The following is a 210,745-nucleotide window of genomic DNA, read 5'->3' on the forward strand; positions in this document are numbered from 1 at the left end:
CGCACTGAGCCAGGTTTCTGATTTTCAACATCTGTTGAATGCACAGCCTTCTCTGGTCTCTTATGTGATAGTTCGGGGACTGATTGGAAAGAGTTGGAATCAGGGGATGGAGAATGGGGACAGATGGGACTAAGGACTCAGTGCACAAAGCTCCCCTTATCACAGAAAGCAGCCCTTTCTCTCCGTGTGAGGAGGCTGTTCCTGCCTTGCTGGAAGAACTATGGTTCTTGCCTGAGGAAGTCAAGTTGCCTTGTGTCTCCCACTTCTCATTTTCTTCAAAGACAGAACTAGATACCAACATATCCCTCATTTTATAAAGCCAACCCTGGATGGAGAATTACACACCAAAATAACTACAAGACTTTGCTCTTTATTCTGGAAAAAAAGTCTTCAGAATACATGTGGGAATGGATTTTAAGGGTGCTAAACCAGAGTAGGAGGCAAAGAACATTTGTTTACCAAGAGATTCTAGTTCAATATGCTTCCTGGAGCAGAGGGAGGGGTCTGTTTGTCTGGTTCATTGGTTGAATGAAACCTGGAATTGATGGCAGCCCACATCATTCAAGAGAAGCTGAGAGGTCTGAAATTATCAAGCATAATGTAGAAGCAGGAATCCCAGGAAATAGGAATGTTGCTGTGGATTTATTGTGCAAATCCCACTCACCAATCCCCTAACTGGTCCTGGAGAGGGACCAGAAGACACTCCCTTTGTCAAGGCACCGAGAGAGACACTGGTGAGAGAAGTATATCTCAAAAGTACTGTCGTAGCTATACTCTGTACATCAGGGATGCTATTGAGAGCGGCTGGAGATGAATGGACTCCCTCATGTTTGCCAGGATCCTGGGTGCCAGAGTTCAATGGCAGCACAACCACCAGTAAGGGAGAGGTTATCCCAATAGAAGGCAAGATGATCATGACCAGTCTGAGAATGGCCAGTCTGACAATCAGAATTGCCTGCACATCAAAGATCTTTGGCAGAAACTAATTGAATATGAGCTCTTAGGACAAATGAGATGGGCGGTCCTCTGTGGACCTGCTTAATATAGTTGACAAAAGCAAAATAAAAACTCCCTAGATCTGAATTAAACCATCCCATCAGAGAATGTTGTACCCGCATCCAACTCTCAGACCTGAACTTGGATGCCAAAGAAGTGGTAAATTCCTAATCCCAGCTACTCGGGAGGCTGAGGCAGAAGAATCGCTTGAACCCAGGAGGCGGAAGTTGCAGTGAGCCAAGATTACGCCACTGCACTCCAGCCTGGGCAACAGAGCGAGACTTCATCTAAAAAAAAAAAAAAAAAAAAAGGCTGGGCACGGTGGCTCACGCCTGTAATCCCAGCACTTTGGGAGGCCAAGGCGGGCAGATCACGAAGTCAGGAGATTGAGACCATCCTGGCCAACACCATGAAACCCCGTCTCTACTAAAAAAAAAATACAAAAAAATTAGCTCGGCATGGTGGCGGGCGCCTGTAGTTCCAGCTACTCAGGAAGCTGAGGCAGGAGAATGGCGTGAACCCAGAAGGCGGAGCTTGCAGTGAGCCGAGATCACGCCACTGCACTCCAGCCTGGGCGACAGAGCAAGACTCTGCCTCAAAAAAAAAAAAAAAAAAAAAAAAGGCCGGACGGAGGGGCTCACGCCTGTAGTCCCAGCACTTTGGGAGGCCGAGGCAGGCAGACCAGCTGAGGTCAGGAGTTCAAGACCAGCCTGGCCAACATGGTGAAACCCCGTCTCTACTAAAAATACAAAAAAATTAGCCAGGCGTGGTGGTGGGCGCCTGTAATCCCAGCTACTCGGGAGGCTGAGGTAAGAGAATTGCTTGAACCCGGGAGGCAGAGGTTGCAGTGAGCCGAGATCGCGCCATTGCATGCCAGCCTGGGCAACAGAGCGAGACTCCATCTCAAAAAAAAAAAAAAAAGAAGTGGTAAACTCCCATCACTTTTTCATCTAACTGTTCAGTTGGTACACAGATGGAGGGGTCTTGGAAAATAAAACAGGTAATCATAAGCTTCATATGGTGGTGACTTCAATACAGCAAGCCCACACAGCCTCTGGAGGAAAATGGTTTTTTTCTCATTCCCAATAAGTGAAGAACTCCAAAAGCCACTTTGTCTCATCTAGTAAGGATACTTTCCTATCTCCTTCAGGGTTAGGTCAACTCTGGCTTCATGCCACAATTTGGTCTTCAGAACTCTTAATCATTTTAATGTTTTTTGGACATCACAGTGATACTATATTAATGACATCATGCTATGAGGACCCACAAGGCAGAGATGGCAGTTATTCTAGGCATGTAAGAAACATGTAAATCTCATGAGTCTACAGGGGCCTGTGACCTCACGGAAGCATTTCAGGGAGTCTAGGTTGAGATAGCTCCTCCAAAATGAAGGATGAGATATTACAGCTGACACCGCCTCCTACAGGAAGCAGAAGCGTAATGCTTTGAGGTCCTATTTATGGAAGCAATATTTGTCACATTAGTGGGCTTCTCTGACCCACTTATGGGGTGTCTCAAAAGGGAGCTAATTTTGAGAAGGGGCTCAAGGCAGAGGAGATGCTCCATTTGGTTCAGGCTGCAATGCCATCTGTTTTGTCATCCATGACTCCGTGGATCTAACGGTGCTCAAAGTGTCAATGGCAGATTGGAGAGGTGTACATTACCTGTGACAAGCCCTGTTAGGAGAATCACAGTGTCAGTTATAAGGGTTTGGGAACACATACATGCCTTATTTGTCAAATAACTATTTTTCTTTTGAGAGAAAGAGATGGCTTGCTCCTGGGCTGTGGAAGAGACTGAATGTCTCATCAAGAAGGCAGATTACCATGGAGTCTGAGCTGCCCGTCTTGAGCTGCATGTTATTTTGATCCATCAAGCCACCAAGTCAGGTTCCCCAAAACACCCAGCTCTACTGGAGGCTCTCAGCATTCAGGTGGACATGTCTACCTGCCCTGGGTATGGAAGACATCTTCTGTCCCCAGTTAGCCCACTGCTTATTCAATGGGCTCATGGACACAGTGACCATGCAGGCAGGGACTGACTGATCCATTTTGTAACAATCTGGACTTCCCCACCAAGGCTGACCTGGCTTTTCATGAGTATCGCCAGCCAACTCTGAGCCTTTCAAGAGGTTTCAAACTCAGGGGAAGTCCTAGACAGCCACCTGAAAGCAGATTATATAGACCTCTTTAATCACGTAGGATATCAGCAATTTGTCCTTGCTGTAATAGACAATGTTTCTGAACTTGGACTGACTTTCTTTGCCTCCTGTGCCTGCGTTATTGTCCCGGGACTTTCTGAATGCATTGCTCATCATCATGGTATCCTATACAATATTGCTCTGACCAAGGACCTCACTTTATACTAAAAGAAGAAACGTGGTAGGCTAATTTCTGTCCCTCAAGTAGCAGCTGGCCTTATCCAGTGGTGGAATGACCAATTGTAGGCTTAGTTATTGTGCCTGCAGGACAACAATGCACAGAAAGGTAGCATTGGTGTCCTATAATATATAGAATTTCTTCTGAACCCAAAGCTGACATATCGTGCTATTTGTCCTGCAGTCAGGATACATGGCTACAGGAACCAAGAGAATGGCACCTTTCACTAACACTCAGTGACTTACTTGCAAATTTTTTTGTTTCCCGTTCCTTCGCCTCTAGGCTTGGCTAGTTTGAAGGTCTTAGTAACCAAGGAGGAACTCTTCTACCCCAGGAGATTCAAGTGTGGTTTAAGTGAAATAAAAGTTGAGACCCTGGCTATTTCAGACTCCTCATGCCAGTGGGTGAATTGTAAAAAATAGTATGATGGTGTTGGCTGTGATGACAGTAACTATTAAGAGGAAGTAGAGTTGCTGTTATATGATGAGCAATAAAAGGTGAATAGACAGAATTCAATCATGGTAGTGCCTCTTGCTGCTGGCATGTCCAGTGGCAAACATTAACAAGCTTAGATTCCTCAGAAATCAGGGCTACCCCTGACTAGCTGAGATCCCTGATGAAGGGAAAGGGAAATTTTGTAACGTCCATTAAGGAGAGCAATTACAGCTTTATGACCAGTCAGAAAAACAACAACTCTAACTTATATTTTTTTCTTGCTGTGTCATATGTATGTATTTTATAAATTGATGCAAAAGTAATTGTGGTTTTTGTCATTACTTTTAATTGCAAAAAGCCACAATTACTTTGGCGCCAACCTAATAATGAATTCTCCTTTCCTTTACATTTTTTTCTTCTACTATTTTATACAGGACAAACTAGTGATGGATAACTTAATAATTTAGTCCGTAAGATACAGAATGTTGAGATGAGATGGTGACAGAATTGGAGGAATGGCTATCACCCAGAGCTCCTGGGCTTGGAGCTGGACACAGAAAATGATGATCCTTTTGGGGGAAAGAGGGAATGTGTTTTTCTGTTTTCTTCCTTCCTTCCTTCCTTCCTTCCTTCCTTCCTTCCTTCCTTCCTTCCTTTCTCCTTCCTTCCTTTTTTCCCCTCCCTCCCTCCTTCCTTCCCTTCCTTCCCTTTCTTCCCTTCCTTCCTTCCTGATGGAGTCTCACTCTGTGGCCCAGGCTGGAGCTCAGTGGCGTAATCTCAGCTCACTGCAACCTCCGCCTCCTGGGTTCCAGCGATTCTTGTGCCTCAGCCTCCCTAGTAGCTGGGATTACAGGCATGTGCCACCACACCCGGCTAATTTTTGTATTTTTAGTAGAAACAGGGTTTCACTTGGTTGGCCAGGCTGGTCTCGAACTCCTGACTTCAGTTGATCCACCTGCCTTGGCCTCCCAAAGTGCTGGGATTACAGGTGTGAGCACCTGGCTTGGAATGCTTTTCAATTGTACAAGGGTTATTAAGTGGGAGCATCTTTATTGTATTTTCAGAATTGTAAAGATGATAAGAAACATTTGACACTAGGTAGTCAAAGAGGTGAACTGTTGTAGCCATCTGGCATTCTTTTTGTCTGCTTTGAAGTCATGATAAAGATGCTAGTTTTTCCTAAATCCATTCGCCCCTTCATCCATAATTACAGAACCATGGCTTTCAGCTGTGTACAATGCCACGTGGACTAAAACTACGTTTCCCAATCTCTTGTAGCCAGCTTGCTAGGGTAATTAAGTCCTAGCAATGAGCTAAAAGTGGATGCATTATGTGGTCTTTCTGGGAAGGCTCCAGAAACAGGAGAAAACAAGTGCTCTTTAGTCTTCCCCTGTTCCTCCTAACGCTGGCCTGGGATGTGGACTCAATGTCTGGAGAGCCAGTAGCCCTCCTGGATCATGAGGTAGAATCCATGCACACTGGAGGGAGAAATATCAGAGTCTGGACCTCTGTTGACAAACAATATTCCTTCAGTGTAATAAAATGTATACGGATGCTTTTCCAATGTGCCAGGGGAGAGACTGGTAAACAAGCCTAGTTTCTATCATAAGGACACATAAATAAGTGTGTTGCGGGGGAAACTAACAATCAGGCAAGGATATTAGGGAAGCACACAGGTGAAACACCTAGCCTAATCCTGAGAGTTTGGTGGGTGGAGAGTTCTGGAGAGGCTCTCTGCAGGAAGTTACACCCTCATGGATAGCTAGGAAGGACCAGCTGTTGGAGGAAAGGGCAGAATTTTCTTAGTCTAGGGGAGTCAGGAGGTGTTAACACTGCTTAACACCTTGGAAGAGATAAGGCAGGGAGGTAAGCTAGGGTAGGAGTTTAGACTCTAACCCCAGAACTATGAGGAGCAAGGGAAGGGCATTTAAGCACGGGAGTAAAGTGGCCAGGTGTTCTTTAGAGCGATCATTCCATCATTCCACTTGCGCTGTTCAGAACGGGGATTGAGGGGAACGAGATCAGAGGCGTGGAGCCCAATTCCGTATTTCCTCTTGAAATAGCGATAGGGAGAGAGGGAAAGGATAGAAAAACTGGAAAAGGAGCTCCACGCCAAAGGCACACTTGGCCCCAGTGAACCACCTGGAATACGCTGGGAGCGCTGTAACCACTAAGTAATTCTGAGCAAAAGCTAGGGTGGATTCTGGATATGCCAGGCCGTCTTTTGGAAAAAGAACACACAATTAGGCACGAAGTGGAGTAAGAAAAGAAATCACAATTACTGGAGCCTCGGAAATCCGAGTTTCTTCTGTTTACCAGAACCGCTTGCCCAGCAATGTTTCCAGAGGGCGCCCGGCTTTCCCTCTTTTCCCAGAGCACTCCCCAGCTCTCCCAAGACAAGGGTGGCGTGGTGCCCCGGGGCAAAGACTAAGTCGCTGTACAGCCTCGAGGAGCGAGCTGCTCAGCAAAAGCAAAAGAGAAGGGCTCTCGGGTGGCGGGGACAGACCCTCCTTCGGCATGGGTTGGATCGGACAAGGGGGGCCGTGTGCCGTCAGCTGCCCCACTTCTCTCTGAAGCCCAGTGGGCTCCATCCACTGACCCGCGGCCCGCGCGCCTCCCGGCACCGGCTACATCGCTGGGAGGTGAGGCGCTGGGAGCGCGTGAGGCTCTCCGGGAGAAAACAGCCCAGCTTGCATCCCAGAGGAGGCAGCAGCCGCAGGCACCGTCTATTTCCTCACTCAGTATACAAATTTGACCTCAAAAATACGAACCCTGTCTTTGGCATGTCTGCATTTAGAAATAAACATCATTCCAGACGCCGGCCAGTTCATAGCCACAGAGTCGTAAAGTTTTATTTTTAAAGGGGGGGACGGAAAGGACTTGTAAAGTTTTTTTTTTAAATTTGTTTTTAAATAAAGGAATTAACTTCTGCAAAACAAGCAATCAGCAGCAGAATGCGCGAGGCCACGAGTGCGATCCCCCGAGGCGCGGGGCGCGGCTGGGAAGTTTTGGGGGCGCGCGGCGCGGTGCCGGGACCGGGGAGGAGGCGCGCGGTTCTGGGGGCGCGCAGTGCGGGAGCGCGCGGCCCCGGGGATGGGGAAGGGGCCGGGGACGGGTAGCGCGCGGCCCCTGGGATGGGGAGGGGGCGGGAAGGGGGGAAGAGACGCGGGGCTCTGGGGGCCCGCAGTCTGGGAGCGCGCGGCCCCGGGGATGGGGAGGGGGCCGGGAGGAGGCGTGCGGCTCTGGGGGCGCGCACTGCGGGAGCGCGCGGTGGCGAGGATAGGGCGGGCCGGGGTTCGCGGGGCGAAGGCGCGCGGTGCCCGGGGGAGGGCGGGCCGGGGCGCGCGGGCCGGGGCGGGGGCGCGCGGGCCGGGGCGGGGGCGCGCGGGGCCGGTCGGCGCGCGGGGGCGGCGGGCGCGGCGCTGCCAATCGCAGACAAAGGCCGTCCCAGTGAATCATGTGGTGCCGGGGGAGGAAGTGCGGCTTGTTTTCTTTCCTCCAGTCTCGGGGCTGCAGGCTGAGCGCGATGCGCGGAGACCCCCGCGGGGGCGGCGGCGGCCGTGAGCCCCGATGAGGCCCGAGCGTCCCCGGCCGCGCGGCAGCGCCCCCGGCCCGATGGAGACCCCGCCGTGGGACCCAGCCCGCAACGACTCGCTGCCGCCCACGCTGACCCCGGCCGTGCCCCCCTACGTGAAGCTTGGCCTCACCGTCGTCTACACCGTGTTCTACGCGCTGCTCTTCGTGTTCATCTACGTGCAGCTCTGGCTGGTGCTGCGTTACCGCCACAAGCGGCTCAGCTACCAGAGCGTCTTCCTCTTTCTCTGCCTCTTCTGGGCCTCCCTGCGGACCGTCCTCTTCTCCTTCTACTTCAAAGACTTCGTGGCGGCCAATTCGCTCAGCCCCTTCGTCTTCTGGCTGCTCTACTGCTTCCCTGTGTGCCTGCAGTTTTTCACCCTCACGCTGATGAACTTGTACTTCACGCAGGTGAGTTTCAGAGAGGCTCCTGGAGGCGCTCACCTGGCGGGGTGGTCCCCGCGGGGCGCCCGAGGCAGGGGCGATGGCAGCCGCGGGGGCGGGTCCGGCCCTAGGGCTGAGAGTGTAGGGAGAAGGCGCCGGCTCTGGGGTCGTCCGAACCCTGTCCTGTTTGCGGGCATTTGTCATAGGAAACCCCCTGCCATTCCCAAAAGGGGCAAGGAGAAGGCAGGGGAGGGCTGGAGGCCGCCGCTCACTCGCTGCCCCTGGCTCCGCATCGTGCGGTGGATTCGGGGCGCTTCTCCGTGCGCAGCGCGAAGCAGCAGCGCCTGCACACGCCAGTTAGTACGGATGGAAGGTGTGCCCCCAAGGGAGGCCTGAACTCTAGAATTTGCCCTGCCTCCCCAGGCACCTAACTCCCGGCCTGGAAAGGTCTTCTGCACGTTGGCCTCCAGATTTGGGCCTGACACTGCTGTTTTGAGCGTTGGCAGGGTGAGACCATGTTGGTTTTGATGAGATGTTTTGAACCTCCGGCTTAGGAGCTCTACAGAACTGCGGCTTACTAACTCATTCCACCGGATTGCTAAACAGCAGGCTGGGGTAACACCCAGCTCCGAGCTGCTGCCGCTCATCAGAGTTACTGTCTGAGCTCATCTGAGAGGCCCCAAGAAAAGGCCATAAAAGCTGACTGGGGCTCTTTTACAGCCACACAAAAATCACTTTATGGGGCATATTATTAAATAAGCTAATGGGAGAGTATGTGAATTAACTTGGCTGCTGCTTTACTGCTGATGGTTGACTTAATGAAAGTGCAGTAATTGTTGAGCACTTTGCAAATACTTTGTATAGCGTTGCACAAAGGTTTAATAACGCGGTGCCGCCGTCATCATCGTCATCATCATCTCTGATTCCCATTAGCTTTCCAAGCACTAAGATGTCCATTTTCACTAGGACTCTGCCGAAGGGGAAGGCGTCAACGGTGTCACCTGGTGAGGGTAATTTCAGAACTGTCGGATGGGCAGAAACCCTGTGCAAGCAGGCATCTCATTCCTTTTAAGTGTCTTTTTTTTTTTTTTTGAGAAAAAGTCACTTATTTAAAAAAAGAAAGAGGCCGTATGCGGTGGCGCATGCCTGTCATCCCAGCATTGTGGAGGCGGAGGCGGGAGGATCGCTTGTGTCCCTGAGTTTGAGACCGGCCTGGGCAACATGGCGAAACTTCCTCTCTACAAAATGTACAAAAATTAGCTGGGTGTGGTAGTGCCCGCCTGTAGTTCCAGCTACTCAGGAGGCTGAGGTGGGAGGCGGAGCCCGGGAGGCGGAGGTTGCAGTGAGCAGAGATTGAACCACTGCACTCCAGCCTGGGTGACAGAGCTAGATCCTGTCTCAAAAAAACAAACGAACAAACAAACAAAAAAAACAAAGTAGGAAAAGGATTGCTCTGGTACAGTGGAAGCCACTGACTGAAAATATGGAAGAAGTACTTTTGGCTAAAAAATAGCATATGTGATATTTTGTAGATAGTATAATCTTTTAAAAATGGGTCTACACTCAGACTTCTTGTAAGTCCAGCGCATCAGCATATTTTCCGGTCGGAGAGTAATGCGTATTGCCTGTCCAAGTACAACCTTTAAACCTGCAAACCAGTTCAGGCAGTCGGCTGCATTGCACAGACACTTGGGTTTTGTAATTGAAATGAGGTGGTTCTAGCAAGATGCAAAAGACAGGTGAGGTGATGTTACCCTAAGAACTGTGACAATGGTGGTATTGCACGTTGAGCTCTTTATATTTGTCCCCTTTTTGGGGGGCAGTGGGGGAAGAGGAAAATGCAGGGAACTGCCACAGCTCTCTGGTAATCACATGCAAATTCTGAACTTAGAGCCGGATTAGGGGCCGGGCTGCACATTTTCTGCACCATCTGCTGGTTGGTGAGTAAATGCTGAGCAAGGGAAACAGTGACCAGGCAGACAGAGCCACTCCGGCCCAGGGGCCCAAAGTCACGGCCCTGTACTCTTTATATCTCCCAGGTCTGCGGGCACCACAGCAAAGGCTTTTCGCCTGAGGGCACAGGGTGGCTGGCTGGAGAAGGTGGCATGTCTCCATCTCTGAGTGCTGGCATCTCAGAGCCTGGCAGAACAAAGCCATTTCTGGCTTAGTGACAAAACTGTGATACTTCTGGGGAGTTATAAAGCCTTTTGTCGCCAACCCAGCTCTGCCTCCCTTCTCCTCCTCTCCCGCTCACCCCCTCTTTCTCTTACACAAACCATTGGAATTACCTAAAGTGGGGAGCTTTAAGAATGACTGTTGCTTGGGCCCCCATCTCAGACCAAGTAAATGAGATTTTTGGAGAAGGGGCTGACAGCTAACAATTAAGAAGTATGTTTAAGAAAGCATACTTTCGATCTCGGCTCACTGCAGCCTCCGCCTCCCGGGTTCAAATGATTCTCCTACCTCAGCCTCCTAAGTAGCTGGGACTACAGGTGTGTGCCACTATGCCCAGCTAAGTTTTGTATTTTTAGTAGAGACAGTGTTTCACCATGTTGACCAGGATGGTCTTGATCTCTTGACCTTGTGATCTGTCCACCTCGGCCTCCCAAAGTGCTGGGATTACAGGTGTGAGCCACCGCACCCGGCCAAGAAAGCACACTTCTAAGCAATTGGTTATATTTATTTTTACCAGAACTCTCTGAAGAAAGTACCGGTATTGTCCCCATTTTCCAGAGGAGGAAACTGAGGCTGAGAGGTCGTAGATGACTTGCTCAAGGTCACACTGTCAGTGCATGGTGGAGCTGGGATTCAACACACATCTGTGCTGTCTGAGTGTGAGGTTTGTCTTTTATGTACAGTATGTGAAACCTCTTTTTATTTTATTTTTTGAGATAGAGCCTTGCTTTGTGGTGATCTGGGTTCACTGCAACCTCTGCCTCCTGGATTCAAGCGATTCTCCTGCCTCAGCCTCCCGAGTATCTGGGATTACAGGCACCTGCCACTGCACCTGGCTAATTTTTGTATTTTTAGTAGAGATGGAGTTTTGCCATGTTGGCCAGGTTGGTCTCAAACTCCTGACCTCAAGTAATCTGCCCACCTCGGCCTCCCAAAGTGCCGTGATTACAGGTGTGAGCCACCGCGCCTGGCCATGAAACCTCTTAACAATGGGAAAACATACCCAACTCTAAATCTAACCTCGTGTTCTCCTGGAGCGCAAAATCAGGTTGCAGAGAATCAAAGTATACATACAGCACAGTTAAGGCACGATTTGCGGCACTGAAGGGAATGGTTATTGAAGCGTCAGGAGACTTGAATGAGACATGAGTCCTCTGAGAAGAAGCAGGTGTCTGGAGGCTGAAGCTGGGTGGGGAGGAAGAGAGGATGGTGGGAAGGAAGTCGTGGGGGCAGTTTGGGAATTGGGAATGAACTGGAAGGAGAGGTCCGAGATGGGGAGGAAGCTTTTTTCTGTTGTTGTCAGTCCTTTGTGCTTTTGCAGGGTCCCTGTACCTGGGCCTTACTCATCTCACCCTCCCTGGTGACCCAGAGGGTACTGTTACCCCCCAACTGAGGCTCGGAGGGGTGAGAACACTTGCCCACACTGCCCCGTCCGAGCCTCCGTGCAATGCACACGATGCTGCAGTACGCAGCCCCGGCTGCCCTTGGGTACACATCTGAGGGTAATGCGATCATGAGCAAGCTCAATTTGATTAACTTACCCCTAAATCACTGCTTTTAAATTCTGCCATGTTAAGTCTCTTTCCACCCCTAATGACCTCTCAGGCAGATCCTATGGCTTTCTAGTCATACTCGGTAATTATTATTATTTTGGAGTCTGGCTCTGTCACCCAGGCCGCAGTAGTGTGATCTTGGCTCACTGCAACCTCCGCCTCCCAGATTCAAGCAGTTCTCCTGCCTCGGCCTCCTTAGTAGCTGAGATTACAGGTGTGCGCCACCACGCCTGGCTAATTTCTGTATTTTCAGTAGAGACAGGGTTTCACCATCTTGGCCAGGCTGGTTTTGAACTCCTGACCTCAGGTGATCTGCCTACCTCGGCTTCCCAAAGTGCTGGGATTGCAGGCGTGAGCCACTGTGCCTGGCCCATACTCCTTTATTAAATCTTTACGTCTGATTTAAAGCTTCTCCCACACTGTCCAAGGCCAGCCAGGCTTCGAGCTGCAGGGCTTGGTGCAGAGGGTGTGCCCATGCTCTCAGCCTCTCCCCTTCCATCTTCCCAGGCAGCCCAGGGGAGGGGCACACTCTCTCGTGACTGCCAGCGTGTCGGCCTCTGGTCTTGCTCTGGCGCCGCCTCTGTGGGTAACTGCCACGTGGCCATGTTGACATGATGGACTTCAGCTTCTTCCTAGCCCCATCTTTGGTCTCCCTTCCATCCCAATTCCTTCTTCAGGGGGCAGCCACATGGCTTTAGGCCCCTTTTCGAAAAGCCCTTTTAGGGCTTTTTCTTAGAAAGCCATGGGATCACTGAGGCCCCTCCACTCCCACTTGGCCACATGGGTGACAGGCTGGATGCCTAACTAGCGTCTTCAGGACCCTGCACCTGGCTGCTTTTCACTCCTTGCGTGCCTAGGGGCCCTCCCACCTGTAAAAATCCCAGGTGGAAGCAAGCATCACCCTCCAAGTGCCTGGTGCCTCCAGATCACCAGGGCACAGGTCAGGCTCCACCGGGACTCCACCTGCAAACAGTCCCAGCTCAGCAAGCATCTGCCCGGGCCCCCTTCCTGCCCAATCCCTGTGAGCAGTGTCCATGTGTCTTTCTCCTTTCTGACCTGGGGTGAGGTGCCCTGCTGGTAGCAGGCTGTTAACTCTTTTTCTCCATCTCCACTCTCCACCTTCCAGTTCAGCCTGGGAACATGGGGAGGCGGCTGTGGTAGGACTGGTTCTGCTAACTCTCTCCGGGCCGTCTGTATGCAGTGTCTGTCTGGCCCCAAATGTTTGGAACATGGAGTGCTGACTACCTGTTGTTTCCAGCTGTGGCTCCTTGTGCCAGCTTTGGGGAACAGCTGAGCTTCTGCTCCCGGCTGCATGAGGAAGTGGCGGGACCAAGGCTTTGCACCAAGGCCTTTGACTCAGAGCCTGTTCTAAGCGCTGTGTCAAATCACCATTTTAGTGGGGACTTAGGAGAGGGGCAGGACTCTGAAACCTAAGGCAGGCAGGGGTCTCTGCTCATGAGGAATTATGGTGCCTTCTACCTCCAGGTTTCAGGATAGAGGCTCAGAAGCAAAGGCGGTAGCTTCTGTGCCCAGGCAGCTCCTGGGCAGACAGGTCTGTGCCCTGCAGGGGCAGAAGTTGATGTGGCGGTGGGCTCGGTGACACCTCGGCAGCCACGTATCCCAGCCCTTCTTCCTCGGAATTCCCAGCCTGGAACTCAGACTCTCCAGATTCCCGAGTTTGGCAGGATGGAACAGGCTGGTTCAGCTTTGTCTTGGGCCCTATGACAAACTCCTGCCATTGCAGTCACATGGTTTGCGGAAGGAAATGGAGAAGCGAGTTCTCTCCATGGGGAGAGGTGCTGTGATGAATGGACACTGATGTGGGAACTGAGACCTGAGACGTCACCATGCCTTGGAGGGCAGATGGGAAGCTGACATTTATCGGGGTCTGGTCTGTTCTGTTCTGAAACTCAGCTAGGGACTTCCACACCCTCCACTCAGCTGCAGCAGGGATGGTTCGTGAGTCATGTGGTCCTGTGGGATGGTGCCAGGGGCTCGTGGTGAGGGCCTGCGGCTCATGGTAGGGGCTCATAGTCGGTGTTGGGAGCTCATCATGGGCACTAGGCCAGCAAAGCCTTATGAATGAGGAGGCAGCCCTGGGAGTGAAGGAGCAGGGTCCCTGGGTGCAGATCTGGGTTCCAATCCGGGCTTTGCCTCCAGTGTGGGTCCCATGGCTGGTTACCACCTCTCTAAGGCTGCTGCTTCACCAGGGAGACAGAAACTGTAATACTCATCCCATGGGTCGGAGTGGGTTAAAGGAGATGCCGTGTGTCCTGAATCCCTTTGCTCCTCTCCTCCCTTAGTTGAGATTCTCACTGTGTGTTGCCTACAGCTCTGAACCTAGGCTCTTGCTTCGACACCCAGCCACTGTCCTGAAGGTCAGGTCCCCGGGCTGACCCTGCCCTTTTCCAGCCTACTGTGCCATCAAAATTACTTTTCCACCAAACAGCAGCTTTTCTGTTTGTAAAACGGTGGTGACTCTTGGCGCACCCGTAGGGAGCATGTGGCAAGCCTAATCGCAGTGCCTGACATGAGAGCAGAAGGCACTGGGGGTCCAGCAGCCCAGCCCCTCCTTTGCAGATGAGCCGACCAGAGGAGGAAATTCTCCCAGGCAGCCCAGCCAGGCGTGCAGAGGCAGGACAAGTCCCGTGTTTCAGGCTGACCGATCCGTGCTTGCTACAGACGCCACACTCTGACTTGAAGTGGGTCATAGTCCTCATTCTTGCTGGTAGGGAACTAAGAGGCCCCTAAAAGTCGAATCCAGGAACTAGTCCTCCGTGCTCACCAGGAAAGGGACGTGGGTGATTGTAGGAGTAAGGGGCTTCGGCTGTGGCTCTTGGCGGTCAGTTTAGTCAAGACGTGTTTATCAAATACCTGTCGTGTGGCAGGCCCTAGTCTAGGAGTTGTGAAGAGGGAAGCTTCTAGGCCTTTTGGTGATTGTAAAGAAGTAAGAGGCTTAGGAAACAGACAAGGCGGGCCAAGGGCAAGGACTGTGCTCAGCCTGGCCTCTGGGCCCTGCGCCCATGGCCTCAGCCCCTGGCACCGGCTCCCTGCGGAGCTAGCTCAGTGGGCTCATGGCCAGCCAGAGTTGTGTGTGCACCTAGGTGTGCGCCTTTGTATGTGTATGTGCATGTGTGCCTGTGTGCACCTGTGTGTATGTACATGTGTGCCTGTGCACGTGTGGCTGCGTGCACCTGTGTGTGTATGTGCATATGCGTGTGTGCCTGTGTGCACCTGTGTGTGTGTGGGGTTTGTGTATGTGTGCCTGTGTGTGTGCCTGTGTGTGTACCTGTGTGTGTGTGTGCCTGCCTCTGTGTGCCTGTGTCTGTGTGGGTCTCTGAGTGTCTGTGCATGTGTGTGTCTGTGCCTGTGTATGTCTGTGCCTGCGTGTGCCTGTGTGTGTGCCTCTGTTTGTGTCTGTGCATGTGTGTGCCCGTTTGTGTTTGTGTGTGTCTGTGTGCCTGTGTGTGTGTCTGTGCCTGTGTGTGCCTGTGTATGTCTGTGCCCGTGTGTGTGCCTGTGTTTGTGTGTGTCTGTGCCTGTGTGTGTCTTTGCCTGTGTTTGTGTGTATGTGCCTGTGTGTGTGTCTGTGCATGTGTGTGCCTGTGTGTGTGGAAAGGTTTCCTTATTTTCTTGGTCTGCCGTTCACCCCCAGCACCTCCCGCAGGCCACTTTCTAAACATACAGCCCAGTTTCCCGAGCCCTCTCCTCGAGCCATGGCAGCGTGCTCTTCTCTCTGCAGCTGAGGCTGTGACCGCATCAGTGCCTCGGTGATGCCCTGCCAACCGAGGGGGAACTAAATCCTGTTAATGCCCTCAGCACTCGGGGAACAATTAGGCCCCTCACAGCACATTCAGCATCCAACCCCAGTGACCATGCAGGAAGCCTGGACTTCCCCACAGCAGAGGCTGGGCTGAGGCTGCTGCCGGGTCACCATCAGGAGCGCCCTACTGTCGGCTCCGAACACTGTGGCACCTGCAGGCTTTGCTACGGCTTCTTGCTCACCTGCCTTTCCGTAGTCAGACAGGCAGAACTGGTAGTGACCAGCAGGGAGGCAGGGCCGGAGCACTGTCCTGAGGCTAGTGCAGGTTCTCAGTGGAGTTCCAGGGCCCAGCCATGGCTGTCCCGCTGCTGCTGTGCCCACCCTCTGAGCCCCAGGCTAGCTGCTCAGCGTTGAGTGGCGGGGAGTGGAGGGCAGGGGTCATGACAGTGAGGGGTGGGCTGCCCAGAGAGGAACATTTGCAAGATCCAAGACCCTCTACAAAATCTCACTGCAAGCGTCTTAGGGTTTTGCAAACAACAAAGTCATGTGATCCCAAGAGCCGCTTTTGTCAGGCTGTTCCTGTTGGCCTTGCGTTTCCAGTGAGAAGAAGAAAGCTGGTTCCTGGTTGGAAGGTCTGTCTGGGTCCTGACATTTTGGCCGGCCAGTTCTCTCAGTACAGAAATAGCCCCAGCAGACTGTTTAGACAGTACCTGGGACAACAGGCATTCCCCGAGGGCTGCAGAGGCTCATAAATATTTCACTTTTTATGTTTCCTGCAGCTGAAGCTTAGAGTCCATTAACCTATAAGGACAGATGAAGCCCAAATGGTTTTACTCTGCAAGTGGGTTGATTACCTCAAGCTTATGTGGGTCAGGATTTTAGGCCTGTGAGCCACATATGGTCTCTGTTGCATATTCATTTTTTTTTTTTTTTTTTTTTTTTGAGACAGAGTCTTGCTCTGTCGCCAAGCTGGAGTGCAGTGGCGCAATCTCGGCTCACTGCAACATCTGCCTCCCAGGTTCAAGTGATTCTCCTGCCACAGCCTCCCGAGTAGCTGGGACTACAGGTGCCCGCCACCATGCCCAGCTAATTTTTGTATTTTTAGTAGAGACGGGGTTTCACAATGTTGGCCAGGATGATCTCGATCTCTTGACCTCATGATCCGCCTGCCTCGGCCTTCCAAAGTGCTGGGATTACAGGCGTGAGCCACTGCGCCCGGCCTCCCTCCTCGATTTTTAAATGGCATACACACTTGCGAGGCTGAGCTACGCAGTCTGCAAAACACAGGGTGAAAAAACCCCCATACACGGTGGGGTTGGCTCTGTGGGCTGCTCCCACCCCATAGGCTACTCTCCCTGTCACCTTGGACTCTGCTGCCACAGCTTCTTTGTAGCTGTCAGAGGTCATGTTGTCCCATCAGGCTGTGTGACGGTCCATTTTTAGTGCATGAGTGGTGGCAGATAAGGAGGGAAGTGGGCAGGGTGTGAGCAACCTTGGCGTGCCGTGAGCCTGGCCCCATCAGGCCCACACTCATTTTCTGGGAAGACAGCACACATCTATCCATGCGAGAGGGCCTCGTCCTCCCAGCTTTCACAAAGCAACATAAAGTTCAACTGGAACATGGCGATTCATTTCATTTATTCAACAGGTGTTTTTTTTTAAATTAAAAAAATTGTATTGTCTGGGTGTGGTGAATTACACCTGTAATCCCAACACTTTGGGAGGACGAGGCAGGAGGTTCGCTTGAGCCCAGGAGTTCAAGACTATCCTGGGCAATATAGTGAGATCTCATCTGTACAAAAAATTAAAAAATTAGCCAAGCATAGTGGCATGCACCTGTAATCCCAGCTACTCAAGAGGCTGAGGTGGGAGGATTGCTTGAACTTGGGAGGTCAAGGCTGCAGTGAGCTGAGATCGCACCACTGCATTCTAGCCTGGGTGATAGAGCGAGACCTGTCTCAAAAAAATGTATTGGGGCTGGACACAGTGGCTTATGCCTGTAATCCCAGCACTTTGGGAGGCCGAGGCGGGTGGATCATCTGAGGTCAGTAGTTCAGACCACCCTGGCCAACACGGTGAAACCCCATCTCTACCAAAAATACAAAAATTAGCTAGGCGTGGTGGGCGCCTGTAATCCCAGCCATTGAGGAGGCTGAGACAGGAGAATTGCTTGAATCCGGGAGGCAGAGGTTGCAGTGAGCCAAGATCGCACCGTTGCACTGTAACCTGGGTGACAAGAGTGAAACTCCATCTCAAAAAGAAAAACAATGTATTGGGCTAGGTGCAGTGGATCACGTCTATAATCCCAGCACTTTGGGAGGCTGAGGTGGGTGGATCATGAGGTCAGGAGTTCGAGACCAGCCTGGCCAACATGGTGAAACCCCATCTCTACTAAAAATACAAAAATTAGCTGGGTGCAGTGGCGGGCGCCTGTAATCCCAGCTACTCAGGAGGCTGAGGCAGGAGAATTGCTTGAACCTGGGAGGCGGAGGATGCAGTGAGCCGAGATGACACCACTGCACTCCAGGCTGGGAGACAGAGCAATACTCCATCTCGGGGAAAAAAAAAAAAAGAAACAAACAAAAACAGACAAAAAACCAAATAAAAAAAAGACGTATTGAAGCAAAATTGACACAATATGAAATTAACCATTGAATGCATGCAGCTGAGTGATGTTCAGTACATTCACAGTATTGCGCAGCTGTCACCTCTATCTAGGTCCAGAACATTTTTATCACCCCCAAAGGAAACTTTATGCCCATTAAGCAATCACTACTCAGTCCCTGTTGCCTCAGCCCCTGGCAGCCACCCATCTGCTTTCTATCTCTGCAGATTTACCTATCCTTAATATTTCATATCAAAGGAATCATACAATGTGTATTCTTGTACGTCTTCTCCTTTCTCCTAGCATAGTGTTTTGAGGTTCATCACATTGTAACATTTATCAGAACTTCATTCCTTTATAAGGTTAAATAATATTGTGCTGCATGGATAGAGACTACATTTTATTTATCCATTCATCCGTTGATGGACATTTAGGTTGTTTCATCATGCGCGTTTGAGTGCTTGTTGTGTGCCAGACACTGTGCAGACTGTTTAAGGTCAAACTTAGATTCTCGCTGCGTGGAACTTAGCCTTGAGCAAGGAAAACAGACTTCATGTCAACGACTTCTCCATTGTGCGATTGACTGGCTGATGTGACTTAGTGGCTGTCCTTACAGTAGAGATATGAAGTGTGAGATGTTTTCAGTGGAAAGTTGAAGACTTAATTCATTCCTTCATCTCTGTGAGTCCCCCTCTAGGATACATGCTTTAAAAAGAACCAGTGGTTTTTGCTGCTATTTAAATGAAAGTCAAATCCAATTTAAAAATCTCACTGTAATGAAATCAAAATATTTCCCAAACACAGGTATTCACTGTGAAGCGATGCCAGGATGGCTGTGGAGGGAACTTCTTGGTGGAAGTCGTCACCTGTGACTTGGGCTGTTGGGTTTCCACCCACCATTGCCCTGGTCCTGCTCCTAGGGCCCCTTCCTTGGGTGCCACTGGGAGGTGAAGGCTTAGGTTTAGGTTGACATAGCAGGTGTATTCTCACCAGAACCAGATTCTGGGGCAACCAAGTTGGGCCCCTGGCTAGTCTTGGGTTTTGTGTGTGGAAGCCCCCAGACTCCGTGTCCTCCTGGGCCCTGCTCCAGGTTAAGCTGGAATTTCTGGTCTGCCTGGGTTTGTTCTCAGCGAATCGTGGGGTCCAGACCAACATGAGGATGGAAGGGTGGTGCTGGGTAACTCCCACCCTGCGCCCTGGGGCTGTGAACAGCACGCGTCATCCGTCCCCCGAGGACACACGGCCTGTCACGGCTTTGACAGCATATATTGTGTCTTCCCCGAGTTCTCTCTGCTTGGGGTCAGCTAGTCCCAGTTTTTTTCAGTATTCCTGGAGGAACGTGGGTGTGTCCTCTGCCATCCTGGTTGCTGTTCCCGAAGGCCCCAGTGAGCTGGGACAGTGTCAGGAGCAGACCAAGTCCCCACCCCTAGTGAGGAGCTTCCCCCGTTACCCACATAGCTTCCCCTCGAGGAGGCCAGATGGTCATTCTCTCGGTGGCAGGACACAGGGAGTGTCATTTAATACCAGACACGTCCAGCAAGGGCAGGAGTTCCCAGGGCATCCTAAAACCTCAGAATTCTCCTCACTTCTGAAGCAGAAAGTTATTCTGTGAGGAGGGGCAAAAACAAACTGGGGTACTTTCCCTGCGAATTTATTTTGTAGTTTTTGCATCGTTTGCCAGCAAGGATCAGGGCACGATGGTACGACACTGCACACTGCCGCACGTGGCCCGGGACCCTCCTGCCATAGGGCCCAGTGGGCCAGCGCTGGCCACCGGGAGAAATGCATCCTCTGTGCTTCTAATGTGTCACCTTCCTTAAGTACATTTAGAACAATTAGGGGCAGGGCCCTGGCTGGTAAACTGTGAACTGCAATTTGTGGTTAAGCAGTTAAGAAACATAACAGTGATGGTAGGGCCTTGTGTGGCCACAGCCCTTGTCATTCCCAAGGCCAAAGAGAGAGAATCCTGCCAGGGAGGCAGGTCAGAATTATTTGCCTCCACCTCTGTGCGGAACTGATGCCGAGACGGACTCCACCCAGGCAGTGGGCAGGCGGGCAGGTCCGTGCGCTTCTGTGGCTGAAGCGGCCGGGCCGCAGCTATTCCTGCGGGGCTTCCAGGGCGGAGGACACGGGCTGACACGGGCTGTCCCTGGGAAGGAACTTCAAGTCATGGAGCTGTCAAAGTAGAAGCAGCTTAATGAATATTTGTCCTAATGCTTTCACCTCGCAGATAGACACTGAGGCCTAGAAAGGTCGATGGAGCTAACCAGGAACCAACAAAGTAGGTTCCTGAGGGTTGACCAGCCTCACCCCTGAATCCAGGTGCTCAGGGGACAAGAGACAATTCAGAAAAGCAGGGAGACTGAAGGACGGCGTTTGGTGTGGCTTTAGGTTGACTTGGAGAGCCGCAAAGGGTGTGGGTGGGAGGTGTGCTCTCTAGAGTCCCGTCTCCTCGCGGGCTGCCTGCTGGGCTGACTTATCAATGTGGGGGCTCAGGGCCACCCTGAGTTCTGCCTTCTGGGTGGCCAGCCTGTGTTGGCGCCGTTGGATGGAGTGAAGCTCAGTTTATGAGGCTCAGGGAGGCTCTCGTGAGCCGATGGAGGGGTGGAGGAGGGGAGAGGTGCTTGCTGCCCGGAGAGCTGAGCTGCTGGGAACAGGAAGGAGAAGAGGAGCTGTTGGGAAGGGGGACAGTGAGTGGAGATGCCCTTTATCTATAAAGGTAAAGACTGTTATCCCATTATCACTTATGAAATGAGGAATGCCTTGTGAGGACCAAGGTAGGGACATCCTGGGTGGGAGCTGAGCTCCTGCCTTGTGGGGTGCACATGCACAAACATGCACACACATACACAAACGCACACACATGCACACACACGCGCGCGCGCAAACACACATGCATACACCTGAGGAAGGATCATAGGCGCCAGGTGAGCCAAACAGGACCATGCAGCGGAGCTCTCAGGAGGGCTGGAGAAGGCTGCAAACACATCCAGGGAGCTCCGAGGTCTATGGAAATCCAGAGAAGCAATTATGGTTGGCTTCTGATCACGTGGGAAGAAGCTCACTGAAGTCTGGGGGGCCCACATTCCAAGGGCCAGCACGAGGCCAGGAGCAGGCAGGACCAGCTTCTTGGGCCACATGCTTGCCAAAGTCAAAGGTGGGAGGTGATGCGGTGAACACCTGACCATGTATTCCAGTGACCCCTCTCACACCTGGCCAGCCTGGGACACAGACCAGGCACACCTTGGCTTCAGGCCACCGCCTCCCAGAACTTTATGGCATGGACAGCGTGCTTGCTTGCCTTTTCTGGCCAGTTACCTTCACTGCCACGGACACAGGACTATGAGTGGGGCTGTGGTGGTGGTTATCCAGGTCCTGAGTCCCTGGACCTATAGCCCACAGCTGACGTTTGGAAGAAAAGAACATCCTAACGCAGGCATAGAGGCCCCGCCCTTGCTCGCACTGTCTTGGAGACTGAGCCTCAAATGCAGATCCCCTCCCCGCCGCAGAGCCGCCTTGTGTGTCTTCCGGGAACCCTGCAGAAAGGAGAACTCCGGTGTCTGGATTTCGGGGACCGACTGTCTTGTCACCCTGCTCTGCTGAGTGAGGATGCTCAGCATGTGGGAACAGACTGAAGCAGCTGACTAATGACTGTTGCCTGGGGAGACCAGGGCCCTGGGGTTTGCATAATTTCCCCAATATATCAGGAAGTGGGTAGCGCAGAGGGACCAGGAGAGCAAATATCGAATGCGTCAGTGGTTCTTAACCTTTTTCAGTATGAAAGTTCCTTTTATGGTTAGGATAGCATCTGTGGTCACAGTTTAGTAGCTGTGCGTTTAGAATCATGGTTTGCGAACATAGATGAGGACTAATAATACCAACAGCAGGGGTTGCAGCCACCCACGTGGTACTTACTAGGCGGCAGGCATTTGTCCAGGTGCTCTACATGTCTATTAATTCACCAAATGCTTAGGAAAACCTGGTGGCTGGTGTTATTAGTCTCATTTTACAGGTGAGGTACTTGAGGCACAGAGCAGGCAGGTGACTTTTCCAAGGCCACACAGCTGATAATTGGTAGAGCCAGGATTCAACCCCAGGTAAGCCAGCTCCAGATTCCACACTTTTTTTTTTTTTTTTGAGACGGAGTCCCGCTCAGTCGCCCAGGCTGGAGTGCAGTGGCGCGATCTCTGCTCACTGCAAGCTCCGCCTCCTGGTTCACGCCATTCTCCTGCCTCAGTCTCCCCAGTGGCTGGGACTACAGGCGCCCGCCACCACGCCCGGCTAATTTTTTGTATTTTTAGTAGAGACAGGGTTTCACCGTGTTAGCCAGGATGGTCTTGATCTCCTGACCTCATGATCCGCCTCCCCCACCTCCCAAAGTGCTGGGATTACAGGCGTGAGCCACTGTGCCCGGCCCGATTCCACACACTTAGCCATCCTTCTGTGTCCCTCTGTCAGAGAGGGCTACCGGTTGTGGCCTGTTATATAGGAGTAGCGTCGTCTGTCAGTATATGTGGGGGACTGGTTCCAGGACCCCCAAGTATGCTCAGAGCCCCACATACTCACATCCCTGTAGAACCTGCATGTACAAAGAGTTGGTCCTCCTTATATTCAGGTTTTACGTCCTGAGAACATCGTAGTTTTGATTCCCATTCAGTTGAAAAAAATCCATGTATAGATGCGCCCATGCAGTTCAAACCCATGCTGCCCAGGGGCCAACTGCACTGTGCCTTAGTGAAGATGCATGAGCTAGAACTGTGTGTATCAACATAGATACCTTCCAAACACATAGTCATGAGGGAATAAACAAACTGCAGAAGGTTATGGAAGGTATTAATGCATTCATATAAAGTGCAAAACCATACTGGACGGTACTCTGTATCTTTCACGAATCCAGATTTACCTAGTGAAAGCCTGCCTAGCCATAAAAACACCAAATTCAGGATAGTGATTACTTTCCTGGGAGCAAATGGCACCAGGAGGGGGCAGGCTGGGAGCTCCAGCTGTGTCATTTTTATTTATTAAACCACAGCTGGGGCTGGGCATGGTGGCTTATGCCTGTAATCCCAACACTTTGAGAGGCTGAGGTGGGTGGATCACCTGAGGTCAGGAGTTCAAGACCAACCTGGCCAAAATGGTGAAACCCCTGTCTCTACTAAAAATACAAAGATTTGCCGGGTGTGGTTGCACGTGCCTATAATCCCAGCTACTCGGGAGGCTGAGGCACGAGAATCGCTTGAACCCGGGAGACAAGGTTGCAGTGAGCCGAGATGGCACCACTGCGCTCCAGCCTAGGCAACAAAAGTGAAACTCTGTCTCAGAAACAAACAAACAAAACATAGCTGGAGCAAACGTGGCAAAGTATTAAGGATGGAGTGCTGGGTGCATGAGTATTTGCTGTTATTTCTTTGTATATACATAAATTATTTTATAATATAAAGTTTCAACCTGCCATGCATTTGTAACATTTTCAGATGAATTTGCATACATACGTTTTGAACCAGCGTGTGTGATAGAGACTGGTTTCTTTAGTCAGGAGTCTGTGCTTGGTGCACTAAGAGTTTCAGTCCCCCTCAGTTACTGCGAGGGTCTCCTCAGGAGTCTCAGCCCACAGGCAGCTAGGATCAGGATGCACCCCCTTTTAAGGATAGGGGGATTATGAAGTGTCCAGAGAGTGGTGGCACAGAAGTGGAGACACTAGGGTGTCCAGATGTGGGTCCTGGCTTAGGGGAGAGGATTTATAAAGTAAAATGGCTGCAGAGATTCTGAATCAAGCGCAGGTTGGAAGCATAGTGCTTTGTTGGTACATCAGAGACACTGCCTCCAGGGACATCAGAGGTGACTTCTGTTGAGTTCTGCTGACTGCACAGGAGACACTGTCATACCCACAAAGAATAGCAGGGGACATTTCTGCCAGAAACACCACTAAGACATTAGTAAAAATGATTGTAACCCAGCTACTCAGGAGGCCGAGATGGGAGGATCACTTGAGTCTAGGAGTTCAAGACCAGCCTGGGCAATGTAGGGAGACATCATCTCTAAAAAATAAGACAAATTAGCCAGGCATTTGGGCTGCACCTGTACATAGTCTCAGCTACTCAGGAAGTTAAGGCAGGAGGATTCCTGGAGCCCAGGAAGATGGAGGCTGCAATGAGCTATGATGGCACCACTGCACTCCAGCCTGGGTGACAGCAAGACCCCGCCTCTTAAAAACAAACAAACAAACAGAAAGATTGTAAGACAGCAAATGTCAACTTGAGTTAGTAGTTGAAAAAATAGGCTTGGCGGGGTGGCTCATGCCTGTAATCCCAGCACTTTGGGAGGCCGAGGCAGGCGGATCACGAGATCAGGAGTTCAAGACCAGCCTGATCAACATTGTGAAACCCCGTCTCTTTTTGTATTTGTAGAAATACAAAAATGAGCCAGGCATGGTGGCGGGTGCTTGTAATCCCAGCTACTCGGGAGGCTGAGGCAGGAGAATCACTTGAACCTGGGAGGCAGAGGTTGCAGGAAAAAAAAAAAGAAAAGAAAAAAAATAGGCAAGCGGGAGTTCAAAGGGTGGGAACAAATCAGTGACGCGTGAACAGACTGATTTATGAGGGCAGGGGGCAGAGTCCAGCAGCTGCTCAAAGGCCTTTATGCTTCTGTCGAAACAAGTACGTCACATGCAGAGCTCTAGGCCTTCCTGTGTCATCCGAAAGGATGGGGTGAAGGCCTGGGTTACCAAGGGGGCACAAGTCGCCCACAGGTCCGGGATGAGGAGGCCTTGGCCCACTGTGGGAGCGGGTGGTGCGGAAAGCCCATGAGGGCTCTCGAACATTCCCCAGCGCCTGACAGCGGCCAGCTGGGGACATCTCCCAGCCGTGGCTCAGCCTTCAACAAGTCAAAAAGCCAGCATCACCCACAGCGTCATCCCCAGATCTATTCTAGGTTCTGAGGTTCTAGGTGGGACTTTCAAAAGCAGAAGAAACGATGCTAAAACCGAAAGGAATTTGCCATTAGGGAGAAATGCTTTATTTTCACCAGATGACAAACTTCAGGGTTTCTGATCAAAGTTGCTGCAATTTCTTCTTTCTCCTTCAGGCCTGATTCTGCTCCCCTCCCCTGTCCTCCCATCCTTCTTGCCACAACGGGGGAAGCCCTGAAAAACCCCGGTGTTTTCATAGGCTGTGTGGAGCCCAAGGAAGGGGAGGGAAAGGAAGTGGGGCTCATTTACCACCATTCAGTTCCTGATCGGGTTCCCCAAGAAGCAGCTGGGACTCTCCAACCCAACCTCACTTCCCCGGGGTCCCTGTCATTAGGCAGATGGCACTCCCATGGCTGTCCCTGCCATGTTCCCTCAGACCCCTCCTTGCTGCCTCAGTTTCTCAGCCCTCCACCCTTCCCTGCCTCCTGCCTCTCCCTGTCTGCCCTTCTCGGGACCCAGGCTCCTTCTGTCTGTCCACAAGCATGCTCAGGTCTCCCCATCTTAAAAACAAGGTCTGGACCCCCTGAATAACCTCTTTCTTGCATTTCACAAACATGCGCTTTTGGAAAGCAGTTTATGCTCTTGAATTGACTCACTGCTCCCACTTCCTCCTGCTGCCATCCAGGGTCTGCCTGTTCCCCCTCCAGCCTCCCCGTCAGTCGAGCCTGCCCTTGGCCAGGCCCTGTGGCAGCTTAAGGTGAAGTGGTCCAGCCTGTCAGCCGCACTGGACACCCTGACTGTCTCCTGCCCGGGGCCTCTCTCCCCTGCAGTCTTTGAGGCCTTGACCACTGAGGGGACTGCTCTTTGACCTCCTCCCTACTCTTAGTTTTTTTTTTGTCTTTTTGTTTTTTTTTAAATAACAGCTTTATTGAGGTATAATTCACATTTTCTGTGCTGTCCCCATCTCGAAGTGTACCACATTCAGAGTTGCGCAGTGACCCCACAGTCCACTGTAGACCTTTTCCATCCCAGAAGGAACCCCGTGCCTCTTAGTGGTCACCCTCCAATTCCCCGCCACGCCCTCCAGGCCCAGGCATCATGAATCTGTGTTGGGCCTCTGATTTGCCTTCATTTTCACCTTCTCTGTCAACCCATGGTCTGCAGCCTTTGCTCTGCTCTGTATCCCAGGGACCTCTCTCACAGCACAGGTCTGCATTTCAGCTGTGCCAATGCTCCCCCGAAGCTCTCCGCACCCTTACCCTGGACAGCGGCCTCTTCCTGGCTGGTCCACACCCCAGCCCGACCTTCTGCTGCCCTCCCCAGCTCCGGGCTCCTGCAGCACCTTCTCTCCTCACCCCCTCCCTCACTGCTCCTAAGTCCACATGCAGGTTCACACCTCCTCATGCTTCCCACGCCTCCATGCACTTTTCACACCTCCACACATCACATCTCCTCACACCTCCACACACACTTCACACCTCCTCACGCCTCCCACTCACACCTTCTCACGCCTCCCACATCTCCACACGCTTTTCACACCTCCTGTTATGGTTTGGCTGCATCCCCATGCAAATCTCAACTTGAATTGTATCTCCCAGAATTTCCAAGTGTTGTGGGAGGGACCCACAGGGAGGTAATTGAATCATGGGGGCTGGTCTTTCCCATGCTATTCTTGTGATGGTGAATAAGTCTCACAAGATCTGATGGGTTTATCAGGGGTTTCTGCTTTTGCTTCCTCCTCATTTTTTTTCTCTTGCCGCCGCCATGTAAGAAATGCCTTTTGCCTCCTGCCATGACTCTGAGGCCTCCCCAGCCATGTGGAATTGTTAAGTCCAATTAAACCTCTTTTTCTTCCTAGTCTCGGGTATGTCTTTATCAGCAGTGTGAAAATGGACTAATACAGTAAATTAGTACCAGGAGTGGGGTGTTGCTGAAAAGATACCCAAAAATGTGAAGCAACTTTGGAACTGGGTAACAGACAGAGATTACAACAGTTGGAGGGCTCAGAAGAAGACAGGAAAATGTGGGAAAGTTTGGAACTTTCTAGAGACTTATTGAATGGCTTTGCCCAAAATGCTGATAGTGATATGGTCAATAAAATCCAGGCTGAGGTGGTCTCAGATAGAGATGAGGAACTTTTTGGGAACTGGAGCAAAGGTGACTCTGGTTATGTTTTAGCAAAGAGATTGGTGGCATTTTACCCTTGCCCTAGAGATTTGTGGAACACTGAACTTCAGAGAGATGATTTAGGGTATCTGGCAGAAGAAATTTCTGAGCAGCAAAGCATTTAGAGGTGACTTCAGTACTCTTAAAGGCATTCAGTTTTAAAAGGGAAACAGAACATAAAAATTCAGAAAATTTGCAGCCTGACTATACAATAGAAAGGAAAAACCCATTTTCTGGGAAGAAATTCAAGCACGCTACAGAAATGTGTATAAGTAGCAAAGAGCCTAACGTTAATCCCCAAGTCCATGGGGAAAATGTCCCCAGGCCATGTCAGAGACCTTCATGGCAGCCCTTCCCATCATAAGCCTTAAGTCCCTTTTGTGGGCTGGGCCCAGGGTCCCCATGCTGTGTGCAGCCTAGGGACTTCGTGCCCTGTGTCCCAGCTGCTCCAGCCATGGCTGAAAGGGGCCAACGTAGAGCTCGGGCTGTGGCTTCAGAGGGTGGAAGCCCCAAGCCTTGGCAGCTTCCATGTGTTATTGAGCCTGCAGGTGCACAGAAGTCAAGGTCTGAGGTTTGGGAACCTCCGCCTAGATTCCAGAAGATGTATGGAAATGCCTGGATGCCCAGGCAAAAGTTTGCTGTGGGGGTGGGGCCCTCATGGAGAAGCTCTGCTAGGGCAGTGCAGAAGGGAAATGTGGGGTCGGAGCCCCCACACAGAGTCCCTACTGGGGCACTGTCTAGCGGAGCTGTGAGAAGAGGGCCACTGTCCTCCAGACCTCAGAATGGTATATCCACCGACAGCTTGCACTGCGCTCCTGGAAAAGCCACAGACACTCAACACCAGCCCGTGAAAGCAGCCGGGAGAGAGGCTGTACCCTGCAAAGCCACAGGGGTGGAGCTGCCCAAGACCATGGGAACCCACCTCTTGCATCACTGTGACCTGGATGTGAGACTTGGAGTCAAAGGAGATCATATTGGAGCTTTAAACTTTGACTGACCTGCTGGATTTCAGACTTGCATGGGCCCTGTAACCACTTTGTTTTGGCCACTTTCTCCCACTTGGAACGGCTGTATTTACCCAATGCCTGTATCTCCATTGTATCTAGGAAGTAACTAGCTTGCTTTCGATTTTACAGGCTCATAGGCAGAAGGGACTTGCCTTATCACAGATGAAACTTTGGACTGTGGACTTTTGGGTTAATGCTGAAATGAGTTAAGACTTTTGGGGACTGTTGGGAAGGCATGATTGGTTTTGAAATGTGAGGACGTGAGATTAGGAGGGGCCAGGGATGGAATGATATGGTTTGGCTGTGTCCCCCTCCAAATCTCAACTTGAATTGTATCTCCCGGAATTCCCATGTGTTGTGGGAGGGACCTGGGAGGAAGTAATTGAATCACGGGGGCCGGTCTTTCTTGTACTATTCTTGTGATAGTGAATAAGTCTCAGGAGATCTGATGGGTTTATCAGGGGTTTCCGCTTTTGCTTCTTCCTCATTTTTTTCTCTTGCTGCTGCCATGTAAGAAGTGCCTTTCGCCACCCACTGTGATTCTGAGGCTTCCCCAGCCATGTGGAACTGTAAGTCCAATTAAACTTCTTTTTCTTCCCAGTCTCAGATATGTCTTCATCAGCAGCATGAAAACAGACTAATATACCTCCTCATACCTCCCATGCCTCCACACTTTTCACACTTCCTCACACCTCCCATACTGCCTCACACTTCCCACACCTCCCATACCTCGACACACTTTTCACATCTCCTCCCATCTCCTCCCACCTCCCACACCTCCCCATGCTTTCAACACCTCTCATACCTCCTCACACCTCCCATGCCTCCTCACACTTTTCAGCACCTCCTCACAGCCCCCATGCCTCTCCACACCTCCCCATGCCTCCCCACACCTCTCACACTTCCTACACCTCCTCACACCACTGGTGCTTATTACTGACATGTCTGTCTGCCTGTGTATTTCTCTGGGACAGGCCCAGCTTCTCCTCCTTTTTACAATTCTTGGGTCCAACCCAGGGTCTGATGCAGACTCAGTGCTGAGTATCAGTTGACCTGACTTGAACACCACCAATTGGAAAGCCAGGATGATGTAAATTTTCATCTGGCCTCATTTGTTCCTTAGCCTCTCATAGGGGTCACACCTCCCTCTTTTTCATTCTTGTACATCTGGGGACACTGAGCAGGAGGTGCCCGTGCTGTCAAAGCACCAGAGAGTATGACAGCAGAATTCACGTCTGCCTCCCCACAGGAGCCGTCGCCCCTCCCAGCTGAGTTCCTGCCAAGGTCAGTGGGAGCCAGTGCAGACTGGCAGAAATGGGCAGCCGGATATGAGAGCCCAGCCGGCCAGAGAGCCAGGGTGAGCCAGGAGCTTTAGCTCAAGTTCCGGACACCCACCAGTCTTTAGCAAAGTCTCTCAGAACACAGAGGGGAGTGGGTGGGAGAGTTTAGATTTTTGTTTTTGAAAACTTGGTTTATGCCCTTTAATTAATGAGGGCAAAAGTTGTACTGAAATTATATGTGCGTTTGTTGATATTATCTATATAATAAGTTATATAGATAATGTAAGTACATATATATATAATTTCAGTTTCACATGCCAGGAATTCAAACACAACTTTAAAGAACTTAAGTTTAGGAATTAACTTGAAGGATTAAGGAAGAGTTTCTCAGCACAGCTTGAATAGTGCCCAGATGAATTCAAGAGAGAGAGAGAGAGAGAGAGAGAGAGAGAGAGATGGATGGAGTTTTGCTCTTGTTGCCCAGGCTGGAGTGCAATGGTGTGATCTCAGTTCACTGCAACCTTTGCCTCCCGGGTTCAAGCAATTCTGCTGCCTCAGCCTCCCAAGTAGCTGGGATTCCAGGTGCCTGCCACCACACCCAGCTAATTTTTATAGTTTTAGAGGAGACAGGGTTTCACCATGTTGGCCAGGTTGGTCTTGAACTCCTGACCTCAGGCAATCCGCCTGCCTCAGCCTCTGAAAGTGCTGGGATTACAGGCGTGAGCCACTGCACCCAGCCTGAATTCAAGATATATTGCCACAAATTATAAGAAGTGGATAGAGCTTTTCAAAACCATGGTCAAGGCTTTTATTTTGATGTTTGCACCATGGCTTTGAGCTTGGGAGGATGAAAATGACTGATTTAACATCAGATTGTGCCTTGATATGTGATGACTTTTTCCCTCCAGGCAGGGAGGTGGCCCTAGTGATGAAATGAGTAAGGGTTTGTGAGTTATCCGCATCTTGGCTGGCGTAAGTCATCCTTCCCTTTCAGGGCTAGAATGGTGAACTCCAGGGCCCTCTTGTACTCAGTGCATTGCTTGATCTGTGTTCATGTTCATGGGGTAAGGGCTGGGGAGCATCTTAAAGTTGCTGTTGCTTCTCCTTTGTTGTTGTTATCGTTACTCTTATTAAGGCTGCAGTGAACCTTCTGTTCATACTTGGTTCCATAGCGCAGTGCTTCCCAAACTCTATTCCCGGGAACACTCATTAGGAAGACTGTAATTGGTCAAATAGATTTGGAAAACCGCTGTATACCGTATGTTTCTCTTGAAGATTGACAATATATTTGCCTTTGAAAGGCTCTGACAATTCCTGCAGGGGGAAAAAGTTTTCCTAGCAGTTTCTAAATTTGATCACGTGACATTTATTTTCGGTAATATTTCTTACCAATTTCCAGTTCTGCTGGAACACCTTGAGAAGGCCTGCCTCAGAATAAATTCTTACAAGTGGAATTGTTGGGGCAAAGCATATGAACATTTATGTATGGTGGCCAGGAGCGCTGCAATACAGCCACTTCGTGTGTTGGGTAAGAGTAATCCAGGCGTGCTGGACTGGGTTACCTACCGCTTGGTAAACCCCACTAAGTGGGCAAAATATCAAAACAGATTTTTATATTGAACGGGTCAAACATTTTTTAAAAAATTCTGTAGTTTCTTCTTCTCACTTTGGCATTTGTGAAGAAGCCTCAGTTATTAAAAGCAAGATCCCTCAGGACTGTTTAACAGAAAGGCATTGTTCTGTGTTGTGTGAAATCAGTAGCATATTTTGTAATGGAACTTTGGAGTCATGTATTAATCTATTTCTTGTTTCTAAGAGAGGTTGTTTGGTAACGTTTCTTTTTACGGATGTCAGAGAAATACCAAAGGTGACGTGTCTTGCCTAAAATCCCGTGGTGGGTTGTCAGATAAAGTGGAACCAGGACTCCTTTAAAGAAGGGTCACTGTACTGAGCCATCTATTGTGCCGTTACCAGAGAAAAATATTTTAATGTATATTAAATATATACATTATATATATTTATATATACATATATATATTTATATATATACATTATATATATTTATATATATACAGGTGTAAATCCCTGCCTCCTACCTACTTGCAAAAAGGATTTATGACAGAGAGAAAACTCATAGCAGAACCAAATAATTCTTCTAGAAGGTTGGAAGCCTCACCTATGAAGCTCGGAGGAGGTTATAAAAGGGAAGAGGTGCTTACTTAGAAATCTTTAGGAATGGCCGGGCACAGTGGCTAACGCCTGTAATCCCAGCACTTTGGGAGGCCGAGGTGGGTGGGGCACTTGAGGTCAGGCGTGAGCCATTGTGCCTGGCCGTCATAAGATCATTATCTTATGGTTCTTTTTTTAAGAGCTGAGGCCTCACACTATATTGGTGAGGGTGGTCTTGAACTCCTGGGCCCAAGCGATCCTCCCATTTCAGCCTCCTCCCTGAGAAGCAGCGGAGAGTAGATGTGACTGGGGGATTCATGAGGGAGAGGAGGACCAGGCGGGTATGCACGTTGAGCACCGGGGTTCAGGAGCTTCAGGGGGCTGTGGGAGGAAAGGCCCCGAGGCCGAGGGTAGGTTTAGGAACTCCATGGAGAGCAGTTTGCTTGCAAGTGGGGAATGTGAGTCTTCTTTCCCCGCCCCGGCTTCATTGAAGTATAATTGACAAAGACGGAATATATTCAAAGTGTGCACCGTGATGTTTTGATAATACATGTACATAAGGAATGATTCCCACAATCAAGCTAGTTAACAACATATCCATCACCTCACACAGTTGCCCACCCTTGTTTTGTGGTGAGAACACTTAAGATCTCTCTTAGCAAATTTCGAGTAAACAATACATTGTTACTGACTGTAGTCACCACGCTGTAGGAGAGCTCCCCAGGACTTACTCAACGTGGCTGGAGGACACTACGCTAAGTGAAATAAGCCAGTCACAGAAAGACAAATAGATCCCGCTTATATGTGGAATCCAAACAAGTTAGAACTCATAGAAACAGAGAGTACAGTGGTACAGTGGTGGTTGTCAGGGGCTGGGGGATGAGGGGTGCGGCAGGAGAATGGAGAGATGTTGGTCAAAGAGTCCAGACTTGCCGGAATGGGCGTCTTCAGATGCTTGACAGATTGTTTCTGAAAAGCTGTCCTCTCTCCTCCAGTCTTCCACACCCTTTCTTTCCTTCTCCCAGTACTGTATTGCAACCCTGTTAAACACCAGGGATCCATGTGCTCATGTGTAACTGCTCCACAGGCTACCCTAGTCCCCAGAGACCCCCCACTGAGATCCCCATGAGCCTGAGCCCCTGCTTGAATCTCCAGCACGTGCTGTAGCAGTAGCAGCCTCCTTGTCTGGGGCGTGGAAGCATGCGTGGACACCTACCTTCTGCCTCCTCTTCACCTTCTCGAAGGCTCTGCCAGGCTCTCTGCCATCCAGTGTGTGTGGGCAATCCAGCAATTGTGAAGACTTAGAAAAGAGCTTGAGAAATGCCAGTCTGCAATATTTCTGTTTCAGAAAACAGTCCAATTTGATACTTCTTTTGTCCAAAGATGTTTTGTTATTTTAAATGTACTGCAAAGTTTGAGGCCTGGGTAGGCAGACACTTACTAATTTGGTGCCAGCAAAAATTCTAATAAAGAGAGTGGACTGTTTGTTTATCTTAAATAAGAATCTTAAGGCCGGGTGTGGTGGCTCACACCTGTAATCCCAGCACTTTGGGAGGCTGAGGTGGGCAGATCACCTGAGGTCAGGAGTTCGAGACCAGCCTGGCCAACATGGTGAAACCCCATCTCTACTAAAAATACAAAAATTAACTGGGTGTGGTGACACCTGTAATCCCAGCTACTTGGGAGGCTGAGGCAGGAAAATCACTTGAACCCGGGAGGCAGAGGTTGCAGTGAGCCGAGATGGCGCCATTGCACTCCAGCTCGGGCAACAAGAGTGAAATTCTGTCTCGAAAAAAAAAAAAAAAAAGAATCTGAACAGAAGTACTTGGCCATGGTAGACTAGTAATACATTTAGTTTTGTTTTCTTTTTTAACCATGTTCGAATTCCTTTACTATTAAAACTGTATGTGCAACATAAGAAATGTTTGGCATAACAAACGTGGACATTTCAATTATAAAAAACGTGCCCAGCGCTGGGGGATGAAGGGGCAGAGGAATTCCCAGTGATGGTATCAGTCTGGTTCTGTCAACATATTGGACCCCAACCTGCCATGCTTTTCTGTCGTTGCAGGTGATTTTCAAAGCCAAGTCAAAATATTCTCCAGAATTACTCAAATACCGGTAAGTACTGCAGGGCATCTCTTTCTGTGGTAGAAGGGGAAAGTGCCGACACATGAATCTCATCTCTCCATTGGGGTTTGCACACATCGCTGTTCTGTGAGCCGCCGGAAACAGTCCTGCCTGCTGGCTGGCTGCCCACATTGTGCACATCATGTGCATTGCCGGTAAGGGTCAGGTCATCAGATCATGACTTCATGAATCATGGGGACTTGCATCATACTTACCCAGTTCAGAAACAAGAGCCTGGTGCCTTTCCTAACAGGAGGAAATACATGGGAATAAAATAGGTGTATGTTGCCTCTAAACCTTCCTGAGGCACTTGAGAAGAGCCTCAGCAGAAGGAAACAGGGTTCCTTGAAGATGCAGTGCTTTGCCAGGTGCTTCCCCTTCCCCATCCCGCACCTCCCATGCTCCCACTGCAGGTGCAGGTGCAGGTGCAGGTGCAGGTGCAGGTGCAGGTACAGGTACAGGTACAGGTGCAGGTGCAGGTGCAGGTGCAGCTGTGGCAGGGCCTCGCCCCTGCAGCCTGCCACCTGGTGGCCTTACCCGCCTTGTCTCAGCTGCTGGTAGGCTCCGGCTCCTTGTTTTCCAGAACTTCAGTGCCCATTGAACCCTAAGTTGCTACACAGCTGCTTGCAGGGTATCCATCCACATCCAGAAATACTGTTCTGACCATTCAGTGCTCATTTAGGCACCAGGAGGAAGAATGTGTTATAGCTGAGAAGTGGACACTCTATATTTGTAACAATGGCTTAACACAAAGGCTTGCAGAATCAGGCAGAGCAGGATGTGCAACATGCCAAAAACATGGACACCGGGAGGCATGGACATTTTGTGGAAGAGAGGCTTGTGCCAGAGTGTAATCTGGAAGGGAACCTCTTAAGTTATGTGAGGAGGGGGATCTGCATTTTCCTATGGAGGGGTTCGTAGCTCTCCCCAGAGGGGAGAGGCCTATGACTTTCCTAAGGCCAAGAACCAGTGGCTTAAAGAATACTCAGGTTTGGCTGGGCACGGTGGCTCACGCCTGTAATCCCAGCACTTTGGGAGGCCGAGGTGGGCTGATCACTTGAGGTCAGGAGTTCGAGACCAGCCTGGCCAACATAGTGAAACCCTGTCTCTACTAAAAATACAAAAATTAGCCGGGCGAGGTAGCGCACATCTGTTGTCTCAGCTACTTAGGAGGCTGAGGTGGGAGAATCACTTGAGCTCAGGAGGCAGAGGTTGCAGTAAGCCAAGATTGCACCACTGTGCTGCAGCCTGGGCAACAGAGTGAGAATCCATCTCAAAAAAAAAAAAAAAAAAAAAAAAAGAATGGTCAGGTTTGACTGGGGTTGGGGGAGGAGAACAGGCCTCTGGAAGAGGCGCGGGGGTGCAGTGTGAGTCCAGGGGTTCTGGCGTTTCTGCCCGGGAGAACTCCATTGCCAACGGCAAACATTTCTGAAAAGGTGACTCTGGCCATTGCCTCCTTGGGTCAAAATGAAAAATTATTTTGTCATTTTTTAAAATATGTTAAATCGTATACATATTTTATTTAAATATATATCATCTAAAAATATGTAAAGACTTTTTACTTAAAATTCTGAAGGTGTAATAGTTTAATCCTGAGTTTATATCCAAGGAAACCAGTTCAGAAGGTTTCTCTCAAGTTCAGAAAGTTCTGTGAAGGTGCCTGGGCCAAGATACAAGTCCCAAGACTCACCGTCCCGGGTTTTGTTTTGTTTTTCACCTGATCTTGCTGTCTCCCTTCACTGCTTTGTACGTGGCTCAGTTCACGTCTCTACCAGGCTCAGGTGGAACTTCAGCGTCCACTGTGAAATGATGTTGGTCCCAAGGAGAGCAATTTAAAGTACAGGTTGAGTGTCCCTAATCTGAAATGCTTGGGACCAAAAATATTTCAGATTTCAGATTTTTTTGGATTTTGAAATATTTGCATATACAGGCCGGGCACGGTGGCTCACTCCTGTAATCCCAGAACTTTGGGAGGCCGAAGCAGGTAGGTCATTTGAGGTCAGGAGTTTGAGACCAGTCTGGCCAACATGGTGAAACCCCGTTTCTACTAAAAATACAGAAATTAGCTGTGCGTGGTTGCAGGTGCCTGTAATCCCAGCTACTCAGGAGGCTGAGTTGGGAGAATCGCTTAAGCCTAAGGGGTGGAGATTGCAGTGTGTGGAGATCATGCCACTGCACTCCAGCCTGGGCAACACAGCGACTCTGTCTCAAAAAAAAAAAAAAAAGGAAAAAGATATTTTTGTATACATAATGAGAGATGGGGGGATTGGATGGGACACAAATCTAACACGAAATGTATTTATGTTTCAGATACACCTTATACACATATCCTGAAGGCAACTTTATACAACATTTTAAATAACTCAGCATAAAACAGTTGTAACTGTGTTTTGACTGCAATCCATCACATGAAGTCAGGTGTGGAATTCTCCAGTTGTGGCATCAGGTTGATTGATGCTCAGAAAGTTTCAGATTTTGGAGCATTTCGGATTTTGAATTTTTGGGTTAGGGATGGTCAACCTGTATAAAGTACAAGTAGACAGTTCCCTCTCTTCTCCAGTAACAAGATAGTAGCCTCTCCTCTGCATCTATAGTCTTTGCCCTGCATCCCCCCAGCCAGAAATGTAGGTCAAAGCATGAGTGAAGATGGGCATAGGAGGAGAACATTCTGTCTGATCGGACCGTGGAACTGATTTTATCTTGGAAGCAGTTGAGGCTGGGGTAATTAGATGTCTTCTAGAGGTGGAATATAAAAGCACTGGTCAGAAAGGAAATTGTTTAAAAAGCTTTCAACCTCTGAGCACGGGGACTGGGGTCTTCGGGTGAGAAGATATGTGCGTGGGGCAGTCCTTGCTTGATCCTTGAGCCAAAGTATACCTCAAAGACAGGCTGCGCTGACATGTATGGCTGCATTTTATTGGGAAGGGATTCACAGAAATGAAGGGAGAAGATGGGGAGAAATAAATTTGGATCCAGATGTTAAAAGTGAGATGTTTGGGACTGGGCGCGGTGGCTCATGCCTGTAATCCCAGCACTTTGGGAGGCCGAGGCAGGCAGATCACCTGAGATCAGGAGTTTGAGACCATCCTGGCCAACATGGTGAAATCCCACTAAAAATACAAAAATTAGCCAGGCATGATGGCGCATGCCTGTAATCCCAGCTACTTGGGAGGCTGAGGCAGGAGAATCACTTGAACCCAGGAGGTTGAGGTTGCAGTGAGCCGAGATTGTGCCATTGCACTCCAGCCTGGGCAACAAGAACAAAAACTCCATCTCAAAAAAAAAAAAAAAAAGTGAGATGTTTAGGCCAGTGAAGTTGGAGAGTTCCTTGAAACAGGAGGGTGAGGTTTCAATGGGACATGCCTGTTAACCCAGTCCTAGTGATTTTGTTGCCAAATATAAAGAAATACTAGGAGTTATTCCTGTGTAGGCACATCTTTAGTCTCATCTATAGAATTCCTCAGTTCTCTTAAACCAGATGCCACTAGAGACATTTCAGGCCACAATCTCTCCCTTGAGATGCTTTGGTATGTTGGCTTCTAAATAGATTGGCTTCCCTCATTTAATCATAACTCACTTGAAATAAAACATGAGCCATTAGTCTAGAACTAGTTGAAACTTTCCACTCCAATCTATTCCTGTAGTAATTCACTGGTTTTGAAGATAATTTATATTTAACTCAGCCAAGAACCACTTTATTTTTCACTTAAAATCACCTCTACCCTCCCACATCTGCTAGCTCAGAGTTTTGCTGGAGTGGAAGGCAATTTAATTCAGGCTTTCTCTTTCTCAGTCTATGTATTTTAATTTATTTGGTTTAAGAAATGTGAACATTTGGCATGGGAGTAATCATTTCCAACTGTTTGCCCTCTAGCTTTGTGATTTTTTTAAATAAGTAAAAAATACAGTGAGCCAGGTTTTCCTTTTTTTTTTTTTTTAAGAGACAAGGTCTCACCCAGGCTGGAGTGCAGTGGCGGTGGTGCAATCATAGCTCACTATAGCTTTAATCTCCTGGGCTCAAGCGATCCTCCTGCCTCTGCTTCCTGAGTAGCTGGGAATACAGGTGCATGTCACCACATCCAGCTAATTAAAAAAAAATTTTTTTTTTTTAGAGACAGGTTCTTGCTATGTTGCCCAGGCTGGTCTTGAATTCCTGGACTCAAGCGACTCTCCCGCCTCAGCCTCCCAGAGTGCTGGGATTACAGGTACACGCCACCATGCCTGGCATGCTTTTCCCTTTCTTTAAGTGAAAAAGCAGCGGCTCATGTTTGTAATCCCAGCACTTTGGGAGGCTGAGGTGGGAGCATCACTTGAGCCCAGGAGTTCAAGACCAGCCGTGACAACAGAGCAAGATCCCATCTCTACAAAATAAAAAAATCAGCTGGGCGTAGTGGTGCGCGCCTGTATTCCCAGCTACTTGGAATGCTGAGGTGAGAGACTCGCTTGAGCCTAGGAGGTTGAAGCTGCAGTGAGCTGTGATTGCACTCCTGCTCTCCAGCCTGGGTGACAGAGCAAGACCCTGTCTCAAAAAAAAAAAAAAAGAAGAAAGAAAAGGATGAAAGGAAGGGAGGGAGGGAAAGAGAGAGAGAGAAAGGAAGAAACGAAGGAAGGGAAAGAGAGAAAGACAGGTAGGGAAAGAGAGAGAGAGAGAGAGGAAGGAGGGAGGGAGGGAAGGAGGAAGAAAGGAAGGAAGGAATCGATGGTATTGGGAGATAAATTTAAACAATGCTTTACCCCTTGCTTCTGTCCTCTCACAGTAGGAGGTGTCGGGCACTGTTGTGTTGGCTGCCTTGAAGACTCGCCTCATCCCTGCATTTGCTGACCAGCAGCACTGATCCTTCTGGTCCCACAAGCAATGTGGTCTTCCCAGATGCTGGGTCACACTGATTGTTTTATTTCTTTGGGTCATTTCTGTCATCATGCCAGGATGAGCTATTTATCCTGGCCCTATGGTTTAGGTTAAAAGGCAGTAGTATTGGGGGCAGTGTACAAAATTCTTTCTGTGGAAACATACTTTTTTGATACAGTTTATTCTGGCCTCCTTTGAAAACTCTCTCGCCACACCTCCAGATCGCTCCCTTTCTACCACAGCTGCAGGCATAGAGGGAAAAAAACTTGTTTTGCAAGATGGTTTTGCATTATAAAAGTGATAACAAGGATATTAGGAAAAAAATTATACAATAGAAAAAGATAGACATTTTGTGAATATAGACATGTGGAAAGAAAGCAAGCAAGTCCACTGAACTTTCCCTCCTCCCAGCATAAACCCCCCTCCAGCCCTAAGGAAATACAATGATGTATTCCATTATAGGTTTTTATACAGATTTCCCAAGACAAAGTTGATGTCTATATTGCATTTCCAATTTTGCATCCTGACTTTTTAACTTGATGTTAGGTCACACATATTTTTCCATATTGTTTTAAATCTCCCAACACAGCCTCCTTTCCTAAGATAATAACAGGCTTTTGTTGAGTAGACTAAACAAAGCCTCCTAAAGGCTCTGAGAATAGGATTTGATAGATAAAAATCAAGAAGGAGGAAGGTTCCAGGCAGAAAAGTCAGCTTGCAGAAAGACAGGAGGTGGAGACACCTGGCCATGTTTAAAACATGGAGTTGACCAGCTTGATGAGCACGTAGCCTGTCCATAGATTGAGCTGCCTCTTGAGTGCTGGGTTCTGGAAGATGCGGGGTGGGGCTTTAGGGCAAAGATGAATTAGGAAACTACATTAGTTCTGGTCAGAGGCATGAGACTGTGTGAGGCTGGCACAGGAGGCATGGATAGAGTGGGAATGAAGAATCTACTGACCTTGACAATGGATTATATAGGGGGTGGATGGAATCAAAGAAGAACATTACAGTTAGAGTCTATGAAAAGCTATGGCACCTTTAACAGAAATAGGAACACTTAGAGGCGTGCTAGAAGAGGGACACTGGGGCTGGGTGCAGTGGCATGCACTTGTAGTTCTAGCTACTCAGGAGGCTGAAGTGGGAGAATCGCTCGAGCCCAGGAGTTCAAGGCTGCAGTGAGCTAGGATTGCATCACTGTACTCCAGCCTGGGTGACAGAGCAAGACCCCAACTCAGAAAAAAAGGACATTGGGAATTGAGTTTGGGACATGCTGGCTTGAGGGGGCAGGGCCTCCGAATGGCAGGCTGTTAGGGAAATGAGTCTGGAACTCAGATCAAAGGCATGGCTTGAGACGAAAGATGTTTGAACTCAGTCATACAAAAGTCATGATTGAAGCTACAGAAACAAGCATATTTTCTGAGGAAGAGTGTAGGCCAGGTGCAGTGGCTCTCAGCTGTAATCCCAGCACTTTGGGAGGCCGAGACGGGAGGATCACTTGAGGTCAGGAGTTCGAGGCTGCAGTGAGCCATGATTGTGCCACTGCATTCCAACCTGGGTGACACAGGGAGATGCTGTCTCTTAAAAAATACAGAAAATCATAAGAGAAAACAAATTTTCTACTTATTAAGTGGAAGTGGGTGATCATCAAGGTCTTCATCCTCATTGTGTTCATGCTGAGTAAGTGGAGGAGGAGAGGGGAGAGGAAGGTTTTGCTGTGTCAAGGGTGGCAGTGGAGGAAAATCCGTACATAAGTGGCCCCGCACAGTTCAAACCTGTATTGCTCAAGGGTCAACTGTATTTCAGACAGCACCCACGAGGAATCATCTGGAAAATGTAAGTGGCCAGACAGTGCGTTCCCCAGAGGCTGCTGCATGGAGTGTGTGTACACGCGGGTTCTGGATGTTTCCATCTAGCGCTCTTCACAAAAGCACAGCGGATAAAACAATAAAAGCAGGGCTTTTGAGAATCTGGAATACAGATTTTTGGTAACTCCCAAGCGGCCCTGCCTTTGTCTCTCTCCACAGCTCCTTTGGCCCATACCCCCCTCCCCTGATTCCCCCATCACTGAGAGAACATGGGGCAGAGCACATGAAAACCGTAATACCTCCCTGTAAGCCAGGGGCTGCCCTCAAAGCTCCACAGGCATTATTTCCCTCGCCCACTCCATGGCCTCAAGAGACTGACACGGAACACCTCCAGCCCTAGACAGGAGGAAGCAGCGGGGCTTGCTTGGTTAGGTGACTGGCTGAAGGTTGCATGCAAATTTCAGTTTCCTGATTCTGACCTACACCAAGGGCTTTACAACAGGTTCCAGGAAGAGAAGAAACACTCCCATGTTGAATGCACAGTGTTCCATAGTGCAAGATGATCCCGACCGTGGAAACATGAAAACATGAAGCAAAGAGTGTGTCATAGAATTGAAGGATAGGCACTTAGTGGGAGCCCGGCATGGCATTTTGAGGCTGGGGATGTGGGAGGGTGGGGCTGCCCCTCTCATGCCCACAGTCTGGTGGGGAAGAGGTTGGAGGTGCGGAGGGAACAGCAGGGCCTGTGACATGAGAGAGTGAGGGGCCTTGCTCAGCGATCAGGGCCTGGAAAAGAATCTGTCCATGGCAAATCATTAACGTTTCTGTTTGAAAAGCTCTGAGTGTATCATGACACATGAGGTCGAATCCCTAAGACTTCACAGCGCTCTCCATCATCACACAGCTCTTGGGGGGTGGGGGGCACTGTTCCCATCCCACTGCAGCCATGCTGGGGTGGCGGGTCCCCTCCTGCATGTCCGACTCGCTCATCTCTCCGATGCAAGTACTTTGTCCCTCCTCCAGGGCACACACGTTCCTTACTGTGGCACCTTCCTGCCCCCTGAGCTGCTTGGGGGCCCGGGCTGCCTCATCTTCATCCCACTCTCTCAGCACGAGCCTGATGAGCAGCCAGCCCCCAGCACAGGGCTGTGCAGGGAGAAGCCTGCAGTCCTTTCCGCCTCCCCAGAAAGTTGTTTAATTCCCCTGTGACGGGTCGTTTTCCCACTAGCCAGGGGAAGATCTAGCAGCTACTGTGCTTAGAGCATTCATAGGAAATAAAAGGGCAGCCCTTGATAGCTGACGTCATGCTTTTTGGACTGACTCCTTCCTTCTTCCCTCCCTCCCTCTTAAACCTTCTTCGTGGAGACCCTGCCACCTACAGTGTGGATGGAGAGAGTGGAAATGGAGAGTCTCATTTTCCACGGGACTTTCTGTCTAGGGAGACGCAGGCATTGATCAGATGGTCACCCGTCTGTTTTGTTATAAACTGTGATAAGTCTGTGAAGTTAAAATATGAGGGACCAGGAGAGCAGATGTCAGAGAAACCTGACTGCCTGTGTACCCATGGTGTGTGTGCGTGTGAGGAGGTACAGGGAGGGTCAGGGGTGTGTTTGCTGCAGTGCTGTTTGAGCTAAGATCTAGAGGATGAGCAGGAGCCGGGTAGACAAAGTTCTTTGGTAGAACTGGGTTCTGAAAGTTATGTGAGAGATTTTTGCCAGTGGGTAAATTATTAATTACAAGACATAAAATGCCATTCGGATTAGCCTGAGTAAGTGGGGGGTTGTTATGTCACACTGGAATCTGAGGGCAGGAAATAAAACTGCAGCTGGGCATGGACCTGGGTGGGCTGGAACCAAGGTCTCTTTGGGCCATATCCCCTGCCCCTCTCTGTCTCTTTTTCTCTGTCTGCCTCTTTCTCTCTCTACCCCCTCCCTCTCCCTACCCACCGACTTATCATCAGTGGCATGTCTAGAGCTGGGACTAGAATCCCAGTTTCCATGTCCTAGTCTTTCCATAGATTTTACACAGGTCACTTAGGAAGTGTGTAGCTCTGAGAAACTACAGGTTAAAAATGGCCAGTGAAGTAGAGTTTTGCATCTGTTGATCCTTGGGTAGTTGCTGTGGCAGTTTTTTGTTTTTGTTTTTGTTTTTTTTTGAGACTTGAGCCTCGCTCTGTGCCCCAGGCTGGAGTGCAGTGGCGCGATCTCGGCTCACTGCAACCTCCACCTCCCGGTTCAAGTGATTCTCCTGCCTCAGCCTCCTGAGTAGCTGGGATTACAAGTGCGTGCCACCACACCCAGCTAATTTTTGTATCTTTAGTAGAGACGGGGTTTCACCATGTTGGCCAGGCTGGTCTTGAACTCCTGACCTCAAGCTATCCACCTGCCTTGGCCTCCCAAAGGACCGAGATTACAGGGGTGAGCCACTGCACCCGGCCTGTGGCAGATTTTTAATCACATAAGTGAGCGCTCTCTGGACTCCACATCAATAATGACTTTTGGGGGTAAAATGCATTATACAAATTCATTATCTCACCTAATCCCCACAAAAGACCTATACATAAGGTAGGTATTATGTAGTCTTATTTTCAAGTGATGGAACCAAGGCTCAAGAGGTTGCATTTTGTCTAAGTTAATTCTAACAATGTGGAGTTGTCAGAATGCCTATAAAACGCCATCCCGAGCTGTGCTCTCCACTCTTCGCTGTGAGTAGGGAGCGCTCAGCGAGTGTCCACGCCAGCCAACGAGTGTGAGCTCTCAGTCCTCACAACATCCCACAGATGGGGAAAGTGGGGTTCAGAGAGGTAAAGGACCATCCAGAGGCATAATTTGGGGTCAGTTTGTAATTTGAATCTGGGAACGTCTATTGCCAGAGTCCAAGCTCTTAAATGTCACCTTTGGTGTGTCTGCTTCTAGCAGTTCACCAAAACACATCTCAGTGTCCTTCTAGACTGACCTGGGATGTGCAGCTGACAAGTTGCTCTCATGCCTTCCAGGTTGCCCCTCTACCTGGCCTCCCTCTTCATCAGCCTTGTTTTCCTGTTGGTGAATTTAACCTGTGCTGTGCTGGTAAAGACGGGAAATTGGGAGAGGAAGGTTATCGTCTCTGTGCGAGTGGCCATTAATGACACGCTCTTCGTGCTGTGTGCCGTCTCTCTCTCCATCTGTCTCTACAAAATCTCTAAGATGTCCTTAGCCAACATTTACTTGGAGTCCAAGGTAGGTGGAAATGTGGTCAAGATCCCTCCCATGAAACGTGTTCTAAAAAGAGTTTCCTGGTTTGCAAAAGTACATTTTGATGAATTTTAGACTTGATTTTGCCTTGACTTTCTCCGTTTTATTGTCTCCCACACAGGGGCTACTCGAGGTTTTTTTTTTTTTTTTTTTTTTTTTTTTTTGAGACGGAGTCTCACTCTGTCTCCCAGGCTGGAGTGCAGTGGGGTGATCTCGGCTCACTGCAAGCTCCGCCTCCCAGGTTCACGCCATTCTCCTGCCTCAGCCTCCTGAGTAGCTGGGACTACAGGCACCCACCACTACGCCTGGCTAATTTTTTGTATTTTTAGTAGAGACGGGGTTTCACTGTGTTAGCCAGGATGGTCTCAATCTCCTGACCTTGTGATCCACCTGCCTCGGCCTCCCAAAGTACTGGGATTACAGGTGTGAGCCACCGCGCCCGCACTACTCAAGGCTTTTAACAACAGAACTGTGGTTTTTAATAGGAAGGGTTGAATCATAGGTTGTCAGAATACCACTGAGCTCACCCCTATGGCACACAAGCTAACAAAGCACTACTGGCAAAAGAAAATAATATCTTAGGTTTAGTTAATGACTGTCTAATACAGTACTCAAAAGTCAGTTTTAGTTTTTTGGTCATGTTAACTATCCATTTTGAGCCAGGGGTCTTTTAACTGTCTTTGGAAATTGATAGCTTCATAACGTGGGGCACAAATCACTGATTTCCAGGTAATTCCGAGTCCAAAGTCACATTAGGGCTCCTGTATTCCCGGCCTCAAAGATTCCAGACAGAGCCGTCCTGAGCTCTGCCCCAGCCATTGTCCCTCTGAGATTGTTTACTTGCCTCCTTGAGCCAGAGGCCCTGGCCCCGGGCTCACCTGCTGCGTGTGGAAGCCAAGAAGATCCTCTTGGAGCTGAGCAGTGGCCATCAGAGATTTAGCAAAGCAGCCATCTGACTTTCTTGCTCGTACACTCTAGGCCACGGGAAAATGGTGCATATTTTAACCCTGTTAAAGGCATCTCCAAACCAAGTCCCAGGGTCCATATGAAGACACTTGAAATTGTAGGAAGAAGGAGTGTGAAAAGGACTCTGATGGAAGACCCAACAAGATCACAGTGCTCTGAGATCCCAAAGGGCTTTACCAGACTGATAGCAGGTGGGGGCTGGGGAAGGGGCTGGTGTCTTGGACCTGGAGTGTCCCATACCTTCTGCTCCCTCTTTTCCAGGGCTCCTCCGTGTGTCAAGTGACTGCCATCGGTGTCACCGTGATACTGCTTTACACCTCTCGGGCCTGCTACAACCTGTTCATCCTGTCATTTTCTCAGAACAAGAGCGTCCATTCCTTTGATTATGACTGGTACAATGTATCAGACCAGGTCAGTGGGGGCGCTGAGGAGGTGTCACCTGACCAGGGACTCTTGGTATCCTCGAGGCATTGGTTCCAGGACCCCAGAAAATACCAAAATCTGGATGCTCAAGTCCCTGATATAAAATGGTGTAGTATCTGCATATAACCTACACGCATCCTTCTGTATACTTTAAATTAATCTCTAGATGATTTACAATACCAAATACAACACAAATGCTATGTAAACAGTTGTTATACTACATTGTTTGAAAATTTCTATTTTTAATTGTTATTAGTATTTTTTATTTTCAAATATTTTTGATCCGTGGATGGTTGAGTCTGCAGATGTGGAACCCGCTGATATGGAGGGCCGACTGTTTGCATTTCAGTGGTTCACATGGGAGACAAGTCCATGGTCCTTGTTTCTGCTGGTGAATGACTGAGTGACCTTGAGAGGTCACTTCCCTGTGTGGCATCTGAACTCATCTGTCAGATGGGATCACAGCACCTGCCTTGTTCCCTTTTGAGAAAACCAGGAGATTACATATTTGTGTGTATGTATCCACATACATGTGTACACACATACTTTGCACTCCATTCTCCCTCTTAGGGCTTTTATTAAGCAGTACTTAATTTTTTTTTTTTTTTTTTGAGACGGAGTTTCACTCTTGTTGCCCAGGCTGGAGTGCAATGGCGCGACCTGCCTCCCAGGTTCAAGCAATTCTCCTGCGTCAGCCTCCAGAGTAGCTGGGATAACAGGCACCCACTACCATACCTGGCTAATTTTTTGTATTTTTAGTAGAGATGGGGTTTCACCATGTTGGCCAGGCTGGTCTCGAACTCCTACCTCAGGTGATCCACCTGCCTCGGCCTCCCACAGTGCTAGGATTACAGGCGTAAGCCACTGTGCCAGCCAGTACTTAATTTTTTTAACATGCTTCCATATAAATGTAAGATGATATTATTAAAGGGTGACATTTGCAGATAGTAAGCAAATTGTATTCAGACTTTAGAAAATACATAGGACTATGAAGTTATGAGAATGTTTTTGTTTTTTTTGTCATCCTCAGGGAGTGAATTTTTTTTAATGGAGCACGTACACAGCATTTGAGAAAATCTAGACAAAAGTGACTGAGGATATTAAAGTTTTATAAAAGCTCATGGCACTAGTTGTTGCAATATGATACTCTTTTTAAAAATACATTCTATAAATGTATAAGTTACGAGTCATAAAGCAAATGAACAAAGGTAGTGAAATGTCATCTGCCATCCATGCTCACAAAAACTCAAAGCAACAATGAGAATGAACCACCATTCACTCATTTGACAAACAGCATTTTTTTTTTTTCCTCATCTTGGGCACTGTGCAAAGTGCCAGGGATACAAAACCGAACAGACTCATTCCCTGCCCTTTGGGAGCTTTATGGTCCACTAAGGAAAAGAGACACACAGATTAGCCATTAACAATAAAGAAATGTAACTTCTCTATTATACATTTATTAGATTGATTGGCAAATGTTCCTTAGCTTTTCTTGGAAAAGTATTGAATACCTAACCATCTATAAATCTTCTAACATCTCAATAGTGCTCAAACCCTGAGCTGGATTTAGACAGTGGAAGAAAGAATAAAATGATCATGATAAGCTAAACCTGTGAGGACAAGGTAAAATTGTGTTGTAATTAGAAAGGATTAAAACCACATCTCTGAACCCAAACCAACACCACAAACACAGGATGGCAGAAAGCTGGGCAAGGCACTGCTAAGGGCGTGCACTATTTTGAGGAAATCAAGTATATGAAAATCTAAACTTTAAACAATGATTAATTAGAGACAATCATAATACACAAAGGATTTGATTTTGTATTGTAGTAAAATACACATAATATTTGCTATTTTTTTTTTTTTTTTTTGAGACGGAGTCTCTCTCTGTCACCAGGCTGGAGTGCAGCCGCACAATCTTGGCTCACTGCAACCTCCGCCTCCCGGGTTCAAGCGATTCTTCTGCCTCAGCCTCCTGAGTAGCTGGGAATACAGGCAAGCGCCACCATGCCGGCTAATTTTTTTGTATTTTTAGTAGAGACGGGTTTCATCATATAGGCCAGGCTGGTCTTGAACTCCTGACCTCATGATCCGCCCACCTCGGCCTCCCAAAGTGCTGGGATTATAGGCGTCAGCCACCGTTGGCTGGCCCTATTTTAACCATTTTTAAGTGTACAGTTCACTGGTATTAAGTACACTCAGTGTTGTGCAGCCATCATCACCATCCATCTCTAGAATTTTTTCATCTTCCTAAACTGAAACTCTGTATCCATTAAATAACAAAGATTTGGGTTTAACAAAGTTACTTCAGTTTTTCTTCAAGTAAGAATGCATGGGTGCTCTGCCTATAAACTCTATATATGGAGGAGTGGCCATTCTTTCTTTACTTTCCTAATCTTGCTTTCACTTAAAAACAACAAAAAAAATTTATGGGTGGGTGCAGTGGCCTGTAATCCCAGCATTTTGGGAGGATCACTTGAGGCCAGAAGTTTGAGACCAGCCCTGGCAACATAGCAAGACCTCATCTCTACAAAAAATAAAAAATTAAAATTAAAAAATAACCCAGGCATGTTGGCACACACCTGTAGTCCTAGCTGCTTGGAGGGATCACTTGAGCCCAGGAGCTGAAGGCTGCAGTGAGGTGTGATCGCACCACTGCACTCCATCCTGGGTGACAGAGCAAGACCCTGTCTCAAACAAACAAACAAAAAATATATATATAAAATTTATAATTGCAGTGGATTTAAAATATGACAATCTTTAAAATTCTTCTATTTTTATGGGATATTTATGGTTATCTAGATGTGTGTTGCCACCAAAATAATCTAGGAGCAAGCAAAACAAATGACCACAGTTGTATGACTTACTTGTGCGGAATCAAAAAAGAACACATGATGGAGATGTGATATAGAGGAAGTAAGAGAGTGATCTTTCTGAAAGAAGCATGCGTAGTTTTGGTCACCATGCTTTAAGTATGATGTTATAGAGAAGGCAAAAGGGTTAAGTTTAGGTGTTTGGGCCTTTACGATTGCCCAAACCCAACCATGTGCTTTCCTCAGGAACCTTCTGTCTGTTCTGAAGAGAGAACACTGCTCCACCAAGCTCTCTGGCCATCTCACTGGGCCTCATACCAAACACCTTAGGCTCTGTGGATTGTTTTTCTAGACAAGCTAGCCTACAGTACGCTTTAAAGGGTAAACAACAGGATATGGTTTATGTGAAGAAACATTTGAAAGTTGACCTCTTTATCCTAGGGATGAGACTAAGGGATAATAGTTGTATGCTGCTCCCAAGAATTTAGGAGGAGGCAACATAACCTTCTCACTATTCAATTGTTGAAGAAAATCAGCTTAGATTTAAGTGAGAGTGTTAATTTGGACTTAAGAGTTTTGGGGGCATGAAATATTAAAACATCAGAGGTTAGAAGTTTCTGTCTTTGAATATTTTGAAGAAGAAGATAATCATTTATCTCATATGGTTTAAAAAATCCGTATCTGAGGTCTAGACCATTACTATTATCTGATTTCAATGTGCATATTTTAGGAGAATGTACTATACTATATTTTAATACTTTAAATAGAAGTATTAATATAGTATATTCGGTAGTACATTCTAAAATATAGGGGAATGAATTGTACTAGAGTATTAGAATTATTCTCTGTTCACATTAGAAAGAAACAATCAAATTTATTTCCTCTTCCCTTGGTCTGATGACTCTCCCTGTCTGTTTCTAACAGGCAGATTTGAAGAATCAGCTGGGAGATGCTGGATACGTATTATTTGGAGTGGTGTTATTTGTTTGGGAACTCTTACCTACCACCTTAGTCGTTTATTTCTTCCGAGTTAGAAATCCTACAAAGGACCTTGTAAGTAAACCATTTTACATTTGTAAGAAAATGTCTCCTAATTCTGATCATGGAACCTGCAATTAGAACTTTTTCTTCATTTTTCAGAAGAGAGCCTCTTCCTTTTGTGGTGGTATGAAAAGTTTCCTTGACTATTTTATTGAGACATTCATTTCCCTTATCTTTTGAGGGAAAATGGTTTTCAGCTTAGTTTTATTTTACAAAAGAAATGAAACTATTATAAGTTGCATCTTAAGGCCTGGGGAAAGTGATTAACTATTTCTTTTAATGCACCATTGCCTCATTAGTATTTGAGACTTGGACTTGCTGTGAACCAAGTATAGAAGCTTCTCTCATAGCAAAGGAAAATAGAGAATAGAGAAACAGAAATAGGAAATAGAGAACACTCATAGGAAATAGTATGCCGGATGGCGACTAGGGAATGGGAGGATAGGGCAATAAGAGACATCATTGTAAGGAATGCTAAACCTGCTCCCCTAGTTTGGTCACATTGCTGTTCAACCAACTTTATATGAATGTCTTTATGGGACAGGACAGAAAATGCAAAACCAAGTAGCGTGAGAAACCACCTGGGAGCCTTGTTCCGTAAATTATTCCAGCCACACAAACTAGTGGTAGCTTTTTGACTTACTGATCTATGAAACCCATAGAAAAGTACAGTGAGTGGATTTGGGGCAATGTGAGCAAAGAGCGGGTGGTGAAGAAGGCATAGATGAGTAATGTCCTCCAATAATTCACAGTTCTTATTTCATACCCAGATGACTGACCTGTTTTTTTATCTTGTTTTTGGAAGCCGCCAGGCTTCAAACCAAGCATTCTGGTTCCAGAGTCAATGGTGGTTTTTTTTGTTTGTTTGCTTTTTGGTTTTTTTTTCTTTTGAGATGAAGTCTTGCTCTGTCACCCAAGCTGGAGTGTAGTGGCGCGATCTCAGCTCACTGCAACCTCCGCCTCCCGGGTTTAAGCGATTCTCCTGCCTCAGCCTCCCAAGTAGCTGGGAATACAGATGCACGCCACCATGCCTGGGTAATTTTTGTATTTTTAGTAGAGACAGGGTTTTACTATGTTGGCCAGGCTGGTCTCGAACTCCTGACCTCAGGTGATCCGACCGCCTCAGCCTCCCAAAGTGCTGGGATTACAGGCGTGGGCCACCGCACCCGTCTGAGTTCATGGTTTTAATCCCTGTGCTACACTGTAGCTTTCTCTGGCATCATAAGGTTTTGAGAAGAAATTATATTCTTAATATAGATGACCTAATAGTCCTATCTATAACTTCTGTAATTACATGGGAAAAAAGTCTAATACTCTTGGGGGGAAATCTATAACTCAAACCCTTCAACTTTAAAGGAATACACTGCAGGTGGGGCATTTCTTAAAAATGTCATCTAACATTTGTATCCATAATTCATTTGGTACAAACAGGTCTCTAAACTTGGCATGATTAGAGCCAGACTTCAGAGTCTAGGTAACGAGATACTCAAAGTGCGGCTCTTTACCATCTGTATCCGAATCCCTCAGGGCGCTTGGTGTAAAGATTCTTAGGTCATGTTGGAGACCCAGACCAGAATCTCTGGGGTAGGTTCCGGGAATGTACATTTTTAATAAGCACTCCAAGTGATCTGAATGAACTGTAAAGTTTGAGAATCTCTGTCCTTATCCTTTTCTTTTTTGAGACAGGGTCTTGCTCTGTCACCCAGGCTGGAGTGCAGTGGCACGATCACAGCTCACCTCAGCCTTGACCTCCTGGGCTTAAGCGATTCTCTTGCCTTAGTCTTGCATGTAGCTGGGATTACTTGCATGAGCCGTGTTGCCCAGGCTGGTCTCAAACTCCTGGCTGTTTTTTGTCTTTTAAAAACAGCTTTATTGAGATGTAACTCACTTACATAATTCACCCATTTCATGTGTATAATTGAGTGGTTTGGGGGATATTCACATATGTGCAACCATCACCACAGCCAATTTTAGAACACTTTCATCATCTCAAAAGGAAACCCCATACTATCATCTGTCATTCCCCATTTCCTTTCTGTCCCTGCCCTACCCCCAGGCATAAGCCACTATAATCTCCTGTGTCTATAGATTTCCCTAGTCTCGACTTTCATATGAATGGAATCATATGGCATGTGGGTTTTTTGACTGGCTTCTTTCACTTAGCAGAATGTTTTTTCAAGATTCGTCTACGTTGTAACATATATTTGTACTTAATTCTTTTTTATTGCCAAATAAATATTTCATTGTATGGATAGACCACATTTTGCTTACCCATTCATCCATTGATGGACATCATTTTTTTTTATTATTATACTATATATTATATATAATATAATATATAATAATATAAATAATATATAATATATATTATATATTATATATAATAATATAAATAATATATAATATATATTATATATAATAATATAAATAATATATAATTATATATATTATATAATATATATTATTAAGTTCTGGGGTACATGTGCAGAATGTGTAGTTTTGTTACATGGGTATACATGAGCTGTGGTGGTTTGCTGCACCCATCAACCCATCACCTACATGAGGTATTTCTCCTAATGCTCTCCCTCCCCTACCTCCCCACCCCCCTACAGGCCCCAGTGTGTGATGTTCCCCTCCCTGTGTCCATGTGTTCTCATTGTTCAATTCCCACTTATGAGTGAGAACATGCGGTGTTTGGTTTTCTGTTCTTGTGTCAGCTTGCTGAGAATGATGGTTTCCAGCTTCATCCATGTCCCTGCAAAGGACATGAACTCATCCCTTTTTATGGCTGCATAGTATTCCATGGTATGTATGTGCCACATTTTCTTTATCCAGTCTATCATTGATGGACATTTGGGTTGGTTCCAAGTCTTTGCTCTTGTGAATAGTGCTGCAGTAAACATACGTGTGCATGTACATGTGCATGTGTCTTTATAGTGGAATGATTTATAATCCTTTGGGTATATACCCAGTAGTGGCATTGCTGGGTCAAATGGTATTTCTAGTTCTAGATCCTTGAGGAATTGCCACACTGTCTTCCACAATGGTTGAACTAATTTACACTACCACCAACAGTGTAAAAGCGTTCCTGTTTCTCCATGTCCTCTCCAGCATCTGTTGTTTCCTGACTTTTTAATGATCGCCATTCTAACTGCTGTGAGATGGTATCTCATTGTAGTTTTGATTTGCATTTCTCTGATGACCAGTGATGAGCATATTTTTCATGTTTATTGGCTGCACTTCTTTTGAGAAGTATCTGTTCATATCCTTTGCCCACTTTTTGATGGGGTTGTTTTTTTCCTGTAAATTTAAGTTCTTTGTAGATTCTGGATATTAGCCCTTTGTCAGATGGATAGATTGCAAAAATTTTCTCCCATTCTGTAGGTTGCCTGTTTACTCTGATGATAGTTTCTTTTGCTGTGCAGAAGCTCTTTAATTTAATTAGATCCCATTTGTCAATTTTGGCTTTTGTTGCCATTGCTTTTGGTGTTTTAGAATGAAGTCTTTGCCCATGCCTATGTCCTGAATGGTATTGCCTAGGTTTTCTTCTAGGATTTTTATGGTTTTAGGTCTTACGTTTAAGTCTTTAATCCATCTTGAGTTAACTTTTGTATAAGGTGTAAGGAAGGGGTCCAGTTTCAGTTTTCTGCATATGGCTACCCAGTTTTCCCAACACCATTTATTAAATAGGAAATCTTTCCCCATTGCTTGTTTGTGTCAGGTTTGTCAAAGATCAGATGGTTGTACATGTGTGGTATTATTTCTGAGGCTTCTGTTCTGTTCCATTGGTCTATATATCTGTTTTGGTACCAGTACCATGCTGTTTTGGTTACTGTAGCCTTGTAGCATAGTTTGAAATCAGGTAGCATGATGCCTCCAGCTTTGTTCTTTTTGCTTAGGATTGTCTCGGCTATGTGGGCCCTTCTTTGGTTCCATATGAAGTTTAAAGTAGTTTTTTCCAATTCTGTGAAGAAAGTCAGTGGTAGCTTGATGGGGATAGCATTGAATCTGTAAATTACTTTGGGCAGTATGGCCATTTTCACAATATTGATTCTTCCTATCCATGAGCATGGAATGTTTTTCCATTTGTTTGTGTCCTCTCTTATTTCCTTGAGCAGCAGTTTGTAGTTCTCCTTGGAGAGGTCCTTCATATCCCTTGTAAGTTGTATTCCTAGGTATTTTCTTCTTTTAGTAGCAGTTGTGAATGGGAGTTCACTCATGATTTGGCTCTCTGTTATTGGTGTATAGGAATGCTTGTGATTTTTGCACATTGATTTTGTATCCTGAGACTTTGCTGAAGTTGTTTATCAGCTTAAGGAGATTTTGGGCTGAGACAGTGGGGTTTTCTAAATATATGATCATGTCATCTGCAAAAAGAGACAATTGACTTCCTCTTTTCCTATTTCAATATGCTTTCTTTCTTTCTCTTGGCTGATTGCCCTGGCCAGAACTTCCAATACTATGTTGAATAGGAGTGGTGAGAGAGGGCATCCTTGCCTTGTGCGGGTTTTCAAAGGGAATGCTTCCTGTTTTTACCCATTCAGTATGGTATTGGCTGTGGGTTTGTCATAAATAGCTATTATTTTGAGATACATTCCATCGATACCTAGTTTATGGAGAGTTTTTACCATGAACGGGTGTTGAATTTTGTCGAAGGTCTTTTCTGCATCTATTGAGATCATCATGTAGTTTTTGTCATTGGTTCTGTTTATGTGATGGATTACGTTTATTGATTTGTGTATGTCGAACCAGCCTTCTATCCCAGATATGAAGCTGACTTGATCGTGGTGGATAAGCTTTTTAATGTGCTGCTGGATTCGGTTTGCCAGTACGTTATTGAGGATTTTCACATTGATGTTCATCAGAGATATTGGTCTGAAATTTTCTTTTTGTTGTTGTGTCTCTGCCAGGTTTTGGTATTAGGATGATGCTGGCCTCATAAAATGAGTCAGGGAGGATTCCCTCTTTTTCTGTTGTTTAGAGTAGTTTCAGAAGGAATGGTACCAGCTCCTCTTTGTACCTCTGGTAGAATTCGGCTGTGAATCTTTCTGGTCCTGGACTTTTTTCGGTTGGTAGGTTATTAATTACTGCCTCAATTTCAGAACTTGTTATTGGTCTATTCAGGGATTCTACTTCTCCTGGTTTAGACTTGGGAGGGTGTATGTGTCCAGGAATTTATCCATTTCCTCTAGATCTTCTAGTTTATTTGCATAGATGTGTTTATAGTATTCTTTGATGGTAGTTTGTATTTCTGTGGGATTGGTGGTGATATCCCCTTTATCATTTTTTATTGCGTCTATTTGATTCTTCTCTCTTTTCTTCTTTATTAGTCTGGCTAGCGGTTTATCCATTTTGTTGATCTTTTCAAAAAAACCAGCTCCTGGATTCATTGATTTTTTTTGAAGGGTTTTTCGTGTCTCTATCTCCTTCAGCTCTGCTCTGATCTTAGTTATTTCTTCTGCTAGCTTTTGAATTTGTTTGCTCTTGCTTCCCAAGTTCTTTTAATTGTGATGTTAGGGTGTCAATTTTAGATCTTTCCTGCTTTCTCTTGTGGGCATTTTGTGCTGTAAATTTCCCTCTACACACTGCTTTAAATGTGTCCCAGAGATTCTGGTACATTATGTCTTTTTCTCATTGGTTTCAAAGAAGATCTTTATTTCTGCCTTAATTTTCTTACTTACCCAGTAGTCATTCAGGAGCAGGTTATTCAGTTTCCATTGGTTGTGCAGTTTTGAGTGAGTTTCTTAATCCTGAGTTCTAATTTGATTGCACTGTGGTCTGAGAGACTGTTATGATTTCTGTTCTTTTGCATTTGCTGAGCAGTGTTTTACTTCCAATTATGTGGTCAATTTTAGAATAAATGAGATGACGTGCTGAGAAGAATGTATACTCTGTTAATTTGGGGTGGAGAGTTCTGTAGATGTCTGCTAGGTCCGCTTGGTCTAGAGCTGAGTTCAAGTCCCTGAATATCCATGTTAATTACATGTCTCATTTATCTGTCTAATATTGACAGTGGGTTGTTAAAGTCTCCCATTATTGTTGTGTGGGGGTCTAAGTGTCTTTGTAGGTCTGTAAGAACTTGCTTTATGAATCTGGGTGCTCCTGTATTGGGTGCATATATATTTAGGATAGTTAGCTGTTCTTGTTGCATTGATCCCTTTACCATTATGTAATGGCCTTTTTTTGTCTCTTTTGATCTTTGTTGGTTTAAAGTCTGTTTTATCAGAGATTAGGACTGCAACTCCTGCTTCTTCTTTTTTTTTTTTTTTTTTTGCTTTCCATTTGCTTGGTAAATATTCCTCCGTCCCTTTATTTTGAGCCTATGTATGTCTTTTCACGTGAGATGGGTCTCCTGAATACAGCATAGTGATGGGTCTTGACTCTTTATCCAATTTGCCAGTCTGTGTCTTTTAATGGGGGCATTTAGCCCATTTACATTTAAGGTTAATATTGTTATGTGTGAATTTGATCCTGACATTATGATGTTAGCTGATTATTTTGCCCATTAGTTGATGCAGCTTCTTTATAGTGTTGACGGGCTTTACAATTTGATATGTTTTTGCAGTGGCTGGTACTGGTTGTTCCTTTCCATATTTAGTGCTTCCTTCAGGAGGTCTTGTAAGGCAGGCCTGGTGGTGACAAAGTCTCTCAGCATTTGCTTGTCTATAATGGATTTTATTTCTCCTTTACTTATGAAGCTTAGTTTGGCTGGATATGAAATTCTGGGTTGAAAATTTTTTTCTTTAAGAATGTTGAATATTGGCCCCCACTCTCTTTTGGCTTGTAGGGTTTCTGCAGAGACAGCTGCTCTTTGTCTGATGGGCTTCCCTTTGTGGGTAACCCGACCTTTCTGTCTAGCTGCCCTTAACATTTTTTCCTTCATTTCAACCTAGGTGAATCTGACGATTATGTGTCTGACGATTATGTGTCTTGCCCTTCTTAAGGAGTATCTTTGTGGTGTTCTCTGTATTTCCTGAATTTGAATGTTGGCCTGTCTTGCTAGGTTGGAGAAGTTCTCCTGGATAATATCCTGAAGAGTGTTTTCCAACTTGGTTCCATTCTCCCCATCACTTTCAGGTACACCAATCAAATGTAGATTTGGTCTTTTCACATAGTTCCATGTTTCTTGGAGGCTTTGTTCATTCCTTTTTATTCTTTTTTCTCTAATCTTGTCTTCTTGCTTTGTATCATTAAGTTGATCTTCAATCTCATATCCTTTCTTCCACTTGATCGATTTGGCTCTTGATACTTGTGTATGCTTCACGAAGTTCTTGTGCTATGTTTTTCAGCTCCATCAGGTCATTTATATTCTCCTCTAAAGTGGTTATTCTAGGTAGCAATTCATCTAACCTTTTTTCAAGGTTCTTAGCTTCCTTGCATTGGGTTAGAACATGCTTCTTTAGCTCGGAGGAGTTTATTATTACCCACCTTCTGAAGCGTACTTCTGTCAGTTCATCAAACTCATTCTCTGTCCAGTTTTGTTCCCTTGCTGGCGAGGAGTTGTGATCCTTTGGAGGAGAAGTGGCATTCTGGTTTTTGGAATTTTCAGCCTTTTTGTGCTGGTTTCTCCCTATCTTTGTGGATTTATCTACCTTTGGTCTTTGATGTTGGTGACCTTCGGATGGGGTCTCTGAGTGGACATGCTCTTCCTTTCTGTTTGTTAGTTTTCCTTCTAACAGTCGGACCCCTCTGCTGCAGGTCTGCTGGAGTTTGCAGGAGGTCCACTCCAGACCCTGTTTGCCTGGGTATCACCAGCGGAGGCTGCAGAACAGCAAAGATTGCTGCCTGTTCTTTCCTCTGGAAGCTTTGTCCCAGAGGGGCACCTGCCAGATGCCAGCCAGAGCTCTCCTGTATGAGGTGTCTGTCAGCCCCTACTGGGAGGTATCTCCCAGTCAGGATACATGGGGGTCATCGACCCACTGAAGGCGGCAGTCTGACCCTTAGCAGAGCCTGAACGCTGTGCTGAGAGATCTCCTTCTCTCTTCAGAGCCATCAGGCAGGCACATTTAAGTCTGCTGAAGCTGTGCCCACAGCTGCCCCTTCCCCCAAGTGCTCTGTCCCAGGGAGATGGGGGTTTTATCTATAAGTCCCTGACTGGGGCTGCTGCCTTTTTTTCAGAGATGCCCTGCCCAGAGAGGAGAAATCTGGCAGTCTGGCCACAGTGGCCTTGCTGAGCTGCCATGGGCTCTGCCCAGTTTGAACTTCCCAGCGGCTTTGTTTACACTGTGAGGGTAAAACCACCTACTCAAGCCTCAGCAATGGCGGATGTCCCTCCCCACACCAAGCTTGAGTGTCCCAGGTCGACCTCAGACTGCTTCTGTGCTGGCAGCGAGGATTTCAAACCAGTGGATCTTAGTTTGCTGGGCTCCGTTGGGGTGGGACCTACCGAGCCAGACTACTTGGCTCCCTGGCTTCAGCCCCCTTTCCAGGGGAGTGAATGGTTCTGTCTCACTGGCGTTCCAGATGCCACTGGGGTATGGGGAAAAAAAAAAAAACAAAAAACCTCCTGCAGCTGGTTCAGTGTCTGCCCAAATGGCCGCCCAGTTTTGTGCTTGAAACCTAGGGCCCTGGAGAGGTAGGCACCAGAGGGAATCTCCTGGTCTGCGGGTTGTGAAGACTGTCGGAAAAGTGCAGTATCTGGGCCGGAGTGCACAGTTCCTCAGGTTCAGTCCCTCATGGCTTCCCTTGGGTAGGGGAGAAAATTCCCTGACTCCTTGCACTTCTCGATCGAGGCGACACCCCACCCTGCTTCGGCTCACCCTCCGTGAGCTGCACCCACCGTCCAAGCAGTCCCAGTGAGAAGAACCAGGTACCTCAGTTGGAAATGCAGAAATCACCCACCTTCTGTGTCGATCTCGCTGGGAGCTGCAGACTGGAGCTGTTCCTATTCGGCCATCTAATAGGTGATATGTTTTTATCGCTGTATGACATCACTGGTTTTAAGGAATTTTAAGTTTTTCTTAAATGTTTCCTTTTTATCATTTCATTTCAAGCTTTTTTTGTTTGTTTGTTTATTTGGATACAGAGTCTGGCTCTGTCACCCAGGCTGGAGTGGAGTGGGGTGATCTCAGCTCACTGCAACCTCTGCCTCCTGGGTTCAAGCGATTCCCCTGCCTCAGACTCCCAAATAGCTGGGATTACAGGTGCCTGCTACCACGCCTGGCTAATTTTTGTATTTTTAGTAGAGATGGGGTTTCATTATGTTGGCCAGGCTGGTCTTGAACTCCTGAACTCAGGCGATCCACCTGCCTTGGCCTCCCAAAGTGCTGGGATTACAGGTGTGAGCCACTGTGCCTGGACTATAATTTCAAACTTCTTGACCCACATCAAGAAGTTTGAAATGATAAAAAGGACACATTTAAGGAAACCATTTGTGGATATGAGTGGACATTTGGGTCATTTCCACCATTTGGCTATGATGAATAAGGCTGTTATAAACATTTGTGTATAAGTTTCTGTGTGAACATATGTTTTCATTTCTCTCGGGTATATTCTTAGGAGTGGAATTGCTGGGTCATATGGTATTTCTGAGTGTCACTTTCTGAAAAACTGCCAGACTATTTTCCACAGAGACAGCACCATTTTACATTCTCACCAGCAGTGTATGAAGGTTCTGATTCCTCCACGCTCCTAGCACTTGTTATCTGACTTTTTGATTCTAGATATCATAATGTGTATTAAATGATATCTCCTTTTGGCTTCTGATGTATATTTCTCTGATGACTAAGTTTGTCGAGGATCTTTTTGTGTGCTTAGTGGTCATTTGTATATCCTCTTTGGAGAAATGTCTGTTCACATCCTTTGTCCATTTTTAAACTGGGTTGTCTTTTTATTATTGAATTGTAAGAGTTCTTTATATGTTTTAAATATACTCTTAAGTCCCTTGTCAGGTATATGATTTGCACATATTTTCTCTCATTCTGTAGCTGTCTTTTCACTTTCTTGATTGGTATCCTTTGAAGCACAAAAGCTTTTACTTTTGTCCACTGTATTTATCTTTTGTTGCTCGTGTTCTGGTGTCATACCCAAGAACCCTTTGCCACATCGTATACTGATGGTCCCTGATTTACAACAGTTCAACTTACAATTTTTCAACTTTACAGATGGTGTGAAAGCAGGACACATTCAGTAGAAACTATAATTGAAATTTTGAATTTTTTAATCTTTTCCTAGGCTAACAATATGGGGTATGATAATCTCTCAAGATGTATAGAGCAGTGAGGCACAGCTCTCAGTCAGCCATGCGATCATAGGGGTCAACAACTGATACTCTATGGTGTGTATTTTTTATTTGTTTTCAACTTACAATGAGTTTATCAGAATGTAACCTCATCATAATTTTGAGAAGCATCTGTATTTGCCCCTGAAAACTTGCCCCTATATTTTTTTCTAAGAGTTTTGTAGTTTTTGTTCTTACATTTGGTCTTTAATACATTTTGAGTTATTTTTTGTATATGGTGTGAGATAAGGATCCAACTTCATTCTTTTGCGCGTGGCTCATAGGTATTCTTAAACTATTAAAAAGAGTAAATTTTAAGGCAATCCACCTTGTGTTAGTTCCACTTTGCTCCTTATGTTTGGCTGCAATTAGTCTTAGCAAAGCAGGAATTCACATTTAGATAGCCGTCATGTGGCCACCTCTGTTCATGTTCTATTAACTTTTAAATAGGTCACTGATGTTAAGAACAATGATGTCAAAACATATGCCTGATTTGGTGTACCATATAATCTAGTTCTGATCTTGTTTAGGCTTTCCTGACAAAGACAACTTTACTTTTTAGAAGCTGCTGGCAGAAAAGGCTTTTCAAACCCCAACAGTCATCCCAGGGCAGCTGTGATACTGAAAACTGGCAATGACCTCTAGGGTGTACCTGAGACCAGTCATTGGAAATTTTTTGAGAGGTAAACTCAGTTTGGGGGCAGAAACAGGATGAAATGATTATAGAGGCAGGAGATGGAAATGGGATGAGAAATCCTCCCCAAATGATTTCACCATTGTTATGACTGCTCTCATGATTTATATCCAAATTGAACTATCTACTTTATTCTGGCTAATTTGGGCATCATCTAGCTTTTAAAAATTTTTTTGTAGGTACATAGATAATAGGTGTGTATATTTATGGGGTACATGAGATGTTTTGATACAGGCATGATGATTATTTCACATCATGGAGAATGGTGTCTCCATCCCAAGCATTTATCCTTTGTTTTACAAACAATCCAATCACACTCTTTTAGTTATTTTAAAATGTACAGTTATTATTGACTATATAGTCCACCCTGTTGTTAGTGCTATCAAATAGTAAGTCTTATTCATTCACTAAAATTCTTTTTTTTTTTTTCCCCATTAACCATACTCTCCCCCCGCCACTACCCTTCCCAGCCTCTGGCAACCATCCTTCTCCTCTCTGTGTCCATGAGTTCAATTGTTTGAGTTTAGATCCCACAAATAAGTGAGAACATGCGATGTTTGTCTGTGTCTGGCTTATTTCACTTAACATAATCATCTCCAGTTCATCCATGTTGTTCCAAATTACTGGATTTCATTCTTTTTTATGGCTGAGTGGTACCCCATTCTGTATATGTTCCACATTTTCTTTATCCATTCATCTGCTGATGAACACTTAGGTTGCTTCCAAAGCTTAGCTATTGTGAACAGTGCTGCAACAAACACAGGATTGCAGATATCTCTTCAATATCCTGATTTCCCTTCTTTTGGGTAGATACCAGCAGTGGGATTGCTGGATCATGTGGTAGCTCAATTTTTATTTTTGAGGAACTGCCAAACTGTTCTCCATAGTGGTTGTACTAATATACATTCTCACCAACAGTGTTCAAGGGTTCCCTTTTCTCCACATCCTTGCCAGCGTTTGTTACTGCCTTTTAGATATAAGCGATTATAACTGCAGTGAGGTAATATCTCACTGTAGTTTTGATTTGCATTTCTCTGATGATCATTGATGAACACTTTTTGATATGCCTGTTTGCCATCTGTATGTTGCCTTTCGAGAAATGTCTGTTCAAATCTTTTGCCCATTTTTAATTTTGATTACTACACCTTTTCCTAATATTCTGGTTGTTAATCCCTTGTCAGATGGGTAGTTTGCAAATATTTTCTCCCATTCTGTGGGTTGTCTTGACTTTGTTGTTTCTTTTACTGTGCAAAAGCTTTTAACTTGATATGATCCTATTTTTCCATTTTGCTTTGGTTGCTTGTAGGATATTGCTCATGAATTCATTTATTTTTATTTTTATTTATTTTTGAGATGGAGTCTTGCTCTGTTGCCCAGGCTGGAGTACAGTAGCATGATCTTGGCTTACTGCAATCTCTGCTTTCTGGGTTCAAGTGATTCTCCTGCGTCAGCCTCCTGAGTAGCTGGGACTACAGGCATGAGCTACCACACCCAGCTAATTTTTGTATTTTTGGTATAGATGGGTCTTCACCGTGTTGGCCAGCCTGGTCTCGAACTCCTGACCTCAAGTCATCCACCTGCCTCAGCCTCCCAAAGTGCTGGGATTACAGGCATGAGCCACTGTGCGTGGCCAAGAATTAATATTATTTTTAAATTTTTGTCTTAATTTCAAAAGTTTTTGGGGAATAGGTAGTGTTTGGTCACATGGAAAAGTTGTTTAGTGGTGACTGCTGAGATTTTGGTGCACCCATTACCTTAGCATTGTACACTGTACCCAATGTGTAGTCTTTTATCCCTCACCCTCTTCCACCCTTCCCCCAGGTCCCCAATTCCATTATATTGCTCTTATCCCTTTGCATCTTCATAGCTCAGCTCCTGCTTATAAGTGAGAAGATATAATGTTTGGTTTTCCATTCCTGAGAGTTATTTCACTTAGAATAATGGTCTCCAACTCCATCCAGGTTGTTGTGGATGCTATTTCATTCCTTTTTATGGCTGAGTAGTAGTCCATGGTATATATATACCATTTTTCTTTATCCACTAGTTGGTTGATGGGCATTTAGGCTGGTTCCATATTTTTGTATTTTGGGAACTGTGGATTGTGTGGCTATAAACATGCCTGCACAAGTGTCTTTTTCATATAATGACTCCTTTACCTCTGGGTAGATACCCAGTAAGTGGGATTCCCACCAGCAGTATAAAAGTGTTCTTTTTTACTACATCCATGCCAACATCTGTTATTTTTTTATTTCTGAATTATGGTCATTCTTGCAGGAGTAAGGTATGGGGCATCTCATTGTGGTTTTGGTTTGCATTCCTCTGAGAATTAGTGATGTTGAGGATTTTTTCATGTTTGTTGGCCATATGGATATCTTCTTTTGAGAATTGTCTATTCATGTCCTTAGCCCACTTTTGGATGGGATTAGTTGTTTTTTTTTCTTGCTGATATGTTTGAGTTCTTGAAGATTTTGGATATTAGTCCATTGCTGGATGCATAGTCTGTGAATATTTTCTCCTACTCTATGACTTGTCTGTTTACTCTGCTGATTATTTCCTTTGCTGTACAGAAGACTTTTTGTTTAATTAGGTCCCATGTATTTATCTTAGTTTTTGTTTTATTTGCTTTTGGATTCTTGGTCATGATCTCTTTGCCTAAGACAATGTCTAGAAGAGTTTTTCTGATTTATCTTCTAGAATTTTTCTGGTTTCAGGTCTTAGATTTAAGTCTTTGATCCATCTTGAGTTGATTTTTGTATACGGTGAGAGATGAGGATCCAGCTTCATTGTTCTACATGTGGCTTGCCAATTATCCCAGCACCATTTGTTGAACAGGGTGTCCTTTCCCCACTTTATGTTTTTATTTGTGTTGTTGAAGATCAGTTGTCTGTACATATTTGGCCTTATTTCTGGGTTCTCTATTCTGTTCCATTGGGGTACCTGCCTCACTCTGTCACCCAGGTTGGAGCACAGTGGCACAATCCCGGCTCATTGGAACCTCCGCCTCCCAGGTTCAAGTGATTCTCCTGCCTCAGCCTCCTGAGTAGGTGGGATTACAGGCATCTACCGCCATGCGCAGCTAATTTTTGTATTTTTAGTAGAGACGAGGTTTCACTATGTTGACCAGGCTGGTCTTGAACTCCTGACCTCAAGTGATCCACCCGCCTCGGCCTCCCAAAGTGCTGGGATTTCAGGCTTGAGCCACTGCATCCGGCCCTGCCTGCCTATTCTTATACGAGTACTATGCTGTTTTGGTAACTATAGCCTTGTAATATAGTTGGAAGCTGGGTAATGTGATACCTCCAGATTTGTTCTTTTTGCTTAGTCTTGCTTTGGCTATGCACGATCTTTTTTGGTTCCATACGAATTTTAGAATTTTTTCTATTTCTGTGAAGAATGATGACCTTTTTGTTTTTTTGAGACAGAGTCTTGCTCTGTCGTCCAGGCTGGAGTGCAGTGGTGTGATATTGGCTCACTGCAATCTGTGCCTCCCAGGTTCAAGTAATTCTTGTGCCTCAGCCTCCAAAGTAGCTGTGATTACAGGTATGCACCACCACACCTGGCTAACTTTTGCATTTTTTAGTAGAGACAGGGTTTTGCCATGTTGTCCAGGCTGGTCTCGAACTACTGACCTGAAGTGATCTACCTGCCTGGCCTCCCAAAGTGCTGGGATTACAGGTGTGAGCCACTGTATCCAGCCTGATGATGGTATCTTGATGGGAATTGCATTGAATTTGTAGATTGCTTTTGGCAGTATGGTCACTTTCATAATATTGATTCTACCCATCTGTGAGCATGGGGGATGTGTTTCCATTTGTTTCTGTCATCTGTGATTTCTTTTAGCAGTGTTTTGTAGCTTTCCTTGTAGAGAGCTTTCACCTCCTTGGTTAGGTATATTCCTAAGTATTTTGTTTTTGCAGCTGTTGTAAAAGGGGCTGAGTTCCTTATTTGATTCTCAGCTTGGTCGTTGTTGGTGATCAGTTTTAGGAGCTTTTAGGATAAGTCTTTAGGGTTTTCTAGGTATGCGATTATGTCATTGGTGAACAGTGACAGTTTGACTTACTCTTTACTGGTTTGGGTGCCCTCTTGCTGTTGTCTGATTGCTCTGGCTAAGGACTTCCAGTACTATGTTGAATAGAAGTGGTGAAAGAGGGTTTCCTTGTCTTGTTCCATTTCTCAGGTGGAATGCTTTCAACTTTTCCTGATTCAGTATAATGTTGGCTGTGGGTTTGTCATAGATGGCTTTTATTATCTTGATGTATGTCCCTTCTATGCCAGTTTTTCTGAGGGCTTTAGTCCTAAACAGATGCTGGATTTTTTCAAATGCTTTTTCTGCATCCATTGAGATAATCATATGATTTTTGTTTTTAATTCTGTTTATGTGATATAGCCCATTTATTGACTCATGTATGTTAAACCATCCCTGCATCCCTGGTATGAAACCCACTTGATCATGGTGGATTATCTTTTTGATATGCTGTTGGATTCAGTTAGCTATTAATATTTTGTTGAGGATTTTTACATCTATGTTCATCAGGGATAAACATAGTTTTGCTATGTCCTTTCCTGGTTTTGGTATTAGGGTGATACTGGTTTCATAGAATGATTTAGGGAGGATTCCCTCTTTCACTATCTTTTGGAACGGTTTCAGAATAAGATTGGTACCAATTCTTCTTTGAATATCTGATAGAAATTAGCTGTGAATCCACCTGGTCCTGGACTTTTTTTGTTGTTGGAAATGTTTTTATTGCTGTTTCGATCTCGCTAGTTGTTATGTTCAGTTTCTATTTCTTCCTAATTTAATCTAGGAGGGTTGTATATTTTGATTTTCTAGTTTCTGTAAAGGTGTTCGTAGTAACCTTGAATGATCTTTTGTATTTCTGTGGTATCGGTTGTAATATCTCCCATTTTGTTTCTAATTGAGCTTATTTGGATCTTCTGTCTTCTTGGTTAATCTCACTAATGGTCTATCAATTTTGTTTATCTTTTCAAAGAATCAGCTTTTTGTTTCATTTATCTTTTGTATTGCCTTTTTGTTTCAATTTCATTAGTTCTGCTCTGATCTTTGTTATTTCTTTTCTTCTGCTGGGTTTGGGTTTGGTTTGTTCTTGTTTCTCTAATTCCTTGAGGTAGGACCTTAGATTTTCTATTTGTGCTCTTCCAGACTTTTTTGATGTAGGAATTTAATGCTGTCAACTTTCCTCTCAGCCCCACTTTTGCTGTGCCTCAGAGGTTTGGGTAAGTTGTGTCATTATTATCATTCAGTTCTAAGAATTTAATTTCCATCTTGATTTCATTGTTGACCCAAAGATCATTCAGGAGCACATTAATTTCCATGCATTTATATAGTTTTGAGGGTTCCTTTTGGAGTTAATCTCCAATTTTATATTCCACTGTGGTCTGAGAGAGTACTTGATATAATCTCAATTTTCTTAAATTGATTTAGACTCATTTCATAGCCTATCATATGGTCTATCTTGGAGAATGTTCTATGTGCCAATGAAAAGAATGTATATTCTGCAGTTGTTGGGTAGAATGTTCTGTAAGTATCTGTTAAGTCCGTTTGTTCTAGGGTATAATTTAAGTCCATTGTTTCTTTGTTAACTTTCTGTCTTGATGGCTTGTCTAGTGCTGTCAGTGGAGTACTGAAGTACCCCACTATGGTGTTGCTATCTCATTTCTTAATGTCTAATAATAATTGTTTTATAAATTTGGGGGCTCCCATATTAGGTGCATATATATTTAGGATTGTGATATTTTCCTGTTGGACTGATCCTTTTATTAATAAATAATGTCTCTCTTTGTCTTAACTGTTGATGCTTTAAAGTCTATTTTGTCTGATAAAAGAATAGCTACTCCTGCTTACTTTTTGTTTTCATTTGCATGGAATATCTTTTTCCACCCCTTTACCTTAAGTTTATGTGAGTACTTATGCATTAGTTGAGTCTCTTGAAGACAGCAGATACTTGATTTGTGGATTTTTACCTAGTCTGCCATTCTGTATCTTTTAAATGGAGCATTTAGGCCATTTACACCCAACATTAGTATTGAGATGTGAGACTGTTTTATTCATCATGCCAGTTGTTGCCTGAATACTTTTTTTTTTCATTGTTTTATAGGCCTGGTGAGATTTATGCTTTAAGGAGGTTCTATTCTGGTGTATTTTGAGGTTTTGTTTCAAGAATTAGAACTCCTTTTAGCATTTCTTGTAGTGCTGGCTTGGTAGTGGCAAATTCTTAGCATTTGGTTGTCTGAAGACTTTGTATCTTTTCCTTCATTTATGAAGCTTTGTTTTGCTGGATACAGAATTCTTGGCTGACAATTATTTTGTTTGAAGAGGCTAAAGATAGGACCCCAATCCCTTCTGGCTTATAGGGTTTCTCCTGAGAAATCTGCTGTTAAACAGCTTTTAAAATTCTTTCCTTTGTCTTGACTTTAGATAACCTGACTGTGCCTGATCATCTTTTTGCAATTATTTTCCCAGGTGTTCTTTGAGCTTCTTGTATTTGGATGTCTAGATCTCTAGTGAGGCCAGGGAAGTTTTCCTTGATTATTCCCTCAAATATGTTTTCCAAACTTTAGATTTCTCTTCATCTTCAGGAACACCAATTATTATGTTTGGCCATTTGACATAATCACAAATTTATTGGAGGCTCTGTTCATTTTGTAAATTCTTTTTTGTCTTTGTGGATTGGGTAATTGCCTTGTCTTCAAGTTCTGAAGTCCTTTCTTTTCTACTTGATTCTATTGTTGAAACTTTACAGTGAATTTTTTATCCTCCAAGTGCGTCTTTCATTTCCAGAAGTTGTGACAGTTTTTTATTATATCTGTTTCTCTGGAGACATTTTCATCCATATCTGTATTTTAAAAAAGAGTACTTAAGTTGGTTTTCACCTTTCTCTGGTATCTCTTTGAGTAGCTTAATAATCAACCTTCTTAATTATTTATCTGGCAATTCAGGTATTTCTTCTTGGTTTGGATCCATTGCTGGAGAGCTGGCATGAGCCTTGTTATAGAACCTTGTTTTGTCATATTACCAGAACTGCTTTTCTGATTCCTTCTCATGTGGGTAGACTATTTCACTGGAAAAATCTGGAACTCAAAGCTGCTGGTCAGATTCTTTTGTCTGGGTGGTTCCTTGATGTGGGTTGCTTCCCCTTCTCCTAGTGATGGGGCTTCCTGTGAGCCAGACTGCAGTGATTGTTATTGCTCTTCTTGGTCTAGTCACCCAGCAGGGCTACCGGGCTTTGGACTGGTGCTGGGGAATGTCTGCAAAGAGTCCTGTGATGCAATTCATCTTCAGATCTCCCAGCTATAGATACCAGCACCTGCTCCTGTGGAGGTGGCAGGGGATTGAAGTAGACTCTGTGAAAGACCTTGGTTGTAAGTATGTTTAGTATGCTGGCTTTCTTAAGTGCTTTATGCTAGCAATGAAGTTGCCACCATGGACAGACTCAGGACCACTGTTTAGCCAGGATGTTGGAGGCAGTAGAATTAGCTGTTGTTTTCTCCTTCCTTGGAGCAGGGGATCTGTCATGAGTTGCTGTAATGTCCTGAGGTGGTTGGCCTCCAGCCAGGAGGTGGCACTTTCAAGAGAGCACCAGAGTTTTTCACCTGTCTCTCAGAATTTGCAGTGGCCTGCCGCTTCTTTCCAAGTGTCTGTGAATTCCTTCAGTTTTCCTGGTATGCTCCTGTGGTGGTTCCTGGAGCAAAAGTCCATGGTGTGACTCTCCACACACTGTTCTGTCTGTCCAAGTGGGAGCTGCATGTAAGCCCTATCTCCTATCCACCATCTTCCCCTCAAAGTATTTATATGTAAATAGAATAGATGAACAGAATCTAGATCCAGATGCAAATCTGAAATCCATTCCCTGCCTGTTGAACTTTCACTTCTTCAGGAAACAAATTCTCTGCTCTTTAGCCCCAAACCTCTGCCATGATGGCAGTGCCCATAGGGACACTCTCAAGAAATTTTTGCCCAGACCCATGTCTTGGCGATATTCCCCAATGTTTTCTTGTAGTAGTTTCACAGTTTGAGGTCTTAGGTTTAAGTCTTTAATCCATTTTTTTTGATTTTTGTATCTGGTGAGAGATAGTGGTCTAGTTTCATTCTTCTGCATATGGATATCTAGTTTTCCCAGCACCATTTATTGAAGTCTTTTCCCCAGTGTATGTTCTTGGCAGTTTGTTGAAAATGAGTTCACTGTAGGTGTGTGGATTTGTTTCTGGGGTCTCTATTCTGTTCTATTGGTCTATGTGTCTGTTTCTTTTCTTTCTTTCTTTTTTGTTTTGAGACAGAGTCTTGCTCTGTCGCCCAGGCTGGAGTGCAATGGCGTGATCTCGGCTCACTGCAAGCTCCGCCTCCCAGGTTCACGCCATTCTCCTGTCTCAGCCTCCCGAGTAGCTGGGACTATGGGCACCCCCCATTTCGCCCGGCTAATTTTTTGTATTTTTAGTAGAGATGGGGTTTCACTGTGTTAGCCAGGATGGTCTTGATCTCCTGACCTCATGATCTGCCTGCCTCAGCCTCCCAAAGTGCTGGGATTACAGGTGTGAGCCACCATGCCTGGCCCTATGTGTCTGTTCCTATACCAGTACCATGCTGTTTTAGTTACTATAACTCTGTAGTGTAATTTGAAGTCAGGTCATGTTGATTCTCCCAGTTTTGTTCTGCTTAAAATAGCTTTGGCTATTCTGGGTCTTTTGTGGTTCTGTATAAATTTTAGGATTGTTTTTTCTATTTCTGTGAAGAGTATCATTGGTATTTTGATGGGGATTGCATTGAATCTGTAGATTGCTTTGGGTAGTATGGCCATTTTAACAATATTGATTCCTCCAATCCATGAACAGAAAATATTTTTCCATTTTTTGGTGTCCTCTTCAGTTTCTTTAAATGTTTTATAGTTTTCATTATAGAGCTCTTTCACTTCTTTGTTTAATTTCTAGGTATTTGTGGCTATTATAAGTGGGATTACTTTTTGTTTCTTTTTCAGATTGTTCACTCTTGGTATATAGAAATGCTACTGATTTTTTGTGCAACTTTACTGAATTTATTAGTTCTCATACTTTTTGTGGAGTCATTAATTTGACTTTTTCTATTCCAATTTGGATGCCCTTTCTCTTGTCTGATTGCTCTAGCTAGGACTTCCAGTACTATGTTTAATAACAGTGGTGACTGTGTGTTCCACATCTTAGAGGAAAGGCTTGTAGTTTTCCCCTATTCAGTATGATACTAGCTATGGGTCTGTCATATATGGCTTGTATTATGTTGAGGTATGTTTCTTCTTTCCCCGGTTTGAGGGTTTTTATCATGAAGGAACACTGAATTTTATCAAGTGCTTTTTTAGCATCAATTGAGATGATCATATGGTTTTTATCTTTCATTCTGTTAACATGATGTGTCACATTTATTTGTGCTATGTTGAGCCATCCTTGTATCACATGGATAAATCCCACTTAGTCATGATGAATAATCTTTCCAATGTATTGTTGAATTTGGTTTACTAGTATTTTGTTGAAGATTTTTGCATCAATATTTATCAGAGATATTGGCCTACAGTTTTATGTGTCTTTGGTTTTAGTATCAGGGTAATACTGGCCTCCTCCATGAGTGTAGAAGTACTCCCTCTTCCTCTATTTTTTTTGGATTAGTTTGAGTATGACTGACATTAGTTCTTCTTTAAATGTTTGGTAGAATTCTGCAGTGAAGCCATTGGGTCCCAGGCTTTTCTTTACTGGGAGACTTTTTATTATGGCTTTGATCTCTTGCCTTTTTTCTCCTTGTTACTAACAGTGAAAGTCTTTAGAAAACCTTAAGAGAGCTCTGAAAAGAACCCTTGTTTTAGGGACAGAAGAACTGAAGAAAAGCTGGGAGAAAACATTGCTTTCTCAGTGGATTAGGGAGCAGAGAAATTCTAGTTAGGTAGAATAAAAGACTTGTTATTGGTCTGTTCGGGTTTTAGTCTTTCCGGTTTAGTCTTAGTAGGCTGTATGTGTCTTGGAATTTGCCCATTTCTTCTAGATTTTACAGTTTATTGGCATATAGTTACTCATCATCTAGCTTTTCAATAAGGGATTAAAACAATGATGACTCACTGTTGCAAGCAAGACTCTGATAGAAGACTTTGCCCATACTGATAAAAGGCAAGGCGAATCCCTCTCAAACATAAGAGTAACTGAAATGAATATTCCAGCTGAACAGATATAGCCTACATTCAAATGAATAGAACATCTTTAGTCTCCTACAAGAAAGAGATCTTATTTTTGTCTGGTGCAAGGCATGATGTCTGTAAGTATGCTGAATGATTACCTGTCTTTCTAGACCAACCCTGGAATGGTCCCCAGCCATGGATTCAGTCCCAGATCTTATTTCTTTGACAACCCTCGAAGATATGACAGTGATGATGACCTTGCCTGGAACATTGCCCCTCAGGGACTTCAGGGAGGGTAAGACCCTACTTCATGTTAGACAAGCCTCATCAGGAGGGAAGGGTTACACCAGTTAAATAGATTCAAGCTAAAAGAAAATTCCTACGTTAAAACTGTGCAGCCTTAGGTGGTATAAGACTGGATTCTCAGTAGATCATTTTACTTATGTGAAACATTCAGGAATGAGAAAGGACATCCGGTTTTTTTAAAGCCCCATAGCATTATTGTATACAGTAGTGTTTCCTAAACAATATTCCATGAAACACTATTTTCTTAATAGTTATGCTGTGCAAAAGGAAATGATAATCAACTTTTTTATTTCTTGGAGATAGGGTCTCACTCTGTTGCCCGGCTGGAGTGCAGAGTGGTGCAATCTTGGCTCACTGCAACCTCCCGCTCCCAGGTTCAAGTAATTCTTGTGCCTCAGGCTCCTGAGTAGCTGGGATTACCGGTGTGCGCCACCGCACCCAGCAAATTTTTTTATTTTTAGTAGAGACGGGGTTTTGCCACGTTGGCCAGGCTGGATTGAACTCCTGGCCTCAAGTGATCTGCCCACCTTGGCCTCCCAAAGTGCTGGGATTACAGGCGTGAGCCACTGCACCCGGCCAGAAAAAAAACTTTTTAGAAAATGCCGAGCGAGCCTGTAATATGCTAATGTGTGCTCTGAATCTCCAAGAGGGAAATACAGCACTTGTCTATGGAATCACTCAATGGAACATGATATCTTTAATCACATGTTCTAAAGCTAGAGAGTAAATGCAGTAGTATTTATTTATTAGAATAAATTATACATTATAAAGGACCAAGTTTTCAAATTTGAATGATGTCAGTTCTTAATTTAAAATTTCATTTACATGAAGGGTATTTATTTGGTCTCAATTTTCATGAATACTTATTTAATAAATACTTCTATAGCATCTACTCTGTATCAGACACTGTTCTAAGAGATTCACAAATATCAACTCATTTAGTCTTAACAGTCCTGAGAGGTCAGTACTATTATTAGCCTCATAATACAGATGAAACTGAGGTATCTAGAGGGTAGGTAACTTGTCCAAGGTCACACAGCTAGCAAGTGATCAGGCTACAATTCTAACTCAGGCAGTTTTGTTCAAATTTGTTTTCTGAATCACCATACTATGTAAACAGTTTGTATATAAGTACCCTGTCTCTTAGTCTCACCTACGCTTATGTTATACTTTCACGTGAGTTTTAATAGCAGGAGTCTCCTTCCTTGAATCTACATGCGGATCTGGCCCAGAAAATGTGGAAAGGGCAGTTAAATACTGAGAGTTCAAAGCAGCATACATAGAGGGTGTAAGACAATACATGAACTACCAGTCCGCTGCCATCGCCTAATCTTCAGTGAATTGGGAAGGCAAATAAAAAGAGGGAAGCACCTGAAATTGCAACCATAGCAGAGATCCACCCCAGGATTCCAAGTTTTGCTTACCTCAGCATGGGCATGGTCTGCAAACAGGAAGGGTAGTTGCTATTGGGATTCCCTTCCCTTTTCCTCAGCCTGCTGTGCTCAGCCATACTCCACTACCCGATGACTATCATGTTTCCCCTTTCAGCCTGTGGCTCTGAGACGGTGAGGCCAGCAGGGGTGAGAGGAGCCAAAAGGGCTGACATAGTGCCTGCCAAGCCTGTCTTCTCTCTGCTTGTCCTCTCAGGACCCCCATCCTGTTCCTGGGAAAGGGGAGCTTCTTAGAAAGTGAAAGGTTATCTTATGTAATCTTTTGTAAGATTAAAGACTTAGCATTAACAACTTTACAACTTTTTTCCCTCTGGGATGAAATGATAAAAAATATATGCTTGCCTTTTTACTCCTTGTTAGTAACAGTGAAAGTCTTTAGAAAACTTTTTAAGAGAGCTCTGAAAAGAGTCCTTGTTTTAGGGACAGAAGTACTGAAGAAAAGCTGGGAGAATACATGCTTTCTCAGTGATCGGGGAGCAGAGAAATCCTGGTCAGATAGGATAAAAGATTGTCGCTGAGAAAAAAGAAGAAAGCTGCCCAATGCGCTGAGCCAGCAGATGTAAAGAACGTAAGCTGGAAGCAAGCCAACAAACAAGAAGGACTTCTTGAAGTCAAAAGCTGTCCTTTGGGTCACTCAGATTCTGAGCTCCACCTCTTCCTTAAAACTGTTCTTTTCCAGTTACCCCACTGCATCTCCTATTAGTTGCTTTCCCCTTTAAACCCATATTCTGCTAGAGCTGTCCCACCCTCTCACCTGCCAGAAATGACTTAGAGCTGAGGGAGTCCTCACTACCGATATGGTGAAGACAAGACCCCCTTTCTACTACATAGAGGAACATAATTATAATGAAAACGACTTACGTGTATTGAGAATTAACTATATATTAGACACTGTTCTAAGCACTTTACAGATGTTAACTCAGTCCCCACAATAGGCCCACGACGTAGTTACTAATATTACTCCCATTCTAAGATGAGGAAATTGAGGCATAGAAGTTACTTGTCCAAAGACACCACCACAGGTTGTGAGCTGTACTCCATGTTAGGATTCAGATGCAGTTTGTTGCTGAAAACATTTCCTATGCATAGTGACTGGCTGGGTTCTCTAGTCATGCTGTATACTCTGTGCTCTAAAGAGTTCAGTAGAGTTGTCGGTGGGCATTTCAGCCCTGTGTGTAGCATGGTTTTGTGGGAAAATGGACTTTAAGAGCCATTTAAAAGAACTTTAGAGTTATCTATAGTTTACACAAAAATCTCAGCTCTGTCTACCTAAACTAGACTATGTCATACATACTATATAATGTTTCAAGTCACTGAAATATTTTTTTCTTTTTAAGTTTTGCTCCAGATTACTATGATTGGGGACAACAAACTAACAGCTTCCTGGCACAAGCAGGAACTTTGCAAGACTCAACTTTGGATCCTGACAAACCAAGCCTTGGGTAGCATCAGTTAACAGTTTTATGGACGATTCCTCAGATGAAAAGCTTCAGAAAAGCATAGTGACAGCTGAATTTTTAGGGCACTTTTCCTTAAGAAATAGAACTTGATTTTTATTTGTTACAGGTTTCCAATGGCCCCATAGGAATAAGCAATAATGTAGACTGATAAACCCTTATTTTAGTACTAAAGAGGGAGCCTTGCTATTTCAGTGGGTATAATTTAAACTTTTTAAAGAAAATCTGTACTTTTATAAAGATGTATTTTGTATAACTTAAATAATAATGCTAAAGTATACTAGGGTTTTTTTTTCTTGAGAATGTTACTGCAATCATGTTGTAGTTTGCACAGACTTTTATGCATAATTCACTTTAAAAATATAGAATATATGGTCTAATAGTTTTTTAAAGCTTTTGGACTAAAGTATTCCACAAATCTTACCTCTTTAGGTCACTGATGGTCACTCCGATTCTGAGTGCCACATTGGTAGACTCCTAAAATACAGTTGACAACTTAGCCAATTGCAACTCCAGTGTTGATAATTAAAATGAAATGGTAAAGCAGCAGACTGTAAGGTCTTTAGAGATTTTTTTTTTAAGGTTCAGGCCGTAGGTTCCTCAAGGAATCTCTTAAGTTTTGCCCAAAGACTGGTACTTCCTTTCAGTAGGGCGCTAATGTATACACATTAATGATAAGTTGATAACATTAAAAATGTAGCTGACTTATCCTATTAAACCTCCTCTGCTATGTTCACAGATTCTGCATAGTTTTTTTTCAGCCTAATGAAATCTAATATGCATTACCTCAGGGCCACATCAAGAATACACCCCTTTCCGAACTCACTGAATGTTCATTACATTCAAGGAGAAAATAAGAGGGTCCATAAAGGGCATTAATAACAAATACCCCAAGCCGTTGAGCTAAGACTATGTGGAATCCTAATAGTTTTTTCCGTAATCTCCAACTATATTTAAAATAATGCCCTTCTAAATAGCTCTGTAAAGAGCCTATTGGAAGCTGCACATTTAAAAATGGCAATAGCACTGCAATATGCTGTAGCATGATGCCTGTCAGCCATGTTCCAGACAATTCCTTGTAAGTCATCTTTCATTTAAGTAAAAAACAGGTTATGAAGTACTGCCTCCCAGACCGGAAGTGCCATTCTAAAAACTCCACTATATATATCCTGGAGCCATAAAACTGCCTATTGGGAGGCTAAATGCTCTGCTTTTCTATAAAACAGAGATAAGGTTCTAGAGGAAGTACTGTTACCAGAAACAAGGCACGTTTCTTCTCTGCCTAGGAATGCTCATCTGGGGACAGAGGGAAGGTTCAATGAAAAGGAACTTATATTAACAAGTCCTACTACATGATGCAACCCATTTCAAATGACTCCTCTCATTTTGATCTTCAGGAATAACTGATCTCTGGGCATTGATTTCACAGATGAAGTCTACTATTGTTTTGGTAGTATTTAAAATTGGGATCTCAAGTTTCAAATTGATCATCATTGGGCTTTTCATGTGTATAGAACACCTTCACTCTGCATAATCCTACATAACAACATTCTTGTCTTCTAGTACATGAAAAAATTGGGGTAACATAGCATTTAAAGTAGTTATCAGGGAAAAGTCTATACTGAAGTGAACCCTACACTGTTATTCAAGTTGCCTTAACACATTATAAGCTATTATTCTAAATAGCTTTAACAGATTATTGTGGTCACACTGTATTACTAATAGTTAATTTAAAGGCAGACTCAGCATGTTTTAAACTCCTTTAAGTTACATCTTCAGAAAGTCCTGAAGTCCTTCAGTATTAGGTCAGCTAAGGGAAGATATATTTTTAAAAATAGTGATAAGACTATCACTAATATCATACTCATCCTGTAATATGTAAACACAGTTCTGTTGTTACTGGCAGAAAAATTGGAATACCCAGCATTAAGTGAGAGAAGTCAGCCTACTTTTATGATGAAGCTACTGGGATTTATTTGAACTATTATTTTTGTTAGATAGTATAAAAATGTTCTAAGTGCCTATTTTTCTCATTCCCCTTTTAAAAATGTAATGCTAAAATTTCTAGAAGTGTTGTAAACACGGAATACAAAAAAACTATGATTGATTACTCAAACTCTCCTTCCTTCTTAGTAAGGAAAATTAAAATTCCCTTTGGCTTTCTAATTTACTTGTTCTACTAGGTACACTAACAAAACTACTTCTGGCTGGGCGCGGTGGCTCACGCCTGTATCCCAGCACTTTGGGAGGCCGAGGCGGGAGGATCACAAGGTCAGGAGATCTAGACCATCCTGGCTAACACGGTGAAAGCCCGTCTATACTAAAAATACAAAAAATTAGCCGGGCGTGGTGGCGGGTGCCTGTAGTCCCAGCTACTTGGAAGGCTGAGGCAGAAGAATGGTGTGAACCCAGGAGGCGGAGCTTGCAGTGAGCGGACATTGCGCCACTGCACTCCAGCCTGGGCAACAGAGCAAGACTCGGTCTCAAAACAAAACAAAACAAAACAAAAAAACTACTTATGTGGAATATTAAATGCTAAGAGGAAAAGGAATGGTGATTACTGGTTGCAAAATACCCAAATGTCCTCTTGTTTTAAAGCAACACGATGAAATTAAAGCCCTGATGATTAGAAAGTTGAAGTATATGGGGAAGAGGGAATCACTGAAAATTTTGTGCCATCATTTAGCTAAGTCTGATGGAACACTGAAAAGTTTCATGTGAACGTTTCTGGGTAACTGTTGGAAATAGTTTCTCTGACTATTGGAATAGGTGTCTACCTCTGCAGCTAATTGTCTAAGAATATTGTATAGATATTTTTCATTGGTTCTTTACCCTTTTTACAATGAACTCAGTTGAGCTGCTGATTAAAACATCTAGGGTATGTTACAGAGTTGTGACTGTAAGAAGGTTTGACTATTACAATATACACATCAATCATATTTATACCAATTCTCTCTTGAATGTATCAGGCAAATTAAAAGCTTTGCTGGTTAAATTTAGCTACTTAGATAAGGCACACTCACTAATGCCTCCTCAAATTTCCTCTTTCACCAAAATCCAAGTCAGCTGCTCTTTGTTGACCTTAGTGCTGGGCCAACACCTAGTTGAACACTTAAACCTTATTAAGAAGAAAGGAATACATATTAGTAAACCCTAGAACTTGAGAAGCACTGTGAGAAAAAGGTTCTCATATTTACATAGTGGATATTACTTGCTTTTATCTTTTAACAGTAAAGGTAAACTTATATTAGAACTAAATGGGTCTAAATATTTGAAACTTTTATCGAGATTTCCAACTAGACAACCTTTATCTAAAAAATACCATTCTTTCACTTTAGATTGTTGCATGAGGAAGAGACTAGCATAGATCTGATCAGAGACACATCTAATATGCATTCCCAGTTTTCATCTTATATGAGAATTGTATTAAAGGACATTTCTAACTGTATACTATCATGCTACTTAAGACATGGGTCCAGATGGAGGAGCTGCTGAAAAGGATCAGGCTAAAATTGGGGAATTTGTCTCATCAAAAAGATTCAATTAATAAACGGATTAAAGTGAGGAAACATTTAACAAGGAACAGTGAGGATAAGAGAGTGGGATTCAATGTCTATTCAGTACCTATTATATGAGAGACGCTGGACTAGGCACTCGTCACGTTTCTGTGGATCCTAGTCTATACTCAGGAACACCCACTTATTAACGTTACTCTAGGCCCTTAGCAAGGATACATAAGAACTCTTGCACCAAGGGTCAAAATACATTGAAGTCTTCTGAGGATGTCCCTGTGCCCATAACCTAGATCTGTGTCAGAGTCCCTGTACCTGTTGCCCGGTTCCTATGGGCCAGGGCACTGATACTACATGCCTTCCGTGTGGAGTTCTGAGATTGGCTGCCCAGGTCATTAATTATGGGTTCAGGGTTGTAAGATCTAAATCCAGTGACTCAGCAACTCCTAATGACATCTACCTGGTTCCTCCAAGTCTGGATTCTCTACCTCTAGTCCTTGAGCTATGGCTGGACCCTGTCTTCTGTTTTCTCAAACTGATTAACATCTTGCTAATACTAATTCTCTAGCTCCAAACCTGGTCTGCCCTTTTGGACCTTGGATGTCCTACCACTCAAAATATTAGACTATGTCCAGAACAGATTTTCTGCCCCTGAACTTAAGTGGAGATCAGATGCCTATAAGATTCCCAAAATTGCCCCCTTTTTCTATTGATTCCTGTTACTATGACCTTTTCCCCATGAATCGCGCTAACCTACAACAGTCCCTCCAGTCTCTTGGCAGGCCCAAGTTACAGTGCTCCTTGAACGGATTAACTGCATTAATGGATTAGCATGCATTTATCCTAAACAAATAGTGCTTTACCAGGGCCATTAAATATGTGTAACTTAGTATCCTTTGAGTGCTATCTCCTTGGTGAATTCACTAGCCAAGAGTCTGGGCTCCAGGTTTGCAGGTTTAAGCTCATTAAAGGGAACAGAACACACACCCATTTGGAGGTATATTCTATGAAGGAAAGCCATAGCAGAAGTTAAATGATACCAGAATGTTGCTTGGAATGTTAACTCCGCTCTGACCAGTGTTAGGGGAATGACTTTAATTGATTAATAGCATCAATCTATGACAATCTGATGGCATTGTCAAGACAACACTAAGATTCATTCATGTTGAGGACACCTTCTGCACTAGATGGGTGTCTAGTTGGCCATTTCCCTTTGGTTGATGTATTTTTTCTTTTGGTGCATTCTCACTACAATCTAGGTAGGTTATAATGTCTTAAGTTATATGATGGCAGGAATGTTTGTCTGTTTTGTTCACTGCTATAGTCCCAGCTCCTATAACAGTGAATGAATAGTCAAATCCTGTTTTTTGGTAGATGTCTGCTTTTTTTTTTTTTTCCAAAGTAACTTCTTGTACTTGCACTTTTATCCACATATTGATTTTACAAGTTTAGTACTTATTTAAGGGTCTCTCCCTCTTGTCTTATGAATCTTTGACAGATATCCAACTTTTGGGCAAATAATTCGTAATGGAATAAAAAAAGAAATAGGGATTTTACATGAGAACAGTCCTTAAATCATTCCTAGAGACTATCTTAAAATAGAAGCACTGAGATGACATTCTTTCCACACAGGCATTGCATCCTGCCTCTATCTGCCATCACCTGTTTGGGCACTGCCAAATAGAACACTGTAATAATTTAAAAGTAGTAAAAAGTGTATCTTTATCAGGTAAAGTATCAAAAGAACAGTGACAAAATAAGTGGTTAAAAGTGCAACCCTTGGGAGAGAACTTGAGTTGGACAGTTTTAGTATGCTCTATATGTTAAGAATTTTTTAAAGCTCATATGGAAAAATAAGAACAGTTAGAAAAACTGTTAAAAAAAAAAAAGGTGGGCAGGGGAGGAATGAGGGAGGACCAATGCACTAGATTAAAACTAAAGCCTGGGTAATTAAAACAATGTGGTACTAGTGCATGACTAAATAGAGCAATGAAATAGAAACAGATACAGAGAAACAGAAGCAGATACACAGCTAAATACATATGACGGATTCTAAGATAAGATCAATGTAGCCTCTCAAACTCGTCAGGAAAAAACAAACAGTTCAATAAATAATATTGGAACAACTGGGTTAATCACCTGCGGAAAAAATTAGGTTAGATCCATAACTTATATCTTATGCCAGAATATGCTTCAGAGGTTCAAAATTTAGATGTAGAATTTAGGTGAATTACTCTATTGCTCTGGATTGAGAAAAACATTCTAATTATGACTCAAAATCCAGAAACCACTAAAAAAACTGGTAATTCAGACTACATAAAAATTTTTTAAAACTCATGACAAAGCCATCATAAGCAAAAGACAGATGACAAATTGGAAAGAAAATATTTGCAACTCATTACTGTCAAAGGGTTCATATCCCTAACAAATAAACAACATATCAACGATATAGTAGAAAAATGGATAGGAACAAAACAATATGGGAAACAAAAGGAAATACAAATGGCTCCTAAACATATTAAAAGGTGGTCAACCTTAGGCATAGTAAAAATTTACATACTGAGCAGTCAGGTGTGTGGCGTGCACCTATAAGCCAGGCTATTCGGGAGGTTAAGGCTGGAGGATCACTTGAGCCCACGAGTTTGAGGCTACGGTGAACTATGATCATACCACTGCACTCCAGCCTGGGTGATAACGTGGGACCCTGTCTCTTTTTTAAGGAAAATAAAAGAATGTACACATTGATATAAATTTTCATCTACCAGAATGGCCAGAATCCAACATTTTAATAACATCTACATTGGTAATGTTGCAGGTTAGCAAGTACTATCATAAATTTTAGATGGTATGTGAATTGATGACTACCCCTATGAAGGACAATATGCCAATATCTTTCAAAATTATAAATGCACACAGTCTTTGCCCCCAAAATTCTTATCTTTGGGAATTTATTCTACAGGTACAATATTTATATAAATGTGAAATGACATATGTACAAGGTCTGGAAACAACCCAGCTGCCCATTAATAGAGGACGGGTTAATTCAACACTGGCACATTCACATAACAGAATACCAAGTATCTACTTCAAAAAATGAGAAAACTATCTAGTCATATGTGAAGACTGCCAAGAAATACTAGGTGAAAAAAATGAAGTCGTATGTATATGATGTCAATTTTTGAGTAAAAATGAGAGAAAAAATAAGACTTTCCATTTGTATATGTTTGTACCTGTCTACAACAGTGTGAATGGAAACCTAAGAAACCAAGAGCACAGGCTATTCATGGTGGGAGATGAGTGTGCAGTGGAGGAAGCTGGGCCAAGGACACAGGAACACATTCACTGAATAACTTTTTATATTGTTTGTTTCTTTTAACCATGTGAATGTATTACCTATTCAAAAAATTAAATAAGATAAGCATATTTTATAAGCTTTATGATTCAATACAAATCAAACAATGCTTTTAATTGTTCCCACTTTGTAGCTGAATGGAAATAGGCCAACTTACAAAATGTCACAAAGGTTCTAGAATCAGTCTTTCTCGTCTCAAATTCTTGCTCCACAACCTAGAATTTGTGACTATGGACAGGTTACTTAGCCTTTTTTATCCTCAGTCTTCTTACTTATAAAACAGAGAAGTAATTGTACCTACCTACTAGTGCTATTGTGAAGATTAACGGTGTATTCTTTTAAAGCCAAACTATGCATGTAAAAGCCCTTAATACAATGCCAGCCAATGCTTGCCATTATGATAAGAAACAACCTCAGACTACTTATAAATACATTTTCTCCCTTCTCCACAGGTTACAATCAAATTCTCATGCCATAAAAAGAAACACTTAAAATAGCGGGGAAAAACAAGACAGAAAAGATTGCAGAAACATGTACTTTAATTCACATTTTCTAGATTCTGGTGGGTACAACAGTAAATTATTTGGAATTCTGTTCAAAATCAAAGCTGCACCTGTAGATATTCCTTAAAATACAGTACACATAGATTTGTGTGTGTGTTTTTTTACCAAATAATTTCCACGATACCATGCACCTAATCTGTGTATTTTGGTGAGTAGCTATGGTTTCTGCAGGTACCTCAGTTTGCAAACTACTGAGAGGTTTACTGTGAACTGTTCCCAAATTTTCAGCTGAAGGCAATGCTGATGAAGATCAAAATAGCTGTCCTTTCTTATATACAGTGGCACATAGGCAAAGTTGAAAAACATGGCAGAGTTTCATATACATACAGAGATTACAAATATCGAATAATTCACAATGTTAAAAATGTCAAAATAAAACGTTTTGACTTATCAAATTTCAAAAGTGTGGAGTCTTATTCTGTCTGATCCTCCTCATAATCTAAGAATCAAAACAGGAGAAACATTCAAAGTTTACCAATTTTAATATATAGTTTGTCTAACTTACATAGATGCCACTTAAGTAAAAAATAAACTTACGCCATTGAAGGAAGGAATATTTTCCTTTTCTTCATTTTCATTACTTCATCAGTGGGTACAATCATTTCTGTCAGTTATATTATCAAGTGCTGGGTTTTTAAATTAGGTGATGAGATAAAGACAAAATGCCAGAGCACCAGCAAAGCATTTTTACAATGCAAACAGTACTCTAGTATAATATCACTTCACGACAAAAGATGTGAATTGGAAAAACAGTTTAGATCACAAGAACCATAAAATGTCACCAGGCTCACACAATCATTTAAGAAATAAAAACACATACACAAAAATGTAGGCTGCCCCTACAATCTAATTTATGATAAAATAAGATGAATTTCAGCCTAAGAATACTTCATTTATTTTCTTAGTTGTGAAAAAATTAGTTAAGAACCTTAAAAAGAACTTTTTACTCTAACCAGATCTTTTAATTTCCTAGAACATACTCTAATATACTAGTTTTCCTAAGCTTGAAACAAATCACAGTACAGAAAAAAACAATAAATGGACATGAGCGAGGATTTTCTCCAGTAAACAGTTTAAATAATAGCCTTTAACTGAGGGAGTGGTGAAATAACACTATCAAAAAGTTCTTTACATTTAGAGTGATAAACAAAGTGCAGATTTTTCACATCTTAAACTCTGAGTGAATACTAAGAATAATTCTTACTAATTTACTAGTTAAATTAATTGGATAGTCACTTTTTAGACAGTTTGCCTTAAGGCCCCCCTCCCCCACCATACAATACTTGCAACCCTCAAGAAAAAGTAGAGGAGGCTCCAATCAAGTCAGCCTTTTAAACAACTTAACAAAAAATACTACCACCATCAACAACAAAACCCCAAGTTTATAAAGGTTTGAAATTAGGTGAGAAAATAAATAACTCTGAGACCTTAATACCCCCACCACATCCCACCAAGAGATGGCTAAGTATTTTTAAGAGGGGTGAGCCAAGCCAACTAAATACAATTTTTTAGATGTCACCAAATCATCAATGAACACATTTCAGACTTTGACAGGATAAAATATGGATTTAAGAGCACTTATTCTTTAATTCAGAAAAGACTAAAGAGTCTAAGGAAAAACTCTAGATCTTGTACCTGCATTACTTCTACACAGATGCAATCTTCCAAATTGTATCTGCTGACATTTAAAAAAAATCAAGATTTTAAATATTGTCTAAAGATTTTAAATCCCAGATTTAGAAAATGACAGTTTAGGACTGTTGGTATGAATCACAGAAAGTCCTCTGTTGGTATGAATCACAGAAAGTACCGTTTATATACAGTGAAAAGAAAAGGTGAGGGGAGAGTAAGCTTAAAGGAGGGTTGACCTAATCTACCTTTTTATATATCCTGTCAGGGAAAAGCACACTGAGTTCGAGGATTGCATAGATTGTATTCTAAAATAAATCCTTTAAAAATGCTTACTTTAAGTGAAAATAGCAAATTTTGTGTATATAATATTTTCAATTGGCATTATAAATTCATATAATCCCATTTAAATTTTATCAAGAAGTAATCTGTTAAATATTTCTGCAGTGTTTTCTTTCTAAAAGTAACTGACAATTTCCAAAATGTCTTTGTCCCTAAAATTTCTAGGGGCAGAGAAAAGCAAAATCAAAAGGAGTTCTAAGTAAAAGAACACTCTTGGGCCAGCCCATTACACACACAAAATCTGGCTGGGTAGCATAGGGGAGAGGTCTTGTTCACCTTTACCAAAGGAGGTCCTTTAGACTGGAAACAGCAACAATTACAGCAACTAAAAACTGCAAATAAAAACCAATGAAATTGAAGTCCTGGGGAATCTTCAGGAATTTCTGTAACTATGCATTGAAAGGGCCATTCATCATGGTGACAGTTCCAGATTCTAGAAATATTATAGTATTTCTTTATATTATAGAAAGTGACACACACACAGTGAGGCAAGGGTAAAAACACATTAAAAAGCATTGATAAATTTTTCTCACTGACACCAGCCCTGAGCAACATTTGTTCCCTAGTTCTCCTTTTCCATAACAGACTGAACAGTGTTATTAGAATGCAGACATAGCCATTTAAAGTTTGACAACTGGAAATAAAGGATAATAGAATAAAAACAAAACCAATTCTAAAAAAAATAGAATTTTCATTACATGAAAACATATGAAATTAAACACAAAATTAGTATAACTTACATGTTTTAAAAGTATATACTTCATTTATAAATATCTCTAGTTGATAATAATCTATTAAGAATCATAAATATTCAAGTGAGCATTTAAATTTTCTATTTAATAGTTCAGAATTCTTGAAGTCAGATTAGTGTCTTTCTGATGAATGTCCATAATTAAAAGGCTTTCCACAGTCACTTTATGTCTCTAGTTAGACACATAAAAGCCTTTATTACCTACTGTGTTGTAATAAGACTTTAAAATTCTGTAAGTCTCTTATACTTGTAGAAAGCCTATGGAAGAAAGAAAAAGCTTATTAGTAAGGCTAACATGTTGCATACTGTTTCAAATTATTGATATTGTTACATAAGCTATAATTTGAAAGCAAAACCTAAAATAAAAAACCTCAAACACTGAAGCTTCCATGTTTAAATTAGTGTTCTCATTAAGACTGGTTTAGAAGGGGCAAAGGAAGCCTGTTACTTCATACTATCTACAGACATTAGATTAATAATGGGAACAGTGATATGAATAATTCTTAATAAAGAATCTCAAATCATTTACAATTGGTCTAATAAATTTATTTTGCACATTCCTCTTCAAATGATTGCTCTTTACTCAATGTTCCCCAAACACACTAATTTGTCTTATGTTGTTAGCTCCCTAAGGGTAAAGACTCTATTTCATCTCCTGCTGAGTCTCTCTCCTGTGCCCCATACCCATTGATGCTTATAGTATTCAGTAAATGATTACTGACTGACTAAATGAAGTGCTTCTCAGCCCAGGCCAAAAAGTAAAACTCTGGGATGGGAAATATAAAAAAGTAATTCTAAAAGCTCAAGTATCCCTATGTACAATTCAGGGGTGATAGAAGAAAAATCTTTAACTATTTGATAGAAGAAAAATTATTCCTTAATCACTTAGGAGGACAGGCAATGTTCTAAGCCCATCACATATATGATCTCATTATCAGGAAACAAACTAGGAAAGCAGTGATTTGCCTGAGTTCATACCACTACTAAAGGGCAGGCCAGGATTCCAGAACTTTAGGACCCCTGATTCTGAGTCCATTACTCTAGGGAACAATAAAAGGTAATAAGCTCTAGATATAGAACTAAAACAAGAAAGGCTGCATTTGTGAATATTTTTTATGAGATCGAAGGAAATTTTCAATTGTTTTGAAATTCTCAATTGTTTTCATCTTTCTCAATTTAATTTGGACTTAAGAGATGCTTAAGTTATTTACAATATTTTTCATTTCAATTTATTTAAATTTCATTCAGTATCTCCTGTGTTATCTTTCTACAGGCCTCATAAGTGGATGGACTGAATTTTTTATGAAATACCAGTTAATGGATAGTCTATATCTATCCTGTGTCTGAAATCTCAACCTACATAGTCATCTTTAAATACAGGGAAGCAACAGCTGAAATCCTTGTTATTAAGATGGGAAATGGCCAGGTACAGTGGCTCATGCCTGTAATCCCAGCACTTTGGGAGGCCAAGACAGGAGAATCACTTGAAGCCAGGTGTTTGAGACCAGACTGGACAACAAAGTGAGACCCCCATCTCTACAAAAAAAATTTTTTAATTAGCCAGGCAAAATAGCATGTGTCCGTAGTCCCAGCTACTTGGGAAGCTCAAGTGGAAGGAACGCCTGACCCCAGGATTTGGATGCTGCAGTGAGCCATGATTGTGCCACTGCATTCCAGCCTGGATGACAGAGCGAGACCCTCATCTCTTTTAAAAAAAAAAAAAAAAAAAAAAAAAGCAGGGGACATATAATAAATCTGTTTTTAATTTAACTGCTTCTTTTTAACTTAAAACACATGTTAAGAAAACCAAGAAATAATCTTTGTATTACTTAGTCCCCTATTTTTTTTTTTTTAATTCTTCCTCAAGTTGACTTTTTTCTCTTTTTCCCCAAGGAAGCATAGTATTATTTTCTGTGATTCTTTTCCTTCTGTTCTGTATTCCTCAGTTGGCATTACATGTATCTCTGCTGGCAAATTCAAATTATTTTTTAAACCACTGGTGATATAAACAAGCAAGCAAATTATATGTCTCTATACAGAAGTAAATCATGTAGAAATGAGTGAAAGAAAAATGACCTCTGAGCTTCAGAAATAAAGAGCATAGTGCAGGAAAAAGGTGAGAAAAGAAAAAAATAGTAATGAAAATTTAAGAAAAATAAGGAGCAGATGAAGGTTTTAATTTTCTTTTATCACCTTCTCAATCACACATTCCTTACTCCTGCTATTGTAGTTGAACAAGTTATAGCCAAGCAAAAAGAATATTAGAAGAATATCTCCCTTACAAAATTAAGGCAGCAAACTGAAAAACACTGGCAATTGGAAACTTAGTTTTTCCTATGACCTGTAGAGAAACTGACTTGTCAGCATTAAGGCCTCTCTAAGTTAGTACAGATACAATATAAAATTTTTTTTTGTCAACAAAACAAACCCTACTTTTAGCAAAGAAGATTATCTTTGCAGTTTGTTGAAACCCAATGGGAAATCAAAAATCTTCAACATATAATGGTTCTTACCTTCCAAAAGCATTTAAAAGAGCAACTATTTCCTGTCGGGTGAGTTGGAAGCCTTTAGATGGACTATTCTCTGGAAGCTTTTGGATTTCTTTTTCAGAGAATAATATCTTCAGGGCAGTTCCTAAACCCTGAGTCTAAAGAAAATAGCAATAAACTCATAATTAACTTTAAATAATAATAACTAGTAAAAAGGCTTAAAGGAATATATAGCCACTGTTATGCCAGTTAGGAAATTCATATGAACTGAGCTTTTCACAAAAATATTACTACAGTTTCTACTTTCTCACAGGTTATGCATATAATAAACACATCTGAGCAGTTAAGGAAACCTGAATAGTCTTAACACTTATTGAATACATATCATACTATTCCAAATTATTAAAATGACTTTTTTAACCTTGAAAATACCATATTAGGATTACAATGTTCAATTTGTAACCATAAAGGACTTTTTACAGCTTTTAGCAATTCAAAACTCAGAGATTATTGATACCCACACTTAATAATTTCTCAATTATTAGCACTATAGAAAAAGACATTTTATTTCAGTATAGCCTCCACTGTAATAATTTTGTCTCTTAATTTTCTATAAGTTACCATCTTTGTTAGAAAGAGATAAAATATTCAACAATCCTTTTGACACTGGCTTACACAGAGTAATGGACCTGTCTTGCGGAGCTTTCCTGTTTTGACTAAGTGACCTTCTTTTGCTCATTTATACAAATTCAATGACCAAGACTTCATATTTCAATCTTTTTATGTAATTACATTTTACCTTTCTATATACATATGTAAAATACGGATATACTCGGTTCGTAATGACCACCAACTTCACAAATGAATCTGGTATTGTATCAATAGAAACATAGACACAATAAAACTAAAATCACTAAAGAATAATATGAGAAACATCCTTTCACATACATGTAACACATATACTTTAATTTTTTCATCAACAGAAAAAACACCTTGGATCTGCCTATTCCTAAATTCTAATTCAATGAACAATGAGGACATTTTAATAAAAAGCTTGGACTCAGTGGAAAAAATAAAGGTTAGTAATGGCTTCAAAAGAGAAGACAACACATATACCTGTAATTTTCCCCATAATCTGCATTTGTCACATCCAACACAGTCCATTATACGGGAGATATTCTTGAAATGTAATCGGAATTCCTCCTAGCAAGCAGAAAATATTTTCAGTCTAATTAGACTTTTAAAATTGAACCGCATTTGGCTAAACGATAAGTAAGTTTTGATGCTTATTAATAAATCAGTTGTGTTTTTTGTTTGTTTGAGAAGGAGTTTTGCTTTGTCGCCCAGGCTGGAGTGCAGTGGTGCCATCTCGGCTTAGTGCAACCTCCACCTCCCAGGTTCAAGGGATTCTCCTGTCTCCTCAGCCTCCCAAGTAGCTTAGATTATAGGCGCATGCCGCCATGCCCAGCTAATTTTTGTATTTTTAGTAGAGACGGGGTTTCGCCATGTTGTCCAGGCTGGTCTTGAACTCCTGGCCTCAAATGATCTGCCCACCTCGACCTCCCAAAGTGCTGGGATTACGGTGTAAGCCACCATACCCAACCCGAGTTGTGTTTTTCAACAGTAAAGAAAAATACTTGATACTTGTATACTATAACATGGTACATAAAATACTGACATTAATGGAAATTAATAAAATTCATTCTGCATATTAATTCACTTTCCACTGAGGAGCTACTTTATGCAAAGCACCAAAATATGCACTATGGGAGATACAAAAGTAAATAATACATGGTCTTTACTTTTAAGGAACTTAATTGCTGCTTCCATTTGTTATCTACATACAACCAACAATAAATATGTCTAGTTTATGTTTCACTTATTTTTGATCCTTTGCTTTGTGTAAGCCTATATCAGAAAGCTAGTCCTAGAACAATGATCAATTTTTGTATCACTCCTTAGTACCACACTATGTTTGTCATGGTTGCTCAATCAATATGAATGATAACAGGCCTGTGTGACACATATGGTCCCACAGTCCTCTACATTTGCTAATGCAGTTGTTATGGAGATGCTTACTGGATCCCTCTATTTTGCTGTAATAGTTTCCCACACTGGTCAGGCAGGGTGGCTCACGCCTGTAATCCCAGCACTTTGGGAGACCAAGGTGTGATCACTTGAGGTCATAAGTTTGAGACCAGCCTAAACAACATAGTGAAACCTCATGTCTACTAAAAATACAAAATCTGCCAGGTGTGGTGGTGCATGCCTGTAATCCCAGCTACTTGGGAGGCTGAGGAAGAAGAATAGCTTGAACCCGGGAGGTGGAGGTTGCAGTGAGCCAAGATCGCACCACTGCACTCCAGCCTGGGCAACTAGAGTGAAACTCTGTCTCAAAAAAAAAAAAAAAAAAAAAAGAGAAGTTTCCTACACTGGGGAAATTCTTCTGCCTATAAGCATTTGTGTGCAATATGCCTTTAAGGTTGGTCTCACTTTATCTGCGGATAAGATTGGTTAAGAGAAAATTTCCTCATTTGTTTCACATGGCAACTGCAGAAAATAAAAATCATTTTATTGCATTGAGGGAAATATTTTATTGCATGAAGCGGGAGGCAAGTAGCCTGAAAACTCTGGCTACCACAAGCCCTGACCAGCTGCCAGAGGGTTGAAAGGAATCAATACCTTGGCAAAGAAAGACAATATAAATAGAACACAAAAACTCCTGTGCTGGTCATATTCTCATGTAATGTAAGTTCTTTGCAGCAGATGGAAAAGGGACATAGGTTCTCCTTCATACATTCTTGACAAACAGCAAACAAAATCCCAGCATTGTGTAGTTAAAAGCTTGCTGTGAGACACTTAGGCTTTGCTTAGTCTCACTTTCCTCATCTACAAAAACATACATAATTATAGTTGCCCTATTACACAAGATCATTCTGAAGATTAAAAGTAGAACATATGTGTTGATACTTAGAAAACAGGAAGCATTATAAAAATGAATTAACATACAAAATACCAAAATGGCAATATACCTCTAAAACAACTGTAAAATAAAACAACCTTCCAACACTAAAATATAGTTGTGACTAAATTACTTATTTCAGAAATACCAAGAAAGTCTCGCCAAAGGAGAATCACTCAGTATTGATTTATTGGTTCCTATAGTACATCCACATCTAAAACATCTTGGGGTCAAATGTGTTTTAGAATTCAGAAGTTTTTAAATTTTAGAAATACAGTACATGTACTGTATATTATGAAACATCTCACCAGAGTGTGAGGAAACACCCTGCAGTCAAATCCGTTAATGTTTCTGTAGCAAAATATAAAAAATTCATACCAAGCAGAATTTGAAAACAACCCCACAAAACTACGAATATCTGCTATATTCTTACACCAGTTTAGGTCAGGTTTTGCTAAAAAATTACCTTGCACTAAACATAAGAAAATGTTTCAGTTTTTGAAACTACCCGGATTTCAGAAGTACATATAAAAGACTATGAAGTTGTACTCAAAGATTATTTGTGGCCAGGTATGGTGGCTTGTGCCTGTAATCCTAGGTACTTGGGAGGCTGAGGTGGGAAGACAGCTCAGGGCCAGGAGTTTGAGACCAGCCTGGGCAACATAGCGAGACCCCATCTCAAAAAATAAATTTAAAAGTAAAAAAAAAAAAAATGCCAATTTCAAATACTTTTATGAACATTTTAAGGGTACAATTTGTTTCTTAATGTACTTTAAGCAAATGAAAATAAAGAACACCTAACATGAAGTTTGGTAATGTTCCCAAAACATATTCTCCTTCTGATGTCACATGTTAACAGGTAGTTTTAACCTTTTAAGTTAGTCCAAAGGGACAAAAACATAATATATGTTTCAAAAACCGTAACATTCCATAAAATAAACTTTAGAAAAATATTTATTGTCCTCAAAGTGGCTAAAAGCTCATGGTATTCTGAAAGCTGCATCAAAACGACAATATACACTGCTTTTAAACTAAGAAAACTTTCCCTCAACTAGTATCTTTTAAAAAGACATTTATAAAGGTGTTATAGGACATACTAATGACCAATGATTCACTAAGCAGTTGGTCAATGGAACTGAGAAATATGGAAAGGCTTTTTGTACCATTTGTATTAAAATCCAATCAGACCAACTCTGACAAGAAGCTGGAAAACTGGGAAAGAAAACAGTTTGGATGCACAGCATTAAAGCATAACCAGCAAACTGCTCCCAACCCCGTGTCCCAATCGAGAACTTTTTACCTTTAGTGACTTGGCCCCTTTTTTGTCACCTGCAAACATGGATTTCTCATCAAAGTGCATGGGAAAGGACCTGATAAAATGATAGTATTGGATTAAGTTACACATGAAAAATCCACGTACTCTGTATCAGAAACCTGATAAAATTTTCTATCCTTATGAATATTTAAAATTCATTATTTACTCCGATGTAAGTTTTGGTAATGTAGAAAAGTGACAAACAGTTCACACATAAACTATTTCATAAAAGACTAAAGCAAGACACAGATGGCTGTTAAATTTAGTAAGACTGTAATGTTTTAAATAAATGACACAGGTAATCTAAAAAATTAACTGAAAACAATCTATGTAAAAAATAGGCAATATTCCCTTAATATTCTTTAAAAATTTAATACATAATTTACTTTAAACACTTTTTAATCTTTCTCTTCCAGGCTATTTTAAAAACCAGTTAACTCAAGTTTTCTTGACCAAGCGTTTTGTTTAAAAGGTTATATTCTAGAAGATAAGGCTAATGTTTCCTTACATATCCATCCCAATGCAAACACATGTATATTATCATCTAAATTTAAATATAGTGACTAGAGGCCAGGCGCGATGGCCCATGCCTCTAATCCCAGCACTTTGGGAGGCAGAGGAGGGTGCATCACTTGAGGCCAGGAGCTTGAGACCAGCCTGTCCAACATGGTGAAACCCTATCTCTACTAAAAATACAAAAATTAGCTGGGTGTGATGGCACACACCTGTAATCTCAGTTACTTAGAAGGCTGAGGCACAAGAATTGCTTGAACCTGGGAGGCAGAGGCTGCAGTGAGCCAAGATTGTGCCATTGCACTCCAGCCTGGGCAACAGAGCAAGCCTCTGTCTCAAAAATAAGTAAGTAAATAAAGTGACTAGAAGAATACAAAATTGGTAGAAAGACCATTAAAGTAGCACTAAATTTTGATACTACATAAAATTTAGTGATATTTTAAAGCACTATTCTCAAGTGTGAAAATTTCTGCAAAAGAAAGCCTTATTAATGCTTTTTCATCAACATTTTCAGAAATATTTTTAAATTCTGTTGTTCTATTGATCACTTTCCTTTTCTGTTCTACATCTCCCCTCGGTTAACTTTTAGGAGTCAGTTTTTGTGTACTTTAAGTGCTACCTCATTTGAATACAGAGAGGAGAATTTCAAATCACGGATAGTCAATTCTTACTTTGTATCTTGAAAGATATTCAGTAGAAGAGTTTTTGTGTCAGCATCTTCTTCTGCATTTCCAGTGTAAAGATCGACAATTGAGCGCTCAAAATATGGAGCCACCTTTGACAAAGCTCGAAGCTCAATCAAGTATAAAAAGTAAAGATTCTTGAGCCTTCTTGGACCTTCTCCCTTGGTTTCCACAGGGTCAAAGCGGTGTTTGAATTCTTTAATATTAGGTCCCCAACTGGGCTTACCCCAGGTTTCTAAAGAGAAAGAGAAATACATTACATTGTTTTAGTAAACAGGATTTTTTTTCTGCTCTAAAGAATATGTATTCTCTCCAATAATTTTTACACTAATAGAAGGCAAAATCTCGACTTAAAAATATGATTACCTTCCAAAAGATAATTTGCGCATAGATGTAAATTGATGCTAGCATGAAGTCCCGATATAAGCTTATAGAAGACTCTTTTCTCCAGACACAAACCTATTCAGAAAAATATTGAAAAAGAAATTACACCTATTTAGATATCAGAAATATTGACTCAAGGAGGTTCAGTATGTAGGCTTATTTTTGATTGAAGAACATTAAAATAAATCAAGGAATAATATAAAACTGATTAGATCAAGATTCTCTCACTAGAAGGCAAAGTAAGATTTTGGCTTCAGAATGGAGTTAACTGAATATGATGAGAACTTAATGCTGAAAAAAGCAGAAAAGTTTGAGCAACTAGGGGTCAAAACACTATGGATAAAGTTGGCAAGTTCCCATGTTAGACAGCAACAGCACAGGTTTTCTTGTGGTTTAGGCTAAGAACTTACTGAAGTAAATGTAATTATAAAGTCACTGCTGGATTTTTCCCCCTTCCTTATATGTGTTATTTGCTAGCAGAGAAATAAGGGTTTTATTAACCTTCTGCCCTGAAATTGTCTAATTTTTTAACCATATGTTCTACTTGTAAGGAGCTGAAACTTGGAAAACAGAAATCCAGGAATTTCAACTAATTAAAAAAAGAACAACAAGTTGACTGTTTACTACTTCAGTGGAATCATATCAGTGGAGTACAGGAATATAACAGAACGTTATTTGATGTAGCCTTCTTAAGCCACAGGGGCTTTTTTGCTGAGAACTTAAGAGGTCAAGATATCCCGTCATCCTATCCTAACCCCTGCCCCCATTTTAAAAGATTTTCTCTCATAATAGGAGTAATACACATTGTGAATGTATTTAATGCCACTAAACAGTAAACTTAAAAATGATTAAGATGGTAAATTCTTAAATAAATAAAAATGCAGAAAATTTTAAGAAGTCACTGGATACACGGCCATGAGCTTTTCCCTCCTTCATCCAACAGGTTTTTAACACTTTCCCCATGCAGGAAAATGGGCTTTAATAGTGGAAAGCAAAATAGTCTCATTTATATGATGGGGGAAATTTTTTTTTAATGTAAGAGTATGTGGTTTTCTTTGTGTCTATTAAGATTTTCCAGCAATTCACTCTCTCTTTCTGTCCTATCACAGATGATTCTGAAGCACGTGGCCTCTAACTAGAAAAAATAATTCTTTTGAGTTCTCGTTCCCTAATTGGGAATTCTTGCTAGAATATTCAAATTGTCATGGATGGGGACCAAAAGAAATTGAATTTTATTTTGTAGCTTCCTCCCTAAAAGTATATGACAATTTTGAATGTTTACGATAACAATGGATACAAACAATATGAATATATTTAATACAACATTAAGTACTAACTTCTCTTCTACTAAAACTTTTCATCAGATCTATTATCAAGTAACAAAATATCAGATTTGAAGTTCACTTTATTTTCTTCCCAACCTCTCTCTCTAAGCAGTGCTTATGTCCAATAAAATGGATAAAGACAAGAGAAGGGACAGTAAGCAAAGCAAAACTCATGAAAATCCATATGCCTACAAACCAGGACCTGGAAAACTGGGAGGCAGTTATAATTTGCAAAGCCCACAAAGCCCCTACCACTGCAATGAGGTAGGGGATAAGTGAGGGGAGAGGAATAGAAATGTATTTCCACAAACTGTGAAAAACAGGTAACTTTAAGCAAATTAATAATAAAATATGCACCAAGTAAGTGCACCCAGACACACAACACACTTAGCAGGAAATTGCTGGAGAGCTTCTCCTGGCCTACACACAGTCTGTGCCAGGCTGGATGGTATCTTTAATTACCGAGGTCCAGGCAAAAGCCTTCTCAATCTCACTCTGAAGTGACATCTGCAAAAGCTGACTTACCAAGGCAGAATCCACCAACTTCTAACAACATAGAGCAATTCAATTACACAATTTAGAAAATGGTTCTCTTCTTCCTCTTTTCGATTTAATTTCATTAAAATGCATTTTCAGCACTTGAACTTTCAGAAAGGGGTTGCATTTACTGTAACAGTAATATTTGGCATTTGGACGTGGATTTGTGGTTTCCAAAGGAACCTTTACAGGAATCATCTACACTCACAGTGTAAGTAGGACTGCTATTGCTCCTCTCCACGCTCCAGATGAGGAAACTGAATCTCAGAAAAGGTTGAGTCAGCTGCCTATAAGGGAATGCTCTTTGGAACCATGTATCAATATTCAGATACTCAAAACAGTAAGACTGGAAGAATGGTTGATATAATATACATAGAATCCAATATTGTTTCTAAATTTCATTCTCATTACTAACACTCAGAGTCTCTGACTACCTTTTCTAGCCTAAATGCTACTTTTCACAATTTGTATCTTTAGAGTAGAGCTTATTAAACAAAGCTAAACATCTTCTACATAAGTGATTTTCTCATATAACTCCTAACAGAATTTGCACATCAATAATGTTCACCTTAATAATGGCCAACATATGCACATAGTTCATTACAAACAAAGAAATAGGCCAGGTATGGTGGCTCACACCTGTTATCCCAGCACTTTGGGAGGCTGAGGTGGGCAGATCACTTGAGGCCTGGAGTTCAAACCAGCCTGGCCAACACGGCGAAACCTCATCTCTACTAAAAATACAAAAATTAGCTGGGTGTGGTGGCGGGTGCCTGTAATCCCAGCTATTTGGGAGGCTGAGGCAGGAGGATCACTTGACCCTGGGAGGCAGAGGTTGCAGTGAGCCGAGATGGCGCCACTGCACTCCAGCCTGGGCAACAGCGAGACTCTGACTCAAAAAAAAAAAAAAGAAATAATATTCATAAGATAACATGACCAATTGACATGCATAAAATAGAATTAGTTTTACTCTGTAGTATTCCTATAAGGTTATGGCTATGAAATATCAATTTTCCTATGTCATTCTACTTGCTTATCTGTTACTAATATATTTTAATTTTTAATTTCATATACTAATGGCAATTTGGTAAGGTAAATTTTTAAAAGCATCATATATCCAGTTATTAACCTGAGTTATTAAAATCCTACAACATTTCACCTTTCCATTAATAGCATTTGATATTTTCAACACTGGAAGTACAAGAATGCAAAAGCATCTAATATATCAGGATCTATATTGCTTTATCTTTTAATCAGACAAGGTTAGACTATATTAACGTGGCAAATATGTTTCGAATCTTTTGAATTCATATTTATCTTCCATTAATTTTATATATAAAAAGTACTTCCTTCCAAAAGGAATGTCTCCACTTTTAAAATATTTTGCATACTCGTTACTAGAGAAGTAGTTTGAATGAACATTACATACAGAACAGAAATAAGATTAGGGAACCAGTTATGAAAACCTGATGACAGTATTTGGCCTGTGTATTTATATAAACCTGGTTTTTAGCTGACCACTATCTTCAAACTTTTCACATAATTTTATCCCCATATGTTAACCTAAAACACATTTTTTTTTTCAAACTGTCAAAATTAGTTGACTAGGTAATAAAATCCTAGACCTTACAAAAATATGCTAAATAAATCAGTATTTTTTAACAAAAAATCCAATAAATTTAGAACAGACTGTTTACCTTCTAGCCATGTGTAGAATGATTCTCCTGAGAGAGAGAGAAAAGTGGATTAAAACATTATATGGTCATTTATAAAGTAGAATAAATTAGGTTTATAAAATCTTTCTGCAGGGCATGGTGGCTCATGCCTATAATCCTAGCACTTTGGGAGGCCGAGGTGGGCTGATCACTTGAGGCCAGGAGTTTAAGACCAGCCTGGCCAACATGGCGAAACCCCATCTCTACTAAAAATACAAAAAATTAGCCGGGTATGGAGGTGCAGGCCTGTAATCCAGCTACTCGGGAGGATGAGGCAGGAGAATTGCTTGGACCCAGGAGGCTAAGGTTGCTGTGAGCCGAGATCATACCACTGCCCTCCAGCCTGGGTGACAGAGTGAGACCCTGTCTCAAAAAAAAAAAAAAAAAAAAAAAAAATTATGACAGATTAAGTAATCTCTCTAAAATGTCTACTGCTTCAGGTAAAATAGAAAAATAACCATATGGTTCTAGGAAATAAAACCTACAAATAATTTAAGTAACTTTAAGAGAGTGTTTTTACAAATATTTTGACTATTAAATTTTTTAAGAAAACATTTCAGTCAAAATATGAGCTGGCCACAGTGGCTTGGACCTGTAGCCCCAGTTAACTCAGAAGGTTGAGGGGGAAGGATTGCTTGAGCCCAGGAGATCGGATCCAACCTGGGCAACATAGCAAGATCCTGCCTCTTTTAAAAAAAAAAAGTATATAAATCTTATTCATTGAAGGTGTAAATATCTGAAAACATAGGGCAAACATTTTAACGATCTCAAATTTGCTTTTCATAACAACCATAGTGCTTTTTAAATATTCCAAGAAAATAAGGAATTATAATTAACACAAACGTCCAACTATTGATTATTCCATTTTTCCTAATCCAATAAAACTAAAAATATTTCCTCAATTTTCTAAGACTAATAAGTTTTAAGGGACAGCTAAAAAATCTCTTAATTTTCAATATAATTCTTCAGGAAAGTTAATAGAATACAGAAGGGCTTGACTAATCTGTGTACTAATGCTGAAGAACATTCCTGGGGTCAGGGAGATGCTGGTCAAGGGATACAAAATTTCAGTTAAAGAAATGCAGTAAGTTCAAGAGATTTATTGTAGAACATGCTGACTACAGTTAATTACAACGTATTGTATTCTTGAAAATTGCTGCGATTTTAAGTGTTTTCGCCAAAAAAATGGTATGTGAGCTAATTAGCTCAATATACCCATTCCACAATGTATACATATTTCAAAACATGTTAAACACTTGAAAAAAAAAAAAAAAAAGAACCATTCCTGGCCCTGTAACCTTCTTCTGAGTTGGGGAAAGAGAAAGAAAAGAGAGCAGTCAATAAGAATCAAAATTGTTAATGCACTTCCTGCGTTACCTATCCTTGATGTTGTTTTTTTTTAAATTGAGAATGATAGAAATTATAGAAAAACCGAACACTCAGATGAGCTGAGTAAGGAGTCTAGGGATAAACTAGACGGTGGGGAATTACTTTGCCTCCTGAGAGTCTTCATACTTTGTACAAAAATGAAAACGTCTAACAAATTAATTCATTCAACATATAGTAAGGATCATTTATCATTATATCACTTGTGATTCAAAACACCTCAAGTGCCAACAGGAAAAGTCTAGTACCCAACGTACTAAAAAATATGGCCTCTATCAATCTAATTTAAACTACCACTATATAGTCTTACCTACCACTAAAAGGGTCTCTTTACTGTCTCCCCAAACATGCCTGACTTGTCTCAACTCCCAGCTGCATGCTGTTTCCTCCAACATGCACTATCCAATTGTACGGATCTAAATCTGTCCCATTATTCAAAATTCACCTCAAATGCTACCCCTCCTCCAGTAAGCTTTCCCACATCGCTCCTGTGAGATACGATCTGTTTCTCCTCTAAGGAGCTATATATATCACCTACTGTTTGTACCATCTATGGAGTATTTCTTTACCTCATTACCATTGTTTATGTACAGTGCTTATCTTTCCTACTATCCTATATATCCTCAGCTCCTAGAGGGAAAGCACCATGTTTTAAACATCTTCCTACCCTGGACAATGCCCATCAGTGCCCCTGAACACAGAGAGGTAAACATTCAGTTGAAATAATTATTTTGGCTATTTTGGGGGTATCTTTTAACCAACATTCATTCAATAATCAATTGTTAATAAATTGCTCGTCATCAAATTAAGTATTATATTGATACCTGAGGTTAGAAATTTCAGTCAATAAGAAAATAAAGAGGTCACAAGACAAATTATCTGGTAAAACTACCTTAACTCCTTCTCCCCACTTCCTCAGGACATATTCAAGTAAATTATATAATAACCAGAAAATGGGGAACTTGTAATGTGAATTGATTTACAAACTAAGCATTTAGGAAAAATGGTCTTTTTTTTTTAACATAGGATAACTTGATATATATAAAATAATCTTTTTTTTTTTGGTCACCATTCATTAGTAGCTATTTTCTTAGAAAACAGGAATACTTTCTTTTGAATTCCATAAAGGAAAAATCAAATTCTGATTGTTACAAAAAATTTCCTCCACACTTGAAACAAACAAACATGAGTTTTGCTCACCATCATCTTCGCCTAAAAGAGAAAATAATAGAAAAGATTTTAGAAAATGTCTTACATAGCTCAGATCCCAATACTATTTTTTGAGATTAAAACTGTTAAACTATTAATTATATCACAAACCTTGGTCACTGAGTAGACGCCCTGCAAATGAGTCCTCTTAATCAGAATACAGGTCAAAGAGTATAAGATTTGCACATTTTGGCCAGGCGTGGTGGCTCACGGCGGTAATCCCAGGACTTTGGGAGGCCAAGGTGGGTGGATCACCTGAGGTCAGGAGTTTGAGACCAGCCTGGCCAACATGTGAAACCCTGTCTCAACTAAAAATACAAAAATTAGCCAGGCATGGTGGCATGTACCTGTAATCCCAGCTACTTGGGAGGCTGAGGCAGGAGAATCACTTGAACCCAGGAGGTGGAGGTTTCAGTGAGCCAAGATCGCGCCATTGCACTCCAGCCTGGGCAACAAGAGCAAAATTCCGTCTCAAAAAAAAAAAAAAGAAGAAGGCTGGGCACGGTGGCTCAGGCCTGTAATCCCAGCACTTTGGGAGGATCACCAGGTCAGGAGTTCAAGATCAGCCTGGCCAAGATAGTGAAACCCCATCTCTACTAAAAATACAAAAAATTAGCCAGGCGTGGTGACCGGCACCTTGTCATCCCAGCTGCTCAGGAGGCTGAGGCAGAGAACTGCTTGAACCCAGGAGGCGGAGGTTGCAGTGAGCCGAGATCACACCACTGCACTCCAGCCTGAGTGACAGAGTGCGACTCTGTCTCAAGAAAAAAAAAAAAAGATTTGCACATTTTAAAATACAATAACATCAGAAAGCAACTAAAAAGTCATAAAGACCACTATTTTCAATAATTAATTAATTACTACATAAAGTTGCTCCTTTAATCATTATGCACACAATCCTCTCTGAACATTACTGTTTCCAACCTGGAATATTTTTCTCTTTTAAATTACTGCTCCTCAGCAGAGACAGGCCTTAGTAAGAGTATATCCCAAACTGTAATCAGTGAAACCCTTGGGCAAGGTGCTGCTTCCAGGAGGCCTAGAGGTGAGGAAGAGGCCAGAGGTTGGGCTCTAGGGCAACACAGCAGCTCTGCCTATCAGCTTTATTATGTAGGTTCTGAAATAAGATTTCATTTTTGGACAAAAGTTCCTATTGCTCAAAACCTGTTAGAAAATAGTTGTATAAGCCTAGGGGTTATGACTCAGAAATGTGGAAGAAAGAGTTAAGAAGATTAAAGAACTATTAATCAACCAATTTCAATGGAGATAGCAGGTAAATAGCAACAGCAAGAGCTATTAATTACTTCATAGAGTACTCCTATAACAGCTAGGAACCATTCTCTTTACCTAGTCTTGTCTTCTTTCATATTTCATTTTTCTTCTTTTCTCCTCTTCCCTTCCTCTTTTTCTATGTAGTAGTTTCCTTTTCCTCATCTTTTCAGCAGTGTTATGTCTCTGATATATCACTAACATGGAAATGAAGTGTTTCTTAGGACTTGATGGTTTTCTTAAGTGAAAAAATTGTATTTTCTGCTTTAAAAGTATTAAGTGGCTGTAGAAAAGGTCTGGAAGAACACCTTTCAAACTCTGTACTATGGAATAGAAGAGCTTTCCCTTTTCACTTTATATAACTACTATATTGCTTCAATTTTTATAAAATTTTGTTTAATTAAAACCTTTAAGTTGAAAATAGAAAAGTTGTGAGGCAAAAGTAGTAAAAGAGACAAAGGATAAGAAGCCAGGCACGTCTTTTTCAGGACCAACTTCCTTCTCCAGGCAGTTTCAATGTGAATTTGGGGAAAACAAGTATTTGCCACATTGTGACAGAGTGAGCATGAAAAAGCAGTCTATGCAGTCAACCCTTCCAAGTCTATTTGGTTCTCAGAAAGGTCTAAAGATACAAATTTAGATCAGGAAATCAAATTTCTTAAAACACTCCCCGTCTAAAGAAAACACTGGAATGGCAGGTCAATGACAGAGTTGCTCCCAGGGTTTGGTTCCTCACTGAGAACAGACTGAGGATGTATCCCACTGATGACAGTAATGCTGTTCCATTGAAATATAACGCCACACACGAGTGTTAACTTAAAATGTTTCTAATAGCCACATTTTTAAAATTCAAAAGTATACACACACTACAACAAAAATATGTTACATGACGCATAGGTTATAGTAGTCTTACCAAAACAATAAGGTTCTGTTTAACAATATAGTTTTTACATCTAAATAAACTAAGATTAAATACAATTTAAAATTCAGTTTCACACTAGCCAAATTTCATGTGTTCCACAGTCCCATGTGGAAACTGGTTACTTTATTGGACAGTACAGATATAGAGCACTGCTAAAGTTTCTAAAATTGTTGTACATTTTTCCTACTGAAAGTGTGGTACATGAGTCGGCACCTGAGGCAGCACCTAGGAGTGTGTTTGGACCTCTCCCAAGAAATACAGAATCAGAAGCTGTATGTTACCAAGGCTCCTGGGTGATGTGTATGCACACTGAAGTCTAGAAGCACTGTTACGAGACACTGGCTGTCAAACTTGGTTGCATACTGGAATCATGTGGAGAGTTTAAAAAATAACAATGCCTGGTGTTCTCATTCCAAGGATTCTGACTTAATTAATATAGCGTAGGGCCTGAGCAACCAGATTTTTTAATAAGTCCCCAGGAAATCTTTGATATATATTGATTACTCACATATTTTAATTATTTTACATAAACTTCCTAGTTTAGGGTCTGGCACAGAGCAGGCATTCAATAAATGACAGTAATTATGTAAAACAACATGCCTAGAGATCTCGAGACTCGACTATGAACTAATCTTACACTTTTTGTTCATCATTCAAATTAAACAAAATATAAAAATGAAAGTTTTTTCAATATGAAGTTTAGTTATAAAGACATTTTATAAACAATGAAAAGCATGAAAATGTACATATGAAAAACCTACCTCGGCTAGGCGCCAGAGGATTTAAAGGACGATAAACAGATCGAGGCCTGAAAAAGAAAGCATAATACCCAAACATAGAATGTTTTAACTTTTATAGTGTATAATTTTATTCCAATAGAAACAAATACTCCCCTCCCCACCCTCTTTTTTTTTTGAGACAGAGTTTCACTTAGTCACCCAGGCTGGAGTACAGTGGCGCAATCTCTGCTCATTGTAACCTCTGCCTCCCGGGTTCAAGTGATTCTCCTGCCTCAGCCTCCCAAGTAGCTGGGATTACAGGCACCTGCCATCATGCCCGGCTAATTTTTTTGTATTTTTAGTTGACACGGGGTTTCACCATGTTGGCCAGGCTGGTCTTGAACTCCTGACCTCAGATGATCCACCCACCTTGGCCTCCCAAAGTGCTGGGATTACAGGCGTGAGCCACAGCACCCGGCCTCTCCCGACCCTCTATCAGTCGTTCCTTCTTCCCCCACCCCCTCCAGTTACTTGAAACAGTTCTCTTCATAGATGCTGTTCCACACTCTCCATGCAGAGGTCCCTTTATAGCCAGTGTAACGCTCTGGGTTCAGCAATAGGTCTACATACTGAGCAGCTGGAGATCTCTCATCTGAACAAGAAAAAATTCATAAAAACCATCCATATTTCACCATTTATCTAAGATTTAACAGTACAAAGCAAACCGGACTACTCAAAGGTAAGAAAAATGTCATGCTTTTCAAGTAATCTCCAACTTAAATGGTATAGTGGTTAGTATACTTGTGACTGTACTTGATGCAAGATTTGTAATAACTTGGACAAATTCCTTAAGAGAAGAAAAAACAACTCTTCCATTTCCTTTGGATACGCAGTGCTCTTTTAAGTAATATAACATCCCCTTCACCTTATTAGAGACATGAATCATTTCTTAAGTTTTAACCACCCAGGATTGAAAAGACCAAACAGAATCATAACCTGCTTTAATATTTCATATGATTTCTTCTCTAAGAATATATCCACCTAACCACGCACTTGGAAACATTTTGTAACATATATTGTATTAAAAATAGAGATTTCCCTGCTACTCTCTGCTTGGACTCATGAAGTAAACGGCTCCATAACTTTGTGATCCAAATCTGATTATTCATAAAGCTATACCATGCTCTAGTTTTTAAAAGTTATATATTACTATTTTTACTGATGTCAACATATTGAAGTGTTTTTTTTGCTCTCAAACTAAAACATAGTAGGCACAACTTTCACAAACTTGTTGAAATATTTAAAACTAAATAACCATTTTCCATATTGAAACCCAAATGAGTATTTACCCCGATCTCCACTATTTGGACTTTTTTTTTTTTTTTTTTTTTGAGACGGAGTCTCACTCTGTTGCCTAAGCTGGAGTGCAGTGGCGCAATCTCAGCTCACCACAACCTCCGCCTCCCAGGTTCAAGCGATTCTCCTGCCTCAGCCTCCCAAGTAGCTGGTACTACAGGTGCGCACCACCATGTCTGGCTTTTTGTATTTTTAGTAAAGACGGGGTTTCACTATGTTGGCCAGGCTGGTCTCAAACTCCTGACCTCGTGATCCACCTGCCTCGGCCTCCCAAAGTGGCGGGATTACAGGTGTGAGCCACTGTGCCCGGCCCTATTTGGACATTTTAATTGAGATCTCTGAGAAATACAAAAGATTTTAAAAATCTTAATTATTGAAGCTCACATTCTGAATAGAAATGGGAAACGTGCTTTTCATAGCTAAAGAAAAATTATAATGACCATGCCTCACACATGTATGCTCATAATACATAGATGCTCAAGTGTTATATATGGCACACGTATATTCCTTTATTTATATGCTTACTACCGTTTGTTGTCATGAATTTAAACAATAGTACAGAGGCAGCTGGTTTAAAACAGGAGTCAAATGTGGTCATTAAATGTCTCTCTTTCATTACCTGATGGTATATTTTCCTGTCAGTAAACAGTATTCCCTGGACAGTCAATGACCACAGACTGGGATTATCCATGATCACAAGGGCAAAACAGCATCTTGATCCATGCCTTCCAAGAATTACCTGGCACTTTTGTTTTTGAGACAGAGTCTTGCTTTGTCTCTCAGGCTGGAGTGCAGTGTGAGATCTCAACTCACTGTAACCTCCGCCTCCCAGGTTCAAGCAATTATCCTGTCTCAGCCTCCCAAGTAGCTGAGATTACAGGCACTCGCCACCATGCCTGGTTGGTTTTTTGTATTTTTAGTAGAGACGGGGTTATGCCATCTTAGCCAGGCTGGTCTCAAACTCCTGATCTCAGGTGATCCACCTGCCTGGCACTTTCATGATGTAGGAAGAATACAAGGATAACTAACAATTTACTGTATTAAATGGGTTGTATATAACTTAGACAATGGAAACATGATTTTGCAGACTATAAGAATACTGGCTCTATTTCTAGCTCTAAATTTGTAAAGATACTCCACTATAAAAAGCAAGGCAAGGAAAACAATTTACAGATGGATAGAAAAAACTGTCCAAGAACACAGATTGACTCAGGGCTCAAAAACAATAACTTTTAAAATCTTAATTTAAAATAAAAATTCAAATTATGAAGTATAAGTATGGCTTTTGATATGGGCATGGTGGCACATGCCTCTAGTCCCAGTTGCTTGGGAGGCTGAAGTGGGAGGATCACTTGAGCCCAGGAGTCGGAGGCTGCAGTGAACTATGATGGCACCACTACACTCCACCCTGGGCAACAGCCTTTTTTTTTTTTTTTTTAAAAAAAAAAAGAAAGTATGGCTTTTAGGAAAGAAAAAAAATCTTAAAATTCAGTATTTAATTTCTAAGTTGTATAGTTTTAATCTCCATAAGCTGCTCTTGAATAAATTCATCTGCAAAACTGAATTATATATAAGCTTCACAATATAACATTAATTTATGTTCTCTGACACATATATATTATATATTTATAAATAATTTGTGTATGTGTGTGTACATGTAGGACTACATGTGTATAGAATCCTCTACAAACGTGCAAATTGGACTAGTACCAACCTCTTTTCCCAAGAAAACCAACCAAATAACCAATAAAGAAGAAAAACCATGATTCAGATATTAAACCATGATGATTTAAAATATACTTTAAGGGAGCTAAAAAATCACAAGAGGAAAATCAATTATATCAGGTTTTTCATTGTTCTTTTTTAAGAAAAGTGGTCTTACTTTGTTGTGCAGGCTGGACTCGAACTCCTGAGCTCAAGCAAGCCTCCTGCCTCAGCCTCCCAAGTAGCTGGGACTCCAGGTGCTCACCACGACACACAGCTCAATTACATCAGGTTTTATAACTACTTAAGTAAAACTTACATTTTCAATGTTCTTAATGTTTATTCCCTTAGTTTAATCAATACTTTTTAAAAAAATCTTGTAATACTTTTTCAAATCATGAAAAGAGTGGGTTTTGTTAACCTATACAAGGAGTTTGCAAACTACAGCTTGTGTGCCAAATCTGGCCTGCTGCTTATTTTTGTAAATAAAGTTTTCATGGAACACAGCCATGTTCATTTGTTTACATACTGCTTTCACACTATTATGGCAGAGATGAGTAATTCCAACAGAGACCCTATAGTCAGTCTATAAAGCCTAAAATAGTTACCATTAGTCCATTTTCTTAAAAAGCTTACCAACCTCTGCTCTATACTGACAAGAATTTCATGGGACATCCAGAGTGAGCAACGTGTGTGGCAGAAAGCATCTACAGGCCAAGTTCTCTACAAACACACTAGCTGGTAGTGCCCATCCTTATCCCTGGGCCATCTGTGACACTGATTTTCATTTGTTCAACTGAAACTTGTCTCAGTTTGCACAGCTGCGTCATTCATTCAGATAATTCTCTCTAAATTATCTGGCCCTCTACTATGACCCTCTCCCACAAAAGTTTTATCTTCTTTCTGCCTCTACAAAGCAGCTTCATAATTCCTTATTCTTGGAATTCATGAAGTTGAACTAGTGTTATTTCCTCCTCTTCAAGTATATATATATATATATGTGTGTATATATATATGTGTATATATATGTGTATATATATATGTGTATATATGTATATATATATGTGTATATGTGTGTGTGTGTGTATATATATATATATATATATTTTTTTTTTTTGCGATGAGGCTGACTCTGTTGAGCAGTGGGGAGTGCAATGGCATGGTCTCAGCTCAATGCAACCTCTGCCTGTCGGGTTCAAGCAATTCTCCTGCCTCAGCCTCCCATGTAGCTGGGACTACAGACATGTACCACCACGCCTGGCTAGTTTTTGTATTATTAGTAGAGGCAGGGTTTTGCCATGTTGGCCAAGCCAGTCTCAAACTCCTAACTTCAGGTGATTCACCTGCCTCAGCCTCCCAAAGTGCTGGGATTACAGGCATGGGCCACCGTGCCTGGCCTTAAGTATACGATTTTTTTCTAACTGAATTTCCTTTCCACTGTCCTAATTTAATAGAGTTATGAGGTCATACCACATTTTCTAGGATGTTAAACTTTCCTCCCTACTTCCTAACTCATATATCTCTTAAACATTAATGGTAGCATACAGAACAACTTAGTGTGCAAGCTCTTTGCTACGGTCACAGATAAAAAAATACTGTATTATAGACTCAGGATTAAGCTTAAAGCCCTCCATCACCAACCCTACCCCAAACTGCTACTAACTCACTATTAAAACATGATTTACAGTCAAGGAGAAGCTACAGTTTATAAAGCTCTCAAAAAATTTTGATACACAACCAGATTTAGAAACTACTGTTTTAAACATTAAATTTATTAATGAACATATTTTAAGGGAAAAAATAAAACTAAAAATCTATCATGCTATTTAGGCTTTTTATGAACCAACTAGTTCATTCAGCAAGTATTTACTAAGCATCTACCACGTCCAGGCACCATTCTAGGCACTAGGGATACATTAGTGAACCAAAAACAAAGCCCTTGCCCTCAAATAGCTCACAATCTAGCTGGGGAAGACTGACAAGAAACCGATACACTCAATAATATGCCATATACTGTCAGACAGTTGTTAGTGCTTGGGCAGGGTGGGGGCCATCAAAGCAAAGGGACAGGGAGTGATAGTGGCTACTATCTTACACAGCGAGATGAGAGCAGGCTTTTCTGATAAAGTGACATTTGAGGAGAAACATGAACAAGAAGCAAGCCATGATAAAGACAGTAACAACAACAACAAAAAAGAGTGGTAGGGAAAGCAGTTTACCTTAAAGGATATTAAATTACTAAATTATTTTAAAAACTACTATTTGATCTATAGGGATCATCTTCCATTCAAATGAAGTCATTATCAACAGCAAAACAGCAGGAAATGGACATATTCCCTAGTAAACTGGGTGAATATTCTTTATATTTTTGTTTTAATCCACTGAATTTGGGAAACAGCAATAACTAAACAATGATTCTAAAGCTACCCTGACAGTAATTTTAAAAACTACTATAGGCCAGGCACGGTGGCTGATGGCTGTAATCCCAGCACTGTGGGAGGCCAAGGCAGACGGATCACCTGAGGTCAGGAGTTTGAGACCAACCTGGCCAACATGGCGAAACCCTGTCTCTACTAAAAATAAAAAAAAAAATTAGCTGTGCATGGTGGTGCATGCCTGTAATCCCAGCCACTAGGGAGGCTGAGGCAGAATTGCTTGAACCTAGGAGACAGGTTGCAGTGAGCCAAGATTGTGCCATTGCACTCCAGCCTGGGCAACAGAGTGAGACTCCATCTCAAAACAAAACAAAACAAATCAAAAACAAACTGCATATAAACCATTGGAATATATATGAACATTACAACTCAGAAGAGTCATGGTAAACCAATTAGTAGGTACCATGGTTTTATAAGAATATAAAAATAATTGATTTTAAATATAATCTTGAAAATCTTAAGGGGATGATTTCATGTAAATTCTTAAAAAATATTTCTTACTTTCTACAATTTAAGAAACTAATATTTTAAAAAATAGTTAACACGGCCAGGTGCAGTGGCTCAAGCCTGTAATCCCAGCACTTTGGGAGGCTGAGGCAGGTGGATCACGAGGTCAGGAGATCAAGACCATCCTGGCTAACATGGTGAAACCCCGTCTCTACTAAATATACAAAAAATTAGCTGGGCGTGGTGGTGGGCACCTGTAGTCCCAGCTACTCGGGAGGCTGAGGCAGGAGAATGGCGTGAACCTGGGGGGCGGAGCTTGCAGTGAGCCGAGATTGTGCCACTGCACTCCAGCCTGGGCGACACAGCGAGACTCTGTCTCAAAAAAAAAAAAAAAATCGTTAACACTGTTTATACTGATGGCAGGTAATCTACATATCAATTTATTTATAGCAAGTACTTCCTGCAATTAAGTATTTTTATTAAATACCTATTTACCATAAGAGTAATATATAGTCACACAAATTATTAATTTGAAAACCTATTAAATAAGCACTATTATTTATACTTTAATCAAAGAATAGGTAAATGGACAATTTAGAAATAAATGACTATGAGTGTTAAGCACTCAAATATAAATGGCAACCAAAGAGCAAATGTGAAAGGAGAGGTTCAATGGCTTGCTTTGATAAAAGTTTTACCAATTCTCTATATCATAGAGAGGACAGATACTTCATTAATTACCCCTTAGTATAACCTCACTCAGATTCCTTTAAAATTTCCTTACTGAAACCATATAAGCCAAGATAACATTCCATCTCCCAGTATTATTCTCAGTTTACCATACTATCGTAGAAGCTCACTCTAACTTACTCCACTATGGGCTGGATTTATAGCACAATTCTACCCGTGAATCTTTTTTAAAACTTTAGAAAGCAGAGCATTCTAGATACTTGAAGAGTTCCAAAGAACTACTATTTCCAACTATGCACACTTAATCCCCAAATTCTTTTCCACTGTGAAAAATATAACAATACCAAGGAAAAAGGTGAAGAGAAACTAAATGAATGATTTATGCCTACTCAGCACAATTCTTTGGGAATATTATCCCACAGATAAAAAATTTTGAGTCACTGCAATTACCTTCTGTTAAGAGAAGTGGTAGTTACTCTGGTGGAGAGTGTCCAGTCTTTCTACCATTCCAGGGGACTCTTGGAAAAAGGGCTGTGGAGAAGTCGAATTAGAGTCCTCCCCAGCATTAGAAAGCATCTTTACATGAGTTTGTTAAGACCTCTAGCAAATTCCAGTGTAAATATTTTTACAAAATGTTCACAGACCTATAACTAAGTGGCTTCAATTGAAGGTCCATGGCAGATGGTATATCATAATGGAAAGAATACAGGTTTTGGATTCGGATATGGGATCAAATCCTGCCTCAGCCTCTTGCTATTGTGTGATCTTGGGCAAGTTATTTAGTCTTTTTCAGACTCAGTTTTCTCAGATATGAAATAATACACACTTATGAAGGTAGCTGCAAAGACCAGAAATAATGTATTTAAGGCACTTAACATAGGGCCTGGAACACAGGCTCTCAATAAATGCCATTATGAATAATAAGGTCTACATAGCAAAATCCAGTACTGAAGCTATAATTCAGTTTATATTTTCATTGATTAAAATGTCTTATAAAAGGGTTAAAGTTAAAATAATTTAATTATAATAGTTTATTGTATTACCATCAAGTTCACAAAAGTGATCCCGTGAATCATCATATCTTGCCCAGTCAATGAAAGCTTCTTTGCTTTGATTACTATGGGAAGGAGGAATAAAAAAGAAAAATTATTAAATTTGGAGCTGAAACTTTTAATACTGTATTCTAGTGTAATTAAAATAGATAATCTGAGGTCAGTTAAAGATTAGATGATGTCACAATTCTGCTATTAGTGATTACATGAAGGGATGACAAAAAACAAGTTATAGGAAAATATATGTATTAATTTCCTTGAGTAATTTATATTTCTTAACTATACTGAATTATTAGGACTAGTCAATAATAATTATTTCAAGGAGAAATTAATTTGTAAATACATATAACATGTAGTTAAACACAAAACTCAAGCTAAACTTTTCAATTAACTTAGAAATTATAACGTTAAACGTATTTTTTCCGAAGTAATTAAATTTATTTTCAGAATTCTTTTAATTTAAATTGTGTCTATACTTACAAGATCTAAAATACCAATAACTGTATTTCTATAATCTCCCATCCAATGTGGTATTCACTGGTTACAACAATGCCACTTTTATCATGGTGTATCACTCGTTTCACAGCCTAGTTAACATTTAACAAAATCTATGATCAAGATTTCTAACTTGAAGAACTGATAAGTAACAACTACATTCCTTGAAATCAACTTTGATCTACATTAACTTGAACCTATATTCAGGCCTTCTCTGTATTGAATACTCATGATGGTAGTATCTATCAGAGAGGCATCATTTTGCTACCCTCTTTATTCATAACACAAAAGGAAAAAACAAGGTACAAAAAACTGTATAAATCAGGTATATAAAGGTAAAAATCAGGTAATTCCTAAATGTGGTACTGTCATAATCAAGAATTTGTTTTGTATTTGAGAAGCCACTACAAAGAAGTGTATAAGCTTGGCTGTACTACATCAACTTTATCAATACATTTTTCCAGTTCAACTTACTGTGGAATTTTTTTCCCTATGGGAGTATATAATAAAAATTAACAAAAATATTGTATCACAGTTGACCCAACTGAAATACGTGATGCCATAAACAATAATGCCTAATTACAGCTAAAATGACGTTAACTAAACTTGTGTTTAATAAGATAGATCTTATGTTGAAAGTAGTGAAGAACAAATCAATAGTGATACAAATTCCTATTTTCTTGTTAACAATATGACTTTCAGGAAATTTCTTCTTTGAGCATCCTCATTTGAAGAGGCTTTGCTGATTCTTTCACCTAACCCCTGCCTAAAACCACAGTAAAGCCATGCCTAAGCCCGAAAAAACATTGAATGTGCATCTAATGCTAATAAAGCTGGCTCAGTTTGATTTATAAATGAGTTAGAAGGGACCTTAGAGGTTATCTACTTCAGCTTTTCCAAATGTCAGTTTGAAGATGGATGCAACACTATTTGCATGAGAATTTCTTGGACTTAACTCAGCACTTCCTTTCAAGATAGTGTCCCAAGGTTAAAGTAGTAGTCTTCAAACTGGGAAATGAGGAGCATAAAAGATGGAATAGGGAATGAGAAACTTTCTGGGAGTGATAAATATATACATATATTTTTTGAGACAGGGTCTCACTGCACCCAGGCTGGAGTGCACTGACATCATAGTTCACTGTAGCCTTGACCTTCTGGGATCAAGTGATCCTTCTATCCTCAGCCTCCCAAGTAGCTCGAACTATAGACATACGCCAACACATCCAGCTAATTTATTTATTTATTTTTTTGTACAGACAGGGTCTTGCTATGTTGCCCAGGCTGGTCTCAAACTCCTGGGCTCAAGTGATCTGCTTGTCTTGGCCTCCCAAAGTGCTGGGAGTACAGGTGTGAGTCACCATGCCCAGTCAAAATATATATATATATATATATATATACACACACGTATATATATACGTATATATATACACACGTATATATATACGTATATATATACACACGTATATATATACGTATATATATACACACGTATATATATACGTATATATATACACACGTATATATATACGTATATATATACACACGTATATATATACGTATATATATACACGTATATATATATGTGTGTATGTATGTGTGTGTATATATATGTGTGTATGTATGTGTGTGTATATATATATATATATATATATATATTTTTTTTTTTTTTTTTTTTTTTGAGACACAGTTTTACTCTGTCACCCAGGCTGGAGTGTAGTGGCACGATCTTGGCTCACCGCAACCTCCACCTCCTGGGTTCAAGTGATTCTCCTGCCTCACCCTCCTGAGTAGCTGGGATTACAGGCGTCTGCCACCACGCCTGGCTAATTTTTTTATTTTTAGTAGTATTTAAGTAGTATTTTCACCATGTTGGCCAGGTTGGTCTTGAACTCCTGGCCTCACATGATCCCCCTGCCTCGGCCTCCCAAAGTGCTAGGATTACAGGCATGAGACACAACACCCAACCTATGGTATCTTAATTGTGATGATGTTATATGGGTGGACACATGTCAAAACATCAAACTGTATACTTTATATGCAGTGTATCATATTTCATTATACCTCAAAGTAAAGCTGTTTAAAAATCATAGTACCAATCACTGGAGAAGTTGTAGAACAGATAACTGATACACTACTAGTAGCAATATAATTTGGTAGCAATTTTAGAAAACAATTTGGCAGTACCTAATCTCATTTCTAGGTATATTCTCCATAAAAATATACATATGTATGTACCAAATTTTTTTTTTATTTTTTCACAGATAGTGTCTCACTTTGTCACTCAGGCTGGGGAGTACAGTGGCACAATCATAGCTCATTGCAGTCTCAAACTCATGAACTCAAAGTGATCCTCCTGCCTCAGCCACTCAAGTAACTGGGACTATAGGCTCATGCCACTGCACCTGGCTATTTTTTTTTTTAATTTTTTGTAGAGACAGGATCTCACTTGTTGGCCAGGCTGATTTTGAACTCCTGGCTTCAACCAATCCTCCTCCCTTGGCCTCCCAAAGTACTGGGATTACAGGCATGAGCCACCATGTCCAACTGTATCCACCAAAATATTTCTGAAATGGCCCCAAAGCATAAGCTATCAAGAGCAGAATGGAAACATGGCACATTCTTACTATAGAATACTATGTGCCAATAAAAAAGAATTAAACATTACTATGCCCAAAAACATGAATGAATCTCAGACACATGTTAACAAAAAGAAGCCAGATACAACAGAATATGTTCTATATCATTCTATTTATAAACAGTTAAAACTAATCTCTGTCAGTATCTCAAAATCACGGTTAACTTTGGAAGGTGATAATGACTAGGAAAGTACACATGGTAATCTGGACAGCAAGTATAATGCTCTGGATGGTGGCTATAGAGTTGGGTTCACTTTGTAAAGTTACATTGACCTTTACACTTAAGAATTTTCTATTCCACCATATGTGTATTATACTTAAATTTTTTAAGTTTAAAGAATAATTTCTGTTCAACAACAAAAAACTATATGCAAAATTAAAGGACAAATCCTAACAACACAGCCAACAAAGAATTATCACATTATATAAAGAATGCTTACAAATCAGTAATAATTTTAAAATCCAACCCAATGGAGAAAAAAATGACAAAGAATATAAACTGGCAATTTACCCCAAAATCTTCCAATGACTTAAGCCTAGTCCCTAGATCATTCCTCTATTTACACTCTCTCCTTGGTGATCTCATTTAGGTTTATGGCTGCTAAACACCATCTATTCATTGACTGACATCCAGACCTCTCCCCTATTTCAGATTTGTATATCCAACTGCCTACCTGAAATCTCCAAGTGGATGTCTCACAGGCAGCTCAAACTTAACAAATCCAAATTTGACTATAACTTTGTCTCAGACTTGCTCCTCCTCCAGCTGTCCACAGGTCAGTAAATGGCAACTCCATTTTTATAATTCCAAATCTTGTAGTCATCCAAAAGCTCATATCTTCTCAATACCACATATCCAATACTGCAGCAAATCCTGTTAGCTTTATCTTCAAAATACATCCAGAACCTGACCGCTTCTCATCATTTCCACTGCTATCACCCTGGTTTAAATCACCATAATGTCTTATTTGGATTACTACGATAATCACGTAATAAGGCTTCTGCAACATATCAGGCTCCCTCAACACATGCCCTTAACTCCTCTGTTCAAAACCTCCCTGTGAGTTTTATTCCACCCAGTCTAAGAGCAAACACTCATTATAATTGCTTTCAAGGCTCTACAAGATCTCTACCCACCCCACCTCCTGCCCCATCCCTAGCATCTTTTGACCTTGTCTTCTGCTACTTTGCCCTTGATGACTGTGCTGCAGTTACATTGGTCTTATTGTGTTTAAGTCTAGGCATGATCCTGCCATGGGGGTTTTCAACTAACATTTATATATACCTGGAATGCTCATCCCCCAGCCAACCATAGTAAGACTCATGCCTTCACCTTCTTCGGCAATTTGTTCAAATGTTGTATTATCTTCTCTGACCACCCAATTTAAAACAGTGCCACTCTCTCACTCCTAGCCCTCTTTGTTCTTCCCTGCCTGTCTTCCCTAGCATTCATCATCATTTTACTTACTTATTTCTCATATATTTTACTTGTTTATTGTGTTATTTCCTCTGACAAGGATCAAGTTGCACGAGGGCGGAAATTTTATCCATTACGCTACTGGATTCCTAGTACCCTAGAACAGTGCTTGGCACATTGTAGACATTCATTTGTTGAATGAATAAGAAACTCAAATGTCCAATAAATAAAAAATGCTCAAATCCACTAGTAATTACGAAGTATAAAATAAAAACAAGGTACTATTTCACACTCAACAAACATTATCAACTTTTGGTAAGGATGTAGAGAATGATACAAGCTGTCAGCACTGGAGTCAGTATATATTCACACCAAGTACTATGGAATGTCATCAGGCAATATCAAGAATGGGTATTAAAAAGACAATCCTAAGATTCAACAATTCTACTTCTAATGTGAAAAAAAATTTGGGAATGCTCAAGGTGGCATGTTTGTAAAAGTAAATAATTGGAAATAGCTAAACATCCATCAATAAGTGAATAGCTAAGTAAAATATGGGATATTTATATGATGAAAATCATTCATCAGTTAAAAGAATAAATCTGTGTTTCAACATGGACAGATCTAGAAAGCAAAATGTACAATGAAAAATGTAGCAGAATGTTAAATATAGGATATCATTTATACAAAGGAAAAATAAAACCATATACACAAAATAAAACTATCTTATTTATACATATAAATATATAAAAACAAAAACAGACTGGATATACACCAACTAATTCTTGATAGTAGTTACCTCTACTGGATTAGGGAATACAGCATAAGGGATTTTAAATTTATCTGTGATGTTTCTTGTTCCTTAAAACATATGGCAAAAAATGTTAATATTTATTTACTTGGAATGGAGGATTATTTATTTGAAATGGAGGATATGTATGTGGGTGTTTATTATCTTTTATTTTCCTATATTAAATTTTGTCTTCAATAAATAAAATTGCTAACTTATACTGAGTCATTAGCAATTATGGTACATAAATACAAATCTTTTTTTTTTTTTTTTTGAGACAGAGTCTCACTCTTGTCACCCAGGTTAGAGTGCAACGGTGTGATCTCAGCTCACTGCAACCTCCGCCTCCCAGGTTCAAGCAATTCTCCTGCCTCAGCCTCTCAGGTAGCTGGGATTATAGGCACCCGCCACCACACCCGGCTAATTTTTGTATTTTTAGTAGAGATGGGGTTTCACCATGTTGGCCAGGCTAGTCCTAAACTCCTGGCCTCAGGTGATCTGCCCACTTCAGCCTCCCAAAGTGCTGGGATTACAGGCATGAGCCACCATGCCCGGCTCATAAATACAAACCTAATCAAATGGGAATGTAAAGGAATTTCTGAAATATCTCATTCCCAACTACTGATTATGTCTAGTCATTTTATACTACACAATTTGAGGCCATTTATATATTGTTTATGCTGGTTTCTGTGTAGAACAAATAAGGAAAAGTTAACAGAAAAAAAATCTACGAAATTTAACAGGCTAATAACTTTTATCATTCAAAATGTAACATCCAGACTCAATCACTATTTAAAAAGATTTAGGAGTTCAAGCCCCTTCTTCCATAGTAATCAGGAAAAATTGATCCATAAACCCTGTTAGCTGAACAATCTTGTAAATTTCTACTTTTTAAAAGATTTACTATGGATGATACATTCTAGAAATTTAAGGATAAATCAGCCAAGAAGAGGCAAAGCTATTATGAAATTTAGGATAAAGAAAAACTTTTTCTTCCTTTTAAAAATATATTAGTTAAAACTTTAATGGGTTCGAAAATGTTTTACCAAAATCATAAAAAATTGATTCTTGATATCAATGAGAATATTTTCTTAATATTACCAAAATAAAACTTGCCTTAATGTGCTGTTAATTGCTCCCAGTTTATTAGCTTGCTCACAATCTTCTAATTCTTTGGTATTGTTTGCCATTTTCAAGTACTGCAAAGAAGTTCGTAAGTTTAGTAAAAATTATTACCTTATTCTTTATTTCAGTTTCTATTGGCAGAATAATCAATCTGTCAACAATGATATACACTAAATATACATACATTCCATTATAAAAATCCCTATCATATGTAAGAAATACAAATGAAAATGAGGCAGAAATTTCCACCAACTAAATATTATTTCCATCAACAACATATTAAAATTTAACAATTAGGCTGGGTGCAGTGGCTCACGTCTGTAATCAGCACTTTGGGAGGCCAAGGCGGGCGGATCACTTGAGGTCAGGAGTTCAAGACCAGCCTGGTCAACATGGTGAAACCCCGTCTCTACTAAAAATACAAAAATTATCCAAGTGTGGTGGCACACGCCTGTAATCCCAGCTACTCGGGAGAGGCTGAGGCAGGAGAATTGCTTGAACCTGGGAGGTAGAGGTTGAAGTGAGCTGAGATCACGCCACTGCACTCCAGCCTGCATGACAGAGCAAGACTCTGTCTCAAAAAAATAAATAAAAATTCAAAAGTAAAAGTTAACAATTAGCACTGATGTGTTGGTGATATCAACTGAAAAAACAACCCTCTTGGGAAGTAAATTTGACCATATATATATATATATATATATATATATATATATATATATATATATCAAACGTGTGTGTGCAAACATATATATATATATGGTCAAATTTAGTTCTAAAGAGGGTTTTTATATAAAAGTTATATATACACACACATATATATATACATACGTACATATATATACACACACACACATACACACACACGTTTGCAAAATGCTTAAACCTTTGAACCTGCAGTCCCACTAGTGAGACCACATCCCAGGGCAACCATTTTTTTAAAAAGGTACAACTGCCTTGGAAAATTATTTGGTATTATTTCTAATGTTGAGATAGGCATGCCTTATGGTTCAGCAATCCTGCCTTTACAGGTAGACCTAGAGAAACTCTTACATGTGTGCACAATGAGACAAAGGACAAAAATGCTAGTGCATTACTGTTTGAAATAGCCAAAAATTGGGAACAACTGAAATGTCCATCAATAGAGGAATGGCTAATATGTGTTATAGTCATACAACTGACTACAGCTATTAAGATGATGAGCAAAATCCACATATACCAACAGAGAAAATTTCAAAAGTGTAAGACTGAGTAAAAGCACAAACTGAAAAAAAGTTTGTAACCTAAAGAAATAGAAAAATATTATTAATATTATTTAAATTAAAAAAAATTTACACACAATAAATTACATATTACTTGTGGATACACATGCAATAAAAGTGTAAAATATATTACTTGTAGATACACCTGCAATAAGAATATAAAATCACAGGATACTTCAGAAAAATGGTTAGCTCTGGGAGGAAGGAATTAGAACGAACTGGGAAATGGCTGAGGGGGTTTCAACTGCTTTTATATGGTTTTATTTATTTCAGATCTGAAGCAAAAATAAATACAATAAAGTAAAAACAAAAGATTACACGGGAGAGAGAGCAAGAAGAAAACGCAAAGGAGGCACAAGAAGGAGACAGAGAGAGAGGGTATGATGATCTTTATTATGGATGCGCAGTAGTGAAAAACAGGAAATAAACGGTTCTCTAAAAACATATCAATGGCAAAATATAATACTCTCATAAAAGGACAAGAACAATAATTAAAAATGAATATCTTAATACCATCTGAAAGTACTCTGCTCAAAATATCTTGATAATTATTTACTCTATACAATATAATTCTGAACCTGCCAGGCTAACTAGTTGAAACAGAAGACTAAAAATAGCTATGTGATAAAACACCTGCTGACTAGGGGATCTGACACTATAGTTACATTTAATAGTTGTTCCAGAGATTCCAAAAACAGTACTGAAGCAATTTCAAAAGAATCTAGAAATGTACAATCTATCTGCTTGACGCAAGAGTTAGGGATTTGGAATTCTGAGGCAAAATGTCTCCATTCCCAACTAACCATAATATGGTTCTTTACTACAGCCACTGTCAGTCAGTAAATGGTAAGTTTCACAATGTAAAGCAGAAACACTCAAGGAAGAGGAGGGACTTACCTTATTAGAATGCCCAGCTTTTATTCCAACCGGAATTTTACTCTTAAAAAAACAAGAAAAGCAAAAAAATTTTTAAGTGATCTTTATTTTTTTTGGAATTTCTTCACGAATTGTCAATGCATTGCTCTATTTCATCAAGCATTTTACTCTATGAGGGGCAAATATACACTCACTCAAATTGTGTTTTCACACTATCTCATAAAGTAAAAGTGTTATCCCAATATACAGACTTATAAATCAAAGTATAGAAAACTGAATGACATACACAAAGTAAGAAAGCCAAAAGCAGCTCTAATAACTATTGCAGTATTTTTTATAGTTTATATAATTTAGGTTGAAAACACTGACAATCACTTCCTTCCACAAACTTTGTTACCATAGAAAAGAAAGTTTTGAAAGTTCAAAATTATTTGCAATGTATTATGTGCAATTTTAACTTCTGCTCTAACAAAGTGTAGGCAATTTTGGATTACTAGAAAGCTTTTTTTGGCCCACACGATTAACCTAGAGTTTACCAATCTAATCTAGGGTTTACCAATGGGAGAAGTGCATGTAGCTGGAACATTCTTTTTCACAAGGCCAATAATTAGTGTTAGGCTTTAATAAATGTATCTGAATTATTACAACCAGTTTATCAAACAGAACTTTAAACGAAATACTTAATACATATTTTATTCTTAAAGGAAACTGAATATTATAAATTTTTAAAGAATGTTCCCTTTAGGAAGGACATTGGTACAGATTTTTAAGGACAACAAACTAGACTAACTGATTAGGTAAGAAAAGCAGAAAGTGAAAGGAAAACAAAGCTTACAACTAATTACTGTTGAAGAAGAGGAATATAATTAATTATGTTAGATAACAAAAATCAAAGTCTAAAATGTAGCATTCTCTTGGTATTAAGTATAGGTTTTTTTTTAAATGTAAATGTAACAAGGCCAAGTGAAAATCTAATTCTAAGCCTGAAATTTCCCCAATTAAATCACTATAAATTTGAAATATAGGGTCCAGTAGCTTGTTTTTATTTTGTTTTTTTTTTCCTATGAAACAAGATGCTGATTCAATAAAGCATGAAATAAAAGACAACTGCAGATCCAATCCTAGAACAGGCCTCTGATTTTCCTTCCATTTTAGAATAAGACTATATTTCCATATTTGATCACCAGTATCACTGGATACAAGTGTCTTCAAACCCATTTTGGTGTCAAGTATAGAATCTTCAATAATCTGGTTCTAAAGGAGAGAGCTGAGAGCATATGAATTTGCTGACACATCCAAATCCATTGACATTAGCCTGAAATAAAATAGAGGTTATGCTTTTCTAAAAGTCCAAGAGAAAATTGGCTTTGCCCTGTTATTTTATTTATTATACCTCTGGACAGGGCTCCACATGACAGTCTTTTATTGAACAGTGGCCATCTTCTGCCCAGAAAGGACAAGGTCGCTTCAGATTAACCTTGAAAGAAAGAACAAAGTTAGTAAACTCATATTATAGTTATGGGGTGCTCTCAAAGTGTCATTGTGTTGGGCACCAGTGACATGGTGGTGAATAAGAAGGAATACTTCCTATCCTCGTGGCACCTATAAGGTTCAGAATTTAAAATGACAGCAATGAGCTAGATCATGCCATTGCACTCCAGACTGGGTGACAGAGAAAGCATTTAGAACTACTTGAATGTCTTCCAGCCTCCTAATGTTATCTTATTAATGAGAATTCTCTCATGCACCCATTTATTCAACAAATAAGAACTGAGCATCCACTATGTGTCAGGCACTGGGTAGGCTATGGGGGGAAAATGGACAGAAAAAGAACTCCCCTATCCCTCTGGAACTTAAAAATCTATTGAAGGAAACAAATTAAATATTTGTAAGTTTAGTACGAGTTGTAGTCAGTGCTACAAAGAAAATCCAGAGAACTGTAATAGTGAGGCTAGCGGATGGAGGCCTCTGAGGCAGTAATATTTTAGGATGGAGGAAGTGTGCATTTGGATAAGGCAATAAAAAGCCTGGGCAGTTGTGTGAACTAAAAAACACCAGTTGGGCTGACGTTTAATGTAGAAGGGGGAGGGTGGCAGAGAACGAGGATGGAGGTAAACAAGGGACAGTCATGCAGGACATTTTAACCATGGTAAAAAAGCTGGATTTTCCTATTCTACACATTACAGGAAGACAGTAATTCAATAGGACTTGCAGATTGCCCATGCCAAAATCTAGGTTTTATTCTCCTTCCTCCCTTTTCTTGTTCCCCATCAAACAATTCATTTTTCCATTTGTCACCACCTACCTCTTGCCTACACTATTGCAATAGTCTCCCTGCTTCTACTTCTATGTCCATACAGCAACTACAGTTATCTATTTAAAACAGATCAGATCATATCAATCCCTCCTCAAAACCTTCCTGTGGCTTCCCATCACCCTTAGAGTTTATAAACTCTGCAGCAAGCTCCACAAGGCCCTCCATAACCTGGCCTCTGGCCTATCTCTCTGACCTCTTCTATTATGCTCCTCTGGCCACACTGGCCTTGCTGGGAACATACCATGCTCCCTATGTCTCAAGATCTTTATTTTTTTTTTATTTTTTGAGACAGAGTCTCACTCTGTCACCCAGGCTGGAGTGCAATGGTGCAGTTTTGGCTCACTGCAACCTCTGCCTCCTGGGTTCAAGTGATTCTCCTGCCTCAGCCCCCCAAGTAGCTGGGATTACAGGTGTCCACCACCACGCCTGGCTAATTTTTGTATTTTTAGTAGAGACAGGGTTTCACCATGTTGGCCAGGCTGGTTTCGAACTCCTGACCTCAGGTGACCCGCCTGCCTTGGCCTCCCAAAGTGCTGGGATTAGAGGCATGAACCACCGTGCCTGGCCGGTCTTTATCTTTTTTTTTTTCTTTTTTGAGACAGAGTCTTGCTCTGTTACCCAGGCTGGAGTGCAGTGGCACGAACCTGGCTCACTGCAGCCTCGAACTCCTGGGCTCAGGTGATCTTTGTACCTCAGCCTCCCAAGTAGCTGGGACCACAGATGTACCACCACACCTGGCTAATTTTTTTTTTCTTTCTTTTTTTTTTTTAAGTAGAGACAAGGTCTCACTATGTTTCCCAGGTTGGGCTGGAATTCCTGGGCTCAAGCCATCCACCCACCTCAGACTCCCAGTGTTAAGATTATAGGTGTGAGCCACCATGCCCGGCCTCAAGGTCTTTATATTTGCTGTCCTCTCTGCCTGTATTATTGCTCCTCCAGATCTTATGACGGCTCACTCTTTCGCCGCATTCAAGTCTCTCTCACATATCACACCTAAGCAGAGAGACCATTCCTGGCCAGGCTTGCTAAAGTAGTGCTCAGTATGCAACCTCTACCCCAACGTACTGTTTTACATTCTTTTATGGCACTTATCCCTGAATGTTATCTGCTTATTGTCTGCGCCTCCTACCATAAGGATCAGAATTTTGCATCATCTTATCCTTAGTGCTTGGAACAGTGGTATAATACATAGTAGACACCTAATTAATATGGTTAAGTAAACAATATCTATATTACAGAGAAGAAGGCAAAAATAGGTAGATTGGCAACATAGAGGAGAGGGTGATCAACTCTGACTTTTGGTAATATGTAAAATGGGTATGACTAGAAGTGTTTGAGGGAGATTTAGAGGCAGTGGGGCAGGATGTGCATAAACAAAGAACCTTAAAACAGCATGGCACATCTGGGGACTGCAAGTTCTCAGCCTGGACACCTCCCTTAAGCTTCTGGCCTGTATACCCACCTGCTTCCTGGATTATCTCTTCCTGGACAAGGCATTCATAGGTACCTCAAAATTAACATATCCAAAACTGCACCTCCTCCTTCTAGAAATTCTTACCATCTGAGTAAAATGCAACTCCATTATTCTAGTTCCTCAAGCCAAAAATCTTGGCAGCTTTTCCAGCAACTCCCTGAGGCTCTGGCCTCTAACAAGCCAGTATCTGGGAACCCATGTAGCAAATAAAGAATAAACCTCCTTGAGCCTAAACAGAAGGGACAGCACTCTATGTGCCTTCTTCCCCTGGCTTACTTCAGGCGCTAATCCCAGCCATCCACTCTCTCCTTGGAAAAAGGTTGGAGGCCTCTGCCAGCAAGAACAGGAGGAACAGCACCCTCTGCGCTTTCTTCCCTGACTTGCTCCTGAGATAAGTTTCTGCAACCTCTCATTAGAAGGAGGCAAGGGGACCTCTCCATGACAAGAAAGAGAAGGGGATATTCCCTGTGTCTTCTTCCCTGGCTTGCTTCAGGGAACTCCAGACCAAAAGGTTACTCCTGCAAGGTGCATGTGAGACTTCTTGCTTGAACGGGAGAGTAAGCACACTCTGCACCTCCTTCCCTGGCTTGCTCCAGACACAATCCCAACTCTGAAATCTCTGCCACCACGAATGGAAGGGACAGCACTTCTCATGCCTTCTGCCTCCATGTGCTCTAGAGACAAACTCCCACAATCTCTCAATGGAAGGAGGCGGGGGGACCTCCCCATTCCTGAAAAGGAAAGTCAGCACTCCCTGTGCCTTTCTCCTGGCATGCTTCAGTAATAGCTTCAGATCAGAAGTCTCCCCCTGCTAGGGGGGCATGAGACCTGCTGGCCCAAAAAGTAGAGTGGGCTTCCTGCACCTTTTCCCCTACAGGCTCTGGCAATAATTCCAGGTCTTCAACTCTCCATGAAAATAATTTTTGAACACATCAAGAACCCCAACTTTTATAGCCTTCACTGGAGGGATAGGCTGCTAAATCACCTAGCTCTGGGAGTTGATGAAGCCCTACACTCCTGAGTCTCCTAGACCACAGAGAACAAACAGGTGACTTTTAAACTTGCAAATAAATATTCAGCAGCTATCTCTCTCTTCCAAGTTAAAAAGTCACCAGTTAGATCAAGAATACAGGCATCTGCCTCAGATGCTCTCTTTGGTGCAGAGCAGAATCAGTGGGAGATAAACTCTGGCTTTCAGCTTCTCTGCAAGGAAAGAAGAAACCAAAGCACACATCTAACATCCCAATATCTCTAGTCATATCCCAAGGGAATGGCTTCTATACCACCTCTCTCAAGGCAATAGTACAACTTGACTCTAATTTCTTGGAGGCCACTAAGAACAGAGACAGCAGGCTGGACAAGCACAAAGTTTTGCGAAACTAGAATACTGCCAAGGCTGATTGGGAAGAAACACCTGGTACATAAGACCAGTCTAACAAGACTAGAGAAGGTAGTTCTTTTATATAATACACAGAAACCAATACAGAGTTAAGAAAAATGAAGAATTACTCCTTCTAGTAATACTCACCATCTGAGTAAACAGCAACTCCATTATTCTAGTTCCTCAAGCCAAAATCTTGGCAGCCTTTCCAGCAACTCCCTGCAGATTTGGCTTCTAACAAGCCAGTATCTAGGAGCCTATGTAGCAAATAAAGAATAAACCTCCTGAAGCCTAAACAGAAGGGACAGCATTCTATGTGCCTTAAGTTAAGAAAAATGAAGAAATAGGGAAATATGCTCCAAAAAAAAAAAAGAACAAGACAATCTCAATTAGAAGCCAACCCTACTGAAAGGAAGATATGTGATTTACCTAACAGGACATTTAGAAGGAGTCATAAAGATGCTCACTGAGGTAAGGAGTGCGATGCATGAACAAATTGAGAATATCAACAAAGAGGTAGAAAATATTTTTAAAATATCAAACAGAAATCATTGACCTGAAGAACACAATAGCCAAACTAAAAAAATTCAGTAGAGGGGTCCAACAGCAGACTAGATCAAGCAGAAGAAAGGATTAGCAAACTTGAAGACAGTTCAATGGAAATCATCCAATCTGAGGAACAAAAAGAAAAAAGAATGAAAAAGAGTGAAGACAGTCTAAGGGACTCATAGGATACCACCAAGCAGAATTACACACATTATCAGAGTACCAGAAGGAGAAGAAAGAGAAAAAGGGACAAAAAAAATTCAAAGAAAAAGTGGCAGAACACTTTCCAAGTCTGGGGAAGGAAACAGAAAGCCAGATCCCTCCTGTTAGCTTGCTTATGATGAAAGAAAGAAAGAAGGACAGAAAGAGAGAGAGAGAGAAAGAAAAAAAAGAAAAACAAAGCAAAAAAAAAAAAAACCCAGCCAGATCCAGGAAGTTCAATGAAAACTTGATAGGAGGAATCCGAAGAGACTCACACACCAAAAGACGTTATTATCAAATTGTCAAAAGTTAAAGACAGAGAAAATATTGAAAGCTGCAAGGGAAAAGTGAGTTGTTACAAACAAGGGAACTTCCAGTAAATTATAGGCAAAATTTTCAACAGAAACCTTGTAGGCCAGAAAGGAGTGGAATGTTAGATTCAAAAAGCTGAAAGAAAAGGAAGAAAAAGAATTGTCAACCAAAAATACTATATCCAGTGATCCTGTTCTTCAAAAATAAAAGGGGAAATAAAAACTTTCTCAGACAAAACGTAAGGAAATTTATCACCACTAGATCTGCCTTATGAGAAATGCTAAAAGGATCCTTCAAGCTGAAGAAAAATGCTGCCAACTAGCAATATTAAAAACATATGAAAACGGCTGGGTGCAGGGGCTTACACCTGTAATCCCAACAACTTGGGAGGCCGAAGCGGGTGGATCACTTGAGGCCAGAAATTCGAGACCAGCCTGGCCAACGTGGTGAAACCTCATCTCTACTAAAAAAGTACAAAAATTAGCTGGGTGTGCTGGTGTGCACCTGTAATCCCAGCTACTCGGGAAGCCGAGTCAAGAGAATCACTTGAACTTGGGAGGCGGACGTTGCAGTGAGCCAAGATCGTGCCACTGCACTCCAGCCTGGGTGATAGAGTAAGACTCCATCTCAAACATAAATAAATAAATAAATTAGAAAACATAAAACTCACTAGTAAAAGTAAGCATACAAACTCAGAACACTATTATACTGTACTGGTGGTGTAAATATCAATTATATATCTAATAGGAAAGTTAAAAGACAAAATATTAAAAATAAATAACTATAGCTATAATACACTATACAAACTATACAAGATATAAGACATGTCCTTAAAAACAAATTGGGGTGGGGAGGCAAGTAAAAGTATAGCATTTATGCAAGTGATCAAAGTTAAGTCAGTATCAGCTGAAAACAGCCTGCTACTAACACAAGATGTATGTAGGTCTCATGGTAACTACAAAGCAAAAACCTTTAGTAGTTGCAGAAAAGATAAAAGATTCAAGGCATACCACTATAAAAAAATCATCAAACCACAAAGGAAAACAGCAAGAGAGGAGGAGAGAACAAACGAATTACAGATTAACAAAAAAAGCAATTAACAGAATGGCAATAGTAAGTCCTTACCTATCAATGATTACTTTGAATGCAAATGGATTAAATTATCCAATCAAAAGTGGATTGGATTAAAAGTGGCGAATGGATTAAAAAATAAGACCTAACTATATGCTGCTTATAAAAGACTTGCTTCACCTCTAAGGACACACACAGACTGAAAAGATAGAAAAAGATGTTCTATGCAACTAGAAACCAAAAGAGCAGGGGTAGCTATCCATATGTCAGACAAAATAGACTTTAAGTCAAACATGTAAAAAGAGATAAAGAAGGTCATTTAAAATGATAAGGGGGTCAATTTATCAAGAAGTTACAAAAACTAAATATATATATGCACCCAACTTCTGAAAAGGTAAATATATAAAGCAAATATCAATAGCTTTGAAGAGAGAGATAAATTGCAATACAATAAGACTTCAATACTCCACTTTCAACATTAGATCACCTAGACAGAAAAAAAAAAATCAATGAGGAAACACTGGATTTGAACTACACTTTAGACCAAATGGCCCTACCAGATATTTATAGAATATTCCATACAACAGTAACAGAATATACATTATTCTCAGTGCATATGGAACATTCTCCAGGATAGAGCATGTTAGGCCACAAAACAAGTCTTAACAAATTTAAGAACACTGAAATCATACGAAGTATCTTATGTGACCACACTAACATGAAACTAGAAATCAGTAATCAATGAAACCAAAGTTTTTTTTTAAAGATAAACAAATAGACAAACCTTTAGCTAGATTAACAAAGAAAAAGAGAAGATGCCAACAAAATCAGAATTAAAGAGGAGACATTACAACTGACATCGAAGAAAAAGAGACTACTAATCACGACTATGTTCCAATAAATTGGATAACCTAGAAGAAATGAAGATATTACTAGAAACATGCAGCCTACAAAAGCTGGAGTAAGGAAGTCATGAAAATCTGAATAGGCCAATAATAATTAAGGAAACTGATTCAATAAAAAGTATCTTATCAAAGAAAGACGAGGCACTGGGCGCAGTGGCTCATGCCTGTAATCTCAGCACTTTGGGAAGCTAAGGCAGGTGGATCACCTGAGGTCAGGTCAGGAGTTCAAGACCAGCCTGGACAACATGGTGAAACCCTGTCTCTATTAAAAATACAAAAATTAGCTGGGTGTGGTGGCATGGGCCTATAATCCCAGCTACTCAACAGGCTGAGGCAGGAGAATCACTTGAACCCAGGAGATGGAGGTTGCAATGAGCCGAGATCGCGCCACTGCACTCCAGCCTGGGCAACAGAGCAAGAGTTGGTCTCAAAAAAAAAAAAAAAGACAGACAGACCAGGACCTCATGGCTTCACCGCTGAGTTCTACCAAACATATAAAGAACAGCAACCAATCCTTAAACTTTTCAAAAAAATTGAAGAGAAGGTAATACTTCCAAACTCATTTTAGAAAGCCAGTATTTACCCTGATTTCGAAGGCAGAAAAAGACACTACAAAAAAATAAACAAAGGAAACTACAGGCCAACAGCCCTGATGAAAAAAAATGCAAAAATCCTTAATAAAATATTAGTGAACCAAATCCAAGAGCATAGTAAAAAGATCACTCACCATGATCAAGTGAGATTTATCCCAGAGATGCAAGAGTAGTTTGATGTACATAAATCAATAAAAATAATACACATTAAGCAAATTAAAGACAAAAGCCACATGATTATTTTGATAGATGCAGAAAAAACATATGACAAAATTCAACATCCTTTCATGATAAAAACTACCCCTGAAAAATAAGGTATGGAAAAAATGTACCCCAGCATAATAAAGGTCATATACCCACAGCTAACATCATACTCAGTGGTGAAAACTGAAAAGCTTTTCCTCTAAGATTAGAAACAAGACAAGAACGCCCACTCTTGCCACTTCTATTCAACATAGTACTGGAAGTTCTAGTCAGAGCAATAAGGCAAGAAAAAGAAATAAAAGACATCTATATAGAAAAAGAAATGAGAATGTCTGTTTGCTGATGACATGATCTCATAGAGAGAAAACTTTAAAGACTCCACCAAAAAATCTAGTAATAAACTGGTGATAAATTCTGCAAAGTTGCAGGTTACGATGTCAGCATACAAAAGTCCATAGCATTTCTATACACTAACAATGAACAATCCCCCCCAAAATTGAGAGATCATATTTACAGTAACATCAAGAAATGAAATAGTTGTAACTTTAACCAAGGAGGTGAAAGATCTATGCACTAAAAACTAAAACACTAATGAAAGAAACTGAAGACATAAATAAGTGGAAAGACATCCCATATTCACTGATTGGAAGAATTAAATTGTTAAAATGTCCATATCACCTAAAGTGATCTACAGATTCAATACAATTCCTATCAAAATTCCTATATCATTTCTTTACAGATACATAAAAAACAATACGGCCAGACACAGCAGCTCACATCTGTAATCCCAGCACTTTAGGAAGCAGAGGTGGGAGGATCAGTTGAGGTCAGTACAAGGTTTTCAAGGCTACAGTGAGCTATGATTGTGCCACTGCACTCCAGCCCAGGCAACAGAGCAAGGCTCTGTCTCAAAAACAAAAACAAAAACAAACAAACAAAAAAAGAACAATCCTAAAATTTGTATGGATCCAGAAATGACTCTGAATAGCCAAAGCAATCATGAGCAAAAAATCCAAAGGTGGACTCATTGCACACTGTGATTGCAAAATATATTACAAAGCTACTGTAATCAAAACAGCATGGTACTGGCATAAAAATAGACACATCAACCAATGGAACAAGTTAGGAAGCCCAGAAATAAACCTAAGACTCCCAAGTATGTATGGTCAATTGATTTTTGGCAAAAGTGCCAAGAACACACAACAGGGAAAGGACAGTCTCTTTAATAAAGTGTTGGGAAAACTGGATATTCACATTCACAGGAATGAAACTGGATCCTTACCTCATACAAAAATGCTCTTCCCCAGGTATCCACATTGCTTGCTTTCTCACACTCTTTAGGTCTTCCTGAAATGGCATCTTTTCAGTCTTTTTTTGTTTGTTTTTTTGAGACAGGGTCTCACTCTGTCGCCCAGGCTGGAGTGCAGTGATGCAACCTCAGTTCACCACAACCTCTGCCTCCCAGGCTCAAGTGATTCTCCTGCCTCAGCCTCCCAAGTAGCTGGGATTACAGTTGCACATCACTACTGCCTAATTTTTTTTTTGTATTTTTAGTAGAGATGGGGTTTCACCATGTTGGCCAGGCTGGTCTTGAACTCCTGACCTCAAATGATCCACTAGCCTCGGCCTCCCAAAGTGCTGGGATTACGAGCGTGAGCCACCATGCCCAGCCCTGCTGTTTTAAGCTGCTAAATTTAAAGCTAATTTTTTAATTCAGCAACAGAAATACATGGTGCAACGAGTGGACTGTGGTAGACACTGTAACATACTACTCAGATCACCCTTCAGGAATAAAGGGGATGTAATTACCTCAGTTGTGGAAATGCTGCAGGTAGACAAGCTTGGGTGAAAAGAACCACCTTACCCAAGATTGGATCCTTATTTCCTCTGGTGGCCTTCATCCAATGACCAACTGATGGAGAGATATAAAGGCCTATACCTCTCGTGCCAAATGGGGACGACTAACTCGGAAGGGTTATTCCATCTTAAGAATTCCCCACAGGCTTACCTGAGGTTTCCACTGAGGCTGCATCACAGCTTGACATCTCCCTTTGCCCAATCCTGATTCCCTGCCTTCCCCAAACTGTTGTTCCCAAGAGTATACCCTAACTAAGCTCTTGTACACTTATCACTGTCTCAGCATATGCTTCCCAGAGAACCTAACCTGTGACAACTTGTCTAGCTCCAGGAAAATAAACAAAAACTTCAGTTTTGTTGTTGTTGTTGTTGTTTTTGAGATGAAGTCTTGCTCTGTCACCCAGGCTGGAGTGCAGTGGCATGATCTCGGCTCACAGCAACTTCCACCTCCCAGGTTCAAACGATTCTCCCACCTCAGCCTCCCAAGTAGCTGGGATTACAAGCACACTCCACCACGCCTGGCTAATTTTTTGTATTTTTAGTAGAGATGGGGTTTCACTAGGTTGGCCAGGCGGGTCTCGAACTCCTGACCTCAAGTGATGCACCCACCTCAGCTCCCAAAGTGCTTGGATTACAGGTGTGATCCACTGCACCAGGCCAAAATTCAGTATTTTTATTAGGATCACATTAAATTTACATATTAACTAGGGGCGAATTAAAATTGTTAGGCTACAAAGGATATCTTTCCATTTGTTCAAATCTACTTTTGTGTCTTTCAAGAATGTTTTAAAGCTTTCCTCCTTTAGGTTTTGCATACTTCTTGATGTACTTATTCCTATATATCTTATCTGTTTTATCGCTAATATATTTTTTGTTTTATTTTGTTTGCTTTTTTTTTTTTTTTTTTTTTTTTTTTTGAGTCAGTAGTATCGCTATGTTGCCTAGGCTTGTCTCAACCTCCTGGGCTCAAGCGATACTTCCAGCTAAGTCTCCCAAGTAGCTGGGACTACAGGCATGCACCACCATGCCTGGCTTCATTGCTAATGTAAATGGTGGTTTCCTTTCTGTTATAACTTCTAAATGGTTATTATTTACATTTATGAAGATATTGACTTTTTGTATATCAAGTTTATGGCTTGCTATATTAACATATGTTTTATTGTTTTTATTATTGATTCTTTTGCATTTTTTACATATAACTTTTTTCATATAACTACATTTTCTTATTTTTGAGACAGAGTCTCGCTGTCACCCAGGCTGGAGTGCAGTGGCGTGATCTTGGCTCACTGCAACCTCTACCTCCTGGGTTCAAGCAATTCTCATGCCTCTGCCTGCCCCCCAACCAGTAGCTGGAATTACAGGCACACGCCACCATGCCCAGCTAGTTTCTTGTATTTTTAGTGGAGACAGGGTTCTGCCATGTTGACCAGACTAGTCTCGAACTCCTGGCCTCAACTGATCCACTTGCCTCAGCCTCCCAGCGTGCCGGGATTACAGGCAGAAGCCACCATGCCCAGACAACTTTTTTCATTTATAAATGGAAATAGTTATACTTATTCCTTTAAAATCTGTATGCCTCTCCATTGTCACTTATTAGTAGGAGGTAAATAATGTGTACACATGGGCATAGAATGTGGAGTAATAGTCACTGGAGACTCAGAAGGGTGGGGTGGGCCAGGCATGGTGGCTCATGCATATCATCCTAGCACTTTGAGAGGCCAAGGTGGGCAGATCACTTGAGATCAGGAGTTCAAGACCAACCTGGCCAACATGGTGAAACCCCATCTCTACTATAAATATAAAAATTAGCCAGGCATGGTGGCACACACCTGTAGTCCCAGCTACTTGGGAGCCCTGAGGCAGGAGAATCACTTGAACCCAGGAGGTGGAGATTGCAGTGAGTCGAGATCACACCACAGCACTCCAGCTTGGGCAACAAAGGTGAGACTGTCTCCAAAAAAAAAGAAGGGTGGGAGGGGAGTAAGGGATGAGAAATTTCATAAGGGGTACAATGCACACTATCCGGGCGATGGTTCCATTAAAGGCCCAGGCTTCACCACTAGGCAATATATCCATGTAACAAAACTGCACTTGTACCCCTTAAATTTATACACAAAAAAGTAAAATAAAATTTTATGGCTCTAGTTATTTTTTTCTCTTTTTTTTTTTTTTAAATCAGAGCCATCACACTGGATAGTTGTTTTTTTCTTATTTGACTGTGCTGGGTAGTATATCCAACAGTTAATGCAGATAGTGGGTATCCTTGTCTTGGTTCCTGACCTAAGTGAGAATTCCTCTAGTGTTTCCCCATATGCAAGACGTGTTAGCTATGCTGATGTTAGGACTGAAATCATCATGTTAAGAAATATACATCATTCTTATTATTTTAAAAATCAGGAGCACATATTGAATTTTGATGATTATCAACATCAATGCAAGAATCATCCTTGCATTCTTGGAATAAAATCTATTTGGTCATGATTTTACATATATGTACATTTGTGCTTGTATATGTGCACTCAAAACTTAGGCATCATCCTTGATTTCATTTCTATATCATACGTCACACTCAATTCATCAGAAAAGCTTGCTGGTGTTGCCTTTTGTGTACAACCCTAATTTGATCATTTTCTACATTTTTCAGCTGCAGCATTCTATTGCAAATCTGTATTGTTTTTATCTGAACTAACACAAGAGTCTCCTAAATGGTTCCTCTATTTCTTGTCTTCTACCCTTACAGTCTTTTTTGCACAAAAATCCCTTCAGTAGTTTCTTATCCTGCTTAAAATAAAATCCAGCATCCTTACATGGTCAATACGGTCCTACTGTTTTTTAAATCTGGTGCCTACCTATATTTCCAACTCTCCCTCTCGTTCACTCCAGCTATACCAGCTTTCTGCCTATTCAACACACCAAGCTTATTTCTATCTCAAGACCATTTACTTGGTATTCTACATCTTTTCCCTGGCATGTTCTTTCCCCAAACCTTCTCATGGCTCTTTCACATTAGGTAGGACTTTGCTCAAATGTTACATTAGCATAAATACCTTATTTTCCCAAATACTTTCTCTAATGTAGGGCTACCTACCTCTCCCACCCTCCAATTCCCCAATATTCATTCTCTCCTACTTTACTTTTCTCCATAGAATTTACCTTATAAGCATCTGAAATTATATTTTATTGTTTACTTGTTTATTGTTTGTCTCTCTTATCAGAAAAGTTTTGTCTTATTCACTACTGTATCCATAGTACCTGACACAAACTAATCATTCAATAAATATTTACTGCATAAAGGAAAGGAATAAGAAGTAAAAAAGAGAAGTTAGAAATACCAGCTACAGCAGCCAACTGCCCAACTGCATAAAGGCAGACTGTTACCTCCACCTGTATTCCTTGCTTGTTGAATCATGTGTTTAAAATTAACTTCTTTTTGGTTGGGCATGGTGGCTCACGCCTGTAATCCCAGCACTTTGGGAGGCCAAGGCGGGTGGATCACCTGAGATCAGGAGTTGCGGACCAGCCTGGCCAACATGGTGAAACCCCGTATCTACTAAAAATATAAAAATTAGCCGGGTGTAGTGGTGTGGGCCTGTAGTCCCAGCTACTCAGGAGGCTGAGGCAGGAGAATCACTTGAACCTGGGAGGCTGAGGTTGCAGTGAACCAAGATCGTACCACTGCACTCCAGCCTGGGCAACAGAGCAAGACTCTGTCTCAAAAAAAAAAAAATTAAAATTAAAAAATAATAATAAGTTAAATTAACCTTTTCTCTTAGCTTTTTCTTTTTAAAGCTTTCCTTTCTTTGCCACTGTTGTAGGTAGAGTATATTGAGTAGAGTATATTCCTTCTTATTTCTTTTATAGGCTGACAGAACAAAAAGAGGCATAGATATCACCCAAATATCCTAGAGTTAGAGCTGAATGCATTAACTAGATCATGGCATTAACCCTCCTCTGTGAGAGGGTATGAGCATGTTTTGGTTTCATATGGAATAATTTCACTGTGTTGATCAGAACATTTTTAAACTGCATGTGTAAGAGGAAGAATCAGATTGTTGAGTAGCCAAGAACCACATTGTCACTTTTGCCTATCCAAGTTCCATTATTCCTTCTTTTGTAACAGTCCCTAATTTCCCTTTGGGAAACAATGACTCCACTTTTACTCATGCAAATGAGACTGTCAACCAAGGTGTCCTTCCTTCTTTTGGTCCAACAGGTCATATGACCGTACCTGGACAGAAATATAACTCTTACATAAAGTTTGGAAAATATGGGAAAATAGTTAATTTGATACAAAATCCCAGTGGTTCCTTAAAGGAAATGGTCATTAGTTCCAGCTTTAGTTTTATCTTTTCTGAAGTATGTTTCCTCAGCTTGTCTTTCAATTTTGTTAGCTACTTCATATCTTTTCTTAATAAAACTTCTGTTTTGTTTGTTAGCCAACAAAAATACCCTACCTGGAATACCTAAACTATTACTTTTTCATTTGAAAAATGTGACTAATATTGAGAAAATTTTGGTGTGAAGATTAAACGAGATATTCATTCAAACATTCAAATATTTGAGTACTTCTACTGACCAAGCCTGCTAGGGATAGAGAAACACAAGATACAAACCCAAAGTGAAGGAGTGAAAGAGTGAGGGACATAACATTATGTAGAGATGTGAACTGGACCACTTGTGAAGAGATGGTTTTTGATACAAGAAACACTTCCCCCACTGTATTACATTGAGCAATATGAAACTGGCATGTTCAACCATTTTTGAAATATAAAAGTAAAAATTTCATATAGTTCAATGTTATGGTAGAAAAGAAACAAGAGAAAGCAGCTACAAATGCACTTAGATTTATAGATTTAGTGGTGGAAATTTAAAGAAGCACCTGTCTCTCCAATGGCTTCTCGGCCTTTTGGCTAAGATCAAGTGAAGTATCTGTTAATACCTGATATGTCCTCTACCCGAGAACAATATATTACATGGATTTTTGGAGTAGGGAGATGGAATAGGAGCTTGCTCCATCCACTCCTCGCATCGACCTGGTATTGCAGTACTTCAGGAACGGTGCACCCCTCCGGGGGAAAAAAAAAAAAATGAAAGAAGCACATGTCTTATTCATATGTAAAATGCCTAGAGTAACAGACACTCAATAGTCTATTTAGGTATAGATTACTCTTTGAAATAAATTCATGAAATATGCTTTCCTAAAGGATTTTGTACAGAGGAGAAACATACATCACCTTTTTTGGATGTTCCTGGTGCTGATAAGAGAGATGTGTTCCCAAATCTTTAATTCTCTTATTTGTTATATTTCTGCACAAGATACTAGTTTTTAATCATCAAAAATATTTAATTTGACCAGCCTAGCCAACATGGTGAAACCTCGTCTCTACTAAAAATACAAAAATTAGCCAGGCGTGGTGGTGGGCGCCTGTAATCCCAGCTACTCGGGAGGCTGAGGCAGAAGAATCGCTTGAAGCCAGGAGGCGGAGGTTGCAGTGAACTGAGATGGAGCCACTGCACTCCAGTCTGGGCGACAGAGCGAGACCCTGTCTAAAAAAAAACAAAAAAAAATTAATTTAGCTGACGTAAGCCTAGAAAACAAAAAGACACATGGATAGATAGATAGATTGATCAATCGATAGATCACTTGAAGCCAGGAATTTGAGATCGGCCTGGGCAAACATGGCAAGACCCTGTCTCTAAAAAAAGCAAAAACAAGGCCGGGCGCGGTGGCTCACGCCTGTAATCCCAGCACTTTGGGAGGCCAAGGCGGGCGGATCACAAGGTCAGGAGATCAAGACCATCCTGGCTAACATGGTGAAACCCCGTCTCTACTAAAAATACAAAATATTAGCCGTGCGTGGTGGCAGGTGCCTGTAGTCCCAGCTACTCGGGAGCCTGAGGCAGGAGAATGGTGTGAACCTGGGAAGTAGAGCTTGCAGTGAGCCGAGATCGCGCCACTGCACTCCAGCCTGGGCGACGGAGTGAGACTCTGTCTCGAGAGAAAAAATAAAAGCAAAAACAAAAACATATATATATTATTAAATAACAAAATACATATATTTAGGCCGGGCACAGTGACTCACACCTGTAATCCCAGCACTTTGGGAGGCTGAGGCAGGTGGATGACCTGAGATCAGGAGTTTGAGACCAGCCTGGCCAATATGGCAAAACCCAGTCTGTACTAAAAATACAAAAACTAGCTGGGTGTGGTGGCGGGCGCCTGTAATCCCAGCTACTCAGAAGGCTGAAGCAGAAGAATCGCTTGAAGCCAGGAGGCGGAGGTTGCAGTGAGCTGAGATTGTGCCACTGCACTTCAGCCTGGGTGACAGAGCGAGACTTCATCTCAAAAATAGTAAGAATAATAAAAAATAAAATAAAATAAAATGTTGTTCTAAAATTTAAAACACTGTTCTTTTGAATATTGCCTTACTGCTATATTTAAAGATTGCTGCTGCCTTTAAAGTATCACCGGTTATTTTGTAAAGGTCTAGAGTAGACTATTACTAGATTTAAGAACCAATTCTGGAGCATCACTGTCGGTAGTGGTCTACTTGGAGCCTCAGCCTGTTTTGCCAGCCCTCTCAGAAAGAGGTCCAACAAAGATGCTGCTGTGGTCCTTTCCACTAACAATGCTAGCACACTGACATCAGCACAACTCAAAGGCTGAGTAGGTGTGTCCAGATGGCAGAACTATGTTATAAGAGAGGCTGACAAAGTAAGTCTGTGGCATTTTCAGCTTCTATAGAGACAGTAGTCTCTGCCTAAAAACCAAAACTGAAAAATGAGGAACTCCCCATACAAAGGAAGGGGGCTAAGATTTGTACTGTTTAAAAAGATCAATAGGTTTCCACTGCAATACATAATAAATTCAGTGATGAAAGATATACACAAGGTGCTGAGAGGAACTGAAATGGGCTTTCAAAAGGATCATAAAGGTCACATATAATACCTTTGATATCAACAGAATAAAAAATTACAACCTTACCTTGTAATAACGAAAATAGTCTCTCTCTTGCAATTTTTTTATTTTGGGGAAGATTTTGTAGGTATTGAAGTTATCGATGCTGTCAATATCACACAAGCAATCATCCAGAACTCCAGTGACCTAGAATTTATATAATTTAAAATATGTAAACTACTGATGTTTCAACCTTAACAAATCTACACTATTATATAAAAATGTAATTTATTCATTCAAGTTAGCCGGTACTTGCTGATTAAGATATAACATTAAAGCAGTCAACTTACTTTTTACTGTGGCCAATGAGATAAAAAACAATAGAAAGATTAGCTATACCCATTTGGAAGAACATTTCTCTTTAGCACTTGAAGAGTATTGAATTCTCCTTCCTCTACTTAAACATATATGAAATCCAAGTGGCCACTGGAATACCAAAGCAATATCTTCCCAAACTAACCTAGAAGTTACAGACTGTAATAATATTGCTGTAGTAACCCATGTCTTTTATCTTTCCTTTAGGTGGCCATTTATGGAACACTTACATGACAGGCACAGTATTAAGAGCTTTATATTATCTCATTTCCTCTTTAAAAGTATTTCATGAATGAGGTATTATAATCTTCATATTACATATAAGGAAATTAAGGTTTAGCAACCTTAATTTTTCCAAAGTAGAAATGGAACTTATTCCCAATCTATCAGACTTTAAAATCAATGATCTTATCCACTATTCAAAGATTATTTGCTAATCCAAGAAGAGAAATTGGTATTTACAAAGTGAATTTAGAGTCCCAAAATTCCATAAAACAATCTTTGGCTAAATTAAAAATGGAACTCATTGACTGATATGCACAACCTGGATTTATCTTCCAGGAATTATCCTGAATGAAAAAGCCAAGCCAAAAGGTTACACACTATATGATTCCATTTACAGAACACTTTTTAAATGAAAAAATTTTAGAAATGGAAAGCATATCATTTGTTGCCAGGGATTAGGGACTGGGGTAGGGGATGGATGATGGGGTAGGTAGGGTAGGAAGGAAATAGTGTGGTTATAAAAGGGCAACAGAAGCAATATTTGTGGTGACAAAACTGTTCAGTATTTTGACTGTGATGGTGAACACATGAACCTATGTATGTGATAAAATTATATGGAACTAATACATACACATACAAACAAAACAAGTAAAACTGGGAGAATCTGAACAAGATCAGTAGATTCTATCACTGTCAATGTCCCAATTATAACACTGTACTACATGTTTACAGGATGTTACCATTGGGATAAATAGATAAAGAGTATATGGGATTTCTGTGTTATTTCTTGCAACTCCATATGAACTAACAACCAAAATTTTCAAAAAAACAAAAAATGGGTCTCAGCCTGTTAAAGGTTATTTATATGGTCCATAGGAGGAATATATGCAAGTAATGATCAGAAAATGGAAACCAGTCCTTGCAAGCTGTTTCATTCTCATTCTCTCTCCCTAGGAGTATAAATGTGTCCCCAGACTCCCTTCAACAGAGTTAGGGCTATATTATCTTGAGATAAATGATCATTACCAAGAATTTTGGCTCTAGAGTTACATTTACTTTGCTGTCCGACTCACTAGGATCCTGTCACTAACTCCCAAATTTCATTCCATTGCTCTCACTTACTACTTACAAGACTGCGAGTTCTATTTTTTCCTTCCTCCCCAGCCAGTCTGAAATATGTTTGTAAAGACTTCAAATCATAGCCCCTAAATAGGAAAAAAATACAAACCAAAAAGCTCCCTAGGTTTTAAAAATATTTTATCTAGTGATTGTTTTTTATATATAATATATAATTAAATAACAAAATAAATACTGCCAGTGTCCTTTAAGCTCCTCTTTAATTACATCTACCTCCCTCTCCCTAAAGGTAGAAATAAATCTTGTTTTTGTTTTGTTATCAATTTTTCCTTTTCTGGTAATGCAGCCCTAAACAATATGCTTGAGTTTTTTTGTTCTTTCTTATAAATTTTTCTTAAATTGTTGACTTTTAGTTTATAAAGCACCATATTTTACTTCTTTAAAACATTTTAATTGTGGTAGGGGATGGGTTAACAAAGTTGCCATGTACATATTTGTAACCTTTAAAAGACTACTGAGACAGAAACCTGTGTATCACCAAAAACTTTTTAAATACTGCCAGTATCATATTAAAAAGTAAAACAAAAAAACAGATGTTGGCAAGGATGTGGAAAAAAGGGAATGCTTATACACTGTTAGTGGGAATGCAAATTAGTTCAACACCTATGAAAAACAATATGGAGATTTATCAAAGAACTAAAAGTAGAACCATCATTTGACCCTGCAATCCCACTACCGGGCATCTATCTACCCAAAGGAAATCATTATATCAAAAAGACACCTGCACTTGAACGTTTATCACGGCACTATTCACAGTACTGAAGTCGTGCAATCATCACGTAGTCAAGTACCCATCAACGGTGGATGGAATAAAGAAAATGTGGTCTATGTACACCATGGAATACTAAGTAGCCATTTTAAAAAAATGAAATAATGTCCTTTGCAGCAACATGGATGCAGCTGGAGGCCATTATCCTAAGTGAATTAATGCAAAAGCAGAAAATCAAATACTGCATGTTCTCACTTGTAAGTGGGAGCTAACACTGAGTATACATGAACATAAGGAAGGAAACAACACTGGGGACCCCAAAAGGTGAGGAAAGAGGGGGACAAGAGCTGAAAAATTCCCTATACCCATGTAACAAACCTGCACATGTACCCCCTGAAACTTAGGAAAAAAATAAAAAATAAAAATAAATACTGCCAGTATCCTTTAAGCTCCTCTTTAATTACATCTACCTCCCTCTCCCTAAAGGTAGAAATAAATATTGTTTTTGTTATCAGTTTTTCCTTTTCTGGTAATGCATCCCTAAACAATATGCTTGAGGTTTTTTTCCCCCATTTTTGAACTTTAATATTAATGGAATCTAATGTGTGAATTTTTCTGTGATGTGCCTCTTTTGTTAACACGTTATTATGGCATCTATGATGATGAGGTTTGTAGCACCTCATTCATTTTCCCTGTTGCAAGTGTTACATTTTATTAGAATATCATAATTTATCCATTCTACTCTTGATGCATACAGTAGACAGAATGCCCCACCCCCAAGATGTCCCTAATTCCTGAAATAAGCAAATATATTATTTTTGCATGGCAAAGGGGACTTCAAAGATGTGATTAATTTGAGGATCTTGAGATGGAAGGGGTATACTGGATTATTCAGGTGAGATGAGTTCTTTATGAGAGAGGAAGGCGGGAGTGTCAGAGTCAGAGAGAGACTGGAAGATGCTATACTGCTGGCTCTGAAGATGAAGGAATAAAGAGGTCATAAGCCAAAAATCATGACAATACCTAGAAGCTTGAAAAGAAGCCTCCAGAAGGAAATGCAACCTTGCTGACATCTTGATTTTAACCCTGTAAATCCCATTTTCAGAATTCTGGCCCCCAGAACTACAGCATAATAAATTTATATTGTTTTTAAGTCATTATATTTGTGGCAATTTGTCACAACAGCAATAGAAAATTACCACAATCCAAATTTAGATTGTTTTCAGATTTGGCTAAAGAACATTGCTACACAAATGTTTCTGGGCACATATTCTGGTGTAAAAACACATGCAAGAGTTTCTCCAGGTTGGGCCAGGCACAATGACTCACACCTGTAATCTTAGCACTTTGGGAGGCGGACACAGGAGAATTGAGTCCAGCCTGGGCAACATGGCAAAACCCTGTCTCTACAAAAGTACAAAAATTAGCCAGGTCTGGTGGTGAGCATCTGTAGTCCCAGCTACTCAAGAGGCTGAGATGGGAGGATCACCTGAACTCAGGGGGTCGAGGTTGCAGTGAGCCAAAATCACACCACTGCACTCCAGCTTGGGGAAAAGAGCGAGACCTTGTCTCAAAAGAAAAAAAAAAAAAAAAAAAAAGAGTTTCTCCAGGTTATATGCTTAGGAATAGAACCGCTGAAAGTATATGTTCAGCTTTTTCAGGAAATGGCAAAATGATTTCCAAAACAGTTTTACCAATTTATCAGCCCCTCAACAATGAATGGGACTTACTGTTGAGCCATATCCTATTTTTTTTTTTTTTTTTTTTTGAGACAGAGTCTCACTCTGTCACCCAAGCAAGAGCGCAGGATCACAGTCTTGGCTCACTGAAACCTCCGCTTCCTGGGTTCAAGTGATTCTCGTGCCTCAGCCTCCCGAGTAGCTGGGACTACAGGCACATGCCACCATGCCCAGCTAATTTTTGTATTTTTAGTAGAGACAGCGTTTCACCATGTTGGCCAGGCTGGTCTCAAACTCCTGGCCTCCAGTGATCCGCCTGCCTCAGCCTCTCAAAGTGCTGGGATTGCAGGTGTGAGCCACTGTGCCAGCCCATATCCTCATCAATATTTAATATTAATCTATGCTTTAATTTTTGCCAATCTAGTTAGCATGAAAGATTATCTTTTTTCTTATTTGCACTAAGAAGGTACAATGTTCATATGTTTTATGACACATTTATATTTCTTCTTGTGTAAAATGTCTATTTATATCTTTGATTCACTTTTCTGTTAGGTTATCTTCTTCATACTCATCTGCAGAAATCAATACTGCTTCTTCCCTATTCTATTATATTCTTTTAGAACTCCAATTAGATGTATTAGACATTCTCACTCTATTCTCCAGGTATCTTAAGTTCTCTTTAATATTTATTATCCCATTGTCTCTTTAGATTTCATTCTGAATAATTTATTTGCATCTATCTTCCATTCACTTATTCATTAATTCAGCCTATTTACTGAGGCCCAACATAAGATTTGCACTGCTTTAAGTGCTGGGGATATAAAATTAGAAGAAAAAAAAAAGACAGACAAAAATCTCTGCCCTCAAGGAGTTTACATTCTCATAGGGAAAAGGGGGTGCAAAATGAATGAACAAAGTACAGAATGTCAGATGGTAATAAAGTGATATAGATAAAACTAAGGACTGGAAACAGACTGCAGAACTGGGGCTGCTAACCATTTAAAATAGGACAGTTACAGAAGGTGTCATGAAATTTTGGCAAGGAGCAAGACATGCAGGTATCTGGGGGGACAGCATTCCAGGCATTGGGAGTGAGTGCAAAGATCCTAATGCAGTAAGCTTGCCCCATGTTTTTGAGGAATAAGGAGGACTATACAATAGGCAAGAAGGAGAATTAGACCACTATAAGATTTTAGCTTTTACTGAATCTGAGTTATTTTCTCACACCAACCAATTCTCCAACTCTGAGACCAACTGGGTGGTGTCCAACAATTCAATTCTGACACTATCCACCATCAGTGCAGACCTACAAATTAAGGGCTGAGTCCCACAAGATGGCCCCACTCCTGACACAAATCTCAGGTCCTGAGCCACTTGTTCTTCTGACTGGCTATCAATTGTGGGTTCCTAGCACTTCCATTGCAGGTTTGATAATTTGCCAGAATGGCTCACAGAACTCAGAAAGACACTTTACTTACAGTTATCAATTATAAAGGATACAACTCAGTAATAACCAAATGGAAGAGATGCATTGGGCAAGCTACTAAGGCAGAGGGATGTGCAGAGCCTCCGTGCCTCTCTCAACATGCCACCCTCCCAATAAGTCAATGTATTCCCCAACCCGGAAGCTCATCAAATCAAGTTGTTCAAGAGTTCTTACGGAGCTAAATCTCCAGCACCCACCTCTCCCCTTCCTGCAGATTGGTGGGGCCAAAAGTTTCAACTTTCTAATCACTTGGGTCTTTGTGGTGACCAGCCCCCAATCCTGAGGCTATCTATGTAGGGTCCCCGTCTTAAGTCATTTCATTACTATAAACACAAGTGTGATTGAAAGGGGCTCATTATGAGTAACAAAAGGCACTCCTATGACTCAAATTCCAAGGGTTTTAAAGGGCTCTATGTCAGCAATCAGAAATAAAGACCAAATATATTTTTGGATGACACCATGTGAGACAGGAAGCCAATGGGGAGTTTTAAGCAAAGGGTGACAGGAATTTGGTGAGGATAGAATGTTTCTCTTTTATATTTGTGTGGTCAGGGACATTTAAGACAAGAGATGTCAGATAAAGTGACACTTTAGCAGAAATCTAACAGAGTGAATCATATGAATACACGAGAAAAGTGTGTGCTAGGTAGAAGAAACAGTACAAAGGCTTTCAGGCAAGAATGTATCTGCCATGTTTAAGAACAACAGGCAGGCCAATTTGGCTGGAGCTTATGTATAAGGGGGGAAGACTGTGGAAAAAGCAGATTTGGGGGAAAAGATCAGAAATGTGGTTTCTATATCAAGTTTGTGATATCTATTAATCCTCCAAGTGGAGATGTCCAAAAAGAAGTTGGATACATAGATCTAAAGCTGAGAATCCTAGTCTTGGAGACTAACACTGAGAGTCCACTGTACATTTGGTATTTAAAGCTAAGAGACCAGAAGAGATGACTAAGATAAAGAGAAGAAAGAGTACAAGCTTTGAACCCTGAGGTTCAAATGATTAGCAGTCAATGGCAGGGGAGGAACAAAGAAAGAATGCTAAGACAGACTGGTCCACTAGACAGGAAGACAATCAGAAAAGTTTAGTATCCAGGATGTCAGAATAAAAATTATTTCAAGGAGAGTGAGTGATGAGTTGTGAAAAAATGCCGCCAACAGGTAAAGCTGAGGTTTAAGAACAAACCGTTGGCCTTAGCAACAAGGAGGACATCGGCGACCTTGCCAAGAGCAGTTTCAGAGGTGCGGTAGGAGCAAAAGTCTGATTAGAATGGGCTGAAAAATAGAAGAACCAGCAAAGGAAGAATAAATTAAATCTAACTCTTGAATTTTCTAGAGGGAACAGAAAAAATAGGCAAAGGCAGAAGGAATATGTGGATGAAAAGATAACTTTAAAACAGTAGAATTAGCAGCATGTTTTATGATATATAGTCTGGCTTTATCTCTTCACTCAAATCTCATGTCAAATTATAATCCCCAGTGTTGGGGAGGGGCCTGGTGGGAGGTGTTTGAATCATGGGGGCGGACTTCCCCCTTGCTGTTCTCCTGATAGTGAGCTCTCATGAGATCTGGTTGTTTAAAAGTGTGCAGCACTTCCCCGATTGTAAGTTTCCTGAGGCCTCGCCAGCCATGCTTCCTGTACAGCTGTGAGTCAATTAAATCTCTTTTCTTTAAAAATTACCCAGTCTCAGGCAGTTCTTTACAGCAATACAAGAATGGACTAAGCCAGGCACAGTGGCTCACGCCTGTAATCCCAGCACTTTGGGAGGCCAAGGCAGGCAGATCACTTGAGGTCAGGAATTTGAGACCAGCCTGGCCAACATGGCAAAACCCCATCTCTACTAAAAATACAAAAATTAGCTGGGCGTTGTGGCAGGAGCTTGTAATCCCAGCTACTTGGGAGGCTGAGGCATAAGAATTGCTTGAGCCTGGGAGACAGAGGTTGCAGTGAACTGAGATCGAGCCACTGCTCTCCAGCCTGGGTGACAGAGCGAGACTCTACTCCAGGAAAAAAAAAAAAAAAAGAATGGACTAATACATGATGACAGTAAAATTCCATTTGAGAAGGAAAAACTGATGATCCAGGAAAGAAAGAGAAGATTACTGGAGCCATGTCCATGAGCGGCAAACAAGGAATGAGACCTAACATACAAGTGAAGGGGCTGCCTTTGATAAAAGCACACAGTTCATCAATGGTAACCAACAGGAAGTCAAAATATGTGGGTACAGAGACTAGTAAATGGATAGATATGGGTTACTCTGTGGAATTTCTCTTCTGATTGCTCCAATTTTAGTAAGGTATGAACTGAGAGTAAGGATAGATGAAAAGGTGATGGAGAATTAAGGAGAAAGAAAAAAGACATGAAATGGTTGTCTAATTCAATAATCATTTCTTCAGCTGGATATGATCAGCTATTTAATCTATCCATCGAGTTTTAAATTTCAGTTCTAGAACTTCTAATTCATTATTATTAAAATCTTTTTGGCCACTCTTTAAAATCTTTTTTCCCTTCTATACTTCAAGTTTCTTTTTATTTGAACACATTAAACATAGTGATATTAAATTATCTGATAATTTCAGAACCTAAGGTCATTATGTGTTTGTTTCTGTTGTCTAATATCTGATTCATGGTGCCCTGTTTCCTTGGGTGTTTTGTGATATTTTACTGCTAGCTGTTTATTCTCCTTGGCACTTCATCTTCAATAATTTTTCGAGGTTTGAGTTGAAAATAAATTCCTCCAGAGGTGATGGATATTTGCTTTTATTGGAAACCCAGGGCACACAAATTTGGGACTGCTATGAATTTTCCCAGAATAAATATTTGGCTTGCGAACCTGTGTGAGGACTGTCTCATGGTTACAAATTCTCAAAAGTTTCTTCCCTGCTTCTCCCAGCAAGTTTCTTTTATTCCCTTTACTTAGAATGGGTTTCATTTCTCGTTTACCCTTATACTGAGGATGTAATTGTTTGAAGTCCAGGCTCCAAACAGCTACATCCTCAATATAAGGGTAAACGAGAAATGAATTATGGTGGAGGCTCCTATTAGTTTCCTCTCACTGGGCAGACACGGGGTTATTTCTTGCCCACTCCACTCCATGCAACTGCTAAAGCAGCTCAAGATCTTTAGGGTTTAGGAGAAGCCCTCAGAGTAACGGACTGGTATAGCACTATTTAAGTTCTAAGTTTCTGGCTTTTCATATATTGAGGGGCTCTGTGTATTACTCAATTTTATGCCACCTCAGAAATGCATTTAGAAAAACTTACATATATCTAATTGAAATTACTTTTTAAAGGAAGATTGTTATATCACTTGTATGCACTATGCCTTTAGTTTCCAGTGCTTCACCAAAGTATATTTACATTTCATTTATACGATAATGGGGCATGAGATATACAAACACGTATCATTTTGTGTGTTCAAAAATATTTTTCTGCTTTTATTTTGGAAGGGGATAACATTTAAAATATGTATCTCCTTTAATGACTTTGATTTCTTGTGAACAGAGGTAGTTTTCAAAAATTCTAATTCTTCCCTTTATCAGTTTTCTACCAATTTATTATATGGATGAAGTCAAAGAACTGGCTGAATTCCACTTTTTGATTTTCCTATTTTCCATCTCTTTTTCTATACTAGAGAGAACTGAAAATACCAACATACTGTATAGACCAGAAAGGGTTCCACATTAGGGCTCCACTGTAAAGTCACTCATTCAATTAAGACATTTAAGTTCTTTGAACTTCAATTACCTCAATGGTCCCACTTCGGAGAGATTGTACGTGTAACCATGTTATAGATTAAAGTACTATCTAAAAGATGATCAGGCCAGGCACGGTGGCTCACGCCTGTAATCCCAGCACTTTGGGAGGCCAAGGCGGGTGGATTACCTATGGTCAGGAGTTCGAGACCAGCCTGGCCAACATGGTGAAACCTCATCTCTACTAAAAAATACAAAATTAGCCGTGTGTGGTGGCACACACCTATAGTCCCAGTTACTCGGGAGGCTGAGACAGAAGAATCACTTGAACCCAGGAGGTGGAGGCTGCACTGAGCCAAGATGGCGCCACCGCACTCCAGTCTGGGTGACACAGAGCGAGACTCCATCTCAAAAAAAAAAAAAAAACAGCACAGTAGAAAGTACTGCTGGCGGCCTGGGCGCGGTGGCTCACGCCTGTAATCCCAGCACTTTGGGAGGCCGAGGCAGGCGGATCACCTTAGGTCAGGAGTTCAAGACCAGCTCGGCCAACATGGCAAAACCCTGTCTACTGGGAAAAAAAAAAAAAACACACACACAAAAATTAGCCAGGCGCGGTGGCAAGCACCTGTAATCCCAGCTACTTGGGAAGCTGAGGCAGACAGAATTGCTTGAACCTGTGAGGCAGAGGTTGCAGTGAGCCAACACATGCCATTGCATCCAGCCTGGCCAACAGAGTGAGACACTATCTCAAAAAAAAAAAAAAAAAGAAAGTAAGTACTGCTGGCAACAAAAACCAAATATATTCACTTGGAAGACTGTTTGGCACAATGCTACTTCAAATATTCACAAATCTTTAACTGTTGGACTATATTTATATTCATTTGGATATAATGAAATTAAAAGTACAGGGGCAGGCCAGGTACAGTGGCTCACACCTGTAATCCCAGCACCTGGGAAGCCAAAGTAAGAGGCTCGCTGGAGGCCAGGAGTTGAAGATCAGCCTAATAACATAGTCCCCATCTCTACACAAGAATTTTAAAAATACAGGTGAAATTATAAAACATTAATTACACATAATTAGTGGTAAATGAAAAAAATTTAAAATGAAGTTTCTAGACAGATAAGCATAAATTAATATGTGCTATATAAAAAGAGAAAATGGGAACTCTCATTTCAGAAAAATATCGAATTGTAAATTTCACTCAGAAACACTCAACTAGTGACTAGAAAATAATTTTGCCAAAGACAATTTGGAAAATTTACTTTAGTAAGTCTGCCCAGATTACCACTATCTATTCCATCTCAGTGTTTTCCAAGTGAGGTCCAAGAGGTAGTCAAAAGATAACTTTGCTACAGTTATACTGTACTTGCAATGTTTGTTTAAAATGCTGATATCTGGGCCATATTCCAGATCCAATCAATACATGTGGAGGTAGGGCCAGAGAATCTGCATTTTAACATGTTCCCCAATACCAAAAATTTGCCCCTTTTATTTTTATGGTTCAAACACAGACACAAACGGACTATTCAGGCACTCTGGGATTTAGTGCAGGGCACCATAAAACCATGAAATAAAGTGACTCAATTCAGAAAAACATGTTTTCACGGTTACACTCAGAGTCACCTTCAATTTTTCTTGGATGAGCACTAATTGCTTCAAATGACATCTCCCCTCATCATCAGGCCACCTGAGACCTTCGTTTTATTTTTTTGGCCCTCAGCAGTGCTGCCTCCTTGCAGCAGGTGCAGACAACAAGCAGCAGCACCTGGCAATCAATTCAAATTCTACTGAATAGAAGCAAACACCTCTCTGAAGGCGAAAGGATCTGGTCAGCTAAGCCTCAGATTTCTAGCACACTGAGAACACTTGTAATCATCGCTTCACATCAACAACCAGCCAGCACCTCACGACTGCCAGAGCCAGAGCCTCCATCCACGAGCCACAACGCCCCACTCAGACCCCCCCAGTCTCGTATTGGGACTTACCTGGCGATGCCACTTGGCAGACACAGCTCAGCTGGGTAAAAATAAAGCAATCTTGAGCAAGGGAAGGTGCTCGAGGAAGAGTAAAAGCCCAGAAAGCTCTAGTCCGACAGTTCGAGTGAAGTCTTGCCCCCTCCCAATCCCCTGCGCCTGGCGGGGCCTCGGGGGTCTGCGGAGTGCCCCCAACTCTCAGTCTCCCTCCCTCACTAACTCCTGAAGGGAAGGACGTCACCGTTTCTCTGGGCGCTCGCTCCCTTCGCAAGACAGCCGAGGTGGTTCATGCCCGTCCCATCTCCCGCCACACTCCCAGCCGCTTAACACATCCGAGAGGAAAAAACGAAAACAGCTCAGGGGGACCGTCACCATCTTCCTCTTTTGACTGCCATTACCCGGAGTGTCGCCGTCCCCCCACCCTGCGGGCGGTTCGCAGATGTTTCCCGCACTGGACGGTCAGGTCTCTGCTCCCCGGGTTTTCTGCTCGCCAGAAATCACCTCTTTTCTGGCCCGGCCCTGCCCGGCCCTCCCCGCGTCACAGCCGCGGCCCGTGTGTAGCGGCCGCGGGTGTTCGGCCGGGGGTTCCCGGCCCGCTATCACTCGGGCTTACCTGCGCCTCGACGACGCTCCGCAGGAAGCTCAGGGTGACCAGCAGCTGCACCGCGGCCGCTACCCCCTGCCCAGCGCCTGCCCGGCGGACCCCTTGGCTCATGCTGACCTCTACCCACACCGCGGCCAGCCGGACCCCTCGGGGCCGGGGAACGACGGGCGGCCCAGGCGACGACCCAAGGGGACGGTTCCCAGCGGCCGAGCGACTCCAGGGTCAGAGGTCTGCACTCCAGTCCGGAGGCAGGCGACTCTTTCCCCAACACCCGGCAGCTGCGAGTGAGGCAGGAAAGGCGAGCGCCCCCACTTCATCCCCCAGGCGGCCCCGCCCCCGGCTCGCTTGGCTCCTCGGCCACGCCCCCAAGCGCGGGGCCTTGTGGGAGTTGTGGTCCTGGGCGGTCGCCTAGGCGCCGCGGCAGGAAGGCGGAGCCGCTGAACGAGAGGACTCGGGAACTACAACTGCGAAGGCCGCCCCGCCTCCCCGAGGCCTCGGGCTCCGCGGCGGCCAATGAGGCGGGACCACGCGGGCCTCCAAAACACCGGGGGGTGCGGGCGGGGGAAGCGGGGCGACCTCTTCTCCGGGAAACCAGGCTGAGGACCTCTCTGCGTCGGTCCCTGCTGTCGCTCCTGGAGTCCTCGCAGACGCCAGGCTCTAGGATTCACCCAGTACGCGGGCGAGTTAGGAACGGACGGTGCGGGATCTTTGACTTTCGGTCTGAAGCGTATTCTTTGTCTCATTCATTTTTCTGTAGCCTCACATCTGCTGTGGGTGCCTATGTAAGCTACCTGTGACTTGTAGAGATGGCTTCGGCTCTTTTTTAATTTCATGCACCCTAGATGTGGATGTCATCTCCTGCCCCGCCCCAGCCCGACTCCTAGGTTGACACGTGCGAGTATAACGCATGCTAAAGAATGAAGACAAACCCAAAGGCTTATGATGAAATATGGGGATGGGGTAAAACAAAAAAAAACTTAGAGTGACATAGATTGGGCGCAGATCCCAACTCTAAAACATTCTAGCTAGTTATTGGGCCTTAATTCCCACCTCATATCTTGTTCTAGGGCTACATAAGATTAGATACAGAAAGAGCTGAGTATAGTGCCTAGCACCTAGGAAGCACTCAATAAATGGTAACTGCTATTAGTTTTATTAATGCCTTTGATTTCTACAAAACGAGTAATACATCTCCCTTGTGTTTATGTAGCGTGTATTAGTTTCTCATTGATGCTGTAAGAAACTATCACACATTTAGTTGCATACAACAAAAGAAATTCATTACCTTATAGTACTGGAGATCAGGTGTCCAAAATGGACCTGTAGGGCTGTGTTCCTTTTGGAGGCTCTCAGGGACAATGTGTTTCCTTACCTTTTCCAGCTTCCAGAGGCCACCTGCATTCCTTACCTCATGACTTCACATCTCCTTCACTCTCTCTGCTTCCCTCGTCACATGCCTTCTCTTGTGACCCTAACTCTTCTGTCTCTCTTGTATAAGGACCCTTGTGATTACATTGGTTACAGACCATCCTATCTCAAAATCCTCAACTTGATCACATCTGCACAGTCCCTTTTGCCATATAGGATAACATATTCACAGGTTCCAGAGATTAGGATGAGGATTTATAAATAGAGGGTCATTAATCAGCCTACCACATAGTGGTTTATACCTTTCAGAACCAGCAGAGCATTAAACCAAATGCAGGGTCCTGGGGTGGCTGACTGCATAGGTCACATGCCCATGAAGCCAGTCCTGCCTGTCCTTTTCCCCTCCAGCAACTCTTTCCCTTCTGCCTCCAAACTGTCCAGATCTTCCCTAGCTTAAAAGCAAAAAGAAATTGGCTGGGTGTGGTGGCTCACACCTGTAATCCCAGCACTTTGGGAGGCTGAGGCGAGCAGATCACCTGAGGTCAGGAATTTGAGACCAGCCTGACCAACGTGGAGAAACCCTGTCTCTACTAAAAATACAAAATTAGCCGGGCAAGGTAGCACATGCCTGTAATCTCAGCTACTTGGGAGGCTGAGACAGGAGAATCGCTTGAACTCAGGAGGCGGAGGTTGCGGTGAGCTGAGATCACGCCATTGCACTCCAGCCTGGGCAACAAGAGCGAAACTCTGTCTCAAAAAAAAAAAAAAAAAAATTGTTGCTTGATTTTTCCAGCTACTTTTCCATGTCTCCTTTTCTCTTCCAAACCTATACTTCCTATCTGCTCACTGCCTTCTTCCCTTCATATAAATGTGCTTTTGATAAGAGAAACTTTTTATCAAGTTTGGTAGACTTTTTAAAAGATTCCTTGTCTGTGCTGTATTTGAGGTTGTCAATAACACATACTTCCTGGAATTTTGTTATGCAAAACTTCTTTTTTTAAATTGTGGGTTATAAATTTTCCTATTATAAAATCTCGGGTTCTTTAAGGACTCTCTCTAGTGCCTGGATATCAAAGGCAGAATTCATGGCTTTCCAGAGGCTTGAAATATTTGTTATTAAAGAACAAAGGAAGAAAGTGGGTTCGGGGGTGGAGTAAAAAAAAGAGAGAGAGACAAAGTGGACAGGGAACTTTAATGCAGACAGGGGTCAGATAGCTTTTGTCCTCTTAGTTACCTAATCCAGAAAGTCACAGTAACAAACCTCCCCGTTTGCTTTTGTTTTCAGCTCAGAAGCCTTACACATAACTTCTAGGGACAAATGAGATTTTTCTTGGTGAGTGAAATTGGAAATAGCAGGTGTTTGTCATGAAATAGGGGCATACCAAGACTCACTTAAAGTGGTGTCTGTCATGATCTGTTTTAGTGTTCATTGTTAAGAGTGGTATGACGGGGTTGTTTCTTTGTGAACAGGCAGCCCTCCTCTTTGTTCTCTCATTCTGACTGATTTACCTCTGCTTTCCCTAAAATCAGCTACACTGAAACCAGCATTGTGAGAGGCCCTGGGGATGTGCTATCACCCATGCTTCCTGCAGATGATGTTCAGTTAGAACCTTCCCATTCCTAAGGCTGTGGTTAGAAGTTGAAACAGGAAGAAAGTGCATACACTAAACCCCTTTGATTGCACGCCACAAAAATCAGCTCTAGCTCTAATTTTTTTTGAAATAGCAAATGAAAAAAATGTCAAATTGCTTACAGTACTGAGGCAGATTTCACCACACACCTTTAGAAAGGTAAGTCCATCAGGACAGAATTCAGGGACTCTAAATTAGAGTACAACTCATGATTGAACAGTCTCTTCTAGGGCATTGCCATTATACTTATCAATTCCCATCGCTTTTAGTCTTCTGTCCCTCCTATCAAAATTCACATTCTTTCTGGAGGTTAGCTTGCAGGTAGAATGTGAGCACCTTGATTCACAGTCCTACAGACCACAAGAAATGAGCCAGAGGTAGTTGCACAAACTACTACTTTCTTTTTCTTTTCTTTTTTCTTTTTTTTTTGAAACAGAGTCTCACTCTGTCACCCAGGCTGGAGTGCAGTGGTGCCATCTCACTGCAACTTCCACCTCCCAGATTCAAGCGATTCTCATGCCTCAGCCTCCAGGGTAGCTGGGATTACAGAAGTGTGTCACCACACCTGGCTAATTTTTGTATTTTTAGAAGAGATGGGGTTTCACCATGTTGGCCAGGTTGGCCTCAAACAACTTTCTATTTTTAATAGAGGGGAAAGGGATGCTGGTCAGAGAAAGGCAACAGATGTCTCCTTCAGGATGCTGAGTTTTTATTGAGTACTCCATTTGAATTCACTTCCTTTACCTCAGCTTGTATTCACACATTCATTAAATTATCACAGATGTCTTTCCACGCCGCCCCCCAGTGGATATATTTTTATTCAGCCATTTAGTTTACAACATGAGGTAAAAGGAAAAAGTTCTCCCTGACCAGTATTTTACACAGTTGTAGTGTAAAACATTTTGGACTTCAGGGATTTATAAGGGATTACATTTCTGAAAAGTTGGGATCAGTTTAAACAAGTTTTTTTTTGTTTTTTTTTTTCTCGAGACGGAGTCTTGCTCTGTCACCCAGGCTGGAGTGCAATGGCGCAATCTTGGCTAACTGCAACCTCCGCCTCCTGGGTTCAAGTGATTCTCCCATCTCAGCCTCCCGAGTAGCTGGGATTATAGGCACGCACCACCATGCCCAGCTAATTTGTTGTATTTTTAGTAGAGATCTCAAACAAGTTTTAACTCTGAATTTTCCAGGTGACTCTTCCCTTCCAATAGTAACAAACTCTAGTTAGTTACGTAAGTTTCTTTAAGGCCAAGTTTTATCACTGTTGCTGATATCCTTAGAGCTGAAGCACTGCTATTTCAATCAGTATCCACTAATTCCACTTCAGAAACGAACTTTGTATTTAGTGGAATTTTGGCTTCAGGCTGCCCTTTCTTTGCATAAGCCCATTCTGCTTCACTCTTCAATCGAGGCTTTTCTCCTTTACCCAGTCAACAGTGCTTCATCCCATCCTGTGATAACTTTGCCTACTCTGACCTTAAAACTTAAAGGCTTGGTATTGGTATTTTTCTTTTTTGAACTTGTTTGAATATTAGTATCAAAAACAGTCCCATCCTGTAGTGTTCCTGTATACCAGCCTTGAACAACATCTCCCCATCTCCCAAAAAGGAGAGATGTTATTCACTGCTGTTCATTTCCTTTTTTTGGGGAGATGGAGTTTCGCTCTTGTTGCCCAGGCTGGAGTGTAGTGGCGTGATCTCAGCTCACCGCAACCTCCACCTCCCGAGTTCAAGCGATTCTCCTGCCTCAGCCTCCCGAGTAGCTGGGATTAACAGGCATGTGCTACCTTGCCTGGCAAATTTTGTATTTTTAGCAGAGACAGGGTTTCTCTATGTGGGTCAGGCTGGTCTTGAACTCCTGACCTCAGGTGATCCACCCGCCTCGGCCTCCCAAAGTGCTGGGATTACAAGCATAAGCAAATGCGCCTGGCCTTATCTCATGTTTTTAGAACAGATTTTGCATATTTTGGTGGACCCTCAGCCAGAGACTCTCCAGACTTTGGGTTTATTTGGGTTTATCTTCATTAAGCTTCACATTTTTCACTTGCAACACTTACAGTATTGATACCCTTGAAACACTCAGTTTCAAAAAGATGGTTATAGGCTGTAACCAAATGGTCCTTGTTAGCTGTCTTGCCTGCATTTTTAATGTTTCCTAATAATTTATGTTCTGCAAGAAACGAATCTGAATTGTGGTCCTGCAGAAACTTGATAAAGTCCCTCTTGGGCAGGTGCTTACTGCGCAGCTGCTCCAGGGTTCACGCCTGCAGTGGAACGGCCACTGCCATCTTCCCCCACTGCCTGTGCCTCACTGAGCCAGCCGGCCGCAGTTCCCACAGATGTCTTGATTGTAATACACCAAAAAGCATGCGTCAGGACACTGGCTGACCAGAAATGGCAACAGTATGCCTATTGTAGCTTATGTAATTTATGATTTACTATCACCACCGAGGTTAGATGAACCTAATTACCTGGAAGTGACTTACACGAAAACTGACCACACTTTTCGAATGGAAGAATTTATGAGCCTCTTATATTTCCTAATCTGAGATGGATCAGGGCTAGCTATGTCAATCAGCACAATTCCCTCATTGTAAGCAATGATAATATATAATTGACTTGGCCAAGATCAATTATGACAGTGGGTCGCAGGGGTGTCCGAGACAGAGAATACAGTCATGGGCTCTTAGTTTTTGTTTCTGGTTAAGCCACTAAAGCCTATTAAGTTTAGCCTCAAGCGGCTTCCTTACATATTTAATTTCAGCCTAAAGGTATTTCTATACATCACGAACTATAACAACTGGAGGTATACACCAACGGTGACCCACACCTGTGCCAGTCACTAAGTTTTGGCCAAAGAAATGTAGCCAACTGTTTGAACCGTGTTAAAATAAGGCAAACGCCAAGCTGTAACCAATCCAGTTGTTTCTGTACCTCACTTCCATTTCCTGTAGGTCAGTTTCCTTTTGCTGTCCATAAATCTCCCACGATGTGGCTGCGCGGGAGTCTCTCTGAATCTGCTGTGATTCTGGGGGCTGCACGATCGTTCGTTGCTCAAACTCTTTTAAATTTAATTCGGCTAAGTTTTTCTTTTAATGAGCCCCTTCCTCGTCCCTTTTTTCTGCTTATCACTAGAGACAGAAACTAAAAACCATGGCTTCAGGCCGCGGAAAGCCTAAAACTAAACAAAACGAAACGAAGCCAAACAGACTCAACCATGGATGACCTCAGTGTGCTTCACCTTTTCAAACGGATAGTGTCAAAATGACAGAGGAGTTAAGAAGAAACTACTTAGGCAGATAGTGAGGGTATGGGAGTCCTCAGTAAGGTTTTTCTTTTTAATGAAAAGCAGCCCCCAAATCATTTTCTAACAAAGAGCAGCCTGCAAAATCGAGCTGCAGACATAGACAATCAAGCCGGAAGCTTGCAGGGGTGCATACCGGTAGGAAAAAAGCCACCTGGGACTAGACATCTTCAAATTAGCGGCCCCATCTTCCCTCTTCTTTGTCAGAAAGGAGCAGGCAAGATGGCCTGGTTAAGTGGAAAGCCATTTGCATAATAAGATTAGGGTGGGGTAGCCAGCCTTTCCCCGCCCACTATGTAAATGTAACACCTGATCCGTCCAATCTGTGGGCCTTATGTAAATCAGACACCGCCTCCTCAAGCCGAACTATAAAATCCAGCGCACTCCATCACCCACCGGTCTTTCCTTGCAGAAGCCTCTGTCTCACTAGAGAGCTACTCTGCTTTCTCTTTCTTTTGCCTATTAAGCCTCTGCTCCTAAACTCATGTGTGTTCCTGTCCTAAATCTTCCTGGCGCAAGACGACGAATCCTGGGTATTTACCCCAGACAACGAAGCCACTTCAAAAAGTGTTTCGATCAAGATCAACCTTATTTGTATTGGAAATGTAGTCACACTGACACCGTGTACAAAAACAGATTGATGTTGAGAAGCCAGAAGAACAGAAAAAATAAAACAAAAACAGATTTACATTTATTACAGATGGACTCTGTTTTACTCTCAAATAGAAGTGATTCCCCTCATCTCTTTATTTCTATGCTTCCCTTCCCTTCTTCCCGCTCCATGTTCCCCTTTTCTGTGGAAGGATGGCTAATCGTCTCATCTCTGTGTCCAGAGTGAATCAGTGGAGTCCTATGGCAGTTCCTACACACAGTATTCACGTAGCACCAACAATCTGCCACTCTGTATTAGAGTTAGCTTTTCTGTGTACTGTGTATGCGTATTATAGCCCATCTAGAGTGCAAAGTTTTAGTAGACTCTATCTATTTGTACCGTATTCTCTTTAGTGGCTACTGTTCCTAAGAACAGTAGTCAGTAAACACTTGTTCATTGACTGGATATTGTTTACTATCTCAATTTATCTTAGGAGATAATATCTCAGAACCAATCCTGAATGTGGGGGCCCCTGAACATTTCCTGTGGAGGGCTGGGAAGTGGCTTTGTTAGAAAGGAATATTCCTGGAGAATGCAGTAAAATGAAACCGACAGTCTTCCATTAAAGCAAAGGATTACAGTTTTTTTTTACAACAGAGGTGCATTTGGGGGCTATGAAAAAGATTGAGGGAGTAACAGACTCCTCAGACTGGTGAAGGACCATTGCTGGAAACCATTACTGCAGGAGTTTGCCTCAAGAAGTACTTGAAATGTCTATAGCTAATGGATTCTGAAGCAAAGGCTTGAGAATTATCTTGAATAGATTGCTGTAATGCTTAAGAAACGTCGTGAATTAACAAAATTGCACTAAGCATTTACATTTTCAAGATCTCATCAAATGTATTGTGTTTCTTTGATGACCGTATGGCTTGGTTAACTTGTGACTTCTAATGAAGGAGGAAATTGTTGATGAATGGCTCTAAATAAAAGTCAAGGTAATGGGATGGAAACTAAAAACACCAGTAATTTTCTCTCCTAATAGCAAGCTGAATTGTGATTACTGAACCTGCTGAGTAATGGCAATCTGTTGTGTTTAAACAACTGTGTTTGTAGATGGTACTGGTGTGTTAACAACTGACCATGCCAGTTTCTTAAAACTGGATTTCCATCTGTGACATAGTTATAGGGGAATTTTGGCTTGGTGATTAGATTTCTGAATTTTACTGAGGGGATTTCTTCGCCTTGTCTTTTGACAATTAATAGGGATTAAAAGTTGTTAAAATCAAAGAACTTGTCTGGCCTGCAGCTTGTTATTAGTTATGCTACCTTAAGTATTCCTTGTTTTTCTTTAATATTTACTCAGCTGTGTCATTCTCAAGTATTTTCACTTAAGAGCATTAAAGCTGATAAACTTGAATCAGTTAGAATTAATTCTATTTCTAAAGGAGTTGACATGGTGATATAGTTTGGATAAAACCTTTTCTGTAACAAACATGATACTATGCTAGAAGTTAATATGTGATGAGGAATCTAAATAATTGGAAAAACTAGAAACATAATTCTACCAATTTCCACCCCCCACATAACTTCTATAATGCAAAAAAAAAAAAAAAAAGCCTTCACATAACCACAGAATTGTGAGGCACATTGGGACCACTTGACTTCTGCCCACTCTCCTTATCCACTCCATTCCACATAGGGTCCAGGGTAAATCACAGTGACAGCTAATACCATGAACATCACAGGAAGTAGAAAGGATCAAGGTCATAGAGATGGTGGCAGCAAATAGGAAAAGGCTGACTGCACAGCCCAGCTGGACATGGTGGTCAGTGGGTGGTTCTATGCTGGTACTAAGTTCTTCCCTCCTGTTGGTCTGTACCCCAAGTCATTGGGAGCCTCAATAAGTTTAGTTTCTCTACATTCAGCTGCTTTTTCATTAGTTCGGTTGAGTATGTACATGGATTACAGTCAGATGCGTCGTCTGTGCCTTATGCTGCTGCTGCTTCTCTGCCGCCATTGCCTTACTGTCCCCCTTCCCCACCCACCTGCCAGGAGAGTCTGGTTTTGTTGTTGTTGTGTTGTTTTTTGAGATGGAGTCTCGCTCTGTCGCCAGGCTGGAGTGCAGTGGCATGATCTCAGCTCACTGCAACCTCTGCCTCCGGGGTTCAAGCGATTCTCCTGCCTCAGCCTCCCGAGTAGCTGGGATTACAGGCACACACCATCACGCCCAGCTTATGTTTGTATTTTTAGTAGGGACGGGGTTTCACCATGTTGGCCAGGATACTCTTGATCTCTTGACCTCATGATCCTCCTGCCTCGGCCTCCCAAAGTGCTGGGATTACAGTCATTAGCCACCACACCCAGCCGAGAGTCCGGTTTTTATTGTGCAGCCTCAGTGAGGTAAGATCCTGACCTCCTGTGTGTTATTCTCTCACACTTGCCCACATCTGGACTTAGATTTGGATTCCACTTAGCCTTAACAGAATCATCTGCTTGCCGGTTTTACTTTATATAATTTCCATTGTTCCATTTAGGGACTTTTGATGATCTCTCAGAGATACACATTCTTCAGGGATCTTTTTCTTCTACTTGAGCAGGATGGCCTTGCATATAGAATTGTATTTAAATATACTGTGCTCTTTTTCTGGAAAAGACAAGCTTATCGTATAATCTGCAAGGCATTAAAAGTGACTCTTACCTAATACTTCTCAAGGTTGGAATCCCAGTGGAATTCTTGTTTGTGATCATCCACAGTCACCCACAGAAGCACGATGAGCCACCACAGTAAACTTACGTGAGAAAATTGTTCTAGTCCCCAAGAATGAAAAAGGCCATTCTTGTGTCTCCTTTTTCCCGTGATTCCAGGGATTTGCTTTCTATTCTGTTATCCAATGAAATCATCTCGCTATTTCTTAGGAATATTTTCACCAGTCTGCATTGCCACCAAGTTATAAAACAATCAGAAAACAGAGAGAAAATGTCCAATTATTTCAGAGATTATAATTATTTGGGAGTATCTTCTCCCCAGTTTTCAGATACTGTTTTTTTGGTTGTTTGTTTGTTTGTTTGTTTGAGACAGTCTCACTTTGTTGCCCAGGCTGGAGTGCATTGGCGCGATCTCGGCTCACTGCAACCTCCGCCTCCCAGGTTCAAGCAATTCTCTGCCTCAGCCTCCCAAGTAACTGGGATTACAGGTGCCCACCACCACGCCCAGCTAATTTTTGTATTTTTAGTAGAGATGAGGTTTCACCATGTTGGCCAGGCTGCTCTTGAACTCCTGACCTCGTGATCCACCTACCTCAGCCTCCCAAAGTGCTGGGATCACAGGCATGAGCCACTGCACCTGGCCCAGATACTGTTTTAATGATGTTTTAAAGTCTGATCTTCCTGGTGGTGGTTTTTATGTTTTATTTTTTTAGACGGAGTCTCGCTCTGTCACCCAGGCTGGAGTGTAGTGGCGTGATCTCTGCTCACTGCAAGCTCCACCTCCCGGGTTCACACCATTCTCCTGCCTCAGCCTCCCGAATAGCTGGGACTACAGGCGCCCGCCACTACACCCGGCCAATTTTTTTGTTTTTTTTTTGTATTTTTAGTAGAGACGGGGTTTCACCGTGTTAGTCAGGATGGTCTCGATCTCCTGACCTCGTGATCCGCCCGCAGCGGCCTCCCAAAGTGCTGGGATTACAGGCGTGAGTGACCGCACCCAGCCTCCTGGTAGTGCTTTTTAAAGGGATCCCTGGATTTATCATACAACCACATTAGAGCGATTCTTCACCATACAAAATAACTTACCAAAGAGGTTTTCCTACCTAATAACTTCATTGTACTTTTGAAATCACCATACATAAAATTTACTTATTTATCAAAAAAAGGCTCTAAGACTTTTAATAATGGAAAAAACATTTTTGAAAATCAGAAGGTGTGCTTATTTGAAACCAAATGTTGATACCTGGAAGCTTTGTGTAGTCATTTTTTAAAAATAGGCTTTATCTTTTAGAGCAGTTTTAGTCTCACAGCGAAGTCAAGTGGAAAGTACAGAGAGTTCTCCTACAACCCTGCCCTGTGCACACTGCCTCCCTAGAGTCAACATCACCACCTCCGGGGTACATTTGTTACAATCAATTAAGCAGCATTGACACATCATTATCAAGTTCATAGTTTACATTAGGGTTAACTCTTTGTATTATATATCCTATGGGGTTTTTGTCTTGTTTTGTTTTGAGATGGAGTCTGGCGCTGTAACCTAGGCTGGAGGGCAATGGCAGGATCTTGGCTCACTGCAACCTCCGCATCCTGGGTTCAAGCGATTCTCCTGCCTCAGCCTCTTGAGTAGCTGGGATTACAGGAGGGTGCCACCACACTTGGCTAATTTTTGTATTTTTAGTAGAGACAGGATTTCACCATGTTGGCCAGGCTGGTCTTGAACTCCTGACCTCAAATGATCCACTCACCTTGGCCTCCCAAAGTGCTGGGATTACAGGTGTGAGCCACCGCGCCAGGCCCATCCTGGGGGTTTTGACAAGTGTTTAATAATGTGTATCTACTGTTGTAGAATCATACAGAATAGTTTTGCTGCCTTAAAAATCCCCTGCACTCCACCTTTTCATTCCTCTCTGCCCCAGTGAAATAATTTTAAAATAAACCTTGCTACCTAGAGGTTTCTCTCACAAATGGAAAAGTCCATGTGAGCTGGAATTCATTCTAACCATGTAGATTAAAAGAAAATATCAAATTCATTAGCTCAAAATGGTTTCTCTTCATTCTGTCTGCATGATGTGCTTTCAAGAGAAAAAGAACTGATGGGTCATTGTGCCCGGTTATCTTATAAAACATTAATGATTATCGACTTAATATTCTGACCAAAATTATGAACCAGGAAAGTGAGATTTTAAATCTTGCAGCAATCCAGATGGCATAAGCTAAATCACAGATAAGAAAAATCTCTGTAGCACTGTCAAGGTTATGGAAGAAAATTAAGATACAATGACTGCTGTAGACTATTTGCGTGCCCCCCCAAAATGTATGCATACTAAAATGATGGTATTTAGAAGTGGGGCCTTTGGGAGGTGATTAAGTCATGAGGGTTGAGCTCTCATGAATGGGATTAGTGCCCTTATAAAAGAGACTGCAGAGAGCTCCTTCGTCTCTTCTCCATATGAGGACCCAGAGAGAAGATGGCAGTCTATGAACCAGGAAGTGGGCCTTCACCAGACACAGAATCTGGCACGTTGATCTTGGACTCCCGGCCTCCAGAACTGTGAGAAATAAATATTTGTTGTTTAAGCTATGTGGTCTGTGGTATTTCTGTTATAGCAGCCCAGACAGAAGGACAGTGATTTTCCTTAGGTGTCTTTGGTATAGCACCCTACAGCCATGACTTCCCGCATCATTCTATGCGGTCACCTCTGAAGTGCTTCTGACCAGAATTGGCTTAGGATTCTCTACACCTCAGCCTGCTGCATAAGGTATCTATGCCACCTGCATTTCCCCATGTAAAAAACATAGCTCTGATATCATGTTTTGAGTGACAGTTAAAAAATCCCCTTACTGTCCTGAAAAGTTGCATACAATTCTTAATCCTTTTTTTTTTTTTTTTGAGACAGAGTCTCACTCTGTTGCCCCAGCTGGAGTGCAGTGTGCAATCTTGGCTCACTGCAACCTCCATCTCCTGGGTTCAAATGATTCTTCTGCCTCAGCCTCCTGAGTAGCTGGGATTACAGGCACGCGCCATCACGCCCGGCTAAATTTTGTATTTTTAGCAGAGACAGGGTTTCACCATGTTGATCAGGCTGGTCTCAAACTCCTGACCTCATGATCTGCCTGCTTCGGCCTCCCAAGGTGCTGGGATTACAGGCATGAGCCACCACACCCGGCCCTTTCTTAATCATTTTTTAATGGAAACCTACTAATGTGTTCTTGTTTGTTAATTTCTATGATGTGGAGGAATAGACACTCCCCTGCCACTAGAGATAAGTAAAGGGTAGACAACCACTTCGCAGGGATGTTATAGGGGTTTTAGGCATCAAAATGAATGACTGGGCCACATAGGTTTTAAGAGTTTTTCAACCTCGACTTTCTTGATTCCACCTAAAAAATGGAGCTGTACTGAGCTTTTTTCCAACCAACCAACAAACGAAAGCACTTTTTCTAACCTATTTGAAACATTTTAGAATAATCCCATTTTATTTTTAGTATGAACATAGGTGTCAGCAACTCAGTAAGTGGCCCGTTGTCTTGTCCTCCCACATTCAATAGTTTGAACTGGATTGAGTGAATGGGACCATCAGTAGTCACAGTCTTCACAGTCACGAAGTAAACTAGACTAGATTACATATAATAATGCCCAGAAAACGGGAATGTAGTATACTTAAAAAAAAAAAATAGCAAGTGAACGGGCGTTGTGGCTCAAGCCAGTAATCCCAGCACTTTGGGAGGCTGAGGCGGGCGGTTCACTTGAGGTCAGGAGTTTGAGACCTAGCCTGACTAACAGAGTAAAACCTCCTCTCTACTAAAAATATAAAAAATTAGCTGGGCATGGTGGTGCGTGCCTGTAATCCCAGCTACTTGGGAGGCTGAGGCAGGAGAGTTGCCTGAACCCGGCAGGCAGAGACTGCAGTGAGCTGAGATCGCACCACTGCACTCCAGCCTGGGTGACAGAGTGAAACTGTCTCAAAAAAAAAAAAAAAAAAGTAAGAAAAACTTTCTGACTCAAAGATTGAAGCTCAAAACTAACAAAAGCTGGTGTTGAGATGAAGGGAGCTAGTTATTGTGGGGTTATTTTAATATAATTGATTACTAAAGAAATATTTTAAAGTATCTGGATATTAGTGTCATAAATAACTATTTGGGAGAAACGTCATTGGACTGTCCTGGGATATCAGTACACCATTTCTTCCAACATTCATAGCACCAGCATTAGCAACATTAGGACTTTGCAGATTTTGAAGACAATCTTTTCATCCCAGAGTGAGTGTCTCATCCATCACTGTCATTATGTTTAAAATATAAGTATGTTGGCTGGGCACACTGGCTCATGCCTGTAATCCTAGCACTTTGGGAGGCCAAGGAGGGCAAATCACCTGAGGTCAGGAGTTCGAGACCAGCCTGGCCAACATGGTGAAATCTGTCTCTACTAAAATTACAAAAATTAGCCAGGTGTGGTGGCGGGCACCCGTAATCCCAGCTACTCGGGAGGCTGAGGCAGGAGAATCACTTGAACCCTGAAGGTGGAGATTGCAGTGAGCCGAGACCGCATCACTGCATTCCAGCCTGGGCTACAAGAGCGAAACTCTGTATCAAAAAAAAAAAAAAAGAAAAAGAAAAGGAAAGAAAATAATATGCTGTACTATATTTGCCACTTTTATAGGATTTTCTGTGTTGCGAATGAGCATTTGAATCAATTTTTCCTTTTTAAATTAAAAAAAGAAAAACAAACTGAGACTTGTTTTAAATGAGTCCTTCCCATCCCCCCCAATTTTTTCTTCTTCTTCCACATGGATTCTCATCTGTAAGTACTTCCTATGCTGAAAGGCAAAACTGGTACATGTCTCTCTTCTACTTTCTATGACCCATCAAGAAAAGTTTTTTTTTTTTTTTTTTTTTTGAGACAGAGTTTGGCTCTTGTTGTCCAGGCTGGAGTGCAATGGCTCGATCTCCGCTCACCGCAACCTCTGCTTCCCGAGTTCAAGTGATTCTCCTGCCTCAGCCTCCTGAGTAGCTGGAATTACAGGCATGCACCACCATGCCCAGCTAATTTTTTGTATTTTTAGTAAAGATGGGATTTCTCCATATTGGTCAGGCTGATCTTGAACTCCCGACCTCAGGTGATCTGCCTTGGCCTCCCAAAGTGCTGGGATTACAGGCCTGAGCTACTGCACCTGGCCAGGAAAGAATTTTTTATGAAGACGTAATCCTTCAGTTGAGGGTTCAAGTATGAGGCAATGGTCTTTGATTTTCCTTCCTTCAGATCAATCAAAATTTTTAAAGTGAATAAAATGACCATAAGTCAATTAGGGTAATATTATTTACATACTTTTTTAAAAAATAAAAGTTGAGGCTGGGCATAGTGGCTAATACCTGTACTCTCAGTGCTGTGGGAGGCTGAGGCAGGAAGATCACTTGAGCCCAGGAGCTAGAGACCAGCCTGGGCAATATAGCAAGACTGCGTCTCTACAAAATTTTGAAAATTAGCCGCGTGTGATGGTACGTGCCTATAGCCAAGCGACTCAGGAGGCTGAAGTGGGAGGACTGCTTGAGCCCAGAGGTTCATGGCTGCAGTGAGCCATGATCACACCACTGAACTCCAGCCTGGGTGACAGAGCAAAACCCTGTCTCAAAAAATAAATAAAAAATTGTTAAAAGTTGAACGATGATTAAAAACTACATATGGCATTTGTATGCATGTGGATAAGATCTGGTTAGAAAACATGGACAAATGAAATCAGTTTGATATGCTTGCAAAAATGTGGGTACATTTTAAATGTTTATTTAAATGTACATTTGTTGGAGGCACAAATGTTTCTTATGATTAGGCATAATTGAAGCCTGTCAGTAACAATATGAACAATTAAGCAGCTGACCAATCATTACCTCCTCCTCCCTGCTCCTGTTACCCAATAAATAGGAAGAGCTGTAGAAGCTTGGGGGACTGTCTTTACTCACTAGAAGCAGGGAGCTCTCTTCTTCTTCCTCATGCTAGTCTTTCCTTAAAATAGTTACTTTTGTTTTAAGTTATCATTTCTACGTTCGTCTCTTCGTTCAGTCGTAACGATGGTCTCAAGCAGTAACAGTAGTAATTGCTCTAGTGACGGTCTCAAGTAGCAGTAGTGGCAGTCAGCCACATACATTTATATAGCTACCTTATCTGTGACGTAAAGTTAGTGATGACACTGAATATCTACAGCGAGAGATAAAGATAGGATGGGAACAGGTATGCATGTGTATATGTGTGACCAAATGTTTTCAAACTGAGTTATCTTTTAAGTATTATATCTATATGCCCTTTGCCTGTTCTTAAAACTTTACTACCAACTCTCTAGGAAACAGTCCTAAGTTCAGATTTTCAGAACTTGGGAAGTCTCTGGAAAAGATTTATTAAAGTGGCAATTTGATAAGACTTACTAAAGGGACTTAAGGAACGCTAGTCCTGATAATGCTTAGTGTCTACTGGGATTTTTCTTTTCATGGGAAGTTGGGCCCTTTGGGGAAAGTAGAAAGAAGACTTTGTTCAGTAAAAGAAAAGAACAGTGATGCTACTTACTGGTAACCCGTCTATAGGAAACCAAACTTACAGTCCTTTTTCTACCACCAAGTGACTCGAGTCAAGTCATCTAACCTTTCTTTTTAGATATCCTCATCTGTAAAGTGAGTGCAATAATTCTTGCCTTCCTTAAGCCTTATAAAGCTGATGTACAAGTAAAATGAAATAATAGCATTTGGTGGTACTGACTCCTTGCTATTTCCAGGCAATTTTCCTTTCATTTCAAGGTTCATCCAAGCTTCACTGGATGATCCAACTTCATAATAAAAGGACTATAAATGGAACCATAGTTTGGATTGTGAATTGCAAAAATAAACCCAGATGTCAAAACCTTAATGTCCACGAAGGCAAGGACAGGGTCTATTTGGTCACAACTGAATGCTCAGCCCCAGGCCAGGAGACTAACACATAAGTAGTCAGTTTACAGATATTTGTCAAATGGACATGCAGATTGGCCTGCATGGTTATCTCTATGGAGAAACTAGCTCTGAGAAAGTAGCCCATGCTTAGGGTATGAATGCAGTACTAAATATTCTTTTTTGTTTATTTTTAGACAGAGTCTTGCACTGTCGCTCGGGCTGGAGTGCAATGGCACAAACTCGGCTCACTGCAACCTCTGCCTCCGGGGTTCGTGCGATTCTCCGGCCTCAGCCTCCTGAGTAGTTGGGATTACAGGCGACACCACCACACCTGGCTAATTTTTTGTATTTTTAGTAGAGATGGGGTTTCACTATGTTGGCCAGACTGGTCTCGAACTCCTGACCTCGTGATCCGCCTGCCTTGGCCTCCCAAAGTGCTGTGATTACAGGCGTGAGCCACCCCACGCGGCCGGAAAGTTGTTTGTTCTTTTTCTTTTCTTTTTTTTTTTTTGGGTGCCATCTCAGCTCACTGCAACCTCTGCCTCCTGGGTTCAAGCGATTCTCCTGCCCCAGCCTCCGGAGTAGCTGGGACTACAGGCACGTACCACCACGCCCAGCTAATTTTTGTATTAGTAGAGACGGGGTTTCATCATGTTGGCCAGGGTGGTCTCGATCTCTTGACCTCGTGATCTGCCTGCCTTGGCCTCCCAAAGTGCTGGGATTACAGGCGTGAGCCCCTGTACCCACGCAGTGTTCAATATTCTACGAGCTGTAGAAGGCAGCCGGACAGGGAGGGATTTGGAAAGTATATACTAATGGCTCTCTACTTGCTTGCTTAAGCAGTATTCTATGTTGTCTTTGAAGTCTACATATCCATAAATGTGGATATGAATGTGGGTAGAGATTATTCAAAACAGCAATATGTTACTTGATTTGCTACATAGAATTAAGGAAATCATTGGCTCTTCAAATGTTACAGGTAGGTAGTTCACAGACAGCATTAACAGTAATATCAGTTAAAGTGTTTGCTGGATGAACTGTGGTCTTTGTTGTTGTGTTTGTAGTGAGGACAGCTCCCTAGAAGACTCAGACCCAAGTAATCTTGGTTATAAGTTCCTTTGGATAGATCACTGTTCTTGGTTCATTCAGTTCTGGTTATAGGTCCTCATGACAATTCTCTCTCTTTAATAGATTATATAGCTACATCATAAAAGATGGGCTGAATGAACCTCCTTATAATGATTTAAAATTTTTCATTTCTGGGTCATTTCGTAAAAAGTTCTTTCTCTCTCTCAGGAGCCAGACACAAATATGTAGTACCCTTGAAGCAAATATTCCCTCCACCTGAGAAGAAAAGGGGAAAAATGGGAATGAGGAAAAGGAATGATTACACTTCAAAATTTGAACAAAATCTGATCCTGGCATTGATTGTTCTGAGCTGAGCCTTGCCAGAAGGCCTGGGAACTCTACTACCCGCTGCTGTCTTGAATGCAGGCTTATAAACAGCTAGATTCTATGATGGCTTACAACAATTTATTCAACCAAAAATTACGGTAATTTAAAATAGAGGACGGGCGGGGTGGCCCATACCTGTAATCTCAGCACTTTGGAAGGCCGAGGCAGGCGGACCACTTGAGGTCAGGAGTTCAAGACCAGCCTGGCCAACATGGCGAAACTCCATCTCTACTAAAAATACAAAAATTAGCCGGGTGTCATGGCGTATGCCTGTATTCCCAGCTACTCGGGAGGCTGAGGCAGAAGAATCGTTTGAACCTGGGAGCCGGAGGTTGCAGTGAGCCGAAATCGTGCCACTGCACTCCAGCCTGGGTGACAGAGTGAGACTTCATCTCAATAAATAAATAAATAATAAAATAGGGATACTGTACAAAAAAAAAAAAAACAAAAACCTGTTAGTTTGAAGCCTTCTGTTCCTTCATCATTTACTCTTATTTTTCATAAGTCCATCTATGAGGTTTAGAAATTTCATATTTGTATTTTTTCCTAACCAATATTTGCTGAGGGTTAACAAATTTTCACCCACAAAGAAGTTCTCTGTTAAAAAACACTGGTTCAATTTTAAAATTGTAATAGTTGCCCAGATAAGAACTAATTTAATAATTATATTGGACCAATGTTCTATATTTGTTGAAGCAGCTTGTGTTATTTTTACAGCTTTAAGAGAATTTGTTTTACCTAAGAAGAATGGATTATCATTTTATTGTTAGTTTAAGTTGCAATATAACCCTTCAGTCCCTGGCAACACGGAAATTACTTTTTAATGCCTCGTTTTCCAAATAAATACATCCAAATAATTTCACATTTAAATCATAATTTCAGGCTGGGCGTGGTGGCTCACACCTGTAATCCCAGCACTTTGGGAGGCCAAGGCGGGTGGATCACTTCAGGCCAGAAGTTCAAGACCAGCCTGGCCACCATGGCAAAACCCGTCTCTACTAAAAATACAAAAAATTAGCTGGGTGTGGTGCATGCCTGTAGTCCCAGTTACTCAGGAGGCTGAGCCAGGAGAGTCACATGAACCCGGGAGGTGAGGGTTGCAGTGAGCCGAGATCACGCCACTGTACTCCAGCCTGGGCAACAGAGCAAGACTCTCTCAAGACAAAAACAAAAACAAAAAACCCATAATTTTAAAATCGCTACTCCTTTTTGTATAGCATTTCTCAAAATCACACACACACATATATGCACCATGGATACATTATAGTTCCCATGTGTACATGGATACATGTGGTTTCTTTGATATTCCTAGAAAAGACTCTCTCTGATGGAAATACCAGATCCTTTTGTAGCTCATAAGCATGATGATTGAGGTTTCACACACATTAATGAAATGTGCCTCCCTCAGACTGATAGGGACAGGAGGCAGGGAAATTCTGGGCAGAAGAGAGTGGGTCCCTGGCCAGGGCCCCTCCCTTAAGCCTGGAACTGCAGCCCAAAGTGAGAACTGACATCTCTGTTTTCCCACTCAAATGTTGCCTTTTCCAAAACCACCCATGGCCCGTTCCACCCCCAATCCTGTGCCTATAAAAACCCCAGACTCTGTGGGCAGAGAAGAGGAGAAGCAGCTGGATGTCGCAGACTACGGCTGAACATCAGACAGAAGTGGCTTAACTTCAGAGGGACAGCTTGACCGTATAGCTTTGGAGAGGCGTCTAGCTGAGGGCGGCCAGACTCTGGGGGAAGATTACCTTCCTGCTCCATCCCCTTTTCAGCTCCCCTTCCTGCTGAGAGCTGCTTTCATCGGCAATAAAATCCCCTGCATTTACCATCTCCAATTTGTTTGTGTGACCTCATTCCTTCTGGATGCTGGACAAGAACTCAGGTATGGGTGTGAAAGGCTGTCACACTGACGCTCCGCCGAGCTGTTAACACTTAAGCTGTCTGTGGAGAGCAAAGCTAAAAGAGCACTGACTGTAACACTCCTTCTGGGGCTTCAGGGGTTGTGGGCACACCCCTAGAGGCTGCCATGGGGCAGTATAAAGTTCGTTCCTGCCGGCGCCCAAAAGCAGTCACCCTGGCTCCAGCACCTGCTCACCTGCATGCTCCCTCCTGGGAGAGGTTGAGTGCAGTGGGTTCAAGTGAGTGGAGTTCACCCCTGCTGGCGTGGAAGTAGCCAGCTAGTTCCAGCAGCTGCACTCCAGTTCCTGCTCACGAAGGGGTCAGGGAAACTTGCTGATTCAAAACTTTGTTTCTACATCAGCACATTACCCACCTGACATTAAAAAATATATATACTGAAGAAAAGAGCATACGAATTTAATATTAATCTATTGGAAACATTCTTTCTGCTTTCATGCCCATTTTTACACCTGTGGAAATGGAGGTGGGAGAAATCATCACAGGAGGAGGCCCTGGGACAACAGCCAAGCCAATTCGTTAGGAAACAAACAAAGCTAGTCCCGGCACCTGGGTTCTTCCCTCTCCCTCTTCTGGGCCTGGAGTGAGAAGTGGGAGGGGATCTGCCTCTAGGCTGGAGTTGTAAGGGTGGGCAGCACATCCTGCTTCTCCCTCATTCCAACTAGAAATTGGCCAGGACATAAGTCTCTGTTGCCTCTGTAGACTCTGACCACCCCTCTCCCAAGAAGGAGTACAAATAAGGGCAACAGACACTGTAGAGGGACTCTGATCCTGAATGATAAGCCCATGGTCTAAACTTACCAAATACCTGGGGCAAGCCGACACTGGAGAACAGAAAATAAAGGGAATTACTTACTCAGGAGAAAAGAGAGTTAATAGAGCAAACAAGGCAGGGCTTTATATATTTAAAAAGTATATAGTCTCCAAATTTAAGAGAATACATTACTTACATGAAAGGCTATTACGTATTTTTAAAACATTTAGGGATCTTGGAAATGAAATGCCTAGTTGTTCAAAAATCATTTTCGGCCAACAGATGAATACATCCACTAAATATGGTATACAATGGAATATTTTTCAGGCTTAAAAAGGAAAGAATTTCTTTCTTCTTCTTTTTTTTTTTTTTTTTTTTTTTTTTTTTTTGAGACAGTGTCTTGCTCTGTCACCCAGGCTAGAGTGCAGTGGTGCTACCACTCCCAGCTAATTTTTATTTTTTTATTTTTTGTAGAGACAGGATTGCTGTATTTCCCAGGCTGGTCTCCAACTCCTGGGCTCAAGTAATCCTCCTGCCTTGGCCTCCCGAAGTGCTGGGATTATAGGCGTGAGCCACTGCACCGGGCCAAGGAAAGAGATTCTGAAGTATGCCACAACATGGATAAACCTGGAGGACATTATGCTAAGTTAAATAAGGCAGACACAAAAGGACAAATATTGTATGATTCCACTTATATGAGATACCTAGAATAGGCAAACACATAGAGACAGAAAGTGTAACAAAGATTAGCTGTGGCTGGGAAGAGAAAGGAGTGGGGAGTTATTGTTTTGGGTGCAGAGTTTCTGTTTGAGATGATAAAAGGTTCTGGGAATGAATAGTGGTGATGGTTGCACAATAGTATGAATGTACTTAATGCCACTGAATTGTACACTTAAAATAGTTAAAATGATACATTTTATGTTATGCATATTTTACCACAATTAAAAAAAAATCACTTTGGGGCCTGGCGTGGTGGCTCACACCTGTAATCCCAGCACCTTGGGAGGATGAGACGGGAAGATCCCTTGAGGCCAGGAGTTCAAGACCAGCCTGGTCAAATAGTAAGACCCCATTTCTATAAAAAGGAGAAGAAGAAGGATAAGGAGAAGGAGAAGGAAGAAGAAGTTTTACATAGAAGAATGAGAATAGCAGCTGAAGAATTTCACCCCAAAGTTAAGAGGCAAAGTGGATACAACTAAAAGTTCTAATACTGGGGCTCATGCATTTCATTGACTTCATTGTCCTCCTGCCTCATCAACTTCTCCCCCAGAGAAATTACGTTAAGGGGCCTAATTCAGTCCCACCCCCATCCCAACTTATACCCAGCAATAGGTTCCAGCCAGCAGCACTGGCCCTGCTGGGTGCCTGGACTGGAGCCTGGGCTTGTGCCTTGGCCAACACATGTGCCTCCAAGGAGCGCTCTAAGAAGCCCAGACCCAACAGCAGCCCCTCAGCACCCCCTGCAGTCTCCAGTAAGATGTGGACATCTGCACGGCTCAGGCTGTCCCCATCTAGAGCACAGGTCTCAGAAAATGAAAGACAAGAATTAGTCGATTACTCCAAAGCACATGAAAAATCCCCCTCCAACTGCTAGTAGCCCTCGGTGAAGGCCCCAAAGCTCAATGCCCTCACTTCCTCCTTCATGCCCAAACCTGCTTCTTTGCCCTGGGCCAGGGCCCTGCAGTGGCTTGTCTTGCACTGTGGTGTTTGGAGTCTTGTCTTGGGTCTCCAGGTCACCCAGTGGAGTATGCAATGTAGCAACCAGAGGAAGCAGCCCTGGGTAGTAAGCAGGGGCAGGAGCTTAGCCTCCAGGGTAGCCCATGACCTTGGGGCTCAAAAAGGGTGAGAATCAAGCAGCCTTTAAAGCAAAGCAAGAGGGAGAGGCAGGCCGAATGTGACTCTCCCCTCAGCCTGCGAAAGCAGTCACAGCCTACTCACCTAAACGTGCCCAGATTTACCTGTCCACAGAGTCTGACTGCCCCACTGAAACGCTAGTTACCACCTGTTATTAATGGACTCCAGAGGCCTGAGTGAACCTGCTTCGTGAGAAGCCTAGTCCCAGGCCTGGTTAAACCCAGCAAGTGCAGGTTGTCCACAGCTTTTACTGCTTTGAACTGATTTGGGGGAGAAGTACCTTTCTGTATCAACCCAATAAAATGATCCTTTTATTCCACTTTCCTCCTTTATTTATTAAATGCAGTTGTGCAGTTGAAGGTGCACTGTGCGGGCTGTCAATCTCAGTAAGAGCTAACGTCTGAGCGTTTCCTCTGTGCCAGGCTTTATGGCGAAGGCTTTTCATGGATCACATCCTCAGAACAACAGTGTGATGAAGCAAGGGCTGCTCTCCCTTTTATTTTAGACATGAGGAAACTGAAGCTCAGAAATAGTTCACAATACCCTAAACTAACAGGCAACAACAGGCAATGTAGGATATGGCTCCATAGAATTCGATTCCAGGGACCTGGGCCCATCCACTGATGTATATGGGCTTGGAGTCTAGTTTTCATTCTGTTGCTAACTCACTGGGTGACATTGTGCAAGTCAGTCATCTGTCACGGCCTTGGTTTCCTTATCTGTAAATAAATTATCACATTAAGCTGCTTTTAGCTGAGGTTTTATGACTATTACTGAGCACCTGCTGTTTAGAAGGCCTTCGCTGATAGAGAGATGTCGAACTGCTGTAAGTGTTTTTGGGTGAACTTTTTGCTGTACATTAATTTTGCAAGGCCATTCAGCTCAGGAGTCCTCTTTCAATTTCTAGGCTTTACTGACGGTTTATTACCCAGTCTCAAATTTATTCTACCGCATCCCCAAACAAGCACCAAGTGAAAAGCTTTTCATTTTCTCCACTAAAAGAACAAAACTTTTAATTAATATTTGGAATCCACTGTCTCTGGAGAGACTCTTTTACCCCCGCCCTCTGGGTTATAGGACCTATACCAGCTTTGCCTTATTAACGTTCATCTATTGACTTGAACCTGCTTTCCTCTTTAGAGAATCAGTCTTGATCATTTAGAAGGCTATTGACCTAAAATTACCTCCATTGATTTCTATAATATACTGGATTCAGATGCAACCAGGATTTGCAGCAAAACATGGTTATATATAAACTTATATTGAACTTATAAGTTACATTGAACAGGCTGGTGCAGTGGCTCACTCTTGTAATCCCAGCACTTTGGGAGGCCAAGACAGGTGGATCATATGAGGCCAGGAGTTCGAAACCATCCTGGCCAACATGGTGAAACCCCATCTCTACTAAAAACACAAAAATTAGTCAGGCTTGGTGGTAGGTGCCTGTAGTGCCAGCTACTCAGGAGGCTGAGGCAGGAGAATTGCTTGAGCCCGGGAGGTGGACATTGCAGTGAGCAGAGATCGTGCCATTGCATTCCAGCCTGGGCGACAGAGCGTGATTCCATCTCAAAAGAAAACAAAAAAAAGGTATATTGAACAATCAGACAAGCCTAACATAGAACAATCAGATAAACCCAACATCATATAAGAACATTTGTGGTGGAGTGAAAGGACCAGAATACTATAATACTATGTTTCGAAGTAGACAAACTGGAGTTCAAATGTCAGCACCTACTCTTTTTTTTTTTTTAGTTAGTGTGACTTTAGATAAGCCAATTAGCTTCTCTGAGCGCTAGTTTCCTCAGCTCTTCAAAGTAATATTTTCCCCATAATAACAAACAACTATATGGTGCCCTGTTCTAAGTATTAACTTGTTCAATCCTCAGAACAACCACCGAGGTAGATATTTTATTATCCCCAATTTTACAGACGGGTTATGCAACTTGCCTAAGCTCAGTTACTAAGCGGTGGAGACAGAATCTGAGCCAGGCAGTTGGCTCCAGGGGTCATGTTCTTAAACATAGCAGAACCGTAACTGACTTAGTAGTGTATATAGTACCAACTCCCAACTCCCAATCCTGACATTCATATTCCAGGCTCCTAGCAATCTGTCATTGAAGGAATCAAGTACTGTACTATATATACAATATATGGAAGGAGAGCTGAGTAAGGTAAGTATCTCACAACTTTTATGCTCTTAAATCCCTGGAAGAAGTAGCAGCAGGATTTCCCATGATTTTATTAACTCAGAAGATTGACTTGTGACTTCTGGGCAAGGACAGGGCCTCTGCTTGTTCTGAAAATGTTGACAGAGCTGAATATTGGCTTTGAACTTCATCTTCAGGCCTAGCTCATAGAAACGTTTCTCAGGCAAAGCTTGATCAGGGATAGTTCACCAAGAATAAAGGTGAGAATTCCTTGTGTCATTAGCTCTAGGTTAGGCTGAGAAGAGGGCAACTGGTATTTTTTTTTTTTTTTTGAGACGAAGTCTCGCTCTGTCACCCAGGCTGGAGTGCAGTGGCACCATCTCAGCTCACTACAACCTCCACCTCCTGGGTTCAAGTGATTCTCCTGCCTCAGCCTCCTGAGTAGCTGAGATTACAGGCACCCACCACCACACCTGGCTAATTTTTGTATTTTTAGTAGAGACGAGGTTTGACATGTTGGCCAGGCTGATCTCAAACTCCTGACCTCAGGTGATCCACCCACCTTGGCCTCCCAAAGTGCTGGGATTACAGGCATAAGCCACCATGCTGGGCCAGAAGAGGGCAACTTTTGTCTTCAAGATTCTTCAACTTCCTTTGGGAAATGTCCTATCCTTAGGGTTTCAAACTGGTGGTCTGAAATTCGTGGCACCATATGACGCAAAACCATCCTGTTTGGCTTGCAAAGTGTTGACGTACAGATTTTGCTTAAATTGAATTAGTTATTAACATTTAACAAGAAGGGCAGTTCACATTTATATTCAAGCTGCTGGCCCATTGAAAAATCTGAAGGAGCCAGGCACAGTGGCTCTAGCTTGTATTTCCAACATGTTGGGAGGCCAAGGCGGGAGGATTGCTTGAGGCCAGAAGCTTGAGACCAGCCTGGGCAACACAGTGAGACCCTGTGTCTATAAATAAATAAATAAAAATGGAAAGATTTTTTTAAAAAAAGAAAAATCAGAATATCTGACAACAGTCCGACGTGTCAATCATCATCTGGAGCTTAGCAGACACTGCTGCTACTGGAATGGGCATGTACCGCACTTCCCCATAGCCCCCTCACGAATGTCCTTTTCACTAATGTCCCATTTCACTAATGTCCATACCTCCTGCCTCCTAATAGCAACTGAAATGGCCACCACGACTCCTGCCTCTTGGGGCCTTTCCCTGACATCAGCCCTTTTCACCAAATGCCTAGCACTTTGCTGGTTGAAGTCTGTCCGCTTCATTAACTCAATTACAGACTCTTTCCAGGTTTTAAAAAACCCGGAAACGTAGCCTTGCTAAAATGCAAACATCTCCCTGGAGGCCGTTAAGGGAATAGGATTAATAGGATTTCAGTTGTCCAGAAGACCCACGTTATAAATGGCCTTTCAGCAGGATTTGCTTGATAATAAATCATCTTCAGGACACATATTAGAGACATTTTAAGGCTATAGTTTCTTCTTAGAGTTTTTATTTTACCAGTAGTCACTTTTGAGAAGTGACTCATTTTGAGAAATGGATAAGTCGAGATCCAGAATTATATGGATAATATAATCCAAATGTCATGTCTAAAGAAATCTGTATTGATGATCTACTTATTGCTAACTTAGTAAGGGATTGTTTCTTAAAAACTCCTAAAATAATATGTACATAAGTGAATAAAACAAAATCCTTCATAGAGAGAATTTTCTTGATGATAATTCTTCATGAAAAACTTTTCAGTCTCCAATTGTGGTCTTAGTTTTTTTTCCTAATTTGATACTTTCTAAGATAGTATCTTACTATGGAACCTTTTGTAATAGATCTACTACACAACTCATTATTTTTGACAATAGTTAAACCATATTTAATCAAGACCTCTGGAAAATGTAGAGCTATAGTCCCATATATAATGAAAGTCCGTTCAGATTTAAGTGGATACGAACCAAGAGAGCAGTATCATCAAAGCCATAATTGAGAATATCACCTCTCCCATAAGTAATCAGTAATTATAGATTTATGTTATATTTATCATCTTTTAGAGCCGGTACTGTACAGTATAAAAAGCATCACATTTTATCATTTCTCAACTAGAAATGAGAAAACATTGCTGACAATAGATGTGCTATCCAGAAAGAACAAGGAGTGTACACAGTAGTTTCAAGTCTTATATTTGCAAGCCTAGTTCTTGTTGAACTTTATTTATGACACAATTAAAATTACTTTATGTCTTTTTATTTTTATTTTCATTTATTTATTTATTTTTTGAAATGGAGTCTCGCTCTGTCAGCCAGGCTGGAGTGCAGCAGCATCATCTCGGCTCACTGCAACCTCCGTCTCCCGGGCTCAAGCAATTCTCCTGCCTCAGCCTCTAGAGTAGCTGGAATTACAGGTGTGTGCCACCACACCGGGCTAGTTTTTGTATTTTTAGTAGAGACAGAGTTTCACCATGTTGGCCAGGCTGGTCTCGAACTCCTGACCTCAGGTAATCCGCCTGCCTCAGCCTCCCAAAGTGTTGAGATTACAGGCGTGAGCCACCGTGCCCAAACTTTATGTCTTTTTAAATATTTATAGGACAACTCATAGTTTTGTTTACTTTTAATTTTCATAAAATATTTTAACTACAATTCCCTAGGAAGGCAGCCATCTACTTACGATATTTTATAGGGCACCCAAAGTTCTCTGCCATTCAACATCAGTAGGCTTTGGCAGCCTCTGAAATCACAGCTGTTGGTGACACACAATGCTGCCAACAAAATCTGCACCCTCTCTTATCTTGGTATCATTTCAATTCATGATACCATGTCTGCAAATCTACCTGGATTGCAATCTTGGTCACATCTAATTTTACTTTTTTAAAAGAAATCCCAACTCCACGTTGTCCTCATGACAGCCTCTGGCAATATTATTGGTTCAGACGTAGGATAACTGATCAAAGTTGGTCCAGTGGGTCATATGGGAAGGGCTTTCATTTTACGGCTAGGAGAGAGGTAAGTGAAGAAGTGTCTTGTTCTAGAAGCTGCTAGCAGCCATCTTGTGACCTGGAGGGACGGGAGTCTGCAGTCTTCTCTGCTACATTGCTTAAATGTTTAACCAGGGTTACTAGATCCTTATTCCTATGTTTAACCAAATCACTTCTAATTTATTTTAATCTTCTTCTTTTTTTTTTTGAGACACAGTCTCGCTCTATTTCCTAGGCTGGAGTGCAGTGGCACGATCTCGGCTCACTGCAACCTCCGCCTCCCAGGTTCAAGTGATTCTCCTGCCTCAACCTCCTGAGTAGCTGGGATTACAGGTGCCCACCACCACACCCAGCTAATTTTTGTATTTTCAGTAGAGACGGGGTTTCACCATGTTGGCCAGGATGTTCTCCATCTCCTGACCTCGTGATCCACCCGCCTCGGCCTCCCAAAGTGCTGGGATTATAGGTGTGAGCCACCGCGCCTGGCCAATTTTTGTATTTTTAGTAGAGACTGGGTTTCACCATGTTGGCCAGGCTGGTCTCGAACTCCCGACCTCAGATGATCTGCCCACCTTGGCCTCCCGAAGTGCTGGGATTACAGGCATGAGCCACTGCACCCGGCCCTAATTTATTGTAAAAGCACACTGCTCAAAGCAGAATTCTGTTTTTCTAAATTACTAAAAAGAAATAAATTTCTTTGTTATATGATATTTCGACTGCTAATCAAACACCAGTGTAAGCAATGTAACAGATCTCTTGCAATTTCATAGTATTTCTCTTTCCATAGGTAACCAAGTTTTGGCTGTCAGAGAACAAGTTTGATTAGGTTTGGGATCTTTAAAAGTCTTTTGATTATTCTTACTAATGTGTTCCGCCGCGTTTTACAGCCCCAAATAACTTATTGACCCACTGCTTCATTCTTGATCATTGCCAATTGCAGGAGAGAACTCATAGATAATGATGTTGACAGAGTCGAGGCAGACAGAGAAGGCAAATCCAAATGCAGAATGGGTATGTCCTGGGGAAGGAAAAATTGCTGCCCTTTCCAAGAAGAAAGGAGTCCAAGGTCACTGGAATACCACCTGGTAGCTGGCTGGTCACCTTGAGACAGGGTGCCAGAGTAGGTGTCCAGTGTGAATTATGGTGGCCAGAAAAAATAGAAAAATTAGGCACTCAGCAGTGAAAGCTTTGATGATGGAAAGTCCATATTAATGAGCTTTCACATAACTTGAAGCCTTGCCACTAAGAATGATATATTCACGGCCAGGCGCAGTGGCTCATGCCTGTAATCCCAGCACTTTAGGAGGCCGAGGCGGGCGGGTCACCCGAGGTCAGGAGTTTGAGACCAGCAGGGCCAACATGGCAAAACCCTGTCTCTACTAAAAATATAAAAATTAGCTGGGCATGGTGGCCACCTGTAGTCCCAGCTACTCAGGAGGCTGAGGCAGGAGAATCACTTGCACCCGAGAGGTGGAGATTGCGGTGAGCCGAGATCGTGCCACTGCACTCCAGCCCGGGCAACAGAGCTAGACTCAGTCTTAAAAAAAAAAAAAAAAAAAAAAGGATGATATATTTATGAACACACTGGGTTGGCAAAGGGAAAAAGGAGACTAACATTTAGACCTCAGGTGGTCTTGCTTCCTTATTTTAAAACTTCCTTTGCAATGGAGTCTAAATAATCTTTTTGGCCTTCTTGGGACGTAGTGAGGGGACATGGAAGAGTTTGACATACATGTGGCTCAGAGCCAGTATTTCTACCGTCCAAGTCTTGGCATTCCTTCCCCTGCATCAGGGATTCTCTACCTTGGCACTGTGGTCATTTTGGGGCATCATAGTGTTTCGTAGTACCTCTGACCTCTACCCAGTAGAAGACTGTAGCCCCCTGCCGGTTGTGACAGTCAAAACTGGCTGTGGACACTGCCCAGTTGTAAGTACCACTGCTCTACACCATCCCAAGGGGTTTCTTATCTTTACCCTGCAGTGCAGCCAACCTCATGGCCACAGGCTAAAGCAATCTCTCTCTTCTTTGAAGTTCGTTGGCAACTGTAGTCCATCACAATCTATTTACCATTCACCATTAGCTGCTGTGTATTATGAGTTGTCTTTTATGTGTGTTTGTATCATAACCTATCCAGAATGTAACATCCTTGAGGAGAGAATTCCTCATCCATGCAATAGCTCTCTATTTCTCACAGCACCTCCCCACAGTTGCCAGTACACATTAGTTGCTTGAATCATTGATAGTTTTTCAATGTTCCATTTGATGTCAAAGGATATCTCAGATGACCCTTCTAAAATTGGTGCCCTTTGTGCAAAGAGAAAATTATAAACCCTAGACTTTGACTTAGCTCTTATTAAAAGTGAAGCCATAGGGAGAGAAAAATCAGGATAGTATTTCTTTGAGATGGTAAGATTACCCATGATGCAAAGACTTTTGAGAAGGAAACTCTGAACTTGTTACCCTCGGACAGAGAAGAGGGAGAAGGCTGAAAAATATTTACTTGTCAGTCACCATAACGACACAAGGAGAAAAGAGCATTAGCCAAGTGGGGTAAAGTTCTGAACTTATTCTGATTTTTAGTATCATAAAGTTACGTTTCTGGCTAATTTTTTTTAATGAAGGGCAAAACATCCTCTTGTAATAATCAATTTTTAAGTGCAAAATTTTTTTGCCCACTCCTATGGAATTTAACCCTTAACTTTGAGTCTGAGGTTGCAAGTTTGTTGTAGGATACTGTATTTATTATATGTTTATTATAAGGAAATGCAACTTTTTAACTCATTTATTGTAAAAATTTAGCTTGCCCACCTAAGTTTTAATGTATGCAATTGGCCCTCCATATGAAGCATCTGCTGATTGAACCACCCATGATATTTGGAGGCTGCGTTGTGGTGGCTCATGCCTGTAATCCTAGCACTTTGGGAGGTCGAGGTGGGAGGATCACTTGAACCCAGGAGTTCGAGACCAACTTGGGCAATATAACAAGACCTTGATTCTACAAAAATTTAAAATATTAGCCGGGCATGGTGGTGTGCACCTGTAGTTTTGGCTACTTGGGAGGCTGAGATGGGAGGATTGTCTGAGCATGGGAAGTCGAGACTGCAGTAAGCCTTGTTAGTGCCACTGCACTCCAACTTGGGTGACGGAGTGAGACCCTGTCTCAAAAAAACCCGTAATTTTGGGTGGCGGGAGGCGGGGAAACAAGGATGGCTGTGTTGTACTGACCATTTACAGACTTTTTTTTCTTATCATTATTCCCTAAACAATACAGAATAACAGCTATTTACATAGCATTTACATTGATTAGGTACTATAAGTAATCTAGAGATGATTTAAAGTATATGGGTAGATATGCATAGGTTATATGCAAATACTATACTGTTTTATATAAGGGACTTGAGCATCTGTGGATTTTGATATCCATGGAGGGTACTGGAACCGATTCCCCATGGATACGCAAGAACAACGGAACACCATCTCTATGATTAGTTCACCACCTATGGCCTTATAACATTCTGCTATAACTTCACCAGTATATATGTAGCACAAATCCATTTTCTAGGCAGAAAGCACTAAGACACTTTGTCTTTACAATCTTTCTCATGCCTGTTTAGGAAAAATACATTTTATGATTTTAACAGACATATTTCTAAGTAAAATATGATTCTTGTTTCTCCAATATCTTGAATATTTCTTTTAAATGACTTAAATATGGCATTTCTGGAAAAGGCAGCAAGATGGAAAGTGATCTTTCACTAAGAAAGGATATTATAGGCTAGGCTTAGTGGCTTACACTCATAATCCTAGCACTTTGGGAGGCCGAGGCAGGTGGTCACCTGAGGTCAGGTGTTCGAGACCAGCCTGGCCAACATGGTGAAACCCTTCTCTACTAAAAATACAAAAATAAACTGGGCATGGTGGCACACGCCTGTAATCCCAGCTACTTGGGAGGCTGAGGCAGGAGAATCACTTGAACCCGGGAGACGGAGGTTGCAGTAAGCCAAGACCATGCCACTGTACTCCAGCCTGGGTGACAGAGCCAGACTCCATCTCACCAAAAAAAAAAAAAAAAAAAAGGAGGACATTATAGCTTCTTCCAAAAAGGTCATCAGCATCAAAACATCTTAATGCTTATCCCATGTGTGGTACCAGTGCATGGGATCCCATCAGCTCCAGGTTTTCGCTGAAGCACTATTTTAAATGACTGACAATATATTTTGGTAACAAAGCTTTCAGAGCAGCTAGTAAGATTACTATAATGCATAAGAGAGTGTGTGAATTAAATTGCACTAAGGGTTTGCATTTCCATGACACTAGCAAATGTATTACCATTCTACCATGACTGTGTTTTGGTTGACTTGTCACTTTACTGAATGAGGAAACCACTGGGGAACAGTTCTATTTCAATGTAAAGGTGTTAGCATAAAAATGTAATAACATAATTTGCATTTTAATAGCCAAGCGAACTTCTATTAATAAAGCAGCTGGATATTGGTGTTTACAAATACTGTAATGGTGTCCTGGGGAGAATAGTGATTCATTTCTTGGATTTATATGAGTGAATTTTTGTTTGACCTTAGATTTTCTGGCCTTTTCTGAGGACACTCCTCTTTCTTTTGAAAAATGAAAGGAACAAAAAGTTACCAAAGTTAAAGAAATCCTTTTCCCCTGAAATATTTCTTGAGTCTAAAACTTTCTTCACTTTACTGTATGACATTAAAAAAAAAAACATGGAATAACTCAAAATCATTAAAGGCTCTGAGTTTGTGGAATGAGAAATGTTGTCTGGAAAAATACCTTTTGATTATTTTATTTTTATTTTTCAAGACAAGGTCTTGTTCTGTCACCCAGGCTAGAGTACTCGATTACAGCTCACTGCATCCTCGACCTCCCAGACTCGAGGGATCCTCCTGTCAGAGGCATGTGAACCAGAGCAACTCCATCTTGAATGGGGCTGGGTAAAATGAGGCTGAAACCTACTGGGCTGCATTCCCAGATGGTTAAGGTAGTCTAACTTGCAGGATGAGATAGGAGGCTGGCACAAGATACAGGTCATAAAGACCTTGCTGATAAAACAGTTTGCAGTACAGAAGCCGGCTAAAACCCACCAAAACTAAGATGGCCACGAGAGTGACCTCTGGTCATCCTCACTGCTACACTCCCACCAGCTCCATGACAGTTTATGGATGCCTTGGCAATGTCAGGAAGTTACCCTATATGGTCTAGAAAGGGGAGGCATGAATAATGCACCCCTTGTTTAGCATGTCATCAAGAAATAACCATAAAAATGGGCAACCAGCTGCCCTCGGGGGCTGCTCTGTTTATGGAATAGCCATTCTCTTATTCCTTTACTTTCTCAATAAACTTGCTTTTGCTTTACTCTGTGGACTTGCCCTGAATTCTTTCTTGCTCGAGATCCAAGAACCCTCTCTTTGGGTCTGGATCGAGATCCCTCTCCTGCACACTCCCACCTGAACCTACCAAGTAGCTGGGATCACAGGCACACACCTGGCTAATTTTTAAATTTTATTTTTGAAGAGATGGGATCTCCTTATGTTTCCCAGGCTGGTCTCAGACTCCTAGGCTCAAGGGATCCTCTCACCTCAGCCTCTCAAAATGCTGAGATCACAGGTGTGAGCTGCAGCACCTGGCAAGAGAAAGACCTTTTTATAACAACCGACATGGCTGGGCGCGGTGGCTCACTCCTGTGATCCCAGCACTTTGGGAGGCTGAGCCAGGTGGATCACCTGAGGTCAGGTGAGACCAGCCTGGCCAACCTGGTGAAAACCTGTCTCTACTGAAAAAAAACCAAAACAAAAATGAGCCAGGCATGGTGACGCACAACTGTAAGCCCCGCTACTTGGGAGGCTGAAGCAAGAGAATCGCTTGAACCTGGGAGGCGGAGGTTGCAGTGAGCCGTAATTGTGCCGTTGCACTCCAGCCTGGGTGACAAGAATGAAACTCCTTCTATAGTAAATAAATAAATAAATAAATAAATAAATAAATAAATAAATAAAATGACTAACATATTGTACTAGACTACAGTTTAATGTGCTAGACATGTTTAGGAGGCTCTAATATTCAAAACATGGGTAAAAGTCATGCCATAATTCTGCACCATTTCTTCACACACTAACTTCTAACTGCAAATCGCAGGGCGCAGTGGCTCACGCCTGTAATCCCAGCACTTCGGGAGGCCGAGGCGGGAGGATTGCTTGAGCTCAGAAATCCCATCTCTACAAGAAATACAAAAATTAGTCAGGTGTGGTGGCACATGCCTGTGGTCCCAGCTACTAGAGAAGCTGAGATGGGATTGAAATTGCCTTTGCAAAAATTGTAACTGAGAAAATTATGACAGTGAAAGAGATCTGACCTAACCGACTCCATCTTGCTTCTAACCTCAAAGCTGCCCTTGCTCATTCCTGGGGTGAGGCTGAACTAACTTTGGGAGGAACTTAGTTTTATAGTTTAACTTTGAAACAAAGATGATCACAGCCCTTTCCCAAAACAAACCCTCTTCCTGCCTGGGGACTAGACTACCTCTGTAGGACTAACAAATCAGCCACGAGATTAGACATTATGGTCTGGGAGTCATGCAGCTGGAGGCTGCAAGATTCTGAACTTCCCCAGATTGTTACTGAGGATAACATCACTGTTGTAAAACCTAAGAGCAGTGCTTGAGATATTTTGTCAAGACCCTGTACTTGACGGCTCAGCTGGCACCACCCAGATCAATAAAGTGGCTCCTCTCGTCTTGTGGCCCCCACCCAGAAACTGACTCAGTACAAGGGGCGGCTTTGATTCCCTAGGATTGCATCACTGACCTGACCAATTAGCTAGCACTCCCCACATTCCAAACCCCTACCCACCAAATTATCCTCAAAAACCCCAGTTCCTGAGTTTTGGGGGAGACTGATTAGAGTAATAATAAGACTCCTGTCTCCCGTACATCTAGCTCTGTGTGAATTAAACTCTTTCCCTATTGCAATCCCCTGTCTTGATAAATCAGCTCTGTCTAGGGCAGCGGGCAAGGAGAACCTGTTGGGTGGTTACAGGAGAATCACCTGAGCCTGGGTGGTCAAGGCTGCGGTGAGCTTTGATTGTGCCACTGCACTCTAGCCTGGGTGATAGAATGAGACCCTGTCTTGAAAAATTAAAAAAAATAATAATAAAACAGGAATCATAAAGAAATGGAATAGAACCAGCATATACTCTTCAAGTATTTTTGCCTTCTCCTTAAGAAGATGGTAGCTTGTATTTTTGTTGTTGTTGGTTTTAGAGATGGGATCTCACTGCGTTGCCCAGGCTGGCCTCAAACTCCTGGGCTCAAGCGATCCTTTCACCTCAACTTCCCAAGTAGCTGGGACTACAGGTGAATGCCATGGTACCCAGCTAGTAGCTGGCATTTTGAATGGTATACACTAATCCCTTGTTTTTGTTTGGAGGAAAGGTAAGCAGATATACATGTTTTGCAAGTCTTTAAAATAATCCAATTTGGGCCAGGTGCAGTGGCTCACACCTGTAATCCCAGCACTTTGGGAGGCCGAAACAGGAGGATTACTTGAAGCCAGGAGTTCAAGTCCAGACTGGGAAACATAGTGAGACTCTGTCTCTTAAAAAAAATTTTTTTTCACTAGTTGAGTGTAGTGGTGCACTTCAGCCTGGACTACAGAGCGAGACTCTGCCTCTATAAAACAAAAAATTCAAATAAAACTGTCCAACTTAGTCCTTAATAGGGTTTCTTATTTATTTTCTTTTTCTTTTGTTTCTTTCTTTCTTTTTTTTTTTTTTGACAGAGTCCATCTGTGTCACCCAGGCTAGAGTGCAATGGTGCAATCTTGGCTCACTGCAACCTCTGCCTCCTGGGTTCCAGCGATTCTCCTGCCTCAGCCTCCCAAGTAGCTGTGATTACAGGTGTGTGCCACCCACCATGCCTCGCTAACTTTTGTATTTTTAGTAGAGACGGGGTTTCACCATGTTGGCCAGGCTGGTCTTGAACTCCTGACTTCAAGTGATCCACCCGCCTCAGCCTCCCAAAGTGCTGGGATTACAGGCATGAGCCACCGCGCCCGGCCCAGCTTTCTCATTTCTTGATATTGCTAATGTAAGTGACTGTCACAGCAAACCACATAGCTGGGACAATTGTATCTCCCATCAGCCATGTATGGAATCTCCTTTCCTTTTAGGTTCTTACCAAACATCAGCTAGCCAGCATAGTCAGTGGATGAGTCCTTTTTTAAAATGAAATTTTTAATTTTATTTTAGTAGAGACAGGGTCTTTCTGTGTTGCCCAGGTTGGTCTCGAATTCCTGGGCTCAAGCAATCCTCCCACTTTGACATCTCCCAAAGTGCTGGCATTACAGGCATGAGCCACTGCACCTGGCCAGTCAGTGGATGATTTCTAGTTTTATTATCTAACTTATTTAACATATTTAAATTATGGAGTTTTAAAATGAACTTTTTAGTTCTTTAATAAAATTGTGTGAAAAACAAAGTATCATCATAAAATACAGGTTATACTCATTAAATAGGAATGCTCTATAATGCTTGGTGACAGAAATAGCCTCCTGGAAAGTGAGCATAGGATGAGAGAGTAGAGAGAAGTTGTTTTCAAGATATTTCTTTTTTGTTGTTGTTGTTTTGAGACAGAGTTTCGCTCTTATTGCCCAGGCTGGAGTGCAGTGGTGCGATCTCAGCTCACTGCAACCTCCACCTCCCAGGTTAAAGTGATTCTCCTGCCTCAGCCTCCGAAGTAGCTAGGATTACAGGTGCCCGCCACCATACCAGGCTAATTTTTTGTATTTTTAGTAAAGATGGGGTTTCACCATCTTGGTCAGGCTGGTCTGGAACTCCTGACCTTAGGTGATCCATCCACCTCGGCCTCCCAAAGTGTTGGGATCACAGGCGTGAGCCACCGCGCCCGGCCTGTTTTCAAGATATTTCTAGCACTGCTGGTTCTGATTCAAGTAGCGCTCACCTGGAATTCTGACCAAGGACTGCTAGGTTCCTGTGTGTGGGGCAATTATTATGGGGAGAGGAAATGGTCTGAATAGCCCCTCATACTGTCCTCTAGCCACCGTGAGAACAGGGAACCACTTGGTCCATGGTAGCTGTCATTGATTCAGTATTTTCTGTGTGCCAGGCACTGGTCTTAGTGCCTTAAGTATATTGAAAATGTTTAATCCTTCTAGCAACCCTCAGAGTTGTTTTTTCTTGGAAAAGTTGAGTAACTCGCCAAAGGTTACATATCTAGTAAATGATGGACCTGGGATTTATACCACTGAGTCTGGCTTCAGGGTCTGTACCTTATGTTTCTGTTGTTTAAGTTGGCTCAGGCCAATGAGGACTACGAGGGTGTCTAGTTTCGGAAACAAACTGGAAATGGGCAACCTAAAACTCCAGGATATTCTCTCTCTCTCTCTCTCTCTCTATCTCACACACACACACACACACACACACACACACACACACACACACACACGCACCCCTCCATTCCTCCCTGAACATCTGTTTTATCCTCGTCTGTCATTACAGATCAGAACTTTCTGCTTCTCAGTCTACATGGCAGGACATGGACAACCCCAGTACCCCGACTTCTACAGCCTCCCTTTTAAAAGCGCCTAGTCTGTGAGGGGGATACCTTGGTAATAATTCCTAATTCTCAGCAAAAGGACTTTGGCTCAGCAGGGATTAGATGTTAACTCTCAGAACAGCAACTGGGCTGAGGCAAGGACATGTGGTACAATTGTGGCTGCTCCTTCTGCAAACCTATAGGTATGAATGGACAGTTTTCTGAAAGGGGGAAAGGTAAGGGGTTGCTGTAGAGAAAGACGAAGAGGCAACCCAATAAGTATCTACTACGTTTAGATTATACTGAAACGCAAATGAGAAATATTTTTTGGACCCCTGTCTCTTCTTGAACCCATCAACTTAGGTACGCTTTTTTTTTTCTTTTGAGATAGAGTCTCACTCTGTCGCCCAGGCTGGAGTGCAGTGGCACAGTCTTGGCTTACTGCAAACTTTGCCTCCTGGGTTCAAGTGATTCTACTGCCTCAGCCTCCGGAGTACCTGCGATTATAGGCATGTACCACCACACCCGGCTAATTTTTATATTTTGGTAGAGACGGGGTTTCACCATGTTGGCCAGGCTGGTCTCGAACTCCTGAACTCAGGTGATACGCCTGCCTCGGCCTCCCAGGGTGCTGGGATTACAGGCGCGAGCCACCACGCCCAGCCAATTTAGGTATAGCTTTATGAATTTACGAAATAAGAAACAGGATCAGTAGCTATTTTTAAACCTGAAGGCACCCAATGCCATTAAGTAATGCCCATAAGGAAGCAAAAAAGGACAGAGATAAGAGTGAGCTTTACTGAGTTTCCCTAAATGGAAGATGTTAGTCTTGTTCTACTAGATCCACAACCCATGAGCCTTCCTTGACACAGAGGAAACATCCACATTAGCTGCTGTTTTAATTCTTGGAGAAGTCATAAAGTTAATAGTATTAAAAATCGCTGAAGTGGAAACTAGTGATACAAGGTGAAAGACAGTGGACTCCATATCACAGCCTCATCTGGTGCTGGTGCCTCAATCTTCACTCTTTTCTAGACCAAGGCCCATTACAGAGCTGACAGTAAAACTTAATAAGAATCTTAATAGTGGCCATTTTATCAAGATGAGAAAAATAAAAACAAGGAGACAAGTTTTTTTAAAGACCAAGATTATATAAATCATGTTGTATGTTAATATTACACATACAGTGTGGCCTCTTTACCTACAGGGTGTTTTCTTCTGAGAATTTGATACCTCCTTTGATATCTAGGATTCAGTCTTTTTAATAACTTCTAATCTGTATATATGAATTCTGGGAAATGCATATTATTTATTGTGATTTTCAAGTGAGAATTGACAATTACCTAAAATTTAAAAATATTAGTTTAAAATATTTTGTTTATCTTTGCACATTAACTCAGACAAGTCACAAATATTTCCCAAGGAGCTTCCATTATGTAGAGCAGGACAAGGGCCCCCTCTGGGGAATTTTGTTCTTCAAGGCTATTGCTGTCATACCTTTTTCCCCATCCATCTTCACTCTGTGGCTAGTATGGACTCTAACGACAGAGTTCAGTAGTCATTGGGGTATAATCAATGGTGGCAGCCCATGCCACTTGGGAATAATGCTCTCATTATTCTTGGAATCAGGCATTCCACCACCCTCTACTCCAGGTGAAAGAAATATACTGCTCTTTCTCAGCAGTGAACTTTGCTGAGGTGAAAAGGCTATTGAGTTCTTGTCTTTTATACATGAGGAAAGCCATGTCGGTGAATAGATGAGGTATCAAGGAGCATGGGTGGTGAATATGACTGCCATAAATGAATATCTCAAGTTATATGGTTACAGAATTCAAGAATAATGGGCAGATCAAAATCACAAAATTAGAGTGAGACAGTAATCTTTGATTTACATCAAAGCACAGAATTTCTCAGTGTGCAGTTGGTTCTAAATGATCTCTTAAGCAGAACATTCTGTAATGTCTTTTTGGCAGCTGGCCTTCTGTTAAACATTTGCTTAAGAATCACCATATGCTGTCGCTATTGATTTGGTCTTCCCATAGTGTAGAACTCTCAAGCCTCTCTACCCTGTTCAAAGCCTTGCCAGCTATCCTTGCCTAAAATTAAAATTTTCCAAACTGAATGACATCAAGATAGGTGTATTAATTTTCAGATGGGAAAAGGCAGAATAGTTCAGAGTGCAGGCTAGAAAGAAGTGTGACAGGCACCACAGCATGTGAAAGCTATAGGGGGACTGTAGATCTTTAGATGCCTGGGGCAAGAGATTGTGGATAAATACATGAGAACATCTAAGGCCCTGAGAAGAAGCTGTGGGACTCTTTGGGAAATTAAGACTCTTTGGGAAATTAAGACATGTAAAAAGAGATATGTATATGGGGGTAATAAAAAACATGCAAACACACACGCCCAGGCAGGGTACACGTCCAAAAGAAACCTGAGAATTCCCAAGCTGATCACGAGTCTTAGAAATTATACTGCTAATTAGGTCTTCCTTGTCACAGTACAGTCTGCAAAGACTGAGAGAGGTGGCTGTTTTAGCAAATGCCCGATTAAAAAAAAATCACAAGGCGTACAAAGAAACAGAAAAAAACATAGTCCATTCAAAGGAACAAAATAAATCTACAGAAGCTGTAATTGAAGAAGCACAGGCATTGGAATTACTAGACAAAGGCTGTAAACACGTGATCTTACATATGTTCAAAGAACTAAGGAAAAACATGGAGAAACACTAAAGGACACCAGGAAAACAACATATGAACAAAATGAGAACAACCACTACAGCAAAAGATTTAAATTATTAAAATAAAAACCAAACATAAATTCTGGAATTGAAAAATGCAATAACTATTTAAAAACTACAGCTGAGGGGTTCAACAGCAAACTTGAGCATGTAGAAGACTCAATGAACATTAAGACAGGTTATTTTTTATTTATTTATTTATTTTTTTAGATGGAGTCTTGCTCTGTTGCCCAGGCTGGAGTGCAGTGGTGCAATCTTGGCTCACTGCAACCTCTGCCTCCCAGGTTCAAACAATTAAGACAAGTTATTTTAAAGTATTGAGTCTGAGGAACAAAAAGAAAAATGATTTTTAAAAAGTGAACAGAATCCAGCTTATGGGACACCATCTAGCAGACTATTCTGTGCCTGCAACGCATGAGGGGAGAAGAAAAGACACACACACAATACCTTTAAGGGCAAACAACCTTTATCCCACATAAATGGCGATGGAGATATAATAAGCAAATGACATAATAAGCAAATTGATATAATAAGCAAACTGCAATGGGAAGGAGAGAAGGGAAAACATATATGTGTGTGTGTATATATATATATATATATATATATATATATATATTTTTTTTTTTTTTTTTTTTTTTTTTTTTTTTTTGCACTCACCAGACTATGGAGGATTCACCACCAGGCCAGGAAGCAACAGCCTGGGCTCCAGAGTCAGCCACTTGTCCGTGCACAGATGAGGAGAGGTCTCATGAAGCTTTGACGTAGTCTGGGACCCTAGCTCTTTTTGTAACAAGTTGTTTGGCATGAGGCCCAGTCAAGAGGGCCCTTCACACTGGGCTCAAGGAACACAAAAAGGTCAACTTGTTTTTGTAATCGTCTGTTATTTTTCAATAACTAATATATAGGAATAGATCAAAGTAGAGATTTCTCTGAAACAGTGTTGGATGAATGCCTCAAGGGGCTTACACAACCTGTTCCAGGACTTGGTGACCATTGTTTGTGTCCATGTTCAGTTGAGTTCAAATTTGATATTTAGCTTTTCCTCCACATTGACCAACGTAGGCATTATGAAAATTTAAGAAGTGGAAGAGACAGAGAAAGGAGTAGAGTTTATCTGAAAAAGTAATGGACAAAAGACTCCCCAAATTTGAGGAAAGGTATAAATCTACAAATCCAAGAAGCCTAGTGAACTTTAAGAAGGACAAACCCAAATAGACCCACACTGAGACACATTATGATAGAACTGTCAAAAACCAAAGACAAAGAGAGAATCCTGAAAGCAGGAAGAGTGGCTGGGTGTGGTGGCTCATGCCTGTAATCTCAGCACTTTGGGAAGCTGAGGTGAGAGGATCACTTGAAGCCAGGAGTTTGAGACCAGCCTGGGCAACACAGTGAGACCCTGTCTCTACAAAAAACACAAAATTTAGCCAGGCATGGTGGCATGCACCTGTAGTCCCAGCTATTTTAGGAGGTAAAGTGAGAGGATCACATGAGCCCCATGAGCCCAGGAGTTTGAGGCTACAGTGAGCTATGATCATGCTACTGCATTCCAGCCTGGGCAACAGAGCAAGACTCTATCTTAAAAAAAGGTGGGAAGGGGCAGCAAGAATAAAGCAACTTGTCACATACAAGGGATCTTTAATTAGATTATACACATATTTCTTAGCAGGCCAGAAGGCAGTGGGTTAATATCTTTAACATATTAAAAGAAAAAAAAAACCTGTCAACTGAGAATTTTATATTCAACAAAACTGTCCTTCAAAAATATGAGGAAAATTAAGGAATTCCCAGATTTAAAAAGCTAAGGAAATTCATTACCACTAGACTTGCCCTGCAATAAATGCTAAAGAGATTCTCTCAGTTTGAAATGAAAGTATACTTGACTATAACTCAACAATATGAAGATCTCTGGTAAAGGTAAATACATAAATGAATGCAAAAACCAGTATTACTATAATTTTGGTTTGTAATTCCACTTTTTATTTTCTAAAGAATTTAGAAGACAAATGCATAAAGTAATCATAAATCTATGTTAATGGGCACATAAAGGTGTAATTTATAGTATCAACAACATAAAGTGGAGTGGCAACAGAGCTATAATGGAATAGAGTTTTTGTATGTGATTGAAGTTGATATTAATTCAAAATAGATTGTTATAACTTCAGGATGTTATATGTAATCACCATGGTCACCACAAAGGAAGTATCTATGAATACACACAAATGGAAATGAAAAGGGAATCAAAATGTGTCACTGCAAAAAAATCAGCTGAAAACAAACAAAAGCAGTAATGGAGGAAATCAGGGACAAAAATTTGTACAATATGCAGAAAACATACAATATAATGCCAAAAGTAAGTCTTTCCCTGTCAGTAGTTACATTAAATGTAAATGGATTAAACTCCTCCATGAATAGACATAGATTGGCAAAATGGATTTAAAACAAACAAACAAAACAGGATCCAGCTATCTGCTGTCTACAGAAGATTCACTTCAGATTTAAGGGCACACATAGATTGAAAATGAAAGGATAAAAAGATTCCATGCAAATAGTAACCAAAAGAGAGTAGGGGTGGCTATACTAAAAAAATATAGATAAATAGACTGTAAGTAGAAAACTGTCACAAGAGACAAAGAAGAATATTGAATAATAATAAAGGCTTCAATTCACAAAGAAAACATAACAATTATAAATATGTATGCAATAAACATCAAATCTCCTATATATGAAGCAAACATTGATAGAATTAAAGGGAGAAATAGACAGCTCTACAATAATAATAAAAGACATCCATAGAACATTCCACCAAACAAGAGCAGAATGCATATTCTACTTAAGTGTACGTAGAACATTCTCCAGTATAGGTTAATATATTAGGTCACAAAACAAGTCTTAAATATCTTGAAAAGAATAAAATCATACAAAGCATCTTTTCTGATCACAATGGAATTAAACTAGAAATCAATAGCAGAAGGAAAACTGGAAAATTTATAAATAGGTGGAAATTAATTAACACAGTCTTAAGCAACAAAAGGTCAAAGAAGAAATCACAACAGGAATTAGAAAATATCTTGAGACTAATGAAAGTGAAAATCAAAATACAGCATATCAAAACTTATAAAATGCAGTGAAAGCAGTGCTAAGAGGAAAATATATAGCTGGAAATGCTTCCATTAAAAAAGAAAAACTCGGCCGGGCGCGGTGGCTTGCGCCTGTAATCCCAGCGCTTTGGGAGGCTGAGGTGGGCGGATCACGAGGTCAGGAGATCCAGACCATCCTGGCTAACACGGTGAAACCCCGTCTCTACTAAAAATACAAAAAATTAGCTGCGCATGGTGGCGGGCGCCTGTAGTTCCAGCTGCTCGGGAGGCTGAGGCAGGAGAATGGCGTGAACCCAGGAGGCAGAGCTTGCAGTGAGCCGAGATCACGCCATTGCACTCCAGCCTGGGCAACAGTGCAAGACTCCATCTCAAAAAAAAAAGAAAAGAAAAACTCTCAAATAACAGAAACCTAAGTTTACACCTTAAGAAACTGGAAAAAGAAGAACAAACTAAATCCAAAGCTAGCAAAAGGAAGGAAACAATAAAGATCAGAACAGCAATAAATAAAATAGAGAATAGAAAAACAATTAAAAAATAGAAAACCAAAAGTTCATTCTTTGAAATTATGAACAAAATTATAATTCTTTAGATACACTTAGAAAAGAGACAAGACTCAAATTACTACTACCAGAAACGAAAGTGGGAACATAAGTACTGATTTTACAGAAATAAGAGGATTTATAGGAGAGTACTATCAACAACTGTTATCCCAACAAATTGGATAATGTAAAAATTGAAGATGAGGGAACATTCCTAACTCATTCTGTGAGACTAGCATTACCCTTAATGTCAAAGCCAGACAAAGACAATACAAGAAAACTACTGACCAATAATCCTTATGAATATTAATGTAAAAAACACTCAACAAAATACTAGCAAACCAAATTCAACAGCATACTGAAAGGATTATACCCCATGAGAAAATGGGATTTTTTTCCTGGAATACAAGGATGGTGCAGCATATGAAAATCAATCAATTAAAAAGTGAATTACCACATGATTCAGCAATTTCAGCACATGATTCAGCAATTTCACTTCTGAATATATACCCTGTGCAGGCTGAAGCAACTCCATCTTAGATGCTCATACGTCATATTACCTTCTGATTAACCCCAAATCTGGGAAGGCCTCTGAGATTTCCAATTTGTCTATTGCTCCTTGTGTAAGACCACCTACTCACCGTAAATCAGGGCATTCTCACAAATAGAGATTCTCACAAATCTCTATTAAATGTTTCTTCCTAGGAAACTGGATTTGTCCACCTCTTGAGCCTCTCAGCTTCCTTGGACTTTGGGGTAGGTTTGTACAGACCTGCCCATTGTGAAACACACCTCCCAATAACTGAATGCAGGGATTCAAACAGATATTTTTCCACCCATGGGAGCATTATACACAATAGTCACAAAGTGGAAGCCGGACGGGTGCAGTGGCTCACACCTGTAATACCAGCACTTTGGGAGGCTGAGGCAGGCGGATCACTTGAGGTTAGGAGTTTGAGACCAGCCTAGCCAACATAGTAAGACTCCATCTCTACTAAAAATACAAAAATTAGCCGGGCCTGGTGGCATGTGCCTGTAATCCCAGCTACTCAGGAGGCTGAGGCAGGAGAATCGTTTGAACCCGGGAGGCAGAGGTCGCAGTGAGCCAAGATCATTCCATTGCACTCCAGCCCGGGCGACAGAGCTAGATTCCATCTAAACAAAACAACAACAACAACAACAACAACAAAAGTGGAAGCAACCCAATTCTCCATCAATAGATGAATGGATAAACAAAATGTGGTATATACATACAATGGAATGTAATTCAGGAATTGTAGTCATTATTCTTTTTGATGCTCAACTTGATTCTTTCACCAGTGAAAGTCCCTTTAAATCAGCTGGGTTCACAGTATTTTACAGCTTCCTTGCTTTCTGGCACAAAAGTTGCAGGCTTATCTGCAATACAGTATTTGTTGATCTAGACCTTGAATCCGCCATTTCTTTATAGGTAAAAAATGGTATTTAGAAATACCAATCTGCTTGCTATTTGATATTGCTAAAGGATATCACTACTTTTAGATCCTTTCAGTGCACATGAATTCATATTGCTAGTCCCAATTCAAATTTAACATTATAGGATTTATTATTACCTTATTACTTTTATTTTCATGTATATTTTCCTTTACATTGAAAACTTTGATGTGAGTGCTATGCGTATCTGTAATTTTCAAAAGTCATTTCCATGAAGATCTATAGTTTATAGACATATTTAAGTGAAATAATTTTAGCACAAGGCCAGGCACAGTGGCTCACGCCTGTAATCCCAGCACTTTGGGAGGCTGAGGCGGGTGGATCACCTGAGGTTGGGAGTTCAAGACCAGCCTGACCAACACAGGGAAACCCTGTCTCTACAAAAATACAAAAATTAGCCAGGTGTGGTGGCGCATGCCTGTAATCCCAGCTACTCGGGAGGCTGAGGCAGGCGAATAGCTTGAACCTGGGAGGCGGAGGTTGTGGTCAGCCAAGATCGCGCCATTGCACTACAGCCTGGGCAACAAGAGTGAAACTCCGTCTCAAAAATAAATAAATTAAATAAATAAATAAATAAATAATTTTAGTGCAATTTACATAAAGCTTTTAGTAATAATGTTAACTACTTTCAACACATTTTCACTTAGGGGAAGATACCTTTCCTGGATTGAAGCTCACTAACGTAAGGAGAAATAGGCAGAACACATGAGGCCTCTCCATAGTTAAAAAGCCTTTGAAGGGGAGGAAACTATAGTATGGTTCATTTTAAATTTTGAGTCAGTTTAACATTGCATTTTCTGAGTATTAGAAATTGAGAAAGGGAGATGCTTCCTTTTTTATTCTTTTAATAAGAGGTTATTATTATCAGATTTGTAATTAAACACTTAAAACATTAAAAAATTGATTGCACTAAAGAGGATGTTTTTTAATTTTTGAGATGGGTCTTGCTATTTCATCCAGCCTGGCCTTAAGCTGCTGGGCCCAAAGGATGCTCCTGCCTCAGTCCTCCTGAGTAGCTGGGACTACAGGCATGCACCACTGTGCCCAGCTTGGGATTTTTTTTTTAAAGTTATTTTAATGGTGTGAAGAGCTCCAGCACAATGAGAACAGAGCAACCAAAGAGGAAGTAGCCCTTTGCTGCAGAGGATCCAGGGGCACCTAAATCCTAGCTATGTGTCCCCCCATGTGCTTGCATGTATCCTACCCACACCAGATGAGGCTAGAAGAGAGAGAGAATTAGAAGAATGGAGGGGGAAGTAAAAAAAAAACAACCTTATAAAACAGAACCTCTGTTCTCAGCTCAGTTACACTTTTAGCTTTAGCTTTTTTGTTTGTTTTTTTTATAATTTTAATTTCTCTGCTGACTTTTTTATCTAATGTGTTTATTTATAAAATCATATTTTCCTTTAAGTCATTGGACATTTATACTAGCTGTTTTAATATCTTTGATGAAATCTGACATCTGGGCCATCTAGTGATCATATTTTCTAGTCCCACGAGCCTAAAGCATTTATTATCTTGCCTCTTACAGAAAAAGGTCGCCAACCCGTGTTCTAGAGCACGGACTTTATTCCTAAGGTATGGGATTTCTGTTGTTTTATATTGATGCACGAGGTGTTGTAAAAGTCATTAACTAACAGGGCCAGAACTTGGTCTTCCAGCAACTCTTAACCTCTAATATCTCTGTTCCACTCTCAACCCCATAGCAGCCACTATCAGATAATCCTTGATTTGTCTTCGTGCATATAAATCCCATCCCTCTGCCAAAGATTTGCAGGAAACCCATTCAGATTTCTGCCTGGCAAGGATTTTCAGAAAATTCCCACACACAACTCTGCCTTTGTTCACTATGCAGTTCCTTCTTTTCTAGTGTCCTGCTCTGCAGAATCCAGCCATATCAATAGCCCCAAACTCTAAAGTCCCTCCTCAGCTCCATGGGACCACCATGCTCTGCTTGGGTTCCAGGTTCCTGCAATGCAGTCAGGAAATTGTTCCTAGACAGAGTGCTGGGCAACTGTAGAAGTCTTTGTCTGAGTTTCCCTTCCCTCAGGATTGCAGTCTATGTTGCTTTTGCCTAGTGCCTTGAAACTATTGCCCTATATATTTTGTCTAGTTTTGTGGAATTTCCTGTTGTTGGCCAGGCACGGTGGCTCACGCCTGTAATCCCAGCACTTTGGGAGGCCAAGGCAGGTGGATCACTTGAGGTCAGGAGTTCAAGACCAGCCTGGCCAACATAATGAAACCCTGTCTCTATTAAAAATACAAAAAGTTAGTCATGCATGGTGGCATGGGCCTGTAATCCCAGCTACTCGGGAGGCTGAGGTGGGAGGATCACGTGAATCTGGAAGGTGGAGGTTGCAGTGAGTTGAGATGGTACCACGGCACTCCAGCCTGGGCAACCGAGTGAGACTCCATCTCAAAAAGAGAAAAAAAAAAAAAAAAGAATTTCTTCTTGTCTTAAGGAAAGAGGAAAATGGGAATATTTATAAAGGGAAATATTATATTTTAAAAACTGGTGACATCTGATACTATCATAGCCTGTCTTTTAAATAAGCTCACTATGATCCTGGGGATATTATAAAAGAAAACAAGCCGGGCGTGGTGGCTAACGCTTGTAATCCCAGCACTTTGGGAGGCCAAGGTGGGCAGATCACAAGGTCATGAGTTCGAGACCAGCCTGGCCAAAATGGTGAAACCCTGTCTCTACTAAAAATACAAAAATTAGCCGGACGTGGTGGCGGGCACCTGTAATTTCAGCTACTCGGAAGGCTGAGGCAGTAGAATCACTTGAACCTGGGAGGTGGAGGTTGCAGTGAGCCGAGATCACACCACTGCACTCTAGCCTGGGTGACAGAGCAAGACTTTGTCTCAAAAAAAAAAAAAAAAAAACATTAATTCATCTAAAGTTCAGTAATATAAAATAGGAATATAATATTCTAATTCTGTTAGTTCAAATCTTATACACCTTCATATCATACTTTTCCATAAGAATACATTTGAGCTTTGGATAACTCTATGCGCCCTTGGTTATTTACCTGAAGAATGCTGAGAACTCAAAATTGGATAAACTAAAGACATTTGACCTCAACTTTCTCAACTTAAAAAAAATTCAATTTTATGTGGACCCATTATTTCAAGGATTGATGGTACTAACAGGATTTAAACTATTAATTGCATTTCGCCAGTTTTCAGAGAATGTTTTTTTAAGGGTCAATATTACAAAAACTTTGAAGAGAAGCTAGAATGAGAGGTGGTCCTTTTGTTGCTATTTTAAGTATTAGTTTGGAAATGAGAAAGAATATGCTATATGATTATCTGCAACCTACTCTCATATCTAAAACAAAAGTTTTTAAAAATTAATTCTTTATATCTATCTGTCTCTATCTATCTATCTATCTATCTATCTATCTATCTATCTATCTAAATATATATGGATTTTTTTTTCGAGGCAAGGTCTTGCTTTGTCACCCAGGCAGGAGTACAGTGGTGCAATCTCAGCTCATTGCAACCTCCACCTCCTGGGCTCAAGCAATCCTCTTACCTAAGCCTCCTGAGTAGCTGGGACTATAGACGTATGCCACCACACCCAGCTAATTTTTTTAAATATATATTTTTAATTATTTGTATCTTTGACAACATAAAAAATCTTATTTTATGATAAGATTTACTACTAAAAACCACTATGCAAAATAGTGGTTTCTGTAAAAAATTTAATGCTTAATATTTTTTATGTTCTTTGACATTCCCAGAATATATGTCTGTTTAAGTCTCAGTTATGAAGAGACTATAAAAATTCAATGTTTTGACATATTAAATCATCCTCTCATCACAACATAGAGATGAGGAAAATGCAACCAGAATGCTTCATGTCTTTCTTTGAGCTAGGTAGCAGCACATGGAGGGCCTGCCTTTAGACAAGAGTTTTTCCCACAATGATGTGGACAGTAAGATATCAAGTTATTAGGAACTCTCAAACTTAGATTTGTTAATAATCAACAATCACAAACATTTGAGGAAAACCAACGTCCTGAGAGACAGTAATCTCTATACATGAGGAGACTTTAACGAAGCAGAAGGGGGTTCTAAAATAACTATAGTTAATATTTTTGGAGGGCTAAGAGTCAGTATCACCTGCAGAATGTGGACTGGATGATAAGAAAAGGTTTTGCATAAGAAAAATAGCTTTTAAAGGTAAAAAATTCAACAGACGGGCTGAATAGCAGATAAGACACAATCCAAGAGCAAATCAGTGAACTAGAATATAAAGCGAAGGACTTCTTCGAGAATACAACACACAACGAGAGGCAAGTTATGAAAGAAAAGTTAAAAGATAGGAGGGACAGATCCTCGAGTTCCATCATTCCCAAGTTGCTTTGCTGATGTGACTGTCATAAGTAAAGACCGGCTTCTTGCTTTTCTTCTTAGCCCAAAATAAGTTCTGTTAGCCAGGCTTTTCTCTTCCCTGGATTTGAGGTATTGCACACCCCATTATAGAGGCCAAAGGCACCACCACACCTGAAGAGCTGAGGAGGTACCAGCCTGGCCAGAGAGCATGCCCTCTTTTTTTTTTTTTTTTTTTTTGAGATGGAGTCTTGCTCTGTTGCCCAGGCTGGAGCTCAGTGGTGCAATCTCGGCTCACTGAAGCCTCTGCCTCCCAGGTTCAAGTGATTCTCTTGCCTCAGCCTCCGGAGTAGCTGGGATTATAGCTGTGCACCACCACACTGGCTAATTTTGTATTTTTAGTAGAGACGGGGTTTCACCATATTGGCCAGGCTGGTCTTGAACTCCTGGCCTCAAGTGATCTGCCTGCCTTGGCCTCCCAAAGTGCTGGGATTACAGGCCTGAGCCACCGCACCCAGCCTTGCCCTCTTGTGCCACATGGTCTGAGGTGTGGTCCTGCTCTTTGTATCCTGGCCTGCTGCTCCTCCTTCCCAAGCCAAGGCTTTAAACTAAAGTTTGCTCCTGGAACAGCCCAAATAAATGAGGCTTATGCGTGGAGTCTCCAAAGTTCTTTAACTAATTTAGCCTGTCCTGGGACCACACATAGCCCTGGCACTTGGCCCAGACTTTCAAAAAATAGAGGCAGAAGTACTTCTCTCTCTTTCACTCTTTAGCCTCATACCAACTAGGAGTTCTTAGAAGTTTCATTAGCAACTTCTAGGTGCAGCTTCTGCCGCATTTTCACTGAAAGCCCAATTAAGGGCTCTCACTGTCACTACTATTTAAACACACACATAAGGCCAGGCATGGTGGGTCACACATAATCTCAGCATTTTGAGAGGCCAGGATGGGAGGATTGCTTTAAGCCAGGATTCAAGACCAGCCTGGGCTACATGACGAGACCCATTTCTACAACAACAAAAATACACACACACACACACACACACACACACACACACACATATATATATACAAACACACGTAAGCAATTAAATTTAAAAAACAAAAACAAGCCAATGTATATGAACCCATTGGTGGCAGCCCAGGATGTGAACAAGACTAGAGTTCCCTAACTCGTGAACACCGACAGAGGCTGGGTTCAGAGACCAGTGACCCTGGACCATTGGCAGTTTCCACAATTGTGCAAACAAACTTCCTAAATTCTGATGGACAACACGCTAACTCTGAGAGGGTCACAATATGTCAGCACTGAAAGAGGAAATCAGTTTGAACTGAAAAAGGAAAAAGTGGCTCTGCTGTGAATCAGGCTCAGAGGACAGGCAGAGAGACCAGCTGCAAAGGTCACGAGAATCATCATTTCTCTAAGGCAGGGGTCCCCAAACTCCCGGGCTGCAGACTGGTACCAGTCTGTGGCCTGTTAGGAACCGGGTTGCACAGCTGGAGGTGAGCACGCATTACCACCTGAGCTCCGCCTCCTGTCCGATCAGCAGCCACGTTCGATTCTCATAGGAGCACGGACCCTACTGTGAACTGTACATGCGATTCTCCTTATGAGAATCGAATTCCTGATGATCTGAGGCGGAACAGTTTCATCTGGAAACCATCCCCCCTGCCACCCTACACACTGTCTGTGGAAAAATTGTCTTCCACAAAACTGGTCCCTGGTGCCAAAAATGGTAGGGACTGCTGCTCCAAGGTCATGCTGCAGTTTGAAATGTCATAAGGATCACAAGGATCCCCTCTTTGAGTGACTACTGGTTTCTCACCAATGATGCCCCCAGACCTGCTTTGTGAATCTTGTCTATTACTGGCAATACCCAACTGGGAAGGGTTTACGACAGCACCCATGTCGTGATTAATCCCTGCTTCTATGAACCCCACTTTAGACACCACAACCAATCCAGAACTGATCTCTGCTTCCCTTAGGTCTGCCTCAGACTCCTACAGTGGGATCCTAAACCTTGCTAAAGGGGCATTTCTCCTCCCTCATTTTGAGCAGGATGCTATGGTTCCTATGGAATGTCCCTCTCACTGCATCGAGTCAAAAAGTTCGATTTGAACAGGCTACAGGCTTGTCCCTGGTGGTCTTTGGAAGATTCAGCTTTAATACCTCTGAGAAATTTCCCGATAGACTGGATCATGAAGGGGTGAGCCGCTTCTCTGAGGCCTGTTTTGCCACCTTCTAATCAGGAGGCACAGCCAAGATAAACCCTCCCAGGTGCCAGTTTCTCACAGGGCTCCAGGTGCCAGTTCTTAGGACAGCTCTGTTTTAATGAGCTCTTGACGAAAGAGTCCATCAATATTGGGTACAAAGTGCACTGATAAGTTATCCTAATATGAGGGAACATTTTTTGGGTGCCAGGCATTTCCGTGTATGTGCACACACCAAGTTTGTGATAAATGCCTGACAAAATCTAAAACATGTGAAACTCAGAATAACCCTTTGAAGCAGGTACCATTTTTTTTTTTTTTTTTGAGATGGAGTCTCACTCTGTTGCCCAGGCTGGAGTGCAGTGGCGTGATCTCGGCTCATTGCAACCTCTGCCTCCCAGGTTCAAGCGGTTCTCCTGCCTCAGGAGTAGCTGGGATTACAGGTGCCCGCCACCACGCCCGGCTAAGTTTTGTATTTTTAATAGAGACCGGGTTTCACTATGTTGGTCAGGCTGGTCTCGAACACCTGACCTCAAGTGATCCACCTGCCTCAGTCCCCCAAATTGCTGGGATTACAGGTGTAAGCCACCATGCCCGGCCTAAAGCAGGTACTATTATTTCGATTTCATAAATTGTGAAACAGGGACACAGAACAAGAAGTAGCAAAAAGAAGAACCAAGATTTGAATCCAGAATGTCTGACTTCACATTCAATCTTAACCAATAAAAATATAGACCTGGTTCCAGCTTCAGCTCAGCTGTAACCTTGCCATAACGTTGGATAGGCTGTTTATGCCTAAGGTTCAGGCTCTTTGTCTGCAAATTAGGGATGTTCCAGGACATATGATTCCCAGGCCATTCCTGTGAACTCCATTTTGGAAATTCAACTACCTACTTGACTTTATATCAAGAACTGTGAAGGGTCTGAGACTTTGCCCAACCTGCTAGCAAAGAAGCTAGCCTGCCATAGTTTCTTGGATGCTGACAGAAATTACAAGGTGTTGAAGTCAGAAATGAAGAACTTTATTCCTCATAGCACAGCAGGTAGCATGAGCTTCCTGTTCATGTCAGTTCCCCTGGCTCCCCAGATAACAGAGAGCAGCTCAGGTGGAAGCTGCACATGCAGTAGGTCTGCATCACAATGAGGAACTCTGAGCACTGGGAACCCAAACCTTTTAAAATTGACAGCAGGCCAGCGCGGTGGCTCATGCCTGTAATCCCAGCACTTTTGGAGGCTGAGGTGGGTGGATCACTTGAGGTCAAGAATTCGAGACCAGTCTGGCCAACATGGTAAAACCCTATCTCTACTAAAAATACAAAAAAAAAAAAAAAAAAAAATCAGCCGGACGTGGTGGCACACACGTGTAATCCCAGCTACTTGGGAGGTTGAGATAGGAGAATCACTTGAACCTGGGAAATGGAGGTTGAAGTGAGCTGAGATCATGCCACTGCACTCCAGCCTAGGCAACAGAGTGAGACTCCATCTCAAAGAAAAAAAATATTTTTTGACAGTAAGCCTGTCTGATCTTTCCCCAGAGGGTGACATGGTCTTTATTGCACTAGGCAGTAAACAAATCTGCCCTCTGCTTTGGAAAGAGACATTCCCTCTATAGTCCAGGAATGTTTACTATATTAACATCACTGACAATGTAGTCTAGAACAAACGCTTTCAGTGCCTCTGCTTACAAAATGTGCAGAAATGGAGTGACTGATGGAGAATTGTCTCCAAACAATATCCACTTCTTATTTCTACACTCTTGGCTTCTGGTGAATTTCGTCATAAGTGAGTCACTTTGTCAGCCACTCTGATTGCTCTGACCAATAGAGGCTGGGACCAAATCTATTCATTTTATCCGACACAGCATTTAAAGCCAGTATCCACAGGACCCAAGCATCGGGATGAGGCCAACTTACAGTATTGACCTCAACCATTTGCCCCAAGATCCTGGACCAACCCAGCTAAACAAATCTCATAAACCATCATTATCACTAAGGTTCTGTACTGACCTCTCCACGTGGCTTGAGGCATTAGCCCAGGTGCAGCAGGACGTATTAGTGAGGCACAGTCTCTGCCTTGGCCCACAAGAAAGAAACCGAGAGCAATTCTGACACCTGGCTGATGCGTCCAGGTTGACCTGACAGGTCCAAAGTGGTGATAATTAAAGTCGGGGACAAATTTGTACCACTTTTTCTAACTAGATGACTCCCATGGTAGAGAAAACAGACTGTAATGTGTGCATTAAAATGGGTCGCTTGGCTGGGCATGGTGGCTCACATCTGTAATCCCAGCACTTTGGGAGGCCAAGGCAGGCAGATCACCTGAGGTCAGAAGTTCAAGACCAGCCTAGCCAACATGGTGAAATCCTGTCTCTGCTAAAAATACAAAAATTAGCTGGGCGTGGCGGCGCATGCCTGTAATCTCAGCTACTCAGGAGGTTGAGGCAGGAGAATCCCTTGAACCTGGGAGGCAGAGGTTGCAGTGAGCTGAGATAGCACCACCGCACTCCAGCCTGGGCAGCAGAGTGAGACTCTGTCTCGAAAAATAAATAAATAAATGAATAAATAAATAAATAAATAAATAAAATGGGTCAGTTATCCCCCTGGAAGTTTCCCCCAAGACACCAAGAATAGCTTCATTTTGGAGAGATCTCTGCAGTTACCTTAGGGCTACTTAATTCCCTCGTGGTGTTTTCTTAAATACTCTTAAGGTCTCTTAGGCCCACCCCTAAAATACAAATCCATGTATTTTGGAAGGAAGACAAATTAATGCATAGCTTCCACACCAGAAGTGCAGTGTCAGGGGACCACATGGTGCCCCTGGGAAAAAAAGTAACAACTGTTGGGATCCCCCAAGTAAGACCCATATCAGTTGAAGGGCATAGGTTGAGTGCCTCCAACATGGCTTCCTGGCAGGCTGAAAACCCTAGAGTTCCCAGCTTAGTGTGAATAATTGAGTCTAGTCCTTGTTTTGCTTCAAGTCCAGTTTATCCAGTTTGTCCACATCACCAACCAGGCAGTGTTCATCTACCCAAGGGATGACCAAGCAACATCTACAGAAATAGGGTGGGGAAGATGACCACAGGTGTTGACAGGTGTTTTGTGTGGGAGGTGCAGGAGTTGGGCCATCCCCTGCAGTGGCCTTTTTGGTCAGATGAAGAGGCATGACAATCAAACCATGGTTAGAGCTATCTGGCAGGGGATGGGAGGTACAATAGTCAGTTAAATGTCAAGGGCTTGTCAGGGTTTAGGAGACCTGCACCAGGGCATTTTCCTAGGTGAGGATGGCTTGAGGTACATTTCTGAAAGGCAAAAGATCATTAACATCAATCCCTCCCCGACACCACTTGGGGTCAAGGGTGTTCCCTCTCCAGGTACCTGAGTGTTGCTCCTCCCCCACCATCACACGCTCAGTAAGCCTACCCAGTAGCTAGAACTTCACCTTTTTTCAATCATCTCCCACCCACACCCGACCCTTCTATCTTGAATGGTCATGTACGACAGGGACAAAGGCATCTTTTAAAAACTTACAGAGGTTTATCATATGCTCCACACCTTGGCCCGCAGAGGTCATTATAGAGACACTCTGCAAACAATAGACTCAAACAAGTGGTCATTATCTTCAGAAAGGCAGGAAGTGGCTGGGCCAGGTGATTCACGCCTGTAGCCTCAACACTTTAGGAGGCCAAGGTAGGAGGATCCCCTGAGCCCAAGAGTTTGAGACCAGCCTGGGCAACATTGTGAAACCCCGTCTCTACAAATTTTTTTTAATTAGCTGGGCATGGTGGCATGCACCTGTAGTCCCAGCTACTCAGGAGGCTGAGGTGGGAGAATCGCCTGAGCCTGGGAGGTTGAGGCAGCAGCAGTGAGCTATGATGGAGCCACTGCACTCCAGTGTGGGCAACAGAGCAAGACCCTGTCTCTAAAAAAATAAAACATAAGAAAGAAAGGAAGTTTGGAAGATCTAGGGACCAAGAAAGCAAGAATCAATGGGTCATCAGAATAATGGAACACCAACAGTCCCTTTTCATTCTTGGTTTGAATCCTCAAGGTTCAATTTCAGAACAGACTTTTAATTTTGGCCTACTCTGATTCACTTGTCCACATTCACTAAGTTCCACTAAGACCACCTGCAGCTGGGGATGGTAGTACCCCAGAGGGACAAGAAAAGTATATTGGTTTAGCAAACCCAATACATGTCCATTATAGGAGGTCATGTTTCAGTCACATTTTTCCATTGGCAATCTTTTGACTTGTAAAGAAAAAATTAGTCACAACTCTTGTTAAAGATGGTAAGGGAGACTTTATTCAAGGTGGGCTCTGACAATGGGGTTTTGTAGTAAGGGAGAGAAACAGGGCTCAACCCTGAATACAAGGACCAGTGGAAATTTATAGCCAAGGAGTATGGTGAGTGTCAGTGGAGGGAAAATTACTAAGAGAAAACACCAGGGATAAGTTGGGATTCCGGCTAAACCACCTTGGCAGGATTACTGTGTAAGGCAGGCAAGGGTGACAAGATATTGAGGGTGGGGGATAAGGAGTTTGATCAGATATCAAGAAGGATCAGATAGGCTAGGCATGGTGGTGCACACTTGTGGTCCCAGCACTTTGGGAGGCCCAGGGGGGCGGATAACTTTAGGTCAGGAGTTGGAGCCGGCCTGGACAACATGGAGAAACCCTGTCTCTACTAAAAATACAAAAATTAGCCAGGCATGGAGGCACACACCTGTAACCCCAGCTACTCAGGAGGCTGAAGCAGGAGAATCACTTGAACCCGGGAGGCGGAGGTTGAAGTGAGCTGAGATTGCGCCACTGCACTTCAGCCTGGGTAACAGAGCAAGACTCCATTTCAAAAACAAAAACAAAAAGAATGGTCAGATAGCAAGTGTGAAGGATTTTCATTAAACTGATGCAGCAGGGTTCTTGCTAAAACTGGATTAAGTGGGCAGAGTCACTGGATGAAGGACAGAGCCCAAAGTTGGTGATTAGTCAGAAGAACTCAGAGGAGCCTGATTCTAGCTTGGTTAAAGGAGAGAGTCTTTGTCATGACTCATCCTATTTTTTGCAGCCACACATTTCATTAATTCTTTTATCAAACACACAGTAAGTGAGGAGCATTAAAACAGTAAAAACAACAACATATAAGCACTCTGGCAGAGACACAGGCAGTGCAACAACCCGCCTTGTTAGGTTTAGAATACATGATTCCAGGTCTGGGCGCAGCGGTTTATGCCTGTAATCCCAACACTCTAGGAGGCCAAGGCAGGAGGACAGCTTGAGGTCAGGAGTTTAAGACCAGCTTGATCAACTTAGCAAGACCCCGTCTCTGCAAAAAGAAAAAAAAATTTAATTAGACAGGCATGGTAGCATACATCTGTAGTCTCAGCTAGTCTGGTGGCTGGGGCAGGAGGATCACTTGAGCTCAGGAGTTGGAGGCTCCAGTGAGCTGTGATTATGCCACTGCTCTCCAGCCTGAGTGACAGCATAAGATCTTGTCTCAAAACAACAACAACAACAAAAAAAAAACCATGATTCCATGATTGAGTTATTACCACCATTTAATTAATTGACTTAATTGAAATTAAGATGAAGAATAACTCAGAACAACATCTTTTGAATAGAAGAATATGGGGACTATCTAGACCTGTACTGTCCCATACTGTGGCCAGTAGCCACACATGGCTAGTGAACACTTGAAATGTGGCTAGTCTAAACTGAGATATGCTATAAACTTAAATTTAAAACACACAATGGCTTTCAAAGACTTAGTATGACAAAGTCAGGCAGTACTGCAAGTCCAAGATTGCAAACACTGCAAATAATCTACAACTGATGGGAGTGGGTCTGAACATGGGAGGGCTCAACCTGAAAGTCCACGACGTCAGAAAAACCTGGAGGGTGGGGAATGAGTTCAGTCAGGACCTTTTTTTGTGATTCTGTACATGGCCAAAGAGAATTCACTGTGGGCAACATCTACATGCCTCACATTTTCAAATGAAATTTATCAGAATGGGTACAGACCACAGCCATAGACTAATTATGATTTAAATGAAAAATGGGCAGAATATCTGAATGGACATTTCTCAAATGAAACCTACAAATGGCTAACAAGTATATGAAAAAATGTTCAACCTTGCTAATCATCAGAAAAATGCAAATCAAAACTACGATGAGATATCATCTCACCCCAGTTTAAATGGCGTTTGTCAAAAAGTGAATAACAGAAGCTGGTGAGGATGCAGAGAAAGAGAAATCCTCATACACTGTTGGTGGGAATGTAAATTAGTACAGTCACTATGGAGAACAGTATGGAGATTCCTCAAAAAACTGAAAATAGGCTGGGTGTGGTGGCTCACTCCTGTAATCCCAGCACTTTGGGAGGCCAAGGTGGGCGGATCCCTGAGGTCAGGAGTTCGAGACCAGCCTGGCCAACATGGTGAAACCCCGTCTCTACTAAAAATACAAATTAGCCGGGTGTGGTGACGTGCACCTGTAATCCCAGCTACTGAGGAGGCCAAGGCAGGAGAATCGCTTTAACCCAGAAGGCTGAACCCACCACTTTACTCCAGCCTGGGCAACAACAGCAAAACTCTGTCTCAAAAAAAAAAGAAAAAAAAAAAAACACCTGAAAATAGAATCACCATATGATTGATCCAGCAATTTCACTCTTGGGTATATTCCTAAAAGAAAGGAAATCAATATATCAAAAAGATATCAGCACTCCCATGTTTATGGAGGCACTATTCACAATAGCAAAAACATGGAATCAACCTAAGTGCCCATCAATGGATGAATGGATAAAGATAACATAGTATATTTACACGATGGGATATTATTCAGTTATAATCCTGTCATTTGCAGCAACATGGATGGAACTGGAGGTCATTATGCTAAGCGAAATAAGCCAAGCACAGAAAGTCAAATATCACACGTTCTTACTTATATGTGTGAGCTAACAAAGTGAATCTCATGGAGGTAGAGAGTAGATTAGTGGTTACCAGAAGCCGGGAAGGATGGATGGGGAGTGAAGAAAAGTTTATTAATGGCTACAAATACACAATTTGATTGAAGAATAAGACCTCCTGTTACATCAGTAGGGTGACAATAGTCTACAGTAATCTATTGTATATTTCAAAATAGCTAGAAGAATTCAAGTGGTTTAAGCATAAACAAAAGACAAATATTTAAGGTGATGGTACCCCAAGCATGTTAATTTGATCTTTACAAATTATATGAATGTATTAAATTATCACATGTATCCTGAAACTATGTACATCTATTATACATCAATAAACTTTTTAAAAATGAATTTATACCCACTCCAATCCACCAAAGTGTGTCCTTTAGAGTCTTAGCCTCTCAATTTTGCGGTTTGGCTCCTTCCATTCTTGAAATCCCAACGCAAATCTCACCCCTTGCCTGAGTCTCATAAGCTAACCAACGACTTCACTGTCAAAGACCAAAGTGATTCATTCAAAACTATTTGATTTTGAGTGGCTACAAAATGCCGGGTGCTGTTCTAGGTGCTGGTAACACAGCAGTGAACGAAATAGGCCAAGACCTTGCTCTCATGGAGTCCATATATTAGAGGGCTTACTCCTCGGAATTTTCATGTTTACTCTTCCTTCCATTTGTTTGTTTGTGGGGTTTTTTTTTAGACGAAGTCTCACTGTTGTCACCCAGGCTGGAGTGCAATGGCATGATCTTGGCTCACTGCAACCTCCGCCTCCCAGGTTCAAGCGATTCTCCCACCTCAGCCTCCCCAGTAGCTGGGACTATAGGTGCGCGCCACCGTGCCCAGCTAATTTTTTGTATTTTTAGTAGAGATGGGGGTTTCACCATGTTGACCAGGTTGGTCTTGAACTCCTGACCTCTAGTGATCTGCCTGCCTTGGCCTCCCAAAGTGCTGGGATTACAGGCATGAGCCACCAAGCCCGGCCTATTCTTCCTTCCATTTATTGGGCTGCTCTGTTTTTTTGAGTTATCCTACCATATATGGGTGTGTATGACATTACGGTACGCAGGGGGAAATCCTTGTCTTATAAATATTAATAGACTTATGGTAAATGTTGTTTAGAATTGCAGTTTTGCCTTGGAGGATATCTCAGGTGATCACCTTGGAGGTGGTTCTCCTGAAAATTCCCTTGGAGAGCTGGTTCATACTCTGTGAGTCAGCACCTTTCCTGAGGAGGGCAGTGACCTGAAAGGTGATAAAACTAGCATTCTTGCATCAAGAAAAAGGATTACAAAGCTTTAAATACAGGTCTGCTATTCAGCTGTCAAAAAGTCCGCAAGGTGGCCAAATGTGTGTAGCCAAGTAATGGAACCTGTCAGCTCATGGGGCGGGGCGGCAGGGGCGGGTAGTTATTATCCCCAAAAGCAATGGGAAATTATTCCTCTAGTTAATGACTCTCCTTGACAGAAGCTTGACAATGGCATTGGTTCATTTATTATAGTGGTTAAGTAATTGTACAAATTAAGAAGCTTGCTCTAGGCACTTACAGTTTTATGATACAATCGAAGGTATTGTTTGCCATTAAAATTTTGTGGGTTCCTGATTTAGGAATCAGCTAATGAATCAGCTAATTCTGTATTAGTGTCAAGGTAATGAGATGAAAGTGTAACAAACGGCCAGGTGCAGTGGCTCGCACCTGTAATCCCAGCACTTTGGGAGGCCAAGGTGGGTGGATCACTTGAGGCCAGGAGTTCGAGATCAGCCTGGCCAACATATGAAACCCCATCTCTACTAAAAATACAAAAATTAGCTGAGTGTGGTGGTGCGCACCTGTAATCCCAGCTACTAGGGAGGCTGAAGAAGAGAATCGCTTGAACCTGGGAGGCAGAGACTGCAGTGAGCCAAGATTGCACCACTGCACTTCAGCCTGGGCAACAGGGCGAGACTCCATCTCAAAAAAAAAAAAAAAACCCAAAACAAAAACAAAAACAAAAAAACTAACGGCCGGGTACAGTGGCTCATGCCTGTAATCCCAGCACTTTGGGAGGCCAAGGCTGGTGGATCACTTGAGGTCAGGAGTTTGAGACCAGCCTGGCCAACATGGGGAAACCTCATCTGTACTAAAAACACAAAAAAAATAGCCGGGTGTGGTGGTGTATGCCTGTAGTTCCAGCTCCTTTGGAGGCTGAGGCAGGAGAATCACTTGAACCCAGGAGGCGGAGGTTGCAGTGAGCCCAAGATTGTGCCACTGCACTCCAGCCTGAGTGACAGAGTGAGACTCCATCTCAAAAAAAAAAAAAAAAAAAGTGTAACAAACTATTTGTACTTCCAGGAGTAAGCTGAACTCTGATAAATGAACCAACTGGGGTCTGGTAACTACCTTAATCTGTATGGTATAATAGAGATATGACAAGAAATATGGCTTCTGAAGAGCCTGATGATTTTGACGTGGGCATAAATAGCAATTTGTACTTGGTGATAAGATTTCTGATATTTACTTTCTCCTTTCTTTGGCAAGTACACAGGATAAAAAGTAACTAGAATGAATCCACTGTTTTTCCTCAATGTTTATAGAACTATAAAACTCTCAAGTTGACTTTACTAGACAGGGTTAGATAAATCTGGGATAAAGTTAGAATGATTTGCATTCCTAAAAGAGGACACAAAACTAGAACTGTCAGTTTAAAGAAAGCCCATTTTTATAACTAACATATCGACTAGGCTAGAGATTAATGAGTGCTGTTCAGAATGAAAAAACTTAATAAACTTGATGACTGGAAAACTTCTTCCATCATTCTCCCCTTTGTTCCACAGACCATCTTATTCAGCACAAGATGCCTTGCAGAATTGCAAAACATCAGGAAGTCAGTTAACATAACTGGGCTGTTAGCATTGCTTTTAAACGCCAAACCACTGCACAGCACGCCTACTATCCTTTGGGAACTAGCCACATTCCTGGAATATGCTTGACCCCCAAGAGTAAGAGGGACCACTGGGGACTTGCTCTTCTTCCATGATTCCCCACTCTTTTCTCACAAATAACACCTTGGACACTGCAGATTAATTACAACTTTCAGCAATTAGAAACCACCACCAGAGTACAAAATAGCTACTGAACGGAAAGAAGAGAAATGCCCTGCCTTTTCAAGGCGGAGCCAAACTTAGGAACCCACTGAGGACACTGCAGTCATTTTACAGAATCAGACACTTGCAACCCTGTAGGCATTTGCACACTGATTCAATAAGACAGAATGGGAAAGAGAACACACAGGCTTCAGCTTCATGGAAATAGAGACCAAATCTCTTTTTATTTCTATTTTTATCTCACCATTATAGACCCAGGTGATAGCACAGTGCCTGGAACAGAGTAGAGTAAGCACCCGTAACTGACCTCTGTTGCTATTTTTACTGCTACAGGTTGCACAGCAAGTACATGCTGAATGCTGCTGAAGTGGCAAGTCAGTGGGCCTGAGGGGGAGGCCAGGAGAGCACCATGCACAAAGGCCCCAAAGGGCATAGCTGCCCACAACTTCCTCACACTGCACTGTAGCAGGGCCCTTTTCACTTAATGCCATGAAGATTTGTTCCATTAGATTAAAAACAGTGAAGCAAGTTTAGCAGGTTCAATACTACATCGGGCATATTGTACTGTTGGAATTGCAGTCTTGCCAATGGCTAGGTGTTTATATCACTTAAGAAGATAGCTCCTAGTCCGGGAGCAGTGGCTCATGCCTGTAATCCCAGCACTTTGGGAGGCCGAGGCGGGCGGATCACTTGAGGTCAACAGCTCGAGACCAGCCTGGCCAACATGGTGAAACCCTGTCTCTACTAAAAACAAACAAAAAAAAATTAGCTGGGTGTGGTGGCACGTGCCTGTAATCCCAGCTACTCGGGAGGTTGAGGCAGGAGAATCACTTGAACCCAGGAGGCAGAGGTTGCAGTGAGCCCAGATCGCATCACTGCACTCCAGCTCGGGTGACAAGAGTGAAACTCCATCTCAAAGAAACAAACAAACAACAACAAAAAACAACTACAAAAAAAGAAGAAGATAGCTCTTTGGATCTGCCTCTCCAAATCTTTGGGTCCAGCACTGGCACTCCATTTACAATCATATTGAATTTCTTGGTATCACAGAAAAAAAACTCATCAGACAAAAAGCAAATGCTATTTTCTTATTTAAAAATTTAGGCTGGGTGTGGTGGTTCACGCCTATAATCCCAGCACTTTGGGAGGCAGAGGCAGGCAGATAGATTGAGTTCAAGACCAGCCTGGGCAACAGCAACATGGCGAAAGCTGGTCTCTAAAAAATATATATAAAATATATGTATACACACATATATATATATGTACACACACATATATATAAAATATATGTATACACATATATGTATGGAAAAAAATGGTACATGTCTGTAATCCCAGCTACTAAGGAGGCTGAGGTAGGAGGATCCCTTGAGCCCGGGAGGTGGAGGTTGCAGTGGGCCATAATTGTGCCACCCCACTCCAGCCTCGGTGACACAGAGACTCTTCTCAAAAAAAAATTTTTTTTTAAATGTAGTGCATTTTCTCTCACGCACACACATACACATGCATACACACTTGCAAAATCAAAAACAATAACCAAAGCCTCCCGTTCCAATGGCTCTAGTCTTCTCTAGGCCTGTTACTGCTCCATCTCCACACTGCCCCATGCTCTACCTCAAAGCACCTTCCGTGATGGCAGGAGAACAAGGGGAGGCACCTCCTGCCCGCCTCCTGTGAGGCTCCTACCAACACACTCTGCCCCGGGCATGCGGTCCCAGGGACTTGCTGGGTTTCCCTTATTGGTCAGAGTTCATAGAGCTGGTCCACCCTCCGCAAGGGGAAATGAAAGGTGTCTACCTCTCACCAGTGGTTGTCTTGCACCTGACATATAGGATGGTCAGCTCAACTAGCAGACTTGGAGCCAAAGGACCTGGGTCTGGTCATGGATAAAATAAACTCACTGTGGGGCTTGGGACACATGCTACCATAACACACCCACATGAGATACACACACGCACACAAAACTACAAATATGATAATTCAGCTGAATTATAGTGGTGGTTTCTTGATACCCAAATTCGAATGCCGGCTTCATTTTGGAGTAACGACTTTACCACCTCCCTGCATCCCATCCACTTCAGTGTTGCACCAGGACACCCTCTCATACCTCAACTCCTGCCGGGCCAACAACAAAAATTCATGACTCAAGTCCTACCTCTCAAGCTTTACTCATTACCTCCTAAATCTGGTAATCCCACCCTCATTTTCTTTCCCCCCAAAACCCACGACTTCCTGGGAACCTTCCAGATGTTTCTCACCCCTACAAACAATTGGTGCCAATTTGTCACACTGCCTAAGCTACATAATAGCCTGTTCTACAATTTTAACAACCAGGGCTTTGACTTGTAGCAAAAGCCTTCAAAGCTCCACTGCCTGTAATAGTTTGTAAGTAGCTGGAGATGGATTTTAATCAGTCTATTGTGCAAATATCTGAAGCAATAAGACATCTGACCAGTGAGTGACAGGGTAACTGAGACACTACAACAAAAAAGTTTCACCAAAATACAACCTTCCAGCAAACAGAAAATGGGGTCTCTGCTTCCATCTGTGAGTATGGGTACAAATGCCAATGATTATCACACTAGCAGGGAACAGGGAGCCCCCAGCTGGCCACTAGGCTACAAATACTGCCCTTCTCTCATTAAAAAAAAAAAAAAAATTAGGGCCAGACACGGTGGT

General features: G+C 41.9%; 2 protein-coding genes, 2 long non-coding RNA genes and 3 pseudogenes across 5 annotated transcripts, besides 16 other annotated features; 5 read left to right on the forward strand and 2 right to left on the reverse strand.

Annotated features, from left to right (window-relative positions):
• Positions 7,035–7,214: a silencer, noted in NCBI's record as "silent region_1997". NCBI's record gives its function as "represses an Ori minimal core promoter by ATAC-STARR-seq in GM12878 lymphoblastoid cells {active_cell/tissue: GM12878}" and the evidence as "EXISTENCE:reporter gene assay evidence [ECO:0000049][PMID:35858748]".
• Positions 7,285–7,554: a silencer, noted in NCBI's record as "silent region_1998". NCBI's record gives its function as "represses an Ori minimal core promoter by ATAC-STARR-seq in GM12878 lymphoblastoid cells {active_cell/tissue: GM12878}" and the evidence as "EXISTENCE:reporter gene assay evidence [ECO:0000049][PMID:35858748]".
• On the forward strand, positions 7,296–73,664 carry GPR137B (G protein-coupled receptor 137B). 2 transcript variants are annotated; one of them, NM_003272.4, is made up of 7 exons: positions 7,296–7,793; positions 33,463–33,512; positions 43,171–43,393; positions 44,636–44,785; positions 48,535–48,663; positions 69,883–70,007; positions 72,807–73,664. In NM_003272.4, exons 1-7 carry the CDS (start codon positions 7,380–7,382, stop codon positions 72,913–72,915), a joined length of 1,200 nt encoding a protein of 399 aa, NP_003263.1. In that variant the 5' UTR covers positions 7,296–7,379; the 3' UTR covers positions 72,916–73,664. The 2 variants fall into 2 exon arrangements, with proteins under 2 accessions (NP_003263.1, XP_016857698.1); XM_017002209.3 differs by lacking the exon at positions 72,807–73,664 and adding an exon at positions 71,890–72,037.
• Positions 7,520–8,023: an enhancer, noted in NCBI's record as "H3K4me1 hESC enhancer chr1:236306063-236306566 (GRCh37/hg19 assembly coordinates)". NCBI's record gives its function as "activates a minimal SCP1, AML or CMV promoter by ChIP-STARR-seq in naive H9 embryonic stem cells {active_cell/tissue: H9 hESC(naive)}" and the evidence as "EXISTENCE:reporter gene assay evidence [ECO:0000049][PMID:30033119]".
• Positions 15,170–15,938: an enhancer, noted in NCBI's record as "H3K4me1 hESC enhancer chr1:236313713-236314481 (GRCh37/hg19 assembly coordinates)". NCBI's record gives its function as "activates a minimal SCP1, AML or CMV promoter by ChIP-STARR-seq in naive H9 embryonic stem cells {active_cell/tissue: H9 hESC(naive)}" and the evidence as "EXISTENCE:reporter gene assay evidence [ECO:0000049][PMID:30033119]".
• Positions 21,279–21,338: an enhancer, noted in NCBI's record as "active region_2814". NCBI's record gives its function as "activates an Ori minimal core promoter by ATAC-STARR-seq in GM12878 lymphoblastoid cells {active_cell/tissue: GM12878}" and the evidence as "EXISTENCE:reporter gene assay evidence [ECO:0000049][PMID:35858748]".
• Positions 21,539–21,648: an enhancer, noted in NCBI's record as "active region_2815". NCBI's record gives its function as "activates an Ori minimal core promoter by ATAC-STARR-seq in GM12878 lymphoblastoid cells {active_cell/tissue: GM12878}" and the evidence as "EXISTENCE:reporter gene assay evidence [ECO:0000049][PMID:35858748]".
• Positions 23,328–23,377: a silencer, noted in NCBI's record as "silent region_1999". NCBI's record gives its function as "represses an Ori minimal core promoter by ATAC-STARR-seq in GM12878 lymphoblastoid cells {active_cell/tissue: GM12878}" and the evidence as "EXISTENCE:reporter gene assay evidence [ECO:0000049][PMID:35858748]".
• Positions 24,343–24,392: an enhancer, noted in NCBI's record as "active region_2816". NCBI's record gives its function as "activates an Ori minimal core promoter by ATAC-STARR-seq in GM12878 lymphoblastoid cells {active_cell/tissue: GM12878}" and the evidence as "EXISTENCE:reporter gene assay evidence [ECO:0000049][PMID:35858748]".
• Positions 24,493–24,942: an enhancer, noted in NCBI's record as "active region_2817". NCBI's record gives its function as "activates an Ori minimal core promoter by ATAC-STARR-seq in GM12878 lymphoblastoid cells {active_cell/tissue: GM12878}" and the evidence as "EXISTENCE:reporter gene assay evidence [ECO:0000049][PMID:35858748]".
• Positions 25,033–25,082: an enhancer, noted in NCBI's record as "active region_2818". NCBI's record gives its function as "activates an Ori minimal core promoter by ATAC-STARR-seq in GM12878 lymphoblastoid cells {active_cell/tissue: GM12878}" and the evidence as "EXISTENCE:reporter gene assay evidence [ECO:0000049][PMID:35858748]".
• A 6,193-nt stretch (positions 73,665–79,857) lies between the features above and the next one.
• ERO1B (endoplasmic reticulum oxidoreductase 1 beta) lies at positions 79,858–146,715 on the reverse strand. Its single transcript, NM_019891.4, has 16 exons — positions 146,439–146,715; positions 134,632–134,751; positions 118,179–118,262; positions 116,807–116,848; positions 114,642–114,724; positions 108,179–108,252; positions 101,035–101,155; positions 100,546–100,592; positions 97,585–97,596; positions 94,981–95,007; positions 91,404–91,496; positions 91,026–91,272; positions 89,827–89,896; positions 86,681–86,767; positions 85,589–85,722; positions 79,858–83,333 (listed from the first exon to the last, which is right to left on the reverse strand). The coding sequence occupies exons 1-16, from the start codon at positions 146,538–146,540 to the stop codon at positions 83,273–83,275; spliced, it is 1,404 nt and encodes a 467-aa protein (NP_063944.3). The 5' UTR covers positions 146,541–146,715; the 3' UTR covers positions 79,858–83,272.
• LOC124904561 (uncharacterized) lies at positions 85,719–104,069 on the forward strand. The gene is made up of 2 exons (XR_007066961.1): positions 85,719–86,642; positions 103,754–104,069. It is a non-coding gene; the product is annotated as an uncharacterized LOC124904561 (long non-coding RNA).
• LOC124904562 (uncharacterized) lies at positions 110,593–116,424 on the forward strand. The gene is made up of 2 exons (XR_007066962.1): positions 110,593–112,094; positions 116,183–116,424. It is a non-coding gene; the product is annotated as an uncharacterized LOC124904562 (long non-coding RNA).
• Positions 132,537–132,712, forward strand: RNU2-70P (RNA, U2 small nuclear 70, pseudogene; annotated as a pseudogene).
• Positions 146,110–146,309: an enhancer, noted in NCBI's record as "active region_2819". NCBI's record gives its function as "activates an Ori minimal core promoter by ATAC-STARR-seq in GM12878 lymphoblastoid cells {active_cell/tissue: GM12878}" and the evidence as "EXISTENCE:reporter gene assay evidence [ECO:0000049][PMID:35858748]".
• Positions 146,380–146,429: a silencer, noted in NCBI's record as "silent region_2000". NCBI's record gives its function as "represses an Ori minimal core promoter by ATAC-STARR-seq in GM12878 lymphoblastoid cells {active_cell/tissue: GM12878}" and the evidence as "EXISTENCE:reporter gene assay evidence [ECO:0000049][PMID:35858748]".
• Positions 146,470–147,059: a silencer, noted in NCBI's record as "silent region_2001". NCBI's record gives its function as "represses an Ori minimal core promoter by ATAC-STARR-seq in GM12878 lymphoblastoid cells {active_cell/tissue: GM12878}" and the evidence as "EXISTENCE:reporter gene assay evidence [ECO:0000049][PMID:35858748]".
• Positions 148,894–149,043: an enhancer, noted in NCBI's record as "active region_2820". NCBI's record gives its function as "activates an Ori minimal core promoter by ATAC-STARR-seq in GM12878 lymphoblastoid cells {active_cell/tissue: GM12878}" and the evidence as "EXISTENCE:reporter gene assay evidence [ECO:0000049][PMID:35858748]".
• LOC100130485 (FKBP prolyl isomerase 3 pseudogene) lies at positions 150,231–151,740 on the reverse strand (annotated as a pseudogene).
• Positions 155,066–155,304: a silencer, noted in NCBI's record as "fragment chr1:236453609-236453847 (GRCh37/hg19 assembly coordinates)". NCBI's record gives its function as "represses an EF-1alpha promoter that drives an FKBP-Casp9 reporter gene in an ReSE screen in K562 erythroleukemia cells {active_cell/tissue: K562}" and the evidence as "EXISTENCE:reporter gene assay evidence [ECO:0000049][PMID:32094911]".
• On the forward strand, positions 165,737–165,808 carry LOC124904852 (uncharacterized; annotated as a pseudogene).
• Positions 168,626–168,935: an enhancer, noted in NCBI's record as "active region_2821". NCBI's record gives its function as "activates an Ori minimal core promoter by ATAC-STARR-seq in GM12878 lymphoblastoid cells {active_cell/tissue: GM12878}" and the evidence as "EXISTENCE:reporter gene assay evidence [ECO:0000049][PMID:35858748]".

This window comes from Homo sapiens, chromosome 1 (assembly GCF_000001405.40).
Source record: "Homo sapiens chromosome 1, GRCh38.p14 Primary Assembly".
Taxonomy (NCBI): Eukaryota; Metazoa; Chordata; class Mammalia; order Primates; family Hominidae; genus Homo; species Homo sapiens.

Coding starts and splice junctions, on each gene's coding strand:
- GPR137B (NM_003272.4), top strand. CDS start 7,380: ATGAGGCCCGAGCGTCCCCGGCCGCGCGGCAGCGCCCCCGGCCCGATG. Junction 7,794..33,462: donor TGAACTTGTACTTCACGCAG/GTGAGTTTCAGA, acceptor CTGTCGTTGCAG/GTGATTTTCAAAGCCAAGTC. Junction 44,786..48,534: donor GGTACAATGTATCAGACCAG/GTCAGTGGGGGC, acceptor TGTTTCTAACAG/GCAGATTTGAAGAATCAGCT.
- ERO1B (NM_019891.4), bottom strand. CDS start 146,540: ATGAGCCAAGGGGTCCGCCGGGCAGGCGCTGGGCAGGGGGTAGCGGCC. Junction 108,253..114,641: donor GCAATTAACAGCACATTAAG/GCAAGTTTTATT, acceptor TCCTTCCCATAG/TAATCAAAGCAAAGAAGCTT. Junction 83,334..85,588: donor CTTTTAAATGCTTTTGGAAG/GTAAGAACCATT, acceptor TTTCTTCCATAG/GCTTTCTACAAGTATAAGAG.